The sequence below is a fragment of the Oryzias latipes genome, chromosome 19, assembly GCF_002234675.1.
Source record: "Oryzias latipes chromosome 19, ASM223467v1".
In the NCBI taxonomy this organism is placed as follows: domain Eukaryota; kingdom Metazoa; phylum Chordata; class Actinopteri; order Beloniformes; family Adrianichthyidae; genus Oryzias; species Oryzias latipes.
In genome coordinates, this window is record NC_019877.2 from 18,569,972 (window position 1) to 18,837,673 (window position 267,702).

Consider the following 267,702-nt stretch of genomic DNA (forward strand, 5'->3'; position numbering starts at 1 on the left):
CGCAACCTGTACCAGGTGTAGACGCGCAACTGAGGATTGAAGGCAGGAAAAGCTTTGCGATGATTTTATTAAATGCAAATAAGCAATTATTATCATATAATCAGAAATGTGTGAAAATCTATAAAACAAGCTGTTTGACGATGAAACAGGAAATAATAGCTAATTTTGAGTAAAATATGAAAAAAAAAACGTCCTAAATATATTATTAAAAACCTTATTGTTTGAAATAGAATTAAAAAAAAGGATACACAAGTGGAAATACTGCTGAAGAAAAATTCTGCTCCAAATGCCAGCATTTAATAATTTCCTTTATGATGAGTAACCATGACAACAGGAAATACTTTGGGTCGCAGCTGCTGGAGCTCTCCAGTAATCACTTAATGCATTGTTAAGGCTTCACATTCAGAGGAAATGAAGGAGAGTTATAAAAAAAAGAATCTTGGGGAGGAAGGTTTAAACCTCTTTATTCCTTCAGTTCTTGGGAGAAACATGAGATTGTGGGGACATAAAATGAATGAGCACTAAAGAGATACAATGCTAATATAAAACAGTACATTTATTTAGGCTCTATACTTCATTACAATGGAGAATTAGCAATATTGTACTTTTCCCTCCACTCCACTATAAAAATTCTCTGGTCGTCACAATTTTGCATGAAAATTAATTGTCAAGATAGGTTTTTACAAATTTCATTTAATTTAGGGAACATCCATCCATTCATCCATCCATCCATCCATCTTTTACCGGCCACATCACTTTCTGCGTCAGGGGTTGCCAGAGCCTTTTCGGGCTACTACTGGACAAAGGCAGGGTCCACCCTGGACAGGTTGCCAGTCTGTCGCAGCATGTCCAGCATCTCTGTTGATAACGCAAAACATCACGCAGAAATCGGATTTAGGGGTCAATGTTTGTTAAGTTGCTTAATCTTTTTACGTCAAGTTAAACATCTATTTATGTAGGGAACGCCAGATTATGTCATGTTTTAAAATTCACTTAAGTCAACGGGTGTGAGTCAAGTTTATCTTGATTGTGAGAAAATTAGATTGCAAAAAAATTGTATTAAGGCTATAATCAAATTCCCTCCCTACTCCCTAACTAATAAGCAACTGTATAGTGTGGCACTATCTAGGACCCTGGATTTTAAAGTAATTCGGACACCATGCTCACAGATTTTCCGAATTCAAAAAATAATAAATATGGGCATTTTATTAAGACTTTTTATGAATCTGCTGTGTTTTGAAGATGAACACTTGGACAGTGTCTTAAAAAATGAAATCCTTTTTTTTAACATAAAAAATAATGAAAACACAATGCATTGTGGTCTACATTCAACAATCTAGCAAGCTTTAATGCACGCTAGTTTTTCGTAGAAACTATTAGGAAATTTCCAGGTACTAGATTTTCCACTGTGTGACACAGTCCACTGCAAAAATTAAAATGATTAAAATAAATTAAAAAATGCCTTACAGAGAATTATTTTTTAAAGAAAAAAATTCTAATAATGAAGACATATATTTTCTTAAACTAAGATATTTTTCTTATGGAAGAAGATTAATAATACGATTATTTTTCTTGCAAGACAGAAAATAAGAATATTTCTTGAAGCAAGGATCCTTTTTCTTTCTTAAGGTTTGCATATTTTTGACCTTTCGAAGACTATTGGAGCAGCAGATGTTCAAGCCAAGTTGTTGTTTATCTTTCGGCTTATTCCGTTAGGGGTTGCCATGGCGAATCTGCATTCACTAAAACTCATTTGGCAGGGAGTTTTTACGCCGGTTGCCCCTCCTGACACAACCCTGTATTTTCAGGGCACAGGGAGACCCAGATCAATGTTCAAACAAATTTAAATTTACTAAATAAGTTTGTATGCTTGATAGCATTTGCATAAATGTGTTGCATGAAGAAAGATCTGGCTCAGGGTCAACCGTAACATAATCTATACATTGGAAAGATGTTTTTGTTTTTATTGTTGCTGAAAGGAATCACTGAAATCCTTTTACTGGCATTTACACTGATTGTTTTCATGAGGGTCACTAAGAAACAATAAAGACTTTCAGTCAGTTATGAGTTTTGCCATATTTGGACAGAAAAAAAATAAAGACTTTGTTACAAAAATGGTTCAAAGGCCACATACTGGAAAACAAAGCTTCAGTATATCTAATAAATACATGGATGTTGAAAGCTTATATTCCCTTTCTGAGTTGCTTACTCATTTTGGACCTTTAGAGCTTTGATTATCAGACGTAAAGATTTACTGGTTTGATCTACACATGACTAGAACTCAGCGCTAACCTTCTGTGATGCTGATTTTTAATCTAGTATACAAACAGATATTCTCACTATCAAAGCTGTACAGATTTTTTCCCTCTTGACATTTTATTTGTATTTCTTTGTTTACCTTTCCCACAGAGGAAATGTTAAGTTAACAGTTCAGAAATCCCTTTTTTGTGATAATTATGGCTGCAACAAAGATCTTAAACTCTGAAATTTTTTGTTTCCCTTACAGATTATTCTCTCTAACTTTGTTTGTTTTTACAAAATCAGGACAAAATCTGAGTCCCCCATCAGCAAACACAGTTACAGAGGCAAATGTCCTTGAAGAGGAAGAAACGAATAAAATGAGAAAGACATAAAAGCCAGTCCCAGATGCTCTGGATGATTAATTCAGATTATAGTCAGGGCTAATACCCAGCAGCACAGTGCTAAATTGCAGCTAAGTGAAGGCTAATTACACCCGTCTGAAGCTGTGATGTGTTTTATTTATGACAGCATTTCCTTTCCCAACCAACACTCTGCTACCATGGTGATTGGCAAATTTTACAATGTTGGTCTGAAATTCAGCATGTCGCAGAGCAGTTATAAATCTGATTATGGACTGAGATTAACATGCTTATAATGTAAAACAAGATGCATGGATGAATATTCATAGTTACACTGGTATCTGGGTGAAGCTGTATGGCTCCACCGTGGCGACCAAATTCATTAAAAGTCATGATTAAAAGTCATTCATGATTCAAAAGTATCACCATGGACCTCTGTCTATAAAAACAAAAATTCCAAAGTGCTCTGTAAGTTTTTGCTTTTGGGGAATCCTAATTATAGCATAGCTTGGCCATTGCACCTAAAAAATGTATTTTGGATAAAGCGGAGGTCCAAGAAAAAAGTAGCAAAGAAGGATGCACCACAGACTCCCCAGAAGTTAGCAAAAAAGGTGAAATTTTGAAAGTTACACCACACCTCTGTGACAATAGCACATCACATTGCTAAAAAAAATTAGAATGAACCCAGAAATATGATTATTTGCAATGCTGTAAGTATATGTGTAATATTTGTAAAAGCATTTGTCTGAGTTAAAACATTTTTCATCTTCGTACACCCATTTGTCAGTTAGGAAATCATTACAAACACAATAGCAAGTCACAGGGAACTTTTAAAACAGCACAAACAAGGAAAGGCAGAGCAAGTTCAGCACAGACTACTGACATTTTCTGTGTTATTTGGTACAGAACCCGCTCCAAGTCAGAAAGAAATGTACAGATCTGGGGCCTCATTTATAAACGTTGCGTACGCACAAAAGAAGGCGTACGCCACTCTCTACGCAATAGTTGAGATTTATAAAAAGCAAACTTGACGGGAAAATGTGCGGTCCTTCACGCAAGCTCTGACCCAGGCGTACGCACAAAAACGGGTGAAATGAGAAACGGCGACACCGTCGGCAGATGGAAGAAACACGTGAAAATGACAATACTGCCTCTCAGAAATAACATGAAGACTTCACAAAGCAAGTCTAACAATTAACAGCCTACACCAACACCCGTTTGATCGATCAGCAGTGAAACAAACAAAAAAATCAAACGAAAATTACAACAGAAATTCAAATGAACCCTTATTTGCAGAAAGAAAAGTAAAATATGTTCTACAATATTGGCATGTTGTGCAATTTATCCTCATAAATAATATATTTAACAGAACGAAATAATGTACAAAACTGACATTACCGTCAATGTGTCCGTCTGGCGGAGCAGATAAAGGTGCAATTAGACAGACAGATGGATAGATAGAGAGAGATGCATCAATTGTCCACTAAGGAAAGTTGTTTTCATAGTAAAACATTTCTTCATAAGGTACGGAATTATGGTATTCATGCATATGCCTTTAGTTTGTTTTATTTTTGATAAAACAATGTATGGCGTATGTCTCAACCATTCAGAAAGCAACAAGAAATTACATTTGCGCTGAACAATTTCTCATTTCCACGTCGATTATTACCGACATCTGTAGCTTGTCAGATGTAATTAAATAGATGGAAATAAAATGCCCCATCACAATGCGTAATGACGCACAGTGGCTGATCTTGCGCTCTTAGAAGATGTGGCAAATGGAAGAATTTGGAGTGAACGCATCTTTAGACAGCAAGAAGACTTGCTGGCAAACGAGGACGACTGGCTTATGAGCCGGTTCGGACTTCCTCTGCAGGCTTTTGGGGGTGTGTCACCCGGTGCATCTGGCGAGTCGGTGTCCCCCTGCGCCTCAGTCACCACTCCACTTAAAAGGGATTCCCCAATTATTGCCGCCAGTCTCTCATCAGGAGGGGTCAGCTCCGGTGTCCCCCCCCCCCCCCCCACACACACCCATGGCAGACACGGGTGTGTGTGTGTGTGTGTGTGTGGGGGGGGGGGGGGGGGGTTCAGCGCTAGACGTTTTTTTGCCTTGACTTTGATGTCCGACCTTTTCTTTTTTATTTCGGCCACTGTCCGAGGTTGTGAGGCTACAGCTTACAGCGTCTGCCGCCGTCTGCCACTCACGTGCCTTTTTGGCATTAGTAATGCCCACACTGTGCCCTCCAAACAACATTATTCTCCTCTTTTCCACCTCGCCAACGATAACTTCTACTTCACATTGAGTGAAGTTACGTTTTCTTGATTTTCTCTCCGTGTTTGGCATGGTTTCGCAATCAATGAATATTCATTTGTGGGCGTTTCACGGACTATTTATGGGCAACTATTGGTTGTGATTTATTAAGGGAAAGATGCGTAGGATGTGCGTGCGCACGGTTTTATAACTCCGAATATTTCTGTGCGTACGCACGTCCTATGTTTCATCCGTACGCCACTTCTGACGCAAAATCTACGCAAAGTTTTATAAATGAGGCCCCTGCAGAGGAAATCAAGTTTAGACTTTTTAAAGGAATTTTGCACTTTTCTGGTGTTTCTTAAATACTTTGATGCAGCTTAACATATGCATATTTTTTTTTCATTTTTTTTTAACTCTCACTTTTGAAATTGACTGTAAAAAAAGGAATTTCACAATGGGAAAGGAAAATATTGACCCCAGGTTTTTGCATTTTCATGCTGCCTGAACATTGCTTCTGACACAAAACCAACAAATCAACCAACTGAAAAAAAAAAGTTTGTAAAAAATTAGTAGATAACAATGGATGACAAATTTATATTTGCTTTAGGCTCTTCAGACCCAAGCTAGTTTGCTATGCCATTCTTATTTCTCTTTGAAAGGGCCCCAGTAAAGCAGAATTTACAACCGTTGTAATATAACGCAAAATGTGAGGTAAAAAAAACCATGGTGAGCAAAAATTGCCTTGAAAATGTTTTTTAAAAAAAGAGTTCAAAAGTGTTACTTTTGACTTTTTAAAAGCAGTTCAAAGATTTATCATGTGCCAATATCTTGTTTTCCTTTGTGGTTTGGTAATATTAAAGTCATATTTTCAAAGTGTTCCCAGTGGTCTTTTAAATATGATTATGTTGTTTTTAGACAAAAATTGTGAAAATATGTGTCGTTTTCTTGGACAGTTTCTGCAGAGCGGCAGGAGTTCATTAGAAATAAACTAACGAACGCGTTGGCGCAAAGCACTCCCATCCCTCCCTTTCCTCCCCGTTGAGGAGCATGAAGCTTGTAGCCCGCTCAGGAATTTTTTTACATCACAGGAAAGCTCTTTTTTTTAAACGTTATCATTTTTTCTGCTTCTGATTTATAAAAAAATAAAAAGAGAAGAAGAAATAAAATAAAATGCCATTTTAAACCTTTGTGTCAAAATAGCATTTGTGTTTCATCCATCATCAGAAAAATGCCACAAGATCATATTAAAAACATCAAAATCACAGTTTTCATCAGAGTGGGAATTTAAGGACTCATCAACTTGCTGTGTGTGTAGCATATATTGCAGTATATAAGCTTTGTTCTAATTTAAGAGTGTGATCACACCACACATAAAAAGACATCTAACGAGCAGCACTTTGCTAAAGATAAGTGTTAAGTCTGTTTTCCTCCCTGCTGGAGGACATAATATAGTAATTGTGTCCTCTAGCGCTTTTGCTATTGCAAAAAGATGTACGGTACATGATTTAACATACACTATACAGTGATCCCTTGCTATATCACGGTTTACTTTTCACGGTTTCGCTACTTCACGGATTTGGATTGTGCATTGTGTTCTGCATTCTGATTGGCTAAAAAGTCACTCAGCGAGTAGCTCAAGAATGGGACCCTTTGATGAGCCGTTCATTACAGTTCTCCAACATAATCGATGGTGGCATGTCGGTGTATAAGGATCTTTAGCAAAGAAGAAAAAAGAGCGACAACAACTGCCTATCACTATGTTCCTCTCCCGAACAAACACACCTGCAGCTGCACCGCGGGCTTCAAAAGGAAAAAACGCTGCAGAGGATGCAGCGGCTCAGTATGAAGAGCAGTGAAAAAGAAGACCGGAGTCATTATCTGTCCCACTGTACTTTTTTATTTTTTTCATAATCATTTTAAATTTTCCTCCGTTTAATCCACTCGGGTCGCGGTGGGCGGGGCTTATCTCCGCAATTTAAAGCCTTCTGTTCTTATCGATGATTGAAATTATTATTTGACAGCACACTACAGAAGTTATTTGTTGAAAAAACGTTTCTAAAGTACTTTTATTTGTTAAAAAACAATTGATTTAGCCTGTTAAATGGTTTGTTCTTTCTTTTCAATGTATAATAGTGTATTTCATTGTATAATAATTGTAAAAAAATAAAGGTTTCTACTTCACGGGTTTTGCTTATCACGGGTTCTATTTGGAACGTAACCCCCGCGATAATCAAGGGATCACTGTATTACCAAAATTGTTTGCTCACCTGCCTTGACTCACATGTGAACTGAAGTGCCATCCAATTTGTGAACCATAGAGTTCAAGATGATGTAAGTCCACCATTTGCAGCTATTACAACTTCCACTCTTCTGGGAAGGCTGTACACAAGGATGAGGAGTGTGTTTATAGGAATTATCGACCATTCTTCCAAAAGCAGATTGGTGAGATCACACACTGAAGTTGGTTGAGAAGGCCTGACTCCTAGTCTCCGCTCTAATTCATCCCAAATGTGTTCTATCGGGTTCAGGATAGGACTCTGTGCAGGTCAGTCAAGTTCATCCACACCGTACTCTGTCATCCATGTCTTTATGAACCTTGCTTTATGCTCTGGTGAACAGTCATGTTGGAAGAGGAAGGGGGCCACTCCAAACTGTTCCCACAAGGTTGGAAGCAGGGAATTATCCAAAATGGCATTGGGTTCCTGAGGGTAAGTACCGAATGGAATTAGGCGTGAACAAACGTAACGTGAGAACATGAACAAGATTAGAGAGCCAACTCTGCACCATCAGGGGCAACGGACTGGCAAAGACTGATGAACCAGGAGCTCCTTAAGAAGGCGGATGAGTAGATGAGGTGAGTGGTCGCAGCTGGGCTGAATCAGCAGCCAAGCGGAGATGAGAGGAGGAGGAGTCTGACAGTGGCACCATATCAGTACCCCCCCCTCAACGACCGCCTCCAGGCGGTAAAGGGCGACGATCAGGGTGGGCACGGAAGAAATCCTCGATGAGCGAGGGGTCCAAAATCAACGAGCGGGAGATCCAGGAACGCTCCTCCGGGCCGTAACCCACCCAGTCGACCAGGAACTGGAATCCGCGACCCCGACGGCGAATATCCAAAATCCGGTCGACGGTGTAGGCCGGAGCGCCGTCAATGATACGGGCGGGCGGAGGGGAAGCGGACGGCGGGCACAGAGGACTGTCCCTGACTGGCTTAACCTGAGAGATGTGAAAAGATGGATGAATTTTAAGAGCTTTAGGCAGGCGGAGACGGACGCAGGTGGGGTTGACCAGCTTATCAATGACATAGGGTCCGATAAAACGAGGAGCCAGCTTTCTGGAGGATGCTTGAATAGGGATGTTGCGTGTAGAGAGCCATACCCTTTGACCTCGTTGGTAATCGGGCCCCACCACCCTGCGACGATTGGCGATCTGGCAGTTGGTCTCCTTGGTGCGGAGGAGAGCGGCCTTAGTCTGAGTCCAGATACGCTGACAGCGCTGTAGGTGATGTACTGATGGCACTGCCTGATCTAATTCCTGAGACGGAAACAGAGGTGGTGAGTACCCGAGGGCGGCTTCAAAAGGAGAGATCCTGGTGGCAGTGGAAGGATGCACATTATGCGCATACTCGATCCAAACGAGCAAACGGGACCAGTCCTGTTGATTCTGTGCCGCCAGACAGCTGAGAGCTGCCTCCAGTTCCTGGTTCGCTCTTTCCGCTTGGCCGTTAGACTGGGGATGGTAACCGGAAGTGAGGCTGACAGTGGCTCCCAAGGCCGTACAGAAAGCCTTCCAGACCTGGGAGATAAATTGGGGACCACGGTCAGAGACAATGTCTGTGGGGATGCCGTGATGGCGGAAAACATGGTCGACCATAATATCCGCGGTATCGGTAGCAGTGGGGAGCTGGGGAAGTGGTATAAAATGAGCCATTTTGGAAAACCTGTCCACCACCGTGAGGATGACAGTATTTACATGGGACTTCGATCGAGCACAGATGGTGCAGGCCGCTACGTACTCACGTACATCTTTGTCCATGGAAGGCCAAGAGAACCGTTTGCGTATCAGGTTGAGGGTCCGGTGCACCCCTCCGTGGCAGGCCACCCGGGACGTATGCACCCAAGCGATCACGTCTGGGCGGAGAGCTTCTGGCACGAATAATGTGCCCCTAGGAACTAGGAACGGGGGGGGGGGGGGGGGTGATTAGTATCATTGTTGAGGGCTTGAAGTACCTTGGTCTCGATGTCCCAGGTCAGATTGCCGATGATACAGGTAGGAGGTAAGATGGTCGAGGGTGCGTGCTCCGAGGGACTGAATTTCCGGGACAGGGCATCCGGCTTGACGTTGAGAGATCCGGGTCGATAGGTAATGTTAAACTGAAAACGGTCAAAAAAAAGACACCATCGAGCTTGCTTGGAGTTTAGCCTCTTAGCGGAACGGAGATAGGCCAGGTTCTTATGATCCGTCCATACAATGAACGGCTGCTCGGCTCCCTCCAACCAGTGACGCCACTCTTCTAGTGCCAGCTTGATGGCCAGAAGTTCACGGTTTCCCACGTCGTAGTTCTGCTCTGCTGGGGATAGTTTCCGGGAAAAGAAGGCACATGGTTTAAGTTTGCCTGTGTTGGCTTCCTTCTGGGAGAGGACGGCTCCCACTCCAGAGTCCGAGGCATCCACTTCCACCACGAATTGCCGAGAGGTCAGGTTGGACGAGGATGGGGGCTGTGACAAACAGACTCTTCAATTTTTCAAAAGCTCGTTGAGCCTCGGAGGACCAGATAAAAGGATGGGTCATGAATGTGAGCCGTGTAAGGGGTGCGGCAATACTACTATAGTTTCTTATAAAGCCACTGTAGAAATTAGCGAACCCCAGGAATTGTTGTAATTTCTTACGGCTTTCTGGTGGCGCCCAGTTAGCGACTGCCTCGATTTTAGAGGGATCTGGTCGAATGCAACCGGCTTCGATGATGTAGCCTAGAAACTGCACCGTGGTGGCATGGAATTCACATTTCTCACTTTTAACAAAAAGACGATTCTCTAGCAATCTCTCGAGTACGAGACGTACGTGGTGTTTATGCTGAGCTAAATCATGGGAATAAATAAGGATGTCATCTAAATAAACAAAAACAAAATGATTAAGGAAATCACGAAGAACATCGTTAACTAACCTCTGGAAGACTGCCGGGGCGTTGGTGAGGCCAAAGGGCATGACTAAGTATTCGTAATGCCCCAGAGGGGTATTGAAGGCAGTCTTCCATTCGTCTCCTTCCTTGATACGAACCAAATGGTAGGCATTACGGAGGTCTAATTTTGTGAAGATGCGAGCCTCTTGGACAGAATCAAAAACAGAGGAAATTAACGGCAATGAGTATTTGTCTTTGACTGTGATCTGGTTTAATTCACGGTAGTCGATGCATGGTCTGAGTGATTTATCCTTTTTTTCTACAAAGAAAAACCCCGCTCCAACAGGGGAGGAAGAAGGTCGGATGTGGCCCAGGGAAAGCGCTTCCTGCACATATTGTTCCATAGCCCCCCTCTCGGGACCGGATAGATTAAATAGATGCCCCTTAGGAAGAGGGGCACCCGGCAGGAGCTTGATGGCACAATCGTAAGGTCTATGCGGCGGAAGAGCGCTAGCCTTAGACTTACTGAAAACGTTCTTGAGGTCGTGATAACAAGGAGGAATATTGGTAAGATCGAACTGACAGGAACTTTCAACGTCATGAGAAGGTACATTGGGAACGGCAGACAGTAAACAATTGGCAAGACAGTAAGGGCTTCATTGAGTGACAGTCCCTTGAGACCAATCGAATTGAGGGTTATGTAATTTTAACCATGAAAAACCCAACACCATGGGGGTATGAGCTGACTGGGTGACGAGAAAACGGATAAATTCCCTGTGGTTACCTGACACGATGAGTATGATGGGCTTAGTGCGGTGTGTGATGCGTGACAGGTGTTGACCGTCCAGACCGGAAGCTTCGATGGGGATGTCCAGGGGCTCTGTGGGGATTGACAAAAGTTTCACTAACTGGTGATCAATTAGACTCTGCTCGGCCCCAGAATCAATGAGAGCATGTAAACTGTGTACAAGGTTATTACAACAAAGCTTGACAGGGATTAACAAAAACTCTTTACCAGAGTCCTTGATGATCAGCTCCCCTCGCGGCCTGTCGACTAGCGAGGGGCTTGGAAGTTTAAACGGATCGGACATGAGGATACTAAGTGCCCCTTAGCTCCACAATAGAAACAAGTTCCTTCTTCACGTCTTTTGCGACGCTCCTCCTCCGATAGTCTTGAGTGGCCGATCTGCATAGGTTCGTCCGGAGGTTTAGGGGACATGGACACCGCAGTGTGAAGGTTATGGTCGGCGAGAGGAACGCCGAACGGTTTAGCGGTGGAGCGAGAGGGGAGGTGTGTTCGTTCTTTTTGACGCTCTCGTAGTCTGAGGTCCGAACGTAGCGCCGCCGAAACCAACTCTTCGAACGAACGCGCTTCAGGTTGAGAGCAAAGATGGTCTTTAATTAGTTCGTTAAGAGATTGGTAGAAGATACCTTTCAGGGCCACGTCTGGCCAGCCAGCTTCAACAGCTAAGATACGGAAGTCGATGACATGGTCAGAGACGGGTCGGCTCCGCTGTTTAAGAGCGAGGAGTCGCCGGGTCGCTTCTTCCTGTTTCCTAGGTTGGTCAAAGATGAGGCGGAACTCGTTGATGAAATGTTCATAAGAGAGGTGAGTTATGGGATTGGCGGAGAGAAAAGCGTGAGCCCACTGGAGTGCTTTGTTCCGTAGTGAGTTAATAACGAGGGTTATTTTACTATGATCTGATTGATAGTGCCGGGGGGCTTGTTGACAAATCAGTTGGCACTGCAGTAAAAAACCTCCGCAGGCCTCTACGTCACCTGAGAAAGGTTCCGGCTGGAGTCGGACGTTTTCTTGTGTGGTGGTAGATCCGGAAGCGGAAGTTACCAGTTCGACCGGAGCCGGAACTGCGGGAGTCAAAACATGGGCAAATTGTCCAGATAAATCATGTAAAGTCTGGGTCAAACCGTCTAGGCGATGAAAAAGGTCCTGCTGGGCGGCTGACATCTTGGAAAGAGCGTTCGCTTGACGTCCGAGCATTATGCCTTGGTGGGTAACGGCTTGCCTGAGTCCGTCCGGGTCAGCTGGATCGGTATAATCGCCAGTACGTTCTGTCAAGGCTACAGAACACCTTTTTCGATCCAGACGCTGAAACCCAGAGGGAACACAGGAGAGAGCGAGAGTAGCAGATAAGAGGATTTAATGGGGAGGACAAACAAAGGCAGGAGGTCTGGTAACGTGGCTTCCACAGAGCGAAAAAAAGACTTCGGTGACGTCACTGGTGGATTCCTTTGCCGTTCTCCAGAGAGAGTTGTTGTCGGCGGAGGTCCCGGAGTGGGAGACGAAACGGGAGAGGCTTGAGGTGTACCAAGGAGTGCAGGCAGGAGGAGGGTTCTCGGCAGAGACAGCTTCAGGCGACCACTCGTGGCATTGGGTTCCTGAGGGTAAGTGCAGAATGGAATTAGGCGTGAACAAATGTAACGTGAGAACATGAACAAGATTAGAGAGCCAACTCTGCACCATCAGGGGCAACGGACTGGCGAAGACTGATGATCCAGGAGCTCCTTAAGAAGGCGGATGAGTAGATGAGGTGAGTGGTCGCAGCTGGGCTGAATCAGCAGCCAAGCGGAGATGAGAGGAGGAGGAGTCTGACAGTGGCACCATATCAGTTTACATGCAACACGATCAGATAAACAATCGGCATAACCCACCTATCTCGATCGGAAAGAAATTTTGATCCGAACGAGTCTGATCGAGGCACCTATTCCGAATGGCGTGTTTACATGACGCATTTTCTTCCGATCAGGCGTTCTTTCCGATACTTTTGTCCATGTAAACGCAGCTAGTGATTCTCGACTCATTCTGGAACAGCCTTGGTTGATTCATCCATTCTACCTTAAAATACACCCCGAAAAACAGGCAGGAACACATCTTTATGGTAAATGGTTAATGGCTTATACTTATATAGCGCCTTTCTTCCTACAAGGACGAAGCGCTTTACAGTCATGGACCCATTCACCCAGTCACACACACATTCACTCACACATTCACACACTGGCGGCCGCTCCGCTGCCAAACACAGGCGCCCGCCAACCACCAGTCATTATTATGAGTCATTTGATGTGATTACTGGGAAAAATAAAAATTGCATCACAATGCACATACACTGAATGACAAATGCTGAAAGATTCATCATAGTGGACGTTAGTGTTTACTGACAGATTAAAAGAGGAGAAATAAACAAAGGAATGCGAACTGATAATGTAATAAAATCTAAATTGGACTAAATAAAATTTGTATTTTAATTTAAGTTTCAGCTCAAAAAGAAATTGTTTTATGTCTAACATGCCAATTTTAAATAAAATGATACTCTTTCACATTAAATAGTCTGTTCCCACATTAAAATCAACATGATTTTATTTAAGTTAATCAGCACAGAGAATAAAAAAAACTTTTGTTTTTAGATGCTGCATAATGATTCACTTAAAAGGAATTTGCTGCCCTCTACTGGAAAAGGCTTTTCTTTTCCTCAGACTCTTCTGGAAACACAGAACAATGTTCTGTGAATCAATATGTCAAACATGTTTTTCAATAATAAGGTCATCCAGGTAAGGTAAAACGTTTACCATGAAGTCAGCTCACAAAAGCTAATCAAATAAAAAAATATACTTCTCAGAAAAGACTAAAGGAAATCTTCAGATTGAAGGCAAAAATATTACCCATCTAAATGTAAATGAAGATACACAACAGACATACAGTACAGACCAAAGGTTTGGACACACTTTCTCATTCAAAGAGTTTTTCTTTATTTTCATGACTATGAAAATTATAGAGTCACACTGAAGGCAATCAAAACTGTGAATTAACACGTGGAATTATATGCATTAAAAAAATGTGTAAAACAACTGAAAATGTCACATTGTAGGTTCTTCACAGTAGCCACCTTTTGATTTGAATACTGCTTTGACTTTGTTTTCACTTCACAGGTGTGCTCTGTCAGGTTTAATAAGTGTGATTTCTTGCCTTATAAATGGGGTTGGGACCATCAGTTGTGTTGTGCAGAAGTCAGGTGGACACACAGCTGATAGTCCTACTGAATAGACTGTTAGAATTTGCATTATGGCAAGAAAAAAGCAGCTAAGTACAGAAAAACGAGTGGCCATCATTACTTTAAGAAATGAAGGTCAGTCGGTCTGAAAAATTAGGAAAACTTTAAGAGTGTCCCCAAGTGCAGTCACAAAAACCCTCAAGCGCTACAAAGAAACTGGCTCACATGCGGACTGCCCCAGGAAAGGAAGACCAAGAGTCACCTCTGCTGCGGAGGATGAGTTCATCCAAGTCACCAGCCTCAGAAATGGCAGGATAACAGCAGCTCAGATTAGAGAGCAGGTCAATGGTACACAGAGTTCTAGCAGCAGACACATCTCTACAACAACTGTTAAAAGGACACTGTGTGAATCAGGCCTTCATGGTAGAATATCTGCTAGGAAACCACTGCTAAAGAAAGGCAACAAGCAGAAGAGACTTGTTTGGGCTAAAGAAGACAAGGAACGGACATTAGACCAGTGGAAATCTGTGCTTTGGTCTGATGAGTCCAAATTTGAGTTTTTTGGTTCCAAACACCGTGTCTTTGTGCGACGCAGAAAAGGTAAACAGATGGACTCTACATGCCTGGTTCCCACCGTGAAGCATGGAGGAGGAGGTGTGATGGTGAGGGGGTGCTTTGCTGGTGACACTGTTGGGGATTTTTTCAAAGTTGAAGGCATACTGAACTAGCATGGCTATCACAGCATCTTACAGCAGCATGCTATTCCATCCGGTTTGCATTTAGTCATTTATTTTTCCACAGGACAATGACCCCAAACACACCTCCAGGCTGTGTAAGGGCTGTTTGAGCAAGAAGGAGAGTGATGGTGTTCTGCGCCAGATGACCTGGCCTCCACAGTCACCGGACCTGAACCCAATCGAGATGATTTGGGGTGAGCTGGACCGCAGAGTGAAGGCAAAAGGGCCAACAAGAGCTGAGCATCTCTGGGAACTCCTTCAAGACTGTTGGAAGACCATTTCAGGTTACTACCTCTTGAAGCTCATCAAGAGAATGCCAAGAGTGTGCAAAGCAGTGAATGTGTGTGTGACTGGGTGAATGGGGCTGTGACTGTAAAGCGCTTTGGGCCTTGAAAAAGGTAAAAAAGCGCTATATAAGTATCCGCTATTTACCATTTAAAATTCATGTGCAGAAGAACTGATATGTTACGACAAAAGTCAAGAAAACTTAATTTAAACTTTGACAGAAATATCTCTAACTTGACTAAGAGGTAAAATATTTTTAAATAAAGATATTTTTAGTTTAATTTTGACATGTCAAGATAAAAACAGGCATTTGATTTATTATGACATTCATGGCAGGTCAAGATATTGCTGCCTGTTTTTTAAATGACAGTTTTCACTGCTTAGAAATACATGATGTAAGAAGAGTCAAGTCTTTCCCGTAAATGCCCTAACGATCCCATGACAATAGACTTTTCAGGTGGAAATAGTGAAACGGTGACTGCTGTAAGCCCCAGAGCTGAGGCTTCACTCCATGTATGACAGGAAAACTGGAGAATGAGCAATCAGTTCCAGAGAAAAGGTTTTGTGCCAAAAAAACTCAACACGAATCTCAAACAGATGAGGAGGTATGAAAGCAAATCTAAAAGACACCACAGTTTATAATGATCTGTGTTTATTCGACTTGTCTATAGAAGCTTCTGTTTCTCCTTTTTATATCGAATATATTCTTAAAACTGAAAATCTCAGTTTTCAGTCATCCCCTAAAAATGTTTTTACACGTTTAGACTTGAAGAGTTTGCATATTTATGCCTGAGGGACTAAACTTCAGTTTGAAAACATGTTTCCAAGACATGTTTCCAAATGTTACTGCTGCTCATCTTATTTCTTCATTTGTTGACTAAAAAGGTCACAATTTGCATTATGACATGACCAAATATCAATTTTTCTTCAAAATTCCATTGCAAAATAAATTTAGTTTGGTTATGTAAAACATGCCCTGCACTAAATTATGGGTTTAATGAAACAAAAATACATCTTTATAAACAATTAGCCATTTTTACATTACAATGAACAGAAATGCAGATGTTTGTCTGAACATACTACAAAAAATTACCTTCTTGATTTGTCGTAATGTATTTTATAAACATGAATTTTATTTTTTGGAAAATTTCTAAGCTAAGATTAATTTGATTTAATCAATAAAGATGCATTCTTAATTACATTGTTTTTTTTGGAGCAAACAAAACGGAACAAAAAAAAGGAAAGCACAGAACTGGCACCTGGAAAACCAGGGTTCATTTCCCAGAATCAGTGAAAGCTTATATGCTGCGACGACCCGAGATCCCTGAAGGGATCTGCCCAAAGGTGAACAACGACAACTTGTTCTGACGTCTAAATGTTGTGTTTATGAAGCTTACACCTTTGAAAGTTCCAACTCTTGAATAAAATCAGAACATTAGGTTTTGTGTCTGTACATCTATGATTTGAACTATAGGAAATCAAAACATGTTCCTGTTGAAAACAAATCAATGCATTTGATTTGCTGATGGGTGTTCAGAATCCAGCAGACTAAAAGTCATCCGTCTGATCTGAAACATTGAACCAGCATGGAACGTGCAAACAGGAATCAAAGGAGAAGCTTTAAATTCCAAAACACTTTATCACAGAGTACCTAGTGTTGAACAAAAAAACTATATTCACATTGGCATTATTTTAATACATCCTCTTTGTTCCAGTTTCTGTGAAACATCAGCGACTCAGACATGACAGCTATGAAACCCAGAGATGGCAAAAGCACTTTGTTTTTCAGGGGAGCATCCCACACTCTATACAAAACATTTAACAGAAGCTGCGACTGCAGCTTAAGAAAACACATCCAACTTTAAAAAGTGCAGTCTTTGAAAACAACAGAACATTCCCTTTAGGATAAAAACATGAGGACACATTAGCATAATGAAATCTGGCAAATTCGAACAAAACTGCAAGTTTTAACGCTTCCTAAAAACCTAGATTAATGCATCTTCACAAACATGTCTGCTTAGCAAATCCACCTAATTTACAATGAAATCTAAAGTTGCTACATCATTAGTATAACTACAATTCTCTTTTTTTAATACTACTAAGAGTAAAGGGCATGATTAACACTGTTCAGGCAAATGACAGTAAACATTTGCAATAAAGTGTGCAGCCAAATTCTTCATGACTGCTCAGGATTTTGTTTCTGTGCAGAGGAAGTGTGAGTCCTTAAAGTCCACTCTGGTCATCTTTTGATCCATTTTCAAAGTGTTCCCTCTGGTCTTTTAATTAGGACTTTATTCACCAAAATCAAAATGCCTGAGTTCATTAGAAATTAACCTCCGAGTTGTGCGAGTGTTAGCGTGGATCAACTCCGCCCACCGTTCCTGTTGCTAGGAGCTCAAATAAGAACTCCTAAAATACTCAGAAATGCCATTTTGAGCTCAATTTTCTCTATACATGTCCTCCATCATCAATAAAATGCCGTAAAAACCTGTTGAAAATGCAATTTTCATCAGAATCGATCTGTTTAGGCAATCTTTAATTCTACAGGTGACTTTCCAAATCCTAAGAAGACTCATTAAAGGTACCCTGTTATAGTAAAGTCAAATAGTTTTTTTGGTTCTGGCTAATCTGTTTATCACAACCGTTCCTGTACTGGAAAATTCCAGCATTGCTACAAAGCCTCGTCTGTTTGCTCCCAGGGATTTTCCTGAAGGGCTGTTTTGTATTATAAAAGGTCCTAAAAGATAACAGATCATTTTAAGCATTCAAGCAGGTTTTTAGGAATAAAACAGAAGTTTTCTTACATTTAGTTAAAGTAGACTTTATCCTATGAAAATGTCAATTAGGGATGCACCAATCACTTTTGGGGGTGGAATTGATCAATTGTCCTTTTTCAGAGAGAGGTGAGCTGCAGATAAAGCTCTTTAACAAAAATAAATTTAGTTTATAAATTATTTACTGATGGCAGATACCCCATAACTTAGAATAAACTCATCAAAGTGACTTAAATTGCTGTTATTTTTTTAAATTACAAAAAAAAGTAGCATTTTAATGCAGTTTGATCAAATACGCCATTTTCCCCCAGTCTCTGATTTAAGGGGTGAGTCAGTGGGATTTAAAATTGTTGCGTTAAAAGCGTCGTAATATTTGGTTGCAGAAATATCTCTGTAGAAATGAAGCCATGGTTCAGAGGAGGCATTAATAGTGGACAGCTTTATGGTCTCTGCCAAGCTTAAACAGCAGCTTATGGGACTTTACAACAAACAGAGTTGAGGGGACCATCTTTAAAGTGTGCAGAGTCTGTAAACATCTATGTTTGTACGGTCTGTGCCCACAGATTCAAAGCAGATGTGAACATCACTCACTGCAAAAATATTCCAGGTTGTCATGTGGATATTTAACGATGACCTTTCCTCTTTTCCTGCCTGATTTAGGAAAAACTTTTCTCTTTGGTCACAAAAACATCCTATGGAGTAATTGTAACGCAGGAAGCAGCTGAGTAGGAACAACGACGGGAAGATTTATGAAAGAATCGAACCGTGATGGAATCAGCTCACTTCCTTCATGGATTACCCGTCAGATTATAAAAGCATATTGACCGTAATGCAGTGGCATAAAGCCCTCTGTTGATGCTGGGTTCATAGGCATGTCTAAACTGGACACATCAAGAACGTCAACCAAGGGATTTAAAAAAAGCAAGAGCTAAGGTTGAAGTGGGTTGGGCACATGAACCAGAGTTTGCTCCACCCACCTCAGCTTCAATCCAGGATATGGCGGTTTAAAAAAAAAGTCTTCTCCATTAATCACAAATAGATAATAAAGCAATCAAGACTGAGAACTATTTATTTTTCAAGAGCTGCAAGATTTGTTTTTTGTTTTAATTTGCAAACAGTGGGAAGTGATTTATTAGGATAAGGAGTGACAAAGTGGCCATAACTCCCAATAAACGGATCAGAAATAAAAAAAATAAAAATAGAGTTTGAAATTGGTGAATCTCTAATGAGAGATTTAGAAAATAAAATTACATTTATTAATCCTAAATAACAAAACATGATTGGTAGTGATTTCTGAACACATCTATTGTTCAGTTTATTGCTGAGCAGTTTGGAAATCTTTTCAGTCAAGAACTTTTTCCCTCACATTCTTAACAAGAGCCAGACTATTTTGCAAACAGGTCAAAGAAGGACAAGATGTCCCAATATGGAAACGGGCACATAATTGCAAGAGTTGGGTAAGGTTTTATTCCTGACCCTGAGCAGAGAAAGCTAAATATAAACCGCTGTGGTTCGTGGAGTCTGGCCTCTGTGGCGGTTCGCAGCTCCCTGATCATTTCAAACGTTACTGCTCTCCTTCCTTCAATCCCAAACCCAGGAGCCAGCTGCACATAGGAAGGAAGCTGAATAAATAAAATAAGAATACAACTACAGTCGCCCACCTTTGATACTGTTAATCTAAGATAAATTCCCTTTCAATTAAAAAACAAACATGCAGGCGAATCCAAGATTACAGATCAGAGTCATGAAACTTCCCTGTTTGCTTCTGTGCAGTACAGTGTCTCTAGCGAGGGTTAGGAACCATGGCAGAATCCTCCTGGGAGTTCCTTCAGAGAGCTGTGTTCCAGAAGACTGCAGAAGGAACTGCGAGTGCTCTTTGCTGTACCAGGAAAAAAGTGAAGAGGAGTCCGTCTCCATTCTGTCAGTATTTGTTAATCCCAAAAATTCTGACGCCGTGGAGCTGCGGCAGCTTAGGGATGAGCACAGTGAGCAAGGAAACGGTGTTGACCACAAAATGGACTCGGTCGTATTTCGTGTAGAAGCTGGTTAACAAATACCTGCATCAGAGGTAAAGAAAAGAGAAGGAGAATAAAATGTTAAGACAGGTTATCCTCTTTAGGGAAAATACCCATTAACGTCCCTTTAGAGCTTTTCCTTCTCACAAAAACCACAAACAAGATCAAACCATCATCCCACACAATCCTTATATGTTTGAGTACAAACACAGGAGGTGAATATTTCTGAGCTGACATGTGAGAACACGTTTCAAAATCAGTCAATCCAAATGAAGTTCAGGGGAAACACTGCCGTCACAGCTTTTACTCTCAACTGGCAAATGAACCCCAGAGAAGTAAAGACCCGTCTGTAACCTGAACTCTGGGTTAATAAAAAAACAAGCCAGGAAAGCAGGGGGAGGTGTTCCCGAAAACCATGAGGCCCCTAACAAGTTCGAAGGCTTGTGAGGAAAATAAGAGAAAAGCTGTGATTGTGAGCATATTTGTAAATGTAAACCTGAAACTAAAAGCTTAAAAGGAGCTCGGGTTCCATTTCAAACAAACTCCTGTGGTTCTACTTTCAACCTTAAAGCTACATACACATGCGCTCAAGAACGTGCTTCACACTGGACACACTGGGAAAGGCTTCTTCTTTTTCCACATTTACTAGCGCATGTCCGCCAACTAAAGTTGGAAGAGGCTTGGTGCAAAATGTCAAGGTGGTGTAAATCTTGCGATTTGGGCATTGAATGATTTGGTTTATTGCTAGCGTAATTGCAAAACAGATATGCGAGAGTGGCCTTGGTCTATCTTTATTTGAAATCAAATCAGACCAGATAAACCGCCTACACTCCAAGTTTGGTGAGTTTCATCGCGCTTCCGGCAGTTTTTCCGTCAATCCTGGGCCACCAATACGCCACTACCAAATCCAAGTCCCTGATTGGTCAAAGTACAAACTGGTTTAACTTACAATGTGTGTTCAATGGGGACTTGTTTTATACATAGAGCCCGAAAACGGTCGTAAAAGCTTGCGTAGCTTCGCCGGAATGCAAGAAAGCCGTGAAATGCGCGTTTACAAAAGACTTATTAGGAAGTGGCCACTTGAACATGCATTGCCTAGGGCGGTGTGAACATTGCTTAAAAACGAGACGCGTTCTCAAACTACTTACAAGACAATAGGTGTGACAGTGAGGAACTTGCGGGACGCAGTGAACTGCACACCGTAGTCCATCTGCTCCCAGTGTGTGAGGAGGCGAGCTTTGCCCTGATCTGGCGTCTGGAAGGGCGTCCCTTTGACTGTGTGAAGGAGCAGATACATGCACTGCAAAAGAGAAAAAAAACCACAAAGTTAACTTTCATGTCCTACTCAAAAAAATGCCAGTTTTGGCTTCTATGGTAGATATTTTTGGCTTCACTCACCAGATTGTGGATCATGTTGGTGAGGGTCCAGACAACTGGGACGCTGACAAAAGGGATGCTGAGAAGGATGAGATGAAGGAGGCCGATGCTAAGAGTGTAGGAAAGCCACATGCCCCTGCTGTTCATCACCCGGGTGTTCGGGTTCACCTCGCTGTGTGCCGTCCCCACGTTCATGATGCCAATACTGCTGCTACCCAGCCGTAGACTTTTTAGCCAGATACTAGTTCACAGGAGAAAAACAAAGACGTTCACGGATCTGTTTGTCTGCAAGCGAATGCATCGGAATGGAGCGGAGCAGGGAGCTTGTGGCTTGTCTTTTGTTTTTTCAAACAGTATTTTTCGTCTGCATCTGATTGGTACCGATTTAAATCAAGAAATATTCAGAAATGTAAGTTTAATCTTAATTTTCTTTAATATATATGTCCTCCACCATGAGAAAAATGCTACCAGAACATGTTTGAAACACGATTTTTTGATTTTTTCTTTTAAAAAATCCCAGCAAAACATTAAAGAAAACAGCTAATATTAATGTCGAAAAGCTTTAAGAATAAAAACAAAATAAAAATGTCCAACTAGTGCACCCTAGCCAGCCACCTGCAAAAATTACCTGTTTTTTTGTTCGCAAAAAACACAAATAGAAAGATAGAAAATTTATACACTAAATATTTAAATTATATATATAATATTTAAAAAATAAAGCAGTAAAAAAGAGAATATATATGCCGCTAAAAACTGCAAATATTTAATAAACAAGGTGGTAGAACGTTATTCACTAACTTGTCCAAACTCGAGACAAAATGAACTGCAATAAAACCTCTAAAGAAGCGAACTTAAAGTATGTCCATTTATGCAAATTATAGCTGAGAAAAATTAAGGTGTAAGTTGATGTTTTTAACTCGTACCTGAGGACAACAGTCCGTTATCTCAGCTTGTGTAAAGCGATCCGCTAGTTGTGTAACCGGTGCACGCGCTGGTCCACTGCCGTCGTTAACGCCATCTTCCCGTCCCTGCTTTGGTGGTCATACTGTAACCGTCCGCTCACTGGGACGCAAGCTACCGAGACTGCTTCAACTTTTACTCGCTCCTCTAGCCAACAGCTGGTGAAAACACCGCACACGCCACAAAGAAACGTCAGCGATATCCACTTTCATTGCCACAGTTTTTGATCGCATTTTGCTGCTATTGGCTGTAAAAGGTCATGTGATAAAAACTAGCCTGCCACGGGCTGAGCTGATGAAAGAAGTAAACCACGCCCCCTGCGTCATAGAGGAGGAGGCGCTTAACAAAATGATTGACATTTAGAAGCAGCTTTAACAAACAAACAGATCGTTCATTAAAGTAGGGAAGTTTTTAAATAAAAAGGAATTTTTCAAATTAGATTTTTTTTTTGAAACACAGATAAAAAACAAAAAACTAGTAAAAAAGTAAAGTACAGGCATGAAACAGAGCAACTTTTATTTTATTTCCAGTAATGGAAAACATGAACACTTTAATTTAGTCTAAAAGAAGGTCTAAATAAGCTGTGAAAAAATAAAAAAAAAGTCAAAGCAACCAATGAAAAAAAGAAAAAAAATCCATTGACTTATTTTCTGTAAGTTATTTGGCTCCACAACTCCTCATAAACACTGGACACTTATCTTTTATTGTCATTTTGATTTGATTTTAAATGGTTTATTTCAAGCAATCAAATAAGACTAATACACAGAAGCAATAAAATAATTTATTGTTTAGTATTTATTATTATTTGCTTTTTTAGGAGCTATGGAAAATAATCAAATCAACGTTCATGTTGTCTGATTAATAAAGTTTTTTTTTTATATGGCCCAGTTTAGTTAGTCTGTTTAGTTTAGTTAACCATTACCTATTAAGCTGTATGACTTCATGTTCTTTATGATTTTATGTTTATCAGAAAGCCCAATGAGATTACTTTTGTTGTAATGTTGGGATATATAAATAAAAATTAAATTGAATTTATTAATATGTTTGCATAAAATGCCATAACTGAATGAGATGCAATTTCTTTCACCTGATATTTTTAAATTCTTTTAGTACTTGAGTTCAGAATTGTGGCTGCGTTGTTGGAAGCCCATTCAACGTCTAAAATGAAGTGGATGTGGGCTGAAATATGTGAACCTTGTTTACTAGGTTTCACTCACTAAGAAATGTCAAACTATTAAAGACAATCATCTCCACCAGTAAGAGATTTTTGTTAGCATACGAGAAAACAAACACGACAATGTGGAAGTCATATTAGGACTCCTGAGCCTCATTTTCTCCTATGAGCTGGAGATGGGAGGGGTGGTCAGGCCACAACCTACTTTTAACTGGAAGCCTAATGGTCTACTCTGTTTCAAACACTGAGACTGTGTACTTTTTCTTTCAGTCAGATTAAATGAAAGACAGAAGGCTCAAATTTACAATTACCTTTATTCGTATGAATCCTGAGAGGGACTTGAGGCGGGGGTGCCCAAAGCTGCTCTGGTTATGATGACGTAAATTTAAGATGAACTTTCCTAAGACTTCAGACCGTTTAGTGACGCAGTGTCTGTGTGGAGTTGAAAAGGAGGTGGATTTTTTCCCCTGTTCTGCAATAAATGAGTGTAAAGAAAGAGAAGATTTTTAAAATTGACAGCTCATTTATGATTGGGCAAGAGGGTGGGTCAAGATATGGTTTGATAGAAGTTGATAAATGATGAAAAACAGATCATTTATAATGAATATCCAAGAGATGAACTTCTGCTGAACTTTGTTTTGTAAGATCTAACAGTTTATATTGAGTCACTGAACTGAATTAATCTCTTTTATAACACATTCACTATGGAAAACGCAGTTTTCTCAGACGCCTGATAGAGATTAGCTCTGTCAAGGTATCAAGCGTTTGTCTTCCTTTTGAAAAATTAAGGTTATCAAAACTAGACACAGTCACTGTTGCCCTATAGATGACTTTGTTGAAAGATGTAACAACTTTATAGACCCCTCCAACAACCATTTTTCAGAAAAGCAAAGAACCTTGTCAGGAATTTGAGTGATAGGTGATCGGTGAGCCTCATGGTCCAAAATTAACTTGCGGATATGTTTTATTGATATATTTTTGAAAATAGTTTAGTGTTCAGCCAAACCTGGTGGCAACAAACAGAGAGCTTTTGCGTATATGTGCGTTTTGGCTTCCGCATTCAAAACTCTTGCATTTATGCATTGCTGCACAAGTTTTATGTTCATTTTTTTGGGCTCTACCTACAAACCGTGTGGCCACTGAATGCCAATAGAAAATTAAACTAGTTAAACTTTGACCAATAAAGGATGTGGATTTGGTTGTGATGTATGGGTTGCATCCCTTTCAGTTAAAGTGATTGCCAACCATTTGAACGTTGATCATGGAGGAGTAATTAACAATTACAGTTTGTGCCCAGGCGCAATATATGACACCAATTCTTTCATATATAAAAACTGGAGCAAGATTTGCACCACTTTGACATTTTTGTCAAGTCTGTAGGTACCTGAGCTAGTATCGGGTAGTGACAGTCCAGTGTGAACACCATATGCATGTCAAATGCCTGGTGTGTACATAGTATTGCTAACTCGTGTTATTTCAGTGTTTGCTTCCACTTGTTCGCCCACAGCATGCCTGTAGAAAATAATGTGCATGGACATTTTCGCTTTACAGGATCACCGAGGGATATTCGACTTTGATATCTCCCGCAGGCCATCTGTGTGCCCCATATAGGTTTGCCCGTTTTTCAACCGCAGACAGCCCGTATCCACCCGTAAAGGCAGTTGTGACTAAGGCCATACCTGCTGTCAATCTCTTGCTGTTAGCACAAATGCTAAATCTTGCCAGGCGCTACAAACAACATTTTTCTCACTGAGGACATAAACCACTAACTCTACTACTGCATCAAACTGAGCAGGACCTCAATGCTCCTGCAACAGGACGCTCCTGGCTAAACATGCAGCTACAGACAGAGCAGCTCCTGCTAGAGGCACTAACTCACTATGCTCCCCAAATCAGAGATCAACAGTGTCATGTTTGACATCACAAGATAAGTTTAAATAGTAATTAAGGCCCACAGGCCCACTTGCATGAAATGTTACACGACATGGACTGTTTCTAAAGGTACGTCTGCGTACCGTGGCATCAAATAGCTTTAGCTTCTTGACAGTGGACTTGTATGTTCATAGCCTTAGGAGTAATACCTGTGTAAACTTAGATCTTTGTTAGGAGCAAACTGGGGATGACAGAGGAGTGAGGTCATTTGTAGGAGTGAACTAAACACCATGAATCGAAACTTCAAAAGGGGAAAAATGGATTAAAAAAAATGGGATAAATAAATTTAAAAAATTCAGTTAAACAAAATCATTTCATTATTGTTCTTTTTTTTCCTTTTTAAGGTTTTAATTTTGAAAAAGGCATTGTTTTACATGGACAAAAGCAGCATTGGAGCTTGTAAATTTATGGCTGGGGAAAATCTGATAAATATAGATTTTTTATTTTATCTCTAAGAACAGATTAAATGTTAATTTAATAAATGCAAATGATCCGCAAAAGTGTAGCAGACCAGCAGATGTCACCAAGAACACATAAAACTGGTTCTAGTTTGTGCTCTTGCAGTAACATCAGTGCAATTTGTGGCTGCAACAACATCCCAGGAATGATTTAGTTCTTCTTGAATGTGGAGCTCACAGGCTGTTTATACACTTTTTTGAATAATAAAAGCAAAAATGTACAAATACTTGTTTAAAAAGAAAGATGTTTCGATGTGTGTAAAGATGAAAGGTTGTGATATGCCCCACAGCAGAGTCTCTCACCAATTTTTATTTTTCTCCAGAACTTTCCAACAATTTTTGTTTCAGCTGTTTACCCTCTCTGCTTAACTGTTGGGCAACATGGTGATGCTTCTGAATTCATGGGAGTTGCAAAGCTAGAAAGGATTAATTTTGAATTAAAAAAAAGATGAAAAAAGGCAAGAATTCAATAGATCTTCAAGAAAAAACAATGTCACAAATCTGTGTCTAATGAAACTCAAGGAGAGCAGCAAAAAAGTTGGCTTCAAAATGACTGAAGTGTGAAACTTGTCCATGAGGTCAAAAGTGATGAGGCTCTTTGCAGCCTGTGGAAGAGCCAGTTGTGACAGGACAGTGACACTGTTGGGGCGTTTTTTCTTCCAACAGGATGGGTGGACTTATGACCCAGGCAAGCTTGGATGATAGCCGCGCTGGAAAAGGCTGACGCAGGGAGTCCATTATTACCCCTGGAGGAAGCTGAGGATTAGAACACCAAAGAATTTCAATAAAAGAAGTGTCTGTTTGGGGGTCGGGAAGGGGCAGAAGGATGGCGAAGGTAGTGGGGTGCGTGGGGGGGGGGTCCCTTATTGTCCCAACAGTGATTGAGAGTAAGAGGAGGGGATAGCATTGTGTTTGTAGCTTCTCTTAAGAAGCTGCTTATTAGGGGGGATGGCTGAGGGGGGAGTTAAGGGATGAGAAGGCTGTTGACTCTTCATCTTTTGTGAATAAAGTCCCTGGCACATCGCCCTCTTCTGTCCTTCTGTCCTAGACACCCTTGTTTACGAGTGCCACGAATTCTGTCCTTCTCTGTTGGGGACCCCCACCACTTCCAACCTGCATGGCCACACATTGTAGAGCTTAAGTGCCCTTTAATTAGGCGGCCTCAGTGTCCGGCTGAAGATTGGTGTGGGCTTAGGCTTTATGTCGAGACACCAATTGAGCATTCCTCACGGCCGAGGGATGGAGTGTTTGCTGCTCTAATGAAAAAGATTTATTTGGGGGCCGAGCTCTTGTCATCTTTGTCCCCTTTCTTACAAAGTCCGGACAAAGGTTTTGGTTTTATCTTTAACACTGTTCCACTTACAGGACACAGTGTTGGATGGGGCGGCGGAGTCTACGGAACGGAGACTGCCAAAAATCTGCAGACAAATATGACAATGAACAATGATTTATTTCCCTTACAGACAAAATACGTTGCACAAAGGGACTTCATGACTCAGCTATCATCAGTTATCAATTAATAAGGAAATTAACCTGGAGAGGGAGCCAAAAGAAAAACAGCTACCATCACTTAAGTGGTTCAAATATTTTCTTTTTCCATACACAGCTTTGTCACAGCAATGGAGAGCATCCGATTATCCTGGTGGCAAAGAGCGCAGAGGAGAAGGGGGGGGGCATTGGGAATTTACTCAAGTATCCCAACAAAATGAGTAATTTCTGGATGCTCTATTGTGTGGGGGGCTTACGTGCTGAGAGCTCTGAAAGGATGGATACAAACATGGGAACAAGTGACATAAAGTGAAAGATTGGAGGAGTGGGAGACAGAGAGAGCGGATGAAAAGAAGTTTGTGAAGGGAATGGGGTGGGATTGGGCGTGTTCAGAAACTTTGGAGCTGCTGCCCTGTGTGTGTAGATAGCCTCCTAATCCTGGTTTTATTGGCTGCCTGTGTCCAGCTTCGCTGATCGGATTGAGCAGGAATGGTCTAGTGGTAGGGGGGCTTAACACATGTCCTTCTTTGTGGAAATAGGCTGATTAGGCCTGAGAAAGAGCCGGACCTGGTTACGGGCTTTCTCAGGTCACCGTAGAAACCAGCCTGGTAGGGGACCTCTGCACCCCCTTCCTTCTGGTGCACATACAGTTTGTCTTTTTGCATGTTTCGTTGAGTTGCATCTCAGCCTCCGGAGCACTCCACGCTACCACTACACTTGTGGCCTCAGTCTGGGAAATGTGGTTTTAATGTTGTTCAGGTTCAGACCGCAGACTGATTCTTCTGCCCGCACTCATAAATAAGACCACTGTCACATTCCCTCCGTTCATCCCTGGCTTTTCTCGCTGTCTGTCGCTCTTACACAGCAACTGTCATCCAAATCCCAGAGCTGAGCTCAGCACATTTCAACCTTAACACACAACAATGTTTATAATGGAAAACAGTCGTTGTCAGCACCACTGCGACATACCGCATCTTGACTTGAGGGGGGAGAAAAAACAACATGTTTGGTATTATTCAGAAGACTCCCCACCACAGCTGGCCTGAAGCAGCTTGTGCAGATGTAACTGCAGGACATCGATCAGTTATTGCCATGTTTACCCCTAACCGATTTCTTCTGCTTTCCAAACGGGGTGCGGAAGCAGAAGCCTGTTTCCCTTCCCTTCCCAGTTCGGTGGTGGGGGCCGCTGACCTCTGGACCCGGCAGAAACTACTCAGCCTCTTTTCCAAAGGGATCATCCTCCCAGTTCCTTCCGAGTCACCTTCAGACTATGGACCTTGTTTGTAGCCAAGAGAGAAAACACAAATGGATATCCCATCAGAAGGATGAAGTATTCATTTTACATGTCCACGGGTCATGTTAGTACGTTTTTGGCAGAATTGTGAAACTGTTTGCTTGAAAAGTCTTTTCAATATGTCAAAATGTCTAACCCAGTGAGCTGCTCAGAATTTGGGGGGATTGCAACATCGCAGACCTCCCTCAGAATTGCACCTTCATCATTATTTCATCCTATTTGAATTGATTTGTTTTGACATGTAAAGATGTTTCATCTGTTTTTGTTCAAGTATTAAAAAGTTTGGTGGCCCAGAAGGGTCACAACAAAACACATTAACTTACCACACAACACATTAACTCACAACACAAACCAATAACTTACCTCACAACACATTAACTTACCACACAACACATTAACTTACCACACAACACATTAACTTACCTCACAACACGTTAACTATCAACACAACACATTAACTTACCACACAAACTCATTAACTCACAACACAACACATTAACTTACCACACAACACATTAAGTCACAACACAACACAATAACTTACCACACAACTCATTAACTCACAACACAACACAATAACTTACCTCACAACACCTTAACTCACAACACAACACATTAACTTACCATTCAACACATTAACTCACAACACAACACAATAACTTAACATACAACTCATTAACTCACAACACAACACATTAACTTACCACACAACACATTAAGTCACAACACAACAAATTAACTCAAAACGGAAGTAAAGCTGCAATGGAGGTGCTTTTATTCTGAAATTTGGTAAGTCAATGTGTTGTGTTGTGAGGTAAGTTATTGTGTTATGAATTAATGTGTTGTGTGGTAAATTAATGTGTTGTGTTGTGAGGTAAGTTATTGTGTTGTGTTGTGGGTTAATTTGTTGTGTGATAAGTTAATGTGTTGTGTAGTGACCCCTCTGGGCCACCGAAAAAAGTACACAGTAGTAAAACGTTAGCAGGCAGTGATTGGTCGGGGCGGCCGTGATGGAGTAGTAGGGCGGTCGACCTCCGATCAGAATATTGCGGGTCAGATTCCCACCTTGCCTGCCCATATGTTGAAGTGTCCTTGGGTAAGACACTGAACCCCTCCTCGTGTGGAAGGTTGGTGCCAGTGTTCGGCAGCGGAGACGGCATCAGTGTGTGAATATGTAAATGAGTCTGTGACTGTAAAGCGCTTTGGGCCTTCGAAGAAGGTAGAAAAGCGCTATATAAGTATATGGCATTTACCAAGTCGATCTGAGTCAATGCTTCTATGGGCAACCACTATGTCCTATTGGGAGTGAGCTTGGTAGAAGTCCACATCCCTACCACTTAAGAGCAGATTTAGGAGAATCTGTCAATCAAGCACAAGAACATCCTAAGAAAAGGTAGCAGATCAAGAATGGTTACTCTGACAACAATGACTGATTAGTATCTGTTTTACTGAAGTGTACATGGTACTTCCTGTTTGGAACGCTAGGGGAGAAAGAAGTCCAGTTCTGAAATACAGTCAGTGGTCACAACCTGAAAAATCAACCAAACAACCAAAATATTTCATTCTAAATATCACAGTACTTTTGTCTGTGTACCTAAATACACTCTCAATCATGTTTTGATCTAATGTAAAATTGTTCCCAGTGGTCTTTTGATCATGATTGTTTATATATATTTTTTTTTTTTTGCCAAAATCAAAAAATCTGTGTCGTTTTTTAAGACAGTTTCTGCAGAGCAGCAGGAGTTCTTTAGAAATTCACCTCTGAGTTCTCTGAGTCGTTACCACAAAGAAAGCTTACTTCCCTTCCCGTTATCCATCTGTCTACACAAAATAGCAATGGAGCTATCCTACTGTACAGTTTTGAGCCAAACACCAGTTTGGATGAGGAAAATGAAGACTTACATTGATCCATTCGTTTACAAGTGGACGCATCAGAATGGAGCGGAGCGGGGAGTTTGTGGCTTGCCAATTGTAGCTTCTACCTCTTTGCTACAAACTTTTTCACAATAATTTAAATATAGAAATATTCAGAAATAAAACTTTAAGCTAATTTTACTTTATATATGTCCTGCATCATGAGAAAAATGCCACAAAAACATGTTAAAAACACCAAAAACACAATTTGGGTCTTTAAATTAAATGTTGAAGCTAACCAACCTACCAGAAAAATATCCTGATTTTCAGTTTCAAGAGTTTGGCTGTAATAAAATTAGAGGTAGGAAGCGGTGTGATAAAAAATCTTTTAACCTTATGTTCTCCAGTCTTTTTTTTACCATCCCTGACTCTCTGATCATCCTCTGAGACCAGTATATGATCACTACGACTGATTTCTTTTGATCTTTACTGAGGGATCTTGTCTGCATTCGTTCCTGATCAGTTTCCTTGTATGTTTTATCTCATGCATGCTCTCTTTAGGCCATCACAAGTGTCCCGCCCTCCTCCTTCCACGTTTCCCTCATGCCCCCTCTAATTCCACGGCTGTTCTCCCCGGAGCCCATCAGAATGACAATAGTCTTGATGTAAAATGTGTCGCCTTTGGGCCGCAGAAGCCCACAACCCCTTCATGGCTCAACCAGCGCAGTGGTTTATGGCTTTATTGCGGTCCCTTTATTGTCTTCTTCAGTGGAGGTGGGCGGACAACAATTTAGAAAATTCACAGTATTTGTGTGTGTGAATGGGGAATGACTTGCGGGTTGATGTGCGCTTATATCCGGATCAATTAGTCAGGGCATAGCCTCTAAAAAAACATGTCGACGTGCGTGTGAGCGTGCATGCCTCAGCCTCCTCTGGAAGGCCTTCATCACCTGCCTCCAGCCACACTGGGGAATTTTTCTCCCAATGATCGCGGATTAAACAAGTTGAGCAACAACTCCACTCTACCTTTCTTCATGCGCCCCTCCCTCCCACTTCTCTTTCTTTTCCACATTACCAGGGGGTAGTGTGTGATTGACAGATGGGAATGAATAATAATTTTTTTTTGTATCCTAAGGCCATCTCCTGTGATTGGCTTGCCAGCTGACATCTCCAAACCTCATCCACCCCATGACCCCCCTCTCCCCCCCCCCCCCCCCCCCCTTAATATTGGGCTTGTGGATGAGGCATCCTGAGGGAGAAAAAAGTAGGGAGAGAGAAAGATATCTACCTTAGGGAAGAACCTCACAGAGAGGGAGGGCAGGAGAGGACGGGTATGAGCGTGTGCATGTGTGGAAGAGACACTTATTCTCTTAACTACTAGGAGGCAGACACACTTTCCTGGCCCGACTCAAAGAAGGGGGAAACAGGGGAGGAAGATTTTTCAAATATCATTTTAATTTTCCCCTCATTGAAGAATCAAACTGCCCTAAAGCATCTCTTCCTGGAAACTCTTCATCACTGCCTGCTGGAAGTTCTATATATTGATCCATCTACCCTCTCACACACTCCAAGGCGTACCTCATGGATTTGTATCTGATTGGATATTTGATGTGTGTGTGGTTGTCCAGCTCGCGGGTGCTTGGCGGGTATCCCATCTGGTGGTGAGTACAAATCCCCAGCTACAGCATCAGACCCTGCAGAGTCTTTCGGTCAAACGATCATTTCATGACAGGGCAGAACTTTCAGTTGACTGTATGGAAAAATGTCCTCTGGCCCGGTCCAAACAAACCCTAACCTCAAAAACTGCTGAAACGGAAAATGTTTGCCATTCTTTTCTCCCTCTGCAGTCAGGTCCTCCACGTTTTCTGGAGTGTGTTGTGGAAAAAAATTTCAGACTCAAAATGCTTGTTTTAAAATTTAAGATGAACAAAATGATGTAGAGAAAAAGCACCTGGAAAAAGTTCTCAGGTGTTTAAATTCAGGAGTCAGGAAGCTTTTTTCTTCTTAGATAAATTGTGTACTTTATTATTCCAATAAGGTGAAATTCTAACAGGAACTCCATTGTCATGTCATATGAAGGATCATAGACTATGAGTCTTTTTCCAAGTGAAAAGGTTTGGCTCAGAAGATGTGCAGGCTGGTCTTTGGGGAGCAGCTGTACCTCCATCAGCTGAGCGTATTTTGCTTCATGATCCCCCTCCTCCAAGACGGATTTGTCAGAAGACAATATGTTCAGGTGCCGCAGGCTTTTATTCTTTCTCAACTGATCCATGATCGCTTTTGGCGGTGGCAGCTGAAATTTTGAGGTTCATCTCATTACAGATTCAGCTTGGTGCAGCTGACCTCATGGCTCCTGATCTCCTTTTGTAACATAAAGCTCGTCTTCTGGAGATATGTGCGTAGGCGTATGACAAAGCCCTTTGGCTCTCAGCACAATACTTGTCAGAGCTACTGCACTTCTGTGGCCCAGCTAGCATGTGGTCCCGGCATAGTGCCGTCCAAACCGCGAGCATCTTCTGGTTTCATTTACAGAGCAAACAGCTGCCAAGCACACAGGCCACAGGGCTGGAGTGTTAATGGCAGAGAGGACTTTACACCCACTCCTGGCATCAGCCCCAGCCAGAAGACAACAGTGACAAAGAGATTGGGATTCTTACTGTGTAAATTACCTGCAGCTGTTCTCTTCAAGGAGCTTACATGACACCAGTTTATTGTTCAAACCGTAGCAATATGAACCAATTTTGATTTGGGTAACACTTTTGGAGGCTGGGCTTGTGAGCAGGCGGCTGTAGCTCCAGGTGACTGAGCAGCTGCTGGGGACGGAGCTGTCAGAGGCATCGAGCATCAAGGACGTCTGAAAGGAGACGAGATAAGGTTGATAGGGTGCCGAGTTTCAGCAGAGGCTCGTGCCGAGCCTCTGACACCATGGCTCAAGTTTTCCATCAAAGTGGGACAATTCGGAGGGAGAGTTTTGTTTGTTTCATGTCTGCCAGCCCTGCTTTTACAGGAGAAGCTGCTGAAAACAAAACAGCGTCATGCACAGATGCACTAAGAGGAATAGGAAGAAAGCAAACCAAACAGGTGGAGGGGAGTTGTTATTTTTAATGCTAGAATGTTAGGAGGTGAGTTGTCTTTATATGGTGAGGGCAAAACCAATAACTGACTAAATTTGCAGAAGTTTAAGGATTTTATGGGATCCTGCACACATCCTGTAGGGTTTCTGCATAAGAATGTGGACTCCTGCAATGTCTCCCAAGAAAGAAATCAGACGTGCTAAAGACAGATGATTACCACATCAATAAATTCTCTTTTTTGGTAATGAATCTGGTAAAGATTAGTTCATTTTTTTTGGATTTATGGAAACCCAAAACTCTGTCGAGTCATATGTAATCCCAAGGAATTGTGATAGTTTTTAGTTTTACAGGACAGCTAAGAATTTCTTTTTAAATATTTGGATTCCCTAAGAAATATTAATAAATATCCATAAATGCATTTGTTGTCATTTAAAAAAGGGGAAAACTTTGCAAGTAGTTTTATGGGAAAGTCTTGTTCAACTGATTTAGTAAAAAAATACCCCTTGACCATTTTATTATAAAGACATTTTATCTGGCAGCTTATAGGTGGAAACCTAGCTTTTTTTTGCACAACTCTTTTGTTTAGAAGTATAAAAAATAACAGTGAGGCTTTTATCCTTTCAGTTTTTGAGCAGATTTTACTAAGATTATGTAACATACAGGTTTTTTAAAAAGAAGTCCTGAATTTAAGTTGGAGATGTGGATAAAAAACTTGTTTTTAGTCACTAATTCAAATTTACATTGCAGTGTTAAGAAATACTTTTTTCTCAAAGTTATGATTGTCTTTTCCTAAAAAGTACAGCATGTCTGTTCTTTGGTTTTATTTTAATACATTTGGGAATTTTTAAATGTGAAATTCTGAGGAAAAAGATTACTTGCTTTAAAAAGTTGACACAAAACTACACACCAAAAAAGAAAAGAAAAATTTGCCTGTTTTACACAGGCCGCTTCCAGTTCAACCTAGTGGCCTAAACAGGGCTCTAGTGTCCATCTCCGGGTCTAAGGAATGTCATTATCCGACTGCGAAACCTGTCTTCACACACACACATGGTCCCACCAAGCTCCAATCCCAAAACCCCTCCAACATGGGGAAAGTGCTTACTGACTGAAGAAAGTCCCGTCTGCTGCTCCCGGGTGAAAAGATATTATCTTCAGCAGAGAAAAGAGCCAGAAGAAGGAATTTAATTCATAAAAAAGTTGTGGTCTCAATGATTCTAGAGGTCTATTCTATTTAAACAAACACCAAATTACTCAAAAATTAATCTTTCAACAAATGTTATCTGACCTTCAGTAGGTTTTAGCTTCAACAAAAGTGGATGTGCTAATCCAGCAACGTAGAGAGCAAACTTGAAGGATGACATTATTCATTCCAACACCGGCTATGTGAGAGGTTCAAAGAAGGCTGGTATTTCAAAGCAGTGAAGCTGAGTCCTAATCTTCACCCACCATCAAAGCACGTGCAACAAGCCCTTGTAGCAAATGACAAAGTCCCCTGGCTTGCAGCTATTAGCTGCACTAAAGCGCAGGCTGGGGCAGTTCCTCAAAGGTAGACAGAAAGGGCCAGGGGCAACGGCATCATGAGAGGGCAGGAGTGGCAACACACAAGCATCGTTCAAAGTCTTCATTACTTGCCTGATCTCACCTGGATGTGTTGTTCCACAGGATAATTATTAGCAGAAAGTGACAGAGGGCTTTTGGTCACACCTGCACACTTCAGCCGACAACCTTAGGACATCGACCAGGTCAGGCGGAGTCACATAGCACAGCAAGGGAGACATTAGGTCATCATTTATCAATAAAATCAGTTTGTAGTAGCTAACTGATCAAAAAGGTAATGAATCTTTTTGATTCATTACCTTTTTTTGTAAATTAAAAATTCTTAAAAACCACTTTTAAAAATTTGCAGTTTACGCAAAGAAGAGTTCAAACTGACTGTCTCCACCAATCCTGAATGCAAAAACCCTGGATCCAGATCATGATCTAACAATAAAAATGTCAGGACACGCCTCAACTCGACTGCTCTTTCGTGCAAATTAGAAACTATTCTGGCAGAATGGTTAAAACGCATGAACGTGGCAAATTTGTGACATGCCTGCAGAGTTGATCGATAACTTTTAAGTCTGAAACCTGGCAACCCAGCTAAGTGGCAAATGAAGCTTTCGCTATCAACTAATTATAGAAAAAATGAGCTAAATTACAATCAATGATTCCAAACGATCAGTTTGTATCTTTTAGCCTTATGAAAGTGTGGAGAACCCCTCTGGTTTGGGTCATTGTTCCAATTGTAAAACGCTCAGGATAGCAGACTCCACCGACTCCACCTGTGAAAGCAAGTTTTCAGTCTGCTATGACCCTCTTCTTCTGTGCAGAGCTTTTTCTTCTCTCCATCTCCTGACTGGCAGGTTCACAAGTTTACACCCTTGTCATCTTCCCTGCCCACGTCTCCAAACTTGTGACTGTAGGGGCTTCTTGTCCCAACTCCACACTCACTGCTAAAGTCTGCAATCTGTGCAACAAGCAGTAAAAAAGGCTAAGGAGGCATAGAGGAAAAACAGGGTGGAACATTTTTCTGGGGTCCTGTCATTCTTTATCTGATCAGCCATGAGCTGTCGGACTACAAATCAAAAGTGAGCAGAAGAAGAGAAAGGCAACAACATCCACACACACTGCAGCCTTCCATCAGGAAAAGTCCCATCCCTGTGCAAAGCTGACAACTTCATTTGTCCCACTTCTGCTCCTTTTAAGCATCTCCATGGATTCTGTGATGGGATTTCTTCCTGGCGCTGTGTTCCCTGCATGTTGCTCCCATTTAGCTACATGACATCCTCCAGGCAAATCTGCCAAACTGAGCGGATAGCGAGGTGTATTAGAGGTGAATTAGAGTTCACTGCAAACACTGTTTTTGTAGTCAGTTCCTGCAGAGGTTCTTCAGGAGCCTCAATCCCCAAAAGGAAAAGCAACTGAGACTTGCAGCTTGAGGCATAAACCCAACATATGCCAACATTATTAATATCTCTTTAACAGATCTAAGTTAACTTATTCAGACATGGCTAACAGCATCTGGCACCCATCATCAATAATTACTATGAGCAAACACAATGACACAGCTGAGCTTTTTATCAAACCTGACGCCACTGTCAGATCTGTCAGTACAGGTTCAGTCCTTTTAAAGCCTGTTTAGTGGAGTGGTTTGAAGAAAACATCTCAAGCAAACATGATCTGTAGTCGTCTTCATGAGTGAGGAGTGGTGGATTTCTCTGCAGAAACATAGCCCTCTCCTATTATTTATTTTGTTTTTTTTATTTTGCAATTTTTGGATCATATGAGCTTTGAGCAAACTGTTCAGACTCCAAACAGCAGGTCAGTGAATAAATGGGAGGCGTGCAGAGCAATTACTTAAAATAGTCATAGAAAAAATTGGAAGGTCATCCACTTTTTTCCTAAAAAATCCTCTTTATGTCATAAATAAAGTAAAAAAAAAAAATCCCTTTTAATTAACCCTGTAAAGCCCGCTACATCTGTGAACTGACAGAAAATTCAATGTTTTGGAGTTAAGATGATTTTTGTGAGATATCAATTCTATTAATTATGATTTGTTGGGTGGTGTTGACTCACAACAAGTTTAGTTAAGGATGTGAAAATATTTACATGAGTATTCAGGAAAAAAGCACCTCATTTAACCACCGTCTCAAATTCGATTCACACATTTTTAACATTCTAAAGAAATACTTCCAAAAATGAATAACAATACTTCTTACTCGCCATAAAGTTTAGAAAATTAGCAAAAACTTTCCTGCCCAAAGTATCTTAAAGATTTGAAGGTTAACCCATAAGAACCCAGATTCATTTGTTCTTAAAAACACAATTATGTGTTGTTTTTTTTTTACAACAAACCAAGTGGACCACAGAATCCATTTCTGATATTTTTCTGTTACATTGATGTCACTTTGGGTTCTCATGGGTTAAATTTTGAAATGAGCAGAAAAAGCCCTTCTACTGCCTCTTGTGGTATGATCATGAACTACAGGGCAGAAAACATGGACCAAGCTACATTCAATGGGGTTTTAAGGAAACTTGGATCATGGCAATGAGATAGAGGTCTCAGAAATGCGAGTGTCAATATGAAAATTTTTTTTATTCTGTATATGGTTAAGGATCTTTTTGTAACAATTCTTTGATATAGCTTAAGCAGAATACGGATAAGAAGTCAAATGACAGTCAAGTCAGATGGCTTGTTTAAGAATTTTAACAGCAGAAACAAAAAGCAAAAATTAATTCAAGTTAAAAGAATTAAACACAAAATGGCAGAAAAAATTAATAAAATGATACATAACTGAGAAGAACAAAGAAATCAACCATAAAAAAATAGAAATAAATTTGGCACCAAACAAAAAATATGAGATTGTACATTTATTTAATGATTGAGCATCATTCACTGATGTAACAGGTGAATGAAACAAAATCAGATGAGAAGAATTGACACGACCAAGACATGACATGCACTTTTAACTTAATGGGTTTATCTCATGCAAAATCAACTTTTTTTTAGCTTTTAAGTGTATTATAATGTTTATTCCTCACTATAAATAACCACAAAGCAGTATTTTGATCTATTCATGCATTTCTGAGTATTCCTCTGAACCCCAGCCTTTCCCAATCTACAAAAACGACCTGGGTTCTCCCAAGATGATGTATATAAGTGAACAGCCCCTTCCAGGAAGAGTCTGCGTTGCCAGCACCGCCCCCAGGCAAACACACACACACTTTATCCGCGGAGCTAGCAATGATCAGCAAAAATGCTTTTATTTTATGTGCGCATCCATCTTTGCAAATTTTGGTTGTTGTTTGTTTACGAGTTGGAAACGCAGACATGCTGCTCAGACCGGCTCTAGATTGATGTCATTAAATGGGCAGTACCCACTCAGAGCAAAAACCAGTGCCTCAGAGATCCACTCGTCCTACTTCCAGGTAGGAAAATAACTCATGAAAATAACTAATATTTCTTTTAAAAAATCGTTCTTTAGTTTGCCAAAGGTAATATATTATCATACACATTGGTAAGTTTACTCTAAAAGGCTTCAATTATATTTCAATTCAATTTAATTTTCTTTGTGTAGCCCAAAATCACAACAACAGTCGTCTCAATGGGTTTGTACCGGTAATTGTAAAGTAAACATAAAATCAAAAGGATCATGAATACATAGAATTCAATAGGAAAATTCTAAACTGAACTAACTAAACAAACTAAACTACACTGGGCATCCTTACCCTTAAAAAAGAATGGATTCGGGGGAAAAAAAGAAAAAACCTCAGCGGTGTCCACGTGAAGGAGGGATCCTCCCCCAGGACGGACAGGCGATGTACCAGAACTCTTAGAGAAAAATTAACTTATCTGTAACTCTACCACTACATGTTTAAATAGTCCAGCAGATGAGCTTCATCCAGATTGCGTTGGGAACACCTGGGGGTGCGAGACGAGCCAGAGGCAGGATCCACAGCCAAGTGCAGGAGCAGTAGTAGAGAGAAGGTACACGGTCAGGTACAGGGGCACAGACGAGCCAGGGGTAAGGACCACTCCCCCGGAGGGGTTTGGGAAAAAATGACAATACATGAATCGCACTGCCCCAAACAGAGGCATGGAGAACTAAATGATAAATAAATGATCAAGAATAGAAGAGAGTAGAAGTAGATGAGAATAGAGGACAGAACCCCAGTGCACCATACTTTCACCAGCTTCAAACTTCTAGCAGCCTACTAACAACTAATTGTTATTGTTAATTTTAATTCAAACATGTTAACAGTAAATTAAGTATTCTCTGATTACTAGCTAGTCTGGCAATAAGCCTGACCAAAGAGGAATGTTTTAAGCCTAACTTTGAATGTAGAAACTGTTTCAGCCTCTCTTACATGAGCTGGGAGCTGATTCCGTAAGACAGGGGCTTGGTGGCTTAATGCTCTACTTCGAACTGTTCTTTTACAAATTCTAGGAACCACCAGCCGTCCTGCATTTTGTGCATTTTTTGGCTTATTTAAGCTTGCATTTAGAAACTTTTCAGAAAACCATGGTTTAATAAAAGACAGACAACACAAAACAGAACCAAAGATAAGTAATAAGAAAAAACTCACAACCACTCGTTTTCATCAAACACTAGTCACTGCGTGTTTACAAACTTAAAGAATTCATTCCCATTGCTTAAAAAATAAAAACGGTGGAATAAGACTCACATAGATAAGACTTATGTCAATCAAGTCAAACATTCTGTGCTGTACAGACTGCGTCTTGTAGAATGATGCTTGAATCTATTTAGTCATGATCCACAATCAGACCTTTAAATAGTTTCTTAATGCAAGCTTAAATAAGCCAGAACATCTGGAATAATACATATTACTTTTACATACATGACAAATCTAAGGAAAATGCAAACGAATTTAAACAAAAAAAATATTTTTAACTTAAAAAAGTCAGCTGTTCTGGAAGAATTATTGGAAATAATAGATGAGAGGGTAACAAGACAATTTTAACAAGTTTGGAGCGCTTTAATCCACAGGAGAAAAGATATTCATTTGTTAAAGTTGCAGATGACAGCTACTATTTTCCTAGACAAGAAGTCAAATGACTGTCACTTTGGATCTTTACCATATCTGACAATGTTGTGTCATCAGGACTTAACAAAAGCACAATATCTGGATTCAATGCTCTTTAAAGAAATGAAAAATGTTAGACAACCCCTGTAGCTAAAATGTTGCTAAAGTGTAAAAAGATGGCAACCAAACAAATCACAAAAGCAGTGAATAAAAAGTTAGATTAACACTTTTTTTGCCTATTCTTTTTGAATAGGCTGAGTTTATCATAGTGTTGTTTGCACTTTGAGACTACTGTCATTTGATTATATACAGTACAGACCATAAGTTTGGACACACATTCCCATTCATTTGAACGAGAAGGTGTGTCCAAACTTTTGGTCTGTACTGTATAATCTAATCTAGTAGTTTGAAAATTTGATCATTTCTCCTAATAAAATCAAATATATTGCCTACAACTACTTTTCATTAAAGTTAAAAAGTTGGTGAAAATGGGAAAAAAGTTGTTAGTACTTTCAGTAAGGATGAGGTCATACTGAAGTATGGAGCATCAGTTTGACCACATTTCATAGTAAGTGCACTAACTTTGCTGGGAGAATTTTCAGTTGATATGTTTCAATTCTCTGAAACACTATTCTGAAAGAAAAAGACAAAAAAAGAGAAAAATGTAACAAGCAACAGAGAAGACAATCAAAGTCTCTGCTGGAGCTGTGCACTAAATGAAACGCTCAAACTATTGCCATTGTTTTTATTGTGTCTCTCCTTTACTTTCATTGCTGTCATTTATTTTTTGTTAGATGCACTGTGGGTTAATATTTGCGTCCTGGTAGAAAACCTGTAATAAATACTTTTGTCCTAACTCCATACTTTATTTGGTTAATCTTCAAGTGAACTGGGACCCTTTTACTCATTGGAGACCAGAGTTGACTCGTTTAGTTGGATCAGAGTTCATGTGAGCTTTAACACTTTCATTAGCATACTGTCAAATTGAGGAACCACACCTTGGTGACTGGGACTCAAACCTACTGGAGGGAATGGACTTTAAAATTAGGAGTTATAGTCTGAAAGTCCAAAAAGTGGATTTCAGGTCTCAGAAGGTTAAAATCCCACCCCGATAATCTTTTGATCTTTTGTTTTTAAGTGTTCCCAGTGGTCTTTTAATTATGATTATGATGCTTTCAGGCAAAATCCAAAGAAAACCTGTGTCATTTTCTAGACCATAGTTTCTGCAGACAGTAGTTTACAGGAAATTTGCATCTGAGCGGGAAGGTTGGTTTATGACAACCCCGCCCCCTTCCGCTCTCTGTTGCAGAGAGCTCTCTGTTTTACACGCTCTCCCACTAGCTTACAGCCCCTCACACCCTCAACTTAACATTACTGGTTCAATAAAAATGGTGAGAAATATTGGAGCAATGCAGCCATACAGTTTTGATCCAGATACCAGCTCAGATGAGGAAAACAAAGAGGTACAGGGATCTAGTCGTCTACAAGTGGATGCATCAGAATGGAGCAAAGCAGGGAGCTTGCGGCTTGTGCAGCGTTTTTTGTGTCACAAATTTGCACTTTTCTAAACAGGATTTTTGCATCTGCTACTGATTCACATTTGAATAATGAAATACTCGCAAATGCAATTTCAACCTTAATTTTCTTTATATATATATATGTCTTACATCATGAGAAAAATGTTACAAGAACATGTTAAAAAAACATTTTCATCAGAGTGGGTCTTTAAGGTCTGTATCAGTAACCATCTTGCAGCACGACCTTAGCATTTCAAACAATAGACTGTAAAGCATTAATGCAAATGTTAACAGCTTTAGAACATTTTAGAAGAAGAACATGCTGACGTTTGTCTTTAGGTCATCCTGTCTGAGTTATCAAGCTACAAAAGCATGTTAAATTCTTTAGACAGTAGTAAAATTCCAAAACATTTTAACCTATGATGACTGATTGGTACGGAGCCCGTGTCCTGACATTAAGATATAAAAATATATCTTGTTCCCACAGATTAATATCTTGTTCCCACAGGTTATTATGTCGTTCGCACGAAATACTATTCCGTTCCCACAAGATACTATTGCGTTCCCTCAAAATACTATTCCGTTCCCACAAGATACCATTCCGTTCCCACAAAATACTATTGCGTTCCCTCAATATACTATTCCGTTCCCTCGAAATGATTAACTCGTGCGAACGCAATAATTATGTCGTTCGAACGCAATAATTAATCCGTTCGAACGCAATAATTATTCACGTCATAAGTCATTCAGGCAGATATGCTCTCTGTACGCCCGCAAAACTAAGCCGCTTTCAGCGGTAACTTCTGTGTCTCTGTGACCCATATTCGTTCAAAAAAGGAACATGAAAAACAAAAATGATCACTTTATTACTGTCTCAATGAATATAAGAAAAATATCAAAAGATTTATGATAACTAGGCTGCTTTGTCATACGATAGCTCCTGCTAGGCTACTACTAGCGCCGCCGCAGAGCTCTTTGATGTATGCCGGCATTTGGGCAACGGGCTGGTCAGGACACGGGCTTAATGTCAGGACACGGGCTCCGTAGTTTGGAGCTGTTTCCTGTGAAAACAAGGACTTAAGATCCTTGACGTACCTACACACGAGGTCCCAGACATGAACTTTGTGGGCTATCGGGTAAAAGGCCACGAGGTCAGCTGTCATGTTCAAGTCAAAGGGTTACCTGTTGTTTTTGTGCACCCGAACAGGAGCCAATCATGTTGGAGAACACAAAACATCAGTAATGTTCTCCTCACAGACCTATAGGATGCAGATCTCCTAAAATCTTACTCAGTCAACTTATAAAAGATTTTTTTGTGCAGTGATTTCCACTTTATTGGGAACTCCTGGGTGCAATGTTGTTATTGACAAAATCTCGATTGCGTGATGATCCACTCTCTAGCAAGGTGTGTGGTGGAATCCCTTTGTTTCCTGGGTTTCATGTGGTTTCTAGCAGTCCGTCATACTTTCACATCAACCCAGTTTAAAGACTGAGAAAACCCCCAACCAAGCTGCAACCTGCCCCAGGCCAGTAGAGGCCCTTTCTGAACATGTCTGGGCCTCCACCTGCCAAGCCCTACCGTTTGCTGCTCCTCTGCTGCTGTTTCGTTCCCTGCAGCAGATTCCCCCGGCATTCTGCCTCTCTGGAGGTCTCTGCGCGTGCTTCTTTCCTCGCTCAGTTGAGACATGTCGCTCATGGCTTACAAGAAGTGAGGCAAGGCAGGCGGATCAGCACGACCCACATGTCGTCTGCATGCATGAGCCGCTGTGTGTGACTATTTGTGCAAACATAAACACACAGGGTTAAGACTCTCATTAGCACCTCGCCGAAAAGAAATCTCTTTCATCTCATCTATCTGTACGGATCAAATGAAGTGTATCGTTCGCAAACAAAGACAGACAGACCTGCAGCCTGTGAATTTAACGTGCTAAGATCCCCACAAAGTCCTGTGTGGTTAGCTAACTCATTGCTTACGAAGCTAGTGCTGTCAGAGCAAAGGTCAAGACGTCCATCTGGATGAGAGGTAGACACAGTTTGGCAGAGGATGGCACAGACTTTCGATCCACCCATGCCTCGCTGTGACAGGAGAGATTTGCCTTTGATTTATCGGCCGATGCTGCTCGGTTACATGCGACTCCTTGCTGGCTCGGTGCAAAACATCACCCACTGTGCCACATCCCATGACAAAGAGATTAATGGGCAGCAAGCTAGCAGACAGTGTAATTAGGGTCCTTAGTCATGTAGTCACCACAGACGGAGTTAAGTCAGCAGCAGCACTGGAAGCTGTAGGAAACTGGGAAATGAGCTCATGTGGGCTTCACTTGCTCCAGTAAACCTCAAGAGAAGAAGGAAATGGAATGAAATCAATAAAAAGTGATGTTTAGTTTCATTTCTCTTTTTTTATTGGACAAGTTTTATGTCTGATGACAAAGAAAAGGCACGATTTCCTCTTAAAACAAAATAACTTATTTTTGCAAAGCAGAAAATTAACAGTTTTAACTGAAAATCACAGCTAATGGATTTAGGTAGAACAGAATTGATCATATTTAAAAGTGTAAATTAAAGAGCAATGCATTTTCTTTTAATATGTAGATTTGGTTAGCAGAGTTATTGATAAATTAAGACATTTTTCACATTTTAAAGTTTGTTGTTTTTTAAGTGTTTTACATTTGTTTTTACATTTCCCACAGTTTTCAATCACCTCATGCCTCCCCTGTTGGACCTTTAAAATAATTATTTTAATCTGTTTTGGGGCATTTTGGATAAATATCAAAAACTCCTAAAATAAGTGCATGAATACGTGTGCTTTCACCTATAAGAGTTAAATTTAGTGTACCATTTAAAGGCATTTAAAAACTAGGGGGAACAAAAATGCAGAATTGTTTGCTAGCGATGAAAAATAAACATATTATTGCTGGTTTTGTCATAGACAAAGTTTGTCGTGCTTTTAATTTTTTTTCCCCTTTTCTGATAAAATGTGAGTTTTAACAGTTTAGGATTAACGGCCTTTAAAGCGTCAAAGTGTGCACTGACTGCAGGTTTTTGATTTACAGATGACAGCCATATCCTCAGCTCTGAAACAGTCTTGGTGGGAGTGTTTTTTGTGTGTGTTATCATCAGGCCTGCTTTACCTGCAGATTTTCTCAATTTCTAAAGAGACCATAAATGAGTGATATTGTACCTCCCTGAGAAAAAAAGACAACATAATAAAGCTTAAAACCATGCTTTAGCTAGGTAATAGATGGAGTCTTTCCATGTTGAGGTTAATGTCCTTGACCATTGCCTCCTTCCACTTTTCAGCATGTGGTTTGTGGTCAGTATGTGGCCCTGTGGTGGACTGGTGATCTGTCCCGGGTCCTCTTTGCTAGAGAAAGCTGGGAAAGACTCCAGCAACCCCCCCAAAAACATTAATGGAAGGGAAAAAAGTACAGGAAAAAATAAATCAGGATTTTACTCCCATCAGCTCCTTATTCGCCATTTTTATCGATGAGCTGTTTTCCAGTGTTTAGTGAAAGATGCATCGTTAGATTGTTGCTTTGGGATGTTCTGTTTTCCTGGAATTGCTCATGAAGCTGATTCTGTAAGGTTCACTTATAATCTTAGGTCCACTGAAGGGTCTGTTTGCGTGTAAACGTTTGTTGGGCGGCACTTTAGCTCAGGCGGTAGAGCAGGTCGTCCAACAACCAACGGGTTGGCGGATCCATCCCTGCTCTCCCCAACCAGCTGTCGCCCCCTGAGCGCATCCAGTCTGTAGCTCACTGCTCCCCCCAGGGGATGGGTCAAAATATGGAAAGAATTTCCCCATTGTGGGATAAATAAAGTATCAATTATTATTATTATTAATCAGGATTCAGTGGTCATTAGTGTTTTGGGTGGACCAGAGTGCCACAGGTGTTTGGTGAGCTTTCAAAACTTGCAAAAATAAAACAAATTGGATTATCTGAGGAACAGAGGCCGTTTGCTTCTAGAGATCATTATCTGAGTTCTTCGTTTATCAGATATTTAAGTGACAATGTAAACTTTAAACTTTTTAAACTTTCTATTTTATTCAATATTTGGAATCTGTCCATAATGATAAATCTACTTCAGAAATGCCCAAGTCTACCAGAGAAGTTGATACTTTGGCATGTATCCATTTGTAACATTTTATAGTTTTGCATTTGCATGACTATAAAATAAATCAAAAGTCTAATTTCTATGACTACAAGATCATTAAAAAATATGTATGTATTTATTTGTTTGGCCTATTTGGTGCTGTGATTAGAATTGATACTTGTTTTTCCTTTGAGCTGCCTCTGTGAGATGAATAACATAAGGAATAATTAAATTCACTCAAGATGTGAAACTCAGACTAGTGAGGTGCATCCAAGGTACCTGGCGTTTTGTCCTGGCAAAGAACAAATAGAAGATAGACCACTGTGGCATGTTGTCTATTTTGCAGACATTTTGGTTTCCCCATTAGCAAAGCAAATGCCAAGGCTGTTGGTTAGGGCGACTTTTAATAAGAACAGATAGCAAAAGTCAGTGGCGGTTCTACCCTGAATTACTCCCCGGGCGAGACCCTCCTCTGGCGCCCCCCCCCCCCCCCCCCCCCCCCAATAGAGTCACTTTGTCCATTTATTGTAACTGAAGCTAAGAAATTGATATAAAAAAAAAGATGTTTATCAGAATTCTGCACTGCATTATAACAGTTATCGGAACATAAAAATTAAAAGACTATCAGCATGGCAAAAATACAGTTAGGAAATATTTAATCAAACACAAATAAATAATCTGAAATAAATATTATAAACTACAAGTCACACTAATAACACACTAGAATAAATGTAACTGCAGCACTAAGAACAGACAACACTAACTAAAACCTAACCTTTGTGGCCTTCCTTTATGCAAGCTTGTCAATAACGTCATCATATGAAATCTGCTCCCCCCCCTGCATGATTGATATTAACAACAGCAGGTTAGTGAGTTGCTCCTGAGACATTGGTGATCTCAGGTATGACTTGATCAACTGGAGTTTTGAAAAGCTAACTGCAGCTGCAGCAGCAGCAGCATGCTACCATCACAGCTTATTTAACATTATGAACTAATATACAACAGTAAAACACAACAAAAACTTTGTGATAAGCAGAGCAGACAGACACACGAATCATAACTAATGTTACAAGTTAAGACAGAGCAAACATTTAAGAAGAAAATCTTAAAAATGACGTTATTTACAATATTTGGGCCTACTTCAGTTTTGGTCATGATAGACCAAACAAGAGATTTTTCCTCTGCAACGTTGTTGTTGTTGTAGGGCAGATAGCATTCGAATTTAAAAAACGTGCATCTAGCTATGCGATAATACCCTTTTCTTTGTCTCTTTTCTCCTCTTCTTCTTCTCTTTTCTTTCTAAATTGGGCACCAGCTTTGACCTTTTTTCTTCATATTTCAGATGTTTTTGCATTTAGCATAAATGTCCTCACAAAGGCATCAAGTCTGTCGACTAAACCAACTGTCACCTTAGTGAAAACATTGTTTTGTTTTCCCATTTTTTATTTGGGCATTTCACACAAAAATAACCAAAAAAACATGATTTTTTATACCTTTTTTATACCCGAAGCGCCCCCCCCCCCCCTCGTCACACATTTACAGCGGGAGCGCGTGCAGCTGCACTCAGGGGCGCCAATTCGCTACATGGCGGCGCAGTTTTTATTTTTTCATCAAGCACTGAGCCCTGGCCTGTGACCGTCGCCCCCCTGGAAGAAGATCCAGCCAGGTTTGCGCATGCGTTTTGCGCTCCGTGCTCGCCTCTCAACCTGCACCCTTCACCCCGCGCCCCCTCCCTTCTCCTTCTTCACCCCGCGCCCCCTCCCTTCTCCTTCTCACACACATTTGCGTCTACTTCTCAAAGACAGGAGGGAGCGCAGGGCGGGGCGGGGGCGCCACCAGGTTTCAGGCTGTTACAAACTCTGTGATATAAAAAAACCAATAGTGCTGCACAAAGTATTTTACAAGGGCTGAGCCACTGGCGCCGCCCCTCCGTCATTTTTCCGCCCCGGGCGATCGCCCGTATGGCCCGTGCCTAAAACCGCTACTGGCAAAAGTTCTGAAGATGACAAGAAGTTGGAAATTTCTGTCATGAAGCATATTCTCTAACAATTCAGATAATGACCTACGTCATATGGAGAGCATGACTTTTCATTAAACTCTGCAGTTAGTTTGAAAATATTTGACAAAACCAAGTAATCTAATTTTAGTGACCATGCAAACGGGCTCAGCGTAAAGGCACCCTAAAGGCGGGAAAAGTGTTGGGGGGTTGGTAACATTATAAGCAAGGGGGTTCCCTGTGACTTTTTGTGATCGTTTCCTTTCCCCATCTGTCAAATGAGCACCTGCTTTGACTGCATTGCGCCCTGTAAGCTTGCTGAGGTCATCCAGAGCGGTGCTTTGATATGATCGGGTCATTCCTCAGGCAGCTTTTTATGGCCTCCAGCTTCATCAAGTCCATCTAGACCAGGGGTCGGGAACCTTTTTGGCCAAGAGAGCCACAAATGCCACATATTTTGAAATGTAATTTCGAAAGAGCCATACAATAATGTAGTGTCCCTTTCCCACACTGAGGCACGGAGACTTAACCTCTTTTAAAGTTCTTTATTCCGATTACTGTAGACCGCAACAAACGCCGTACAATTAATTCAGCAACTCCTGAATCTCTCCCGCCGACACGAGAGCGCTTCTCCCAACTTTATATTCCCCTGCTCCCGCTGCAGCCCTCCCATTTCCCTTATTCGGCCCTTAGCTGAACCCCATTGGTCCAAACTACCTAACAACAGGCTGAGCGACAGAACTGAGGGCCAATCAGATCTCTGCTTGACGCGTTCAATGAACTCCAGAACTTTTAACGCGGCCCAACAGCCACCCAACTCAGTCCGCGACAATTTGTTTAAAACTAAATATACAAGTGAATGTGTGCATTTGATTTAATTTCAACATTTTTAAAGTACAATAAGTCTGTGGATTCTTTTTAATAATATTGTTATTCTGTTGCTAATAAATGATGAGTATTTCTCGTGGTAGTTTTGCTGATGGTCTAGTCTGGTTGATACGTGGTGAGTTTCTGCTTCGTTCAGGCGTTGAGACTTTAAATGTGATCTTAGGTCTGAATGTTCTGTAGATGTGAGACAGACTGCTCACATGCAGACGGGGAGCCAGACACACACTCACACGCCGCAGTGAGTGACGGGAAGCGGGTTTTACGTTTTTACAATCCCTGCGCGATTCACCTGCTGCCTGTCCCCACAACACCTCAGCCCCACCCTCTGCTTTCTTCCTCACACATCCCGTCCCCGCATCTGCGCGCTCTTTCTCAGAGACGGGAGCGCGTAGTTTTAGGCACGGCAATTCACAGGTTTCCAGCTGGTACAAACTCTGTGAAATAATAGATAATAGTAACTGATAGCGCTGGCGCAGATTTCTCTCTCTAAGCACTGCTACTACTGCGCGCCTCTGGCATCGCATCGCGCCCGAGAAGGACTGGTCTAATGAAAAAAAAAAAGTATAAGTAAAGATTTGTCTGCGAGCCACATGTGACCATCAAAAGAGCCATATATGGCTCGCGAGCCATGGGTTCCCGACCCCTGATCTAGACTCATTCAGGCGGTTTGCAAAAGCCCTGGTGACGACATCTCCCCAAAACATGACTCCACCTCTCGTCTGTGAACAGTTAAGCCGTATGTATGTCAGTGAAATCCAGAGAGAAACTTGTTTTACCCTCAAGAAATATAAACTTTTACCTGAGAAATAGATAAACAAAAAAGAGGAGTCTGCCATCGGGCTTCTGGAGGAACCTGTGCAGTTCTGTTGGAGCTTATAATCGCTGAAAGCATGTTTAAACATGGGCATTGGACGTTTTCTGTCTCTTCCATTTCAAGTAAAATAGAGAGCAATTAAAATTAATTACCTGTATGAAACGACAATGGTTTCTGGCAACACAAACTGATCTTGGCTGTCTCATGCAGTGATTAATATTTGTCTCTGCACAAGCCTTCTGATGAGGCGTTGGGTTTAAGACTTGACTTTTTCATTCCAAGTTAGCAAAATCAGCGTCATGCACAACACTGCAACACACAAGCTACTTCATTTCCTAGACTTTACAAACTCACCAGAACCATAAATCCATAAAAGTCAGGAGGGAATGACTGGTTTGCTTGTGCTGTGGTTTTCCCCATGTAGGTCATGATCGTTTTGACTCTCCACTAGAGTTCACGCGAGTTCTTTACGGTTAACCATTGTGCTATCCTATGACCCCACCCTTACATTGACGTGTTCTCCCTACCATGACAAAGGTGGATAAAGGTGGAGAGGGTTTCATGTAATCCATGGACACCAGTGAAGATCACAAATCATTGAAGAAAAAAGGTTCAGCTATGGAGAGAAATTAGACTCAGTCAGATTTGTGCGTGCGTAATTCTTGATTTGTGCGTAAATTAGGATTTGTGTATGCATATTCTTGCTTTGTGCGTGCGTAAATTAGGATTTGTGCATATATTTGGATTTGTGCGTGATTTGTTACTCACATAATACGTTTTGTGTATAAGTTAAAAAAAATATAAAATGAAAAAAATACAAAATGCAATTTACGTATGCACAAATTAATATTACAACAGCTTGAAACTACTTACACACACACATCTTTAAAAAACACGCACGAATCCCTTGTTACACACACACGAAGCCAAAGTTACGCACGGATCTACCGTGAGACTGTTTTCACTTCTCACAAATTCGTCTGTGAGTGCTGCGTTTAAATACCAGTGGAATGCTCGGTCATTTGACTTTTCCTATCAGCCTTCCCTTCTAAACGTATCCAGACAATGACTCAATCAATACATGAAGACAGTAGATGTTAGTGTTGAACATAGAGGCTACTTACTTCGGGGCGCTGACCACCGAGATGGGCCGCCATTCTTCCCGTGACTCTCAGTCTGACTGCCTTTGATTTTTCCGGAAGAAAAAAAAACAGTGCCCCCTACTGGTCGTTCCTATTACGCATTTTGTATCAATTCGGTGTCTCGGAGAATAATATACTTTTAATATATATATTAGCGTTTAAAAGTGAACGTCATATTCTCAGATAATAATTTTTATTTTCCTTTAAAGTTTTTTTAAGCCCTGCTACACCCACTGAAGGAAATACGTTTAGAAGGGAAGGCTGATAGGAAAAGTCTAATGACCAAGCATTCCACTGGTATTTAAACGCAGCACTCACAGACGAATTTGTGAGACGTGAAAACAGTCTCACGGTAGATCCGTGCGTAACTTTGGCTTCGTGTGTGCGTAACAAGGGATTCATGCGTGTTTTTCAAAGATGTGTGTGTGTAAGTAGTTTCAAGCTGTTGTAATCTTAATTTGTGCATACGTAAATAACATTTTGTATATTTTTCATTTTATATTTTTTTAACTTATACTTAAAACGTATTATGTGAGTAACAAATCACGCACAAATCCAAATTTATGCACAAATCCTAATTTACGCACGCTCAAAGCAAGAATATGCATACACAAATCCTAATTTACGCACAAATCAAGAATTACGCACGCACAAATCCGACTGAGTCTAATTTCTCTCCATACTCAGCGCACTGTCTATTGGGTCTAGATGACCCCACTCCCAACATCAAAGTGCCTAGGATAGTACAAGGGTTACGAAGGACTGTGGGGCAAGCCCCACACTTATAGCATTTGAAGATTATCAAATGAAATTCGTTGAGATTAGTTTCACAGAAGTGACCTGGCAAGCACAATTTATGTACAGTGATCCCTTGCTATAACGCGGTTTACTTTTCACGGTTTCGCTACTTCACGGATTTGCATCGTGCATTGTGTTCTGCATTCTGATTGGCTAAAAAGTCACTCCACTTCTCGACCTGCGCGTCAATAACGTTGCAGTTTAATATGTACATGACGTAAATCAGCTTTCCAAATTACGTACATGCAAATCATCTTGCAATTTCAAGTTTCTCTAAAACCCATAGAAAAAGAGCAACACCAACTGTCAATCACTATGTTCTTCTCCCGAACAAACACACACAGCTGCACCGCGGGCTTGAGAAGGAGAAAACACTGCAGCTTCTCAGACTGAAGAGCATTGAAATACACCTCAGCCACTATTTGTCCGTTTGTACTTTGTATTTTTTTCATGATCATTTTAAATTTTCTCCCGTTTAATTCAATTACTCTCGGGTCGCGGTGGGCGGGGCTTATCTCCGCGATTTGAAGCCTTCTGTTCACATTGATGATTCAAATTATTATTTGACAGTACAGTACAGAAGTTATTTGTTGAAAAAAAAAAAAACGTTTTTAAAGTACTTCGATTTGTGAAACAAGTGCTTGAGCCTGTAAAACGGTTTGTTCTTTCTTTTCAATGTATAATAGAGTATTTAATTGTATAATAATTGTTAAAAAAAATAGAGGTTTCTACTTCACGGATTTTGCCTCACGGGTTCTTTCTGGAACGTAACCCCCGCGAAAAACAAGGGTTTACTGTATATTATAACTTGCATAAAAGGAAAGTACAGTAACAAATATGCCTATAAAGTAATAAAATACAAATATTAGGCACAAATAAAAACTCTAAAAGTAATGAAGAAATCACATTGGACAAAACAATTTGATTTTTTTTCATTGATTTAAATTTAGCCTATCAAATCTCAGAGCTTGAATTACATGTGATGGCACTTCAACTTAAGGACAATTGTTCTGCAACTTCATAAGACTTTATGCTGTGTCATGTTCTCCCCTCTCGAAACTTGCTTCTGTGTGAAAAAAGAGACCTTAGGCTAAGCAGAGTTGTTTAAAAAGTCAAGCAACATGATAGTCTGCATTTCTGCATGGGTTCTATAACCAGCATGTGCCATACAGAGGGGTATATATTATCCAGCCTCTGGAGATAATGAACAGGACAAACTCAGGTTCACCAACATCAGGAAAGTTTCAGACGCCATTTAGGTTTTTCTCACTTGAAAGAAAAAACAAGGTTTGTTGTGAAAAAATGGTTAATATTGAAAAACTTTAGTAATTACAAAAAAAAACTTAAAAAGTTGTCTTGTGCTCTCTTTTGTCCTAAAATAATGACACTGAAAGCGCACAGCAGAGACTGAACCACTTACATTGTTAAAGGGAATCAACATTTGCTGAGAGCTGATTTTCAGCATTCAAAGTTTTGTCACCAATAATCAAAGAGAAGTTAATTGAAGATTGGTCAAAGTGTATTATAACCAAATAAGCAGATCATTTTACTTGTTGTGACACCAAACATGATATCAACTAAAGAAATTGTTTCCATCTTTCTCTGTGACACAGGTCCCTGGCCTTGGGGCAGCAGTACTCATCGTTGGGCTCCCAACCCATCCTGTGTGGTTCAATTCCAGGGCTGGTGCCCAAGCAGTTACGTTTCTGCCGCAACTACATTGAGATCATGCCAAGCGTGGCTGAGGGGGTCAAACTGGGAATCCAGGAATGCCAGCACCAGTTCAGAGGCCGCAGATGGAATTGTACCACCATCAAGGACAACTTGGCCATTTTTGGTCCCGTGCTGGACAAAGGTACCTGTAGCTTTTGACCCATATTTACGTACATTTTCTTGGAATTCCAACCTATCTTTAGGTTAGAGTATGACAAATGTTCTAAAGAGATTCAAACAATCAGTTTGAAGAGATGTCCATCCATAAAAAAGTGGGTGGGACGGCCAAGAAAACTGCAAGCTGCTACTAAAGACGGTGTTTGATGGTTTCCTGCCTCGGGCGTCACAATGCTGCTCTCTGAGCTTTGGCTGACTAACTGGAGCAATTATAATAATAGACACCTTTCCTGGCAGAAGCGAGAAACAAGTGCAGGTACGAGCATTGCTTTGTAGCTCCACCTCCATCCAGCTTCTCCTGCTGAATTTCTGCAGAGCACCTTTCTTAGAGATCAAGTTTTCACAGATGAGGATGAGGGACATACAGAAAACCCCAGTTCTGTCAGAATCAGTCAGGTGTTTCATCCTCAGAGCTCCCCCCAATGAGAGATAGTCTCACTCAGGTGTCCTGCTCAAGGCCTTGCAGGCCCAAATCACAAAGGTAGGGCTTTCTATGCAGTGGCCGAGGCTGCAGAGTGAAAACGAATTAGCCTGTGTCAGAGGGGAAGGAATCCGGGCAGAAATGGGCAGTGTGACCAGTGCAAGCTCCTCAGTCAAATAAAAAAGGATAGGGGAGGCCAAATGAGATTACAGGCAATAGAAAAGAGCTGGGGGGCTCCACTCAACCCCTACTGTGCATGAAGACCAGCCTGTGCCTCACACGGTCCAGCTCCCACGGACACCCCATTCACACGCCCTTTTGACTCTGTCATGAAAACAGACTGAAAGGGGATCCATCCCAACTTAGTCCGGGTGAGCCCTTTGGGATGGGGAAGTGAAGGAGGGGAGGAAAGAGAGCGTGTCACTTTAGAAGTGATAAATGGGAAGCCTCCAGTTAAGGACGGCAGAGATATCAACCACCAGCCCCTGCGTGTGTGTCGACCATGGTGGTGCTGTTGGAGGAAACGGGGCACTGAGGTCCTGGAGTGGGTGGTGGTGTATGGGATTTTAGCTCCGTTTGTTGGTGGAGAGGGACGCAGAGAGAGGAGGGGGATTTCTGGGAATACCAGCTTTGGGCAGAGTGAGGCTGTGAGTCGCTGGGTCCTTTGTGGGGATAATACAGTGTGACACAAGGGAAACAAAGACGGATTGATGGGCTCAGCAGGTAGCAGGAGCAGCACTAGTCTGGCAAACAACCAGAGCTCCAATGGCCTTGGGCTCACAGGAGCAGTTTGGATGAAACGAACTGGGATGGTCACAGCAGAAGAGACGCCCAACCTGACGGTTGTGTGTGGCATGTGATGGGATGCAGCAATAAATTAAAAAATAATAATAATACTACTTTAAAACAATTAGCTTCCACAAATTGATGCAAAAAACATCAGTTTCATTGGAATATTAGCAGAGATATAAGGATATATGTGTACATGCACTCCTGCGCTTTTATAATAATAATATAGGATTATGATATAGGAAGTTTAAAAAATGTTTTTATAAGGGTTTCATTCCTTTAACTGAATGAAACACCTTTTAGAATTTCTCCTAAGACCCTTTCTAAATTTACATTAGATGAAAAAGAGTAAAATGCAATTCATAAAATGATATGAATCACGTTTTTGCATTTCTTAAAACATTTGTTTTATGATTTTGCACAGTAGTTGGTTTCATTGGTTAGGTTTACGTGTTATTTAAGTTTTAATGATACTGATTTATGCATCTTTTTTTGTCTCTGTTTAGAAATGTACATGTAAGATGTACATACAGTATTTTGGCTTTAATTTGTTAGTAATTTTCGATGTTTTCTATTCTTAAACTCTGCACACTTACTTTACTTACTAAAAAAAGTCTTTAAGAACCATTTTTTTAAATAGATCTATTTTTTACCATTTACATCTCAGCTTTGCATACTAACATGACCTCGGTCTTTCACCTTTTAAAATGCAGAATCTGTTTACCCACATATGTTGTTTCAAATCTGAATTAAATACTTTGGTTTTGAAAGTTTTTTTTAAATCTATGTAGTTTTTGCTGCTCTGTGGTGCAGTGGTTAGCCCTCTTGCCTCACGGCAAGAAGGCCCCTGGTTCAAGTCCCAGCTGGGGGATATGAAAACAGTCCACCAATGGGGGACCTTTCTGTGTGGAGTTAGCATGTTCTCCCCGTGCATGCGTGGGTTTTCTCCAGGGACTCCGGCTTCCTCCCACCGTCCAAAAACATGCTTAATAGGTTCATTGATTACTCTAAATGGTCCCTAGGTGTGAATGTGAGTGTGAATGGGTGTGTGATTGTGGCCCTGCGACAGACTGGCGACCTGTCCAGGTTGTCCCCTGCCTTCGCCCACAAGTGGCCAAGATAGGCTCTGGCAGCCCTGTGACCCTGAAAGGGACAAAACGGGTTTAGAAGATAAATGATATATTGTTTGCAGTTAAATAATTGACAGTAAGACATGGCAACCCTCCAGCTGAACATTTGTAAACTTTCTTGTTGTTTGGGCTAAAATCTGTTTGGCTCTTAAAGTCTCTTGCAAAATCATTCATTTTCGTTGTGTGAATTTATCCCACAGTTGTGTTCAACAAAACTGGATCTTCATTCATGTTCAGGTGTGTGTGTGTGTCTACAGACACTATGAGTGCGCTACAGTAAGTGTGCCATTGGAGTCCGGTTACATAATAAGCTGTTACCTTCAAAGAAGTCGTAATTCCATCCCTCAGTGTGTGAAAGACACTGGCTAACACATTGTTTCACCATAGGGCCTCAGGCTCTAAGCACAGATTGTGCGTATGTGTTTGTGTATGTGTGTGTGTGCACGACAACATTCCTGAAACAGTATCCAGATGCAGAGAAGCACCCCACAGGGATGACAGCACGTCGCCGAAATCCCGCTGCGCTTTAGGTCCGACTGACACCCTCACAATAGCTGATGCCATGAGGAGATTCTTCCTCATTTCTGATCATCAGCAGATCCATTTTGATCAATAAAGAGAAGGGAGAGCTGGCTTGTGTTTTTCTTGTTTTTGTCCATAAGCAAATGCCTGCATAGATGTGTTTTTTTAAAGACAAAATACAGTGTTAAAGGATTGTTGCCTGGAGGCAAACCTTTCATTGAATCTGTCTGGATGTCAATAACAGGGAAGGTTATTCTGTCGATGTTTCCTCTGTCTCACAGCGACCAGAGAGTCAGCGTTTGTCCACGCCATAGCCTCTGCAGGCGTTGCGTTTGCAGTGACGCGCTCCTGCGCTGAGGGCACCTCCACCATGTGTGGCTGCGACTCCCATCACAAGGGGCCTCCAGGTGAAGGCTGGAAGTGGGGAGGCTGCAGTGAAGATGCAGAGTTTGGAGTGCTGGTGTCCAGGGAGTTTGCAGATGCCAGAGAGAACCGTCCAGATGCTCGGTCTGCCATGAACCGGCACAACAACGAGGCTGGCCGAACGGTAAATACAGCAGACACGCCAAGTTTATCAAGAAAAGTTTACCAAGAAAATGTCATTTCTATCCCAACCAGGTCTGTAAATGAAGTTGGGGGTGTAAAAAGAACAATCAGTTTGAAAAACAGCCATTAGCAGCTTCCACACCTGTATAGAAGTTTGCAGGCTCTTGCCTCAGGATTGACAGACTGATGCAGCACTTTGATGCTTCCTTTTCTTTTTATCCCCTTTTGATGTTGAATGGCAGCTGTGCTCTGGATTATTGACTTGTTACAAAAACCCATTTAAAGCAAGCAGTAAATGTGATACTGGGGTGAAATCAGATGAAACATCAAACTAAACAGGAAAGTTTTATAAAAAAAAGTTGGGGAAAAAAAGCCTTCGCAGGAATAAAAAAAAAAAAACAATCCATAAAAACTGGGAAATGTCTTGTGCGCAAAGGACTAGCAGGTGTTGTAATGATCATGTTTGGGCATTTTGACCTGCATTTAGAAGTGCAATATGAAAGTTGGGTGAATCTTTCTTGCTTATGGTTTTAATAGGTCTGGGATATCTTAAAACCAAAATATATATACTGTATTTTCTGCACTATAGGGTGCAACGGATTACAGGGCAATGAATGAGCTATTTTCAAAGTGCATTAAGTGAGACAAAAGAGTCAGAGAAAAATCCATCCATCATTCATTTACTGTAATCACAGTATCTCTAGAACTTGTTTGTAACAAATTAGCCATGTTAGAAGCGTCAGCCTATTTAGCATATTCACAATACCTTCAACTCCAAACCTTGTTTGCAACACACAAAAAACAGACTGATGTCACTAAAGCAAACGTAACTGACTGTTAACTCCTACCTTGTTAGTTACACATAAGAAATACACAGTCCGACACCACTCCTTATTACCTTTATTAGCATGTTCACAATAAATCTAAACTTTTTAGGAATTTGTAAAAACAAAACAAAAAACAGACGGAAATTTTGGCAGATAACTCCTAAAAAATCGTTTCAACATCAGTGAGAACAACCAGAATGAATCCATATATAAGGTGCTGCAGATTACAAGGCACACTTGTTGTTGTTTTTCGAGAAAAAAACCTGGCTTTCAAGTGTGTGTGTAGGCTAATGCGGAAAATATAGTAGACCTATACAGTAAATATACAAATAATATTTCCTCCATCATGCTCAAGAGTGTAGGTGGTAACAATTATTTGTGGTAAAACAGATAAAAGTTTAGTTGAATGAAAGACAAATCTGTAAATTACACCTTACTATTTTGAATTTTATTCACCGTTTGCTGATTTATGTCACTATTTGAACACAAAATAGTTAAATATAAGTAAACATCAGCATAGGTTGGACTAGGTAGCTTTCTCAGAAACAATTTTTTTTCAAGAAAATCTACTATTAAGGGTTAATTGGCTTATGGGAATGAAGTGAAGAAATATACTGTTATTTGTCAACTATTCTGCTGCACAATATTATAAGAGGTTTGTAACTGTGAGATTGTTAACATTCCACCTTGGTCCTGATAGGACTCCAGCAAAGTAAATGAAGATGAAAAAGATAACTTTAAAACCTTTTACATTCCTATGGTGTGAAATCCAACATATTTCAGATGCGATGGAAATCTTGAATGTTTATAACAAGAGACTACGGTCTACAAAAGCCGGCGCTAAATAGATAATTAACTGGAAAATCCTGGCATGTTTTGTTTCTTTCAGTTTATTCTTGTTTTAAGAAGCTTACTTGAATTTCAAGCTTGATTTATTCTTACTAAAATGTTGATATAAAACTTAAGTGCCTGTGAACACACTCATCCAAACAGATTCTTTTGTAAAGTAGAAACCTTTAAGATGAGAAATAATGCAGAAATTACAATTTTAGAGTTGATGGACATGGGACAGATTTGGAATCTCATGTAAAAACTAAAGAAATAAACATTTCTTGCTACGTTTAGCTGATTCATCACAGAAATTTTTTTTTGTTATCCAATCGTCGCTGGAATTCAACGTGTCCTCATATTTTTAGTCATCCACTTGAAAATGAATGACTAGTTAATTACTCATCTAAACAGCAGCCTGCACCACACCTTGATTTTCATGCTTTGCATCCCAATGAGAAATTCCCCATCAGTCAAAGAACTATTGGGTGAGCTGAGGGAAAAAAAACAGTGGAATCAACTCTGACTTAAAACATCACAGTGAGCTGTTGCTCTTAAGGAGATAAAGGACCCTCACCCGGTTTGCTGAGGGGCAAACAGAGGGACCACACGGCAGCAAGATGCTCCTTTGATGCATGCCGGCGGAGCAGTCAGACACCACAGCAGTCGAGTGGTCGGTGGTCCTGTCAGATGCATCCACCTGGCCTTCTCACACTCCTTCATTTAGCCCTGAGGTGTCTGGGAGTTCATGGCATGACAAGCTCACATTGTGATGTCACTACTACCCCACCAAACAAAGGAAAAAAAAAAGCATGCAGCCACCTGCTTCCCTCCTCGGCTAGGGGAAATTTGGCTGCTAAATTTAGCTGCTACGTTAAAACAATCAAAAGACTACATGCCCAGAGGGAGTACGCTCAGAGACTTCAGAGGAAATTCTCCACAGCTGCACTTCTGAACAGACATCTCATAGTGTTTGATCTGGACTGTTCTGAGAGTCTTTAGTGGTTTTGTTGGTCTGAATAACTGAGAGTGATGTAAATGTCACATTTGTAGTGGTTACAGCGCTGACATCACTGACAAAGTAGTAAGACAGAAAAATAAAATAAAAAAGGACTTTAATATAAAAATATTCAATCTCATTCATGAATGTGAAAGATTTGTTTTTCAAGTAGAAACAATTATTATATACTTTTTGCCTTGGGTAATTTGGCTATTTGGAACATTTTGATCCTAAAATTCACCAAGTAAGCACGTGGTGTTTGTTACAACAGCAAGGGAATAGAAATTTTATATGATAAGTGGGCCGAGTGTGACGTCGCCCATTAAAAAAATCACTTCCAGCTCCAATAAAATGAAGTCTGTCAATCAAACGTTTCCAACTTTTGATGTAAGACTACCTTGTTTTATTGAGGAATCTGATTGGTCAGTTTATAACTTAAATAACTGGGATTATCGTGTTAAAAAGGGTAGCAGAGCAAAAATGGCTACGCTGACAAATATAAGTAAGGGATAATGGCCGACGCTCTGTCATGGTAACAGCTTTGACAGCATCGTCAAAGGGAAGCAATATGCTGATTATCATGATTAATGGTCTCCTCTTACCTTTTGTTTTTTTCCAGAGGATGAAGTATAAGTTTGTTTCAAAGAAACAAAGTCTAAATAGTTTAATTCCTCCCCGTGTCTTATTTCCTCCTTGGATTCTTTTCCCTCTTCCTCTTCTGCTGCATCGCAGTCTTCAAGATGATCAAAATAACCGAACAGGTTAAAGTAAACTATAAAATCACTCGTCTTTCTACTGTCTCTACTGCTGTTGTGATACACTGTGGAAAAAGGTATTTCAACCTATGTTTATTTCATTTTATTTAATGTTTTGAAATGTTAATTGGAATACCAATTGGCGTTTAGGCCAGCACAGTGATGTAGAACATTTGGGACGTGAGAAAGAAATTTCTTTTTAGGTGTGGTATATCACTGCAGTATATCACTTTTTAATCCGCACCCTGCAGCCAATCAGAATCAAGTATTCACTTGGACCATGGTATAATAACTGAGTAATAGCTGTTTATTTCTGTATAGAAGTCTATGGAATTTTGGCTTCTTGGAACTAACAGGTACTTCCTTTTTGGAATGTGTGGAGTGAGGGGTCACTCAGTCCAGTTTTCATATAAAATCAATGGTTGATATTCACACCAAATTGGTCCAAATTGAAAGCAAAAACGCACATACCTGAGTGGTGGGAACTCTTTTCTTTTGTTGACCTGGGTCTCACTTTCATATCCTCTCAGATTTAATCTATTGGATTTAAAAGGCCCTAATCTGCTGGATTCGTGATAGAGTGCTGCAGTTTCAGGAGCTGCAGCTTCTCCAGAACACCAAGGTCAAGTCAGGTGCCTTTCATGATCACTTGTTCCATGGTCAGATGAAATCAAAACATCACTGCTCTAGAGGAGATCTGCATGGAGGAATGGCCCAAAATACCAGCAACAGTTTGTGAAAACCTGGTTAAGATTTACAGAAAACGTTTGACTGCTGTCATTGCCAACAAAGGTATATAACAAAGTATTGAGTTAAACTTTTGTTACTGACCAAAAACTTAAATTCCACCATAATTTACAAATACATTTTTTTAAATCAGACAATGGGATTTAATGGATTTATTTTCCCATTTTGTCTTTCATAGTTGAGGTTTGCCTATGAGTAAAATTACAGGCCTCTCTCATTTTTTTAGGTTGTAGAACATGCACAATTAGTGGCTGACTAAATACTTATGTGTATGTCACTATGTGCCAACTTTTAATCAGAAAATCTGAAAATGTAAAGAAATTGGTGACAATGTTCAGAAACTGTTTTGTAACAGTTTCCATCCGAAACAATTCTAAAATGTGTTTTAATTTAACAATTACTCATTTAAAAAGATTTATACCAATAGAGGGATTATTCTTACCATAAAGTTTTGAAAATCGGCAAAACTTTTCCCGTCAAAAGTGTTTTTGAGATTTCAGTGATGCAGTCATTTTGAAATGAGCAGAACAAAGCCCTTCCAAAAAAATATGGACTGAATTTTTTCCAATGGGGCTTATGAAGGAAAGATCTAATCGTGCCGATGAGATACGGGTCTCAGAAATGCATGCATCAAAGCTATACAAATTGTTATAGGGTTAAAAAGAGACTTTAACATATTGACCACAGTGATCAATTTGACCTAATATGGCATTGCTTTTAGACAAGCGCTGCTACTTGAGCTTTCATCATAACAGGAAATGTCAATGTGAACAAACGATAATGAAGCATCTCAGTGTTTTTTATTTCTTAATCTGTGCCACTTGATCTTACTACAATACATTAGGCTTTGAAGTTTATTTAGAAGAAGGATATAATAATTGAAATTTTCTGGTCTTTGGTGTCCTGAAGCATGTCTTCTCTGTTTCTTAGACTATCCTAGATCACATGCACCTGCGCTGCAAGTGTCACGGCCTTTCAGGAAGCTGCGAGGTAAAGACGTGTTGGTGGGCGCAGCCAGACTTCCGCATGCTGGGCGACTACCTAAAGGACAAGTACGACAGCGCCTCAGAGATGGTGGTGGAGAAGCACCGTGAGTCGCGTGGCTGGGTGGAGACTCTGAGGGTCAAGTATGCCTTCTACAAGCATCCCACCGAGCGTGACCTTGTTTACTACGAGGGCTCGCCCAACTTCTGTGAGCCAAACCCAGAGACGGGCTCGTTTGGGACTAGAGACCGGGTCTGCAACGTGTCCTCGCATGGCATTGAGGGCTGCGACCTTTTGTGCTGTGGCCGCGGACACAACACCCGGACTGAGAAGCGCAAAGAAAAGTGCCACTGCATTTTCCACTGGTGCTGCTACGTTAGCTGTCAGGAGTGTGTGCGCGTCTACGACGTGCACACATGCAAATGAAAAGCTTGTGCTTTTTGAAAAACTGACTGGACTGCTGGACCTTCAGCCCCATTTCATTCCTGCACCTGTTCCAGTAACCCGTTCACCAGCTCACTCTGAGGCCTGGCTGGATAACTGCTCCAAAAATGGACCAACCCTGGCCTCAAATCTGCATCCCAACCATCAGCAGCAACAGTCCAATCATGGTGCCTCATTCCTGCTGGTTCCTCACCCTGCAACATCAGTACACCAGCCCCTCCCTATCCTTGTGTCCTTATTTATTTCCCCCCCCTCCATAGTAAAACTTTTCACCCAAGAGATTGATGCAGTAAAGCAGACTCCCTTTGCCTCTAACTAACACCTCACTGGCCCTATTTCTTGTCTTTTTCCCACTAAACCAACCTCTTTTTCGTCACTTTTTGATCCTGAACGCTTACAATTACAAACCACAACTTTTTAACTACTGAACGCCAGCAGAGGCAGGCGCTGAAAAGGCCACCTTTAGACTACTGATCAAATCCTCCGCGTTGCTCCTCTCTGCTGTTGGACCGGGAAGCCCAGAAGATAAATGCTACAGTTTGACTCTCAAAGCACCACAAATCGGAATTATTACAATTGGGCTGGGACTGGAGGTTTGCAGGAGGGGGGAGGCGTAACCCCATCCACTGGCTAACAATCCAACATGCGTATATGTATGCACTATGCAGGCAACTGAGAGCTGTAGGTGTCTCAGCGCTGTAGCAGATTCTTCCTAAATGGAAACTTCCAGTTGTATTCAACAACAGCTTTGTTCATTCAAAAATCCATCATTGTATGATCAGGCACAGCTGTTTTATTTATGCAGCATACCTCTGTTAAGCTTTTAGCATGCTTCTTATTAACCATCAGTGATTCATCAGGTTCACCTCAAAGACTTCTCTCTAAACAGAAGCTTTTATTTTGAAAAAAAAAAGAAGAAAATAAGAGGACATGGAGTGTTCCGATTGGCTGCTTTTTGACTCAAGTATTTCAGAAGTTGAATTTATGAACTTGGAATCTTGTCGGTGTGCCCCAAAGCACAAATGCTTGTTTCTGGAAGAACACACTGCCAAGGAATCCAGATATCTTAGCTCAGGCATGAATGTCGGCTCAAGGGTTGAATGGAGCAGACTTCTTCTTGCAGATTTATGTCTGAGACCATTAAGCTGAGGACTTTTGGGAACTTTGAGTGGAAGATGGGGATGTACATGGCAAAAGGGAAGGGTAAATGAACGGCTGGATGGACAGACAAGGAGAAACTGCACGAAGGTGGAAGGAACCATGAGAAGTTTCCATACATGTCCTGACAGTCCCACTCGCCGCCCAGTGATTATCTCCATCTTTAAAAAACACAAGTTACCCTGTCCTCTTTGTGGCGCAGATCAGGATACGTGTCCCTTTCTGCTCTGACCCCCACCCCCGCCAAGCCACTGGGATCAACCATTCCATGTCAATGTCCTCCATCCCCGTCCCCCCCAACTCCTGTTCTACTCATTCACATTTCCTGCTATATCCAAAGTTTTGTACAAATGTTTTAAAGTGAATAATTCCCTTTTTATTTTATAATCGGAAATGTTATGTTTTTATAAATATTATTTATTATACAGTGTATATATCTGTATGACTGAACTAAGATATATATATTTGAAGAACAAAACTTGTCTCCTGTCTTCTAACTGTGTCATCAGTGACTGTAGAAAATCTCCAAAAACTGGGAATATGAGGGGAAAAAAGTGCTGTGCTTGGGTTAATCTTGTGCAAAGGCTGCACCTTTTTCTTCTGGAGTGAGGTCTTTTACATGTGTTTACAGCCATTGGTCTTTAAAACAGCTCTATTATAATTTAAAATATGTCCTTAAAACCTTCAGAACACGAAAAGGCAACTGTTGGTCTTGTCAAGGAGAAAATGTCTGGATATGTGGAGAGTGTTCAGGCTGTTTGAGGCCAGAGATAATACCTGAAGACTATTGCATCACTGGCAAAAACAATACCAATACCAGAGCACATAAATTGGGTAGAAAGGCCTCAGTTTTGCCTTGTAATGGTGTGGGGAACCATCTAAGGATAGGATAGGCTCCAGCAATCCTGTGACCCTGAAGTGGGTTTCACAGGTTTAGAAAATTGAACGATGCCTTAATTTGACTCTTGTACTAAGAAGCTATTCTCTGCCACTGAAACTTGTCTTGAAAACCTGTAAAATGACGCTACAACTGAAGCCTTTACGACAGTGGGGATTTGTTGGTTTTCACAGCTTTCCTTAAATCAAGTTTATACTAAACAAAAGAAATACAATACAAGACAAGCTAAATAAAAAATATCAAAATTTCTCAATTTACTGGTCGATCTTCGCTCCAATGCTCACCTGTGGTCATAAGCTGTGGGTCACAACAAGATCTTACAAACACCCTCTTAAGGGTGGCTGGGCGCTCCCTTAGAGATACGGTGAGATGTCTGGTCACACGGAGAGAGCTTAGAGTAGAGCCGCTGCTCCTCCACAATGAGAGGAGCCAGTTGAGGTGGCTCAGCCATCTAGTCCAAATGCCTCCTGAACGCATCCCAGGGGTATTCCAGGCATGCCCTGATGGGTGGAGACTCCAGGGAAGACTCAGGACATGCTGGTGAGACTACGTCTCTCTGCTGGTCTGGGAACGCATCAGTGTCCCCCCAGAGGAGCTGAAGGAAATGGCCGGGGAGAGGGAAGTTTAGGCATCTTTGCTTAGACTGGTCCCCACAACCGGGTCCCAAATGAGCGGAAGATGGATGGATGAAATGTTCAAACATGCTAGCCCTTGAAGCAGGCCTTCTACTACAGATGAATGCACTGAGCTGTCATGTCTGTCAGCTAAAACACAAGATGACGGATACAGTTCCAGATGCTGGTCAAAAGTGAGCCTTGATTTCACCCGTGGCATTAGAATTTAAAAACTGTCCCGTCCCATCTTGCTTCGGTTCAAGCTGTTTGTTAGTTACAACCGTCGCTTTCTGTCACAGTCAATTCTTGCCAACTCCAGTCTGCTTGACGTCAGTCTCCAGGTCCCATCTCCATGTGTTCCTTGATCTTCCTCGTTTTCTCTTCCCTGGGAATTTCAGGTTAAGGCCTGATAGGTGACACTGGATGGTGGTTTCCTCAGCGGGTGGTCAATCCAACCCCATCTTCTTCCATATTTCCCCCGGTGCATGGTATGTTCTTTGCCAGACCTCTGTGTTGCTGAATGTTTCTAGATTGAGAATTATATTAATTGCTTTTTGATAGTGTTTGTTGTTCTCCACGTTTCAGCTCCATGTTGCAGGAGAGACTTAAAGTTTGAGTTGAAGAGGTGATTCTTGGCGTTTGTGACTAGGTGGGATCTCCAGATGTTCTTTAGGGTGATGAAAGGTGGCCTCCCCTTTCTAATGTGGGATTTTACATGTCCGCTTCTCACTATTGGTTCACCACACTGCCTAGATACACAAAGGTCTCCACTACTTCCAGGTTGCTGTTGCCAAGCTTCACTGGCTCTAGGCTGGTAAAGTAAATCTTGGTTTCTGGGGGTGTATTCAAGCTGGTGGTGATATGATACTGCATCATTCATCGTTCATTGCACTTTTTGAGCCCATCAACATGGGTTGAAATGATTGTTGCCGATCATTTCAAGCGTCATTAAAAGATTAAACCGTGTAACCGGAATCGTCATGAAGTCAGTAGCCTTTGGTGGTTAGGCTCGGGGCCGGAGACATCTTGCATGCTTGGGATGACCTAAGACCATGTGAAGAGACTTGTAAGCTATGACACTGATGGTGGTTAAAGAAGAGAATGAGGCAGAGGTGGGCCAGTGAAATGTCTGGAATGTGGATAAACAAACTTCAATGAATTTGGTTGATTGGATAAGAAGAAAATGAGCTCTTTAGCTGAGAGTGAAGACTAATTGATGAGTCGTGTGGAAGGAAAATCAGCAGCCCAGCGTACCTAAAGATGAGGTAGATCTTCCTTATTGAAATTGCACCAAAGCTGCACTTCGGTCCCTTGATGACCAGTGGGAGGCCACAATGCACCAGGCCACAAAACTGAACAGTCACCAAAGCTCAGTCCAACAAAACGTCTTTGGAATGAGGTGGAATTGGGTACTTGCAGGATGAGGACGCAAAACGAGCCACAACATCTGAAGAATGCTTCTAACACAAAGTTCAAATCTTTGCAACAGAGAACAAAAGAAGTGCTGAAGGGAGAAGTGAGTCCAAACCAGAGCTAATGAGGTCTACCCATGTGTGTGAGATGTGACTGTATTCAGGTGGACAGTCATAGAGCCAAAAACACAGAAATACATTAAACTTTAGATTTGTAGCCAAAATTATTCTCAACATCAACAAGCAAAAGATAAAAAGCTTTGCCAACTGAGAAAATACATCTATCAAGAGCTAAAGCTAAAACAGTGTAGTTCTCATTCAATACTAGTAAACTACAGTTTATACTTAACTGTAATGATGCATCTAAAGGTTGAAGCTGCACTGAATTACTGCAGAAAAAAATGGGTACTAAAAATCACAATAATTCACTGGTAACAAAGAGATTTTGTAAAAAATGTTCAAAGAAAACAAGTTGAAGAGCCTGGACCGTACCCGGACCAAAGGAGTCTTCCTGTCCTGTGGGCTGGAGATAATCAAAAGTAAAAGAGGAGGCAATTCTTAAAATGTGACTAGAAGTATGCAAAAATATAACCAAATATTAAAAAAAAAATGTCTTCAATAGTTGTTTTACATTTTTTAATTCTCATTTTTAAAAACATGTTTGGAGCCTCAGATCTCCAGTTCGAGCTGTCGCGAGAGAGCTTCACTACTGCACTGCCACCATGTTGATGAACACCCCATGTTGGTCTTTTTCTGTGAACGTTCCTGAGGTTTGAAACACTTAAAAACCCACTCTGGTGAAAATCCTGTTTTTGATGGTTTTTATTGTGTTCTTGAGACATTTTTGTCAGATGCAGAACATATATAAAGACAATTAACTGTCAGTCTGCCCCAGGGCTGTAGCTACATCAGTAGCATACAATCACCAAATATGAATGACTTCTGAATGACTTATGGAAATGCATTGTAAGCACTTTGAGCGTCTGGAAAAGCGCATATAAATCCAATCCATTAATAATATTATTAAGCTTAAAATTGGATTACTGAGCATTTAAGTAGTCCCACCCACAACTCAGCGGTGAATTTCTGATGAGCTGCTGCCGCTCTGCAGAAACTATGTCCTCAAAAAAAAAACTGTTATTTTTTTTTTATTATTTTTATTTCAGCATCATAATTAATAAAAGACCACTGGAAACACTTAAAATAAAATAAATCAAAAGATGAACAAAACACACTGCAATAATGTGTGATATAAAAACTGGAGACATTCATGTCCAATTCATCTGCATTTATTCATAATCATGTCTCGTTTATAGGTGGAACCAATATAAATATTTATTCAGGTTATTTATTGTCAGATTGAAACATTTCCACGACTTTTCATAAAAATTTAATCAAAAAACAAAAACAAAAGATACCCATTTTTTTAGATTTATTATAAAGCAGACTTGCATCAAAAACCAGCCAGCCCACTAATCAAACAACTTTCAAAATAAAATACACGTCTCAAAAGATTCACTCTGTTTCAGAGGCAATTAGGCAAAGGCAAATTTATAAGATACAACTTTATGATTTAATGAACTAAAGATGTTTTATGAAGGAAATTATTGATATTGAAAAAAGGCAAAATTGATCAGGAAACAACTGAATGAAACTCAAACTTTTTAGGTTAATCTTTGAGGATATTACCCCCAACCCCACCCCACCCCCCACAAGAAGTCTCCATCCCAGATGACCCAATCAGCAACTGTCTGGTCCAATGACTCCACTGCAGACATTTAGTCAAACATCTGCAGGACAGCTTTTAGGTCACTAGACAGGCTCCAGTCCCAGGGACATGACACGTCCCCCCAGGTGGACTACAGAGGCGCTCGGAGCTTTAGGGACGGGAAGAAAGACAGGATGCAGAGAAAGACAGAAGCTTTCTCCTGTTCGTCTCCTCCTGCCAGCTGCTTTCAGGTTTGCTCCTGATTGAGGAGAGAAGAATCAAAGTGAGACGACAAGCCACAGGGTAGCATCTGTCTCGTCAACCTATCTATAGAAACTCCACATCTATAGCATGAGGCTTCGGGGCTTTTTGAAGCCATAAACAGTCAGGAGAATGCACTGAACAGTTGAACTTCATCAGCAAGTTAACATCCAAATTTTTTTAATACACAATATATTGCAACTGACATTTAGTAATAATATTGTTAAAAACTCCTGATGTGGAGGAAAAAAGATGGTGACAAAAACAGGAAATGTAGTGTGTTCTCTATTACAAGGAAAGGAAATGGGTAAAAAAGTTTCAAAAGAGTCTTACCAGCGAAGGATGCCTCTTTTTCTCTGTGTGGCTCCACTCCGTTTAGTTAATTCCAAATGTATTGGAGTTCAGTCTAACAACAAAAAGCATTGATATAAAAAATCCTTCTTTCACATTAGGGCCTCTAAGCTGTGAGAAAAACCGGACACTCACCCTCCCTCTTCCTTCAGCAGACTTAAGAACTTTCTAACTCGGTTGTCAGCATCCATCTGAAAACACACACAACACAATTTAGAGCAAACACACACTCTGAGACTCACAAATCAATTTCACAACAAATCCATAGAGAAAAGGAGGGAAGAGGAGGAAGAGTACGGTAAGATCACCTTATACAACAGATTTGAGTGACACATAAGTGAGAGAAAGATAGACAATTTTGAAAATAAGACAAGGAGGGGTGCTGTTTGGGCATTAATGCGGTTACACACTTTTAAGAAGGAGGCAGTAACATCTCACAAATGCAGCATCATAGGCACATAAAACCAAACTTTCAAGAAAACATTTTTGGTTTAACTGCAGGATAAAATGGGAATTGACTTCAAGGAGATGTAACCAAAGCTAAAAAAAAAACTTTGCCTGAACAGGCTGGGAGAGGAGAATTGCGGGAAATTGGCATAAAAAGTTTGCATGTTTGCAGGACGGAGCTCCAGTCAGGCAGCAGTCACTGTAGTAGCCGGGTATATCTACTGGAAAAAACAACCGGGGGGTTGTTCTGAACTCAAGAACCTTCAGTGATCTCTCCGCAGCTGCACTGCTCTCATGAACATGTCAATGTTCTGACTGCATGTTGGATGAATGATCCTTTTGCATTTTGCTCTGCAGTGAAGGTATTCTCCAGGCTTAGATGCGGAACATGTGGACAGAGGCGGTGCAGAACCAGCCTCCAGAACAACTGAGGGCTGGATCTTTGCAGCTCCCAGGATTTCAGCTCGACATGCACTGGATCCCTCTGCTCGACAAATCATCGGCAGAGCAGTGCAGTTTTCCCTCCAGTTGCTCGATGACAGATTTTTGTGCCCGACGTCGTGATTCCGTCGCCTGCCAAGAATGTGGGCCAGATGTTGACGAAGAGGAGGGACAGGCTGCTGCAGCTCAGACCACACTAACGGCAAATTTATGTTTTGAATAAAAAACTGATGTGATTCAAATGAAGATAATTCCTTCACGTTTTGTGGCTCAGATTTAGTGTTACCCTTTTGCCTAATATTCCCAGATGGGATGTTAAATCTGTAATTTATTAGAATTCTTTATTTGTTGTGCTCTTCAACATGAGAGTGAAATACTGGCATGCCAAGAGGGTCAATTAGTTCCTGATTTTACCATGATTTCAGATTTAATATTCCCTTTTTTTGACTATTCATGTCAGTTTACTTTAAAGAAAATAGAATTTAAAGCTTAACTACAAGTATTTAAAAACATTTATGATCAAGCCCTTTTGGACTGCGAGGTCAAACATCAACTAAAATGTCAAAAACCAAGATAAAACAAACTCTAGGTTGACTTTTCTCCCCAAAACTTTTTTCAAAAATGTGCATATTTTTAGTCATGCTTTTGTTTCAATTAGTGTCATAAAACAACATTAACACATTCCTAAAAACTGGACAGGATTTTCTCACCTGAGCTGCCATCTCAATTAACATGAGCAGTTTCTTGATGCCGATCCACAGCCTTTGGCCCTTCAGAGCTTTGGCGATAGCGCTGCGCTCTTTCTCCTGGAAAGAGTCAAGCAGCTGAAAGTAGACGGAAAAAACAGTTAATCTAAAGTTATATATACAATCTTTATTATGTGGACAGTACACAACATGGTGCAAAAAGAGAGTTTATTATTTTATGATTATAATTGTATTTAATTGTAGTGTTATTCCTTTGGCATAAAAAATGGACTTTACTTCAACACAAAACACAAAATCCAGTGTAAAAAAATGGAAAATCTATTTAAATTAGAAATGATCATATATTAAAAAAGCCTACCTTGTTTTTACTTATATTTTTCGCCTGTTTTTCTAATGATAACTACATCTACTATCACAAGAAAGCAGGCGTAAAACGTGTTTTCTCATGATCAAGAGATAACAAATGTTAACAAATGTCAGTATTTTGTGAAAACAAGGCAATGAAGAATATACTTCTTTCATTTTTCTACAATCTGCAGCAAAACAAAGCAGTTTGTCAGAGAAAATATCCACCAGAAAAACTTATTGATTTAGAATTGATTACTTTAACTTACTCTGCTACATGTGCCAAATTCCCCCCCCTCTTGATTACTCTAACTCAAGAAGAGTTTGTGTAGATGTTGTCAGTCATAAACATCGTACAAATCAGTCATCGCCATTTCAGGAGGAGGTTGGTGCAGCTGCAGTTCCGTCAATATAATTAGTGACCAGATGGAGGGATAGTATTGGGTAAATTACTTCTAAAAAGTAACTAATTACTTCACTTAGTTAATGGATCAAAATTCTAATTAAATTATTCTGATCATTAGCTATTTGAAAAAGTAATTCACTACTATGCTATTTTACTTTTTTTCATCTCTTATTCAAATTCTCAAGGGGAAATCAGTTAGCACAAACAAAACCTTCTTGTATTTCATTTAAAAACTTTACTTTTAAAGCAATGACCTCGTTCAAAGTAAAAACGTGGTTCAAGACGCATCCTGGCTTCATTAGAGTTCAGACAACAGTGTGGAATTATGACACAAAAATAAACTACAACACAAACTATGCCACTTCTCAAAGTGAGATGTGGAAAAAAAACGTACACCTTTATTCATATCAAATATGAAATTAAGCCACTCTTATGTAAACACAAAGAACTATGTAATGCCTCCATGCTCATTTTTCGTAGACCTTATGTATTCCATTAAAATGAGCTGCTCCTTTCTCTTTACGTCTGCTTTTTGTGCACAGTTCTGCACAGCTGCAAGTCTACCGAACTACCCCCATGGTTGTTTCATTCGCAACCGGTACAGGGGGGGGGTATCTGCTCTGTTGTTCACCTGTGGTACAGGGGGCAGGTATCTGCTCTGTTGTTCACCTGCAGTACAGGGGGCAGGTATCTGCTCTGTTGTTCACCTGTGGTACAGGGGGCAGGTATCTGCTCTGTTGTTCACCTGTGGTACAGGGGCAGGTATCTGCTCTGTTGTTCACCTGTGGTACAGGGGGCAGGTATCTGCTCTGTTGTTCACCTGTGGTACAGGGGGCAGGTATCTGCTCTGTTGTTCACCTGTGGTACAGGGGGCAGGTATCTGCTCTGTTGTTCACCTGTGGTACAGGGGGCAGGTATCTGCTCTGTTGTTCACCTGTGGTACAGGGGGCAGGTATCTGCTCTGTTGTTCACCTGTGGTACAGGGGGCAGGTATCTGCTCTGTTGTTCACCTGTGGTACAGGGGGCAGGTATCTGCTCTGTTGTTCACCTGTGGTACAGGGGGCAGGTATCTGCTCTGTTGTTCACCTGTGGTACAGGGGGCAGGTATCTGCTCTGTTGTTCACCTGTGGTACAGGGGGCAGGTATCTGCTCTGTTGTTCACCTGTGGTACAGGGGGCAGGTATCTGCTCTGTTGTTCACCTGTGGTACAGGGGGCAGGTATCTGCTCTGTTGTTCACCTGTGGAACAGGGGGCAGGTATCTGCTCTGTTGTTCACCTGTGGTACAGGGGGCAGGTATCTGCTCTGTTGTTCACCTGTGGTACAGGGGGCAGGTATCTGCTCTGTTGTTCACCTGTGGTACAGGGGGCAGGTATCTGCTCTGTTGTTCACCTGCTGCTCCTCAAGGATTTCAAGGACTCCAGTTTGGAAAACAATGTGAGTGCAGCAACGAGGGCATTGACTAATCCTCAATTCTGCGTGTACATGTGTGTGCATATGGGCCAGTAACTTCATTTTTTATTTTTATTTTTTTTAATAAACTCAGTTTAGTTTTATTTAACCAAGAGAAAATGTCCGAGCCTACAAAACCTAAGTAACAAAGTAACGAGGGTTTTTGTAGTCCAGTAATTGTAATTAAGTACAGAAATTTGATCTGTAATTCGCTATGTTCCTCGGTTACTGACAAAAGAAAGTAAATTACTGTAATTGGTTACTTTGTAATCCGTTACCCCCAACACTGTGAGGGGACCAGACCGTCCAGATGGTCACAGAATGATGTATGACAGGTGCAGGCTGGAAAAACTGTCACTGTGGACTTGGTCTGTTATTACGAGAAAAATATTTTTTTCTCTTGATAACGTGAAAGTAAAAGATGTTTTCTTGAGAAAAAAAAATACCAGAGATAAAATTCGATCTACATATTTCTGGGTTTCTCTGCCCAAACTCCTGCCCTGCCCCCACCTCCCAGTATAGATCATTGAATGTATACAAGAACTGGACTGAGTGACCCATCCTCCTTTGCATTTCAAACAGGAAGTATTCTCCTCTGCTTCCTTTTTCTTTTAACATGTTCTTGTTAATGCAAACATTTTTAATGATATTTTTGCTGTAGCACAAGTTATCCAAGTTATAAAATGACCAGATGATCAGATGCGTCAATAGAAAAGTACGTGGTCTCACGTTGAACGTTTGAAGCGTTTCATTGACAGATTCTCTCAAGACGCTTTTTAAGTGGTAGGGGTGTGGCCTTCTAACAAGCTCACTCCATGACTGAGACTGGCATGGGACAGTCACCTCTTACTTGACATCTATAGAGTTCACCAAACATCACTAATAGTCAAGACTTTAAATCTTTAAATATTGGTGGAAAAAGGTAGCATCTTATAGATTCACTGAAACAAAAAGAGGCTAAAAAACAAGCTTTGCAGAACAAAGTTATTTGTAAAATGAATTCAAATTCAAATACCAAATTGCAACTCAAATACATTTATGGATGAAAACAAGTATAAAAAGGTAGTTTAGAAGGACATTTCTGGTTTTAAAGCAACAGTGCTTGCATATTTACCTCCAGGGCCCGGACCAACTGCTCGCCTCCAGAAATGTTGGGAATGTGGACGGTGGTGCTGAAAGCATCCAACATCTCCATTTCCTGAAGAACATCTTTACGACTCGTGGTGCCGATGATCAGCAGCTTACGACCCTAAGGAGCAAACAGTACTCAGCCCATTGACTCCATGTTCTTCCATTCATTATTATGTGATCAGAGAGGCAGCACAGGCTGCCCACGTGATGTGATACAGATGTGATACACGCTGGCAGACAGACAGAACAAAGAAAAGGGGTTTTCCTAAATCATTTTCTCTGTTTTTTTTCATGTATTTAGTTCTGTCTTGTCCTTGTAGACCATAAGTTCTCTGTAAAGGTTTATCTGTATAGAGATTAGCCTCCAACACCTAATAATTATGTACTGCAGCAGTCCTGGACCACAGGGACAAAACTGTTCATCCAATTCTTTCTTACTATACGTTTGAGCGAAAATATGACCCCCGCAACAAAAACTCACCAAAATTTGCACACGTGGTTCCTGGTAAAAATGTATTTCAGGCATCGGGGACAACAACAACCTCCCCAACAATAAAATGAATTTAAAAAAATGGCATCACAGCAACACAAACCGTAAAAAAATATGAATGGGGCAAAAATCTCTAATGGTGCTCCAAAAAATTCAAAGTCCTCCAATGAAACTTAAATACGTTGGGGATATCCAAAGGAAGTTTTGACGTTATTATTGGATGGCAGCCATTTTGTGGCAAAGTGTGAAATTTGGCAATATCTACGTTTTCCCACAATGTAGGAAAATAAAACCTTTAATGGAGAGTTCTTCACAAAATGACACACACAAGCTGCCAGGGTAAGTCCACAACCAAAGTTTTGTTGAACCTTTGTCCTCGGGAAAAGTCAGCCATCTTGAATTTAAATAAATAAATAAACATTCTTCAAATTCAAACGCCTCCTCAGGATTTCAATCTTTCACCTCTTAACTCCTCAAGCATCATAGATAAGCTTCTTGGGAAATTGTAGGAATTAGAAGTTGTGGATCTTAAAAGGCGTTTGTGTGGCGGACTTGCAAAGGTTGCATTCCCCTGTTGCTCACACACTTTTTACTGGAATATTGAGAAAATGTAATACCTTGGCTCAAGCTAAACAAAACAATATACCATATGATATGACTATATTAAGAATCTGGCCGTGCTTATCAAATATTCTCCGTTGCCAAGTAAATCCGAAAGTTTACTTTTACCGATTCTTCTAAAAATGACACTAGCCTTTTTGTCAGTAGGCGTCCAAAACATAAACTGGTTGCTATGAAGATACAACCAAAAGAAAGGCTGCCGTTTAAAGAAAGGATTTTATATTAATGTGTCATGTGCAGCTGGGTAGGAAAGAGGGGGGGGATAAGGCGCATGTAGCAGCCGCTCAGCCAGTGACGGCGGGTCACAGAGGGTGGTGAGGGCAGGCCAGGTAGTGCCTGTGGGCCACACAACACTCACAACTTTAATACATGTGAAGGCTGCTTGAGTATTTTAATTGACTGAATTCTTATATTCAGAAAATATATTTTCAGCTTTAAACTGTTCAGGGTGGACCCCGCCTTCACCCAACAGTGGTATAGTCTCCAGCAATGCTATTACCCCAAAAGGGATCAAGTGGGTTCAGAAAAATGGAGGCATTTTCAGATCTTTCCTCAGGTACTAATTTATCTGCTGTGGGGGCACGAATACAAATTAGAGCAGTGTTTTTCAACCTTTTTTGAGCCACGGCACACTTTAACCTTGACAAAAATCCCGCGGCACACCAGCATCCCCAAAAAAAAAAAAAAAAGCAGAAACTCATAGTCTGTTTTGATCTACAGCCCCCCCCCCCGCAATCTGACGTGCATTTTTGTGATAATTGTGGCAGAAAAAGCAGGAAGTTGCAGATGTTTTTTCTAAAAGATGTAATAAAAGTTAAGTTACATACAAACTGTATGTTCGTTGTGGTTTCAAGACATGTAACAAGGACGACTTCTTGTATGCTGAGGCGCTGTCCCTTTAAGCCAATGCATCATGGGAGATGTAGTGTGAAAACTGCCAGAAAACGGCAGAAAGACTCGCGTCTCTGAGCTTCATGGTTTTGTTCACTTGTTCCACGGTCTGATACCGGATTCTGTGGAAAGCTACACCGCTAAAGACAAGCTTTAGCTGGTATTTTTGTTAGAACTGAGTGAGTTATGAGCTAAATTGGAACAAGGAAGTGAATACTTTAAACACTTCTGATTGGTCAGACTGATGACATGTGATTAAGCCTTCAAGAAGCTGCGGGACTTTTCAGATAACAGTTATAGCTGCAGCTAAATCGCGTTACCGTCATTCTTATAAAAATGTCTTTAATAGAATCAAATAAACACAAAGAAAAAAGTATTTTATGAGCTTTCATATTTCTAACTACTCAGTGTTTTATCAGGACCTGTTTGGATGAACAAAGAGCTGATTTCCTGGAGATGGGAAATGTTTTTAGATCAGTGAGTGAGGGCAATTTTCCACGGCACACTTGACCATCTCCCACGGCACACTAGTGTGCCGCGGCACACTGGTTGAAAAACACTGAATTAGAGGATAGAAACATTTCAGTTGTTTTATTTTTTTAAATAAAAATGGCTTGAATTAAATAAGAGTACATCATAAAAGTAGTTTTTAAGTTCAAATTAAATATGTTGAGTAAGAATATCATAAAGCTAAATTAAGTCTGGGAAAAAGATTTACACTGGAATGACGTACATGAAGCTTCCAATAAGTAGGGCAGGGATGTAACGCAAGTCTGATCATGAACTCCAGACCATCTTCTGTCCCCTCTAAGATATTTGCAGGTGGCTTTCAGTTTTGGATCATTTCTTGCATTCATGCTCATTCCCTTCCGCCTTTATCGGGACTGGAAGAATTAAGAAGCTTCCTTCTTAGCTGCTGCATTTCTGGCCGTTCTCACAGAAGGGCTGTAAGGCTGCAACAGAAGAATGAGGCGCAGAAAAGACGTAAAGGGAAGAGGAGACTTCAGAACAGAGCAGGAGCATAATGGGATAAGAAAACAACAGAAGACAGGAGCAGAGAGGACAAACATGAGCGGAGAAGAAAAAGAATCGCAGCTCGGCTAAGCCGACGAGTTGGAGGACAACCAGGCGAGGATGGCGCAGAGACGAGAGGCAGAGGAGTGCTGAGTAGACAGGGGGATTATGGCTTTTGGGTGCCCCCCCATGGCGTGGGGAACTGTGATACTGCATGCAGATGAGGTGCCACACAGGCGGCGGCGCTGCCAGGTCCTGGCTCTCTCACAGAGTCCATTCTCCTCCGTGTCCCCCTGGCCTCCCCTGGCCCCAGGCACCCCGCTGGGCCCAGCTCTTTACAACCCCAGAGGAGCACTGCAGCCAGGCATTCAACACCAGGCCCTGCGCCACTTCTCATGCACATGCAGCCATATAGCGGGGCTATAGCCTCATTCACAAACCCGTCAACAACAGACACACAAGCTACAACTAAAGAAAGTATGAGAAACGGGTCTCTACCTCCACCATTCACTTGGAACAGAACAGGCCTGGAGCAAAACGCTCGCTAACAGCCGTGCACGCACACACAGCCCTTCACACGGGCCACTTGCAGCCAAAGTCCTCCAACAATTCCTCGCTAGACTTTCTTTGTGGGCATCCACAAGATCTGCTGCCCTCTTTCTGCCACTGAGAAGACAGACAGCAGCGCGTTACATCGTGTTACCTTAGGGGGCGGTTTCTTCAGCAGCACCAGCAACGCTTGCAGCACCAGGTTGGAGAAGCGAGGTCCAATTGGGACATAGTCTGACGAGCAAAGAGTTTAACAGGGTGAGCAAAGCAGCAGAATTCAGTGTCGTTTCATCTGCTGTGTTGATGGGGAAGAGCAGTAGAGGTCTTACCCAACAAACGTTCAATGTCATCCACAACCACACAGCTCAGCTGGGATTTGTATGCATCTTCAAAAATCTGTCAAATCGAATGCATACAAATATTTATGGGTGGATATACAGTAAAAAGGCTTTATAAGATCATTATTGTCATTTCACTACATGATCGAAACCTCATGTGGACCAGAAGTTTAGTATCTTGTGTCAGACTGAGAGGAGCTTCAGACAAAACCTTTGTTCCACCGGTCATTAAAACTTTAGCCACATTCACCCGTTTGGGGGGTTGAACTGTACGGGTGACGCAGAGTGATGCAGGCTTTTGGGTTGTCCAGGCTGTGGAGGGTCATAGGAAGGAGTGGCTTTATCTTAAGGGGAGCGTAGGTGTTTCGATAATGGAAAGTACAATTGTCATGTGTGTGTTGGGTGCATCGTGAAGTACTTGTTGGTTGATGGTGTTGTAAGGTCCCCAACACTGCACTTTAGTCATTAGTAAGGTGCGAGTACTGGCTCTTTATTGACCCTGTGCAAATGCCCCACACAGGGGGGGTGTGCACATGATACACACCTGTCTGTAGGACGCCCATTGGATGTCAACACAAACTAAACTCTGTCTAATTTCCTAATTGTCATAATTCCTTATTTACCTTTGCATGTTGAACAAATGCTCGCTATGACTCCTTGTGTGAGGCATGGCCATGGCCCTGACTATGATATGATCAAAGTTTACTTCTTCCCACTTCTTTTCAAGCAATAAATCAAGCTCTACTTGACTTTAGTTAATGATCACTATATTTAAGTAAGCAAAATGTGATTTAAGTGACTTCTTTGTTTGATAAATATATGTCAATTCTGTATTGCTTTGACTATAATGCTTGAAATGTGTGTAGTACCTGCCACCTGCGCGTCACGTACAGGTTTACCCATTTTTTGTCCTCAGACACCCTGTATGAACCTGTAAGGGCAGCTGTGACTAAGGCTTTACATGAATGGGTATCAGAACTCAGCTTCAAATGTAAGGATTACCTTTTTGATTGCTTGGCACTTGGCAGTCTCAGAGAATCCAATCATTTTGTCCGGGGAGCAGATCTTGATAAAGGGAAACTCTGAATCTTCTGAAATTTTAGCTGCTAGAGCTGTTTTTCCACTGTTAGCCGGGCCTGAAGATGAAGAACAGTCACCAATCTGTGTAAAACTCAGATATGGCATTACATTTATTTAATACCCTAGTGTGTTTACAGGATCTCTTAAATGATCATCTCCATGTGTGACTGGAATGTTCAGAGTGTTTGGAGTGAGCACCACCTTCCAGAAGCACAGACACCAGCGGCGTTCGGTCACTATTCTTCGTCTGCTGAACCAGCAGCTCTCCATCCTCCAGGACTGCAGAGACCGGATCGCCCCAGCGGATTATACCATTCATGATATAGCTGGCGTAATCCTCCTGGTTGGTTCCAAAGGCCTGAAGGGGACCAATGGAGAAATACACAGTCAGACTGTAGCTTTATTTGAGAATACTAAATGCTCTTCATTATTTTCACAAATGAAGAATTACTGAAGATTTGACAATAAAATTCATTATCTTCCTTGACTGAATAGGTGTATTTCTTTGATATTTACTTTTATGTTGAGTTTCCTAGGACTCTTTCTTGGACAACGTTATTGGAGACTGGAACTATCGTTTTGTTTTTAATAATGACAAACATGACAATAGGGATATTCCTATAAGGTTTTTTTTAAAAAAAAGTTCTTTGTTGGTAAATAAATGTTGTTCTTTTTAACAATTTGGGTCAAAAGTAAACACAATGTGGGCTGTCCTTCTCCAAGAAAACACTTGTACCAAGAATTAATCAATGTGATTTCTATTCCTATTCCTATTCTGATATTGAACAGAAAAACGTGTGATGAAATGAGGTGAATTGATGTTATAATTTTGCACAGAAATCAAAAGATCCGTTGACAAAAATCCATCTTTGTGAATTATGAGGCCAACAGGAATTTTTTGGACACAATCTCTGACGATATTTTTACTTTTATTTCACCACAGATAAAACTTTTTCAATTTTTCAAATTTCAAAACAGATAATTATAAACAAATCTTTATAAACTTTAAAACGTCCCATAAGGTGGATGATAAAAGTTGTGGTTCATTGCCACTAAAAACCTAGAAACTTCTTAACTGAAAAAAGGGTAAATATCCCTTTTTGAATGGGCAAAAAGACTAACTATTTTTTTCAAAATCATCAGTTTTTACCAACTACATGGATTACTTTAGGGCTTTTTAAAGACCCAGTCCAATGGAAAAAAAACTGTGTTGTTGGTGGTTTTTAACATGTCCTTGTGTTATTTTTTAGATGATGGCGGACATATTCCAACAAAATCAGGTTTAAAATGGCACTTCTGAGTATTTCTCTGTTCAAATCGTGCTAAATCATGAGGAGACAGAAAATGCAGTTTGAAAAAGCTTGTAGGTGTGATGTAGAAACTACTACAGGAAGCAACAAGCCCCTTTCTCCCTTCCATTCTGATTCATCCACTTGTAGGATGACAAGATCTGTGTACGTCTTTGTTTTCCTCGTCTGAGCTGGCCTCTGGCTCAAAACTGTACGGCCGTGTGGTGGTTGAAGGGCAAACCGCCACATAGGTGTTGGTATTCAATCCAGCTAATCAGTATCTACTGAATTTTTCTTTAAGTTAAAAAATCCACTTTTACTTTGTTTTTGTTTTTTCCACTAGGGAAACTTTGGCTATTGCCCACTCTCCTAATGGACTTTCTTTTTGCTTCTTTAAAGGAAATGATTTACTTAATTATTGGAGGACTACTTTTATATTATTTAAATGTTTTTAGTTTGCTGTTTTCCTGTTTTGAAGTCATAAATTATTCAGTTAGAATGTTTGCTTGATCAGTTTGTTTCCCCCTCCCTCATGTGTCCAGTATGGTTTTTGCCCCCGTCTATAAAGCTTCCCCATGTTTGTCAGTGCTAGGGTTGAGTGTGGTCAGGCCTGTTCAGTTTAGTCCCACTTGTTTGTTTCATTTAGTAAATTTTTCAGTTGGTCCCAAATCACTTTAGTCTTTGGAAATATTCTGTTTTGTACTTTTTATCCTATTCAATCTAGCTAATCAGTATCTACTGAAGCAGGTTAGCTGCAAAACAAGCAGGGCGGTAGCCCACGAGGAACAGGGTTGTGACCCCTGGTGTAAACAGCTGGATGATGGTAGGAAGGCAGGCTCACTCTGCAGGAACGCTCCCGCCCACAATTCAGAGGCTAATTTCTAATCAACTTCAAGTGTTAAACCAAAGTCCTGTAGTGTTTTTGACATTGACTGGCATAAAGATGGTTGACTTTGCAGCAGCGCACCGGTTTGATGTCGTTATTTAGTGCAGCCATGAAGTCCAGCCTGCTGACAAGAAGCTTCTCTGCGGTCTGAATGTCCACCTCCACTGTGCTGCTGGCCTGCAAAAACACAATATACATTTGCTTCTTTTTATCTAGCAGATGAAGTCCCCACCACCACCACCACCACCACTACCACAGAAACCAAATACATGAAATACAGCACAAATTGTCAGCACAATGTGTCTGCAGACAATGATCTCCCTTAGAGGAGAAAGGTCAGACACAAAGAGGGAGGGAAGAGTTAGAGCTTGAAGGAGTGAAGAGAAACGTCACAGCCATCAGATATGTGTGCGGCCCTTGTCTGTCATTTATCATCACTCTCTAATATCTGCTGTGTGTGTGTAGATGAGAAATTCACCTTATCTGCGTGTGCTGTGTACATTTGAGCCAGTGCACCTGATAAAACACTTAAGTCAGAGGGCACACATATAATACCCAACTTTCCACACCTGGGTGGCTGGTTAAACTGGCACTAAACAGTCTGTGAAACGGCCAACAGGTGTGTGTTTTAATATACTGCCTTCTAATATGAAGTCCCAACACATCAAAGCAAAGTTTGAATGTTATTAAAGTTTTCCACAAAAGCACAAACACAAAGACTCTGACCTTGATGTGTCTGTTCATGGCAGTGGACTGTGCAGCTCTGACCAGACCCTCCAACTCTGCGCCGCTGTAGTTTTTGGTCTCAGTCGCCAACTCCTTAACGTCCACGTCGCTGGCTAAAAGGTTATACTGACGCATCTTGGCTGTGTGGATGTGCAGGATCTGAATTCGGCCCCTTTCGTCCGGTAATCCTTACAAAAAAAGAAGGAATAGAGAAGTTCTAGAAATTTGGCAGAAATAAATAAATAAAATAAAATAAAAATTGTTCTTAATGTTGGTTTAATGCAATTTTGTAAATCATTTCAATACCATTAAGTGAAAAATTCTCGATAGAGTCTTAGTTTACAAACTTTTAGTCTGATGTTTGCTTGTATCTTATCATCAACATTATAACTCTTACAGTTTGATTCAAGCCATGCCGTATCCATTTTTTAGGAATAACTTTTACTAGATATGTACAAAAAACAGGAATCAACATGCTAAGACTTCTTTTAGTGAACAGGAACTTTGTTTCCTTCTGCAGGAAAGCCACTTAACTTCATTCAGCAGTGGACATATGCTTCCTCCTCTGACCTAAAACACTACACCTGTCCTACAAAATAGGCAAAGACTGTGAAGAAAACGGATCCAATGGAAGCTATCAAATCTGTTAGTGGATTACATTAATTTTGATCGAAGAATTAAGACAGATTACCTCATAACTACGCAGATCACAGACTATGGCAGACAAGAATCACAGTCAGTAAACCTGATAATAAAATTCTCCAAGATTAGGTCAGTGAATTGCAGGTAACCAGGCACCAACTCTTTAGCTTCTGGATGGAAGCCAAACAAACCTTCAGAAAGAGGCTGAAGATGGAAGGAACCTCTGTTTGAAGCTATGTTCACACCGCCCTCTGCAAGGTGTGTTAAAGCGAACACTTCTAATGAAAATTTATTTAAACGAATGTATATACACATTTTGGGCTTCTGTTTTCAAAACTCTTGCGTTCACACGCAGATTTTTAAGACCGTTTTTGGCTCAACGTACAATACGCGCGGACATTAAATGCAAGTTGAAAGCTAAACCAGGTCGAACTTTGACCAATCAGGGACTTGGATTTGGTAGTGATGTATGAATGGTGTTTAATAAACGGAAGTGCAAACACGATCACGAAGGAGAAATTAATAATTATGGTTTGTGCCCGGACGGAATTACATGACACCAAGTCTTTGATGTATTGGAATAGAGCTTTGAAAGAAAAAGCCGGGAGCAAGATTCTTCAGATTGCACCGCTTCTACATTTCACACCAAGCCTCCTCCAACTGTAGGTGTTGGACATGCGCTAGTATCGGGTAGCAACGGAGCAGTGTGAACACCAGGGGCTAAATGTACATTCAAGAATTCATATTTAGGGCTTTCTTGAACGTGTGTCACATGTCCAGTGAGAACGTAGCATATGACAAGTTGGTATCCTTTCACTCTTTAAGGTTTGTCTAGACATAGCTTAAATATGGGGACTGTGTTCCTTTCCTTTACAGGTGAAAAGTCAATCCTGTGTGTGTGTGCTCAAGAAAAACCATCAGACTGATCTGTTGAACTATTTTTCTTGGTTTTTGAAAAGCTGGCTTTTTGTGATGTCAGACTCTTAGGTCAATAGAAGAATGAGATAACATTTTTACTTCCTCTTTGAGACCAGTTCTAAACAAAATGTGAGTGACGATAATGCACTTCATCGGGTAATCTCTAGGTGGCTGGTTTCACATTTAATCATTTTTTCCATTCCTCTCAGTGTATAAACAGCTGAGATATATATTCAATTAAAAAACAGGAAAGCACTTTTTTCCCCTTGTTCTGTTAGGTTTATTTTAAAAGATAATTTCACCATGAGTAAATACCTTTTTGGATTTAATATTTTGTTTTATATTCCCATACATTTTTTCCTATATGAAAAAAAAAATTGAGGTTACATCTAAGTAACTTTTTCATATAAAATAAATAAAAGCCTCCTAACATCTGCATTTAAGTTATATTTCTTTTATTAATGTGCCACAAATTTCTCCTTTTAGTCCACAGTAAAAAACACAGGTGTGAAATCTCAATTGAGTGTTCTTACCAATCTCCATCTTGACCTCCAATCTTCCTGGCCTCAATAAGGCCTCATCTATCAGGTCAGGCCTGTTGGTCATACCTGGAGCGGACGTATGGATAGACAAGTGACATACAAAACAGAGGAAGATGATAAACAACAAATATGAGAAATAGTTCAGGTGTTCAGGCAATCCCTCTGGAAGGGTTTTGGAATGTCCAATGTGTGGGTTTTATGTTCAGGGAAGACGTGCGCACCTATGACCAGGATGTTGTTGAGCTGCTCCACGCCATCGATCTTGGACAGCAGCTGGTTGACTACAGTGTCGTGGACTCCTGTGCTGCCCGCCATGCTGCCACGCTGCTTGCAAATTGCATCAATCTCATCGAATATGATGATGTGAAGGCCGCTGTTTGCACCGAGCTGCTCAACAAAAACAGAGAAGGAGGAAGATTAATGTGTTATGGGTAAATAGGCTGCCTGTTGTTATCAGAAACCATCTGCTCTCACTAGCTGGGAGGTCTTTTTCATCCGACAAGCAAATCGCTAGTTTCTCCCACATACCATAGATTCCTCAAAAAATGTACTTTGCAACTCAAGGACTAAATGTATAAAAATGGTTTATGTTGTGAACTTTTACAGATTGTTGAAAGTCACATTTTTGAAAGTTTAACTCAAAAGCAAAAACCTGTTAAGTGTAAGCAAACAAAGACTCCACACGGTGTCTGCAGTTGTTTTGGCCATATGAGTACCAGAGCACAGCTATACTGATTTCCATTATTCAAAATGAGATGGGGGGCCTGAAACAGGTGTTTTATTGCCTTCACTGCAGCTGGATTGACCTTTTTCGTTTTTCTGGAGGCCTGCAAAGACCTTTCGGGCTTCACAGCAAGATACAGAGGTAAAAAAAACTTAAGTTGTACACTAAATAATAAGGATGGTCAACTTTTTTATGTCAAATCCACCTATGAATCTGTGTTAAACCTCCATTATTTGTTGATGATGGTTCTCCTTCATCCAGGTGACATACTGAACTTGAGTCATGACATATGGACTTAATATCTTCCTTCTTGAAATGTTCACCACTCAGACTGATGAAGCCACTTTGATCAGTGTTGAAACATTCAAGAAAGAAGACTTAAAGTCCAGATGCCATGACTTCACCTTCAGGACAACCTCTAAAGCAGGGCTGGCCAACACTGGTTCTCAAGAGCCAAAATTCTGCTTGGTTTCCAGCTCTCCTTGAAAATATTTCTGCTGAATGGCTGACTCAAGTGATTCCACATCCTGATTGACTTAACACACCTGGTTAGTCAGCATCTAGCAGTCCAGGGAGAGCTGGACACCAGGCAGGGTTGAGGCTCTTGAGGACCAGGGTTGGCCAGCCCTGAACTAAAGAAATGGGTAATAAGGCTATACTACCCGATTATCGTCAATGGTCCAGGCATTGCATGAAGAAGACAACACCAACAGAGTTTAGTAATGACTGCTTGGTGACTGCAATTACATTCAAATGTTACGGGAGAAATAAAAAAAAAAGATTTTATTTTATTTTTTTAAAGACTAAAATGTTCAATTCATTCCATATTTTTATTCCTGGAAGGACTTAAATATGTTTAATGTAGAGAGGAATAACCGCATCTTCAGAGGAGGGCCGTTGTGTCTTGCAGTTCCCTCCAGGATCGATCGTACTGGCACCTTAAGGGACTTAATAAAAATGGAAAATACTTTTGCAATGCATGTCGTAAGTATGTTTTGAAGTATTTGTAAGGAAAATGTAGGTTGAACACACGTCTGACATACAGGCGATGCTGTGGTACTGTGTCCATATGCCTCACGCTTGTCATTCATAAAGTGTGAATACTGGCCCATTACCAGCCCATAAAAATGAAAAATCCTTGCGACACGCCTGCGACTCAACTACTTCACCCATACGTGTTGCATAAGTGTTTGCTATAAATAATGTGCACGAACATTTTTGCTATATGTGCTCACTGAGCAGTCTATGACCTTGTAGCCCTTCATTCCTGGAAGGACTTAACTATGACCAAAATAATAAATTTCTAGAATTAAAAGTGGATTTAAGAAAATGTGGAATAAAAAAAAGGTCAATGCCAATGTGATGTATGTTATTAAATAGACTTAATTGAAACCATGCTATGGCAGATTCTCCATAACAAGATAGTAATTTTCAACAACTTCTCATGTGCCCATGAGCATCAATGAATGCTTCATGACATCCAAAAGTGTTCAGCAGTTCCCTGATGGCCTGCTGAGATAAGACATTCCAGTTTCTTTGAGGGGCTGCCCTGAGGTCACAGGGATTCTGGGTGGAGGTCTGTAGAAGTAGTTTCAGATGCTCCAGCAGGTTGAGCGTTCTTCATGCAATGGCTGGACCATTGATGATAATCGGGTAGTATAGGTTTATTACTCTGTGTAGCCATCAATCGATGTATCAATTTATCCAACCAGATCCATCTTTTCAAAGCAACTTGTTAATCAAATTGACATATTATAAAATTGTTTAAAAATGGCAAAAATCAATTATAATCTTGGATTGTGGCACAATAGGTTTATTTTACTATAACGTAAAAATGATCAAGTACCATCATGGCAGACAACACACACGATGGCAGCAAAAAAAGATCAAGCCGTCATTACAGTCCAATGTGTGGAAACACTTTGAATTTTGCACACATGTGACCATACTTTTTGATGTGGATAGACAGCAGTAGGCTGAACTTAATGAAACTAAAGTGTGAATGGATTTGCCATAAATTTTTGTTTGCTTCTTTGCTTGTACAAATGTTTATTTTACACTTGATTATCTAGCAAGAAATACAAGGAATCTGGAAAACTTCACCTTCACTGTTCAGTATCCAGGTATTTTGTCTCCGAGTCACACTGGTTAATTTTCTGGCTAAAGATGCCCCTGGATCAATTTTAGGTCAGTGAATCGGATCATTCGAAACAAACCAATAACTATCAATCGTATCATCAACCACAAATTATGATATGAATCAAATCGTTAAAATGAATTGTTACAACCCTACTTGATACTGGTCACAGGGAGCTGTTTTTGTGTTGCCTATATTTGACAAGACAAAGATGTTGACACCTCCACCTCTAGAGGTGGTGACTGTTTGGTGACCACAGTGGATGATCCATAGAAAAACACTCAAGTGGAGTACATCAACCATAAACGCTCCTTAGCAAGCTAAACGACTACTGTGAATTTAGCGCCAACATCGCAATTACCGCCTTGCTCACAAATGTGTCGAAGTGTCCTGGGGCAATACGCTGAACCCCATATTGCTCCCGGTGGTTATAGGGTGCCACCAGTGTTCGGCACTGGAGCCACCATCAGCGTGTGAATGTGTGTGTAAATGGGTGAATGGGACGTAACGGTAAAGCACATTGGCCCTTATAAAAGGTAGAAAAGCGCTATACAAGTATATAAAATTTATCTTATTATACCTTTCATCTTTCTGGAAACTTACTTATGCATAATTAGTTAGTTAAAATGTGTTTTAAAAACAATGTGAGAAGACCCTCTGGCTCCATCTTTTTTTCCACTTGTATTTATCTTCTTTATACTTTCTAGTCCATTTTAGTCAGTGACTTATGAAGACTTGCAATAAATGCACATCTCAATTGACAGGTTTATTCCTGATCTCTTTACCAGCATTAACCTCTGTAAGAAAAAAAATCAGCAGGAAAAGAACGAAGATGTTTGATAAAAAAGGAATGAACATCTCGAATGTGCAGACACACTGCTTAGGCACTTAAATACATTTTCAAGGTAAGCAAGATACTTAAAAACATAAAATGTGTAGAAAATGCTGTTTAAGTGTTTAAATCTGGTTAATTTAAGAAGCTTTAGTTCAAAACTTTCCCCAAATCTAAAGTTGAGATGTTTCAACAAAACTATTCAGATGGATTAAAGCAACAGTAGCCTTGACGAATTAAAAAAAATGCTAGTGCAGTCCTATTTTTTTTATTTTTTCTGGTTTTCAGCAGCCGGTGAGACAGACGTCCAGAAAACAGGCAGATGTAGCCAAACTCGAATTCTCACAGAGGTTGGATGGATTGTGACTTTTAAAATGTCCACACATGCAGAAATTGGTTTAAAATGAATTAAAATTAGACTCTTGAATTAGACTCTGTTGTCGTTTACAACCTTGTTTGAGAAAGAACATGCTGTGTAACATTTAACCTAACACTGAACACAGTATGAGGCTACATGTTATGAAATTTCAACTATAATAAATCTTGAGAGAAAACTCCAGAGGGACAGATGGAAACCTGAGGGGGCAGCAGGGTGGGGGGTTATCTCTCCGTCTACAAACCTGTCAACCCTGACGTAGCACTTAAAACAGGTGTGGAGCTGTGCATGTTACACACTGGATGGAGTGTGTGTGTGTTTGTGTGTGGGGGGGGGGGGACTAATCGAAAACCCAGCCCCCTCATTAAGTGGTGTGGAGTGAGGCTTGACGTTCGTGTCCCGCCATTCAGATTCAGTCACACACACAGACAGAAGTGAAAGAACGCGTTACTGCTGGGACTGTTTTAAAGGGCAGATCTCTCCACTCCTGCAGAAATGAGCTTTTGTCCCCCACCCACTCATTTACAAACAGATGCAGCACTCATCTGTGTTTTACCTGAACCGTGAAGAAATGATAAAGACATGAAGAGAACCTGGAAAAATTCTGTAGCTTTGGGTTTTAGCATTTGGAAAGTTGAGATATTTCAGAATTTATTTTGAAACAAGTTAGTTAATTCTATCAGGGTCTCCGGTTTTGCCCAAGTCCCTAATGTGACTTGTTTCAGGTATTTACCCTGCACATTTTAAAGCTCAACTCAGAGTTTCTCATGGGTTCTGATTTTTTTCTGCAGCTTTAAAGACCCATAAAAATTGAGTTTTGGTGTAATTAACATGTTTTTGTGGTGTTTTTCGGATGATGGAGGACATATTTTAAGAAAACTAACCTTATAATGTCATCTGAGTATTTTTTTCCCCAATTGTTCAGAGTATCTAAAAAAAAACAGTCTTGCCGGCAACTCAGAGGCGAATTTCTCATGAGCTACTACCACTCTGCAGACCATATGTTTTATTAAACGTCACAGGTTTTTTGATCTTGGCTAAAAACGGCATAATCACGATTAGAAGACCCCTGGGGACACTTTGACAATAAATCAAAAGATGATCGGAGTGGGACTTTAAATACAGACTCATGTAATCAGTCTTAATTGACCTGCACATACAAAAAAAAAAGAAGAAGAAAAAACATTTTGAATTTTAAGCTTTTTACCCATTTGGGTCAAATGTGTGTAATGAGAAAGTCAGCTCCTATCACATTGTGGTGTTTTGTAGCTTTGTGCAGGAGTCCAACCTTTTTATTTGACTGACAGCTCTCTTTTTAAGCCACGAAAACATCCAACAAATTGCAGATGTAGATTTTTTTTAATCACAAATTCAAACTGCAGGATATTTTTAATCTCAACCAAATGTGTTTGTTAAGGACATTGGTAAATTATTTGTTTTCAAAACTAGATTGACTTTTAAAAAAAGGTTTGTATGACTTCATGCCTCAAATAACAAACTTACAGGCATGAAGGATTTGTCAAAAACGATTTCCTGCAGGTGTTCTTACCCTCTTTTGCTCCTCTTCTGCATCTGCAAACAGCTTCCTGATGTTCGCCTCAGACTCTCCTACATATTTGTTGAGAATCTCTGGGCCGTTGACGATCTTTGGCTCTCGGGCTCTCAACATTTTGCCGATTTGCCGAGCCATCAAGGTTTTGCCGCAGCCTGGTGGTCCGTACAACAGGATTCCCTTGACGTGTTTACAGCCTGCAAAGACACATACAGGAGGCTCACTTTTAAAAATGTAAAGTTAAAGAGCACAAGGCACATCAAGCACATTGCAACCTGTCCTGGTGCAAAGTTTGCAATTCTTGCTTCTGATAATATGAATTTATTACCAAACAGGAAGTACAAAGAATTTTGTGAAATCTGGATTTCCTTAAAGGTCATAATTTAGCTGGTCGATCAAGCCAGCGTGACATTTGAAGTTGAACTCTGTGTTCCTGTCGGGAATAGGAAAACAAATTCCTGTCACAAAACGTAAAAAAAAAAACTTTTCGGTAAAAGTTTTTATGTACAAAGTTTCTCCCCGTCCAGGTTTTTAGTGCAGATCTTTAAAATGGCCTTTTGCACCTGCTTGATGACATTTGGAGCAGACTAACCGAGGGTCCCAAGATAACAATCTGAACTGCCATTTGGGCCTGCTGAGGGACGAGCAGCCCCACTGACAAGTGGGAGAGATGGTTTAAAAAAGAAAAAAAATAGAGGGGAGGGGCTTAGTAACGCAGAGAGGAGTGCAGCTTTCTTGTATTGGCTCTGTTGGCAGACAAAGCAAAAAAAAACAAAATTTAAAAAAAGCTTATGTCGCTGGGAGTGAAGACAAGGTGACCACACACACACACACCCACACACACACACACTGTCGGCACCTGCACCCCCACTCCTTATGCCTGTCAATTAAAACTTTACCTTTCCCTGGGTGCTCTATCGGGACATCTCATTACAACGGCCAGCTGGCTGCAGCCAAAGGCCAGACTGCACATCACCAGCCTAAAGGTCATTCACACACTGGGGCACCACTTCATGCTCTTAGAAGGGTGTTCCAGAGGCCTCATACACACTGCCTAGAGGGCCAGAGTGAACCTGCACAGCTCAGAAGCTCCTGGACCACAGCTTCTCAAACTGAGTGGATGAATCACAAAGAAGACACGCTTCTTTGTAATTATGAGATGTCATCTCAAAAGTGACTCATAATGTGATCTGACAGATGTCAAAGAGTTGATAACTGGTGTTTGCAAAGATGGGATAAAGGTTTTAGTCACGGGTTCAACACTCAAGGACGACACTCCAAGTTTGAGGATTTCTACTCCATTTAAATCTAACTTTTTTGTTTATTATTTAAAGAATAAATGAACAAAGCAGTTCAACAGAATCCTTCAAAATAAAGGTTTTGTTGTCAACTCAGTAAATCAAGGAAAGACAACAACGAAAAAAAATATATTTTTTGTTTTGTTTGACTTGTCATGAACTTGTAGGACTTATAACTAAGAGGAAGGATTGTGAAATTTTCTCTGAGGGCTTTCCAAAGAACTCGCTACAGAAACTCCCCTTTACTCAACAGGGCTGAGCTGAAATCTGTGACCAAACAGTTAAAGAATCTGCAGAAATATAAAATTAGGAAGCATTGCAGGTCTTCCCTTCAGCAGTATTGGAAGGGCAGGTCATTTGTTTATTCTTTAGTGTTTGGAATTTCTGATGTATGTATAGTAAAGAAATCTGCATCAGTTTAAAACGCTTTTTCAACCTAAGGAACATATCTGAAAAATGAATATTAAAAGTCAGCAAGTCTTCCAACAGCAGGATATCGAGGTCAGACGTGATGAAGAAAGATTCATTGGCAAACCCACACCAAGCTCCATCAGGGCAGAGGGTTTATTGATCATTCACAAACCTACAAACGCAGGATTTGGAACTAAAACTGATTAGTGGAAATGAGAAAACAGGGAACTCACCCATCTGTTCAATGATGTCTGAAGGGAAGACTCGGGAGGCAAAGGCTCTTCGAAAGATGTCAGAAAACTCTTTGTCAAGGCCGCCGATCCCCATCCTCTCAAAGTTCCAGTCTGGGCTGATAATGGACTGGCGATTTTCTCTGGTTTTTGATTTCCCTTCAGGGTGAAACACAAACAGATTGACAGGCCGGACACAAGACTAACACTGAGAATCTCTCCCATTTACGGTACTTCTCCAAATTGTCATTTTTGGGTCATGTAAGAAGTTCAAATCTATAAATGTAAAACTTTTGATAATATGCAAGCATTTAAATGTGTTTAAGAAGGACATCTTTAACATTTTCTTCTTTAGAGAACCTTTCTAGATCTGAATATCATTGAACCACTACATCCGACTGAATTAAGTCCTTTTGGTATGTACAGAGGTCATTTGGGGCTTTTCAATGGTACCAAATGTGAATGGGTAGAGCTCTGGGAAATGTAGTTTTTGTTGGATTAGAAGAAATTTTGGTTGGACAAATGTTTTTTTCTGATAGTCAGGAGGATAAGATTCTGCAGTATTGGCAGAGAGGCTGATCAAATGGAAAATGAACTCTTACTGTAAACGCTTACTGAGATAAATGAGCATATACTGCCTCCTTGTGGCTTTCAAAAGTACTACTTCAAAAAATCCAAACTGAACTGTTCAAGAAGCTTCAGGTTGACCGTTAAATGTTTGAGAAAACGAGTTATTAAATGTGTTCCTTTCAAATCAATTTTATTTTTTTATGTAGAAAAAAAAACGTAGCTAAACACTCACCGATGAGCACGACAGCTGAATTATCTGATTTCTCAAAAATCACCTGACTGTTTGCCAGCAACAAACCAACCTTTGAGAAAAATAAACACAAGCAGCTTGGTACACAATCCAATGAACAGCCAAAAAGATGCACAAAATAACTACTCAAAATATGAGTGTGTTGGGAAGCTTCCTTCAATAAAGTTGTGCTTTGAAGCGTTTGGCGAAGAGGGCGTTACCTTCTTCTTGGATCCACCCGCCTGTCGTTCTCCCTTTAAGATGCTGGCATCCATGGCTTCAATCTCTTTTACCACCAAGTTAAACAGCTTGTCGGCAAAACTAAACACGAGCTTCAAAGAAAAGATTACAGTGGAATAAGTGGAAACAGTGAGTGGATGAATTGCCCGTTGAGACATTTCCTGGTGCCTTAAAAAATGTCAGTAAAAGCCTGGAGAACCTGCTGGCCGACAGTGAAGGCTTGGTTGTCGAAGCGCTGGACTAACTCGCTGGCCATCTTGTCTGAATCAAAAGGGCTGCTGTCCACAAACTTCTTCTGCAGGAAGTCTATCTCCATGGTCATGACGCTTATGCAGTCCTTAGACTTATCAAACTTGTAGTTTGTTACTTTTGGGAGATAAAACAGAAATAGAGGTTCATGCATTTCGTTTGATGCTTTTGTGGGAAACCAGATACTTTAAATTCAAAATGAGGTTGCAGATTTTTTTTAAATTTCATTAAAAAAAAAGAAAAAAAGTCCCTTCCTTGTTTTTTTTTCTCCTTTCTTTTTGTAAATCATTTTAAAAGCTAAAACTTTCAACAACAAAAATGAATAAATAAATCAGATGCATAAATGAGGACATTTTAGAGCAGATCTGCTCAACCAAATAAATAAAAGCAAACAGGTCTGTCATTGAAGACCGATGCCCGTTAACAGATGCATCTGCAGAAACATCCATTCATCTGGTTTCTGAGCCTCATAGTGGCGATCAGAATTTGAAGCGATCAGAGTGACCAGAATTACCAGAGCAGAGGACCGTTAAATCTAAAAAGAGGGACTACATCCGTGTTCCACCCACCTTTGAAGTCATCTCCCAGAACAATAGCCGCCCACTTCCTCTGCAAAGCAACAGGTCAGTCGGTCAGAATACAAAGCATTTAAATAAATCCTTATTTAAAAAAATTGTCAAAGCTACAAGACAAAAACACTGAAAACCAAATCATTTGGTTTTAGGACCAATGTTGTGTCAAAGCTCACGGGGCTTCTATATATTTTAATTAAACATATTAGAGTGAAGTTGCAGATTGATGGTCTTTGGTAGGAGTCAAAAGAATCTTAGCAACACAGGATCTAGGTTTCATAATGTCTTTGACTGACCAGTGTTACTACATTTCTGTTTTTGAAACAAGACCGTCTTAAGGAGGTCACAATAGTACCTGACTGTACCTGTTGTAGCTGCCAGCTTTACAGAGAGGAGGAGCAGGCAGAGAAAAGCATAAGAGGAGCAGAAAAAAAAAGAGTGACAGAAGAGATGACAGCAGCAAAAACACACTGATCAATCATTTGGACTTTTCTTAACACATAATTCTGATGAAATGCAGCCATAAAAGTTTACCAAAACAGATAAATGGCTGCACTGGAGGATGGGCTACCTGTGGCAAGCTGAAAGCGATGCAGCCGCTGCTCACTTCAGGATGCTTCTTCAAGGTGAACACAAACTCCCCTTTCCCATTGTAAACCGTCACGTGTCTGCAGTGACATAAACAGCAAAGAGAAGAAAACAACTGAATATGCTGAAAAAGTGGAAAAAACAAAGATATAATAATGGAAACAGTTTAAAAAGCTGCTCCACAATGAGGTTAGGTCAACATATATTTATTTCATAAAGGATCCACATTAGTATTAACCAAAGCTTACTTTTACCTTAGGTTATTTGAGCAGCGTAGCTGCAGGTAGTTATAGTCCCACTCCAATCAATCTTTTGGTTTATTGTAAAAGTGTTCCCAGTCGTCTTTTAATCATGATTATGCCGTTTTTAGCCAAAATCAAAACACCTGTCATTTTCTGGGATACAGTTTCAGCAGAGCGGCAGACGTTCACTAGAAATTCACCTCCGAGTTGTGGGTGGGACTGTTGGCAGGGAGCAACCCCACCCCACTTCCCCTTCCCACTGTGGAGCAGAGCAAGTAGCTTGCCACCCACCCACCCAGCGTATTTTTATTTTCTAGTATGTCCCTGATTCACAGTGATTTGAATAAAGAAATACACATAAATGCTATTTTCAGCTTAATTTTCTTTATATATGTCATCCATCATCAGAAAAATGTCACAAGAAAATGTTAAAGGTGGATCTTTAAGGATTTAATGATGGGTTTTCTGTAAACAGGTGACAAACATTTTGGGATTTTATTTGCATTATTCTATTAACTTCTCTCATAACTTTGATTGATTGTAAAATTTTTCTATAAATGGAAAAACTTTTTTTGTTTACAACCATGAGGTTTTAGGGTCTCTAAACCCTTTAAATATAGAACTATTCATTTAAATATAGATTTTTTATATGATCCTTACAAATATGCAAATGTGAAAACTACTGACTAAGTAAAGACAGGTAATTTAAGAACATGTCACACTGCCGCTTCAAACAATTTGCAAACTGTCCACAGATTAAAAAAAACTGGTCATACATGGAAAAAAGTGATAAATGTTGTGGTTCTTTATATAAAATTTTAACTGTTATATTACGAATAACCACATTAAAACGATGGAAGAAGTACGAATAAACCACGCAAAAAACATGTAAATCTGCGCTTCATTAAATTTCTTTATTTTGACATTTGGAGCACTGAGCAGAAATCACATCGCATCAGCACCATGGTCAGCGCCCGCCACAGTGCCTTGGAATGCTTTCCTCTAAACAGTCGGATTCCTCTGATCCGTCCCAGTTCTAAGTCAAGGCCGTGTCACACAACCGCTACGTACAATCTGAGCATTTTCAGCCTATGAAATGTCAGTCTTTGTGATACATGCGTGATATACGGAAGTCATGCGTTTCTTGCGTTAGTTTTTGGCGATGTGCGCAGACGTCCGTCGGGTGTTTCAGCTGGCATGAAATCGGTTTTGAGTTGTTCTAAAGTTTTGGTCAGATGAGAATTACGCAGTTCATTTAACTATTTTTCTTTGATTCTTTTTCTATTATTTTATTTTATTTTTTTTGCTAATTTAGTAAAACCCTATTCAATTATATCTTCTATCGTAATAATAATAAAGGATTGGATTTATCTGTGCTTTTTCCAGACGCTCAAAGCGCTTCCATTGTGGCCATTCACTCTTCATTCATACTTGGTGATGGTAGAGGCGTGGCTGCCAGGTCTGAAAACCATTCTCTGGTGCACAAAGAAATACGATATATAGTGGAGCAAAAAAGTAGCACCAATTGTGCAAGTTCTCCCACTTAAAAAGATGAGAGAGGCCTGTAATTTTCATCATAGGTATACCTCAACTAGAAGAGACAAAATGAGAAGAAAAGAAAATCCAGATAATTACATTATCTAACTTTTAAAGAATTATTTTTTGCAAATTATGGTGGAATATAAGTATTTGGTCAATAACTAAATTTCAACTCAATACCATTTGTTGGCAATGACAGCAGTCAAACATTTTCTGTAAGTAATCAGAAGGCTTTCCCAAACGTTTGCTGGTATTTTGGGCCATTCCTCCATGTAGATCTCCTCTAGAGCAGTGATGTTTTAGGGCGGTCACTGGGCAACACAGACTTTTAACTCCCTCCAAAGATTGTCTTCTGGAGACTGGCTGGGCCACTCCAGGACCTTGTAATGAGTCTTATGAAGCCACTCCTTCATTACCCATGCAGTGTTTGGGATCGTTGTCATGCTGAAAGACCCAGCCACATTTCATCTTCAATGTCCTTGGTGATGGAAGGAGGTTCTGGGATTTTTGCTCACTGTTCTTGTGATCATTTTGACCACACAGGGTGAGTTATTGTTGGGAGCCCCAGATGGAGGGAGATTATCACTGGTCTTGTAAGTCTTCCATTTCCTTTTTGATTTCTTCACATTATTGCAGCTTTAGTCTTGCCAGACTGGTTCAGATGAAGTTACAGGTCTGTGAGAGCCAGAAATCTTGCTTGTAGGTGACCAAATACTTATTTTCTCTTTTTGTCTCTGACAATTGGTGGCTGACTAATCCTTTTTTGCCCAACTGTATCTTTCCAGTAACTTGCTCTATTTTCTATTTGGTTGTCTGCTTTCTCTGCTTCTCTCTGTCTGCGTGTGAAGTTTGCTATTTCCTTTATCATCTTCAGTTAAGTTTTCATCATCTGCAGAGTTTGCTCTGTCATCGCGTTTTTTAGTCGCTAAAATAGATTCGAGTTAAATGATGAGATTTGCACACGATTGCATACCAATGTAAAATTCCGATTGCGGGTAACGTCACCAGCAGGTGTCACTCTTCCTAGCGATCGGGGATATTCTGTTCCGATGGCCCTGCAACTAACGCGACGTGAGCGACTTCAAATCGCTTTGAAGTATAAACCGGCCATAAGGCGGGCGTGGCTACTTGGACGCGCGATATGATCCTCCGTCTCAGCGGGAGCACAAAGGCTGAAGTCTTTGAAATAAATCCTTGTCTGTATACAAGAACTGGACTAAGGGACCCCTTCCCACTGGAGTTTCAAAAACCGGTTTCAAAAGACTAAAATCCCATAGACTTCGATAGAGAAATAGAAAGCTATTACTCAGTCATTCTGATTGTCAGAATAACCATTCATGCTCCACTACTTTTTATTTAAATGTTCTTTTTAACTTTTTTTGTTCACCTTCTTGATATTTTTGGAATTGCAAGGTATTCAAGTTATAAACTGACCAATCAGATGTATGTGGTCTCAAGTCAAACAATTGATACATTCAATTGACAGATTCCCCCTAGGAGTGTGGACTTCTAACAAGCTCATTCCTGATTGAGGAGTGGTTGTGATAAAAACGATGACTCAGACTGACTCGGACCAATCACTGCTTACTGACAATTTCAATGTCCGCATCGCAGAGAAATGGCGACTGAATTGACTTCATGTTATTGGAGCCGGAATCAAACAATTTTTCCACGGGTGACTTTACACTTGTTCAGTCCAGTTCTCATATAAGGTAAATGAAAGAAAGGCATGACACTGACCCCCATGCCTGGAGTTTGACACCCCATGCATTTGTCAGTTTGTTTTCACCAACTGGATCATTTGTCCAAGAAAAGAACCTGCAGGGTATTTTTATTCTTTAGTTACAATGTTGGAGTGTGGACTGTCTGGCGCTGAAATCTGCACAGTAGGATCAGCTTTTAATCACATCAGAAAATGAACCGACATCTCCACACTCTAAGAAGCAGGAAATGTTAACAATAAAGCTGCACACAGATTGTGATATTCAGCAAAGGTAGAGGAAAACAATAAACAAATGTTTTCAAATGTTGCTTCAGGGCTCGACATAGCCATTTGTCCGCTGGCCCGGTCCTGTTTTTCGAGCAGTGCGGACCACAAGACTTTACTTTTCACTTGTCCGCTCGGGCCACTAAAATATCTAACGGTTTATATATTCTTCACCTTTTTCAATAAAGTAAATTTTGCGAAAACGTGTAGATTTACCTCGTCTTCATAATTTAGTTTTTCTGCTAGTCCTGTGTTCAGACTTCAAGGGTTTCTATGGGAAACCTTTGATCACTTCTCCTTCTCTCCCGCCTGCGTGCGCGCGGCTTTCACTGCCGAGCACCACGCGGCACGCGCTCACTATTTTTTTTTTCAAACTTTATTGAATGTAACAATTCAATACAAAACAATGTTAAACAGCAACAACGAAGGCACAAGCCAGTGGGTTATTATTACATTTGATTATAAATCCGACACCGTCACTGAAGAGAGACTGAAGCATGTCAGAGATGTGGAAGACATGGCAGGAATAGATAGGAATATGTTGGATGGAGTAGTGGGTATAATTAGTAGTATGGACAGCAAGATATTTAATGAATGCATTGAAGATGAAACTGTATCCACTAAGCTTTAAGCTGAATGTCAAAGAATCAAAGGCAACTCCAAATACCTGAATCTCAGACTCAAATGCAGTAGAATGTTAAACTACTTAATTTTGTTTTTCTTTACAACACTGTAAGCAGTAAGTATTTATAGTTAGCTGAATGATCTCAGTTAGACCTGCACAATATGAGGAAAACTCGCGATATGCGATATCAGAGATTAAAATTGCGATAACGATATAATTTGCGGTATATAAACAAACAGCAAAATAACCAAATAACCATTCCCGGTTTAAAAATTATACTCCAAATGACCCACGTTGACATAGGTTACAAACATCTAACATAACAGGCCTCCATCTGATTGGTCAACAATGTGAAGGCGTCCATCCGATTGGTCAAATGCATTAAGGGATTTATTTGATTCGTTAAATGGTTCAAGCTGCCATTAGATTGTTTTAACACATTTAAGGTTTATGATTTATTGCGATATTTGCCGTTAGAAGCACCATGAAAACTTCTGAACTAGTGTTACCTACTACACTGCAGTGCTCTCTTCAAAACATCTGAAACAGACTAGAGCAGATTTAAGTTTGATATGGTGTATTTTCAGTCATTGAAAAGTGTAGAAAAATAAGTGATGTCACCAGAATGCACCAAATTGCACCATATTAAAAGTTTCCGGGGGGGCATGCCCCCGGACCCCCCTAAAGTTGCAAGCACCTGCGGAGCGGTGGGTCCCGCTATGCGCGGTGTCGGGCCAGTAACTTTCAGGCAGGGCCAGTAAGTTTCAAAAACTACTGGCCCTGTGGGCCAGTGCAAATTTCTGGGCTATGTCAACCCCTATGCTTTGATCAAAGATCAAGTGTGCAAGGATTTGAATCTGCTGGCGTTATAGATGGAGTCTGATCATATGAGAGGAAACATCACTCACGGTTCAAAGTGCTGCTCCTTGTCATTGATGACTGCACAGTTGGTCAACGACAGTTCATCTGTGGGGCATTTAACTGCTTTTAGAGTCTGAGAAGAGAAGCAAATGTTATCCTGAGGGAGGAAGATTTCAGTAACAGAAGTTACATGGAACATTTTGCTGTTTTTTTTACCAAAAATGACAAGCAAGAGGGTCACTGTTGCTGCTGATACTAAAATGTCAACAATACTAGGAAAAGCCCAAAGTGCTGCGGTCCTACAGAGATGCTCACTGTGACCAAAAGGTCGTGTGGGGTCACATCGTTCTGTCTGACCCCGATTTGATTTACAACCAGGAAGCACAGCTCCTGCATGGATACCAACATGATTCATCACCCAGGAGAACATAATAAACAACAAACTCACTCTGACCATAAGAAAAACTTGAGAGAAAGTTGAAAATACAAAACAACAGCTGTTACAAGTAACCAGTTTTAACTTAGTAACCGTTTTAGGTTTAGAGATGTTTTTAGTTCAAATTTATATTTGCAATTTGTTTTTTAACTTTCAATATTTCTTTCTAGTTTACAATTTTTCCTTACAAATTTACAATTTTATGTTTTGGATTTTTTTTCTTTAAATTCACGTGTGTACTTGTGAGCTGTTTTCAGCTTTTTTTTTTCTTCTTCAAATTTACAATCTGATTTTTCATTCACTTTAAGTGAACCCTGATTTGACCCCATAAAAAAGTAATAATGTTGGTTTAATGGCTAAAATGCTGATAATAAAGAAGCAACTGTTTATTCGACTAGAAATGCTGAAAAACTGCACGGTCCCACTGACTGTGGAAGTGTAAAAGCTAATAAGGTGGATCCTGGGTGGATTTAAAGTCTAAAGAAGTCTGCAGAAAGCTTTATTTTGCCAACAAACTGTAGAAAAAGAGAATTATACCAAAATATGCATCTTCCAAATGCTATCAGCTTGTTTTATCAGATACAAAAACACAAGAGATTTTTTGAAGTAAGTCACAATGATGTTAGAATTTCCTGTTGTGTTTTTACAGCTACAGACTTGGACTGATGTGAGGTGGTGAAGATTATTGGTACAGTGACCGGCTGCTTGATTGAGTTAAGAAGTTCTGCAAGGATACTCGCCGAGTTTCAGCCTAAAGCACACAGGATTCCCGTACCAGATCAAGTTTAGCTGTGTCAAAAAACTTTGATCACCTAAGAACACCTCAACGTTTGCAGCTAAAATCTCCCTTTAGAAATTCTGATTTAATCACAGCTTTCTCTTCAAACTGACTGCAATCATATTTGTCCAAATGTTACCAATTATTTTAAGATAAAATACTAAATTCAGCTACATGTAATTTTGGCAGTTGTTACATAAATCGTCAAAAAGGAGGAAGTGTCATTATTATAGCAGATCACAGCATCCTGGTAGAAAAGACATTTTCATTGCATTTTCAGCACAGATCATAACAACTACAGAGTCAAACATTTCAAAATATGCAGTTTTCGACTGAAAAGGATTCAGCTTAATGTCTCCTTTTAGTAAAAAATCATTGGATTGCATTTTTACCTAAAATCTTTTCTAAATTCATCAGTCACCACCTTTCACAGATATAACAGCTGAACACAGACAATACATTCTTTTCCACAGTAGAAGTGATTGTCAAAAAGTTATTTCCAAAAAGAAGAAGCAGATGCTCACATCAAAGTTCTTTGTTTTCACTCTTTTGTCCAGTTCCTCCAAAGCAGATCGAGGAAGATTTATGGGTTGTGTCCTACGCAATGCATTGTAGTCTCTATATTTAGGAAATTTTGGAGGCACTGGATTTTGTAATCGTAGATTCCAACAAACCAAAAAAATGAGGTTTTTATCTTGTTTTAGGAAGAATTGCTGACCAACTTGGGTCATACCAGAGTAAACTGCAAGCTGTTGGAAATCACCATAATACCATGACACTTCCTCCTCCGTGTTTGACAGTTCACACCTTTCTGACAAAGGGATGAACCAAAGATTTAAGATGTTGGTTCATGGATCCATAACACCTTCTACCAGTCTTCAGCAGCCCAGTGTCCTGGTCTATTTGGGCGAGTTTGTCTGATGTCTAACCAAAAACTTTTTCTTTTTAACTACACTTTCCCCTGACAACTTCTCAGCTCCAAGTCTTGTCTTCACAGTTCAAACTAAGACTGAATTTCTACGACTACAATAAAGCTGTTGTCCTTTGAGCCGTCCACCATGCAGCTGTGAATTCTCAGAAACTTGTCCTCTGGTCCAGGTGTGACTTTGCGTCTCCCAAATCTCTTCCTGTTAGAAGCTCCAACATTTCCTGAATAACTTTTGAGGCTAAAAGAAATTGTTCTCACTGACACTTAGACTTTAGGACAGATCAACATTTATAGTGTTGTGAAGGTGTAAGTATCCTCTTTCTGTAGCACTACTTTGAGCTGTGAAGTGTTGTTTAACTGAAGCTCAGAAGAGTTGGATGGTACAGAAACGTCTAGCACTGCTTTGTGCAGACAGAAGTCATAAGGAATAGTTGGAATATGTTTTTCATGACTTCTAAGACTCAACATCTATATCACATGTGTCAAACTCAAAGGTCCATGTCATTTTATGTTGCCCCCAGAAGATAAACACTTTTCATTTCTTAAAATAAAAAATATAAATTGGTGTGTATTAATTACCATCTAGGGGGAATCGGACTTGAGATATTAGTTTGGGCAACTTTACATTAGGACTTAAACACTGTCTGTACTATAACCTAACCTGACAGAATCAAATGTATAAGGATTTATGCTAGAGTAACAAGCAAACATAGGTTTTCTATGCAACTGTGTTGAAGTGCTGAAGCATCAGCAGGACATCCTATAAATGGTCTGGTTTGTTCAACAAACCAACCAAATGCCAGAAATGTAAATAGATTGAAGGCGGTGCTGTCACCATTTAAATAAATGGAAACAGCTTGCTGGAACTAACATTCATTATTTATTGTGTTCTGGATGAGAATAGGTCATAAAAACAAAAATACTTTTTGACTGAGTGAGCTCAGGAAGCCTGACGAAGACGCAAAAAGCTAATAGTTTACCGAAAAGCCACTGAAATTAACGAGAAAACCTCCATAAACAAAGCATTTGTTTATGGAAACTAGTCTGCATTTGCGTTTACTGATACCGAGAGGAAGACATTTTTCTTGAAAAGTTGGAGAGTGTATTCAAAGCGGTACTTCTGGCCTCTAAATACACTATTAGATGCCCCTAAAAGACCGACACAGAGTGGTCATGGGATCTCTGCTCGTCTTCCGGGCTGTTAGCGAACTTTTGACTGACAGGTAGCCTGTCCACACAGACCGCGGCCCTTCTGGGTCGATTTAAGAGCTAAGAACAACGTTTCCTGACCGTAATCTATAAATATTAAACGTCTGCAGAGTATTTCAGAACAATGTATTGAACTCTCATTGAATACGCTTACCCGAGCGGCCATCTTTGATGAGATGTGTAGCTCGAAGCTCTAATGAAGCAGGTTGAACAACCACACAAGTTTGACGTGCCAGGGGGCGGGACCACTTGTACGTGGCACGACGTCAACACCTCCCTTTGTTTTGCTTTTTCACTATAGTCATTTCATTTCAGGTGCGCCATCTATTGGCCCGGAGGGGAAAAGGACTATGCTGCTCAAAAAGCAAACCTATAAACGAATAATCAAAAGCAATTTTGACATTTAAAACTTAAAAAACAAAAAATTTTAAAATGATTTTTGGACATCACAACGCACTGAAACATACAAATATAAAAGCATTACCTTGTAGGGGGCGTATAAAAGACACCGATAACTCACAGACAGAAAACTTCGAAGCAAAGAAAAAAAAAAAGAGCCACAAATATGACACAAGAAAAATAAAATATAATCAAGTAAATTTGTTAAGAGAATATTCTTGCAGTTTTCCAGGTTTGTTTGTTTTTAATTAGCTATAAAAAAATTGAACTCAATAGTAAAACAAGAAAAAGAGGGTTTGCCTAAGTTGCAGAATCAGTGTTTATTTCCAGGACACTTGAAACTGTGTTTGGGGTACAGTTGGTCCCACAGTTTGGACGACAGTCTAGAGGTCCAGATTGGGGAACTGAGGGTCCAACGGAGCTTTGACCCAAAGGAGGTGAGATTTTGACATCCTGTGCTCCATGACGACGCCTCCATTCTTTTGACTTGGTGGCTTCTCCAAAGCCACATTGGCCTTGTGGGAAACCTTTATTTTCTACAAGGACTTGACTTTCTCAGAGGACAATGTGTGGACAAGACTCCACACTTCTAGTTATTCTTGAAGATGGGGTCCCACCCGTTTGTCTTATCTGTACCTAAAGATTTAACAACCAGAATTCTGAACATGTTCTTCATCCCATGGTTCCCAATCTTCTTGATCCTGATCTTCCTGATCCTGCTGCATCTATGAAGCTATAGAAGTGGAAAATAGACTGTTTGGGTCCAGATCTAAAGTCCCAAATGTGACAATGACCCCCCCCCCCCCCATTTCTTTTTTCATGGTGAATTGTCAGCTTCAAGCTTTTTTTGAGGGCTGCATCCAACATCAGCTCACTCTAGACCATAAAAACGCCTTCTTTTCCCAAACCATTTTCCTTCCAACTCCCAGTTTGTCCCATCCACTAATACCAAAACATAAACCATCCTCATTTCTGCATAAACACCCCTGAAATTTCCCCATGGTGTCCACCCCCTCTAGGTTTCTGTCTTACATTGCCAGCACCAGCAGCATCATCTTGGCTAGCTTTCTGGGATATTCACAGTAATAAATGAATCATCCCCTTTGATGTTTTTCCTTGTTTTGTTCAAGAAAGACTTTGAAAAAGGTATTTCAACTCAAACATCTTAGTAAAACTCAAAACTGGATCAGAAACTTTCTACAATAGACCAGACGATACCCGTAAGATACAAAATATTTATTTTTGAAAACGTGTTTGTTAGAGAAAAGCAAAATCAAAAACAAACTGAAAAAAAGGAAAACCAAATCCATACAAATCGTTTTGTTACTGGCGTACCATTCCGGTGCCGGGAACCGAAGGGCCAGGAGAACTCGCAGATACATGAGCCAATCGCAGAGCCAGCCTGAAGCGCCGGTATGGTGGCACTGATGGTGAGAGGGCATCAGTCTGTTCTAGAAAACCTACAAGACGATGCGCCAATCTGATTTTCCTTTTGTTAAACAAAAACGGAAAAGAACACTGAGGGGACTAAATGGTTGGTACTGGAGCAGAAAGAAACGGAGCTAGAGGGCGCTGTTGAACAAAAACTGAGAAACTAAGGGCCCTTAGAGAGAAAGGGCAAGCCTTAGAAAACTGAACTGTGTGCTCTTAGAGATATGGAGGCCTCAGATCTGCAGAAGTTAGAGTCTGAGGTCACAGAGGTCAAAGCTGCACTGGAGTCAGCTCAGTACGGCCACCCTTCCAGCAGATATAAACATATATATGCATTCATAAACCTTTTATTCTCGTCTTTTATTGTGGTGGTACAATATTCCCTGATTGCCTCATTTGGCCGCTGAGTGTGATACAGGATCCTGAAGAGATATCGAAATCAAGGAGGAGCAGAAACAAACCGAAGGAGTTATGAAATTGTCCGTCTTGTGGTAAAAGAGGAGATTGGTGGGGGACTCTCCGGTCTGTGAGATTCGGTGTTGCTGTCCTTCGTCCCCTTCTTTAAAAACACGTTAAACACGCTGGCCAAAAGGGAAAAAAAAAACCCACACAGTTCCTCCACAGCAACATGCTCTGAAGATGAGAGACAAACACATTTAGAGACGGGAGGCAAAGCCAGCGATGATCTGTGCTTCTTCCGTTTCCTCACCTATGTCAACTTCTTTGCTTTGTTGTAAAGCGAGTCCACAACTTTGCTCATGTTCTGAATCGTTTCCAAAGCTGCTTCATATGTTTTGTCCACTGGCGGTTCTTCAAAGATGATCAGCACACCCTCACCCTGGTCGAGGATTCCTGGAGAAGAGGCGACACGTTTCATTCACAGACAAAACACATTTCTGATATTTACGGCAATGAAACTGAACGGAATGAGTTACCGTGAAACTTCTTATCCAGGATCATCTGGGATAATTTCCTCTCAACATCTCCCTTTGACAAAACACAAATAAAAACATCACTTTGATTAGAACAGAGTTCATCCTTGAGCAGATAGTTTGGTTTAAGAAAACAGCTGAACTTGAAAAAGCAGTGCATTCATACTACAAAACAGGAAAATGTCCTTATCAATTTGAGGTGTGGATTTATGGAACAGGTTGAATAAAGATTTAAAACAAAGTCTACATGTATTAAAAAAAAACATCCTACATATTACTGATAGAACTTTACAAGACTGGAAATGACTAATAAAAACAATAAGCAAATGTCGCTTCTGCATATGTGCTATTCAGATGGAAATGTGAATGTTTTGAGGAAAAAAACTGTAAATAGAAATATGCACAACATAAGCTGTTGTAAAAAGAGATGAGACCATACAAGATTTTTTTCTACCCGCTCCTTTTCAAGCACATTGCTTTGTCTTGTCTATTTCTAACTCTTGTGTTTATTTTTATTTTGTGTTTGAAATAAGTAAAAAAAGATTGACTGCAACTCACCTTCGATAGCTTGATTAGACTTGAAATGTGCTCTATCTGAAAACACAGGACATGCAAAGCATGAGCCAAACTGAACAAAGGATGGAGATTTTAGGACCATCAGTAAAAAAAAAAGTGAATTCAGACAAAGTAGGTTCTCACCTGAACTCTGGAAAAGGGTTCGATGACTCGGATGAGGTTCTGCTCCAGCAGGTTATCGTAAAGCTTTGCCAGGTGAGTGTTAATGATGGGGTCGTCCTTCAGCTCTGCTTTGTACTCTGTGAGGACCTGAAGACAAAAGAGAATTCACTTTACAAACTCCAAAGAATGAGGAAAATAAGGATCAAATTATAAAACGGAATGTGGCATCATTTTTGTGAAGCATGTCTTACTCTGACAAAAACAAATCCAGCAATAAAAATCACGGATATTAAAATCATTTTAAAGGGCCTACACCATGCAGAAACTATTTTTTGAGCTTTTCCGTTTATTCTAATACTCATTCTTTACAAAAAGCCACCCCAAATCTGTGTTTTAATTCATTCAGGCATCTCTGAGTATTCCTCTAAAGCCCTGCTCCCTGAGGACCAGCCCCTCCCAATCCACGAAAACGAGCGGGTCCTAACATTGTGATGACACAAAGTGAGGAACAGCCCCTTCCAGAAGAGTCTGCGCCACCAGCATCACACCCAGGCTAACACACACACATTTTCTCCAGGGAGCTAGCTGTGTTTGGATAAAACTCTTTTCTTTTCTATGCACAATATACACATCCTCTTTGATTTCAACTTAAATGTCCACAATCTAAATCTATATAGGAAGGAATCTCAAATGAAAGCTATAAAAAAATAAGGAGGAGAACCTAAAGAATTTGTGTACGAGTGAAATGAATAAACTCAGAGCTTTGTCATGATTTGACATCAGAAAAATAAGGAGATTTTCTGTTTTTGGACTTTGGGCATGGTGTTCCCTCACTATACTGTGGTTCACCATTCACAGTCTTGCTGTTTGGCAGATTTTTTTCAGTCAAATTTAGCATCTTTTCTTCTTTAACCAGTGCACTGTGTTCTACGTCCTGATTGGCTGTTTAGCATGTGGCGGAGCTGCACTCTGTCCTGGAAACACGCAGAGCAGATTTCTGGCTTTTTCTCCTGAATTATTTTAACGTTTTACTGAAATACAAGTCAACAGAACAATCAGCTTTGTATTCTTTTTTCGAATGTCTGCTATATTCAGTGCTTGTTATGGACCCACTGCTGTGTAATTGCAGAGGTTTCTGTCGTTGCACATATAGAAAAATTCAATCTCAGTGGGATACCAAAGAAATAATAAAGACAAACCGGCAAAATGATGCATTCAAGACCCACTCCAATCCCCTTTTGATCCATTCCCAGTGGTCTTTTATGCCGTTTTTAGGCAAAATCAAAACAATTTGTGCTGTTTTCTAGGACATAGTTTCTGCAGAGCAACAGGAGTTCGTTAAAAATTCACTTCTAAGTTTAGGGCAGGACCGTTGGCAGGGAGTGAGCCCGCCCCCTTTCCATCATCCATCTGTTTACGTGCTCTCCCACCCCCAAACTAACAAACTAGCAGTGCAACAAAAGTGCCGAGCAATAATGGAGCTATCCAGTCGTACAGTTTTGAGCTTGTGGCCTGCCCAGCGTATTTTCTATGTAACTTATAAGCTCTTTTTCAAATGACATCCTTTGATCTAAAGAAATACACAACAATGTAATTTTAAGCTTAATTATCTTTACATATGTCTTCCATCATCAGAAAAATGCTACAAGAACATGATAAAAACATCAAAAACACCCGTTTCTATCAGAGTAACGGTAGGTCTTTAAAATTCCCGCCTTGTTCAGGATTTTAAACCCCTGTGTGAACTCTGGTCACACAGCCAGGAAAACCTCCTTCACTGAGGTGCTGTGTGACAGATGTGAACCATACGGTCGATTTGGATGGAAAAGAACAGCACAAAGGCAACTCTCACCTTTTCAAAGTCTGCTAATGATCTGTTCTTACTGGCCTGGGCCACACATTTAAGAGCATCTGTCTGAACACAAGAAGACAAAAACAAATTCAAACTCAGGTTGTTTTTTTTCAGTTGCATCCATTTATGCATAAAGAAAATAAAGTCTAAACCAACTTGAATTGTAATTTATTCAAAGTAACTATACTGGAAAATCCCTTACCTGTCGGCCTGCATACCGGAGAGCCAATTTTCCGCTGATCAGTGCTTGAACTTCCTCTGGCCTGAAATAAACAGTTTCAATGTTTGCGTCCAATAAAGTTACATAAAATTAAAATAACACAAAAACTCACAGGTTGAGCACGATTTTGCACAGAAGCATGTATTTGAGAGCTGTGATGGCTCTGGGACTGTCGATAGAGTCGTAACCCTCAAAGGCCTCAAAAAAGTAGGAGTAGGCCGTCTTCCAGTCCTTCTCCTCGGCAGCATGGATGATCCCTGCAGCAGCGATTACACGATGCAGATAGCATTACAAGCTTTAACAAACAGCAAAGCTAGCATGAAATGTGGAGAGCCAACAAAGGCACGCTGGGTTGAAACATACAGTAGCTGTTTTGTGAAAGCAAAACTGCATAAAAACTCCAAATACTAAACATTATAGTGTTACACTACATATCATGTCATCATATTTTTACTTTTTTTGTCATAAAGATGTCTACAGCTCCAAACTTCAAATACAGAACTCTAAAGAATGAGTTCCTTGATCAGCATCACCCAGGTCGGACCTGACTGCATGTCCAGCGCTGCTTGAAGCTTCGGAGGACAGTAAATGGCGTTGGCTGTGGTTCTGGCCGAGGTGAGGGCTGCACGGGCCTTGGGCAGGTTACTGAGGGCGTGATACGTCTTGCTTTCAAGCAGCTGAACCTCCACCAGGAGAGCTTTGTCGTCCATCTTTTTAAGCTCCTGAAGCAATTGGGTGCCTGGGAAACAAGAGATATTTGATAACAATGGCTCAACATTTGTTCCCCAATTTCTTCTCTTTAAAGGGGCTATACAATGCAAATCACCTATTTGAGTTTTAAGTGTATTATAATGTGAATTCCTCACAAAAGCAGTATTTTTGATCCATTCTCGCATTTCTGAGCATTCCTCCTCTGAGCAAACCTGCTGTCTGGGTTCTTCAGTGGGTTGTGACATAGACAAGTGTAGAACAGACACTTCCAGGAAGAGTCTGTGCTTCCAGCATAACATCCACACCCACTCTCTCCATGGAGCTAGCTGTGATTGGTTGACATTTTTAAGGCTCCGCAATATGTACAGTACAGACCAAAAGTTTGGACACACCTTCTCATTCAAATGAATGAGAAGGTGTGTCCAAACTTTTGCTTTGTACTGTGCATCCATCTTTGCAAAAGTTCGGATGTTGTTGTTTTTTTCGTAGCCGACTCTAGCTTGACGCCATGAAACCCACCAGGAGCGAAAGCCGGTGCCTCAGAGATTGAGTCTTACTACCGGGTTAGAAAATGAGCTGGGAAAATAATTAATATTTCATAAAAAATATTTTCTTTAGTGTGCCAAAGGTAATATATTATCATATATAAGGTTTAAGCAAAGCATAATAAAGACCCTTTAATTATGAATAATGTTAAATCAGTTGATTTCCAAAGCACTCACCAAGAGCCAAGGCCTCCTGGTATCTTTTGGTATCAAAGTAGAGCGAGATCAGCCGAGCCTAAAGAAGAAACAGCACAGTTAGAAAAAAAACTGCCCTTACCTGCCCTTTTCTGGGCAGGTAAACGGTGTCATAAAAAGGTACAACGTTGAAAAAAAGCCTCTTTTTTGTTGTTTTAAAGTCTTTTTTCTGCATACTACTATATGTTGGGGTTTCTTCACGATACACCAGTGAAACACTCATCCACAGCGTGGATTTTATATAGATTATTTCCAAGCAGCCCAGTTTTTCTTGGCTGCACAAAGGAGACAGCTGTCGCTCATTTGACGCCCTCCGTCCCAGCTGCTTTGTGGGAGCATCAGCAGATCTAACAATCTTCCACGAGTCATTCATTCATGAAAGGCTCTGCATTAATATTCCATCAAACTGACGCCAAAACTGAAGAGAAAAGGCTTTAGCCCGTTAGACCTGAAACTAGGAGAAAATCTTTGCTGTGGACAAATGCAGTGAAACATAACTCCACAGCCGAGTTTACATGTCATTAATTACCAGCTCTGTTTCATGTTTCAACATAAACTAACAGGTTTCAGCCAACTGAGCATTCTATAATCATTACTGCATAATGTAGTCAGCAATGGTTTCACTTTCATCTCTGTAACTTGCTGTGACGCCGTTGTCTTTAATAAAATGATCACTGGCAAAAAAAAAAAAAAACTTAAAATACTCTAAATTTTTTAAATCTAGAATTAACTTCTTTTATGGAAGTCATTATTAAAATGTTTGAGAGGGGCATACTTATCTCACATATCACAATTGGTTAATTTTAAGTTGGGTTTCATAAACACAGTCCAAGTGTTCATTTTTGCAGCCTTTTTCAGGTTGCTCTTTTTTTTTGTAGGTTTGTTTCTTTCAGCCACTGAACATCATGGAGACCATCTCACCTCCAGTGCTTGTCGAAGAAAAGTCCGCTTCTCTGCTTTAGCCCACTCAATGCACTCCAGACACAATTCCACCTCCTGGCCTGTTGCTGCCTCCATGTCCAGGAAAAGGTCAAGCAGAGAGCGGACCAGACGAGCTGCCTTGGCTTTGCTGATTGAGATCAGAAAAGGCCTGACAAACTTCAGCAGACCTCCCAACTCTAAAAGCCAAAGATTCAACAGGAATGAAAATGCACTGAGTGCTAGAGCTAGCAAACTCTAATAGAGTTGTATCAAAAACAACCATCACAGCTTTTATTTTAACAACCAGAACAAAATATGAACATATGAATAAAAGACAACGTAAATGACAATTTGAGGTAAAACATTACCTGCTGCTTGTCCTGTCTTTGCTAGGAGGGTCCCCAGCTCCAAGATGCTCTGTTCTTTAACCCTAACAGCTTCTTCATCGTTCTCTTGAACATCTCTTCTCACTGTTAAAAGCAGCAAATCAACAGAAAGACTCAATGAGGTGTGCATCATTTTAAGAAAAGTCATCTATTTTAAGACCTAAAAACTGCTGAGGGTGGCCACAAACCAGCTTGAGTATGTGCCAATGGGGTTTTAAAAAACAAAAAATATATAAAAACCTAACTTATCATATGGGGAAAAATAGGAATCAACAAGCTCACCTTGCACGTATAATGTATATTTATTGCAAACTTTTTAGCAAGTAAACATGTTCCAGGACAAAAACAAAATATTGATAATCACACTTAAGACAGAAAACTAAAGCTTCAAGACCAAATCTAAACATTCTGTTTACAAACACGTAAATTACTTGAACCAGATCATAATCAGTTGGACCGGCAGCTTACAACCAATACAATTTATATAATTCCTTTAATTATGAAATTATAATTAATTATAAGTATGGATGAAGAGAGTAAACTCTTAAGGGTCAGTTATGTAAGTCTTACCTATTCAATGATTCCAAACAGTTTTATTGTAGAAACATATATCGATTAATGAATGTAACACTGAGTTTATGATTTTCCTTTAATTTAATTAAGAAGAATTAAAAAAGACAATAAAAAATGAAAGAATACTCGGCAACATTCAAACTACGTGATAAAAACAGTCAGGTTACCTAGGTTCAGATGACAACAAGCTAGGGTTAGCGCAGCAGCAATTAAGCTAACGTGCTAAGTATCCACAAAACATAAGTTGAAAAACCGAAAACCACAAAAACTAGCGCTCCTTTCAGTAACTCAAAAAAACATTTCCTGGCACTTCCAAATTATAAACGTTACACCTTGGCCATCAGTTTGTAAAGCGACTAGTGTGTACTAGCTATGTATGAGAGCCGCTGTGTTAGCCACAGCTCTGCAGTGAGTCAGCAAGGAACACAAAATAGCTAACATGCTAACTCCGTCGTCCGGTGATGGCTGGTTAAAACAAAGGCAAATAGTACGTTTAAAACGTCAGATAAATACCCACCTATTGAATGGAGAATGTCAATAGACGCGTCGCGATCCGTGCTGATGAGAGACTGAGCTCTCTGGAACTCAACTACCGCTGCGGCCGCCATCTTCCTTTTTCAAATATTGCTTGAATGAAAAATACGTGCCGGGACGACGAGAGGAAGCGACGTCAGTAGTTCAGGGGTTCATGTCAGTTACGTAAGCGCTCGAGAAACAAACCAAAGTGAGGATGGGAAATGTAGTCGAATAAAAGAAGATCATCTGCACATTAATTGCCAATGAGGTGAACAAATGCATTATTCATTAAATTTAAATTAAATTCCTTTGATTTTGTTTGCATTTTTTTGTAAGAAAATTGACCTTATTATAGCTAATCAAAGCGACAAAAGACAAAGCTAATTTCACAAGTGGCCCCATAAATAAAAATGCAATGCTTATGTAAATAAATAAATAAATAATCTGTGAAAATACTACTCTTTCAGTCCCACTCCGATTATATTTTGATCTAGTGTAAAAACGTTTTTGGGTGGTCTTTTAATTATGACTATGCCTTTTTTAGCCCAAATTACAAAAACGTGTTATTTTCTAGGACACAGTTTCTGCAATAGTTCATTAAAAATTCACCTCAGGCCTGTTGGGGTGGAGTAAGCCATTCCCTATTTCCCATCATCCCTTTTCTCCCTTTTCTCTCCCCTAGCTCACAGTCCGTCACAATAAAAAAAACGGGGAAAATTTGGAAAAATTAGAACTATCCAGCCGAAGAGTTTTGAGTTGGATGCCAGCTCAAACAAGTAAAACAAAGATGTATATTTGTCTGAAAGTGGATGCCTCAGAATTGAGTGGAGCATAGAGCATGTGGCCCTCACATTGTAGCTTCTGTCACCCCTACAAACTTTTTTTAAACTGCATTTTTTCATCTGCTCCTGATTTACAACGATTAAAATAAAGAGAAACACAGAACTGTTTTCAGCTTAATTTTTATATGTCCTCTATCATGAGAAAAATGCTACAAGAACATGTTAAAAACACCAAAATCACAATTTTCCTCCGAGGGGGTCTATAAAAATGAGTTCCGTTGCCTGAAAATTCTTGTTTTGCTTAAATTTACCAAGTTGTAACACTTATAAAAAAAGGAATGCTAAGGTTAAGTTAGATTAAATAAGACTGCAGTTTTTAAAAAGTTAACGTCCCAAAAATATTGTCATTTAATGTTATTTAATGCATATAGTATACTATGATTTCTAGAGAACAGACTCTTTTGAATTTCAGTTATCTATTGCCATAAGTCTGGTAAAACAACTTGTTCTTCCTTCTCCAGGTTCCTGTCTATGGAAGCATTTGTGTAGCATAATTAAAAATAAAAGTCAATATCAGAAATGCTTTTTCATTTTCCGAAGTAGGACAGCGGAAGGCGGAAATACTGCTACATAGTCCAGCCAGAAACTGTGTACATTCATCAGTGCACAACCGTCACAAAGCCCTCTCCTCTGCCGCTAACACAAGGCTACAAGCCTGGCTGCACTGCTCCTAGCATGTGTCTATTAGCAGCCGGACACACGGAGATAGCACTGACGTCATCGCCCTGCCTCCCCTCTGGAAATGCTAAGTCGAATTGACATTTGCGACACTATTTGCAGGGTGGATGTGAAAATAAAAATTCAATTCCGTCTTTGCATTTTCGTTATAATTATGACACAGGATAAGCGGTTTTTGGGTAGAAAATTAAAAAGTATTGATTTTTTTTGTCATTTGATGCAGTTCCATTTTGAAAATGAAAAAGCATTTCTGTTAATCCATTTTAATTGTCAAATTAGATATTTATAAATGAATTTTGCTACACATTTACCCGAGAACTTTTTGAAAATGAAATGTCAAATACCATTTTTATTATCATTTTAATTAAGTGACAGAACAAGCGGTGTTGAAGAAGAAAATGAAAAAGCATTTTGAAGGATAGTCTTTTCATTTTAATTTTGTGTCAAAAAATGCAGCTTCATTTTGAAAATGAAAAAGCATTTCTGGTACTGACTTTTATTTTTAATTATGCTACAGAATCACCTCCCTACTTGTCTGCAGGCGGGGCTATTTGTCATCAGGGGCAGCGCGCGCACAGAGCGCACAGCGGCGCCCCATCACCGCCTTTGCGTTAGCCGCACTCACACAGTCAGCAACACAACATCAGCCCTCGCAGCATCCGAATCTCACAGCCAACAGGACCACGAGCACATCCTCATCTGAGCATCCATTCCACAACTGCACACCATCGTCTGCGCACCACCGACGCCTTCAGTCTTCCTCGACTCCCTCTTTAAAATCTGTTTTCCATTTTTTATCGTCGCGACGTGGATTGTATGCATTTTGTTCATCTGCGAATTGCTCGAAATGGTTTAAGGTTTTGAATACGTGTTTTGAGAAAGAAAAAGCTCGAGACGAGGGGAGTCACCTTTCTGAGCTGGAGATCTGGTGAGTGTTTTGACTGAGGATCATGGGAACAATCGAGCTGCTTAAATTCTAAACATTGTAGATTCAAAACCCATCTTCAAAAATTCTTTGTGTTAATATTAAAATATATAGGCAACAAAAGCTAGCTGTGAGGTCTAAAGAAAGGGAAACAGCCTGTTGTTTTTTGCGACATGGTCTGATCCGAGTTTCTCGTGACATAATTTCAGCACCATGGAGAGATCCCGATGTACAATCAATCAGACTGTTCTTTTATTTATAGTCAAGGTTATATATTTGTATTCTAATCCAAATACTGAATCTACCTGATCAGATGACGGTAGAATGAAGAAGAACGCAGCTTCCTGGATCATGCGCAAGCCGAAACCTCGACGGTCTCTGCGCAAAAAAAAACCCCGTCCTTTATTCTCTTTTCTGGTGCATTTTAAGGTTGATAAATGTCATTTGAATTCGTGTGAGTGCTTTTACGCGTGTCTGGAGACTCGTGAAACGCGACCTTCACCTGTTATGTGGTGTTTACATCCCTGCCTTCCATTTTAGCAGCGGAGAGGCGCGTCGCGACAGCAGCCTTCTCCGACGGCCATTGCGTCGAAATCTCACACTGTAAAACGATTATGGATGTTCTGTCCACTTCAATCACATGTGGGGCTCAAATCCCCTCATTTTAATTCCTTGCTGTTCTTTAATCTGTTGGGCGGAAATGGCTATTTGAATGATTTGCATATATGTTTATTTCTGCTTTTAGGGTTTGTGCATTCCAGCAGTTTCTGAAGAAAATTCAGTTAAAAATAATGAGACTAAATGTTATCAGGAAAACCTCTGAATCAACATTTAAAGCTAAATAAAAACATTTATGATATTAAACTTGTTTACTTTAAATTTTCAGCAAATGTGATCATTGATCTTTTCCCATTTCAGCAGCGTATTTGGAGTGGAGGCCAATCAGCAGCAACAGCACAGACGGAGGTGAATCATTCCTCTTTTGAGAACTCTCAACAGTCTGTTCTATGTCTACCCACACCCTTCAGCCCGGGATTCCCACCTCCCAAAACATCTGAGACTCTGAGACACTCAGGATCTCCCGCTTGACAGAAAACATTGTGACCTGGTACTGCTGAAGCTCCCAGCCTCATCCCCTGCAGTCACCATGGGAACCGTGCTGTCCTTGTCCCCCAGTTACCGGAAGGCGGCTCTGTTCGAAGATGGACCTGCGACTGTGGGCCACTACACCGCCGTCCAGAATAGCAAGAACGCCAAAGACAAGAACTTGAAGCGCCACTCACTCATCAACGTCCTCCCATGGAAGCGGATTGTAGCTGTGTCGGCTAAGAAGAAAAGCTCTAAGAAAGTGCAGCCCAATGGCACCTACCAGAACAACGTCACCCACTTGAACAATGAGAACCTGAAGAAGTCACAGTCTTGTGCTAACTTGTCCACTTTCACCCAGGATCAGAGCACGCCCACTCTCACCAAGAGCTCCAACAACACCACATCTTCAGTCAAAAAGGCCCCTCTGACTAACTCCAACGCGGCCCCCGGGACCCCTAAGAGAGTGATTGTCCAGGCCTCCACCAGTGAGCTGCTCCGCTGTCTTGGGGAGTTTTTGTGCCGACGTTGCTACAGGTTGAAACATCTGTCACCCACTGACCCAGTGCTGTGGCTGCGCAGTGTAGACCGGTCTCTGCTGCTTCAGGGCTGGCAGGACCAGGGCTTCATCACTCCTGCCAACGTGGTCTTTGTCTACATGCTTTGCCGCGATGTGGTCTCCTCTGAGGTGGCCACGGAGCACGAGCTGCAGGCCGTGCTGCTCACCTGCCTTTACCTGTCCTACTCCTACATGGGCAATGAGATCTCCTACCCCCTCAAGCCCTTCTTGGTGGAGAGCTCCAAGGAGACCTTCTGGGACCGCTGCCTGTCCATCATCAATCTGATGAGCGCCAAGATGCTCCAGATCAACTCAGACCCTCACTACTTCACTCAGGTGTTTGCCGACCTGAAGAACGAGAGCCAAAAGGAGGAGGAAAGGCCCCGCCTCCTCATCGGCCTGGACCGATGAGGAGATGCCGGGGGAGGGAGGGTGGGAAAAGGGTGGGGGGAGGGGTTGGGGTCATTCTCTCCAGTCTGGCATTTTGACCCCTTCTAAGGATTATTTATGACAATATTTATTATTTATTTATTACCAAATTGCTTAGAAGTAAAGCCACTTATAGAAAGTGTTTAACATTTGTAGCTACTTTGTATCAAACAGGAAAAACAAAAATCTGCAGCTTTCGGATAGACGAAGAGAAGCTTACGCTGGTGATGGTTTATGTTGAATGAAATGGTGTTTTTATTCCTGTGATTGTCAGGATTACATGGGAAATGAAGGGAGGTGTGACGAAAAAAGGCAGATTTGAGTAAATCTTTTGCAAAGATTGAGAAATGTTATTCCAAGACAAAGTGAAGAGAAAGATTTTTTTCAAAATTGGATCTCAAGGAGCGAATGGAGATTTCGGAGGCTGCAGCAGCCCCACCAGTAACCAAACGACTGTCTGACTGTGGGATGTGCACTACCTGCTGCAAGACGGCGAGGGCCATGGCTCGCCTGGCTTTGCACCCTCAGGTCTGGAAGAGCCGCTCACCCCTGTAGCGTGTTTTTGCAGTGATGCATATCTGACCACCTGGAGGACTAAATAGGATCCATGCTGGATCTAAAATTTGGACCATGATGGACTGTGAGAACCGCTTTGTGGGACTCAAAGACAGCAGACATAATGTGTTTGTTCAGACAAGACTACATTATTTTCATCTAGGAAAAAAAAGTGGATGTTTTACTCCTTACACAACTTGAGGCTTATTTATTGCTTTTTATTTGGAACAAGTTTCTGTTTTTTAACTTAGAAATATAATGTTTTGCACGCGTGCCATGCAATTTTACTGCCTCCTGGAAGGAAGGAGCTTCTATTAGGTTTATACTTGATTTGTAATGGAAACGCATTTGCATTAGAGAATGCTGTAAACAAAATCACAATAGTTTATTTAGCTTTGCTTGCCAAAAATAGGCTAATTGTTTACCAGGGAAGTTCTCACATTATTATTTTTTTTTTTGGTCGAAGCGTTGTGTTGCAAACACTTTTAAAACAGTGTTGGATTTTGTGCTCATTATTCAGCAGTGAAAATGTCATCATAGTGCCATATCCTTGATGGAAATCTCCTTAACAGGTGGATTTCCTGAACTTATAGACTCCTAATTTGTATTTATTTAAGGTCACCAGTGTAAATGAGGATCATCATTGGAGACTAAGGGGGGGGGGGGGGGGGGTTTGCAGGTGTGCATATCTTTGGTGGGAATGAAGATTGATCTGGTCTGTGCAAATGAATGTTGCAGGGTTTTAGCCAGTGTCGCTGAAAAGCCTGTGAATGAAAACCACCGATAGATCTGACCGTCACCAATGGAAAATCCTCGTTCACACTCTGCCAGGCGGAGCTTAGAAAAAAAACGCCTTGAAAACACGTCTAAGTTGTAGTTTAGGAGCAAACCCAAACTCCGGTTCTGCTCACAAGTAGCCACATTTCCCAGGAGAGGAAAATATCAGTGATCTGCAGCACTGAAAAGCAGAGTGCTGGAGATGATCCGCCAGCATCAAATTTGTGCACATGTTCAGAAGCAGGAGGTCCTTCACTTGGCCAAATCTCATTTTAAATCAGATTTACCGCTGAGCTAAAAATGACAAACGCTAGTGTGCTGAGGGAACACCCTGACGACAACAGAGAAGGTATGCAGAGCGCATAAAAAATGCATATTTCCATCTCCACTGCAGGTCCAACAATCTCTAAAGTTTAACTGCTACCAGAAAACATGGTTTTCCTATGTTTGCTGCTAAGGACAAATGTAGACATGGATGTGCACCCACAATGGCTACTTTTTTGTAAAATTTAAAATATAAGTGGACTCAACTTCTAATGTGACAGAAAAATGCTCAAAAACCCCACCCCAAATATTTTCTTTCTTTCATCCTACATAATTTCCGAGGTGCCATTTTTGCTTCACTGACTAGTTGTTTATAAGCTTATAAAATAATTACAACAATGTCTCCAGTGATAGTTAAAGATTTTTCTGTCAAACTCTTTTCTGTATCTTGTTGTAGATTAAAAAAAAAAAACATTAAAGTGATTAAAAAAGAGGAGGGCATCGGTGGGCTGCATGTTTGTGCAGATGAATGGGTGAAAGCGTGTGAATGGACAGCCGTGTTGTATCTGTACAGACAAATGTGTCGTTTTCTTAGGGTGAGTCACAGCTCTGGTACTGGAGGTGAGGAGGGGTCATTGGACAAACTATTCTCTTTTTGATGAAAAAAAAGCCCAATGCTGTGATGGAAATTTTTTTTGAGTTTATTTCTGCTTATTTTAATTTATTTTTGTACTGTGATGAAAAAATAAAATGCACTCATCGTTCTGGGACGTTGCTCGTCTTATTACACTTCCAGATAGAGCTGCTTTTTCATGTGTGTCTCCAACGGAGCATTTCTGGTTACAGTTCCCCTGCCAGCACATCATTCTTCACTTTATTGATCTTTACTTGCTTATTTAAGACCACGACTGAAACTCCTAAGCTGCAAGCAGTTCTCCACCAAATCTGTGGTAAATGGCATTGCAGTCAACATCCTGTAAGAACGCATTTATGGAGCTTCTGGTAACATTTTGTTTAATAGCCTCAGATTGGTCTGCCGCCATATTATGCTATGATCTTTTAGCATTCTGCAGAAACATTTACTTGATTGATTTTTTGACTTAATGATGCAGTTTTACCAAGCCACCTAATTAAGCTAACCTGGAAGTACCAAATGTTGCTGTTAGAAGTTAGAGCTCTGCCTCCCCCTCTGGTCACCGTGGGAACTGTCTCCAGAGTTCAAAATTCACTTCATCTCCCAGCAACCCCAGCGCACAGTTTCTGGATGCCACACAGCTGACTCTCATTTGCAATCACTCACAGTACACTTAAGCACAGCACTGAGCCTCACTTACTTAGTGTGAAGTATATTTTGTGTTACTTTCCCAGCATTACCAAGCGTTAGGATCTGATCTGATCTGATCTGATCTGATCTGATGATTTCATGACCCTGTTTTGCCTCTGACGCTGCCTGCCCCGACTCTCCCCTGGATCCTGAATATTCTAATTTCCCATCTGATCCTCCCATCCTTGTTATCGACTCCTGCCTGCCTGACCCTGATTTCGCTTTGTTGACTTTCAGCTGAGCTAATAAACCTGCTGCATTTGGAACCAGATTTCTGCCTGTTCTTGTGACAGTTGCAGTTCCTCAAATGACCACGGGAGGTTGGTTTCAGTGGGGAGCAATTGCTCACATTGCAATACTAACCCCCCTACAAATAGGTCAAAAATTCCTAAAACTGAAAAAAAGACAATGGGGTAGAATGGTCTTACTGAGAATTATTCTTTTAAGAGAAAAATTTTACTCACTAAGACACATTTTCTCAAGAAGATATTTCCTGTGGACTTTGAAAAGGTCAAGTGCTTCACCAGCCATCATGACCACATTCTACAGAGGAACCATTGAGAGCATCCTCTCCAGCTGCATCACTGTGTGGGGGGGTAGCTGTACAGACAACAGCAGAAGATCCCTGCAGCGCATAGTAAACACAGCCAGGAAAATCTTTGGAGCACCAATCCCCTCCCTGCAGGACATATACACCACCCGCCTCCAGGACGGGCACCACCCTGTACAAAACCTGTTTAGCTTCCTGCCCTCGGGGAGGAGGTACAGGAGCCTCCGCTCCAGCACCACCAGACTCAGAAACAGCTTCGTACACCAGGCCGTCAAGATGCTAAACACCTTCTTCCCTCTCCACCCACCTAACCCACCACCCATCTCCCCCCGTGAACAGTCCACAGTTGACGCCAAGTACTGACACCATCCAGTCTGGTCATTCTCCTCTGACCTCTGGCATCAACAAGGCATTTCTGCCCCCAGAACTGCCATTCACTGAATAAATTCTCTTTTTCAGACCATTCTTTGTAAACCCTAGAGATGGTTGTGGGTGAAAATCCCAGTAGATCAGCAGTTTCTGAAATATTCAAACCAGCCCATCTGGCACCAACAACCATTAAAGTCACATAAATCATCTTTCTTCCTCATTCTGATGCTCAGTTTGAACTGCAGCAGATTCTCTTCACCATGTCTACATGTCTAAATGCATTGAATTGCTGCCATGTGATTGGCTGATTAGAAATGTGCATTAATGAGCAGTTGGACAGGTGTATCAAATTAAGTGGCCAGTAAATGTAGTTCATAATATTTTGAAATAATTAGTTGAACATGTAAGGCAACAGTTCAGTGCAACAGTTCAAAGCAGAAGAGCATGAGAGAAGCAATCAATATGAGTCTGAAGGAATTTTAAGTTTCACATCAGACAGAACTAAAGCACAACAAACAGATAAACTTCAATACAGAACCTTTGGATGTTTTCAAGAACAAGTCAGGTCAGCAGCATCAACACGCCTGGAGGATCATGCAGGATTAGCAACTCAAAAAGGCTCCACAATACAGTACAGGCCTTGTTAACGTAAAAAAAAGAAAAGCTCTCCCTTTAGAGGTTTTGTCATTGTATAAGTAATTAAGATGGACCTCTATCGCCGGGTAGCTGGACTCTCTCCAAGACCAGCATCTTATTTGTCTGTGGTAGCCTGGAACTACTTGGAAATGAGACAAAACAGCAAGAAAACACAGAAATCAGCAACATTTTTCCTACATTTAGAGCAACAGACAGAAATGGGAATCTAACATGCTGTTGAATGCTATGTGAAGACCATTATCTGGTGAAATTGAGCCAACATTTTGCATGTTTTATGATACTGACATGTAATTGTGTTTGAAAAATTCCGCTCATCCGTTATTTTGCAATTTTGTCTGTCAACTAACAGTGAGCTTTGGCAGCCTGGAGATCCTGGTGATGAGCTCCATCAGCTGGAAGTTTATTCTGCTTATTCTGACAGCTGCAGGGGGCTGTGGAGAGCAACTTTAAACCTGCTTGTGTGCCGAAGCAAAAAAGTGGAATTTATTGAATTAACTAAAATTTTTAAAAGGCTGCTCAGATTATGAGAGACATTCTTGAGATAGAAAATAAACAAGTAGAGGGCAAAAGCCAATATATCTGCCAAACATGATAGTTATTGCAGTGGTATGATCTTGTATGGGTAGTGTGGAAGTGTGAAATGGATCCTAAAATAAGTCAGATATATGATTGCTAAGACCTTATCATAAAAAGAACACAGGCTTTTCATCAAAACACATTAGAATGAACAACATTACACAGGAAACATGAATTTCTTTCACATTGCATATAGACTTCAAACCAGGTCTACACATTTAGGAGGAGAGGTGGTGGAGAAAAGTTATGACTGTTTCAAGATTTAGTTGAAGATATATAAGAAAATAAGAAAAATACTTCATCTGTTTTTTTTTTTTTTTTTTGATAATGCCAAGTATTGTTTTAGGATGCACTGCCGTTTGATTAGGTTTGCAATCAATTAGGTTTGATTGCGGGTTTTTTTTCTAACCAATGTCTCCTATATTGTAGCCTTTGACACCTACTGATGCAAATATGGGTCCAACCACATCAGCACCAAAATTACTTTAATTTAGTTATCAAAGATTTCACACAAGTGAAACATTGGTTTTTTATAGCTACAAATGGGGGTCAAGGGGTTAAAGATATTTGCGTTTTTGTGTCTCCGTCCTCTTCTCTAACTGTTGCTGTTTAGACGTCTTTTTTGTGTCCTGAGACATTCAGGGTTTTGAGCTTGTCTATTTCTAGTTACTAACAGATCTGTTTTTTGGTCTACATCATGTTTATTTCTGCTACAGTTTAAAGATGTTCTGCTGCTCTGCTTTCTTATTATTGCTGAAATGAATAACTTGTTACTGCTCTCCTGTAACAGTTGTTCCAGGGATTTTGCGTTTGTCGGATTCTATTCTTTGTTTCTGCTGTTGCTAACCTGTTTGACGTAATGCAGATGTTCCTGTGTTTTTATCCTTCCTCTCAAGGTTTAACCAGTCACTGCAGATGGAAACATGATGAATGATGTAGAGTCTAGTTCTGCAGGTGGTTTATTCCGAATCTTCCAGTTGGATAGATGTTTCATTTCCATCCACACCTGTTTGTGTGCTGAGAACAGGGATTACACCAAAAGCCTTTCAATGTAATCTTTTGGTCCTTTATGTAATCTATTATTAAACAATTAGGTCAATCTGGACTGAATGGAAATATAATAATCGTTTGGCTGTTTTTTTTGCTTTGAGACAACCTCAGCAAACAAATATTTTAGATTCTTTAAATGGAAAATAATTTATACATATACATTTCAGTGACGTCTTCATCCACATAAGATTTTAAGCAAAAATAAATAAATAATAATGTTGCTGAAACCACAAGATGATGCAGAAAGATCCAGACAGACGAGCTCAGCTCAGATCCCTGCAGGCACATCATTCACTCAGCTCCATTCAAGTTTGTCTTAGTCACTCCATTGAAGAAACAGTCTTCCATCTCTCCTCAGATCACGATGAGGTCTGCCGAAGTGTCTGCTGACAAACAGGTTGGAGGAAGAGGCGTTGCCATGCCAACGGCACAGGGGTCTCTGCCTTCTTAACACCACCTGTGGGTGAATCAGCCCTGAAGTGTTGGAGCCGCCAGCTGACTTCAGGTCACTTTGGAATGAAATCAGTTTGTGTTGCATGAATGCTAAGATATTCTAAATGACTAGTGACATTTTATTTTAAGAAGGAACATGATAGACACCTGAATTTATACTAAAAACACACAAACACGTTTTTAGAGATTTTGGATAATACATTTTATTTATATTTACCTTCATAAAATATTACATAAGATAGAAACTTAATTAAAAAAAAAGAGGCACATTTAGAATTACTGGGCATACAGAAGTTTTTGATCCATTGAGAGCAGAATAAATTACAGGAAAAGGACATTTGTCTCCCTTTAACTCATATCAACAGGTTTGATAATAGAAATGTCAGAACAAAAAGAGAAAACAAATAAATGAAAAAAATGGCACAAATACAACAGTGTTGGATTTATTAAGTAATAAGAAACTATTGTTACTTAAAAAATAGTAACTATTGTTACTTAAAATAATGACTATGGGAATCAATGTTATAATTAAGGATTCATTAGTTAACAATTATTTTATCAACTCACCCCAACAATAAAAAAGAAAACCCGCCAGAACTAATAATGTAACCAGTCTGTACCCAGAAATGGAAATTAAGAAAAAGTTAATTTATTTCCATTTATTCCAAAACCAAAAAAGCAAATCAGATATCCTTCTTTTTTGAGAAAAAAAATCTACAAACAGAGTCATACGAGCAGAAAAACGATTTACTTTTGGTTTCTCAAAAGATCAAATTTACCAGGAGAGCTCAGTGTCAGAAGTCATGAAAAAGTGTGCGTTTTTAATGAAAGAAATGACAAAAACATGTAAGGATCAAAACTGTTTTAGGAAATACTGGAGCCTTAAGATGATTCAAGGTTTTTAAGGAAGATTTGAGGTCAAAACATCAAGTAATAAATGGAGGCAAAAACCTAACCCCGCCCATGTCTGAGACCTATAGAAAACGTGTGGTTACATAAATCCTCAGCCTTCCCTTTGCATGTTCTGCTGCAGGGAATTATGGAGAAAAACTGGCAAGAATGGGAATGTTTGAGGAACTTAAACAGCTCAGATATCAGCCTGAAGGCTACAGGACTAAAAGGAAAAGTTTAATCAGTTTAGTCCAAAACCTTTACCGAAAAAACAGAAGTTAGCATATGGAGCACTAATACTCCATAAAAACATAAAAACTGCTACACTAGGGGGATTGGAGAGCTCCACAGCTGCTGACAGATGTTCATGGATGATTGGTGGATAGATTATGGTCAGCTTGCAACTCACTTTTATTTAGAAAAGAATAATACGGTTGTGCTTTGTTATTGTAAATTATGATTTTCATTTCAGAATTGGCAGATTTATATTTTGAAACTGAAAATAAATGGTAGAAAAATGACAGATTTTGAGTTTTAGTGTTTTCAGTTTTGGCAAATAAAATAACATAAAATAAGATTTTAGAAAAAAGATTTAGAAGTAAGCTTTTGTTTTCCATTTTATAACTAGATAGCTGGAGGGGAAGTGAGGAAGTGAAAGCTAAAGAAAGAAAATACCTTCTCTATCCTGCAGGATGGGACAGCTAGTCCTACTAGGCAAGGAGCCAAGTGATTTGAAAACATAAAGAAAGTAGGGAAGGAGGGATGACTTGGGGGGGGGGGGGGGGGGGCAGGAGAAGCAGCCGAGAAGAGGAGGCCAAGCAAGGCTTTGTTCACCCCCCCCTTTTTTTTGCAGCAAGAGCAGCACAGAGAAGAGAAGTGACAGTGTCCATCCTAATGATGAGCAGAGAGGAGTCAGGGAAATCCTGTGGGAGGTTAGCAGGATATGCAGGGCTGCACTTTGATAAACCACACGAACACGCGCCTCACTCCTGTGCCTCCTCTGAAGGCTTTCTATTAACAGCATCAATGTCACTAGCATAATCCATAATATGAATGCAGCGATTTCCCTAAACAGCTCTTTTTCCGCTTCAAAGCCCTTGATCAAATACCGGGACAAGGGCAGCCTCTGCTGCAGAAGACACAAACGCTTCCTTTGGCTTCATCCGTGTTTCCCTTGTGCACAGTGGAACAGAAACTCGAATTCTCTTAGAGGCAGCAAAAAGTGGTTTTCAGTATGAACTGAAATTTTAAATAATTGCTCAAAATTTTATAAAGGATGAAAGATGTCCTTTAATTTTGGAAAAAACAACAACATATGAACCTTGATGGAAAAATAACCGGAACATCCAAAGTCAACAAAGTGGACCAAAATAATAAATGTTCAGCATCACCAGAGATATCACCTCTTAACTCACTGTACATATATGAGCTGTGTTCAGGGCTTAGCTGGAAGAGGCTACACTGCAAGCTAACCAAAACCTTCTAGCTCCACACACAACTATCATCAGTCCAGTGTCATTCCTTTTTGCAAAAAGAGGTGGAATTAATGACAAAATATGAAGCTTTTATATTAAACGCAACATAAAAGTCAGCCAGAGAAACTTGTTAGTTGCAGACTTCTGTATGAGATAGTAAACAGGATTTGGGGTCACATCATTTGTAAATTTGTATTCAAATTTCACAATTAGGGGAAATTGATTCCTCTCGGTTTTGTTCAAATTATGTATATATTTATATATATATACATATTTATTTCGAGAATCTGCTGTTGAAAATGCTGCTCTCCCACTCCCATGTGTTCTACCCCCTCTCCCCTACTGCAGCAAAAAGTCATAACCTAAGAACTCTTCTGCACATGTGCAGCTCCCTCTCCTTCAGTTGGGTTCATATTTGTGATGAAGGAGAAGAACCCTGCCTCAAAGAAAGAAAAGATCTCTGCAGATTACTCTTCTTTATAAAGCAGCAAAATGAAACTATAGACTGGGATGATGGGAGGACACAGTACTGGCCAGCAACACTGCAGCTTCAGAAAACAATGCTTCTTTAAATCTCTGTCATTTACTTCTGTCGTAGCAATAACACATAAATGCTGTGGATATTTATACTCAGAATTGATTACAAGGGCGAAAGTCTATTCTAGTATTTGAATGTAGAAGCAAAAAGGAATATATAAGATTTTACTGTGCTGTACATTTATATAGGATATGTTCAACACATCCTGCAAGAAACCCTGTGATTTAAGATAAATCTCGATTTTGTTCAGCAAAAACCAGCGCCTTTGCTTATGAAGCTGATTAGTCACTCAACCAAAAGTAATTTTCCTTTGAATGAACCTTTTCAAACATATTTATTAATTTTAGCACAATACAAAAAGCCTTCTTTCACCCCAGCTAGGCAAAACCTTCATTTTTCCAATTGCTCCTATATTTGGACCAGCATTGGTTTATAATTTATGCAAAATCAGTGATGCTGGGAACTTCTGCACCAAAATTCACTCTCACCTTGATCAACAAGAATCATAAAAAACAAAAAAAAACTTAAAAAATATTGCACAAAGAACAAATTAACAAAAATTTGGATTTTAACATAAAAAAGTACACAACTTTGGTGAATAATCATGCTGTGCTTTGAATTGTAAAAGCACTTAAAAAAACTTTGGCAGGGCTTTGGAAACTGAGGATTCAGCAGCCTCAAATCAACAACAAAGCTATTTTGTTAAAAAAAAAAATCAGCTCTGCAAAACGAAAATAAAAGAAAATCAAAACATCATGATCATCATTTTTATCCAAAAGCGGCTGTTACTGGTTCCATTTTTGGCTTCGGTTCCTTTCAGTTTCCAGGAACAGCCAGGATATAACCTGATCGGCTCTTTGTGAAGTCCGGCTGGGATTGGTTGGTTTTTGGTTCAACCATGACAGTGCACTTCCTCCCATTCATGCTGCACTGAATAGGGCTCGCTATGTTCACCTGCAGCTTCCTCTTCTCACTATGGAGACAAAAGCAAAAATCATGAAAAAAAAAACAGGGAATATGGAAGAAAAATATTTGCAAAAATGGGTGATTTTACAGAAGATTAACCAATTCATTTCATCACAATAACAGCAGGGGATCAATACGGTTCAACAGGATTCATGTGGGGGATCTGAGGCAAATTTTTATTCTTAAAAACAAAAAAAAACAACTAAAAAAACAAGGAATAAGATGCTCCATAATAAGGATAAACATGTAACATTGGATATTAATGACCTTTGTTTCTCGAAAACAACCTCTTGAAATATGCAACAATAGAAAGTTTCAATGAGAGGTGGCAGCTCCTTTTCAGAGTTGGAGTTCCAGTGGTCATGTTATCTCGCGGTTCACCTTCCAGGGTCTCGCTGTTCGCTCATTTTTTTCAGCACATGAATCTTTGATCGCGATCAGATCTTTTTTTTCATTCTATAACTGGACTTTATGTCCACGAAGGTTTGAAATTTGAGATTTTAAACAAGAGACAAAAGTGTGAAATGTTCATGCTTGTCTGAGAAAAGTGTATCAAATGTTTAGTTACAGCCTTAGAACATCGATAATTCTACTTTGCGGATTTCACCTATTGTGGGTTATTTTTACTCCGATGACAAATGAACACTGTACACTGAGGGCATTTGATGCATGCTTCAGGAGGTGCCAAAAGGAGGCAGGTTCCGGCCATACACACATAGGAATTCACTGCACGTCTTGTAAAATGTGCAAAATGTGCAAAGTAATCCATATCTGCGACACATTTATATCCATTTTAGATTTCAGCATCCAGGATTAAACATGTTTATTTTTCAATGGTTTGGCTGCTTTTCCCTCATCCTCACCGGGGAGGACTGAAAGGAAAATGACTGCATTCATTTACAGAAGCACTATAGTGAAGGTGACTCACAAAGATCAGGTTTCTATTTTGTCACATGAAATGTCAGATGAAAATTGGTTTGAAACAAAAACCCAAATCTCAGAAGCCAACATGGTTTGGCTCCACGAAGATCAGAGTACACAAGAAAAGTTTAAACGCTGATTCAAGTTCAGCCATACAAATTGGGTCGGGTCTATATCTCACATTATTTCACTGAGGCACACACCCCCATTAAAAATACAACAAAAATCCTAATCCTTGGTATGAATTTGATAAAAATCTATTAAGGCTTCATCCTGAACTACAGCAACAGGCTGCATGCTGGCGGATGTAACTATTCATCAACATGTAATATAAATAGGATGTGAAATGTATGTTAATTCTTCAGTGTTTTATCATTAAAATTCAAGCTAAACATGAATGTGTTCCTGATTCAACCTTGAAGGCAGACGAACAACTGGAGACGAAACAGAAACACCACAGAGATATCAATAAAACCTAATGCCAGAAATGAACAATTCTAAGGATAAGTTATGAAAGAAAATGAGAATCAGGGCAGGAGGCAGGTAAAGGAGCTTTAATTCTGGTGGGTTTAATGTAGAATAAAAGCTCAGCAAATCTATTTGAACCTTTTCGGTGAAAGAGACTCATGTCATTGCGGCTCTGAACAAAATTTCAATGAATGAAGGACAGATAGATGGTATCTCTAAACTTCCCACATAATCACCAAGAACAAAGGGCGAAGGAAAAAATAAATACATTTCAGAAAAAACAAGGAAAATACAAAATGTGAAACAATAATCAGGAATGGAATATGTGTGGATGAAATCTTTAGACTAGTTAGCATTTCTTTGTAGCTTGGCAACATCTGATTGGATGATGGTGCGTCTAACAAATATCCAATGATGCTAATTTAGGAAAGCCTTCTGGCCCCAAAATGTAAGTATTACAGTTTTATCTGTAGTTTAAAAGCCACACATGCTCTCCTTTCATCTTGATGTCCTGGCTGTTTTCTCTGTGTGGTAAAAGGCTGAGTAATAAAGTACTGGAATGAGGGGGAGGATTATATTCCCCACATTTCCCATAATAACGGACGTTAGGAAGCACTTTAACCTCCGCCTCTTTTTTTCCTCCACATCGCTCGACATCCTCATCAACCTCTTTTCATCTTTTTCTGAAACTGGTTTTACACGCTTGTGTTGGGCTGTAGAAGCTCAATCAGGCTTTTGCTTTGGGGGAATAAAAAGTTGGCATGGCAGCACATAAAGAAAGTTTTAGGAGAAAGAGGACACAAAAAGAACAGCAAAAAAGGACTTCTTGCTGGAGGGCTTGATTGCAGTTTTAAAATAATCTATGCAAAGTGCTAAAGCACATGACTGTGCGAGCCGCAGGATTGTGGGAGGGAAACAAAGGTAAGAGTGTGCCTGCAAACAGGCTGACACAATGAAGACAAATACTCTGAGATATCAGGCAGGAGAGCTGTGGAAGGAATGATCCATGGGGTGCTGCTGGATTGGTGAGGAGCAGCAGTCGGGCTTTTAGTGGCTGTCTGATCCCATTAGACTCAGTCTCAGCGCCTTTTCTCATTTGCTGCTTTACAGCGTCAATGTCTGGAATCAAAGAGTTGAAGTAAAATGGCAAAAATCACGAGGCTGTTCAAAGAAACAGAAAATGGAGTCACTGTTAATGTGAGCGGGACTGAGAAAAAGACTGTTTCTGGTTGAGACGATGAGAAAGAAGAACCATATGTGAAGCTAGTGAGGGAAATCTAAAGTATGCAGATCTGTTGTGTCAACAGGACTTTTTCGTGTAGAACGGAAACAATTTGTTCCTCATCCAAAGACCTTCGTCAGTCTGAAGAAATCTGAAACAATGTTTCATCTCTACAACCAAAAATCCAGTCGACATAACAAACATGTCAGCTAACTTCACCTGCATGACTGCTCTTCATCGACTTATTGTGGCTCTTTCATGAAATTTAAGTGCCTGATACACTTTCCTAGTAACACAATTGCCAACCAGAGATGTCTGTCATCTTGATGCTCCTCAGCTTTAAATCATGGAGGTGATTTGTGAACCTGGTAACCCTGACGTGCTCCACAACAGTTATAAGTCCTACGAGAACCGGCGGAAGGCTTGAACGGCCCACGCTGCACTCCCCTGCAAGCTGTAGCCGCCCTGTTACTCAGGATGCAAGAGCTCAGGGTAAAACTGATGCTGGTTTCCATGGTAACCCATGTGAATCTAACTCCCCCATCTGTCATGGCTGCCAGCCAGCCAATGGTAGCGCCTGTGTGAGTGTGCTGAGATATATGTGTCTTCCACTGGCCATCGCTCAGCCCTGCGCTTGTCCATCTTGGTGCACTCCTGCGATGCCAGAGGGGGATGCTGTGCTCAGCGTGAAGGTCAGACGGGGCCGGCCTCACAAACGCATCCTCACAGACGGACACGCACACACAAATACACAATACCTGTGGTGGGAACACCAAACGGGTCTCGCAGAAATCTCATTTCTTGGTGATACATCTTATTTCTCCTATTTAAGCCTATTTCTCATTGTCCTTGCCATCACTTAAGGGGTGGGAGGTGTGAAAGGAGTGGGGGGCTAGGTACGGGGAGGGGGGCCCTATTTATTTATTTATTAATTTTTATTTTATTTTTAATTCGTCAATACTTGTTTTTATATTTTGTTGTGTTTTAATGTAAAGCACTTTGTGTTATATTTTTATATGAAAAGTGCTTTATAAATAAAGTTTGATTGATTGATTGATTGATCTTACCTTTATCATTTAAATACTTCTCATCCTTTTAACTTTAAAATTATTGCTAGTAGTTAGTTCTTAGAAATCAATATTTTTATTAGGACAATTATTAAAACAAGGACATACACTTCTGGATGCATTATAATTAGATTAATAACAGCAAATTAAAAAAAAAGAAGGATGCACACATGAAAAGTGTGCCCTAAAGCCCCCTCAGACATGATGTCCGATTCCAAATTGCTAAAAATAATTATGAAAAGGTACAGCTAAGTTAAGGGAAAAAATGTAATAACTAAATGAGCAAATGCTAGAGATTCTAATTAAACTGTAATCTGGATAATGATGCTGACCAAACTGTGCCTCTGCTGCTTAATGACCAGCTTTTGATTATCAACAAATCTGCTTGTTAGCAACGTGAGGCTAATCCGTTCTGTTCCTCAAATTCATCCCCGGTCATAATTAAATTGTGCTGCCTGCACCCATGACATCAGTCCACATACAGAGGACCTAACTGCTCATCACACATAAACACAATTACAATTGCAAAAGGGGGTGTAGGGGTGTCAGGGGCTGTAAAGTAGCGGGAAAGTGTAAACAGACAGCTCTCAGTTATGGGTGATGAGACGTGGGGGGTGGGGTTGTTTCCTGATCAAAGTCCCGCCCACAACTCACAGGCGAATTTCTGATTAACTACTGCTGCTCTGGAAAAACTGTGTTCTGGAAAATAACACAGGTTTTTCATTTTTAGCTAAAAACGGCGTAATCATAATTAAAAGACAACTGGGAACAATTTAAACATAGACCAAAAGATGAACAGACTAGAAATGTAATTATTTTATTATACTATGTTATTTTTCACACCTGTTGTTGTGTTGTTGTTTAGCAGGAATATTTAGGATATCCTGCAGAGGCTTCTTTAAATATCTTACGAGAGTTTTCATTCCCCCCGAACAAAGAGGTGGAGTTTCTCTTCTGAGAAAATTATGATTGTTAAAAAAAGATAGACATGAGGCCTTCAGGGGTCTAAAAATTATACATATATCCTTAGATTAAAAGGACTAGCAAAGGTCAACGACTCCTTAAAGAGATCCTTTACTTTGAACATCCAGAAGTTTGGTTCCAATAAACTCAGATTATTGACAAAGTTGAACTTTAATGTGTCACATAAGTCTACAACTTCTAATGATGTTGTTTTGGAATCCTGAGACCTATTTTTCCTACTTTATTTACAGAGTTAAAAACCTGCCTCTTTTCTAAACTTTGAATCCAGGATCAATGGAATCCGAATGCCACTGGCTGGCCTTTCCCATCAGGAGCTGGCCTGAGCTGGTCGGAGCCCTGAGGGCAGACTTAGACCATTACTGGATAGCCTCTCTAACTGGGAAATCAATTCTGTTTTACTCCAACCCCTCCACTCCCTCTGTGCATCTTTGCCCTTCATGTCACGTCAGCTCAGACCCATCTGCTCCCACAGCTCCCTCTCTTTGTCTGGATGGAAGGAATCTAGGCATGGAAGAGGATGAGGCGAAAAGGAGCAGAAGGAACTCTATCTTTTGAAGGCTTTTTAGTTGACGGGAGGAGAAATGTTGTGGATGCAGAAAGCGAGGATGAGGAGAGAAGCTATTTTCAGGTTGAAGAGCCGGGATTACCTCCAGCCTGTTGAAGCATCCAACCCCTCTTCTGAGTCATCACTGACAGGGTACCTGGCTGTCTAAAAAATAAATGAGCGCCGTGGGGAGGAGAGCACTTTGCACTAACACAGACCACAACTTTGATGAAAGTAAAGCCTCACTTTTTCACTTAAGTAACCAGAATAAACAATATTGTGGATTACTGATGTTTTTCTGTATTCTACAAAGAAATAAAGGTCCAAATCAAAGAATAGTATCAATTTTTTTCTGCAACGTGGGCACAAACACTTTTGTTGCACATAAATATTGAACTTTGTAGAACTGCATGGATCAAAACTCACACATGCACTGCAGGTGAAGCTGACAGGGTGTCTGTGTGCTTCAAGTTCAGCCATCAGGAGGCGGGGTCTGGGGAGCAGCAAGACCCAAGCTTCCTTCTTGACTGACGGACAAGGCAGCCATTGATCCAGCTTCTTCACTCCCCAAATAGATCAAGATCAAACACTTCAAACACCCAAATTTGGTGGGATTGGCAGAAATTATAGGATCTCCACAGTTTTGGCTACAGAGTTTTAAAGTACATTAAAACATATTGGATAAATCCATTGATTAAAAACGAAGCTTCACAGCTATAAGGGCTGAAACTGCATCACATTTAACAGAAAACATTTGCAAATGTGCTTTGGTTTAAAGTCCCACCCCAATTATCATCTTTTGCTCGATTATCAGTGTTCCCAGTGGTCTTTCATTTGTGATTATGCCGTTTTTAACCAAAATAACAAAAACCGGTGTCATTTTCTAGCACATAGTTTCTGCAGAGTGGTAGTAGTTCATTAGAAATTCACCTCTGATTTGTGGGCGGGACCGTTGGCGTGGAGCAAGCCCCCTCCCCTCCTGTTGCTAAGAGCTCAGAGCAGGTAACACATGGGCTGCCCGGTATATATTTTACGCCACAAATACACCCCTCTTCAAACAGCATTTTTTTTGTCTGCTCCTAAATCGCAACATTTTAAATAAAGTAATACTATAAAAAACAACATTTTGAGGTTAATTTTCTTCATAGGTGTCCTCCATCATCAGAAAAATGCCACAAGAACATGTCAAAAACACCATTTTCATTGAAGTGGGTCTTAAAACATTTGCACAAGTTTAAGCAGACGCATCGCTATTAATCAAATACTATCACAGCAGATAGCCTAAGAGTTTTTAATACCGATCAGCTATTCATGTATTAATGATAGATGTTATAGGTTGTTGTAAACTCAGATATTTCTCCGTAGCATTTAATGAATCCAAGGGGGGAATTAGAAATGATCGTATTTAGTGTTTAAGCTTTAAAATATCGCATATACAGAAAAAGTGTGACATAAAGCCAAAAATAAGTAAAAAAGAATTCTAGTTCATATTTAAAAGTATCTAGTTTTTCTCATCAGATTTGGCTTAATTACGGTTTTCCACCGGCGCTGACGCAGCCTCTCTCTCACAGTCACACTTAGAGTGTGTCACATTGGCTGCATCACATGCCTCACGTGCTCCGCTGTGCCTCATTCATGCAGCACCACAAATACATCTGCATCAAGCTAGTTTGCATTCTCAACACAAAAGTCAAGGTTGAATCATCTTAATAGATGATGTGAAACATTGACAGATGAAACAGAAGCAACATTGATCTATCCCTTTCTAGAGTGGATCTAGTTTGGGACGGGTTCAAAGTGAAAGCTGACTGAGGACTTTCCAGAGTGGATGGTTAATTTCTATAGCTGTGTCCAAGATATGCAGTTTTGTTGAACTTAAGTAACAGGTTGGGTATGTAAAACACAGTAAAGTGAATTTCATGACAGCTTATGGAAGGATGGATAAGTAGAGCTTATGGAACTCAAATTTCTGATTTTAAAAGCTCTATGGTTAATCTGGACAACATGGAAATACAATGATAAAAAAGATACAAAGATTTGGGACAAAGGAAGAAAAGACAAATATAGTCCGAGAATTTCTGAGAAAGGGCTGCACAGTGGTGCAGTGGTTAGCACTCTTGTCTCACAGCAAGAAGGCCCCTGGTTCAGGGACCTGAAACAGAACATCAACGGGGGGAGCTTTCTGTGTGGATGTTCTGTATGTTCTCCCTGTGCATGCGTGGGTTTTCTCCAGGGACTCTGGCTTCCTCCCAGCGTCCAAAAACATGCTTCATAGGTTAATTGGTTAATCTAATCTGGTTAATCTAAATTGTCCCTAGCTGTGAATGTGAGAGTGCGTGGGGTGTGTGATTGTGGACACTCTACCCTGCGACAGACTGGCGACCTGTCCAGGCTGCCTTTGCCCACAAGTGGTCGGGATAGGCTCCGGAAGCCCCGTGACCCCGAAAGGGAATAAATGGAAGAAGATGAATGAATTTCTGAGAAAGGGCAGAAAATCTGGCATCACCATCCTTTGTTTGCTTTCTCGTGTTTTATAACTTTCAAAAGGATAAAAAGGTGCATTCAAAAATTCTGAGATGATGAAGGAGCTCATTTATAGAAACTAAAAAAATGCAGTGGAATCAATAAAACGGCAAACTAGAATATAACAGAAAATAGAAGTTTTGTGGTGAAGTTTCTTCTGAGGCTGACATCAAATACATCTATACATCAAGAGAGCATGATTAAGGGAAAAACACAAGTCAAAGAAGTTATGCTGAAAGATTTAGTTCTGAAATCCAATAGTTAATGTTGTTCAGACACAGCAGATAGAAATGAGAACAGATTCTTTGTCATAACTCATGTCAGATCCTTCCAGAAGGTTCCCGTTGAAGTTTGACCACAGAGGAAATGTCAACACTCCTTGTAGATTTGCTCAGCTTGTGTTCCTGCACAGTTATGCAGCGTAAGCAGGATGTGGGCTGTTGCAGTCAGTGGAGAGAGATGCTGACTATCAAAGTCTGCCAAAGGCCCTCCAAGCATCCAAAGGAAGTTTCCTCTTCGTGATACAAATGAGTAGAAATGAAGGTTCTTCTCAGGTGTTTGTCAAAATCTTCCAGTTTGGTTGAAACCTTTAATTTTTGAAGATAAATGACAGACTTAACGGTCTGGACAGGGACATCTAGCACAAAGGATAAGTGGTCGAGTCAAGAAACAATCTTGAGGTTTAAAGATGCATTTGTTGACATTCTTGTAATGATCTGACATTGAGGGCAGTTAGTATCTGATATGCCATGCCTGACGAATTTGGATCGGGCCGGTGTGATGGAAAAAGTTCAGGATGGTGGTCTGCAAAAGTACCCACTGGTTCTAAGAAGTCAAATTCCCATTGATTCTCTATTGAGACATAAAAAGCTATTCGCTCAGAATTACCATTCTTGCTCTGCTGGCTTTTTTTTTTTTACGTGTTCTTTCTAATCATAATTTTTTCTCAAGATTATTTTTTCTGTTGTGCAAGTTATTAAGAACTGCACCCCGTTCCAATGCCTCCTGCCATCCACAGAGCACATCACAACCAATGCAGGAGGAGCTGAACCAGAGGGTTTTCCAAATGACATCTGGCCTCTTATTCCCACAGGACGGCAGGTGAATGACAGCCATCAATAACAACTGTTGGCCCCCACGTTTAACAGAAGGTATCACTCCTTGTGCCGGCGATCTGCTTTTTAAGAAGTTAGCAGGCAAACAAAAGTAGGAAAAAAAGGCGTTTCCCTTTGGAACTTTCTGCAGCTCCTTCATTAATGGGCATGCCTAATTGCTGTGGGGTGTCATCATGGCCACGTGGAAGCAGGCTGTCTGCTCCAAAAAACCTGAACTGAACCATTCTCGCCAATCCGCCATTGTCCAGCTGAATGGAGTTAACCTGAATGCATTAGACAGTTGATACACCTAAAGAAGACACACAGCAGCAATTAGCTGCTCATTACTGCTGGATGCCTGCTCACTTGTTAAGTGGCTCTGCCTCAAGTTTTGCAACTGAAAGCTAATCAATGTCTCCATTGCAGGTTTTTTCATTCTTCTTGTTTCGTTGTAAATGTTCAACATCACATTCAGAATTTCACAGAAGCTGAACATAGACTTAAAGGGGTGTTGGTGGACAATAGCATGCGTGGGGGTGTCAGAAATATGGATTGAGGGAGATGAAAGAGTGGCACTAAAGAGAACAGAAGGGGACAGTAATGGGAAGTGGGGAGAAAGAGATGTAGAGATTGAGAGCAGGTGGGAAATGAAGACAGAGGGAAGTGGAAAATGCATGGGGTCTGACTCGGAGATGGGAGGAGGGACAGGGAAATGGATCGAGGGAAAACAGGGGAGGAGGAGGCGGAGAGCCGTGTGGTGTGGTTAATAATAATTGGCGAGACAGTGGGAGATGGTGTGGTGCTGTTGCTGGGTGGAACATGTGTGATCCGGGGTGGGGGAGGATTACAGGGTAAATGTCCAGGTCACTGAAGACATGGGTGGGGGGGTGGGTTCCTGGTTGTGCAGGACTAGACTAGAGCTTGTCTGCACATGGCGAGTGGAGCAACAGTGGTGAAAGAGCGTTTTAGCCACACTCCTACGGGAACCAGAGCCGGAGATAAAAAGTGGCCATGTTGGGGATTGAACACATGCACACAAACAGATGGATGTGCACGTGCAGACACTCCACTGTGGTGAGTCTGGCTCAGACTGGCACTGACTGGAAGTCTCTGTTTCTGAAGGCATCCATTTCCCAGATTGTAAAAGCCAAAATAATGACAAAAAGGAACCATACTGCCCTTCTGCTTTTGTCCCCGAATTTGTTGAGCAAATGATGGCACAAAGAAGAGCTGACATCAACTAACTGTAAGGGGGAAAAAATTAGCTAAAATTGTGAGCCTTCCATTTAATATACACTCATGATGTGTTTGTAATTAGGGTCTGACTCACTCTGAAACTCATTAAGCAATCAGCAGCTCAGACTGTCCTAAAATGCATTATGCCGCTCAGCTGGAGTGTAAGACTGAACACTCCCATAAGAGAGAGCTCACAACAACAACAAACACAAACAAAAACATTGGATTTATGCAGGGAGGAACAAATCTTAAGGGTTTCTATGCAAAAGATGGAACAGATGACAGACCAATGTCTACTGTAATGCTCTTTAAATGAGTCCTAAATAAATCTGTCCACGAGTAAATGCTAACTACATCTGCACCACTGTCAAGTTTAAGAGCCTTGAAGAATCAGCGAGGTGATGAAAAGATCAACACACATCCACAAATATGGATCTGGTCGGTTTTGTTCATAAACTGTTGCTGCAAGTTTTTACATTTGCCTTACTAGTACACAGTGATTATTTAACGCTAAAATAAAAATCTCAGGAATGCAATTACCGCTCTCAATGGCACAAATTTAGTTTTAGATTCTGTCCAAAATAAGCTTTTCATTAGTCAAATAGGTGCAGCTGGACGGAACAACAGTTTATTTTGAAAGACATCTAAAGCAAAGGAGCTCAGAGCATCGAATGGTTCAACTTAAGGTAAACGAGTGACATAAAATAATCCGCGCTACAGAGTTTGATAAAAATGAGCTTCCAATTGCACGAGGACACTCACAGATCAACATGAACAAATTTAAAACATACCGTCTAACCCTAACCCAAGTAATTATATTAGATTCAAACAATTCTATCATGATCTCTGGTTACTGACAGAAAACTGAAGGCAGTTCCAAAAGAACAAATTCTACAGGAAATGACTCGTGAGTTTTGGACTCACTGTTGCAAATCAGGACTTTAAAAAGAAAAACAAGTAACAGCTTTGATGAAATAGAAAAGTGTAAGAATAAGATATAAATATATTAGCATTAGACATCTGTAATTGTACTTCACAAAATTCACCAATCACAGATTATTTTTGGGATGTAACCCCCTTGATAAATTAGGGAACACAGTTTTTAATTTTTATTGTCTATTTCCTTTGTTTTCATTGCTGACAAAATGCCTTCACCCTGTAAAGACAACTACATCAAAGAACTGAAGGGGAAAAAAAATAAAAATCACATTTTTTGGAATCAAGATGTTTCTTAAACCCTATTTTACTATCTTATTTTTTGTGTGAGATAAAGATATTCCGGGCTGATAAATTTGTCAATTTTTGCACCCAATAATAATTAGTTTATGATGTAAAAATACTGACATAAGTGTTTAGGGGAAAAAAGCACCCTATTTACCCACTATCTCAAACTTGAACCACACATGATGTAACTGTGTTATGCAGAATGAATTGTCAACAAATTTCTGCATTATTTTAATCCAACAACTAAGCTACTGGTAGTGATTTAAAAAATGATTAGCAATAGATGAGTTTTTCTTCTCACCATCAAGTTTAGAAAATTAGGAAAAACATTTTTTCCCCAAAAGTACTTTTGAGATTCCGTGGAAGCAGCGATTTCAAAATGACCAAGCAAAGGCCTTCTACTGCCTCTGGTGGAATGATGATGAACTACAGGATAGAAAACATGAACCAAAATATAAACAATGGATCTTTAAGGAAAGTTTGGATGCTACAAATGACATTAGGGTCTCAGATATGCAAGTATCAAATATGATACAAATGGTTGTAAAGAGTTAAATAAATCGATCAAAGTTAGCATTTTAGCCCGGTGGGAAAATTTTGCTAAAACAAAACAAAGACGATTTCTTGTCATTCTTACAAATTAATCATTCCATTATTTGCATTAATGGAAACATTGATAAGGTGTGTTTTTTAGAGCTTGAACTTGTCATTTATTGAGGTGAGCTCCTACAGGTAATCTGACACTGATATTATTGTCAAAGCTCGGACAGAATACAAAGTTTTTCTGTTCTCATGTGTGTGAGACAGTGAGAGGGAGAGCGGAGGGCTGCCGGCAGTGAAGCAGGGCGTTATGCGGTCCAAAAAGTAGGTCAAATTGGCTACCACTAAAAAACAGCCCCTTCATTCATGCTCAATGTCTGAGACGCACTGCGCATCTCAACACCGGTGAGCCTCGTCTTTGAAGCGTGACTTCGCAGTCAGCAGGGGCACACACACGTTCGTATCGTCACACTTCGGCCTGGCCCCTCGCCACCCGTCACTCCACTCAGCTGCTTTTCCCCACCCCACAGACTGCAGCAAGGAGCCAAGCAGACTGACCAGACTGCCCTCTGGCTCACAGAAATGTCATTCTGAGAGGTTTCTAGGCATCTCTTTGTTGCCAATTTGAACAAAGAGTTTGCAAGTTTGCAAACTTTCATGTCATTTTAAAAGTTTAAAGCTGCAGTGGCGCTTTGGAGTTTGGGAATTATAAATGAGTGAAAACTACCATAAAGCAACAATGTAAATATTATTACTAAAATGCCGCAATACAGTTTTAACACCAATAATTATTAATGATTATCTGGTTGATTTTTTTACTGTATCTAAATATTCTACATCTGTGTATAAAGTATAGAGAAGGATGCTGCCTTAACCATTTGAAAAGCGCAGCTTAGGATTTCAACATGCTTCATCATGTTCTGTCTGTTCACGCTTTTGTTGTTTCTGTCATTTGGTCATCATCTGCTTCCATCTCCTTCTGCGGTTTAGAGTGAGAAGTGCCGTTCTAATCTGCAGCCGGCAGTTATTAATGGATCACATATATTTATCAGACGAACATAGAACCAATGGTTGCCATGGAAACTGCATCCGCAGCGCCCCAGAAAGGAGGGTGAGCCAGGGAGGAGGGGTGGTGAGGAGGAGGAGGAGGAGAGGTGGAATGTGAAGTGAAAAACAAGAGGGGGAGGGGGAGGAGCTGCAGTGGAGAGGGTGATGGAAAGAAAGAAGAAAATGGAGGGAAGGAGGAGAGAAAGGCCACTTTTTTTTTTATCAGTGAGAAATATTTGATTCAGCAGAAAAGGTGACCTTGAAGAGGAAGACAGAGACCAATCCTCTCTGTCTGCTTTCCTTATCACTTCTTTTTTGCCTCCCTCCCTCTTGTCCTCCTTTTGTCACTATTATTGAAGATGTTAGTGCCACCTCCAGCTAAAAGAAAAAATGCAATTTGGCACATTTATTGAGCAGCAAATTATATTCTTAAATTAATAAAAGGGAGGAGAGTATTTTTAGCTTCCAACTAAAGATTAAGGCAAATCTGGAATTCACTTCCATTGATTCAACACTAAATCTCGGTCAGGATTTCAAACCCATCACTTAATGTCGTTCTGTCAGGCTGTCAGGATTGTGTGTTGAGCTTCAATCATCTCACTAATTCTTGGCTTTGTAACAGAAAAAAAAACATTGTCAGAAGGACAGAGCCACAGATCTGCAGTTCTGGAGGAACACAGCAGAAGGACTGACACTTGGCAGTTTTTATGCTCTGACAAATAACTGGATTTCAAATGGGGCTTTAATAAATGTCAGCAATATTTATCATATGCAAATAGGTTTAAAAAGTATATGTAAAAAGTATTGATGTAATATAGGAATCTGCAGTCTTTATTCCTATAGGAAAAACAGCAGATTTATCATAGCTTTCATTCATTTTAAGAATGGGAGATTGCTGTCATATACAAATACCTACAATGATTACTAGAAAGTTAGCCCTTTAGTCCATCTCATGTCTCCAGCGGGTCCAAAATGCTGCAGCGCAAGGTGGGCCACATAACACCACTTGTTCCTTTTATTTCAGTTTACATCTTTAAACAATCTTGCAGCTTCAGGTCAATGCATCCGCTTCCCCTGGAGATATCAAGATCCACAAAGAAGCTCAGAGGAGAACAAGCTTTTTCACTCTGAGCTGTGAAATACTTTAGCACAGAAGAAGCTGTTGTAATGTCAATTATATGTATCGGAAACATATTTATCTCTTTGTTTAATCTTTTAAACATTGTTTGAGTGTTTGAGCTTTTAATGTATAGCACCTTATTTGACTGGTCATGTTAAGGCAACATTTAAAAATGAGTTAAAAATAACAAAGTATTATCTAATAATAAAAGAAAAGGGCATGCAAGTTTTAAAGTGCAGTGGAGATAGATTTTCTGAATGAATGACTGCCCCATGGCTGCTCATTTACATTATGGGTGGTATTTTTTATTTTTATTTTTTTTTTACAAAAGAAATGCTCTTAGGAAGGATAGTTCAAGATAAACTGCAAATAGAAAATTTACAGCAGGCTATAAGCAGAGGATCAAAAACTATTTAGATCAATTAGAATATGACGCGGCTCAGCAGGTCACAAGGAAAATCCTCTGATCTGATGTCTGGCTGACCGATCAATGCATTTCTACATCAAACTCTAGATCAGAATTACTGCAACAATAGGATCAGTTTTATATAGTTTACAGGTATTTTCTTCTGTCTAATCCTCCCCTCCCTCCACATAAACTCTACTTCTCTGTCCTCTAATCTGGGGCTCATAACAAGCTGTGCTTCAGTGCCACATGCTGACAGCAGGGAGGGTAAATGTTGATGTCTTCTGGGAGGGCGAACCCTCGGACAGATGACTGAAAGGCTGCTCATCGCTGCTGACTCACACTGGCCAGGGAGGGAAGTGGAAAAATAGTTATGAGAGAAATAATTGACAGAAGGTTATAAGGTTAGAGAGGAGCAAAAAATTAATAAAAGGGAAGATGCAGTTCTGCTGAACTGTTGGTCTTTGAATTTCTCCTGAACACAGATACCCTTAAATTTTTCCTGTAAAGTTTTATTTGATCCTAAATTAAACAAGGTTATTTTCACTTAATACACGACCAAATTATGATAAAAATGATTGCTAAATGTAGTAAAAATTTACAAAAAAGAATCATCCCATTTAAAAAATTGACATTTTTGTTTCATCTTAAAAAAAACTTTTTGTAAAATTCTGCAAGTTAAATATTTTAAATAGAATATTTGAATTTTTTCATTTATAGTCTCAATGCAATAATCCTGAAATAATTAGCTTTTTGCATTTCATTTTTTGCATTTGTGCCAGTTCTGTTTTTAGAGAAAAACAGTCCATTTTGGTTATTAAAATGTTTTTAACGCTTCAGAACAGCAGACAATAATCTGAACATAAACACTCTGAAAAAAGAGATGCTGCTGTTGTATCTAACTTTTCACACTTCACAGAATGACATCAGGGCTGCAGGAATGAACCAGAGTTGTTTGTCGTACAGAAATCTTCTATTAAGCTGTGAATGGCACATGCAGCACAACACTACAAAGCTGTGTGATTTTGAACAGCACAGTCAGATGCAGAGCTCACCTGTCAAAACATTCCACATCTGCTGCTTTAAGAAAGAGTGACACTTTTGAACGCTGACTTTTCAAACTTTCAGCTTTCCCCCAGTAAGAACCAAGAGCTAAAAGGGTATTTCTGTAAGTGGCTGTCTGCAGGAAGAAAGCCATAGGACAAAGAGGAGTGAGCTTAAGTCTTTGGAAATCCTTAGTGGGCTTGGTTGTTTATCTTCGCAGCATCAGATAAAGGATAATGAAGCCTTAAAAGGAAACCCCTCAATCTTAATCAGCGTTTTACAGGTCTTTGATTGGATTCCTTAATGATGTGAAACTGTTTTTCTAGTTGCCTCAGGTGACAATGAGCCACGTCAAAACAAGCAATCAAAACAAAACCAATAGTCCACGTTTTCAAATCTGTTACAGAAAAAAAGATGCTTGTGATTCTCAAATGGCAAAGTCATTTTCTATCTTTGATGCAAAAATTTCAGTAACCATGCAGTAAAGTGGGCTTTCGTTATTTTAAAACAACTTTTAAGGTCACTGTGTGAGCATCAATACTGTTTAAGGCAACGCTTCCAGGATAAAAGTCAGTTAATTAAAAATGCTACGATGTTCAAGGTAAATGGAAACGCTTAAAAGATCCACTCTGATGAAGAGAGTATTTTTGGTGTTTTTAACACATTCTTGTGCCGTTTTTCTCATGATGGAGGACATATACATAAAGAAAATTAAGATTCAAGGTTGTATTTATGACGTAAGAAATATGTTGGGCTCACCCCAAGCTCCCTGCTCCGCTTTATTCTTTTGATGCATCCACTTGCCGACCACTGGTTTTATATACGTCTTCGTTTACCTTATCTGGCTCCAAACCGTATGGCTGAATAGCATCAATACTTTCCGCCCTTTTTGTTGCACGCTAATGTTAGCTTGGGGTAGAGAGTGTAACCAGAGTGGGAGGGAGTGTGAACAGAGAGCTCTCAGAAGTGAGGAGGGAAGGAGGGGCGGGGTTACTCGTCAGTGGCAAATTTCTAAACAACTAGTGTGGCAACGACAGATTGTTTGATTTTGGCTAAAAACTGCTTAATCATGATTAAAAGTCTACTAAGAAAATAGATCAAAAGATGATCGGAGTGGGATTCCAATCAAGAGAAACTCTAAATTTAGGGATCAGAGTCAAATCCCATCTGGGAATTGCATTAGCATCCTTACACTAAGGTAAAAAAGCTTTTGTAAGTATTTGTTTTAAGTGAAAATAAAGAGTGCAACAAAGGAGCAGTGGCTGTAGGTGGAAATGATAAAAAGAAATCAGTGTCTTGGATTAAGGAACGATTTATTCAAAGTTCTGACCTTAATCCTCGAGAAATGTAGTTGAAATCCTGGGAGTGAGCGTTTCATTTAAAGAATCAAACACTTCTAAGCACTGAAGCTTTTCTGTTTGGAGAAAATACAAGTGCCTCCAAGCTATTGTGAAGAATAGACAGCAGAAGTGTTGAAATGTGATTATTGCTACACCAAAAGCAGCAGCACTATTATTACTAATATTTTGCTTTGAAAAGGTGTATTGGAATAAAAAAAAAAACATTTTCTCTGCATTATGGGTAGTTCAATGCCACCTTCTAGAACTTGATGTCACTTTAAATTTTGCTGCTGAAGAATATAGTCGCACTTTGCATTAGTTTAACAGTATTCGTTCACTAAAACAAAATAAGCTTGTATATGCAGTAAAGTCTTGAGGTTCATGTGTGACATGTGCACGGTGGGGGGTTCTAATCCCCATGATGCAGGAACGTTTGCTTCTGAGTCAGTCAACAGACATGAACACACTAGAGAAAGAAAGGAGAAATGAGTTGGCTGCATCTCATCTAAATATAGGACTGAGCAGCGGCACAGCCTTAAATATTTCATCTCCTTCTCCTCGGAAAGGAGGAAGCGGGAGAACCAGGAGGGAAGACGAGCTTTATGGGAGACTGAGGCGAGTACAAAGGGAATATAATCAAAAAAAAGAAGGAGGGGGAGACGAAAATGAGGAAGGGGGAGGAGGGACCAAGGGAATCTAATTCCGATTCCATTTTTATGCAAAACAAGAAAGAACTATTTCTGGATTTCTCCAGACAATGGTGCGTCAAAATTGAGAAGAGAGTGATCCTCTTTTGAGTGTGCTGCAGAAATCTGAGTCACTCCAGTTTCTGCAACTGAAGTTTAAAATCTCATGTGTTTCCAATACATAAATGCATTTCAGATTTATGTCAGATAGTTAACTATGAACAGTAGATGAAATCACTGAGAATAGAATTTTAGATGGTGGATTATTCCCAGGAGCAGCTAGTTTGGCCTCCCTGTCACTAAGAGGAGGATAAAGAGGAGCTAACCTGCTGCTGCTGCACGCTGTCCCTCTCTGCCTGCTGCCTTTGTGCAAAGCTCAGCACGCTGAAGGACAAATAAAGGATAAAAGCACGTCTGTGGTGAACTATAACAGCAGACGGGGAGGATATATCCTCAGGGTGATTTTAACCCTTTAAATACCACATCATCATTTTATTGTTTCAATCATCTACAAGAAAAGTTCATTTCACTACAAATAAAGGCAGAGAGATGGGTTTATACTGGTACTTTTAGTTCTGGATTTATGAAACATTAGAAAAACATTTAGTTGGATTTGGTTTATCCTTTGTAGGATAAAATGAACACATTTATGACAAAAATGTGTCCAAACACTGATCTTAAACTAATATTCATTCTTTCTTTTTTGTTTCAAAAATGTCATCTTTTAATTGCTTCACAACTTGCAACTCAAATAAGATTTGTTGGAGGCTCTTTTCCAGGTCAGTGAAGACTGAAACACAAACTGATGTCTTTCCACATGTCAACGAGCCCTGAGCTGAAGCAGTGTTTCGCAGTGATGGATGAGTCTGACTGTGAAGCACATGGAGGGTCATTACAACAGGCCCATAGGAGGCCTCGCTCAGGCAGACACCTACAGAGAAAAAGGCTCTTTAATAAGATGAGATACCATCACAGAATGACAATGATGGACCGGCTCACTCTCAGTCATGGGAAAAGCTACTGGGACAACCCCCACAAAGACTGTTGAACATCAGCCAACTTTTATGGCGGATTCATTCAATCGAGAACATAATCTACCATAGGAAAATTATGATCACAGCAGGACAGGTGCAATTGGTAAACTCTTAAGCCAGTCTTTACAAGGTGACTTTGATTGCTCCTTGTAAGCCATTTTCTCTGTCTGCAGGACATAAGGAGCTTTAAGACTTTTTTTTGACTTCCACAGACGCTTTAAGTCCACAGATGTAGAGATTTGTAAAAATGTTAAATATAAATGTAAAAAAGTCATATAACCCAAATCAACTAACATAACAAAAAAAAACCACTTCTCGTTTCTTTTAGTGACATTACAACTACGAAGGTCAAATGGAAAAACAAAAGTGTTCTAAAAATTCATGATAGGACAAAGATGTGGTTGTAATATTGAAGGTAAACTATCTATCTATCTCTATATATATATATAAACTTCAAATGATGTACAGTGTTCCCTTGTTTATTTTGGGAGTTCCGTTCTAGAAAAAAAACAAACCTGCAAAAATAGAAATCCGGTAATTAGGCTTATTTATCTTTTACAATAATTATCAATGTTTTAAGGATGTAAAACCCCTCACTACACTCTTTATACACTTTTCTCAGACAGACATGAACTTTCTTTTTTACTTTTCTCTCTTCTCCTCTCTCAAAGTTCAAACATTCATAGAGTATTAGAAATAAAACAAAAGGTGTATTTGCAATTGAAGATTTTTATATATATATATATATATATATATATATATATATATATATATATATATATATATATATATGTGTGTGTGTGTGGGTGTGGGTTTGTGTGTGTGTTTTAGCTGTGTGATTGTTGGAAATCCACTTTTGACTGAGCTTTAGAAGAGATGATAAAAAAAAAACAATTTTAAAAATTCTAAACCTCCCTCTTAGATGTCTGGTTTTGCCTGTATATTTCTAGCCTAATGTCTTTTAAATGTCTTTTAATATCAATCAAACCACACAGGAAAGATATGCAGCAGTGCTGTTTTTTCTTATCTCACCAAGGTGGCATTTCAACACATTCAACACAAGTTAGATAAAATCTCACCGGGCTTACAGGTCAAATTTACAGGATATAAAAAGGAGAGGGTGGAAATACTATGAGGTGCCGTGTAGGACATAATTCAGAATTAGCATTCACAAACACATATGAAATCTCTCACACACACTAGTGAAATGCTTGTATACATACAACTGAAAATGTATTCATTCACATACACATGTGAAATCTCTCACATACACATGTGAAATCTCTCGCATACACATGTGAAAATGCTCTTACACACACTACTGAAAATGCTCTCACATACACTACTGAAAATGCTCTCACATACACTACTGAAAATGCTCTCACACACACTACTGAAAATGCTCTCACATACACTACTGAAAATGCTCTCACATACACTACTGAAAATGCTCTCACATACACTACTGAAAATGCTCTCACATACACATGTGAAAATGCTCTTACATACACTACTGAAAATCCTCTCACATACCCATGTGAAAATCCTCTCACATACACATGTGAAAATGCTCTCACATACACATGTGAAAATCCTCTCACATACACATGTGAAAATCCTCTCACATACACATGTGAAAATGCTCTCACATACACATGTGAAAATCCTCTCACATACACATGTGAAAATGCTCTCACATACACATGTGAAAATCCTCTCACATACACATGTGAAAATCCTCTCACATACACATGTGAAAATGCTCTCACATACACTATCCAAAATGCTCTCACATACACTACTGAAATTTTCGACAGAAACGGAAGGCATTTCAGTAGAAACGGAAGTTGGCTGATTATCGCGAGATAATCATTCGTCTGAATCATTCGAAAATGGCAGCCGGTTGCGCAAGGAAAACCACCTAAACGTGTAAGTATATTAAAAAATATCCAGTATCTGTTGTAAAATATATTTGTAAATACTTAAGATGATGTGTTTAATATGTTATATTCCTCAATCAACAACCTAGATTGTTTTGAAGCTCATCAATTTCAGTAATGCTAAAGCTAACGCTAACGCGAATTAGCGCCGAAGGCTAAAAACAAACGCTAGATATTACATCAAAAAGCAGTGACTTCTAACCGTAGTCACAAGTTATTAACACATGTTTTAAATTTGTTCATATATGTAGGGACAGACGAGGATGAGGAAAATCCGATCCATTTGCGGATGGAGAAAGATAGCCTGTTTGTTTTCAAGCTAGCTCGTGCCAGATGGGTAGAGACATATGATCAGATTTGACTTCATTTTAATAAACGGTTAATCGTTGTCGTACTGGGTTAAAGGTTTATGTTAAAGACCCAGAAGAGAGAGGAGGAAAGGGCTAGAAGGGAGGAACAGCGACAGGAGAGTCTGTTAAGTTTACTTGAGTTGAAATTATTGTTCTAAATGTAATGCAGCCATTGTTTTTCCAATTTGTTTAATAAATGTATGAACAAAAATGAATAATTTACATGTATTATTTAAATCTGAGCTATTTTTATCAATCTTAAAAGGATTTTCATATAAATATCAGATGTACATATTTAGAATTTCGTTTTATATGTTAATATTTATTTTTATACATGTTAACAATAATCCTGGTCTTCTAGAGTCATGTGTGTCACAGTTGGAGCTGAAAGGAAAGCAAAGATTTGTCCTTGCAGACGGACGTGACTCTGCTCGTCCTGCATGTTCCTGCTGTGGCTCAACATCTGTGGCTAAGCAGTCGCCTTTGCTGATGCACAGAATGTGCAGAATTGAACTGCAGGCAATGATTTTCATTGCAAAGGTTGGTTTTACTTCCAGTGCCCCCAGAAATATTGCTCTCCTCCTCATCTTTATCATGCCAAATGCTCTCTTCACAACAGAGCGTGTTCTGGAGTGGTTCTGGTTGTAACTGCCTCAATGGCATTCCTCATGGGTTCCCTGTAGGGTGTCAGCAGCATGATGGGATGTGCAATGCAGGGATACCCACCATCACCCAAAAGGATCCTTCAGGTGGGTTTGTTTGATTTACATAAATTGGGCTTTTACGTAGAACCCGTGAATCATGGATTGATCCTGGATTCCCAACAAAAATATCTATAAATTTGGCATTAGAGTCACATACAGCATGCATTTTAATGGAATAAAAAAGCTTCCTGTTAAAATAACAAGCTGCATTTTCTTTTAGGGCCTTTATTCTTATGTGGCAGCCATCAATGCTCCTTGTGACCCTTTGGAAGGAGAAAGACCAAGCGAGCTGCTAAAATCCAGAGGCGACTTATGGTAGTTCATTCCCACTGGGAAGCTGGGTGACCCTGCTCATCAGCTGGAGGATGCGGTCTGCCGTCCTGTGGACAACATCGCTCACGGTGGACCGTGTCATGTCAAAGACTCTGGCTACCACACTGTAAGATGTGCCACACGCCAGCCAGAAAAGAAACACCAGGACGTCAGTCTCCTGTGACCCCCCAGAGTGTGAGGAACCCGAAGCTGATGCTTCAGGACCATCGACCCAGATGCTCGATGGTCCTGCGGGTCAACCGAAAATCCAGTCTTGTGTCGGACTGACCGTCAGCGTAAAGGGCCAGGACAGACACCTTTGTGTTGGTAAAGCAGTAGAGACGTGGAAGACCCTGGAAAATGCAACATTAATTATTTCATTGAGGAAATTAAATCACATTTTTTTAATGTTTCTATTTATTTTGATGTCTTACATTTTAGATTATGAAGTATTTATTAATTCTGGAAAATCTCGTGGTTTTTATTTGGCTGGGTTTTTGGATTTTCATTTAAACTTTTAAAAATGAAAGTTTTTGTTTTGTTTTTGTTTAAAACAAGTGATATGGTTTGACTCTGAATAAAAAATTCTAAACTTTGAACTCACAAGTGTTTCATGTAATTGGACTACACAACTCACTTGAAAAAGAATGTTAAACTCTTACCCAGCAGACTGTGTAACCTTGAGCATGATTAGTAACAAAGTTTAAGTTAAAGTTTAAGTTTAACTAAAAAAAAAGCTTTAAGTTTAACTCACAAGTTATTCTGTCTGGTCAGGGCATCCAGAGGAAATCTTCTGAGATGTCTGCTTGTCCTTGCCGTCCTGTGATGCTGCATATCTGCTCGTTTTCAGTTTGATCTCACGAAAAACGGTTGAATTATTGCCAGGAACACGGACAGATTCATTTTCAAAGCCATTTTCAGTAAGGTGTAAGAAAACTACAGAAAAAAATGCCTCCTTGCAAGAGCCCGTTAATCGTTCAGCGGCACAAAAACAAAATAAATATTGGCATGAAAAAATAACTCGGGGGTTTATTTATGAACAAATACATTAAATCAACACCAAAGTGTTTGTAATTTAATTATTTATAAATCAGTCACGTTTTCCATGATCAGAACACAGCAGATTCATAAATAGTCTTTGTAAAATGTTCATATTTATTATGTTTTTACTCTGACAAATAAGTGTCATTCTCCGCGTTAAATAGGAGTAGTTCGCCTCCAGACCAGGTGGTGGCGGTAATGCGCCACTTTGTTTCCGTGTCAAGCGCGTTATGAACAACACCCAAAAGAAAAAAGTACTGAGCACGGGTGTCTGAATTGCTTTTAAATTCAGAGAACTATATGTAGTTCTGCACTATATAGGGTTTTAGTAGTTAGGGATCAGGGCAGGAATTCGGACACAGGTTCATTTCCACTGAAATGCCTTCAGTCGACCAACTTCGTTTCTAACAATAAAGTAACAAAAAAAAACGTTTCTACTGAAATGCCTTCCGTTTCTATTGAAATTTTCACATGTGTATGTGAGAGCATATTGGATAGTGTGTGTGAGAGCATTTTCACATGTGTATGTGAGAGCATTTTCAGTAGTGTGTGTGAGAGCATTTCACATGTGTATGTGAGAGCATTTTCAGTAGTGTGTGTGAGAGCATTTTCAGTAGTGTGTGTGAGAGCATTTCACATGTGTATGTGAAAGCATTTTCAGTAGTGTGTGTGAGAGCATTTCACATGTGTATGTGAGAGATTTCACATGTGTATGTGAATGAATACATTTTCAGTTGTATGTATACAAGCATTTCACTAGTGTGTGTGAGAGATTTCACATGTGTTTATGAATGCTAATTCTGAATAATGTCCTACACGGCACCTCATAAAATACCACTGCCTTCGCGTATTTTGGCCGTGTGTGAAATCAAAGCTAATGAGTTAAATCAGATGCTCTGGGTTGAAGTTGGGACAAAAGGTCAGGTTTTTGAAAGGACTACACTGATGTGACCTGAAACTGAAAGGTCAGCTGTAACTCAGAAATTCTGACTTCCAGACTTTTCACCCAACATTTTAAAAGCACATAATCTGAAAAATCTTTAAAAAACTAATACTGACTATTATGTAAAATTATAAAAAAACTTGGACTACATTTGCTTTTACTTTGCTTAGTTTTGGTTAGAAATATAAAAAAGAAAAATGTGTCAGTTACTGTTAATTTTAGCTGAAATTCTGCACCTGTTAATAAAAAAACATCAAGATCAACATTTCCCAAAGATTATTTGGAGGTGTATCCAATTTTTTTTGAAAATGCCATTATTATGGCCCACAGCAGCAGTCACTGACTACAAGGACCACATTTTTATTTTGTCTTTTTCCAGCAGCGGATGTTAAATGAAGCTGAGCTGGCAACATCGTGGCAGTTTTGTTCTTAGAGCAGCAGTCCAAACCAGGACAGTGTCCTCAATCTGCCCCAGTCTCATATTGACTAAACTACAGTCTCAACATGATTTTGTCCTAATTCAATTGGGAAGTTACCTCAAAATGTTATCAGTTTAAATAGATCATGCAATCATGCTGCAAATCGACTTAAAAAACGGTTTAAATGGGGACAATATGCTTGATGTTAGAGTGTTTGTCACTGCACACCACACGGAGGATCTGAAGCTGTCTTCACCTCGGGTGACCCAGAGTATTTTTCTTATGAGTCTACCTGTACCAACAACCAACATCTCCCCATTCTCCTCAAGTCTACCTCTTGAAGTGGCTGAGCAGAGTGCCCACCAATTCCCCGATGCGGCTCTCGTTGGCTGGCACCATGCCCTGCAGGCACACCACCAGGTCGCGGCTGTCCTTGGTGTGGAACACCACCAGCTGGTCTTTGCCTGGAGACACGCTCACCCCAGTCACCTGGAGTGCACAGAGGAGACAGTCAGATGTGCACACATGACAAAAAAATGAGCATGTGCAAAGATAAAATGTAAAGAAGCACACACTTTGTTTTCATTTCGACACCAAATAAACCAAAATCCGAGCTCTGTAATACAGCGTTTTTCAACCTTTTCTGAGCCACGGCACACTTTAGCCTTAAAAAAAATCCCGCGGCACACCAGTATCCAAAAAAAAGGAGAAACTCATAGTCTGCATTGATATACAGCCCCTCCACAATCTCACATGCATTTTTGAGATAATTGTTACAGAAAAAGCTGGAAACTGCAGCTGTTTTTTTCTAAAAGATGCAATAAAAGTTAAGTTAGAAGATTTAAAAACAGTATGATGTGTGTTCGTTGGTTTCAAGACGTTTAACAACAGATCTCATTATGCGCTGTCACTCTCACAACCCAATGCATCATGGGAGATGTAGTGCATAAAACGGCCGAAGATCGCTTTTCGGAGCTTCATTGTTTTGTTCACTTGTTCCACGGTCTGATACCGGATTCTGTGGAAAGCTACACCGCTAAAGACGAGCTTTAGCTGGTATTTTTGTTAGAACTGAGCGACTTTACGAGCTAAATCGGGACAAGGAAGTGAAGACTTTAAGCACTTCTGATTGGTCAGACTGATGACATGTGATTAAGCCCCTCAAGAATGATTGGTGGAGACAGTCAAAGGGACGGGACTTTTCCCAAATACAGCCGAAGGTGCAGCTGAATCGCGTCATTCTTATTAAAATGTCTTTAATAAAATAAAATAAACGCAAAGAAAAAGTATTTTACGATCTTTTATATTCCTAACTCCTCAGTGTTTTATCAGGGCCTGTTTGGATGAACACAGAGCTGAATCCTGGAGATGGGAAAGGTTTTTGATCAGTTAATGAGGGCAATTTCCCACGGCACACTTGACCATCTCCCACGGCACAGTAGTGTGCCGCGGCACACTGGTTGAAAAACACTGCTGTAATACAATGATATCAATTTGTTAAATCATTAAGCCCCCTCTAAGTTATGTATTTATTTACAAAAAGTATTTACAGTGTCAGAAATCAGAGCTCTGTCTCCCACTCTGGTCACCAGCAGGAGCCATTTACAGAGTTCTAACCAAACTTCACCTCCCAGCAACCCCAGCGCATAGTTCCTGGATGCTGCACACCTCACTCTCATTCACCCAATCAACCACAGCATACTTAAGCACTGTACTGAGCCTCACTCAGTGCAAAGTATTGTTTGTGTCATTCTCCCTTCATTACCAAGCGCTGTATCTGGTGCTGATTTTCTGTTTCCTGACCCTGTTTGCCTGGATCCTGACTACCCTGTCTCTTCTCGGGCATATCCAAATCTGATCATCTGATTTCCTGACCCTGTTTCGTCTCTGACTCTGTTTGCCTGCCGCCTGCCCTGACTCTTGTCTGGATCCTGACTATTCCTGTTGTTTCTTTGATGCACCCATGCTCTTGACTGACCCCTGCTTGCCTAACCCTGATTTAGTTTTGTGGACTTTTAGCTGAGCTAATAAACCTGCTGCAATTGGAAACAGCCATCTGCCTGTTCTTGTGAAATATAGCATATTTCCCATTTATTTAAAAACCCACAAATGATCATACTTGATATCTCAGACAAAAATGAGAAAAATGTATTACTTTTTTAACGAAAAAGTTTAAAAATACCAACTTCAGTACATGAATTTATAAAAAAGGAATTCACAACCAAAGTCGTTTTGAGTGCTGCACCAAAATTCATAATCTCAACATTTTTTAGATTGCCATAATCCCATTTATCACAAAGATTCTAGACCCTTGAAATGAAGTTTATTCCAATTGATCCCATGAGGATAGATAGTCTTTACTCATCATAAATTACTGCATTATCATAAAAATGAAAACCTTAAACACTACCTGGTGGACATGTGTTTAGACGTTACATTCAACATGAACATACTGTAAATTCACGCTACATCTCTGAGACAGTCCTCCCCACTGGCCGGGGGTGCATGTGTGTTATGCATTTACTACAGAATTAAAACTTCTAACACATCTCCCAAGAAAATCAAAACCTAACAAAAAAACCTTCCTATCCATAATCCGATCCCCTGCTAAAGGTCTGATTGACTTACATTCACATTTTTACTAAAAAGGTCAACTTTTCTTAACTCACAAGATGCCATTTCCAATAAGACTTTGCAAACCCACTATAGCAATTTCCACATTCAAAATTATAATGCTACTGTTCCCCACGCTGAGCAAACAATTTTCAACTGATAATTGAAACAATTTGCAAGCATCCAAACTAACCTCTCTACTAGTTAACCCCTTACATTAGCCAGGTCAGCATTAACCTGACATCTGCATATCTCATCTCATCTTCTACACCCACCAATTCCTGTTGGGGGTCATGAAGGGGCACAGCCCAGCCCAGCTACTGTTCGGTGAGGGCAGGGTTTACCCTGGTCTGATCGCCAGTTCAACTTAGGGTCACACAGGGACAACCACACTCACATTCACACCTAGGGGGCAATTTAGAATCATCAATTGATGCATGACATGTTTTTGATTTGTGGGAGGAAGCCATGAAACAAAAATACAGTCACCTTTTTGTTTTCAATTTGAAGAACATGTATCTTTATGGAAATGTGGTATTCTTCCTAAATTTTGAGTTTGTGGGAAGAAACGAACAAACTTTGACCTTTGAGGATTTAAAAAAAAAGAGCAAAGTGTTTCATTATGACATTGAAAATTGTACTTTTGACAGATTTAATGTAAAATTTATCATTTTCAATTGTAAAGGACAGAACTTGCTTTTCAAGTGCTTACATAAAAAATGATAAGGATAAGCAGAAGTCCTTTAGAACAGCTTTAGATTTTAAGTCTTTCTTATCTTCTCTCATGTCTCTTGTAAGGCCATATTTTCGTTTGTCACTGACATCACCCACTTGATCCTTTCTCTTCCTTAGTAATTAGATAAAAATGAAATGTGAGGAACAGGCACTTTGGACAAAACAGTTTGACATCTAATGTGATGATCTGTAAGAAGAGCCTTGTTTGATGCGTTCCCCACCAGAAGAGCCCCACAGACACCCTTCATCTTCCTGTGGCTTAGTTAATCACCAGAAAACATGCATTTACATTTATATCAACAGCCTAACTGACTGAAACAAATTTGTACCCTGATGAACTGGGTGGCAGCATTTCCAACATTTCTTTTTTTTTTTTTGGTTCCAATTCACAAATTCTGCATGATTTGAAAGATCTGCTGGAGGCATCTTTGTGTTCATCAATCTGTCACAAATCTGTCACAGCTTTCAGTGCAGTTGTAATGTTAGGTCTTATCTACAGGCTTCATTAGCTCTGATAACTACAGGCTTTCCTCACAGTGACTGTGAGATTGTTCTTACGTAACAATCAAACTGCATGTGGTGATTCCAGTGAAATGTTGGCTTCATGTTGGATCTTCTCCACATCTATGAGCATAAAGGCCTATCTGATGAGGAGCACAGTGAAGAACCATCTTTTTTTTCTGTTATACATGAGAGGCAGGTCACTATGCTGATGTGACAACCTGTGTGTTAATGTTGTGTTAACCATTTTGATACAAAAACACTGACAATTGGCTAGCCCAAACTTAGTCATGGTGTTCCTCAAGTTCTGGACTTGAATCCCTTCTGTTTACAGACAACATTACAGTTGGTGATGCCCACATTTTTTTTAACAATAAAGTTCTAGGAGACTGTCTCTTTGGTAAGAGATCCCATTTCTGCTCTTTTCACTAGTCTTTCTTCTCAAAATGAATACACTTTTTTTTATTCATACACAGACAGCAGCAGATTTTTTTAATTTTTAGACCCTTATAGAAATCTTTAGGGAGACTCTTCTCCCAGACTGCAGGCTTGTCAGGCTTTACTCAAGTGAAACTAGCTTCCAACAAGGGTAAAAAAATGTGGGGTAAAAAAACAAAACAAAGACAAACACTTGTCACCCGTATTTATACGTTTTTATGATTTACCTAAATTTAAGATCAAGTTGCGTTTAGCCTTTTTTTTCTAATCAGCAGCCACTAAAAAAACTTTTTTCCAGCTCTTTTCCGTATACAGGTGTTGTTTTTGCTCAAGATACCTCACAAAACAATTGCTTACCATCCAATTTTAATGTTTAACCTTCTTTTTAAGCTTTTCTTAGAGTCTGTGAGGTAATTTCCCCTATAATCAATACATTCTATTCCATTCCATCTGTTCTAAAACATTTGTTTATGGGCCTAAAATATAACACGCAATGTGTTAGAAGATTTACAACTTTAAATTTCTCATCCCTGGAGGAATAAGAAACCATAAAATTGTTAAATTATTTAAATCATTTTTTCTAGTAAGCAAGAAGTTTGTTATTTTTTCAGTTGGTTCATCAGTTGCAGGGATCCTGAATGAAACTTTTCACGGCCATTTGAGTTCAACTGTACCATCAGAACAAAACTGTTTGATTGCAGCATAATTTTCAAATAAAAATAGGAAAGAAAATCCTGCAGAATGTCTACAAAATGTAACAAGCCAGGCTTTTTTCATGTTGGGAGTTCTGATCAAAGGCCATAAACTAAAGAGATTTCTTCTCATTTAACCTCCATTAATAATGTAACACATTCCAGCGGTAAAGAGAAGGGAAACACAAAGGCAGTGAAAGGGGGCTCTGTTGTTAACCAATTCTGATTTAATGGGGAACGATGTGCAGCAACATGGCCCTCATGCAGTGAGGCAGCAAGTCGTGTGTTTGGATACAAAGAAGCCAGACCGCTGCATCTTATTCTACAGTGAATGCGTTTCTTTATGTAAATGATGCCCAACTGCTGCTCAGAAATGTGTTAAATACTTTCTTTAAGCCACTTGTTTAGAAGTACTCATTTACATGATTTTATGTCTGCAGTTGTAGGTTTTAGTTGAAAATTGTAAAATTATTATTTGATGAACGAGCAAAAAAAAGGAAAGACTGCATAAAGAAAAAGAAGGGAAAGCTTAAAGGGTACAGAAAGGAAAAACGTCTAAACGGAAGACACATTTTTGCTCTTTTTTAAACACCATGAGACATCAGCTGATCTGCCCTGCTGCTTTGTATCCATGACAACACTACCTTAGGGGAAGTTGGCATGACAACAATGGGAAGATGGAAGCGGCAGCAGAGAGAGGAGAAAAAGGGAAAGTCGGTATTCGATGGAGATCTGAGATTGGAGTAGGAAAAAAAAAGAAGCCTAAAAAAGTTAGGAAAGTTGTGAAAAAAATAAATAAAAACAATGTACTTAATTCAAAAGGCAGCTATTATTTGGATAATTCAAATAAAATACGAAAATGTAGAGATCCAAAGTTTATTGCACTAGAATTAATTGGCATGTAAATCTTTCAGGAGGCAGTTTTAGGCTCCACACAACTTCACAGCCCATCTAGCAGCCTGTTTATTCTCTTTAAGTTGTCCTGCAGGAGCAGCACTGCAGGCAGTACAGGGGATGCTGTGCCGTTAGCATATCGGCGCTCATCAGCAATGAGGTAACTGCTTTCCCCTAGGTTTGACCTCCTCTGATCAATATTTTCATGTCACGCTGCTTTGGCTCTAAGCCTACAGCTTTATTCCAGCTCGCCCACCTTCCACCCACGTCTGCACTTTTTCAGCCTGACCAATCCACCTACCTCTGTAGGGACATAATCATCCTCAGTGTGTGCAGTAACAAAGGATTGCAAAGAGAACATGCAGAGGCAGTTTTTAGGAAATCCAAATATAAAAATCTTTATAAATATTTTTAGGAAAAAAACAAAACTTTAAATGAGCCCTGATTCTGGCTTTGTGACCCCCCCCCCCCCCCCCCTTTCTATAAGACAAAAAAAAAATCTATTTTCCTCACTTGACAAACTTGTTTAAAGACACACTAGACTGCTAGCAGTGATAGAATTTTGTGAAGTCACAGATCCAGATTAGAGGAGAACAAGCCTCCTCCCATCGCAGTCCAAATCCATTTCCGGGATAAAAGCAAGCTGCATTTTCAAAGCCACCTGCTCATTTGAAATGATGGACGGTGTGGGTGGAGTGGAGTCACTCGATTCCCAAATGCACCGAACGAGAGGTATTGAGTCATGGTGGAAACAGATGCTCTCGTCTAGTTTACGGAAAAAGAAATCTGATTAAAATGACTTTAAAAACAGTCTAATGTTAGAGACATTCATTGCACTTGAGGTTTAGACGTACAGTAACAGAAAATACTAGTGCACAAAACAAATTCATGCATTTTAAAAGGACTAAAACAAAGGGATCTTTATGGCGTCAGCAGTTTTTTTACACTTTCAAAATCTTTAAAATCACAATAATTTCAGTGAATCAATAAAATTGTGAATAAATAAAGAAAATCTTGCTAATGATGCAAAAATGCCTAAGTAGATAATAAGCACATGTGATATTGATGTTTCAGGAATGGTGAGCCAATGCTTTTTGTCTAAAAAAAAATATATCCTTCAATAGGGAGCACATACAATATGTTCATACTTTGTAACTAGCTGGTTTGTCCAGTCTTTGCTGTGGCTTTAGACATCTGATTACATAGGGTTTAGCCACAGATTTTGTTGTTAAGGTTAAATACATTTCTGGACAACATTTTCTTTTTATTAATGTGTTTTTTCCCAAAAAGCCTAAATGGTAATTTGGTAAACCAGGAAAAAGAACGAGATTTGGACTCTCAAGAGCACAAGTAGGATCAAGACTGATCAATGACTGAAGGTGCAATGCAGACAAAATGCTTTTTGAGACCTTATCTGGATGGGAAAATATTCTGCCTCATTAAAAAGACTGCTGAATAAACATTATTAGTATTTGTGTTTGAAATTGAAATTCAATTTGCAGCACATTTCAGGACTGGCTCACAGCTCACAATTTATACTAAAATAAATTGAAAATGCAAAGGGGGCAAAATCCACATTTACCTTTTAGGCCTGATCATCGCTGCTACATACAGAAGGTGGCGCTGTTTGCTCTGCAAGCTGCACTATGTCCCAAATAGACTACCATATTTTACGGCTCAAAAGGTGATCTTAGAATTTCTCAAAAACGGACAGTGCACATTGTAACCCAGTGCACCCTATGAATTCTGGATGCGTTTACTGACCTGGAACCAATTTTCTGTGGAACACGCCACTTAAAAATCTGTCAAAAATATTTTTGTTTGATTTTGGTAAACTTTGAAGCCCCACTGCTTGATGAATTGTTGGAGTCTTATTGATAGTGTAGTCAGGAGCATGGAGTGAGACATAAATGATGCGCTTTAACGTGAACTAAAACAGTGAGTGTTGTTCAGTGATGACGCTTATTGTGAATAGTTCGAATCATCCATGGTGTTTCTCTCTCTCTGCAAAGGCTGATTATTGCAGATTAAAGGGCCGACATGAAAAACAACAGTTTGTCAGAAAAACTTCCGTTAACATCTCTGACCAATTGAATCGGTTAGTTCAAAAGGGGCCCAAGTCCACAATTTTTCAAAATACAGATATCATATGTTCTATGGTTTCAAGGGAAAAGCTATCCGATTATGTGCAAAAAAGTCCCAAGTCCGTTGTAATGTATTGACTATGCTTGACATTAAAAAGGCATTAAGTGCAATGTTCCTGGACTTGGGCATTTCTTGCATGGGTTTTGCTTTATCCCATAGATGGCAGCACTAGTTATCCAATTTGGCAGCACCCCTGTTTAATTCAAGAAGGGCCCAAGTCCAGAGACTTTAGTTTGCTAATCCTCTGAAATGATAAAAGGGAGGTGCTTCATATTATAGCATTTGTAAGCCATGAACTGGTGCTAAATCTGGGTAAAGTATTAATCATTTGGTGTGGCCACGCTTTAAGCTATGCAATTCAAATCATTTCCTCGAAAACTAAACCTCTTGGACTTGGGCCCCTTTTGAACTAACCAATTCAATTGCCTGCCTTTTGGTTTCTCTAGGTTTTCTGGGTAGTGTAGTCACACACCAACATCTGACAGTTTTGTTCCCCTTAATCAACTCTATCATTTGGTGCACTTAAGGGTCTGAAAATACCATATGACCAACCAAATCACCAACATGCAACTATTTTAGTTTAGTTCAGGAGATTAATTTTAGCTTCAGACCCGACTGACCTTTGTTTTGATGTTTTTAAGTATTTTGCAGAGATCCAAAAGGCCTCACATTAGATGCTTCAACTATGTAGCATTCCTCTACATTTTACATCATCCCCTGTCGCATCTCTAAACTTTACTGTTCTTGGATTAAAGGTGATATGATGACGTTCTGAAAAACAGAACAACAGTGACCACAGCAACCAAATCAAGCATACTTTTTGGGTCAAATGTACTCCGATTTAGAGTGAATGGCATCCTTTGAGTGGGCCTTTAATATCATCTATACATGAGAGGAACAAAAATATCAAATATTCTCCAACGGAAGGTCAACTGTTGGTCCTCCATGGCGAGGTTGAACAGTCGTGCTGTAGCAGCGAACTGTCAGGGTGAAGCTGCACTGATGGCATTACTTTGCCAAGTTTGAGCACCGTCTCTTACTGCAGAACAGGTACAATGCAGCAGTCTAAATAATAAAACACCTTTAGCTCAAACTCCTGGCCTTGCTGTCATCCTCTGTCTCCACTTCTAGTACATTTCCAAATGTTCTGTTTAGAGCACTTGGTGTCCTCCTTCCAACAGTCTGTCCTGTCATTTTGTCAGAACAAGCGCTGCGCTGTCTTGTCACAGTCGTCACAGCACAGCAGCTTCACTGACTGACAGCCTCTGAGGTAAATGTTCCAGAATACGTTTTCCCCACTGTGGCACAAAAACCACACAAAATAAAAAGAACCAGACAATGAAACAAAGGAAATTCTCAAAATTATTCTTTTTTTTTGTCTAGTAATCCTCTGATTCAGTTTGAGAGGCATATGACATGACTCTTTCAGATGTGTAAGAACTCGAATCTAAAATGCTCTTTGATAACTGAACTCCAGCCTCCTGCAGAACCAACATTTGTCTGTAATCTCAGTCCCGTATTTAAAAAATGAAACTGCTTTGGAGTCTCGGCCCATCAGCCGGATTGTTTAATTTCTATTCAGTGTCATCTGCTGATCATGTTTCCTACTTATACTGTACATTAATGACTGTGCCCAATGGTGTCAACCTGACCTGACGTCACACAACAACGTATAGTTTACACAAACAAGTACAGGTCGAACTTACTGATCAGCATTTCTTAAAATGCAACATAAACTCTGCGAAAAGGACTGGAGTCGCTGTGAAACATTTCCACCAAAGGGAAATGTTTCACAAGGGAAAGGCTGCCTTGTGATGAAGATGGAGATGACATCAGTGTTAAGAGCAGGTGTGCCACCTGTATGTAAAAAACCAAAAAAACATACTATTTAGTACTGTAAAGTGTTTTTCTTTTCCCAAACAGAGAAGTACAGGAAAGCAGGGATATGCTGCACAAAGCCAGAATTGTTGAGGTGTGAGCATAAATAGCAGAGTCAGGAGGTTTGGAGGGGAAAGTGGATCACTGATCAGTGAAAAAAAAACCTCAGAAACATTAACGTAAGTGCCGCTGATTTTAGTTGGATAGAAGGGAAAGAACGGGAGCACAAAGAAGCCATTTGCCATGGAAATGGCCTATGCTGTGTACATGATGCAGCATTAATGGCACCATCACAGCATGAATGTGAATTAAAACCAACCAATGGCAGAGCTGACTAACATCTTTGCGCACTGACATGCCGCCTGGAGGATTACAGACACGAATGTCACCTCTAACACAGCTTTAACAGCTCTGTCAACTTAAGCTTTTGGTTATGAAATCCCAGATTGAATGATATGCAGAAATAGGGAAAAACCTAATTGCCAACTGAATTAGAACCAACCAAAAAATTGATCTCCATGAGAGAAGAGGGCACTCAGTTCTGTCCCACACAGAGAAGCTTGACTTTTCTCTCCATCACAGGTGTTTTCTCAGTCATTTATACCACCACACACATGACTCAACATAAATAAACAACAGACAGCTGGAAACATTACAAGCAGTCCACGCAGGCAGCTTCTGGTTCACGAGTGCGACTGCAGTGTGTGTGCTCACCAGCAGCTCAGAAAGTCAGGCACCAGAAACAACAGATCCAACCAGATTCAAGCAACTGCATTGTTATGAAACATGTACAGAACAGACCAAAGCACACCTTCTCATTCAAATGAATGGGAAGGTGTGTCCAAACTTTTGCTCTGTACTGTAAATATGCACCAGTTGTGCAGAAGGAAATAATTATTGGTTGTTGTCTAACACTGTTGTCAAGACAACTTGTCATCTGGTAAAAACCTCAGAGGAGCAGGATGACTCAGCAAAGATTATGATCAATTTGAGCTTTTTTTTTTTAGTTTGTTTTACATTAAATAATTCAGAATTCTTTATTCAGAAAGACAGAACACCTTCTATTTAAGACCTTAGCCCAACATTTCTATACTTTTATGTAAATCCCTTTAATGGTACACTTAAATGCATGTTCTCCAATAATACTTTGTATTATCCAGTAAAACAAAAATCTCTTACTTACAGATTAGATTTGAGTCATTAAATATTTGTGACTTTCTGGGTAGTGTAGTCACACACCTCATCTGACTGTTGTTCTGCTTAATGAGCCCTATAATTCAGTGAATTTAACAGTCTGAAAAATACTAAATTTAAAAATACTAGCAGATTGTCTGAGTTTATGGTCTGCAGGACTCAGACTAACATGATGCAACATTATAAGAAACCCTCCCATGTTGCATTAACAGAACATATTGTGGGGAAGAGGCCGTCTGCTTAAAATACTCTCCTTTTTTCGATGTTTAATTCATTCCATGATATAAATGTATGAACTGTGGACAGAAGAAAAAGCTAATTCGGCTTCAGTGACAGCTTTGTTATAGTTTAGAGGGCTCGAGGGATGAATAAAAAGAGAATTTAAGCTTGTATTTCCTACTATGTGCTCACACCAATAAAAAACACATCAGATTTCTCCTGTGTGTACATGAACCTTCACTGATTCTTTGGTATTTGTCACATCCCTTTTTCTAAATATTCGCTTATTTTATCTCTAACACTGATTAGTTTAATGAGCTCTTTGTGTGAGAAATAATGGCATACATTGTAGAGGGGGATGCTCTTCATGGGTTTGTACTGCTTCAGGGGGTCCATCTTGTACAGGTGGCGGTCGGTGATGAGCACAGCCCGGTTCTCCGTCTTGTGGAAACGGTTGATCTAGAAAACGCAAAGCCCCTCCATTAGCCAGGCCTTTCAGAGATGGCGCAAGGTTGGTTCAGGAGGACAAAGTCTTCACCTTTCGCACGTTGCAGGAAAACAGGACTCTCATGAATTTGTCTTTCCTCTGCAGCTCGCTAGAAACCAGTGTGAATGATGAAGCCGTGTCAGGACTATCCCGCTTCTGTCGAGGAAAAAACACCAGCAAACAGTTCAGATTGGATGAAGCAACTACTGATGCACTAATATAAAGAAGCCCAAAATTAAAAGTGTTTAATTGTGGTTGTAAAATAAATGTTGCCCTTTTTTTCTCTTCATCTGCTTATGACAGTCTAATGAAACCAAGCTCAACATGCATGTTATTTTTGTTTCACATTATATTGCATTTTTAGTCCTTTTTTTCTTCTACATGCAGATCACAATATATTGCAGAAAATGCAAGAGAAAAACTTACAAAATACATGATTTTTCTGTTTTCTTAGCTGTTATTAATCAGATTACAAATTAATATATTAGAGTTACGTCAGGTCACAGAATCACCAAATACAAAGAAAACCTTTTTAAAAAAATCAGTAAAGGATAGGCCTGTTCTTTAGTCTCTAAAACGTTTTTTACAATTACTCCCTCCCAGTGTTCACAGATGTTATAATGTTTCTTTTTTTCTTCTTACGTTGTTCCTAAACCTGCAGACCTGATTTGCTGCCGTCTACAACTGCAGGGAATTTAGGGTGGTGACCTGATGGAAGACTCCAAAAATCTAAAAAGGTCTAATTAGCCATGGTCTAATCAAAGTATAAAGATAGTTAAACATATTCAGAACCTTCTTTTAATTGATTTTACTAAAAGATCATTTGTTTTCTCAGCTATTATTGTGTACTCCATCCCATTTTATCATCTTTGAAAAAAAGAATGTGTGTTTTAATGCAACAAAAATGTCCCATGCAAAAATAATAAAGCAACATTCATAAATGTGTGTAAAAATCTTCTAATAAACCTTTTTGCGTGTTTCTTCACAGCGTTGTGGAAAAACGTGTTCACTACAAACAGAAGCACTAAAACAGTGCCCTGAAGGTAATGGAGTACTACACATGTATTACTCAACACACCTTTGTGCAGAACACAAAGGTTTTTATCTTGTAGATCCAATTCTAGACAACGGTAGGAGTTTGTGATTCTTTACATCCAGTAGTTTTCATCACTTTTGAATCCAAAATGCTCACTAAAACATAATTTTATCTTCTCACGAAATCAGACACTTGAACAGTCAACCCACTAATCTGTTGCTTCCTGGCTTTTATTGCAGGTTTATGCCATTTTGATTAAAACAAACAAAAAAAATCACTAAAAAAGAAAATGTAAAGCTTTATGTGGATTTTGGTCAACAGTAGTGCTTTATTTTTCTTTACATCATTTGTTTCTTGTGTTCTCCAGCTTCATGCACTTACCAGATAGTTGCCTTCCCAGGCTCTTTGTAACCCCAGGTCAGCTCTTTGACCCTTCAAGGCCTCCAGGCTAGCTACCTTGGCCCTCACCTGCAGAGTCTCTTCTGGAGAGAGGCCTTTGATCAGGGTCCATGCCCACCACCTGAAGGAAAACATACACAAATGCAAGTGAAAAGAAAACCTAGAGCAAGAAAAGCAATCCTTTCACAATAAAGGAATGTGCACAGAGGCTGGATGCTGTGGTTGCAGCGCTGGGGTGGTGCAAAAGCACGGCAGAAGACCCCACCTCTGCATGATGCCCTTTCAATCACAACTCCTGACAGCCAACATAATTCTCCAGGAGGGCTATTTTCTCACTGTGCTCAGCCTCAAGGAGGAAAAAAAGCAAACAGACAATGGGATGAAAGACAGTGATGAGCCTTTGATGGAGGAGGAGGAAGAAGAAGAAAAAAAATAAAATCGATGCCTGTTGTGGGCCTGAGGCCAGAGGAAACATGTGTAAGTTGCTTCAAACGGACTCATCTGTGCAGTTTTGAGCTTTTGTGTTCAGAACCACTTTTGGTTCAGCTGAATTAGGAAAGCAATGGAAAACCATTTTACCTGAACAGCATTTACCCACCACATCTTCATTTGAGGATGCTATAGTTTGAATGTCATTATATTTAAAACATTGAAGTCTGCGAGAAAACCTACTTTAAAAACATGAAAAAGATCACTGAGAGAGGCAGTTTTAGGCAATGAGAGTTCAGAAATGAAGGGCTTTTGTGGGTGAGTACCTGTTGTAGATGTTCTTCAGTGCCTCTTCAAACTTGCGCAGGACTTTGGGTGGGGTGGGCCACTTCACACGTCTGCCATAGTCTTTCATGGTCCGCACGTTTCTAAAGCGACGGTTGACTTCGCGGATGTAAGACTTGACCTTGTAGCGTCGGTAGGCCTGCAGGATGGTATGCGCGGCGCGCATCCGCCGGTATCGCATTCGGGCGAGAGTCCCCCGCCACACCTGGACACAAAGGAACCACGGAATGAAAATAAGGATATTTCAAATCAAAGCTTCCTCAGCATGCATCCCGATGAAACTGTGCTACCCTCAGTGTGTCTCTAACATTTGAGTTACTGCCTTTAATGCAATCGTTCAAATAGTGTTTTAGAGAGGATATAATAAAACTGCATTGTGTTCTGCTTTCAGCAGCAGTATGACGCATAACCCCATCCACCATATGATGGTTTTATTGCAGCTAGGGAAAATGCTTTAATATTAATATTAGTATTATATAAAAAAAATATATATATATATATATATATATATATATAATTTTTTTTAAAAGGGTTGTTATACCATTGTTTTAAATGCAATACTTTCATATCGTACACATGGTTTCAAAGAGCTGAACTCAGTTGCTCCAACTCCTGCTTAAAGCCTTAATCACATGCACCCATACGGGGGTTGACCTGTACTTACCTGTCCACAAACCTCCCACACACTCCAGCACAAAGGGGACTGAGTTGCACATATGCATTCACAAGCATGTTGTGTAGTGAAAAAGCAACATTTCCCAGTGATCTTCAGGGGCTTACATGCACAGGCTCTGGGGCCTAATCGGACAACCCCTGGATCAGGTGTGTTTAACCAATAAAAAGCTTCAATTACAGGTTAGTTGAAAAACATGCTGGACACCGTCCCTCAAAGCCTGGATTCTGACACCCCTGACAGATCATTGGAAGTGGCAGATTGAATGCCGGTAGCCGAGGCCGGTGCGAATGTAGCTTGAGGCTTAAACAATCAAAGGGGCAAAAGAATATATATTAATTATTTAAGTTGTCCCACTTAAAAATATGAGATTTCGCCAAAGACACACTGTATCAAGGAAATCATATTTTAAGATTTTTTTAGAATTTAATAGTAAAATTGTGTAGAAAATAAATGTTTAGTCAAAAAAAAGTCTATCTCAATACTTTGTAATGTAACCCTGCTTGGTACTATTTGCCCCACTGTTGAGTGGCCACAAGATCTTGTACCACATGAATAATTAATGTAAAAGTGAAACCCGAGGGAGCCACAACCCCTAACCCACACTGCTCACAATCCTCACCATATGCTCTGCTTTTACAGTATTCCCTCATCCACACACCTTTTTATGTCATCACCCCCCCCCCCCTCCAACCCTAACCCCCCCCCCCCCCCCCCCCCCCCCCCCCCCCCCCCCCCCCCAACAATCCCTAAAATGTACTAACCCCAAATCTCAGACCTGACACTCCCAAACAAAAGGAGAGTTGATGCACGGTAATCACAGAGATCATGAATATTCCATCTTTGTAAAGTGGGGGAGGCCAGAATGGGAATTCTGGCATCTCCATGCATGAGGAAGCAGTCACGCACAACGGGCTTAAAGAATCAGCCGATTACTAAGACCTGCTGAAGATGCTGGCAAGTAAACCCCTCCCCCAACCTTAACATCCTCTTGCTTAATCACATGAGATGGAAAGTAAGAAAAGGGCGTCTGAGGACACTGACGGCACATCAGGCATCACTCACACAGAGAAAAGCCTTTAAAGATTTTTCTTTAGTGTCATTTTTCACAGAAAGAATGTCAGCAGTGGTACATCAAAGTTCAGACAAATCTCTTTCTTTGCAATAAAAAACCTTGTGATTGTTTTTTTTTTCTTTTTCTGCAATTTGGCCTTTGTTAGAAGGTTCTTCAGCATCTTTTTTATCTGAGACATGCACTATTGCATCTGGAATGTGGCTCATGCACGTGTGTCAATGAGTTTTGGACTGTTTGCAAAAAAAAAAAAAAAACAGCAATGTATTTTTTGCACTCAAAGGATCTATAATTTAGGGTTTATCTGAATGGTGCGCAAACCTAAGGTCTGGGTCAAAGGTGACAGCAAAGATGCTGTTTATAAGCATAAGATCCTGCATGCATCAGATTTTAAAAGTGAAATAGCATCTAAAAATGCAGAACCTTTAGAATACTTTCTCCTGTGACCCAGTTTTATAAAAATCTGTTGGTGAAGCTGCTCTGCTTTGAGTTGCAGCAGAAGTGATTTCTATCCAGACTATTTTCTCATGTTTTAAAAAAAAAAAGATTAAAATAGAAACGGCAAGGATCATGACACAATTTTGAAAACAAGTAATTTGTACAACACAGTCAGCCATTATACGACTAGATATAGAATTATGATGAGTGCTGTGTCAGGTCTTTGCTAGAAATGAAATAATTACTCAGTAACTTTTTAGGTTTTCACTGTGTGCAAGTCATTTTTACTGCATTATTTACTTTATGAAACTGAAATAAGTAGAGCATGTTTGTTTGAAATTTAAAAAGAAGAAAACGTTTTTGTGTTTTTTCTTCTTCTTGCAAACAAAAAAAAATTCATATAAACAAACACACAAATATGAAAAGTCATATTGATTCTACTTTTCTTCAAAATACTGTATAATAAAATAATCAGACTAGAAAGTAAATTAATTTTTGTGTGAAAACTTGTGATGATTCATAACAAAAAAAATAAATGCACGAGGACTTTTGCATCACCACTGCATTAAGCGTGTTTCTACTTCCTTATAATTCTCTTTTGAGTAAAGGTTAAATGCACAGCACTTGCGCTAAGTCTAAAAAATATTTATATTACAAATGCATAAATAATGAGTTAAAAGAGGAAGACCACATCCTGGCATGTAGCAACAGCAGTGCTTTAGATATTATAATGACATTACAAGAGGAAAAAAAACTCTTTTGAAGAATATTTGGAGCAGATTTTTATTTTTGAAGCCATGTCTGGCATCCAAACAAAGACAACAGCTTTAAAACTGCAGCAAAGCAGATGGCTAAAGCCGCGCACAGGAAAGGTGAAGGAGGTTGCATCACCCCCTAAAAAATACTATACACAAAACCCTGACCCCAAAATGAACAAAGCAAAAATTATAATAATAAAGAAAGAAAATTGTCAAACTAACTTTAAAAGACCAGAAGAAAGTTGATACGGGGTTCTCAAGGAAAATTGGTTTTTCCCATCAAGTCAAAACAAATTTTGAAATATTCATTTTATAGATCAGAAACAGATTCAGTTTATGTGTCAGTGCTGCCGCACACAAACACCCACACAGCAGAAAGTCCAACCCAGCCAAATGGTAAAGGAAAAAGAGCCAAGATGGAGATTCAGTCTAATCTCAGCTCAGATGTGTTGGTACACAAACTGTTGCCAGACCAACAACTGTGTTTATATGCACCATAAGTCCTTGATTGGGCTGAGCCCACTTTTGTAGGTGAGACGAGAAGCAGAGCAGAAGAGGACCATAAAGCAGCAATGAATCAGATAAGTGCCAGCATTACTGCCTCTGCAGTCTTTGGAGTCTCATTACAGGGGGGTGACAGGCAGAGAAATGTTACGGTTTTGTTGAGAGAGTCCATAAACACGCACAAACATGAAAGCGCACACACCAGAAAAGAGTGCTGCTGGTGGTGGGCTGATGAGGATGACCCTTGGGGGATTGTGGATAAATCAGGCCAATAACAAGGCCCCTGACAGTCTGCTGCCCATCTCTCTAAGCCAACAAAGCCAGCTGATCATCCTGAAGACGCCCCCTCCCACAATGCTGAGTGTTTATGAGCTTGTTGCATGTTTTCTTACAACAAACCTCAGGATCGCTCGGGTTTGAATCATAAACTGCCTAGTAGGTAAAAGCGTTTGCAAGCCACCAGAGCTGCTTCAAAGAGGAGTATGCAGTGATTCTTACAATAGCTTTTTTTTTTAAAAAGTCTCTGCCCCAAAACTTCATGAAAAACCATCCAAGTGAGGCAACGTTCCCACCAGGATTAGAAATGCACATTTACTTCCAGTGGGAACTCTAGATAAACAGGATACAGGCTCTCTCGTTTTATGACCGTTTTCTTTCTGTACGTACAAAACGTGTGGCTATTGAACGGGCGGTAATGTAAACCAGTTAAACACTTAGACCAGGGGTGTCCAAATCCAGGCCTCAAGGGCTGGCAACCTGCTGGTTTTCCAGAAACCCTGCCTCATCTGCTGTTGATTACCTGGATCAGGTGTGTTTAGCCAATAAGGAGCTTCAATGGCAGGTTGATTGGAAAACATATAGGACACTGGCCCTTGAGGCCTGGAATTGGACAACCCTGACTTAGACCAATCAGGGACTCAGATTTGGTAGTGATGGCTGGTATGAGTAGCCTCCTTTCAAAACATGGAAGTGCCAACTGTTTGAAAATTGATTATGGAGGAGAAATTAATAATTGCGGTTTGTGCCCAGCTGGAGCTAGATTCAGGAGATTTGCACCGCTTTGACATTTTGCACTAGGCCTCTGCCAACTGTAGGTACATGCAATGGCATCTAGTAGCAACAGTCCAGTATGAACACAAAAAAAGCATTACTACCATCTATGAGGGGGAAAAAACACATTTTAATGCAGTCTAATTCTCTGGGGACATCCAGCTAGTTTCCAGTCAAATGCTCCACAGGCAGTAAGGGGGGTGTATGTGATAGAATTCAGTGAGGCTGCAATGTGCACCCACCACTGGGCGTCAGCAGATGAGGTCCAGGTCAGTGTTCATTACCATAAATCAATAAAGTGAGCTCACCGACACAGAATCTTCATTGGTGCTGCTTAAAATGTCTGCCTGTAAGGGTAAACCACTCCACTGATGTGAAACAAATGTCTTTAAACTAATTGAAACATCACAGTCTCAATGAGAGAGGTGCTCCTCAACAGTAAATTGAACGTGTCTGGGTGTCTCATCCATCAGTTAGATGGAGATGCAGGCAGAGGTCAGCAGTCTGCAAATAACAAACACTGGTTTGAAGGACGCACAAGAAAATCTGATCTATGCTACAAAATAATTCTCCATAATCCATTTAAAAACCATTTCAAAACAGTGTTCTGTTTATGAAAAGACATGACAATTCAGTCCTGTAGTCTGGCACTGGGATTTATGGATAGAACAGTTTTAACATCATAACTTATTTCCTCTTGAATCTATTGGATAAACACTAAAGCAAAAGTCACATTTGTCAAATGACAGGTTTTCTTTATTGTCATGTCTGGGATATTGTGTTTGACTTTTTTTTCTAATGTTCACAAAAAAAGGCCACCCACCCTCATAGATATTTGCTGGAGGAAGCTCCAAAGACTCTCAACAGGGTTGAGGTCAGGGTAGGATGGGGGCACCAACAGCTTATCTCATTTCATGCCCATAGCAGCCAATGATGCAGAATATTCCTTGCAGCATTAGATGGTGCATTGTCATGCATGAAGATGATTTTGTTACAGAAAGCAGGGTTCTTCTTTTTCTACCACAGAAGAAATACTCTGCATACTTTTCAGAGGTCATTTTCACACCTTCAGGGACCCTAGAGGGGTTGACCAGCTCTCTCCCCATGAGTCCGGCCCAAACCAGGATATTGCTACCTCCTTGCTGACGTTACAGCCTTGTTGGGAAATGGTGACTAGTGCGATAACGATATATTGTTTTCCATTTAGAAAAATTTGTCTATCCTTTTTGGCGTGTAAAAATAGAGGGTTAGTCGCCACATGGAGGAGTAAATGTTTGCGAAAACCTAGTCATGTTTGTTAGCCCTCCTTTTGAGGAATTTAGTTTGTCCTCTACCATCTGCATGCGAGGTAAACAAGTGCATGTGAGACACCCACCACTCCCCTCAGCCACATCATCTATGTGTAGCGTTCAGCGGTGGAACATGCAGCGATTTTTAACAGGATCGAGACAGAACTGGAGGATAAAGCCGCTGGACCCACAGCAGCAACAGAATGTTTAATAAAAATGCCATTAAATTCCATTAGTGCCATTGAATCTGTTTTTTTTAAATAAATTATGCTGGAAAGAAAAGAAAAACATATCCACTGTTTGTGATGGTTAAAATATTGTTTGTGCTAATGTGTGCTTCATAGGTTAATAGATTACTCTAAATTGTCCCTAGGAGCGAATGCGAGTGTGTATGGGTGTGTGATTGTGGCCCTGCGTCAGACTGGCGATCTGTCCAGGGTGTACCATGCCTTTGCCCATGAGTGGCCGGGACAGGCTCCAGAGGCCCCGTGACCCCAAAAACGGGTTTAGAAGATGAAGGAGTTTATAAATCACTAAAATGCTTTTGCAGTTTTAATTATTATATTTTTACATGCAGCACTTTGCTAACTGTCTGTATATAGACTCTTAAAATACTGGGTTTAAAAATAATGAGAAAAACAACTTTTGTGACCTTAACTGAGAATTTAGGACTAGAAGAGAACTGTTTTTCCTCAGAAACAATATTGTAATCCTTACAAACAGTGGATGTTATTTTTTTTTTTTTCTTTCCGCCAGAATTATCAGCCTTGGACTTCTGTTGAGCAAACAGCTTTGGACCAAAACAATACATCTTTGCACATGACACAGAATAGATTGTTTATAGAGCTCCTGAGGTGGAGCAGAGAGCAGCTCAATTTTGGGTAAAGTTAAAGGAAGAGGCCCTGCCTTTGAGTTCACTCATGTTAAAAGGCAGGAAACCTCAGATTATAACATTTGTGTGTCTGTTTTCCAAAACACAGCTTGAATTAATGCCCAAATTCTTACATTTAGACTCTTGTCTTATTAAAGCATATCCCAAAAATGATCCAGATTATTTCTAAATGTGTCATTTTGCCAAAACAACCCCCCTGAGGCTTTGCTCTGAAGACTGAGGACCCTGAACAAAAAACATTACTCTTCTGCCTCACCGAGACAATGTAAAGCAGAAATAATTGGGGGTTGGGGGGATGGAGGGTCCTGCTCATCATACCTGCTCTGACAGTCGGTGTGATGAGGATGGGTGAGCTTTAATTGATGAAATATTCATCTCTATTACACAGGGGCGGTGGAGGTGGCCTGTGTAAAATTTATAGGATCTGTATCTGTGTTGCTTGCTCCAGCTTCTCTTCCTGCCATCATTTCTCAGAGAGGGAATGACTGGATTGCTCTGTCAGGTTTTTCTGTCGTGTCAGGGGAATTGCTCCACAAAGAGAGACGTGAAGCCGTCAGCTGCAACCGGCCCGGGATTGTTTGCACTACATTTGTATTTTATTGATTTTATCGATTTCATTTAAACATCATTGATTCTTTTAACCTGGATCGAGCTATCACTGGATCAACCCATATCAAAGGTCATACACTAGACATTATTTTAACATGTGGGATCTCAGTCCCCAATGTGTCATGTATGGATTTTATCATGTCTGACCATAAGTGCATTTTATTTTCTCCAGAACTAAATGGTAATCCTCCTGAGTCTAAGGCTAATTTCATGTACTCACGTGTCTTCAACTCATCTACTGCAGCAAATTTTGGAAATATTTTCTCGGCCCCTTTGGTTTTAAATTCTGATGCAAACAGTATTTTATCAAATTTTAACTCAGCAACTGCACGCATCCTGGACCAAATTGCCCCTTTCAGGTTGAGAAAAGTCCAAAATAAAAATATGCCTTGGATGACTGACAGTATTCGCAACTCGAAAAGAATTTGTCGCAGAGCTGAGCGCAAGTGGAAAGCTTCTAAATCATCTGTGGACTTAGAAACCCTGAAAAACCACATGAATAATTTTAACCGTCAAATGAAAAAGGCAAGATCAGACTACTTCTCACAATTAATTAATACCAATAGAAATAATCCCAGGGTACTTTTTAAGGTCATTAATCAGCTAAGTGAAGCCCCACATACTAGCAATTTACCGACTTCCCCAGTAATCTGTGAGCAATTTGCAAATCATTTTATTAACAAAATTTCTAACATTAGGTCTCAGATATCCATTACCAAATCTCTGTCACCTCCTTTTCTGCCAACTCCACCTGCAAGACCCACAGTGATCTTTGAAGACTTTCAGGCAATCTCCCCCAACACTCTTTCTGAGATTGTTTATAAAATGAAACCATGCCATTGCTCTCTGGACATTATGCCAGTTAGATTTTTTAAAGAAATATATGGATCTGTTAGCTCCCACATACTGTTCTTAATGAACACATCTCTTTCAACTGGCACAGTCCCAGATGATTTTAAGGCTGCTATGATTCAGCCACTATTGAAAAAACCCTCCCTGGACCCAAGTTGCTTTGAGCATTACAGACCAATTTCAAAACTACCTTTTTTGGCTAAGATCCTGGAAAAGCTAGTAGCTGAGCAGGTAATTTCCTTTTTAAATAAAAATAAATTATTTGAGACCCTTCAATCTGGGTTTAAGGCCAACCACAGCACAGAGACTGCCTTGCTGAGAGTAATGAATGACCTTTTAATGGCTGCAGACTCAGGAAAAATATCGATTTTAGTTCTTTTAGATCTCAGTGCAGCATTCGATACAGTGGACCACTCCATTTTATTACAACGTTTAAAATCTTGGGTTGGGTTTTCTGGCACAGTTTTTAACTGGTTTTATTCTTATTTATCGGACAGGTTTTTTAATGTTTTCATCGGCAATTCTTGCTCATCCAAGGTGAAAATGACATGTGGCGTTCCCCAGGGTTCGGTACTGGGACCTCTGCTATTTTCAATTTACATGTTACCACTGGGGGAGATAATACGCCAACATAACCTTAATTTTCATTTGTATGCCGATGATACGCAACTGTACTTATCTTTTAAACCTGGTGACCTTGGTCTTTTAAATAATCTCAATAGCTGCATTGCTGATATTAAAACCTGGATGGCCCAAAATTTTCTGCAGTTGAACATGGACAAAACTGATGTGATTATTTTTGGTTCAGTTGAGGCCCGACATGGTGTGGCTTCGAAATTGGAGTCTCTATCGAACAATGTCTCTTCAAGCTGCAGAAATCTGGGGGTGATTTTTGATACTGATCTTAATCTGGAGACACATGTTAAATCAGTGGTCAAATCTTGTTTCTGGCAACTACATAGGTTATACAGGATAACCCCCTTCCTATCAAAAAAAAGTCTTGAGATGGTGATTCATGCTTTCATTTTTTCCCGCTTGGACTATTGTAACGCACTCTACACATGCCTTTCACAGCAGAGTGTGTATCAACTCCAGTTAGTCCAAAATGCTGCCGCCAGACTCATAACTGGAACCAGAATGAGAGACCACATCACTCCAGTTTTAGCGTCTTTGCACTGGCTCCCAGTCCGTTTTAGAATAGATTTTAAGATTTTATTGATTGCTTTTAAAGCACTCTGTGGTCTGGCCCCTAAATATATAGCCGATCTCCTCACTCCTTATGTACCTGGTCGCAATCTTAGATCTTTGGCAAAAGGCCTTTTAACAATCCCACAATCTAGATTGAAGACCAGGGGAGATAGGGCCTTTGCTGTAAGAGCCCCAACACTCTGGAACAGTCTCCCTGAAGAGATCAGGCTCGCTGGGTCCCTACCAGTATTTAAATCCCTTTTAAAAACTTACCTCTTCAGGTGTGCTTTTAATGATTTTATTGGTTCTTAAATCTAAACATTGTATTTTATTGATTTTATTGATTTTATCGATTTCATTGTTTTCTTGATTTTATTGATTTTACTGATTTATCTATTTTATTGATTCTAACCACTATCACCATCTCATATGTGTGCTGGTTTTATTTCTCCATACTGGAAACTGTTTTTAACACTGATTTTGTCTCATATTAACTGTACAGCACTTTGTAATCTGGATTTCGAAAAGTGCTATATAAATAAAGTTTATTATTATTATTTCTGGAGGACACACAGGATGAGAGTTGAAGCAGTCTGATGGATGCAGGATTAAAGGGAGCAGGAGGAGCCCTCACCCCTGCCTCCAAAAGCAACACAGATTACATTTATTTAAAGGGATGAAATGAGAGCAAAATAAAATGTCCTCCCAGTTTAGTTGAGCACTGGCTCCACAAGGTGCCACTCAAAGTGTCTGGAGAGCCACAGATTGGGTTTCTGGTTGTTTTCTGGGGTAAATAAGTGGGAATCTGAGGGGGGGTAAAGGGATATGAGGAGACTGAGCCGCAGTCATACACTGCCAGTCTTGGCGCAGCGATGTTGCCTGGCATAGGACCGTATGGTGTGCCAGGTGCTGATAAGAGGATTTCTTGGCACGGCAGATCAGACTCAGGCTGGGATGCATCTTTGACTAACAGCATGATAGTTACAGGAGTCAATTTTGCAGTCATACCACTATATTTGTGCACCGTGGAGGCTGTGTGACATAAGTGAGCACACACTGTAAGCACATACTGCATGTTTAGTTCCCACAGAGAACAGAGAAAACATTGTTCCACTGACCCTTCAGCAGTCCTCTGATGTTTATTTTGATTCTTTTGGCCGTTGCTTTCTCACATCTTTACACTTTGATACAGAAAGAGACAAGAAAGAACGCCTGCCTGGTTTGTTGGTGGAAAAAGCCAGTTAAAGGTCAAACGGATCAATACAAAGGTGGACCAATCAATCCACTACAGAGGAGATTTCAAACCCCCTTCATGTCTGAGAAATGTGGATATAAAGGCACTACAGCGCTGAGGAATCTGCCCCCATCGGCTCCTCTGATCACACCACACAGACAAATGTGTGAATTCCAGTCAGCTGCTCTCATCCACAATGCATTAAAATACTGTGCATATGCACAAATGCACATCTGCACCCGATGGGACTTTCTTGCACAGCTGCCATGACAACAATGAGTTTTTAGCATTCAGGTAATTTACGGCCATTTCTTTTTGTGGACAGTTGGTCCATGTAAAAAAAAAACTTTCTACACTTTAATATTAGTTTACATCTGCCAGCCTTTAAGTGAATGCAACAAAATCACACCCAAACACTGACACTCTCACTTGAAGGAGGTGCTGTGAAGTCAATGACGCAGGAGGAGGCTGACACCTCCTAAGCTCCATCTATATTCATCACAGATCCTAGGGAAGTGTGTGGAACTGAAAGGGAACAAGTTTAATTCTTTGTCTTAAAACAAAGATACATTTTTTCACTCAATGATATAATACCCTCAAAAAATATGACTGTTTAGTTAAATAAAGTAGTAAAAAGCAGAAAAAAACATCTAATCTGAGCATTATTTGGGAATGTTTGGTCAGTAAAATACACAAAAACTCCATAAATTAAAAAGGAATTTTCAATCAGCCACTGGTATTCCTTAAAGAGGTTCAAAAGATGCTTCAGTACTTTGTTTGGGATATGGAACTGCATAAAAGCTTAAAATTCATCCTTACTATTATATCAATAAGTGCAAAACAGTTCTGAAATAGCAATAAGAGCTGTAAAAATAGGAGCTCAGTGCTGATTTAGCTGTCAAAATTCTTCTTATATATTATATTAGGATTATTTCTGTATTATTCAAATGCACTAATTAGGTTGAACATCTTCACATTTTGTGTAATGAAACCAATATAAGTAAAGGGATTTAATTTTGGGTTGCAAGAAGATGATAAAAGTTACCAATGTTATCTTTTCACAACACTAACAGTAAAAAGTCTCTCTTTTTTAATAAGAAATTACTTTTTGTAAGTTTAGGAAAATATTTGGGAAAGCAATCGCAAACCTTTCAGTCGTCATGAACAATTTCCTTAAATTTAACTCTTTGTATCAATGTTTAAACGTCTGTCCTGGTGTCTTCCTCTCACCTTCTGGAGGAAGAGGACAATCCTCTGGACCATGTCGGCCCGCTGCTCCTCCAGGCTGAACAGGGTACGCGGCGTGCGAATGAAGACTTTGGTTTTGCCGTATGCCACATCGTGTTCAAACCCGCAGCCCTGCAGCAGCTTCTTCACTGCATCTTTGTCTGATGGCAGGTCGTGGTTGGGCCATGTGAACTTGGAGATCATCTTATATCTGAAAGAGAGACAGAGTGCTCATGAAAAATATGTCTTTGCTGCACAAAACTGCAACCGTGCCTGTAAAAATACCAATTTACTGCAGAAAGAATGCAGTGCATGTTAAGAATATTTCAATCAGAAACATTTGGTCTTCTTCCCTAACAATAATAAAACCAGTTCCTTTTTATTAGTACACACAAATGTCATAAGTGCTCCATAGCTGGGTTAGAAACAAGTCTCTTATCTCGGAATGTTAAAAAATGAAGTTCTACAAATGTTTCTGAACCAAGAATTGACAAAAAGAAATCACTTCTGAACTTTGGTTACTAAATGCTTGCCAAAAAGAGATACTTTGATCTTTTTTGTGTGTGAAAATCCAAGAAGGACTCTTGTAAATTAATGTAAAAGTCAAATTCTGGTCAAACATAACATCTATTAGCTGAAGATTAAACTGCATGTGTAGTGTTTGGGAAGACATTTTCTGTGTTTTGGTTCTAACAGGATTAAAATCTGGCATATTGTCTAGTGAAAGGCTTTTTATCTGCAGACACGAAGAAGCTTCAAGGGTAAGCTGTGCCAGGGCGTCTCGCCATGTCCATGTTAGCCAGTAGTTGTTGCCGCTTGATGTCCACTTATCACTGCCGACATTCCCAAAAAGGATTCATGGGATAATGAAACCTTTTTTAATTAGAACTCAGGGTTCAAGTCAAAAAGGTAGAAGTTATTGCAGTTTAAAAATGATCTGGCTTAGTTGGTTTACAGTTCAATGCTTATAAACACAGAAATCATCTCCCAAGTCAACTTTGTGTCTTAGCCATTGGAGGGAGGTTGTCTGATAAAATCAAACAATATTAATGATTGTATTTTAGATAGAATATCTGTCATTCATATCTGTTGCTGTCAAGCCCAAACCATTCCATTCATATTTCTATTAAAACATATTAAAACATTATTGCAACTTCTGAAGAAATAATGTTTGTAAATTAATTTGCTAATCAAACAAAAGCCATGATGTAGATTATAACTTCTAATTGTTTGTTACTTTGCTGCATTAAAACTCATTTTTCAACAAGTACAGAGGATTTAATTTTCAAGCTATTTAAAGAAACAACAGAAAATGTGGTGCTTTAAAGGTGGCTTTTAATAAAAATGACCCAATATTCCAATGTAAAAAAAAACATTTTTGGAAAGTCTTTTTGTTTCCGCTAAAATAGAGGCACATTTATAAGGAACATGCTTGTTGGCACCAAGCCTTTTTTTAAACAATTGAAGACGGAGAGATTTGAAAAAAAGCCTGATGATTCAGTCACCTTAAGTACAACAGAATATAACCTTAAGAAAAAGAATCAAATCCGAATATCCTGTACGAACCCCTGCTTCATTTACTGAAATGAATTAGCTGAAACCTTGTTGGAACTGAATCTCTATTTTGGTTAGTTTTTCAGAATCTAAGTAGCATCATAAAGTAAGGTAGGCTGGATTTTTACTTTGATAAAATAGCAGGTTTTTATGTGTCTTAAAGTGGTGCTTTTAAATGGATAAAAAATGAAAAGGGTCAGGTCAGCACCTTCCTTTAAAAAATGGTAATCTTACAATAATTTTAACAAATGTTTTGTGAGGCTAATCGTATAAATAAAATCTTGTTTGATATCTATTAGAAAAAATAGTAATATAGTATCTAAAAAAAACAACAACATGTAATTGACCTGCATTCAACTCATTAAGATAACTATTGTGAGGAAGTACCTCTGGAGGAAGCGTGGGTAGGTCTGCCTGTAGGCAAAACCGGCCCTTCGAACCCTGACGTTCTCCAGCAGTCCCAGGTACTCCACCTGGTGGCGGCAGCGTTCCTGCTCAAAGATTAGTGGGGATTTCACGTCGTTGGGTTTGATGCAGCGCACATAATAGGGTTCCTGTGGATAAATACAAGAGGGCAGCTGATACATCACAGCCAAAAAAAGAGGAACAGCTCAAAAAGACTACAGCCATGCTGGATCTGTGAGCATTACTATCTCACCAACATCATGTAGGTAAACAGTTGTTTTTTTAATATTCGAAAACACGACAATTGTTATAGATCAAAAATGAGATTGACACAGTTTAAAAAAATAACACGCTAATATGTTTGTAATTAGTTAATCTTGATTAACGGAGAATCTGACACCCCTAATCCTCTGTGTCACATTATTGGAGTATTTTGTTTTTTTACGGCAGCTGGACCTAAACGTTGATCTACAACATGGGTGTCTAAACCTTTTGCAAAGAGAGTCAGATTTGATGAGGTGAAAATGTTTGAGGACCAACCATTTGGCCTGACATTCTTTGATCTATTGTAATAACATTAAATGCAATGGACTTTTAATTCATATTTTATTGCAATGGCATACGTTTCAACTCTTCACATGTTGCAGTTATTACAAAAAATGCTGAGGGACGGATATTATTGATTTTATGCCAAGAACCTGTGGGCCAGTAGAAACTTAAATGCAGGGTCAGTTTGGCCCACAGGCTGGATCTAGCAGCATAAATCAGCCCGTTTTGTCACGGAGAAAAAAGCAGCTTTGTGTCACTATGCAACACTTTGGATTTATTTTAGAATTTTTTGTGTGTAACGGTCTTTGTTTTGCTTTTACTATGTAAAGCACTTTGAATGAAATGAGTATGAAATATTCACAAAATGTTTATAAATAAAAGTTTGATTTGATTTACGTTCGTTATGTGCTGCATATCGGTGCAAAGCTAACATGAAAAGCTTCTTTTCTCTGCGTCAGAATCAGCCGATTCACGTTGATTGTGCGGACTATAAAGGAGTATATCACCGAGTTTGCGTTATTTGGGTCTCACAGGCGACTGCTACGGTGTTAAATGGTCGAAGTCTCATGCGTGGTTAACTGCAGATGTTAGCCAGGGCTGTATTGTATCATTATTGGCTGAGTTCGGGTCAGTTTATGTTTCTTTTCATCAGAAATCTTCAACTTCAATGGTTCCTCTCCAGGATTTTCTGTACACTTCCTGTCTGGAGCTTTGAGTGTATTTAGTCCATAAGGTTTGACCAGATGTGAAATTTTCAGAAGACTTCGTCTGCACACCTTACAGGCCAGGTTCTCTACCAACGAGATCATGGAGGTTTTGAAGAGTGTTGCTGCTGTTAGCGGCCGTTTGGTAACCTCTGTGATCCTCAGCTTGCCCTCAGGCCACATCACCTTCAGAACCTGGTTGGAACTGAAAATATAGATAAAAATATGAATCAGTCCAGACGATAAATGAAACACACGCAGGAGAATTTTATGTAATAACATGAAGCAAAACTGCTCCTGCCAGGAGATTGTCACCTGTTGTACAAAAGCCTCTTGAAGTCTTGGAACAAAGTGTCTTTGTTCTTATCAATGAAGCCCACGACCGAGTACCTGTGGAAGACAGACACGTGCAAATGCATGTAGGGAAAGATGACACACTTTTGAAGCGACACGTTGCCTCTTTTGTGCAGCTACATTTAACTACATAATTACAACAATTGCAGGCTGTTTCCAAACTCAGATTGACCTATTTGAATTTTAGACTGAAGCTCTGGTAGTAGCTTTTGGGGTGGCCGTGGTGCAGTGGTAGGGCGGTTGGCCTCCAATCGTAAGATTGCGGGTTAAATTCTTGCCTTGCCCGTCCATGTATCGAAGTGTCCTTGGGTAAGACACTGAACCCCACCTTGCCTCTGGTGAAAGGTTGGCACCAGTGTTCGGCAGCGGAGCCGCCACCAGTGTGTGAATGGGTCTGTGACTGTAAAGCGCTTTGGGCCTTCGAGGAAGGTAAAAAAGCGCTGTATAAGTATAGACCATTTTAGCCTTGTAGCATTGTGCTAGCATCCACCTTACGATGATGTTAACAGTTGGAGAGGCAGCTGTTATCAAAGATGTAGGACTCCCTGCAGTGAGATGGAGCGCTCTGTGTCTGTTCTGGCTCAAATTGGAGCTTTCTGTCGGGCCCCTGTTTCTCTGCCCGCGTCCTCCCGTGGGTGGAAAACACTTAGCCTTCATAAATGGGCTCTGCACATTTCACTGAGAGCACTTTTGGAGGGCTTAGCATGTGCAATTTAATCATTTGAATTATGTCCAGGTGCTTTGGGGGATTGAGAAGTGCTGCAGTTCTGTTTACTGCTGCATCAAGGCCATTAAGATGTTATCATGTGGATGGTAAATGTTTAAGTCTGAGGATAAGAATTCCATCGGAGACTTAAAAACAGGTTTTTTAGTTTTGATAAAAACTCTTATTCTTTTAAAAACTTGGAGAAAGATGTGGTGTAAAATCACCATTATTCTCTCGTCTATTTTGGATTAATAAACACAACCGCTTTGGTTTAAGCCATAGTTCTATCCTTCAAGTGTTCTTACTTGTGTTTCACCGGCCTCAACAGAACTTGTGATCATAAGTTCTGTTGAGTTCTTTTAGTTTTAATTCAACACATTAAGATTCATTTATTACAGATGTTCATAAGCCCTGCTTCTATCAAAAAATGTATAAGAAAAATAAATATTAACATGGAACTTCATCTACATTCTCCTACATTTAACTGTTTACTGAAATATAAAATCCAGTGATCCAATTATTACCTCCTGCTTGTGTCACTATGGCAACAGTCCAAGTAAGGATGCTCACACATTTCCCCTTCCTTTACCAGATCTTCTGGTTCATTAAGGCATTCTTCACACTGTTGTGGGTGTGTGACAGAGCTATGTTCTAGTGACTGTTCAATGTTAAATCAATTTGTATTTATTTGTCTTTTTGATCAATGAATGCAGGGATAAAAAGCTGACTAAAGATGCCTGTGACATTCCACTCAGATCTAAAGTGAGACTAACAGTAACAGTACTTTTGAGCTGGACAATTTACCTTCAGTGTTTCTGTATATGCAGACCTAAACCAACTAAACATTGATCAGAAAAATACTACAACTCATCAGTGGTTAAACTTCAGTCTGGCACCTTTCTGCTGATATGACGTCCTTGTTAACTGCTAAAAAGTCATGATCCATAAGGAAAGGAAAGTAATATCTACACTTCAATCCACACAAAACTGTGAGATTAAAAACAGACCCGGCCAACTCAACAGAACAGAGTCTGTTCTCACCTTCTGCAAGTAGCTGCTATAAACAGAGGTGTTAACACTGACTGGTGGAGTGGAGCGGCTAAACTCCACCTGAGGTGTTTCAACCAAAAAAGGTCACAGACATTAAAACACCAGGAGAGAAACAGCTTAGTTCTGCTTTTGCTATAAATGAACATTTTTGAAAAAAAGACGATTTGAATGTTTTAAATAACAAGATTAATGTTCAGTACATTACACCAAACATATTTAGAGTGCAACATTATAATTTGATTAAAAATGTGATCAAGATGCTCTTAATTTCAATCAACTTATGATGCAAATGCACAACAATTCAGCAGTGAGTCCTGAGGTGTGAAACCATGCAACTGTAGACACAAAAATAAATCATGAAAGTTTGTTTTAATGATTATAAAAAGTATAAGAAACTTACACCACATCCCCTGCATAGTGTCGGATGCGAAAGTCTCTGTCAAACTCCAAACTCTTATCAGCTGGTGAAAGCTGAAAGAAAGTCACAATAAGAGCATAAGGAAATGCTTTTCATGCTGTCTACAAAATACTCTTCCTCACTATTACTTGCACATGTTGTAAAGCTCATTTTTGTTTCTCTTTAAGCCTTGATGAGGACCTCAAGATCTATTTAACCAAAAATATAAAAATTTAATAAAACTTTATTAAATGCATGTTAACAAGAAAATGAAGTTAGCTCATTGCTATAGTAATGTTTTCAAGGCTATATATTCAGATTGCAGCATGATATTAATATTAATTCTGGTTAAACGAAACAAATTCTAAACTGGAGAAAAAAATGAAACGTGAAATGTCCAAAAATGATTTGCAATCCAGGTTAGGGTTAGGGGTTAGGGTCAGAGTCTAGAGGCTATCCTGCTTGGAAGGTCAGAGCCCTCATTAGTTTAATACTGCGTTCTCGTGACGATGAGGAAGCTCTGGCCTGAGGACTGTGAGGAAACTAGCACTAGGACGAAGACTGGTTTTTCAAAAACCTGTATCATCTGTATCATGTTGCCTTTCATCCATCACTATCTGTTATGTCATGCCCACAGTAGTGCAGCACAGACTGCAATCAGACCTGGTGCTACAGGTTCACATCTGTTTCATTTGTTTCAGAAGTCCAGACCCTGTCAAGACAGTGTTAGCTGTAAGGACAGAGGAAGATGAGCAGATGAGGGGAGAGAGCATTCAGATTGTAGCCATTACTTTAAGTAACGTGCTAATCTTTATTGTTGAGAATTGAAGCATTTAATTCTGATGGACACAGTCAGTTTGTCACTTTTTTGGCGCAATTTTCTAAAAGTAAAAGTCTAATCAGCTTCAACATCTGACTCCTTGCTTGTCAATATGTTAGTAATGCTAATTCCAAGATCAGCAAAAGAAAGTTAAAAAGCTTTTAGAGCTTTCCAAATGGCGTATGCGGAGAAAATTACAGTCTAGAGAGATTAATAACAACCTCATACATTTCCTGTTGGTCTGATTAGGCTGATGAAACTCACATTTTACAGAATATGGATGACAAAACCTTGCAAGGAGGTGGGGAGTTCAAAAACACAAAACCACAGAAGATCACATCAGGAAAAAAAAGCCCAAACACAGAAAAAAGTGAGGCGAGAAGGCGAGAGACGGGCAGGGTGCAAAAATAACAAGACTGGTGTCGGCTGAGTGTCTCAGGGGCAAACTGAAGCTGCTGCTGACGTTACATTTTCTCTCAGCTTTTATTTTGTGCGACTGTACCCCAGCATTCATCATCCGGGTGAAAATAAATCACGCGACCAGTAGGAATGACACTGTACCACGCTGGCTGCCTTCACTCAAAAGAACATTGTTCAGGTCAGAGGTTTAAAACACTCAAAGCACCAGTTGAGAAAACATGACAACTGAATTCACACCACTTTCTTTTCCTATAAAACTCCAAACTGTAAACATCTCCTCCCACATTTGGGTAGACGGGAATCTCTCAGGCAACTGCTGTAGCTGTCAGATATTATTGTAAAATTCATTTATAGATACTTTTCATGTATGTCTGTACACATTTTTTCTACACAAATGAAAATATTTCTTTTACTTAAATGAGCACATAAAAAAAAAAGAAAATGATTTCTGTCTTCGAATCATTTTCCTTTTTTTAATTAATTAATTAATTAATTTTTAATTAATTTTTAAAATCAAATCATTTTCCTAACCACTGTCTTAAACACATGACAGAACAAAACCACTATGGTGTCAAATCGTTCATTTACATTTTTAACCAATTCCGGTGATTTTTACACAAACTCTTGGAAGTTTTATTGGGATTTTTGACCATTTCTGGGTTTAAAATCCAGCTTCAGAGGTGATGACATCATTCACAATCACATCTCATCAGATTACAAAAACAGAAATCTGCCTGTTGTTCAAGTAAAATGTGTCCAAAACAAGAAATCTGTCTTGTCATCTGTTGACCCAGCTGTTGGACAGGAAAAGTAAAAAACAATAATAAAACAAATCTGTCTGGTAAAAAGATGATTTATGGCTTTTTTAGGATTTCAAGCATAAAAAGGTCCCTTTACAGATTAGCTTATGACTCAGATAAGAAAATAAAACACCTCAGCCGCTTTAAATTATCAAGAATTTTGGTTTTTATAATTTTGTTAAAAATGTTCTCATTAAAATTGCAACCTTTTCCAATTATTATTTCTTAATTTCTTTCTTCTTCATTGATTTATTTCAAGCAGTAAAAACAAAGAAGAAAACACAAAATAAATTAATAGACCAAAAATACATAGACACATCAAACCTATGTTTCAGTATCAGATATTTGTATTAACTGAACTTCTCTAAGTTTAGTCTGTGCTTACATTTTTCTACTAATTTAGCATTAGTGACCTGAACATTATTTTAAGCATTTCAGTTTCCTTTAGTGCTCATACATGCATCTGCATCTACAGCCGCCACCATCCACGCCCACACGTTTGGAGAAAATGCAGTTTTTCAGCTTAAATGAGGCATACTGCGTTTTGTGCTCAAAAATCTTTTGTCACTCAAAAGCGCTAAAGGTGTCAAAAAGGTATTTTGGTTCAAATTCTAAGTTTTGACTTCTCAACTTGAAATGTGACCAAAAAACAACACTTTTTTGAACCACAAATGAGATCTTTGCCTTTTGAGTGCGCCTTGTGCTCAAAAATCATTTTGTATGTTATGTACGTTTTCATACAAACTCTGATGATATATAAACTTTCTCAGATTACAATAATATTTCACTCTCCATGGGAATTGTACTCCATCTCATGAAAGACCAAAATAAAGTTTTTCCTTTTTTCTATCAGTTCTTTTCCAGCAGACCCACTCCATGCTGTGGCAGAAAGGGATCGATGACAGCAAAAGCAAAGGCCTCCTGAAGAGCTGCTTCTGATCGCCTCCTAACCTTCACAGTAGGTTACTCTGCTTTGCAGGAGCGGGAAGCAGACAAGGAGAACGATTATGTGTTTCATGTTTATTTCACTGACAGGCAGCTGAACCTCTTCACGCCAATCTAGAGATTAACTCACAACAGCAAGTAATAAGTGAAAAATCTGATCTATTCATTATACCACCACTAAACTCTGGATATCGTGTCTCTTCTTGTTGCAAATGCTAAAGCTTCCTGTGCCAAAGACAGCTCCGCACATGCTTTTAAAAAGAGGGGTCACTCAGTATTACCCTCCCACATGCATTCACACCTATGGAAAACAGCTGAACACAAGCCTTTCCCAACCCACCAAAAACGAGCAGGTTCTCACATTGTGAGGTAGATAAGTGAAGAACAGCCCCTTCCAGGAGGAGTCTGCGCTGCCAGCACTGCCCCCAGGCTAACACACACACACTTTCTCAGCAGGGCTTGCAGTAAACGCCATAAAAATGTTTTCTCTTTATGTGCACAATGTGCACATCCTGTCAGGTATGGGGGTTGATGAAGGACCCAATATGCAGACACGGGAGGCAGGTGGTTCCAAGCAAAAAAATTGTTTTTAATACTCGTAAAGTAAAAGCGCTGACGAGCAGAAAAACTAAACAAATCAACCGTCAGGGTACCCAGGCCGACAAGGGAGAAGACAATGAGGGTAAATGACAGTATGGATCAGCACAAGAGGAAGGCAGACACGAGACTTACCGGTAAATACAAACAGAACTGACAAGGTGAGAACGATCAGGAGAGATTAGGACCAGGGAAGTAAAACTCAAAACATACAGGAAACCTTCCAAACAAAACAGGAAGCAGAACTCAAACACGACAGAAACTAAATGGAAGCAAAAACTAAAGCAAAGGAAACCCAAACCATGACACATCCATCTTTGTAACAGTTTGGGTGTTGTTTGTTTTCGTGGGCGAGACAGACACGCTGCCGAGGCCATCTCTAGGATGACGTCATGAAATGGGCGGCACCCACAAGGAGCAAAAGCCGGTACCTCAAAGATTGAGCTGTATTACTTCCGGGTTGGGAAAGAACTCAGCAAAATAACTAACATTTAATAAAAAAGTGTGTTCTTTAGTGTGCCAAAGGTAATATATTATCATATTTTCAGCATGGTGTGGCCACTCTGATCATCTTTTGATCTATTTCAAAAGTGTTCCCAGTGGTCTTTTAATTATGATTATACTGTTTATAGTCAAAATCAGAAATCCTGTGCCGTTTTCTAGGACATAGTTTCTGCAGAGCGGCTCTAGTTCATTAGAAATTCGACTCAGAGTTGAGGGCAGCACTAATGGTGCGGAGTAAGCCAGCCCCTACTTCCTGATATCACATGCTCTCTCGCTAGCTTACACCCCCTCACCCCCCTAACAACACATTACCAGTGCAACAAAAATTGAACCAGATGCCAGCTCAGACGAGGAAAATGAAGACATACATGGATCTGTTTGTTTGCATCAGAGCGGAGCAGGGAGCTTGTGGCCCGCCATTGTAGACCCTTCATAACACCTACAATCTTTTTCCAATGGCATTTTTTGTCTGCTCCCCATTCACAACGATTTGGATGAAGAAATACTAAGTTTTCTTTATATGTATTTCTCTATTGTGTTAAAAACACCCAAAACACAATTTTCATCAGAGTGGGTCTTAGGAAATCAACTGAAAAAGATTGATGACCAAACTGTTCAGTTTTAATCAGAGTGGTTTAACAAGTCATCCATGAAAACTGTTTTAATGAAAACCCAAAGTCATCTTACTGCGCTAACAGATTCACATATAACCAATATCTACATTAAAAACTCACTTTCATCTTTCATCAGAAAACCAAAAAAAACAAAGCTTCAGTGAATGCTACATGATTAGCATGTCAAACATCATTAACTGCACAGCAAAAGCAATCCTCGCATATCTTCTCAGGACGTGCACTTCTCCCTCCCACCCATCACTACTTCTTCATCTCTCCTTTCCACTGCTCTCGTTTCAGCTGTCTGCCTTTTGCCCTGAGAGCCAGAGCGGCATTTGAAAGTCTGTGGATCTGTCTGCACTTTGTGCACTCCAAGCTCTTCCTCAGCTTACAGGGTTCACATATCTGATTCAGTCGGACTAAAATACAGTCAGATCTTTTACTCAGAGTGAAAGTGATCTTCAGAAGACAAATTGATTCCTTAAAAATTCATTTCAGAAAAACTAAGTTGTGCTTTGTTCCTGAGTATAGGAGTTGTGAAACACATTTAGTGGTTTAACACAGAAAAGCAATGGTGAGTCGAACCTAAAGTTCCCACTGTGTGCATTTAAATATAAATTAAAATGACATGGGAAAATGTCTGTCCATATTTGAATAATTGGATAATTGAATTTTTTGGGGGGTTAAATATTTTAATCATTTTTTTCTAAAATATCTTGTTCTATTAGACATGTTTCTGCAAAAAAAAAAAAAAAATAGGCTGAAGCAGAGGACAGGTTGTGAAGAGTCAGATATTAAAAACCTCTCAATGGAAGATTATCTTTTCATATTTCGGCAGTGACTAAATAAAACACTTATAAAGGGAGTATGTTGCATTGATAACAGGTTAGAACGGATCAAATGTCCATTTCAGTTAATCAGCCTTTGCCTTCGATGATATTACTACAACTGACCAGCAGGTGGCCCTACAGAGCAAAAACTAAAACTTGTTTACTTTTGACATTTACCACAGGCCTTTTTCCATAGACTAGAAGCCAAAATACACATTTAAAAAAAAATTAAGAATCAAGTTTAATTGTATTTTTTTAAACATCAATACAGTTGTAATGAATTAACATTCTTAAAAAATGTTTGATTGCCTCTGTTTATGTGTGTATGAAGTAAAAATAATAATAGAAAAAAGCGACAATTCATTTCAGGAAAATATAAATGCAAATTTAGTATCAAAAAGGTTTCTGTTTTGGAAACTTACGGCAAAGGTCCATTCCTATTAAAACTGATTTGATCCTGGCAGGCTCCTCTCAGGCTTCCTTAACAACATAAACATTTCCACCTCTAAAGCTGTCGTCCCTTGTCACAGAACATGTTTTTCTGTGTGACACAGAGGCAACCTTTCAACTCTACATCTTCCTGGTCACCTAAATGCTGGCCTCACCTACAACATAAAACCCAAATGATATATATTTTGAAGAGCGTGTCATAGGTGTTATGGTAAATATTTAACAAAAGAAGATCTGTGAAAAATAAAATGACACATTTTGTTCACTAAAAGAGGAAAATGAAGACGCTGTGTTCACATCGCTTGGCCTCAGAATCCTGGACAGAACAAGATCGATGGTTTTTATTAGTTCATGCTGCTGCTGGTTCCAGGAAGTAAGAGCTGGATCGATGAAGATTCAACCTCCACGTCTTTATAGCGGAGAAGTCTGCTGCGTTGGAATCAGGTCAGAGAGCAGCAGAAGAGCGATTGTGAAGAAGAATATCGACTCCAGGACGACAGGAGGAAGGGAAGCTTTGGCAATCAATACAGCCTACAGCACAAACTTCATCCCAGCCCTGCTTCTCCATCAGTCCTTTCATTCTGTTTGAACCACTGCAATCATGTTTATGCAGGATTTACTGTTGTCTGTCCACATCTAAGAGTTTCTGACACAGTTGTGTGGTTGCATCTTAATCTGGGGTTTCCCCCCCAAAAAAGTTTGGCTGTCATATTTTAAAATGCATCATCTTCATCACTCTGTTACATCTCCCTCTTCTCTCCTTTTCCTCTGCATATGACTGCACTCATTAATTTATAAATGCACATCCTCCTCTCTGCTTACTCAAACTGAGCAGAGCATCAGCTCCACACTCTCCCATTGGCTGCCAGTGACATCACTAGTGCAAAGTGTTGAGTCAGAGTGCTGCAGTCTGAAATTTACTGCCCCCTTGTGTTCAGAGAGAAAACTGCAGCCGCATAAACGTCAAGACAGCTGAGATTTGAAACCCACTTATCGCAGTTGTCCTGGGAAGCTTTTGACAGGCTGTGGATGAACCTAAAACTACACTGATGAGAATTCCATGTCATCCGCTCCCAAACTTCTTATGAGCACAAACTAAATTGGCTTAAGTTTAGCGGAGGGGTCTGAACAGATCATTAAAGTGAATTAGACTGCCAGTCTTTCTGATTATGGAGACTAACCGGATCTTATTTGCTCTCCATCCCAACACTAAATCCTGTTTAATGTGTAACATGATCTCTGTAGCTCCTTGGTTCCAACAGTCATAACATGCAGCAGCAGATGCTTACTCTGATTCTATTTTATGGCACATTTAATCAAGATTTACTTCTATAAAAGGGTTTAGATTAGCAATAGTACACTGCAAACTATTTAATACTTTTAAAGATTTTAAACCTTGTTTTTAGACACGCCAGATATTTTACCACGTCTTAAGTTGTTTGAACTTCTTTGCTCTGCATATTTCCAAGCGTTTCTCAAAATCAGCACAGTTGGTATTTTTTTGTCTCAATCAGAGCTAAAATCTAAAAAAAAAAGGAAATTATTATTAAAATAAGTCAAAATCCTTTTCCTCCATACTTATGACAATTGAAATACTTAACTCAAAAAACCTCACATTGCACTGTAATTTGTGGTCAAAGTTTAAGGATGTTATTTAATTAAATGTTGACAAGTTAGACTGGCATTTATGATCACGTTGGAAACAACAATTTTGACCTCTGTTGTTCTAAAATGAGTCATGTCTAATTATTACAATCACTTTTGTGCCTGTTGTAAAAATAAACTACAATTGACTCCATTAAAAACTCCAAAATACAAATCTTTTGCTTAGAACTAGCAAAATAATACCTATAATTGGGCTGTAAAACATTCCGTTTAGGGTCATTCTGTCTAACGGTTACCTAAAGGTTACCTTTCTCTGCAGTAAAAAGAAAGAAAAAGTCAGATGTGATGCAATTGAAAAAATGGTTTAAAAAACAAACACAGCTAGAGCGAAAGGTTGCTTTGGAGCTTGGAGGACCTTCTTTCCTGAGCAGCGGGAGGTTCCGTTGAGGGAAATCTCCTACCTTGCGGCTGGTGAAGTGCGCATGCTTGGCCAGCTTGCCGTTGAGCCCTTGAAGAAAAACCTCATCTGTGACTTTGCCCACATTCATGCAGGCTTCATCCAGGACCGCAAAGATGCCTTTATGCTGCTGCTCCACCAGGTCCACAATGATCTGATTGTTGAAGTAATCGATCTGTTAAAACACAAACAAAATGATGAGAACCTCCTCAAGCGTTTCTGTCAAATATCTGCAGTAACACCAGGAAAATCAGCTCCTCAAAGAAGTTCAGGTCCTTCTTTTAACCATGACAAAGAAAACAATTAAACGCTAAAAGCTATTTAGACATCAAATTCTTTAAAAAGAAAAAAGGAAAAACTTGAACTGTTCTACAATTTTGTAGACACTTCATTGTGTTTATCTTCATTATATCTTAGTGGTACTTAATATCTGTTGTTTTCATTGTTATCTTTTGATATTTTTTTTTGAGCTATGGTAACAAAACAATTTGCCTGTTGTGGGATCAATTAAAGTTCTATTCTTAATTTTCCACAATGTAGAAGTGGTGGAAATGAACTTAATAGTTTATTTTCATTCTTTTTCCAAAACAATAGCATTTTAACTATAAAGTAAAACCATCTTGTGTAATTTTACATGTTTCCAGGGGATGCCCTCTCTTTGGTACTCTTCCTGCTCCTGCTTCAGCACCAGCTGGATGAAGAGCTGCTGCAGCTTCTCATTGCAGTAGTTGATGCAGAACTGTTCAAAGCTGAAACAGAAAACAGTGGAGCTTAGTCCAATCCAGAATAATTGCTTAAGAATATTTCATCAATGTATCTATGCACGCTAACCTGTTGTTCTGGAAAATCTCAAAGCCATAGATGTCCAGCACTCCGATGACGGTGTTTTTCCCGTGGACTTTGACATCATAGTTTTTCACTTCGATAATGTCATTGATCCGGCCCACGATCCAGCAGAACAGACGCTCATACATTGCCTGAGGATGGCAGTAACAAACACTTAAAATGACAAACTATCGTCAAGTCAGACTTTAATCTACAGTCTCATAGAGCTGCCTTCACAGCTAATCTGATCTCTTCACATTGTGACTTATGCTTATAGCAGGACAAAGCTCAAAGTCCTGCAGACACCAGTGAACCGGCGCTGTCTGGGACTTCTTCTAGCCTCTGGAGTGCACCTTAGCCAGAGCATCCCGCCCATAGCTGGCCTCTTGGGTCGTGTGCTGCTTTTCGATGACGTCTCGACCGGTGGCGACCGTCCGGTAAAGCAGTGCCTTCTCCACGTTTTCTTCTTTGGTGGAAAGCAGCTCTCTGATCACAGACACAAGCTTCACGTTCTCTATGAGGGTCACATCGCCGTCCACTCCAAACGTCAAGTTTCCCTGCAGCGGAGCAGTTTGATTAGGAACTACAGGTAAAAATTTTATGAAGCATCTATTTCATAAATCCATGTTAAATAATCCACTTCAGTGACAGATATGCAAACTCTTTGAAATTGCTCTTTGAAACTTGACATCTATCACAGGTCTCTTAATTTCATGAAGTTTTTCAGAATCTGTATCAGAATCAGAGATACTTAATTGATCCCACATGTGGGAAATAACGTACAAGCCACAAAATAAACACCAAAATTGTCTGCACTGAAATTAAAATTGACACTTATTTCCACTTCTTTACCTCAGTGTTTCCTTTGTGTTATTTTGTGTAAGCAGCAGCTCCAGAAAATTGTTTTAACAACTTTTACGTTTTTTTTTTTTTTCAAACTTTTAAAGAAAAAAAAACATTTAAACATTCCTTTTTAACGATGAAAACATTATTCATTATTAAATATTTGGGCAAATCTCAGAATTCAGACTTTATGAGTTTGAATAAAACAATGCCAATTCCTGCAGAGTCAAATCTGTATCGTTTTATGAAATTTTCCATTAAAATGGCTCATCAATGACATACGTTTCCTGTTTTACTTTTTTTCTGTGACACAAGGGGACAAGAACAATAATAAACAAAAAAATATTCAGAAAATACATGAATAATGAAGAGGCATTCACGTGTGCAGAGATAAAACACACATCTGTGATAGGTTACAGATCAGAGGTCGGCAGAGGGACACAGCTGCTGCTGGAAAACCCACAGGGATTTGGCAGAACGGATCATTACCAGATGCAGAATGGTAGCCAGGATCTTGTAAACAGTCTGAATCTCGTCTCCTGTGAAACCGATGACTTTCATGGCGTCGGCTACAGCTTTGAAATCAGCGCCGTCATTGATTCCAGACTGGAGAGAGGGAAGAGAAGTTTGGGGAATCTTTGGATGACAGAGCTAGGACATCATTTTATTTTTCTAAAAATGGGTTGAAGAAGCATTTGTGCTTTGCTCTTTCAACACCTTCAATGTCAAGTTTCCAGGTTTATGAAAATACAGACAGGTCCTCTACTGCATAGTTGAGCTATACAAACGTGCTGCTGGAGAGACGAGTACAAAACCACAGCCACAGCTGCCTGGGGGGGGTATTGTTTTTCTGTGCTGTCAGGTAGTTTGTTACTTCCAAGTTGTTTTGCTTGGATGCTTTTATTCCTGCTCATTAAAGCTCATGCAAATGCAGCAGCACACGGCAGAAGACTAATAATAAGCAGAAGATTCTACAGTAACTCAGCAAGTGGGAAGGGATTTTTTGGGAATTTTCTGAGACCTTAGAAACATTAAGATATTATCTAAGTGGAAGAATTGGGGGAAAAATAGGAACATGTGGGATTGTTCAAAAATGAGTAAGTCATGACTGTGAACTAATACAGGCTGAACAGACAACATAAACATCTGTGTGTTTTTCATTTTCTTTGTGTTCTAAGGGCTGTATGTACTGCTAACGTCTGCTTTTGCTGTTGTGATATGTGCCCTTTCTTTGTTTGTTGGTTTTCCAAATTTTGTGTACTATATGTAAACTTTCAATAAAATAATTTGGAAAAAAGAATGAAAACCTCAAAAAAAGAAGAAAAAAAAGGATTATTTTTTTGGGCTTTTTTGGCCTAAACTTAAAAAAACTGTTGTTTTCTTGGACCTAGTCTCTGCTGAGCAGCAGTTGTTCATTAGAATTGAGTTGTGGATGAGACTGTTGGCACGGAGCAAGCCTCGCTGCTGACAGTTTGGAGCAGGAAGCTTGTAGATCGACCAGCGAATTCTCTACGACACAGATACAATCATTTTTCCCACTGGATTTTTTTCATCTGCTCCTGATTAACAACGGTTTGAATAAATAAATACTCAACAATGTAATTTTGAGCTTAGCTTTCTTCATATATGTCCTTGAACATTAAAAAAATACCACAAGAAGATAATAAAAATACCAAAAGCACATTTTTTCATGAAAATGGGTCTTTAAAATGTGAGAACAGAAACAGGAGTGAGATAATAAATGGTCAAATAAAACATCCAGGTCATGTGCACTACCTTAATCTGGCCTCCAACTCTGATGTAGTTGTAGGCTGCTGGGTCTTTTTGGATGTGAAGAGAGCGCAACAGAGAATCTGGAGCTCCTATAAGCAGCTGTGAGGAGAAAAAAAACAAGTTCAAGCTGGTTCACTTCTCCAGACGCTCATGTTCTAATCGGATTGTGTTATTTATATTTAATGTTCTGCGGGCTGGTGTCATTGATTGGCTCATCTTTTAATGCATCACAACAGACTGCTGTGCTTTATCATGCACAACCACAGGCTTGTTGATGGCTCAAAAGCTGCAGAGTCACGATCCTGCAAATGAACTAAGTGGTTCGAATACCTAAAAAGGATTCCATTTCATTCTACTGAAATTATTTGCAAAGCTAATTTCTTACGTTATAAAAAGGGTGTGCATAGTTCCTGTTCTGTTTGTGGCATCCTTTTAGTCTGTGCGCCTGAGATGTTTCAAAGTACACGGTTACCTGGTAGAATGAGTGAAAGCTCCTCTCTCCATCTTGTTGGAAAATGACCCTCGACTGTTGGGAAATTAGGGGGGAAAAGGTAGCTTTAACTTATGAAAAAGATTCAGACACTGCAAAAACTGCTCTTGAAAACAAACAAATGAATAAAGTTTCAGTAAAAGAACAGGAAAAACAGTGAAAGGTTTTGAATGAAGACCGCACATCACCACAAACATCAAAGCATCGTCTCAGCATCTTCATTCGGCGGTGAACGTGCGCACACAAGACTTGACTTCACAAAGTGGTCACCGAGTCAAACCTTTAGCATGAGAACACCTCACTCACCTTCTCCAACAGGTAGTTGCTAATATGGCCACCGATTGGATCTCCTTTGAAGTCAAAGTTGATGTCCATGTATTTGCCAAAGCGGCTGGAGTTGTCATTGCGGTTGGTTTTAGCATTTCCAAAGGCCTCCAAGACACAGTTGGATTTAAGCAGCATATTTTTCACTCTGTCAGACAGAGAAAGGAGGATTCAACAGAAAGGCCAACAATATGCATTAAAATCATATAGTTTTGCCCATTAAAGGGCCTTAATCATGCTGTTCTTAAGCCTTTCAGAGTAAACGATATCCATATATATATGATAATATATTACATTTGACAATCTAAAAAAAAGCTTTTTTAATGAAAAATGAGTTATTTTCAAGATCTCATTTTCCTTCTCAGGAAGTAAGATGACTAGATCTCTGAGAAACTGCCTTCTGCTTCTGTGTGGGTGCTGCCCATTTCATGACGTCATCCTAGAGCCGGTCTGGAGCATCTTTTAAAAGATGGATGTGAATGTTGTGCAAATAAAATAAAAGCGCTTTGCGGATCACTGCTAGCTGGCAGCAAAGACTCTTCCTGGAAGGCGCCGTTCCCCCGCGTTCAAACATCTGAATGTGAAGACACTTGATTTCATGGATTGGGAGGAGCTGGTGCTCAGAGAGAGCAGGGTTGGAGAGAGGAATGTTCAGAGATGCGTAAATGAAATACCATTTTGGGGATTTTTTTTTAAGAGGAATGAACATTATATGCACTGAAAAACTTAATTTTGCATGACTTAAGCCCTTTAAAGACCCTGAGGAATTTACAGGTAGATCATTTTAATTTGGGAAATGTCATTTTAGGAACAGGGAGAGACATTTCCCTCTTCAAAAAAGATGACATTTTTAAATTATTAAAAAAATTAAAATAAAAAATACAAAAAGATCAGGTTGGAAATAATCCAGATCTCTATGCTTCATCAGCTTTGCTTTACTGACATATTTTATACAATTTAAACATTTGGGCAGAGGTTTAAGAGCTTTTTTAAATCATTGGTTCATGTGTATAAATTGAGCATTTCACACATCTCTATTTTACAAAAGAAGAGATTTCACTTTATTATATTTGGGGAAGAAAAAAGAGTTTTTAACAAAAACATCACTGAACAACACATCAAAGTTTTGGTAATAGAAGTTTTAAACTTTTTATCGTGTTGCATTTTAATAAAAATCTAATAAAGAGACATCACACAACAACTTTTCATTTATGGTCCACCCCAGAAAACCAATATTAATTCTTTTCTTTCAGAAATATTAATAAAAGGTTTGTTTCTACATGAATAATGGGCTTTATTACAGAAAAAAAAACATCTAACTGCATTTAAATGCATAGATTTTCCTTCCAGGATCAAAAGTGTATAATTGAAATAAACTTGTACAAAAGCAGCACATTTTTCTGCAACATTTTAGACAAAACTGCAAGCTTCATCTAACACTAAAAGATATGAATTTAAAAAAGATAAAAGTCATTACCGCATGATCCAGCATTTCAAAGCTGCTCTAAAACTTGCCATATGGATGCTAAAATAAACCCACTTTTTTTTTTAATCATCCATTAGGGATTAGCAGAAGTAAAGCTTTACAGGTTTAATCACTGGAGTCTAGTGCGTTCCTACAGACTGTGTGACCTTAAAACACTGATGTCATTCATTTTGCAGTTGTAGTTTCTAGTTCTAGAGGATTGGCTCCCTGCCATAAAAAGCAACTCATAATACCGCTTGAGATGATATGACATGTCCTCCTTATGGAGAGTTAAATGCCTTTCAATCAAGAATTGACTGAATGTGTAAAGAACGGTGTCTTCTATTGTGAAAGTACAAAGTGGTTGAACTGTCAGCACTTCTTTAACCTGTGAGGTTTATCCTCCGACCTTCTCCATCATTAGTTCTAACCCAAAGGTGTCATTCTTTTGTTTGCAATGGAGTAAAAGGGTTTTCCAACAATAAGATGCAGCAGTGTGTTCAGCACACATCAGCTCAGATATCCGAGATGACGACTACACCTGACCGAGCTGTAACTGTATCTCAGAACGACTTTGAGACGCAGGCGGGGATCGTTCTGCTGACATAGGACAAAACACTTCACAAATCCGATTTCTAATCAGCTGACAAATATTTTTCATGAGTTGAAAAAAAACACTGATAAGATTTGTTCATGCAACTCCAAACTCATTTTAAAAGACATTAGCAGCAGCTCACCTTTCAATCTCAGCTCTCTGATTAGGATTGGTAATAGCAGCAATGTATTGCATTATGTATTTGCTGGCCTCTGTCTTTCCTGCACCACTTTCCCCTGTAAGGAGAGAAAAACAACGTTTATGTTGGAACCCCTACAGAATCATCTCTGCATCTTTAACTCTGGGTTGACTTGAATGTCAAAAAAACCTAAGGGCAGAATCAACTAAACTGACAAGACTTTTTTCCTGCTTTTTTTGCCCCCAAAAAGACTCAAAATCAGATGGACCACTTTATTCTTTAGAATTAATTTGGTGCATGTTTATTTCTGCAAATATTTACAAGACTGCAAGGTTTTCAGAGTCTCAGTTCCTGTTCTGACCACTATGTGGCACTTCATGCCATACTGGTATTTAAAGAGATATAGTTTATTTAGTTGACTTTTTTGGGGGGGGTTCCAACAAGCAAAATAACTAATAACTGAGTCTCAGCTGTTGCATGAGGGGAGAGGCTTCTTTTAATACCTGAGATAACGATGCAGGTGTCTTTGTTCCTCCTCTTCATGGCCTTGTAAGCAGCGTCTGCAATGGCAAAGAGATGGGGGGGTCTCTCGTACAGCTCACGGCCCTTGTACTGCTCTATGGTGTCCCGGCCATAAATGTTCATGGCCCGGTACGGGTTGACGGACACCACCACCTCCCCGATGTAGGAGTAGATCCTCCCCTTCTCAAACCTGGAGAGTGTAAGGAAGAATAAAGACAATTTAAAAAAAAAAGTAAATACTGATTATTTTTTTTTATCAACACTAACATGAGGACACTTTTAATGTTGCAGACAAAACAATCGTTTTTTTTTGTCTGTTATGGACAGAAGACGTCTCATTTTACAATTTGAATGGTTCCCCCACCCTCCATCTGTTTCCTCAGAGACTGAAAGGTTCTTTCTTTCGTCTTTCTGCTTTTACAATGGCATCAGTTTTCAAAGGGGTTTGTCAGAGGCTTCAGGTACTTTGATGAAGTCTGAGCTCCAACACCCAAAGGAAATATCTGTCTCCAAGCTTGAGCTGACAAAAAAAAAAATGTAAAAAGCCATAGAGAAACCCGTCACTAGTCCTTCAAGTTAAAAAAAAGAAAATAAAACTTATCTATAGTCCAATAAAAATTTTGTTTTAGGTGTTCTTACAATGTTCTTGTAGCATTTTTCACATGATGGAGGACATATATGAAGAAGATTAAGATTAAAACTGCATTTCTGAGTATTTCTTTATTCAAATCATGGTTGAGCAGGAGCAGATTAAAAGATGCCGTTAGAAAGCGCTCTCAGTTGTGACGCCAGCCAAAGTCTCCCTGCTCCGGTCCATCCTGATACGTCCACTTGCAGACAAAAAGATACATTAACATCTTCATTTCCCTCGTCTGAGCTGGCATCCGACTCAGAACTGAACGGCAGGATGGCTCCAACATTGCTCGCTAACACAGGGATGTCGGGATATCAGTGGAGGTTTACTTCCAAACCAAAAGTCCCAACCACAACTTAGAGGCAAGTTTCTCCAAAAAAACGACACAGTTTTTTTTTTCATTTTGCCTAGAAACTGCACAATTCAAATTAAAGGACCAGTGAGAATTTGGGACTATATTGGGACTTTAACTGTCCCAATATATAAATGGAAGAAAACAGTAATTAACAAGATGAATCTTCAACTTTTTATCTCATAAAAACTGGGTTAAGAAACTTTGGTTTATAGTTTTGATTACACTTGACTGCACTTTACAGCTTACAAAAGATTAACCAGATTTAGGCAAACAGGGCAAGGACGCTGATTTATTATTCTACTATCAACCCCACATCTTTGTTGGGTGCAAAATGAGATCATCGTTTCACACAAGCACAAGAATGAGTCTGTAGTTTTAAGAATAAATTCCTTTAAAAGTTGAATATCTGAGAATATTCACTCTGATGATTTCCAAGCCATCGTGCACTCAATAAATTTCAGGTTTTGACTCCTTTTATTAGCTGCAAATAGATGCAGACCCTGTTAAAAACGGTGATTGCAGTGACTGTGTGAGGAAAAAAGAAGCACGCTTTTGTTGAAAGTTTTGATTTGATAAGAAAAGTGAATAAAAATGCCAGTTAACTGAAATATAGGGCGGTGCGATAATAATAACATCTAAGATTTTTTTCACACTAAATTAGATTTTAATCAATTTTCTTCTCTCCCCTTTACTCTCATAAACAAACATTACAAACAACAGAGCATATTTAACACAAACTCTTTTTTTAACATCTCCTTTGGGAGTTGACCTAAATTCAAAGTGAAAGCAAATAAAAGCTGTAAAAATGCTTGTAAAACAATGTATTTTGTGAGCTGCTGTTAGCTTGAGCATCTTGTGGAGAGCAGCACTTGTCGCACTCGACAGTGCCTCTGTTTCCTAAATTCATCGTACTCCCTCCCGCTTTTGGTAGCAACGCTCATCAAACAGATTTTTCCGCACGCGGTTTGAAGTCAAAAAACCAAATCAGTTCCATGTTTCTGAGGAAATTGTTCCTGTTTTGGAGAACAGTCGCCTCCTTGCTGGCTGTCATTTTAACGCCTGTTACTCAGGAAGTCCAAGAAAGTAGGATGCTGAGAAAAAAAAATCCAGATTTTAAATAAATCCTCTTCAACTGCAAATTCAAATGGTTAAAAAAATGAATTAATGGCCCCGCCCTACTGAATCATAGGGCAATATGTGTATGGTAAGTCAACACTTGTATGCTAACCAGTATATTTTTATTTTTTTCCAGGGTCTCCAGAGCTGCAGCAGGCTTAAACTTTTAACCAGTTATTCTTAAAGATCAGGATCTGACATCATTTGAAGCACAAAGGTGCAAACAATTCAGCTTTTATCAGTGGGCCTCTGTGTGACTTGACTTTTTTCACAGTTATCGTCACTAAAATTGAGTTTTCAGTTGACATCAGAAAGATAGCTTTTACGTAAACTAAAACTTCTCACATGTTTGCGTGTAAGATTTTGTTGAAAATGAGTCTTTACTCCTCTAATCACTTGATTTGAAGTTTTTTGAAGTTTGATTTGACTGTTTGGTCCAACTTCAATTGTGATTTTAAAACATCATATTTTGAGTTTGATAGCATTAATTATTTATAGAGAAAGATGTTTCTTTTTCATACAAGAGATTCAACGTAAATGAAAACAAAATTAGGGGGAAAAAATTCATGTTTACATTTGAAAATGTACAGGATGTCAGGATTTCTTGTAAGTGCAGAAATGAGCTCTTTCTGTGCTTTCCTCCTTCACTCAATCTCTCCATCTCTTCTCTGCACAGCCTGCCCCATTTCCTGCCTCTCCAAACATGACAAGGATCGTAGTTTTGCTCTGGAGAAGAATGCTCTCTTTCTCCTCAGCTGTTGAACCTCACTGTGCTGCCATACAAACACAAACAAACCCCGAAGAGCTTCACCTACACACTCCTGACAGCTCTCATGCAAGTCTTGATGGATTGATTTATAAACACAGTATTTGTAAAAGTTTAAGAGTCATATTCGTTCATCACAAATGTTAAATGCTGAGGGGCTGACGTGTTACTGAGCTCATTGACTGATCCTTGATGGCCAGTTAAACATTACAGCAGAGGCCAGTTTCCACAACAGACAATATTTGTTCTTTCAAACAGAAGCCTTGAGCTTCCTGAACTTGTCTCATCTTTATTACCTCAAACACAAATCTTGGTAAAAAACGTAAAAGGGAAAAATACAAAAGGTTAGGAATTTACAACAGATTATCAACTGAGATTTGTGAGTAGCTGATCAGACCACGGACACACTGGTACTGTGTCCTGACTAACAGGTGAGACGACATACTCAGGACAAGCTGAAATGATCCCAGCATGAAGGGACAAAGAAGAATCTTACTTCCCTCCAATGTTTGGTATAACTTTCAAAATATTCATGATTTTGGTTACCAGAACGAGATGGATAAAGATTTTACATTTTTACAATACTTTTACAACAATCTTACAAATAAAACATCCACCTTTTGACATTTTAAACACAAAAATCCCTTAAACTGACAGTTCAGATAGCAACTGAAAAAGGGTGCAGCAACCTGTGCTAAATTTATATTTGATATAAATATGTATATTTATACACCTATGTTTTCCTCGTCTGAGGAAAAACCGCATAATCCTAATTAAAAGACCACTGGAACTCTAAATCCTAATTTGAAAATTAAAAAATAACTTTTTGAGTCCCCATTACTGTTCAACTGAACTCCAATGATATATCAATGTGTGTAAAGACAAATGAGAACAAACAATAACAATTAAACATATAGAAGAAAAAACTTAAATTGCTAAGCTGACATATGAGTCGCTTGTCTGTGGAGCAGCAGTAAAAGGTCTGATTGTACTGTTGTCTTTTCAGTCAGGAGGCTGCAGTGCTCCATTGTTTTTCATGTCAATTGGAAGTCTTTGTCTAACAGGTCTTCCATCTCCCCCCCTCACGGACCAACACAGTGATCTGCCCACTGAAGTCACGTGCAGCAGCTTCTGCTGGGCTCTAGAGAACATGGCACACGATGGTGATGCACAGAATTCACACCACATTCAGGTCATTCAGGTTTAAGTTAAAATGGAAAATGTTATGCGAAAAGAAAACAAAAAAAATACATTTTGCAAAACATCTGAGCTAACAAAGATTGTTTCAAGCACATAAAGGACATGGGTCCAAAAATACTGCTTTGTGGTTGTTTATAGTTAAGGATTAACATTATAAAACACTTAAAAGCACAAAAAAGTTGATCTTGCATGATATAGGCCCTTTAAAGTCTCCCTCCCATGAAAACCATGTTTTTGAGTTTTTGAAATGTACGTGTGGCATTTTTCTAATGACAGAGTTCATTCAGACGTTCAGTTTGGATGAATGAGCGCATGCACATTGCACAAGCTTCCTTATCTGCCCTGTCCAGCATGCACAAGCTCAGCTGCGGGAGAATAGAAGATGGCACATTGCTGCGTTGCCCGGACATATTTTATGTGCGTCCAAGGCTGGATAAAATGTAACTTAAAGTTAAAGTCCCAGATGTAGCCAAATCGCGCTGCAGGAAATCGCATCTGTACCACTGACTGAACATTGAAAATGGCCGCCGCTGCTGCACGAATCGCGATTTTGAAAATCAGATAAACATGAAATATGGCTTTTTCAGATATTTCGGTTATGAAATGTTGGTTAAAAATGTCACAATCATCATTAAAACACCATTGGGAATGTTTTTATATAAAAAAAAAATTGTCATGGGGGACTTAAAAGCCTTAGTCACAACTGCCCGTATAGGTGGATACTGGTGGAAAATGGGCAAACTTGTACAGGGCACATGCATACACATGCTCTGTGAACCGGTAGAGCCAATTTGTTTATACTTATTATGTTGTACAGGCATGTTGAGGGTGACGGGTCACGCTAAACACTTATACAAAATGCAAGGGTAAAATAAGGTGGAAATAGTTGAGACACAGGAGTGCAATACAGATTTTTACTTTTTTTTGACACCTTCTCACCCAAATCCTGCGGACTCCTGCAGGGGTCCATGTATGCTGTTCACAGGGGCCACTAACGCCAAGAGTGTAGCGTAAGGGCACTGTATGACAACATCACTCATACTTCACTTGTGCATTCAACTTCCATTAGCCTTAAAGATACTTCACAATACACTTACCACGTGGACAACAATTGTATATTCCATTTAAACAACATCTCTTAAGGTAGCCATACGACCCTCAGATTGAACTGCGGGAAACTTTTCAGCTCTCCACCTACACTACATGCCGATCCCAAACAGATCAACCCCCATTTGGGTGCATGTGACTGAGACTTAAGCACTGTACAAATGCAACAGGTGAGCGTGCATCGGCAGGGGCTTGATAATACGCATTTGAAGAAAACACTGGAGTTAAACCAAAATGTAAAAGGAATAAAATGCATAAAAGTAAAAACAGTGATTAATAACCAAATAAATGAACAATACATCCCAATAAACAGATAAATCCCTGAAAATAAATAAAAAAGATCAATTCAAATAAGTTAAGTTAAAGTTAAAATTATTTGCAATGCTTGGTAATAAATAACACTATCTGTAAAGAACAGATATATAATCTGAAATAGTTACACAACTGATCAAAATCCAATCTGAATGAAGTCCAGCTGGATTTAAGCCATGCAGATTAAGACATGGGAGACGCCTCAAAGACTGTGTGAGTGAAAAACAAGTCTGTTTCAGGTTAAATAATATAATATAACTAAAATAATTTTGACCACTCTGGTCAATAATAAAAATGACCAGAGTTGGAGGTGTTGTAAATTTTGGAACATTTGCATGAATATCATTGCTTTTGGAAGTGCTGGCCCATGCAGTTCCCTTCCGAACAACAGCAAAGACTCAAGCATTGGAGAAACAAATGATATTTACAAATACTGTTGTAAAGATGGTGAGGATACAGAGCTGACTAAAAAGGCCTCACTGCAGCTTCTGTCCTTAAAAATAGCAAATGAGTAATGTTTGTCACTCACGTGGAATTGGTTTAAATGACAAGAAAAGAGAGGAGAGATATTAATCTGTTGGAACGTGTCAAGTGAAAGGGTTGCTGATCCATCTGTTCCCCTCTGATTGAGAAGGATTTAGGTGACACACAAGGCAGGGATCAGCAAATGTCAGGACACACAAGTGCTCTTTATAGAAAACGAAATCTCATTTCAAGCTGTTGAGAAACACTGTTTATTTGACAGTAGAACATGTAAAAATATCCAGAGGTTCCTTTAAATTAATAAAAACACCACAGATGAACCAGCATCAATTCTTCTGTGTTTTTGTGCGTCCAGCTGTGAAAGGGGAAGTGCCCCTAAACTAGTCTGACCTGAAGCCGTCTGATCATGCTCCAAATCACCAGGAAAAAGGAGGGAAACAGAAAGAAGGAAAAAGGCAGGAGGGAAAAAGGAAGATCTTTTGTATAACCAGGAGTCATTTCCATTAAAATATAACTGATTTTCAGTGAAATCATAGGAGAACATTCTCTATAAGCATCAGGTACATCACAGAAATGACCCGCATTACCTAAAATCAAATAAAATGTGACTTCATAAACCTCAACTGCTGAATCACATTGGTGATCATCCAGTATAGGTTTTTCTTGGCTTACACAGACATACAACTTAGGAAACTGCATCACCCAGGCAAACAGCAAAACTAAAGGACATCTGTTCCAGTAAAAAATACCAACTTCAGCAGGAGTTGCTAGACAGGCTGCAAAAATATGCTTCTATCCAAAACACCAATTCAGAGGGAAACGCCCGCGTTTTCATGCAAAACAATGCAAAGCATCATCCTACACAATATTACAGCAGAACTGCAGCAGAATCAGGTCAGCTCATAGGACATTCAGGATCAAAACAAATGGCCTTGCACCCACTGCTGGAAGGTAAACAGAAAGAGAGCTTGGTATTGTAAGCACAGAGCATGATGAGCAGCTGGAGCTCCACAGATCAGGATTGGATTTTTTTAGCTTGTGGCTCTAATCTTATATGGTCAATGGTTTTTCTCATGTCATTTACCCAACTAAAACTGTTACTAAATTATGTCCTTCTGTCTGTCCTGCTGTTCTGGTATGGCTGGAGTCCTTCAGACCCAGGTTTCAGGTTCTCTGTTACTGGAAAGTTAACTAAATGATAAATGCCGTATACTTACGGTAAATAGCGCTTACCTACCCTGCTTTAAGGCCCTCAGTGCTATACAGTCAAAGTCCCATTCACCTGTACACATTCACACACTGATGGCAGCTCCATTGACTTATAATGGCGCCAACCTCAGCCACCAGATGGGGGTCAGTGTCAGAGGTGGGCAGCTTCTGTCCTGCTCTCTTCCCAACCGTCTGTGCGGTAGGCAGGTGATTGGCTGGAGCGTGGGGCGGGTATTCCTTGGGGGGGCCCTCATGGCTGGGGTTGGGGCCTGGACTCTCCGTGCTCCTGTATCTCCTTGCTCTTTGGCGTTGGGGGAAATGAGGCGGTCCTCCTTGCCCTGATCTGGGTGTCTAGCTGGATTGCCCGGTGGGCAGATTCCCTCTATCTGTTATACCATGCCAGTGTCCAGGGGGCCCTGGCTACCACTATCGCTTCGGCGAGGGTCGTGGTGTGGGGATGGCCGGGCACTCTCCCTCTGTTTACATTCTATCATCCACCTCAGTAGAACACAAACACCCACCTGAGCACAGTTGTCAGCTCACCTTTGCACAAATAGTATATGTAACAGAATGAAATGCTTTACATATGTTGGTTTGTATGCATATGTGTGTGTGTGAACGGTAGTTGTTTTGAGTACATGTTGACATGATTGTATGTGAAGATTTTTGGAGCCAACAGGTAAGTTTGTAACACTTGAGTATGTATGGACAGGCCCCGCCCCTTTTGACTAACATTTACACCAGACAGTAATGATGATAAACCTCCACCATCTTGTTGCTTGTTGCTCAATGATTGTACCCCACTACCACCACCACCTCTGTAATCTACATTAAAATTTCCTTAACTCCCCTTTCCCCCTTCCTTCTGTGCCCTTACCCCCTATCTCCAAAATCCATCCCTTCTTTCCTCTTTTTCTTTCCGTTCGATCCAACCTACAAATCTTATCAATAAAAATAAAGTTTTGCCTATATTACAAAAGAGGTTTATATAAATCCACACCTTGTGTGTCAGAAGATCCACAACCCCCTGTTATAACAGTAAAATATGTCTAAAATAAGAGGCCTTCAGCTCCCATTTGTTTGCTCAGCTGTTGGACAGGAAAATTAAAAAAAACTGCCTATAGCCAAGCCAAGGGATGCAAGACAGACATGCAAGGACTGCACAACTTTCACCTTTCACTTGAACAGCCCTTACGGGCTCCCTGCGCAGTGCGTAGCCTTAGAGGAGGGGTTAAAAATGAATAATGTGTACAACGCACTTGCGTCCCACCTACTTCATCTCTACAAACCATTGTGTGCCGTTAAAGCGTTTGTTAAGACCGGTCGCCCACAGCATGCCCGTAGAAAAAATGTGAATGAACAATTTTTCCCACGAGGTCATTGATTGGTCTACAACTTTGATATTTCCTGCAGGTCAATTGTGTACCCCGTATTGATTTGCCCATTTTTGCCCGCAGAAACCATATCAACCCGCAATGGCAGTTGTGACATAGGCATTACAATTCTGACACTTGACATTAATGTAAAGTTAGGGATACGTTTTGAACAACAATAACAAGTATTCTGTAATGTATTATTAAAAGTAACGTGAGCAACACTGTTAATGACATACAAGTATATATACACATGGTGGTTCCCAGAACACGGCACATACACACACACAAACACATATTCCTCAGAAGGGAATTACAGAGAAGCTGTAGCACAACCACTGACTCCAACTTTGTGTGGGTGGGTCTGGTTTATGGTTACCTCAGGGAGGCGACCAAGACATTTTCTCAGCAACAATCCCTCCTAATTACATGAAAAATGTCAGACAATGTGGAAAAACCCTCAGCATAAGTCAATCTTCTCTCAAAGTTTGCCAGATAAGACAAACATACTCAAAACATTTAACTACTGTATGAAAGTTTAATTAGCTTGTTAACAGCCGTTTGTTCTATCCAAGATGGCGAGAATGTGTCCAAAAGCTGTGGATTTTAAGACTTCACATTTAACTACTGCACTATTAACTATTAACTCAGAAGAGCATTCTGCTTTTATAGTGCACTGTAAAATCTGTGATCTTCACGGTATAAAAGTATGTGTTCATGTGTGTCTCTGTGTGTGTCTACGTCAGGGTCAGAGTAGGAATTATGAAGGGCAGGGCGATAATCTCTGCCTGTTCCACTTTTATTGCAGAGTTCATGACTGTCACTGCTCTAGTTTGGAGTAACAGCTAAAGTCTTTACGCTTATCTCCATGAAAGCTGCACTTTGACTTCAGCGTATCCTGACGATAAAGCAGGGGTTTTTATTTAGTTAAACTAAGAATTTAATGGTTAAGGAAATTCTATCTGAAAAATTAGTTACAATAAACAGACTTCTAAATTGTTAAACCCATTTAGGGTTTGACTTTCTAAGCAAATTGATCACTGTTTTTTTTTTAGAAATTAAAGGAAACAAAACCCAAAAATCGAAGATCTGTTTGTCTTGAAACATTGATTATATCTTTCTTATCCTATAAACAAATCAAGCAGTGAGGGCGGAAGGGAACATGTGTACTGAAAACAAAGCTGCAAGCTTGCATTATGCAACACTGTCACCAATTTTAAACTGACAACATTTTTGGTTCAGGTAAAAGAAAAATGCTTTAAGCTAATAATACTTCAAGACACGGCAATATAAACAGACGCTCATGGGTCACATTGAATCCAAAAGCAACTTCTGACTTGAGCACCATCTTCAAAATGAACCTAAAATTTGTTTTTTTCTACTTTAAAAAAGAAAAATGGTTCAAAATGTCCCACTCATGTAAAGTCTATGAATGCAGCACAACGGGTGATTTATAACCCAGCGTTTTTTTATAGCCTTATCAGTTAATGAAAAAAACAACAAAACCAGACTTCCTAACTACCAGTCTGTTTTTTTACCATTTGTTAATGAACCTATGAGGAATATTTAAGCCATTTCCTTTTTAATCTTTCAAAATAAAAGTGGAATAAAAGCATACCTATAAACTTAAAAGCATTGAATTTGCAAGTACTTTACAAATGAGTGTTATAGCTAAAATTCAGAGTGGTATTACATTTTTACCTAATTCAACCCAATTTCTTACCCAATTTAACAAATGCCAAACAAACAAATATGTTGCAAATTTAATCTAGACCAGAAATTGTAATGTTTTAGCACAACATTTTCTGCAAAATTCATAAACATTCAGTAGTTGTGTTTTTTAGGGATAACTTTAGTGGTGAAGGATCCAGTGTCAAGTCTGTGAATGCAGCATAGACTTTAGGCGTCCAAGCATTATTGCTTTAGAGAATCACCGTAATATTGTTATTAAAAGACTGAATAACATAAATAGGAGTACTTGAAATACTAACCCGTTTGGTTATCATATGCTGTTATACTAGTGCATACATGTTTTTGTTGTCTTTTCTTTGTGTTTCATTGTGCCTTCATTGGTCAAAATAATCCAATAAAGTTCCTTACTGGTGGGAAAACTTTGACTTCAATTTCAATGAGATTTGAGTCACTCAAACATGTATTAATGATTTTATTATCATTTCTTAGCCTGATACAGTTATAAAACCACAATTTAAGAAAGATCTGAGATGCAGGGACAGTAAAATGCTGCTATTTTACTAATTTACAGAATTATTGACAACAATTTGACATTTAAAGATTTTGCCTAATTAATTCTGTATCTGAAGGGTCATTCTCATCTGTAAATCCTAAATGTTGATGTCAGACATGTCGGTGTAGTTACAAACCTCACCAGGAGTTACTCAAACATGTACCAATATCCTTTTTTTATTTACAGTGTGACAAAGATCATCATTACATCTGTAGCTGGCCAGCGTCTGTGCTTTGCATCAAGGGATTTTCCACTGCTTGGCAAAGCCTGCTTAGTGATAAACTGCAACTCTCAGATCGACTCTGGGACATGCGACCCATCAGCAGATACAGCGTTTACAGACGCACATCAATCTTTTAGCCAAACCCTGGGAGGTATGCCCTTCAAACACAGGTTTGCAGCAACACACTGGGAGTAAACACTCTTCATTTCTAACATTTCTAGCAAAAACATTGTTCATAAAATAAAACACTGTGCAAAACTGTTAAAGAGCAGCAGTGATTTTTCTTTTATGACAATAAAAAGTTAAACAAAAAAGAAATTCAAACATCAAGATATCCATGAAATAAACTCAAATCATAAACAAAAAAAACAAAAATAAACAATCTTTAGGTGTCTGATATATATTATTTTTTGACTTTGGCATTTCAAAATTTCTATTTAATACAACTAAATAGTACATGTCCTTTATATTGTCATTAAAAAGTTTTTATTTTACAGTCCGACTCTCTAAAGTGTTTATAATTGTTTTTCCTTAAGTGGTTGATCAACTGCAAGTTGTTTACAACCTGCACTTTAAAATCCAATCTCAAAAAAAGTTGTATTGATCTTCATTTCTAAATTAGCTTCATGGATAATGATTCACTGCAAAATCAAAATAAAAAGGATCAATTGTTGCTACTTTTATTTTTAACACATCCAATTATAAATGTCAGTAAAAAGAAATACATTACTGTCCAATAATGCAAACCATAGCAGCACCATGCCCGGGCATGTAGACCACTGGTTCTAAAGACGGGGACAATAGTGGATGACAGGTTTCAAGGAAATGTGAGGTTGTTCTGCGCTGTGCTGCTTTTCCACAACATGCAATCAACAGGCCAAAGTCAAGAAAAAACATCCTGTTTTTCAAAAGGATGCAGGACGGATTCACCTTCTTGACTCCTAACCACACCTTCAAACTTTCTCCAAAGGCCCTTCAGTTTGGCTGCTTTTGTTGACATTATCAAGTCCTGAGAAAAACCGTTGAGTCTGTCGAGTCAACCTTACAACCATCAAGCACTTGTATATTAAAAGAGAACCTCTGTTTAGCTTGTACTGTACAGAGAAGATTATAAACAAGAAACTTTGATTTCTTAAACACAGGAAACCCACATCCAAAAGTGACTATCTTTTCAGACTCCAGAAAACTATGTTCATGCAGACTGTACCCTGGGTAAACCATAGAAAAACAAACCTGACAAAGCAAACATCGAGTTGTTAGAACCAAGAAAGAAGGACAAATCCATTTAGAGTGTATTCAGACTGGACACATTCGGTTTGCTTTAAGTGAACCAGAGTTAGTTTCCCACGATAATCTGGAAGAAATTTTCAATCTGAATACACTCAAGAGGACCCTGGTCCGGAACCAGGAACCACTTTCAGACCCATCTTTGGAGTTGGTCTCGGTGCATTTCCAATTGGACTGAGCTTCAGTTCGCTCTTCCTCAATCTGAATACAATCCATTCCACGAGTGGAACAACTGGACCAAAACAGCCACCGTAGCCGATGTAAACAGATTAGGAATGAAGCAATTGATGAGCCGCGGAAAAATATAAACCAATGATTGTTTTGTTATCAAACAGAAAAAAAAGAGTCCAAGTGTTTACTTGTTAGAACGTTTATTTCAAGACTGCGGAAAACGCTTCTTACATGTTTTTCTGCATCCCGCAACGCAGCATGCGCGCAGCACTAATGTGATGTCACCCTAAAAACTACCTGGTAGTTTCCTTATCAGAATTCTCTTAAAAACAATGGCATAACACCCCAACGACGAGACACAGCAACTCTTGAAATGTGGTCAGATGAATGCAGGTTCAGAGATATTTAGTCACGTGGTTTTGTTTACAAGCTTTGGTCCATAACAGAATTGTCCGCTTGATGCCAGTCTGAATACAGACCAAACGCAAGGTTCGGGACTCGATCCGGAACAAAGTCTGAATACAAACTAAGAGTCCATGATGATGGAGAGCCGATCTACCCTTTGTAAGCCAATCTCAGTACACAGTTCTCTAAAACTGAAGACAGCAGGGCTGGCTAAAGAGGGTCTGGTGTCAGGGAGGGCGACAAGGAGACCCAGTGGTCAGTTATTCAATAACCTTAACCTAGCTTCAGTTACTTTATGTGCTTTAATCCAGAAGTGTAAGGGTTAGCCCCTGATCACAGATGATGACTCCAACATTGATACATGATGACATTTGTGGATGCAAAAGGTATGATCAAAATGCTGATCTGCTTTAAAAATACATGTGTGTCAAATGGTAGCCAAATCAAAGACCTGTAAATCTCCTGTTTTCACATGCTGCCTCCAGAAGACGGCACGATCTTTTTCAGGCAGCAGCGGTAGCACAGGTAAAAGTTGAGACAACATCTGGATTCCATTTCAAGTGACCTACTTCCAGCATCCTGGACTTGAATATTCTGGCTCATTTCCACAGAGCCACCCTTCTTTTATCTACTTACTGGCACAGAAGCCATCCACCACACCCCTGTCAGTCCACAGGCTGGCACACAAGATATACCACATAAAAGTGAGGACTGGCAATACCATACAACAGCATGTGTTAGCTTATACAGTATCATGGTTTCCAAAATGACTAAGGGAAGAGCACAGAATAACAACCAGAACTACGAGATGAACACACTGTTTTCTCAATAGTTATAATACACCTGCCATTAGACTTGTGAACATACGGTAGTCTACAGCCCTAAAGGGATGTGCATGCAAGGAGGGAGTGTGAAAATATAGATGCACCTCACCTCTGCGTGTCTATTCCTTGTACTGATAAACATCACAAAGATCATAACACCTTGAATATGAAGTCCTCTGAATTTAGTTTGTTACAAACCAACTTTAAACATTGGATGATGCTGGACCCAAGCAGACTGAATACTAGTGATGTAACTGTTCACTTTCCCCACAATTCAGTTCAAACCTCGATTTTTGGGTAATGGTTTAGTTTCAGGTCACTATATGTTTTCTGTATAATAAAAAACAACAAAAATCTGAACAAATATAATTTTTAATTTGCTAATAAGCAAGTAAAAATGAAGAAAAACCTTTCAGTTTCCAAATCCTTCTCAATTTTAGCACAGCAGCTGTTTAAAACGTTCAACCTAAACATACTGGTTTGGAGAATGAATGAATAATGAATCGATTCACGATTCAGCTCAATGGTGTAACATACGGTTCTGTTTTTGATCGAGAACTGTGGCATCCCTATTGAATACACAAGGTTTCAACTGTTTATGACCCTCCAAAATATGGATTTTTCAGCTAGTATCATAAGATTAATAGATTAAGTCTAAATATCAGCACATGATACCACTTCCAGCTTATAACAAAATTCATAAATCAGATTTTGCAATTCAAAGTTTATATTGTTTTTAACCATTTTAAGACAGCTTATCGTGAAATTTAAGTTAATAAAATAGATTACTATTGTCACCGTTCTAAAATGCATATCTTCAGAAATTAAATTCTCAAAACTGAAAATTTTTTAGTCTCATTCCAGCTTTTCTTTTTGTAAAATATTTTTGAGCTTTTGTTTGATAAAAGTCACCTTACCGGATTCTTTAAATGCTGATTCATCACAAAGCATTTCATGCATTTAGTTTGTCAAATGCTATTTCATCACGTAGCAACTGAGATAACAGCTGGACAAGAGAATAACAGCAACCCCTGAAGGGATACGTCGAAAGTTGAGCAACAACAACAACATGAAGGAAGCAAGAAAATAAAATCACTGAATCATCGGCAAAGAAAAATAAATAATGTAATGGTAAACTGTCTGTAAATTATGGCATTACTGTAAAGCCTCTGGATTAGAGACATTACAGTGATTCCTGAAAACACCAGAGCCCAAGCTTATGCAGGCAAAACACCTCCCTCATTATCTGTTGAGTCAGGCTTGGTTATGAGATAAGTGATGTGTGTACGTGTATGTGTGTGTCTGTGTGTGTGTGTGTGCAGTAGGAATGCTTTGTCTGGGTGTAATGTTGCAGACAGAGGATGCAGTTGCTTGTTTAATCATGGAGCAGACAGTTTACATGGGACACCTGGAAAATTAAACCTCTATTTAAAACCAGCAGCAGTGAAACTGGTCAGAAATCTCACAAAAACTGTTTTGTATTCACAAAAAAAAGCATTTTTTTAAAGACAATTGAAAACTTCCAGGGTGTGTTTGTTTCAAAGATAACAAAACGAGTTTTGTTGTAACAACACCATGACTCTAACCCCTTAAAAGAATGCCTTTTGAAACCAGATTGGTCTTCCGAGAAAAAGGAAAAGATTTTTTTTGCAAACGTTGACTCCATGAAAGTTCTGCTTTTTTTCGACATGCTGCCAATAATTTGCCAATAAGGTCTAATTCTCCTTTCGACAGATATACTTTGTGAAACATGAAGTGGAGGCAAAACCAAAATCCACAAAACAGACTGGTGTTAAAAAACTGGCTGTGCTGAAGGGCTGGCCTGTGCTCGACCCCGCCTGCCAGCTCAGTCACTCCACAAATGAGACGTCTCAGAGCTGGTGGACCTATTTCGAAGAAGAGTAAAGCTACAGACGAACAGCCCGTATTTATGTAGGGATGGTAATGTGTTTCAGATTACAGGCGGTTGTATGGAAATTCTTGTGGCGGGACTGGACTTTTCACTGCTGGATTTCCGTGCAACAGGCCTTGGAGGCGTTTCTCAAAGAGCCTTCTATGAACCCATCTGCTAAAGGGAGAGTTTTTCTTCACAATTAGTAGGAAATCTCCCAGCACGGCTGCCAGGCAAAGGCACTGAAGGAACGCTTGCATACAGAGTTATGGGACAGCCAAGTCCTGCAGCACTACAGAATTATAATACTGGCTCAAGTCTCTTATATGTTCACCAGATTTTAAATCTTTAACTCTCGGATTGTAATTGATTTATAGATTTTTTTTAATCTTGCAAAAAGACTTCTTCGCAAAGAAACAGGAAGTGAATAAAAGAGCCATTTATCTTCACATTGATCTATAAATACTTTTCTTCCATACTGTTTTCAGACTATTTGAATGGGTAGGCTGACATTAAATGTTCAATGCTTTCATGCCCCAAAATGTGTGTTCTGCACATGGTCTTTGATTTTATTGCACCGAAATGAACAAAGGCAAGAAAGAAGGCAAACAAAGAAGGACTTAGCCAAGGCACAAACCTGAGCTCAACAATATTACTTTGATTTTTTACTTGGATTTGAAAACTTAAATAGTTTATTTCTTTATTAAAACGTGAAAAAGAACAGAAACTTAGGCTCAAACGCATTTTGGATGAAAACTGATCACTTAATGCGTCTGTCTGTGCTGAAGAAATCTGGTCCTACTTGTATTTGTTCTGAAGGTTATAAAGACAAACATTTGGAGATTGTCATTGTCCACCCCTCCAGCACTGGTCTGCTTGACTTTAAAACAGGAGAACTATTGTTTCTTTTAACACCACATGACAATAAATTGCCAAGTAATTTGAGAGTCCAAGAAGCAGTTGTAATTAAGATATAATGACAACCACAACTTGACTGCATTAAAGCTGTGAGGTATTCAGCCTTTAAAAGCAAGTGTCCGAGCTACTAGATAATAAATGTGACCATTTAATATTGAAATTCAAATGCATGGTTTGCTAATGTTCATGGGACTGCAGGAAACAATGAAATGCAAGGAGCAAAGGAAATGCCAGCTTTCCTGCCCTGGATTATTGGAGACTTCCTGTTCAAAGTCTTCTTGATTGAGGTCCCTGTAGATGAGACCGAGGGTCAAATCACTCTAAGAAGAAGCTGCAACCAAACAAACAGCAGTTTGAAGGACTAGATCAGCAGACAGTAAAACCAGTCTTCTTTGGTCGATTTCCTTCAATGTTTTTTTTTTAATTGTTATTTTGGTGACCTAAGGTGAATTGAAATAAACTTTATCAAGGGTATCAAACCCCAGGCTTCAAGGGCCAACCTCCTGCTGTTTTTTTTCAGAAATCCTGCCTCATCTGCTGTTGATTACCGTACCTGGATCAGGTGTGTTTAGCCAATAAGGAGCTTCAATGGCAGGTTGGTTAGAAAACATGCAGGACACCGGCCCTTGAGACCTGGGGGGTATTCCAGGAAGCATGTTTAAACTAGCCTGACTTTAAGCCTGAACTCTGACTGAAATCCGCCTGAACTTGCTTACCTGGGGTATGTCGGTTCCAAAAGACCGGATATGAGTTGGCGTAATTACGCTCGACTTGGTAACCCTGGGTTAATGCACGTGCATGTCAAGTACATAAAGACATTCTCAATGGATCGCCGATTTCTGGAGTCACCATGGAAACGCGTGGTGAAAAAAAGAAAGTGCTATACTTCGGTGAGACGGAGTCTGAGGTTTTAATGACGGCGTATGAAGATTATACGTCCATAAAAAAAGTAATATGGCTGCATCATCAAAAGAAAGAGTTTCTGCTTGTAGTAAGAACAGACAAAGTAAACGCACAAGTTTCTGATCTTATTTCCATTTTCCTTGTGACTCATATATATAACTTATCCAATTTTGCCACCTTAAATTAATTACTTCTATTGGTAACAAATAATTGAGTAAAATTTAATCAACCTCATTTCTTACGTCTATAAAACTCAATAATTGTTTATACAACTCAAATTTATGTATTTATCTAACTAAATGTCATATTACTCCAATTCAATTAATATTTTTTCCATCTTAATTAATTATATTTCTTGATCTCTCATATGTCTAAGTATGAGCCTGCAGATATGCTCATTTTTATAACAATAAAAAGGACGGGGCAAAAAATGCACGTTGTGCACAACTTCATTAAAGAATTTTCCGTCAAAGTCATTACAGTAAACAGCGGTAGGGGTGCTATATAAACTCATCATCCTCTCTTTCACTCTTACTCATGGTGCAGAGACGTAAGCACAGTAGGACTAAACAACTCAGCAAAACATGGCACAACACAGTAAAACAGCTAAACAACTAAACACATTAGGTCAAAAACCCACACTTAAACAAAAATCCGTCCAGACAGGCAAAGGAAATGGTATCCCACAATCCTTTGTGGTGCCGATCTAACAGCAGGACCAACGTTACACCTACTTACTTGAATTGAATTAATTTGAATGAAAGTAAAATAACTGTTTGAAAACTGCCTGTTATTTTTAAACTGATTTAACAAACAAATGATTTATCTTAACTGAAGCAAATAATTATGTTAGATAAAAGTAAAAAAGTTTATTTTTCCAACATCCATATGTGATCTTATCATCCTCTCACAGTGAAAAAAGTATTACCTGAGCTTCTTCATCCACTAAATCATCTTCAAATGGACACCCCATGCTGCTTCACCTCTCTGTAAACAAACTAACCTTCAACTAAACCTGCTCCCGACCAGGTTATGTTCAGAGCATGAGTTGCCATGGCAACTTGACCTACCCTGAAACATACCTCCATTTCTGGAACCGAAAACTGAGGTTATCAACTTCCTTAGCCTCAAACTTACCGTGAGAGCTAGCATAACCTGCTTTCTGGAATCCCCCCATGGAGTTTGATACCTGTGCTTTAGATGAATTCAATTTGGTTTATTATGAGCATAATTAGGTTATTGTCTGCTGTCAGAGTTTGGGCAGGTTCTCCTTGATCCCACAGTGCAATGGTGTTAAAAAAAGAGCACAAAAGAGAAGACTATACAGAGCAATCACAGTTTCACCACCAGGAAACTCCAGCTCAACAACAAACAGTGGCCGAGTCACAAAGGCTGCCAGATTTATCGCCACCCCACTTCTGACACCAGTTTGGATAGACCAACCAATCAGGAACAAGTCATATGTTTGATTAACTGGAATAATATAGTTTTTATCAAATCCATCAACCCATTTAAACCCATCAAGGGGTTTAAATGCTGGTTGGTCAAACCACTGAAAAGAGCAGGACAGAACTACACAAAATAGTCTTTAAAAACATCTTAACTGAACATAAAAAAACTCATTAATTAATCTACAAAAGATTAGTCTACAAAAAGGAAATTGACCAACAACAATTATGGGAATGATTTAGTCAATCCATCAAAAATGATTGATAAAACAACAATCTGACTTCCTCTCTCCCTCTGCCAATGGTGGCTGGGTCCTACCAATGGACCTTTAATATAAAAGGGAGCTCCGCCTTCACACACCACCTTGAACCAGGGATTACTCACAGGTAAGAAGACCAGGATGTAGAGCTCCATAGGTAACTCAAAATCAAACAACTCAACCAACTTCTATGAAACACAGAAGATAAATCTATGGATAAATAAATATTAAATTATATTTGACCTAAAATAACGTAGCTTTTTATGGTTATATTTGATAGCAAAAAGAGTCAAGTCTTTAGGAGGATGGACTTTCTCTGATGAATGATTCTTTTTTTAACAGGCAAACAGTGAAAGTGTGTTCAGATTTCTGTACTGTGAAATCACTAATCAATGAAACTATAGGGGTGTTTGACCATATCTTCATCTCCATCCAGAATCGCACAGACCATACAGTAGTTATGGAGCCTCAGATGACAGCAGCAACAAGAGTGTTACACATTTTAGACATTCAATCAAGAACTTTTTAACATTAAAACTGGTATTTTATACACAAAGTTTGGGGGGAAATCTAAGATCTGCTTACAAGGTCTACTATGCACTTTAAAACTACTCTTAAAAAAAATATAAATAATAGTTGAATAAAAAATATCTGATGTCAACTCAAGTTTCTGGCTATCATGTATACTATTCCTTCAAATTTAAATGGTTTTTCAATAGTTTTTAAATTGTCTCTTGCCTGCCACCCCCCACCACCCAAAAAAAGGAAGAAAAAAAAGAGGAATTTGAACCTTTATCTTCCCAGGCATTTCTACAAAACTGGGCATCTGCTGGGCTCTATTTTGAGAATAGGAGGACTTATGGAACAGACTGAACAGTTCAGCTGAAAGTTAAATAAAGCAACTTTCAACAAACAACCAATAATGGCAATAATGGCCCTTTTCTAAACCATGCGTGACTTGGTACCATGAGAGAGATGTGATTAGAAACCCAGAACGGCTGGAGTTTAACAACAGCAGTAATTCCCCTACATAGCAATGTAATTTAGTCAAACTCCAGCATTAAGAAAAACACTAAATAAGGGCTGCTCCACTTCAAAGTTGCTGACGAACATCAAAGAGAGAGTTCCACTAGAGAGAATTAGCAATGGGTCCAATTTTGCTGAAACCAAACAGTTTTAAAATGCTGGGAAATAGAATTTCCTTTTTATTTTAAATGCTCAGCTGAGCATCAGGTATTTCAAACCCACCACTACGACCCTTCATTACAGTTATCCAACTAGTCCCACTTGATGGACAAATGGAGAGACCTGACTGGAAGCCCTCTGCATTGGTCCCTCCAGTCGATGACAGACTGACGTTCACACAAAAACGCTGCGACTACAGGAAAAAAAAGGCAAAAGGGAAGCCCTCCTGGAGGGTCACACCCTTCACAAATAACAATCTGCACACGCCACCTCCGGACGAAGCCGTCTCGCTGGAGGGAAAACAAACAGACAGAAAATAGGGAAGAGTTGGGAAAACGACGTCTGGCTGCTCTCAGCCCCCCCCCCCCCCCCCCCCCCCCCCCCGTCTGGCTGCCAGCGCTACTGTTTACACGACTGAAGCTGATCTAATTTAAAACGTATGGCTGTAAAAAAAAAAAAAAGCTGCTAAGCAGAGCGGCCAGGTTCTCCACAGAAATACATTTGAACATACAGAAAACATAACACAATATGGCCAGTGGAACAAATTCAGGTAAATCTAAAGACTGGGCGGGCCACAAGCCCAGCATAGTCGACTAGATCCAAGTCTGTCTTTGTTTTCCTCGGCCGAACTCTACATCTGCATAGCTCCCATATTGCTCGCCATTTCTGTTGCACTGGTAATGTTACGTTGAGGGTGTAAGGGACTGTTAGCTAGTCGAGGCGCATGTAAACAGATAGCTCAGTTACGAATGATGGGAAGTGGGGGCAGGCTTACTCCGTGCCAACTCAAGGCAAATTTCTGATGAACTCCTGCTGCTCTGCAGAAACTATGTATTAAGAAAAACGACCCAGGTTTTTATGATTTTATAATTTAAAAAGCCACTGGGAATGCTTTTAAAATAGATCAAACGATGATTGGAGTCGGACTTTAAATAAAGGTTTTTGTTTTCAAGTGTTCCCTAAATCCAACCTCTGGATTATTTTACACTGTAATGCCCGTTTTTCACTATAGGACATATTTTCAGATATTTATTTTCCTAATGCTTTTTTTTGTGCTCAGTCCCGCTGGCAGGGGTAACATATCATTTGAAGCTCTAAATCTCCTCCAGTAAAAATACTAAAAATAAATGAACAGAATCCTGAGATTTAATATGCCAGCATGAAACAACCCAAAGATTTATCTCTGCAGATCACATCACTAAAGAAAAACTTGTTAAAAAGACAGAGGAAAACTTAAGGTTTCCAGCGAAAAATGCTCAAATCAGTCATGTTCTTTCATTTTGTCATGACAACCTAGTTAAGATGAACTGGAAGGAGAAACACATTGAAATGTTAACAAATACCAGAAAAGTCATTCATTAAACAACACTACATGGGAGGGATGCAAACACACGGCAGTGAAAGAAACTCTCCCTAAAAGCATAAACTCGTTCACTAATGAAAAAGACCTTCAACTTCTCATCTTTGACATTCTCCAAATGTTTATCCTACCACCACTGTGGCATGTTTATATGAGAAGAAAAGATTGAACTGCAGTGTTTGTGACTAATGCAGTTACACATAAATTTGCCATCTTAACTTCTGTTTAGTACATGTCAGTTGAATTCCCTCAAGTCTGCCCACCTTTGTGTTTGCACCTGTGTTCTCTAAAACAGGAAAAGCAGTTAAATATGCAGCATGGGAAAATCTGAGAACCACAACAGGAAAACACTGACATCTGCATATGGAAAGGGTTTTCAAACTGTCAAAAAAAAACTGTATTTTAAAAATGTATGGATAAAATGAATAAGAAAAATGGGGAGTGTTGAATGGCCTGCAGGCACGATCAGCCTCCACATTACCTCCGTTTTATCAGCAACTCTGTTGCCAGAGAAATGCAAAAACCATAGTTCTAGAAATTGCATAACTTTACATCGAGGAAACCAAAAACTAAAATAGTTGCTATGGAGCTAAACCAACAGATTATTTTTGTTAACCACGACAACATTCCTTTTAGGTTCATATCATACATGATTTTCTTGAGCCAAGAATTCATCCAATACATTTTCAAAATAGTCCAGTAAAAATGTGCGAGCAACGTCATTTTTGCGAGCTCCCCATGCCAACGGCAGTTAAAATCTACAGTTTCCAGATTTAACTTTTTTTTTTTTTCACAAGTAGCTTCTCATTGATGCTCGAGGAGTTAGGAGGAAACAGTTCGAAATCTCTAGAAGGAATTTAAATTTGTAGGTGAACCTAAAGGAGATTTTTTTACTGGAAAATTCAAGATGATGGCCTCTCCCCAAGGTCAAAGGTCAATAAAAGTTCAGTTGTGGGTGTAGCAACATGTGCTGAATTACCAGAAGATCGCTCAACCCAAAGTTTTCTCTTGCAAAGAAATTACAGTGGCCAGTGTGAACATAGCTTGACTTGATGTTTTTGGGGGGCTTTAGAGATTGTGGCCCAATTATTAGTATTATTATTATTTTATTTCGCCCACTGAGATTTTTTGGTTTTTGTTTTTAGTATGTGGCCAGGATGAAATTTTCGCTCAAAGGAGCTGTAAGAAATATGAATTGCAAAAACAATCTGGTCCTGGAAATATTGTCCAGCCTGCAGTTAGGTTAGTAGAGTAAAATGGGAGAAGAGTTCTGGAGTGGACGCTCCACCAAAGCTGGGGGATCGGTTTTCACTTTCATCCCAGAGAGGGGGAAATCGATTGAAAAGGTGCAGCCCGTCTGGAAGCGTAAAGCTGCCCTTCATTCACAAAACATGACGTCACTCAGAGGCTGCATGACGCACACCTCTCACCTGTTCAAACCATGCGCGTGCGGTCCGGGTGGAGTCCCACGGCTCTTTGAAAAGCACTTACCATTCCAATGAATACAGGTAATGGCACCTTTACACGACTGACTGGTTTTTAAGGAACCGGCGGCTAGCTTAGCAAAATATTCAGTCCACGACACAAACATTTAATTGTTTCCGAATATAAGAGACGCTTTACACTTTCAGACAGATTTACAAACAAAGCCCGCGGAGTTCGCCTTACCTGAGCTTTAAGTTGGCCATGAAGTCCTCCATTGACACGCTGTCCAAAAGCACAAAATCTGCCTTTCCATACTCCAGGCTTTCATGTTCTGCCATGATAACTCTTAGCGAAACTCACAGGGGGAAGACAGTTCAAAAAGTTGATTTAAAGTGCTGTCGCAAGCATTGGCGTGTCTCACTGAGCGCACCTTTCCTCAAAGTTCACCTCTGGAAACCGCATTTTTTTTTCTTTTAGTCACAAATCAAACGACACGTTCGAAATTTTCAAACAGTCTGTTTTCCTTAAGCTCTTGCCTTTTTTTAATTTATTTTCCAAACAAAGTTATGTCGGGTTATCCCTCATGTCCAAACTTATGTTCCCCTTTCTCGCGGAAGGCTTCCCTGTCCCGTTACACCGAGCTCCAGCCCCGGCCGGCCGTTTTCCTGCACTTTGTGTTCTGTCGCCGGGACGGCCAGTCCACCAATAGGAGAGCAGCTTCCACCCTCAAGCCCCGCCCCCGACGTCAGAAAGGTGTTGGTCAGAATGGACTTTGTGAGTTGAAAGCTATTTCAAATATTCCTAAAGACCGCCGCTCCGCAGCTTTCTGACGCATATTTCAGTGATGATGATGGGGAAACAGCGACTTGTCGACGCCTTTGAGAAAAAAACGCAGCTTATTTTTCAGGATGCAGTCTTTTTCCATAAAAGGGAAAACTGGGAGTCACAATGTCTCGTGAATACATTTATTGAAGATATTTTCCTGAAGCTGTAGAGATATTGTTAAATAGAACAACTAATTTAACATCTAAAATATTAGCCTACCAATCATATCAGACTAGATTTAGACCCTGTCTTTCAGCTGGTCCTGCTATGACTTGATATAGATGTGATCACTGCAATTTTCTAATTGCTGGTCTTCTTATTCCAGGGGTCTGCAACTTTAGGCTCCAGAGCCACCTTTACCACATCTGTGGTGACTCTAGCTGAAGGAGATAAAATGATGGTAGCATTGGAGTTCATGACTAAGATGCTCCTATAACAGATAAACTTTTCAACGTTTTTTTCTATACCACTGTTGATAATACATTAAATCATTTTGTTTCCCATCTCGATATACAAATTTCACAAACTAAGCAAAATATTGGTAGAATATTGGATCTTGATGTTTAGGACACATGTAAAACAATGTTTAGAGGGGAGAAGAAAAGAAAAAGTAATTTTACAAATGTTGTCTACTTCTTCTATTGGATCTTAAACCAATGAGGGCCTAGTCATATTTAGTTTAAAATTACTAAGCAAGGAAAAGGCTGACAGCACAAAGACGCATATATAACAGAACAAAATACTTTTTGTGGATTTGAACTGTTTAATATTTTTATTGAAGTACATTGAAGTACAGTTTCATTTCCTTTGGGCTGCCATAATGGGTGAATTTCTCCCTGTGAGATAAATAAAGTTCATTTATTCATTTGCTGCAGATGTAGTGGGTGACTAAGTTTTAACGGAACGCATAGCTTTCTTAGTCAAGAGTAAAACCAATTTTAGAATTAGAATAAAATGCTATCTTCTCCAATGATTTTCAGTTCCATTAACATGAAAAAAAAGTAATGTTGAATTGTTTGAAGGTTATTTTTGAGATATATTGAAGATCAGTTTTAAGCAGTCTATTAACAAACTTTTATTAGTACAAAACTCAGCTGCTCACTTCCAAACAGGGATCTGAAGAAGACCTCATTGTGGTTTCACTCTCTTTAAAGTCTCAGCCCTTCCCACTGTCTGATTTTCTTTTACTGCAGAACCCCCCAGAACTCTTAGTCGTTCATTTATTCATCTTCTAAACCCGTTTTGTCCCTTTCAGGGTGACTGGGCTGCCGGAGCCAATCTTGGTCATTTGTGGGCGAAGGCAGGGGACATCTACAACAGGTCGCCAGTCTATCGCAGCAAGAAATAAAATTTCCCACTGTAAAATCCATTGAATATGCTCCACACCATTGAATGACCTCCCTGAGGACCCGAGAGTTCCTGTTCCTGTGAGGACTGTTTTGATTCCGAAGAAGCAGGATGTTTTATATATTTTACTAATTCACTTATTTTAACTGTTAATAATTAACCATTATGCTTTTATTTACATTTTTAGGATTGAGTTCTACATAATGTTAAAAAGATATTTATGCATTTATTTGAATCATTTTAAACATTATTTTATATATATACGTTTATACGTGTGTGTGTGTGTGTGTGTGTGTGTGTGTGTGTGTGTGTGTGTGTGTGTGTGTGTGTGTGTGTGTGTGTGTGTGTGTGTGTGTGTGTGTGTGTGTGTGTGAATAATTTTATTACCCAAAATATATATTAAATGATTAATTTATTAGTGTAGTGGTATTTTTTATTTATATTTTATTCATTCATGAACATCAAGTACAGTGCTTCTTTAATTAAAAAAATATTTCCCTTTCCGTTGTTAATGTATTTGTTTGTATTTTATCACAATTCAATTGCTTGCTTGTTTGATTGATTCATTGATCGATTTTATAAAAAATGAACATTTTAGTCCAACCTCCTGTGAGTGCTTCTTTTTGATGGGCAAAACAATATGTATGATGTTGGTCTGCCACCTAGTGTGCAACCTGTGCACATCCACTTTTTTTCTGACTTAACTTCAAGATTCTGTTACTGTGATACACTGTTGACTTTATATCTGCTTGAAGTCCTGTCCTTCATGATGAGGAGCAAGTACTTCAGTGCCCAAGCAAACACCTCTCAGCTTGTAGGTTTTTGCCATTGTATGGCACAATACATTGCATAAGATAAGATTCTCCATTGTTTTACTGCATTCATAAAATGCAACAGCAGGACAGAGCAGAGATTCAAGTGCAAAACAATAAAGAAGAACAACTGTAAATGAAAATATAAAAGAGATAAAACCCTGAACAAAAAATTCACTGGAAAATTGTCAAATTCAACACTATACTGTTTTATCATGATTTTATTATGCTTTTCTGTGTTCCTATTTATCTCCTGGAGCTCTTTTTATTTTAATTTTTCAACAGATCTTGACTTTTGCCAGATTTTCTTTTTAATGTGTCTTATCTGGATAAATAAAGGTTAAATAAATAAATAAGAAAACACTATGCAACATTTACCTCCATATCCACAATGTCATACAGCTTTAATTTTAACAATTTAAAAAAGCAAATACTGCATCGAAAGAAGTAGACAAAGACTGTAATCTATGTGGTAGAAAAATAATGAAAAAGAAATGAAAATTAGTGAAACATATTGTTGCCTTACGTTTTTCCTGCATTTTTCTAAGTTGTATTGAAGACAAAGTACCTTATAAAAAGATAAAAAAAACATGATTGTTAACATTTCCTAATGACAGTCAAACACTCCTTTGCTATGGCATCCAGGTCCAGGATTGTGTCCCAGAAGCACAAATCATCTTCCTAAACAAGCTTCAGCATAAAGTGAAACAAAACTACTCATAAATGATTTTGTGATAACAAATGTGCCTTTAGGCAGAAAACCCATTCATCCTCATCAAGCATTCAACTTATCAAGCATGTTTGGACTGTAGGAGGAAACTGGAGTGCCCGGAGAAAACGCACACAATTATAAAGAGAACACGCAAACTCCCCACAGAAAAGATCATGTGAGGATTTGAACCAATGCCTCGTGGGTACAGAGTTAGAGTGCTAGCCATTTTACCACTGTGCAACACTGGACAAAGAGTTAATGAATTGCTAAGGACGTATATAATAATTCACATCTATTTTACGAGGACTAAACTTTTGACAGATTCTAAATTGTGCATTAAAAAGAAGAAAATTAACACCAGGCGGATTTTTTTTTATTGCTTCTTGTCATTCCGTTTTTTCAACTATTTTAAGTTTTTGGCTGTTATTCCAAAAGCTTTAAAAGTGAGAAATTATTTTTTTAACGATATCTTAAGTGATTATTAGTCTTTTGTCGGACCAAAAATGTCCAACCAACCATCCTTCCATTTTCAGAAACCACTGTACCCCGTTTGTGGTCATTAGGTTGCTGAGGTCTATCCCAGCTACTTTTGGGCAGAGGCAGGGTACACCCTGCCAGTCTGTTGCAGGGCCACACACACATAAAAGGGACAAATAACTTGAACCCTGTTTTTGGACATTGGGGGGAAGCTGAGGTTCCTGAAGAAAATCCACACATGCATAAGGAGAATTTGCAAACTCTACACACAAGGGTCGCGGCTGGTATTTGAGCCAGGGCCTTCTCACTGTAAGATGAGAGTGCTAACACTATACCACCTTGAAACCCTTCAACAAAAAAAGCAATAAAAAAGAAAAGCAGATGTTGTCATCCTGAAATCCTTTTTAATTGTATAAATTTAAAATTAAAACTGTAAGTGAAAAAAGAGCTTTCATTAGGGAAAATAATTTTCTTTTACATTTCTCTAAACAATGGGGCTTGTGTTGATCTAAAGACTGACTTTCCACAGTTTTTTTAGGTCTGGCAAAATGAAAACCAAGTAAAGACAACTCTGTGTTCAGCACAAGTTGCCACGAAACTTTGTGAGTTGCTGGTTTTAATACAATGTGATGTTCTTCTTTGTTTAACAAGCACAGCATGACAAAAGGTGGGTGTTGTTCTCAATGGGAAAAACAACATCTGTGAAAACTGAGAGCTTTTGTTTCATAATGGATGATTTTCCTATTCTGTCTGTCTGCCTACTTTTTAGCACTTACACAGAGCTCATGCTGGCTTGATTGGCCTGAATCTAAAAAGACAAGATGTCAGCGTGACAAAGATTGGTCCTGATGAGACTTTTAACACCAAAGGAGCATCAATATACAAAAACCTCTTTACATGAAGCTTCAACCTCCTCATGAAAAAAGCGTTCACATTATTAATAGAGCACCCTTGTTGTTGTTATGAAGTGTGGCAAAGCACTTAAGCAGGCCCACTAAATTAATGGGTCACCATCTTTAAATCTAGATGGCAAAAATCTACAATTTAATGACACATTTTTAAGGTACATACAAATAAGTATGATAATTAAAATTATTATGTTTATCTATCTATCTATCTATCTATCTATCTATCTATCTATCTATCTATCTATCTATCTATCTATCTATCTATCTATCTATCTATCTATCTATCTATCTATCTATCTATCTATCTATCTATCTATCTATCTATCTATCTATCTATCTATCTATCTATCTATACATCTATCTATCTATCTATCTATCTATCTATTATCTATCTAATGTTAAAATCTTTATTTCATTACGTGTTTTTCAGAATTGCCACAACTGAGTGCATTTAAACTTTCATTTGTCAAACATAGCATATTAATCATGATAGAAGACTAAGAAATTGCTTTTGACACACCATAAAAAAATTAGTTTAATGATAAAACTGATTGTAAGTCAGGAACATTAACATTTTGGAGGTTTGCCTAATCCTGCAGAGGGAGACAGTGAGCTTCAGTGGTGTCTAACCCTAGTCCAGGTGTCGGCAACCCAAAATGTTGAAAGAGCCAAACTGGAAGAAAAAAACAAAAAAACAAATATGTCTGGAGCCGCTTAGTCATTTTGATAGCCTACTATCAAAATGACAAATACATAATGAGCATTAACGATTAAATGTTTATTTGCCCTGCAGTGCATTCTGCGGAGAACGACGCGTCACGTAACTGCTCTGTTGTGCAAGTTTAACTTCATTATAATATCAATGAATTATGTTTCATTGCTTTGATAAAATTAAATAAATGTAATAAAGATAATGTCATTTTTATTTTGAGGATTCGAACAAAAAACAATAAAATGGAACGTGCGTGCCCTATGACAGTCAGCCTGCGCTCGAATGACAGAACAACTTCAAGCATTTGCGGCGCCTGGAGACTTTCATTCAGCTTGTTTAGGTGGCTTGTCACAGTCATATCCACCAAAAAGTGCAGCTTTTCGAGCCACAGTATCTTCTAGTTGTGGGTAGTTCAGGTCTTTGCTTTTCAGGAATTTTTCACGTGTTCTAAACAGATGACAAAGTGACGCAATACGTCACCCCTGGACAGCCATCGGACTTTGTTGTGTAGCAGATCAATGCACGGAACTGACGGTGGTTCGATTTACATCAGCCACCTGCCCAGCGGTCTGCTAAAAGTAAAAAAATAAAAAATAAAAAAAGCCCTGCTGGTGGAAACGTGTGTCGCAGGCTATGAGGCAAATTTTCATTGACAGAAATGTTGAAATTGTAGTGGCGGTCATGTGCATTTTAGGTCTGTTAGCAGCAGGGGATTGTGGGATGTGGGATGATGATCTTATTAGGGCTCAGCATGAGCGTTTCTGTTTGCCCACGTTTCTTTTCATATGGCAGTTTTGTTGTTCCACTTTAGTTTATTCTTCCTGTTATGTTGGTTCTTTATGTTGCACCATGAGTGTAGAAGGGAGAGAGGTTGATGAGCTCTGTGCAATGTTCAGTGTGGTGTGTTTTCAAAATAAATGGTCTTGATAGGCCGGTAACAGGTTGCGCTCCAAGCTTCTCTTTTTGCCTCCACTTCTCTGAGACTGTTCGGAGTCGTGTACTGTATGGGACATGGACAGTCCTCCAGCGCAGCTAGTTGATTGACAGTTCAATATTTTTGACAGCTTGGCTCCCGTATCGTCCGCTGCAAGTGATGTACTTGCCGGGTGTTACAATATTTATTCTACACATTCTTAGAGCATTGGTAAACGTTAAGAATGTTTGTGTCTTGTTTGTCCTCCTACAGAAACCATATTAAAACAAAAAATATATTTCTCTCCCCCATCTTTTTACATTTTCAAACATTTTTGAAAATGCTCCAGGGAGCCACTAGGGCAGCGCTAAAGAGCCGCATGCGGCTCCTGAGCTGCGGGTTGCCGACCCCCGCCCCAGTCCGTGGAGAGCTTCCAGGGCTGTGTTTGTTACAGTTATTCCTGCCCCACTTTCTGTTGATCTGGATGAAAGAGGATGTTCCAGACTCTGACTGACTGAACTCACCTGTTCAAGATGCTTCGGAGAAATTAAAAGCAATGATAACTAAAACCACTTGAAAACCAGAGTTGTTTGCCATCTAGATTCAACTCCAGTGTTAGGTCAAGGTTTTTATTTTCCACCTTTCAGCTTATCCCGTTAGGGGTCACCACAGTAAACCAGTTTTCACTGATTCGCATAGGTGGTTCAGCGGAGTGTTTTTACGCTATATGCCCTCCCTGACTCTATCCATTACTTTCAAGGCACAGGGAGTCCCAGTTAGGCAACAGCGCAAAGGGGCTTGGCTAAGGACCCACAGTAGATTTGTTAGCTCATAAGCAGTACAGAGTTTCCACCTATGAGAGGCCGTATGAGACACAATTCATACGACAAAGTATGAATTATGTCTTATAAGGTCTCTCACATCCACCCACTTGGTGTTTCTCGGAGGGCCACTAGAAAGTCCTCGGACTCACGGACTGCTATATTCTACTGGGAGACTTCAGTGTCCGTGTAGACAATGGTCAACGTCAACTAAAAGAATGAGATTGAAAAGAAATGCCCTTCTGATCTGCACTTGAACAATGCTTTCCTATACGACTTCTGTGTCAGTTATAGTTGGTCCACAATGAACACCATCTTCAACAATAAGGGTGTCCGTCCATCAGTGCACGTGCCACCAGGACACTTTAGGCAAAAGAACAATGATCGACTTCATGGTTTGTCATCTGACCTTCAGCCATGTAACTTGGACACTAAGTTGAACCAATCAATACCTAATGGTGAGTTGGATGTACCGGTGGAGAAGGTTCGACAAACTCAGCAGGCCCAAACGTATTGCGAGAGTCTGCTAGGAATGCCTGGTTAAGCCTAGTTTCAAATTGATCTTAAACTCCCACATCTGGTACATCTGGTAGAGGTTTACACAGGTACTGAAGGAGGCTGGAGACATTTTGTTTGAGTGAACAATGTTTTCCACCTCCAGAGACGTCATGGTCCCAAGGTCTCTGGTGCCAGTCAGGGCAGTAAACCATGAATCCAATTGTAGTCTCTGCAAATAATGGATGGCGCCATGCTGAAGATCGAGTCCTATCGAGCCTGGCTGACTTGTGGGACTTTAGAAGCAGCTACCAGAAGTCCATGTACTGTGCTTGATGTGTTGGCACTCAGAAAAGACACCTGTGCTTGTGTATGTGCTGGATTGTGGATCTTGAAAATAGTTTTAAACATGTTTTTAAAAATGTTTCCTATGGCTTTACAGAAGCACAAAGTGATCCTTCATTTGCATGTTTTTCTCAGTTAGAAAACCTATATGTGGGACAACAGCAAAAACCTGTTGAAAAGAATATTCCATAGAACTTTGACAATCGGCAGCTATTGTTTTGCATGCAATAAACATGTTGACACCATTATATTCCAGTTTTTGACATATGGACTCCATGTGTCAAGGACTAGAAGAATCCAGGGGATGGAGCTGTCTGTCAAGGAACCTGGCTTTATGTTGAAACTCAGAATTGCTTTTGGGAGATTCAGCCCCTCGTTTAAGCTCTGAGTAACTGTAAATAACCTTGCGTGACATCAGCTGCCTGGGGGGTATTATTCATTCATCTGCAAAACAGATGGACAGACAGAGAAGCACTCAAAGCAGCTTCATTGTGTATTCATTCAGTGATTTGCAGGACAACAGGAACACAGGAATGTCATTTGTGTATTCAAAGGATTGAGGAGTTTGTCAGTCCTTGAATAGTTTGAGTTTGTCTCAAGTGCCAGAAGTTTTTACCACTTAAAAAAGCTCAAACGTAAAAGATTCATCGAATATCTACCAGGTTGGTGGTGACCCGCATAGTGGATAACGGCCTTACATAACAAAAAAAAGTGACTCATGAACTGTGATATTCTGAGTCAACATGACCCCTTGGCACTCCCTGATGGTTAGGCTAACATGCAAGAACTGATTTGTTTGTTAGATCAACAGTCACAAAGGTCCAATTACTTAATTCTCAATAAAAGAGGTAAAGAAGATTACAAATGTTTATCTATAAGAGATTCAGATCTTGGTTAACTAAGGCTTACTAATAACAGAAGAACTCTGCAGCCGAGCATTTGCAATAGCAATGTTTAATGATTAAAGCATTTTGTTTCCCTGTATACGTCTAATTTTCTAATTGAATTGTATTGAATGAATTGAAAATAAGTTCAAGAGTAAAACTCAAAAGATTGTGAGGATATGGATATGACGGTGGTGAAAAGGGTAATTAATAGTATCTCTAAGCCTCTAATACACTTATGTAACTTATTACAAACTGGGAGATTCCCAAACCAAAAAAAAATTTGCAAAAGTGATTCTTATCTATGAGTAGATACAAACACCCATTTACAAACTATAGACCTTTAAAACATTTTTTACATTGATAAATTAGTTACATTTATTGATTAACATAACATTATAAATGAAAACCAATGTGGTTTTAGAGGAAACAGATCAACCTCATTGGCTATCATTGATGCTGTGGAAGAAATCACAAATGCTCTGGACAAAAAGAAATAAGCAGCTGGAATTTTCATTGACTTACAAAAAGCATTTGACACTTAACACTAGAAGTCCCAGCCTTTTCTGGACCTCTTTTAGCCAAGAAGATGCTAGCTGGCTACTCTGTTGACTAAAGCAAGCATCATTTCGTTTGTAAATGTGGCCATTACCTGAAGAATGTGCGGGGGAGTGTGAGGTGAGGGGGAGGGGGTTGCTTGTTTGTATGAGGGAGAGAGGGCTACTAAATGACTGTGTTGAGATGGTCGTTGTATTGTTCATGTTGGCTTGTAGGGTGTCACCTAGTTGTAAACAATGGGTGTAAAATTGCACATCTATAGACCCATAAAAGCAGCTTGCTCACAAATAAGAGGTAATTCCTTTTGTGCTGAGGTGGATAAAAACCTCACTGAACATAGCCTATTACTTCACTGGCCTCAGGAAATTTTTGCTGTGTGAAGTGAACCTCCTCCCTAAGGGCCTGTATACACACGATATTCGCCGACGTTTGACGCCTCGTGACTAAACAAAGGGCACCAATGTGAGTGTGCACACCGACGCGAAAAACGCCCCGCGTAAAAGCGTCATTTTAAAAAATAAAAACCCTCAGGTTCGTTTTTTTGGTTTGACGCGCCGCATCAAAACTATACGACCAATGAGAATGGTGCTTTTGCACACGTGTCAGGAGCTTCTGAAGTTCCAGTAACACACAACTTGGGGGCGCTCAAACACAAAACTGTCTTGCTGAGCACACATATGTCACGGCGAAGAAGATATACGTCAAGTAGCGTCTACACTGCCGCGAAGAAATAAGATGAACACTGAGGGACATTCTAAAATATACCCGAAAACGCTCATGATACATTTTCAGCTCTTGTACCAGTCGATAAAACTCCCCATGTTCTTCTCTTCTCGTAACTATGGGATGTACCCAAAATCGACATCTTTCCCGGCGTCTTTCATCATTCAACAGAACAATAATTTCTTCATCTCTGGAACTGGAACTAGAGCTACTGGTGCTGGAAATATTCATGTTTTGTTTGTTTGATTCTGACAAGCGCGTAAATACTTGCTCTCTTCTTCTGAGTGTAAAGCGACTTTAAGAAGCGTAAAGTTGCGCAGCCCAACCTTGTGTACAGGGCGTATTTCTGTTTTACATTAAGCGCCATCTAATGTCAGGGAATGAAATTGCATGTTTGCTCGGCTCATCGTCAGCGAAAATCGCCTGGGTGTGAACACAAAAAACGTGTTGAAAAACGCTGGCGAATAACGGCTGGCGAATATTCGTCCCGGTGTGTACGGGCCTTACGGAACAAAAATGCATTGAAGACTCTCCACTCGGCAGGCATTGGAAAGTATCCTGAGCAAAGTAAACCCCTGTGACTCGGATGGAGACGACATAGAACTTCAGCCAGATTCAGATTCTGATATGTCGGAGCTGTCTTCAGGTTAGATTTCATTTTATGTTGTTTCGTATTTCCTATTTCATTTCAAACAAGTAAATGTTCAGATACAGAGGAGGAGATACTGGACTAGTGTCTGTGCATGCATTTGTGATATCATTTGTCTTGATCATTGCTCACAATGTGAACTTGTTCACATTGCAGATGAAGAGACTGTACCTCAACCCCAAAAAGAACCTCCTTTGTCGACTGACGTGACAGACACAGCAAAAGATGGCACAGTGTGGCATGAAGAACAGGTGGGAGAGCATCTCCATTTCACCCCTATCGAGGCTTACCCCGGAGATGGAGAGCCAACAGATGAGGCCAGGAGTAGTATCTCAAGCCGCCTTCAGAGCTTTCTCTGGTTTATCAGTCTGGAAATGCTTCACAGCATTCAGGAATGGACCGTTCAATATGCACAGCATACAGAGCATGATGATTGGTTCATGGGCCTTCCTGAACTAATGGCATTTGTTGCAATTGTCATCTTGCGCGGGCTTACCAAGGTTCCAGCACCAAGTGACTGCTGGTCAGCCAACCTGGGAAACCCACAGATCATAAGAACTATGTCCCGGAATCGCTTCCAAGGCATCATGCCACACCTACGCTTTGATGACAGGTCCACCCGCAGTGACCGAGCAAAGACTGATAGGTTTGCTGCAATTTCTGGTGTGTGGTGATCATTTGTCACCAACTGCATAACATCCTACAACCCCGGTCGACACATCATTGTTGGTGAACAGCTTTTCCCGACAAAGACTTGCTTCCGTTTCCTGCAATACGTTGCAACTAAGCCTGACCAGTTTGGAATCAAGTTTTGGGTGGCTTATGACTTAAAATCCAAGTACATTTGCATTGTCCTCCCATATCTTGGCAAGGACCCCAGTCCTCCCAGTAGGGAGCGACTGTCTGAAAATGTTGTGATGACGTTAATGGAACCATTCCTGGACAAGGGCAGAAATGTTACCACAGACAATTTCTTTACATCGCTGTCACTTTCGCAACAACTGCTTAGCCGGAAGACCACCATCCTCGGCTCAGTCAACAAGACTCGCCAGGAAATTCCACAATCTGCTAGGCAGACAGACTGTGATGAATTCACCACTCAGGTATGTGGCAGGTCTTTTGTTCCTCTATGTTCATGTGTTTCTAATTTGTTTGTGAAAGTGCTATGAAAATAAAAACTTTTCAATTTAATTAGGTGTTTTCAACCACTGGTGCCACGCTGACGGTGTACGCGCCCAAAAGGAAGAAGACCGTCTACATTCTCAGCAGCATGCACAGCGTGGTTCAGACTGAGAATAGCACCAAAAGGAAGCCAAACACCGTCACCCTTTACAACACCACAAAGTGCGGAGTGGACGTGATAGAGCAGATGATGCGGGAGTACACTGTCCGCAAAAGAACACGGCGCTGGCCGGTCGCTGTGTTCTATAACATGATTGACATGGCAGCACTGAATGCACATGTGCTGTATCAAGCATGCACCGGCAGGCAGGAGAGACGAGTGGACTTCCTGGCGAAGCTTGCAAGAGAGTTGGCTAACTCTCATGTGGATGCAAAGAAGGCACAAAAAGAAGAAATTGCTTCGGCAACAACCTTCCACACCTGGCCCTGGAAAAAGAGCAATGTGTCAGGTCAAGCACCAGTGTAAGAACAATCATGCCACTGTGCGATGTGTTGACTGCTACAGATACACATGTGGCAAATGCAGAAGAGAGATACAATGGCAGTGCCAGGATTGTGAGTGATTGCTGAAATGTACTCACTGAAATTTTTGAATTCTTTGCAAATATGTATAAAAATGTCTTTTTCTATTATTTTTATAAAGTAAATCTGAAGGAAAAAAACCATGTGCGTAGATCTTTCACCAAAGATGGCAATATAAAAAACAAGTTTCACTGAAGTGAAATAGGATAGCCCCACCCATGGTGCGCCAGTATCTGCCTTATTTACATAAGAAAAGCAGTCGTTCACAGTTGATTTAGGAGATTAGCTAAAAGTCTTCCAGCCGATTGTTTGCCCTTTGGGTTTTATTGGTAGAAAGACCAAATGCTCCTTGGGACTTTTAGTATTAATCATGACATCCTACTTGACAAACTGCAAGGGTCTGGGACAAGGAGACTAGCACTAACTTAGGTCAAAAGCTATTAAACGGGAAGGAAATCATTTGTCAAGATTGATGAATTTACGTCAGAAGCTAAAGAGATAAGTTGTGGTGTCCCACAAGGTTCAATTCTAGGCCCGCTGCTATTCAATATTTACATAAATGATATATTCAATGTTTCAAAACTTTCAAAACTGATGTTAGTTGCTGGTGACACAAACAAATTCTATTCTACAGACAATCCTTAGGAACTTATCAATGTGGTAAACAAATGTGGTGAACACAGTGAAACAAAATTAAATCATGGATGAATTACAACAATTTATCTTGGAACCTAGATAAAACCAAAATAATTGTTTTGGTAAATACAACTCCAAACCTCTCAAATAAAATAAATTACACTTAATTAAAAGTGTTACAGAAATAAAATTCTTAGGGGTTATAACGATGACTAAGTTGGAAGCTACACATCAGACACATACAAACTAAAGTTTCAAAAGGCATTTCAATCATATATAAATCTCAACACAAATTAGAATACAACAGTAGACATTTATTGTTCTGCTCCTTAATATTACCATATTTTAATATGGATTAATTAGAATTGTACATAAAGCCGGCTATCATGATTATATAAACAATTTATTTTATCAATCCAGACTTTTAAATGACCTTGTTGATTCTTACACCACAGAACTTCTATACAGAGTTAGTAGGAAATCGTTACCATTTAATATCCAAAAACAGTTCTTAGAAAATGAGGGAGGCTAAAAACTGAGGGGATGTGGGAACTTCAAGATCAAATTGATAAGAAGACAAGGAAGTATTTCTACGTGTCTGTGTGTGAGATAAGCTCAAACAATGTTCAAATGTCCAAATATTCAAGAAAATGTGTAAAGAAACTGATTTCACGATAATAGATGTGAGGAGTTACATGGAGTAAAATAAATATTTAATGAAATAAATAAATATGACCTCATGCAAATACACAATCAAACAATAAATCTCTTATAAATATATAAAATGATCATGAAATTGTGAAAAACCTGCACATAGATTTTAAATTATCCATTGTATTATTCAATATATTTCATTTTGCTTTAAAAACCTGTTCATTATTTTAAAACAGCATTTTAAAATATTCATTTTTAATCATGTTGAATATTATTATAATTCTATGTCTTTTTTCAGAACCTTGGATTTCAAAATCAATATTTTCCAAAGTATCTTTGTTTTTATTTGATGTTGCTGTTTTTCAGAATTACTTATTTCACGAAGAGCTTTTTCAGGAGAATGAGTCTGTCTGTCAATCAGTGAAAGTGGGTGGGATCTAAACGCTCATTGGCTCATCCATGGAAATAGACTTGTATTCCTCGATACCCGCTCAGCGGTGTGCCAGTCAGAGATTACATATTTCAGCGATATCCGCACGGCTTCGCTGACATTTGAAGATCAAATAGAGACAAACAATCTGTCTGCTGCAGAAGATGTAAACATCCACGACTTTTTTTGTAGTTTGAGGGTTTGTGTGGACCAAACCACAGAAGAGCTCCGGTCGTCCACATCTTGAAGTCCCCCGTTGAAACACTGCTCATTCTTACGCCATTCACTAAGAGCTCTTTTCAGCTCTGCAGCTAACACAGCTGTGCTCACAGATCCAGTCTGACGTCACATTGTGCCTTACACTGTGTCGGCTCGCAGGAGGGGAGCGGTAGGCCAGACAGAGTCAGACCAGGCAGCTGCGGAAAGCGGAACAAGCCTGCTAAGGCCTCCTGAACCTTATGATATTTTTTCTATTTTCATTGAGACAATGATTATAAACCAGGTCCTCTAATTTTATTTTTCCCTCTCAGGGAAAATGTTGAACCTTCCCTGCTATAATGTTTCTGACCGTGGTCAGAAAACGCAGCGGAGATCCGTGGTTTGATTTGGGGTCCACTTCCCCGTTCAGACGCCTCCAGAGCGGGTTAATAAAAGAACCAGTCTCCATACTTTGGAGGAAACCTTTTTTTACTATTACTTTTCCGGCGAACTGAGCAACAGACCCTTAACTTGCGCTCACACAGACACAACTTGCGCTGGGCGGTTTGAATTACACGTAATTTAAGACGTAGTTTGACTGAAGGAGCTGAAGCAGAGACTCTATCTGGGGTGATCTCATGAACTCAAACATGGAAACATGTGGAACTATTCAAAATAAATAAACCAGATCTCTTAACATTCTCTGTGTGGATTGTGCATCCATGCATTGTTACTGAGATAAGCACAGGCACCGGTCCATGTGGCTATCAGGCAAAAAACATTAGCTGGTAGCTCCTCCCACACGCGGCATGGTGCTTTCATGGAACTCCTGTTCATAGACGCTCAGTGGAACTCCAACAGCCACCCAGCCTATTAGGCCACTACTTTATTTTCATGAGAAAATAAAAACCGCCAAACCAACCACAAAATCACCCGAATTATGCACACTCGCCCCCAAAGCCACTTTTGTCTGCAAATTTAGAACCAAAACTGCCCAATATCTGGTAACACTGGATGTGTTGAGGTGCATACTCCCCCTAGTGTTGAGGGGTATGCATTGCCCCTTTGCGTTTGTGGAAGCATACTCGATCGATGGTGTGAGGGTGGTGCTGCTTATGTCTGAGTACAGGAGTAGCCAATCACAAAAGTGTCTCCGCCTTGTCTAGTTTGATTGACAGACAGACTCAGTCTGCTGAAAAAGCTTTTCATGAAATAAATAAGTCATTCTGAAAAACAGCAACATGAAATAAAAGCAAAGCTACTTTGGAAAATATTGATTTTGAAATCCAAGGTTCTGAAAAAAGACGTAGAATTATCATAATATTCAACGTGATTAGAATGAATATTTTAAAATGCTGTTTTAAAATAATGAACAGGTTTTTAAAGCAAAATGAAATATATTGAATAATACAATGGATAATTTAAAATCTATGTGCAGGTTTTTCACAATTTCATGATCTTTTTATATATTTATGAGAGATTTATTGGTTGATTGTGTATTTGCATGAGGTCATATTTATTTATTTAATTAAATATTTATTTATTTAATTATAAACAGTAGAGGACTTCATAGATTTAAAGGTCAACAGGTATTTGAAAACGGTAATTCCAAATACATGTGTGAACTTGATGGTGGTGAAATAATCAAAGCTCTTTTAATTAGAACCAATGAATATTACATTGTGGAATTTGCAACTGATTACTGTGATGTTTTAAATTAAAATCAATAAGCTACTGATTTTCTTTACTTGATCTGCAATATGTAGCAATAGTCACTGGTTTAATGTGATAATGTGTTCTAATGATAATTAATGATTATTACATATTGATTACCTAAAGTGTGAATCGATACTGTGTACCGAAAAGATGAAGACATTTTTCCTGAGGATAATCAAGCACTTGATTTTGTTACTTGAAAACTTGATCTGCATTGTGCCGCAATGATATCTGGATTAATATGGTAAATTGTAAATGACGTATACTTGTATAGTGTTTTTGACCTTCCTTGAGGGTCTATGGTGCTTTACAGTCACAAACCGATTCACACGCTGGTGGCAGTTCTGCTGCTGAACAGAGACAAGGACACTTTTACATGCCCACATAGCAAGGTGGGAATTGAACCTGCAACCTTCTGATTGGAGGGCGACTGGCCTTAATATTAAATTGTATTTTGATTAAAATCAATGAATATTACATATCTGCTACATGGTGTGTGATTTACATTACTCTTCATTGAAATCATGAATTAATGTTTTCTGAAGATAATCAATCATCAATAAGGACCTTATTTTGTTACTTGGAAAGAGTCTATCAGATCAGAACCAGATTACGAAAATCATATAAAACTATAGAATGAATTAACTCAGTAGGGGTGAGATTATATATACTTGCTTCTTCCCACTCCTTTTCAAGCAATAAATCGAGCTCCTCATGACTTTAGAAAATTATCAGTATATTTAAGTAAGCAAACTGACTTAAATGTTTTTTTGTTTTGTTTTCCGTTTTTATAATCAATGCATTTCATAATTTCTGTAATGGGTTTGATAATCTGTGTGATTTTGTTTATTATATTGACAACAATTAATGCTTGAAATACAAATAAATCAAATCAAGTTAAATTTCCTTGCTTTAGGAGTGTTTTACTTCTGCTAAGATTTCTTTTAAACTGAGCATGCTCAGACTGCTTTGTTATCTGAGCAAAAACTAAAAAAACATTAAAGACAGTTCTCTTAAGATGGGACCTTCAAGTTTCATCCATTTCCAAGACATCTTTAAATACTAACTGAAAGCAAACTCAGCTCCTCACTGTTAATGATAAAAAAACAACAAAATAAGGATCGTGACAAAGTGCAAAGTCCTTGTATGATCAGCAGAAACACAGGTATAAAGAAAAACACTGGTTGTGTCCAAATCTCTGCTCCCTAACTACAAAAAAACGATATGGTGCTTGGAATATCCAGTGCCCAAAAGCCATCCAGACACTCTAATTAATATTTAAACGCCAAATATGACGTCATCCATTTGCTGAGGTAAAAACCTTATAAGCATGAACATTTGGACTATTTATGAGTCTATTGTGTTCTGATAACAAAAGCTGTACAATAAATTTAAACCCATTTCTTTTTTTTATACAAGAAAGGTTGTTTAAAAACAATGCATTGTGGTCTACATTCACCAATCTAGTGGCCAGTAATGCACACTAGTTTTTTTAGACACTTTTAGGAAATTTCTAGGGTGCTGGAATCTTGGAAGATTCCGGAATTCAGTAAAATGGCAAACATTCTATATAATGCACTAAGTAGTGAAGGAATTCTGACACAACCTATGTCCATTCATCTTCACTTGCTTTCTGAATGTTAGACTATGTCACCTCTGCCCAACACAGAAATAAACTGCAAGAGTGCTACTTTTGTGTTGTTTAATTTCCCCAACAATTGGCATTCTTTAAGAAACAGAAATACAAGACTTTTAGTTCTGTTATTTGTTGCTTTAGTTACTTAACATTGATTAAATTAAGCTTAGTAAACTTTAATGAAGTGACCGATCTGATCTGACCGATCTTTATTGAGTAAGTAGTTGAAGAGAATGAAAATAGCAGACAAAAATGACAATAAGGTGTTTTGTTCACAAATAAATGAGCAAAATGTGTTTTTAATTTCTTTTTGAATTCAATTCAAGTTGTTGTTTTTGGAATTGTATGTTCTGTTTGTGTTCATGTTTACCACTGAAAGGTTCCAAACATGCACAATCTCAGTTGGAGGATATTTTACACTCTGAGGTTTCTATAGGTCAACTTTAGCTGATGTAAACACGATCGTGCAGCAATGTTGTTTACCCCATCAGAGAGAACACACACAAGCACATGTCAATTACATGCACGTGTCAAGTTTCAGGAAATTAAAAAACACAGCATTTTTAATTTATTAAAAACGAACTGACAAATGCACAAGAGCCCCACTACAACCAGTCAGAGAAGACAAGTGTGAAGGAGAATTATATGCACATTAAGGTGCTGCACATACAGAAAACAAATGTAGAAACAGATGAAGCGAAAAAAAGAGAAGAAGGAAAGAAACAATAGACAGGAAGAGGAACTGAGCAAAGAAACCAGGTTCAATAATTCAATCTGATACGTTATGACCTGCTTGTGGTGACTTGAAGAGAGCTAAATAAAAACTAAAAAAGGAAAAAGATACAAAGTCCTTACAGTGGAGAGCAAACATTAAAGATATGGAGGATAAAGGGCAAATGAAAACATAAAGTGTGAGAGGAAAATAACAACTAGAAAAGAAAAGCAGATTTTGCATCCGCATTGACCCAAACCAGCTGAGGGGAGATAGCTGACCTGACTGAGACTGGTTTCCTCCAGTTAAAAGAGGTTTCCTCTCCCTGGCTTCAGAACAGGAGGAAAACAGGAAGTCATTGTAGTCTGCTCTTCATCTAAAAATGTCATGATTTAAACACATTAACAAATATTGAACATTGCTTTGTTAGATTTAAAACTATGTTTTGAAGATACTTGCTGTGCTTACATTTTTGTGATTTTGACACAATCTTGGACAAAACTGGAAAACACTTGACTGAACTTGGATTTAATAAATTTATTTATAAACTTGAATGAATTTGAATTGAAGTAAGTAAAGGCACAGTAAAAGTGAAGTTTTCAGAATCAAATTCAATCGTTTGATTTAATTCAATTCAACATGAAGTTGAATTGTACTAAAAATCAAATTGAGTTCAACTGAACTTCCACTCATCCATTTTCAGAACCTGCTTTATCCCTTTTAGGTCATGGGGCTGCTGGAGGCCATCCAGCTGCTGTTGGGTTATGGTGGTATACACCTTGAAAAGGCACCAGTCTGATGCAGGGCTACACACTCACACCTAGAGACAATTTAGAGACACCAATTATCCTATCAAGGGTGTTTTTGAACTGTGGGAGGAAGTCAGAGAACAAAAATCACACATTCACAGGGAGAACATGCAAACTCCACACAGAAAGGTCCCAGCTGGGATTTGAACCAGGAAGTTCTCACTGTGAGGTAAGTATGCTAATCACTGTGCAACCATGCACCCTTCAATTAAGCCCAAATAAATTAATTTGTACTGTCCACCAATGAACTGGTAAATCGCCCAGGGTGTAGCTCATGCTGGCCTCTGCAACATGTGTTCAAGTGGCCACTTCCAACGAAAAAGGCCTGTTCACACCGGGACGAATTTCACACGCGATATTCGCTGACGTTTAACGCCTCGTGACTAAACAAAGGGCACCAATGTGAGTGTGCACACGACGCGAAAAACGCCACGCGTAAAAGCGTCATTTTTTTAAAACCGCCTCGGGTTCGTTTTTTTGGTTTGACGCACCGCGTCAAAAACTACACGACCAATGAGAATGGCGCTTTTGCACACGTGTCTGGAGCTTCTGAAGTTACAGTAAAACACAACTAGGGGGCGCTCAAACACAAAACTGTCTTGCTGAGCAAACATATGTAACGGCCAAGAAGATATACTGATGGACATTCTATAATATCCCCGAATGCTCATGATACATTTTCAGCTCTTGTACCAGTCGATAAAACTCCCAATGGTCTTCTCTTCTCGTAACTATGGGATGTACCCAAAATCTGTGTTTTTTCCGGCGTCTTTCATCATTCAACAGAACAATAATTTCTTCATCGCTGGAACTGGAGCTGGAGCTACTGGTGCTTGAAATATTCACGTTTTCTTTGTTTGATTCTGACAAGCGCGTAAATACTTGCTCTCTTCTTCTGAGTGAATTGAGAGTTTAAGAAGCGTAATGATGGGCAGCGCCACCTTGTGTACAGGGGTATTTCTGTTTTACACTAAGTGCCATCTAATGTCAGGGAATGAATTTGCATGTTCACTCGGCTCATCGTCAGCGAAAATCACTTTGGTGTGAACACAAAAAACGTGTCGAAAAACGCTGGCGAAGAACGTGCGCCGATATTCGTCCCGGTGTGTACGGCCCTAAAGGCTATGTAAACCCTCATAAATGCGCATCAATGCGGATTTCAGACTCCATTCAAACCTTTTCGGCTCGATTGTTTTTACAGAATATTTTACAAATGTTTATCAGAAGGGAGAAATTAATAATTGTGGCAATTATATAACACAAAGGATTTCTTAAATTGGAATAAAGTTGTGAAGGAAAAAGCCTGGAGCAAGATTTCCTAGAATTGGAATGCCTTGACATTTTGCATCAAGCCTCCACCAACTGTAGGTGTTGGACATGCAGTGATTGACAGAAGAAAAAGGAAAAGTAGCCCCTCCCTGGTTTTTCAGTGTGAGTACCGTAGGCTAAAAACATGTACAGGAACCTGCGATCTTGATTGTGTGTAAAATGCCTGTAGTGTACCTAGCTTTGTCTGACTGTAGCTGGGACAGGCTCTAACAACTCCATGACCCAGAAAGATATAAAGTGGGAAGTGGGTTTTGAAAATGGATGGATGGATGAACAGCAAATCTTTGAAAATAATATGAACACCAGACAGAACATGGAAAGCCCGGAGATCAATTCCTTTCCTTTTTTAAATAAACAGACCCTTTCAGCCTTGTTGTTCAGCCTAAAATTAGTAAATGGCTTCAGTTTGTGAGGTAATGTCACCAAAACCCCAAACTAAATGTTTTCTCTACTGTGCTGTTCAAGCCATTGTCTTAGAAATGTCTTACTTGTACTTTATAAAGTAAAAGCTGCCAAAAATATTTCTTCAGACTTAGAAATAGGTCTGACGTAACCATCAGAAATGCCCTTTTCCCCCTTACAACACGTTAATCGTCTTATTTGTTTTCAATTTCCTTTTTTAGCAACTGAAAGCTTTTTACAGGAATAACCTGCTGGAAAGACCCATTGTTATGCAGGAATTCTAATGTTTTGCACCTGAAAGCAGAAAAAAAGGACCGTAGCCACAAATGACTGCAGCTGTTAAACAGAAAAAAATTGCTAAAACTGATCAATCGAGGAGATAAGGATCATTGCTTTCCTTTTCCCAAATCCAGTTGAAAATCTATGAGACAAATGGAAAGTAGCCTGCAGAGAAAGCCAGAAGAAATCAGCTATTATTAGAACACGCTTCCAGCTATTGGCTTTCAGCGGCATGAATCTCACATGCCTCAAATGTAAAATACCCACAAGGCCGCGCCTCCCTCGTTTGCTCACTGTAACCTCTGTCTTACTGGGCTGTGAGCCAAGAAACTGCCGGAAAAAAAGTGTGATCCATTTCATCAACTGCTGACCTAAACAGTGGCTGAAACATTTTGTACACTCAGACAGTGAAAAACAACAGCCAAGTGAAAAACCTTTCCACACCAAAAAAAGACCAGTGCAGTCATACTGTTTTTTTGTATATGTGTGTGGTTAAGATTGTGGTGATGGATTGGGTTTAGATTCTAGTTGCGAGTTTGATCCCAACTTCAGCTTTAGAGCAGATCCAGTGACATTTAGGCCCACGCAGTTAGCGTCACTCCCTCCCCTGCACCAAAACCATCACCTGATGTTCCTATGCAGAGTTCTAAACAAAACAAGAACATGCCGTATCAGATAGATCTCTTTATTTACAGTATAGACCACCGTTTTAGTCACAAAAAAGTGCAGCTATAAAAATAACATTTTTCAATGTTTATAATTCAGATAAATACAATATAAACACACATGAACTGGCCCCAGGACATTTCCTTTCCCACATTTGGCACAGTATAGGAAAAAACTCAGAAACTGGCCTTCATGAATCACAAACTGGAAGAAAAACTCAAACGTGGCACCCTTTGGTGCTTCACCAACACTGTCATATGCTGAAGCCGTCTCTACAGGAGGCTGCTAAACACTCTTGCGGCTGGTTGCAATGCTACAAAGAAAGTGGGCCCTCTGGAGCGGCACGTTCCCCTGTAAAGTACTCGTATTTGCTACAAATGAATAGACTACATTTGGTCTGGTCCAAAAAATTGGTGCAAAGACAAGGATCCTTGTTTTGAAGGCATAAATGAAAAGAAGCCTGCACACGTATTCATGCATAAAGCACGCAGAGGCTTACATTTGTTCAGATCTACAGAGCCAGCAGCGTTACAGTACTGGTACAAGACGCAAAGAACAGTTCTTGTGGTTCAGACATGATCAACAGGTTTTCCCTGTTTGCCAAAGTCATCGTTTTCAATAATGTTTAGATGACTTCCTCTTCTCCTCGTTCCACTTTCGCTGACCTGCGACGGGCCGGGCGCCGCCTTCGCTACTCTGCACCCAACTCCAATTTGTAGGACCTCAATCAATCCCCGTTTGACGCAGCACCACCAAATATCCTGTTTGTAGCCGTCTATAACAAAACCCCCAAAGGGATGACAGAAGCTGAAAACAACATGCTGATGCTAAAAACAGGCTGGTCTTGAAAGAGTTATCCAGGTCTGGGAAGGTCCGGTGCTCATCTGCCTCGGCAGATGATGGGGTGATGGGAATATGGGAGACATACTCTGGAGGCTCCACTGTAAGTCGTGTTGAAGCACCACCTGGACTGCAACCTAACTAAGCCACTCTGTATTTGCGTAGATCTAAGGGTTCTTTGCTGGGGACACACCAGTCATCAGCTTCCTGGCAGATTTTATAGTTCTTCAGGGCAGTTTTGTTGTACACTGGCAGCCTTTCAACGGAGTCTGTAGACAGCGCCTGAAGGCACACAACAAAAAGTTCAACAAACAGCTTGTTTTGTCTGCACAGACACAGCCGTCCTGGAGATGCATGTAACAAACACCTCTTAAGCTATGTTCACACCAAATGCGATTTGCGCAGCAGGGGCGTGCAGTTTCTATGCTAAGTCAATATACTGACACAATCAGCAATCCCACTGCACGATTTGGGCATCGGGTAAAACAAAAAATTCTTTGCAAGTTCAAAAATCAGAACTTATTTGGGTTGTGTCAACCAATTTGGCCCGTAACCCGTTGATGATGTGATCTGCAGGTGGAAACCAACATGGAGGAGAATCTGAAGTTCTCCGCTTGAACGTCGTGATTTTGTATCGAGACAATTATATGTGGCGAGAGCAAGAAGTCCCTAAACACATTTTTTGACAAGTGTCCAGCAGATAATTCGCCACGCAAATCGTGATCGGTGTGAAGACAGCAAAAGACATTAGGGCTCTTTTCAAAAGTACAGAAATGACCACGACTGACTCACCTTCAAGTAGATGACAGCGTCTGTGCCGTAGCCTTCCATTGAATAAAGCTGCAGGTCCCCTTGGAAGTATTTTGCATAGAGGCGAGAAATGGGAAGACCGTAACCAAAGCCAGCCTGCATAAGAAACACAGGAAGACAATGTGGTTAAAAATAAAGTTCTTCAAGCTAAAAGCCTTGTGTAATCATCTTTGATCTACCAACACTCTGCTTACTAGTGGCGTCCGTGTGTGCTCTCCTATCTGTGGAGTCGGAGCCGTGGAGTACATGTAGCTGAAAAGGTTCTCGATTTTCCGGAATGGGACTCCGCCGCCAACGTCGCTCACCTGAAAGAGCAAACACGAGAGGGTGGTTAGGAGCGCTTGCCATGCAAAAACCATCTCAAAATTTTTAACGTTTTCTTTAGAATAAGCAAAAAAAAAAATCGACCAAAAAGAAAAATTCTTAATTTTGAGTCAACACGACGTGTTTTCTCAAGCCAAGAATTTGCTATTGAAAACTTTCTTGATAAGATTATTTTTCTTGAAAAACCAGAAATAAGACAATTTTTTTCTTTAAAATGTGTTTTTACTTTCCTAAGATTTAGTTTTTGCAGTGTGTGTAACAAACACTGCAGGGATGTAAAGGATCTGCCCACAGTAAACACTTGGAGGCAATAAAAAGGTGTCAGCCAAGCTCTTATGGCAAATATGCAGGAGGATCAGCCTGCTTTGCGAAACGTTGGGAGGGGAGGTACAGTAAGTCGAGCACGTAGTGACATTAAATGATGAAAGCATACAAGAATAGGAAGATTTATCTCTCAGGTGATAAAAAAAATGATAAGAGAGCATGTGGCTTTACTAGAATTCAAGCTAGAGCAAGAAGCAGTTCAACTTGATGACATGCTCCAAAGCTCTCCTAACATATAGGGGACACAGCCTAATCTTATCAGAACCCAGGAGGTTGCCAAAAAAATGAGGGTGAAGTCATTGTGTAACAGCAGAAAAAGAATTTGGAGCAACAGGCCTCTGGTGTGCAAAACAAGGTTGTAAAATGTACCATTAAAGTGATCTGAAACGTGATCAAAGACCAACAGCAGTTCCTCTGCGTTAGCGGTTTTTTTTTTCTTTTGCATTAATGTTTACTCTGCTATAATCAAGAAGTTTGTTATCAGCAGCTCCATAAAATTAAGTCAGGAAGTTCCTATGTATTCAAACTTTGATCTAGATTATTAGAGCAGCAATGTGTGGATGTAAATACGATAATATTACACTGTCTCACCTTGATAGACATGTCCTCGCCGCCCAGAGACACCAAGGCTTTAATGGGTGGGAGGTTGTTCTTGTTCTCATGAGTCTCTATTGTAGCTCTCATAGCATTCTGGAAAAAAACCCACAACAACTTAGTTTTCAGTTTTAAAAATCACATCATTTTGATTTGGCCATCTGGAGGCGCTGTGTTTTACCTTGAAAAGCTCAAATAGCATGTGATACAGGTGAGAGGGAACGTATACAATAGATATCGGATGACTCGTCTTCTTGTCTGGGAATACACACATATTTGAGGGTTACATGTAAAGAATGATTGTAATGTTTGCTTAGATCAGATCTAACAAAAGAACTTACGGTTCATTTCTTGAAGCAGAAGATCAGGAGAGCGGAGGTAATACTGGTCACACAGCATCTTGGCACTATGGAAGGCATCTGACAAGGATATGAAACATTACAAAAGTGCCTAAAATCACAAATACATCTCCTCAGAATCTGTGTTCAAGTAGTGCCAACAAAAGTTTTTAGTGAGTTATAGAACCCATTTTCATGGGAACGCAGTAATACCTTGCACCACTTCTCCGACTTGGCAGTGAGGCTCGATGCTCCCAATGGTGGTGGGGTGGGCAGGGTTTGTGGTGCCGTTAAAAACAAGGGCTGCAACAAGTCCAAACAAGAGTTTGAAAAGTTATATAACCTCCTGCATTAACATGTCAAACAAATCAAGATTTTTAAAAGTGTTTATTAAAACCGTAATGTGTAATCGATGCTAATCATGCATTCCTCCTGCCAAAAAAAGTGGCAAAGCTGAGTTTAAGCCATTTTATTTCCTGATTTGTAATCAAGAAAATGCTTGTAGCTGCCTTCCAGAGGGCTGTTACACGCAGAGGTATGCTGGCATTACATAAGATGTTTTGCAAATAGAAGCCAGTTCATGTGTGACAAAGTCTGTGGAGATCAAGGGCACATAAAGCATAAAGGTTCACCTTCATGCCATAGGGGTTTTGAAACATAACATTTACAAATGGAAGTCTGTTCCACGATGCATGAGACACTTTCCTCCTTTTGCAAAAAGCTAACTTTAGATGTCAAAAGTTTACTATTCCTCGACCTAATACTGAGAAAATGAATCTGTTGATCATTTCATAAGGTCTCTACTCAGGCTGCGGCTGTACATTTTACATAAAAGGCCTTGAAAATGTTGCTGAACTCCACTTATCATTCCCAATATCTGTTGGGAGCTTGGCGTGAACCTGCCTGAACTGAATTTCTGCACGTCTGATGTTTGGTTTTTATGGCAATAAATGGAAATCAATAGAACAAATAACAAGATAAGATTAAAGGATAAATAACAAGATAAGATTAAAGGATAAATAACAAGATAAGAATAACCCCGGAGATTATACAACTATATTTACTTTCATCCAAACAAAGTGGAAAAGCTATTTCTGTTTAAGTAAATAGATTAAAAAAAATAATTCCTGCATTCTTTAAGATGAATCTCATAAAGATAAAACATTCAGAAATATAACTCACTGTGCTGGTTGATGAGCATTCGAATAGAGATGCGGCTCATGTAGAACCGGTCCAAGAAGTACTGGATGTTTTGATTGGTGACCACATCCTGGGGAAAGACCTCTTTGTATTCCATGACCCCCTGAGCCATGGTCGGCACCACGTCGTTGTGTCTGTTTCGAATGGTAACCAGTGCGTCTGCAAAACTAAGGAGGGACGTGCAGCAGGTCAGGCATGTAGTTTCCTAACCTTATGATTGACATGAGGGATGGAAACAGGCCTCGCAGGCATGGCATGTCCCTGCAAGAGCATCAAAACTTACTCTCCAAGGATCTGTTGGTCATCAGGGTTCTTATCCAGGAATTCAAGGATCTCCATCAGACTCTGAATGTACCTAAAAAACAAAGGCGCTCATGAATGGGTTGTGTAATAAAACAAAAAAGGGTTAAGTGGCATACCATGCATGTTTATGTGACATCACTGCAAAAACATTGACTAATATGCATTGTCCTCATTTTGCTTTAGATTTTTAGTCAATTAACCTTAAAATACAAAGTAAAGAAAAGGGGGCTGAGTAAGGGTGTCTAAAAGGGAAAGCTAAATGTTTTTGGGCCACACAGACCACCCCAACAACCCAGCTCATGTGGTGTGTGACGTCAAACTAGAGGAAAGGTCATGACTGAGCAGCACTCCTCACGGTTGCCACCTAGAGGCATCTGAGAAGTGCAACTTGGTCAAAGGTTGTTTTTGTCCTGACTATTGTTATGTAACGTGCCTGGGGATACGAACTGTTCCCAGAGCACGATCAACCGCCATACTTCTTATTAAACTGGTTACAAATAAAGCTAAACTAAAGGAAAATACCATCATTTGGTGTGAGTTATGGCTGACACTTTCCACACTGGGAACTAACAGTTGGGGTCTCACCATCTCTGCACCATTTGCACTGAAGGGGTGGTGAGCAGCTTGTCAGGCAGAAGGTTGATTTCCTTCATGATGTTTGAGAGTCTCACAGGCAGTTCCTGCCTCAAAAAGACAAAGGATGTCTTTTCACAGGCATTGATGGACCCTAAGAGCAAAGAAAGAAAGAAAAACACATGAAAACTTGCAGAATGTAAAAGACTTTTAGGTCAAAATGTCATGTAGTTTTTACACGCACTTGCGCATTGCGCTAATAACCTTATTTTCCCTTTAATTAGTTACAAATAAAAATTTTGAAGCATACATTTGTATATATTTTGCCTTTTCTGGGGCTCAAATGAGCTCACAGCAGAGCTGATGCAACTCTGACTGAGATGAACAACAAGCTCTGCAGATTTAATGTTAGGACCCCAGAGCAGACACCTACCAAATGAAACATTTGTTCACTAAATTAAGACATAATTTGAGCAAAAATATCAACTAAATCAGAAAAAAAGGCTTATGCATAATGCAGAGATGACTACTTACCGAAATCGATGAATTGCTTCATGGAAAGCGGCGAAGGAGAAAACTTGGAGAAATGATCGATGTGTTTGGGCAGGCTGGCTAAAGCAGCGTTTTGCATTATAAACCGAACCGACTTCATGGTTGCTGTGTTGATCTCGGCTCCTCTCTGTGTCAACAACGTCTGATGCTAGCTTAGTAGCAGAGGTGCACAGCCCCGTTTTCAGTACTGGAGGGGCGGGGCCAGCAGGGGGACACTGGGGGAGTTTGAGCCAATCCGAAAAGAGAAGTCTTATTTGTCATCCGGATTGACCAATCAGGGGGTTTAAAAGGCGGAGCTTAGCAGACTTCTTCTTGGAACACCTCGAAGAAATTCGAGGCGCCAGCCCAAATGGGCATGCATGTTTACTTGCTGTCCCAGTTGTTTCCACGTTTTTGAACGTGCCTGTTGACCTTCTTCTTGAAGGGTGGAGCCGTATAGTTTTATAATTGAAAACAAAGTATTGTTACATCCAAGTTTGTTTACTACTTTTGCCCATTTTTGGGTCCAAACCTGAAAGTAAAGGTAGATTATGAGTAAATGTAGTTTATGTGGGATAAAAACACAGCAGGAATCTTTAGATTCATTCACCCCCCCCCCCCCCACACACCTTCTGATCCCGGCTTGTGTTACATGGAGGATTAAAGTCATAAGGGTGGAGAAGAGAACACGGTGGACAGGGCACAGTACAACACAGATAAACAACTGTGCTCACGCACTCGTTTCTCATCAACACTAGTACGTCATGGATTTTTGGACAGTGATAGAACACTAAAGCACATGCAAAAAACGGGACTGCTTACACTCATCTGCCACTTTGCAGGACAAACAAACAAGTTCCTTTGCAGAAAGTCTATTTAAGTATTTTACCAGTACACTAATCTCCACTAAAAGTAATGCAGTATACTTGAAGTTTACTTTTATATTCTTTCGTTAACTTAAAATGTTGTAATTCAGTCTAAGGAAGGAGGTTTACTCTCTATGGTGTAACAATTTGAACGATTTCATTCATATCATAACTTGTGGTTCTTGATCCAGTTCGATTTTGGTTCATTTGAACGATCTGATTCACTGACCAAGAATCGATCCAGGACATCTTTAGCCAAAATTTCAACCAGTGTGACTCAGAGATAAATATCTGGGTACGGAACAGTGCAGGTGAAGTTTTCCAGATTCCCTATAATTCTTGCAAGATAATCAAGTGTAAATTAAATATGTGTACAAACAAACAAGTAAACAAGAATTACTGGCAAATCCATCCACATTTTAGTTAAATAAAGTTCAGCCCTCTGTTGTTTTTTCACATCAAATTAATCCAAAGGAAACATTATTGGAACATTGTACCATACTGTATGGTCACATGTCTTTGCTAAAGAGTTTCAACACATTGGACTGGAATGATGGCGTGATCATTTTTCACTGCCACAACATGTGTTGTCTGCTGTGATGCACTTGGTCGTTTTTACATTATTATAAAATAAACCTGCCATGTCTCAATCCAAATGGTGTTTTCCAATGTATATAATTAGTTACTTTCAATATGAATCCTTTTATAACGGTTTAGGTGATGAACAACTTGGCTCAGACAGATCGATCTGGATGGATCATACAAATACAAAGCAATTAATTGATTAAGTCGAATAATTGTTAGACCCCTACTTCCTACACTACACGTAAATTGTCTATAGTGCATTTGTATACTTCTACTCAAGTATATATAATTAAATAAACTGCAAGTGCGTGATTGAATGAAATATCTCACACTAGTTGGTTTAAAGGCATAAGTATGCATGTCTGAACACTATCTGTTTTGTGTACACGTTGACATGTGGACATTTTTGCAGCTAGCAGGTGTGTTGATAACATTTGAGTGTGTGAACAGGCCCCGCCCTTTTTGTACTACATTTGAACCGTACCGTAATGATAAATAACCAGTAAACTTGTTGCTTTATGCTGCTTCATGGTCTTATCCCCCCCTCCTATTATCACCCTCCTACCCCCCCTCTCTCTTCTTCCCTCCTTTCCTTTTCCGTCCGGTCCAATACCAAAGATTTTCAAACATGATTGAAATGAATAAAGTTTGGCCTCAATTACAAAAGGGGTTTATTCAGACATACCTTTGGTTTGTCTGAAGATTAATAACCCCTCTTGTTTAAGTAAAATATGTCCAACACAAGAGGCCCTCAGTTCTCATATGCCTGCCCAGCTGTTGGACAGGACAAGTTAAAAAAAATAAAAAAATAAACTGCAATTGTACTACTTTTGCTAAGGGGTATCCAACATAAAAATGTACAAAATGTGTCTGCTAAAATACAGCCAACAGCCAGGTAATCAGGTGTACATAATCATTTGTCAATAACATTAACAACATCCACTAATAAAGTTTGTTCCCTCTTTCAGTTTTGCTATAATCAGCCCACATTAAGTCAATATTTAACCCGTAGTTCCTTTACTATGGAAATCTGCTGTAGCAACAGCTTCATTCAGTTTCATTGTACTTAACCTGAAACATTATCAGTGATGTTGACTGTTACTTTCAAAGACAAAGCACAATTATCTGTTCTCAAAGATGTTGTTACCCAAACAAATCAGGAGCCAGCCTGGCACTTGAACCATGCAGATAAGTGAAACACATTCAACTCTGCCTGAGAACACATTATTTTTAGCAGCGTTGCATAAATCTGTACTGTTTTTTCTTTCTAATTCTTTAAATGTTCTTTTCTGCAGTTCAGACCTTTTCACTGACAAATAGTTTGCAATGTTCCGTCTGAATACTTTTCTAGTTGTTTGTGGGCTTCTGAATGGCTCCATGATGTGTTTCCCTTATTTGTGCATCAATCTGACAAAAGAAATTGACAAGAAAAGCACTGTAAATGTACACTTAAAAAACATGCATGTCTGAAACAAGGATGCCTTTTTGACTGAGTATGGATAATGGGCTGTCAAAGAAGAGGAGAAATAGAGAAGAAAGTAACACCTTAAACTGTTTAAAAATATCCTGCAGCAGTCAACATAACAGAAAGATTTCATGTGAAATTCTAGGATGTCAACATCTACTGTGTTTTCAGAGTAACAAAATAAAATAAATACGGGTGGATTGGAATTTCACGCATTGAATTTGCTTTTTACTAGACTTTCTAGGAAATGAGGCTGTATCATCCAGACGAAGTCCTTCACTAAAGACGCTTTCGCTCTAATTCAGCCCCAATACTGTACCGTTCAGCCCTATTTCAGAAATACAAGCAGATAATCTCTTCCTCGTTTATTCCTTCCAGACTGGCAGAATTTCGTTCACTGTGAATGATTCTGTGGACAAACGCATTGTTTCAAGCTGAACAGGAATGCCTCTGTCAGGGAACAAACTGTCCTGGTCAAACATTCCATTACATAAGTGAGTACTGTGTCCCACTGTTGTGATTGTCCCATAAAAGCCAGCCTGTCCTGCTTCTAAACTAAAACATCACTTTGGAATATTAGAAGCAATAGACAATAACAGAGGAACGTGGGCTAGGAAATGTCAGAAATGTTTTATACGGTGGCCCAGAAGGGTCACAACACAACACAATAACTTATCACACAACACATTAACTCACAACACAACACATTAACTTACCACACAACATATTAACTCACAACACAACACATTAACTTACCACACAACACATTAACTCACAACACAACACATTAACTCACAACACAACACAACACAACACAATAACTCACCACACAACACATTAACTCACAACACAATAACTCACCACACAACACATTAACTCACAACACATTAACTCACAACACAACATCGTAGGCCACCTTAGTTTTACCTGCAAAAAGCGCAGCCAGAATATTTCTATGGTGCTCCTAAATGTTTATATTTTAGTAAATAAATAAATCAATAAATAAACAATAAACAACATAAAAATAACCTCTTTTGCATAGAATAAATAAACTTTGTTTTAAAAATATTCAATTTTGGTGTGAGAAAAGGCTAATTATTAAAAAAAAGTACTTCAAAATTTTAAAAGATCATAAGAAAATCGTTTGGGATTTTTATATTCAGAAGCTGGGATTGCAAAATCATTTTTTTTCAATGTAGCCTTAGATGCTGTTTTTCCTTTTCTAGTTTATAATAGTTTCATTCATAAGATTGACTCTGATAGTGAAAGTGGGTGGGGCTTAAACACTTGAGGCACTCTAGTTAGTTAATTACAGTGGCCCTAAAGTGCAAATCACACCAACAAACCTCTCAACACAAAGAGATATGAAAGATTACAATGACAATTAAAAAAGCAAAACAAATGATAAAAAAATTACGTTTTAGAAATCAAAACAAAATTCTAGAAACCAAAACACAATTACAGAAAAATTGAACGAAAAAAAAAATAAAAAAAACGTTTCGGAAAGCTAAAGTAATTTCTAGAAATCAAAAGGAAATGTTAAAAAACATAACACAACAAGAAACAAGAAAAGGGAGGTACCAAAGGACATTGCCGATTGGATGATAACTTTTTTTTTCTTGACGTTTGAGTTTCTTTTAAATGCGTCCTCAATTTCCACATACTCATAAAAGTTTTATGATTAGCATGGAGCATATCCAGTATCACTTCATGTAAATAACGTTTGGTTGGAATAATGGATTAACGTCATTATCCCATCAGCAATATCCCATATCCGTTTCAGGTTTCTACTTTTGTTTTATTTGTTTTTACTATTTAATTTTGATTTCTGGAAATTACTTTTGTTTCTGAAAGGTTTCCTTATTTTCGTTTGTGTTTTGATTTCTGGAATTCTATTTTGATTTCTAAAATGTACTGTTGTTTTTTTAATTGTCATTTGTCAATGTAATTTGCACTTCAGGGCCACCATAGTTTATTGCGAACTTTGTGAAGTTGCGTCTACTTTAGGTGACTAAATACAGGCAGACGGTAAGTGGCTTTTTTTTGAGTCATTTGGAGAAGATTTCTGAAATGTTCTGGAGTTAAAACAGCCATAAATCCCAAGAATATGACGTAATATCAGAGGATCAGGCAATAAGCTTTGTCTTTGACAACATCTAGAAAATTAGTCTTTAGGAAAAAGGGCATTGTGCAGTGACATCTGGAATAAGACATTTTGAAACTATTTTGGGGATAAAAATCACGAAAGAAAATCATTCAAACTGGTATTACAAATTAAATCATAATTTATGATTTATAAAAAAATAGCTGTAAAAAATACTAGGCAAGAAGTAGGCAAAATCAGTACCATCAATTTTATATTGATCGTAGTTATTTCATGAATTCACATACTTTTATACATTTAAAATATTGTTATGGTTGATTTTTTTATGTAAAATAATTTAATGTTTCTATCAACATCTGAGTATTTTGGAGCTCAATAGATTCTGCCATTTAACCAGCCACAAATCTGCTGTAGCTTTACGCGATTGAATTTTTACAGCTTAACCTACCATATTAAAATCAGGTGATGTTTCTTTTTGGAGCATAAATGAGTCATGTTCTGTGCAACAGAGTGCTAACCAGTGCTCCAAATTATTTATAGTCATGCCAGATTTGTAATATTTTTGTTGTTGCTTTTAATAAAACCATTTAAGATCTATGCGTCTGCAGAGATTTTCAGTTGCTCAGCATAATTAAATCAAATATCTTTGCTGCATCTTTTGATTCTTATTTTAATAAACATGCAAGTTCAGATGTTGCCATGGCAAAATGCATAGATTGTTCTTATGAACTCTTTTCAATGATAACTTAAACTGTGCATCTCAGATAATTTTAATGTTGTTTTCAATTTCAAAGGTTATTTAATCCCAATAGAATTCATTTTGATTGAATCCCTTAGTTCTGCACATGTGAATGCCAACTGCAGTCAAATCTGTGCTTTATAAATCAAAGATAAAAAGAAGGTTTAAAATGTTGAGTTATTTTGTTCATCTTCACATTTTTGAAAAATGAAATCCTTTCCTCCGTGCTTAAGCAGGGGAATTAGAAAGATCTGCCTTTGGCTATTTGGTCAGGCAGTGTGTTTTCCAAACCTTATTAAAGTAGAAGCAATGATTGCATTTTTTATAGGAAGAGACGAAAAAGACAAAAATATCATATTTTTCAAAATTAAGTTAATCTAAGTTACAACTAATAATACATTTACTGGCACTGCTGGTACTTACAACATCAACAATTAGATAAGATAATAAGAATCATAAAAATAATGAGACTTCTCTTAGACTCTGAATGGAACGTAGTCCAATCCCATTCATCCAAAGAATCTAGCACAGATTCTTCATCCATGTAGATAAAAAATGTTTTTTCTTTTCTTTCAATGGTCAAGACAGCTATTACTGTATTTGTTAAATTTATGAGTCTCTAACACCACCTGGCTTCTGCAGGTAAATTTAACACAACATTCTTGAACAGAAAACAGAAAAGTCTTTAATAATGCTGAAGAAATTCAAAAGTGGCAAGATATTAGCATTTACAACAACACTAGCACATCTGAAAAAATAAAATAAAAGAAACAATTAAACAGTAAAACCATAAAAACAAAGATTAAAATATATTAATTGAAAATACAATAAAACCATAAAGCATTCAAGTATTAAAATCTAATACAATAAACCATAAAACATTCCAAATTAAAATTCAATGAGGTCTGCAGCAGCTCATGATATTCAAAGTTTACTGTTTCAACCCAAACAAGTTTTAAGCTTTAAGTTTTGTTTAATTTTGTGATATTTAATTAAAAAAAGGCTCAATATCATTAAATTCAAAATAATGTAAAGTGGATAAACAGTGAATATATTTTACCATTATTTAAGTGAATTTCTTTTCTCTTGATTTATAAGGTTTTTAAAGTAAAAGAAGATAATTTTACCAACCACTTTAAACTTTGCTTCATGTTTTTAGATTTAATTATGTTATCATTCACGAGCCTAAAGTTAGAAATTGAAGGGGTGATGGTGAATGTAGTCAGTGGGTATGCGCCACAGGTTTAGCTGTGAGTTAGAAGTGAAGGAGAGATTCTGGAGTGAGTTGGATGAGGTCATAGAGAGTATCCCCAGAGGAGAGAGAGTTGTTATTGGAGCAGACTTTAATGGGCATGTTGGTGAGGGCAACAGAGGTGATGAGGAGGTGATGGGCAGGTTTGGTGTGAAGGAAAGGAATCTGGAGGGACAGATGGTGGTGGACTTTGCGAAGAGGATGGAAATGGCTGTAGTCAACACTTACTTCCAGAAGAGAGAGGAACATAGAGTGACATACAGAAGTGGAGGTAGGAGTACTCAGGTGGACTACATCCTATGTAGACGAGGCCATTTGAGAGAGGTTAGTGACTGCAAAGTGGTGGTAGGAGAGAGTGTAGCCAGACAGCACCGCATGGTGGTGTGTAAGATGACTCTGGAGGTCAGGAAGAAGAAGAGAGGGAAAACAGAAAAGAAGACCAAGTGGTGGAAGCTACAGAATGAAGAAACTTGTGAGGAATTTAGGCAGAAGTTGAGACAGGTCCTGGGTGGTCAGGATGAGCTTCCAGATGACTGGGAAACTACAGCAGAAATTATCAGGGAAACAGGTAGGAAGGTGCTAGGTGTGTCATCTGGAAAGAGGAAAGACGGTAAAGAGACTTGGTGGTGGAATGAGGAAGTACAGGAATGCGTCCAGAGGAAGAGGTTGGCTAAAAGGAAGTGGGATGTAGAAAGGACTGAGGAAGGTAGACAGGAGTACAAGGAAGCGCAGCGTAGAGTGAAAAGAGAGGTGGCAAAGGCAAAACAGAAAGCTTACGATGAGCTATATGACAGGTTAGACACAAAGGAAGGAGAAAAGGACTTGTACAGGCTAGCCAGACAGAGAGACAGAGATGGGAAGGACGTGCAACAGATAAGGGTGATTAAGGACAGAGATGGAAAGGTGCTAACAACCCAGGAGAGTGTACAGAAAAGATGGAAGGAGTATTTTGAGGAGCTGATGAACGAGGAAAATGACAGGGAAAGAAGGGAGGAAGATGTGGTTGTTGTGGAGCACGAAGTAGCAGAGATTGGAAAGGATGAGGTTAGGAAGGCTCTGAAAAGGATGAAGAGCGGAAAGGCCGTTGGTCCTGATGACCTACCTGTGGAGGTATGGAAGTGCTTAGGAGAGACAGCAGTGGAATTTCTAACGAGGTTGTTCAATAGGATTTTAGAGAGTGAGAAGATGCCCGAGGAATGGAGGAGAAGCGTCCTGGTCCCGATCTTTAAGAACAAGGGTGACACGCAGAACTGCAGCAACTATAGAGGAATAAAGTTGATGAGTCACACAATGAAGCTGTGGGAAAGAGTAGTGGAAGCCAGGCTTAGGAAGAAGGTGGAGATTTGTGAGCAGCAGTATGGTTTCATGCCCCGTAAGAGCACCACTGATGCCATTTTTGCTTTGAGAATGTTGATGGAAAAGTAAAGAGAAGGTCAGAAGGAGCTGCATTGTGTGTTCGTAGATTTAGAGAAGGCGTATGACAGGGTGCCGAGGGAGGAGCTGTGGTACTGTATGAGGTCGTCTGGAGTGGCAGAGAAGTATGTCAGAATAGTTCAGGACATGTATGAGAGAAGTATGACGGTGGTGAGATGTGCTGTAGGTCAGACAGAGGAGTTCAAGGTGGAGGTGGGACTACACCAAGGATCAGCTTTGAGTCCTTTTTTGTTTGCTATGCTGATGGACAGGCTGACAGACGAGGTAAGACAGGAATCTCCCTGGACAATGATGTTTGCGGATGACATTGTAATTTGCAGTCAGAGTAGAGAGCAGGTGGAGGAACAGCTAGAGAGGTGGAGGTTTGCTCTGGAAAGAAGAGGCATGAAGGTCAGTCGTAGTAAGACAGAATACATGTGTCTGAACGAGAGGGATCAAGGTAGAAGCGTTAGGTTACAGGGGACTGAGGTGAAGAAGGTGCAGGAGTTTAAGTACTTGGGGTCAACAGTTCAGTGTGATGGGGAGTGTGGAAAAGAGGTGAAGAGGCGAGTGCAGGCAGGTTGGAGCGGGTGGAGGAAAGTGTCAGGAGTGTTGTGTGACAGAAGAGTGTCAGCAAGACTCTAAGGAAAGGTGTACAAGACAGTGGTGAGACCAGCTCTGCTCTATGGGTTAGAGACGGTAGCAGTGAGACAGAGACAAGAGGCTGATATGGAGGTAGCGGAGATGAAGATGTTGAGGTTCTCCTTAGGAGTGACCAGGTTAGACAGGATAAGGAACGAGTACATCAGAGGGACGGCTCATGTTGCCTGTTAGCGACAAAGTCAGAGAAGCCAGACTGAGATGGTTTGGACATGTTCAGAGGAGGGATAGTGGATATATTGGTAGAAGCATGTTGGAGATGGAGCTGCCTGGCAGGAGGGCAAGAGGACGGCCAAAGAGGAGATATATGGATGTCTTAACAGAGGACATGAAGTTGGCTAATGTTAGGGTAGAAGATGTTCATGATAGAGTGAGGTGGAAAACGATGATTCGCTGTGGCGACCCCTGATGGGAAAAGCCGAAAGAGAAAGAAGATCATTCATCCCATTCATTTCTGTCAGTGCCTGTAATCCAAATCAATGCGAGATGAAACACTTGTAAAACCTCATGCAATGTTTCCACGGATACCATCTTTATTCTGAGTACACTTAAGGTTATAGCTTTGAGCTTTGGATGCTTCAAGGATCGGTTCTGAGTGTTACAGCACTATAACTTTGAAAGGAAAGAGAAAAAAAAGAAAAAAGTCAAATATTCTGTCCATTTCCCTAATCCCTCCATTGTTTTTCTTGCCAACCAATGCTTTTTTTGTCATTTAAAAAATACTTATGCAAGTTTATGAATTGATTCTGCATGTAATACTTTAATATATCTCTGAAATCTATAAGAGTAGAAAGAAGACAAGAATCAATTAAATTTGACTTTCTTGTAAAAAAAAAAAATAAATGAACCAAGGACTTTCATAGATAAACAGTCTAAACTGTTATGTTTAATCCCCCAATGAAATAAAACAATAAAACACAAACAACATACAGTAAAAAAAAAAGAAAAAAAAAGAAAGGAAAGTCTCTGGAAAAGTACTGCAGTTATTTATATTTGCTTGACAGCAGGGTGTCTAACTTTAACCTCTGCAGTGAGCTCTTTCCTTTCCTGAAAGTGTTCTCTGAAGATAGGACCCTCTATTTTAAGACGGTCATATTGTTACCTAGAAACATGCAAATGCAACAAATGAGATCACTGAAACTGCACAAGGGCTGTGGTGGAAGCCTCATGATATGGTATTATGTCCATTGAACATTCTTTCTTTGCAGTGAGAGTACAGGGTGAAGCAGCGTTGAGATAAGCCTCAGTTTTTTAATTTATTATCGGTTTTAGTATGTTTTCACTTTATATTACACCCCTTGGCCCTAGAAAGATTTGGACTTTTTAGAAGTCGTTTGTGAATTATTGTTAAAAATGTCTAAACATGCAAAAAAAGTGAAAAAATATGCACAATTCATTTGTGTCATGGGGTGAACTTTTCCATTCAGTCTGACCTTACTTCTAGCTTTTGGGTCTACTTAGCACAACAGTTGGGCCGCTCCACACTTGGACCATGAACCAGGTCCCTTAAATGAACCAATGTGACATTGCTGTCCTTGTGCAGATTAGAAATACCTCCGAGTTGTTCCACTCGTTGTTTTTTCCAATTACTATTATATTCATTATTATTAATCTTTTTATCATTATCGTTATTATTATTATTATTATTAATATTATCAAAATGAAAAGTAAAATTCTTTTTAAAAGACAAACTAGTTAGCAGAATTTGATATGCAGTAATAATCTCCTTTTCATGGCCCAAAGATTAACAACATATTTAGTTATAGATTGGAAAGGCAGACTGATGGTGTTTTCAAGCAGGTTTGATGGGACAGAGGCTACCCCCCCCCAGTACTTTTCCACTCTCTATCAAACTGCATTCCTCCTGGTAGTCAGATGCTGTTCCTCACAACAAGCTGCCCAGCGTGTCAAGCCTAAACGGTTGGACATTCTAATGCTGTCTTACTGGATGAAGGGTGAGCAACAGTGAAATTTTTTTTCAACATGAGCCTGAGTGGGCTCTGGGTTTCCCATCAGATGACAGACATCAACATATATTTGGATTGGAAACCACATTGAAATGCAGATAAGGTATTACAAAAGTTTATTTTGTGGATAAAGTTGAGATGATATTCCCTTCAAGTAAAGTTCTACACCAATGCTCTTCTAGTTAAAAGGAGGGGAAGTATTGCAATAACGATTCAAGGTAATTTCATTGATTTGAGTAATTAATCTCTGCATCCCCTTCATTTTACAAAAATGATTCACACCAGAGATTATCATCTGGTAATCTTTTATGGACATTCAACATCCTATTTGAAAATCACTGTTCCTGACTCATGAAACAAAACAGATAAAAGACAAATGAAAACATTTATGAGCTGTAAAAAACAGGTTAAAGTATTGAATTTGTTTCTCTGTAGAAAATAATTTCAATCAATTTTAGGCAGGAATATTTTCTAATTTAATATGGCTGTTTAATTACAACCTTGGGACTCAGCATCTTTTTTACTTTATTGCATAAAAACCAAAACAAAACAGAAACATCAATGGTGAGTTGTTCAATACTGCCCCCTAGCTTAGAAAGTAAGTTCTCATAACATTTTAAAAAAAGGTGAAATATCTGAGGTGTGTGCCCTTTTTTTTATTCCTATTCTTAACAATGCATGATTGGTAGGTTAATAGATTACAGTTTGCAGCTTTATACAAAAAACGTTTTAATATAATCACATTTTTGATTTATTTTTATGTTTTAGAAACATATAGTTCAGTACCTTCAGGATCTTTCAGCCATTCTGTATTATTGTTGTGGCACAAAAAGCCTGAAGTTGCAACTTTTTATCTAAAAAGTTGCAAGAATTTTTAAAAGTAGTAATTTTCAACCAAAGGCTGTATAAAGACATCTGTTTTAAATGGTTATTTATTTCGCCTATAAGTGCAGGATTATGTAACCCTACCTGATATGCACTGCTAAAATATCTCATCATAATGAATTGTTTTTAGAAAGCAAACTCTTTTTCATGTTTGTACAAGAGCAATTGAAAAAGTTTCATCAGTTTTTCTTATGCTTGAATCAAAAATTTAACCTAAATTTTTTTCGCAGCAGCAAAGACGACTTGATCTTTGAGGCACCGGCTTTTGCTCCCTTTGGGATGTCAACCAAGAGCCAGCATCTGCAGCGTGTCCACATCTCGCCCACAGAAACAAACAACATCCAAACTTTTGAAAAGATGGATGTGCATATTGTTCATATAAAATAAGAATCACTGCTCGCTCCATAGAGAAAGTGGATGTGTGTGCCAGCCTGGGGGCAGTGCAGTCTCTTCCTGGAAGGGGCTGTTCCTCACTTATCTACGTAACATTGTGAGAACCCACTTGTTTTCATGGATTGGGTGGGGTTGGTGCCCAAGTTTTTAGAGGAATACTCAGAAATGCGTGACCGGATCATATTACCGCTTTGGAGTGTTTTTTTGTGATGAATAAACTATAATATACTTTAAAGCTCAAAAAAGGGGATTTTGCACGACATAGGCCCTTTAACTGGTTGGCCATGTCTTCGGGGTGGGGGGTCTGGGGGAGAGGGTCCACTATCGATACGGGACCTTGAAGGTTTAGCTGGTTGGGGTCTCCACTGATGCAATCGGTGGCTGCCCTAACTGGTTGGCTTTGTTGGTCCCGTCAGTGCCTGACCAGGAGATCTCACAGGGGCGACGCTTGGGGGCAGGGGCGGGGGCCGGGGATGCACCTGGGAATGGCTCTTTCTCTGCTTCTCTCTCTGTTTGTGGGGGGTAGCGGGTCAGCTCTTTGAGCGATGGGACCCCTGGGCTGGAGAGACCCGGACTCAATGCTGGCAGGGCTGATCGTTTCACCAACCAGGGGCCAGTCTAGCAGCTGTCCCTGACTTAACCTCTTCCTCATATAATCACTTATAATTAGCTTGATGTGGGTGGGTCAGCCTGTGATGTACTGCAGTGGGAGGAGCTACTTCAACCCCCTTTTATAATTATCCTCCTACCCCCCCCCCCCCCCAAAAAAAAATTTCTGTCTCTCTTCTTCTCTCCTCTTTTCCGTTCGGTCCAACCAAAAACGCTTACATATAAAAATAGATGCATTCAGACTAACACATGTCAATACATATATACATGTGTACATGTTGACTTGTTAATATGTGAAGATTTTTGGAGGCCCTCCTTTCTATAAACCCCCTCCTACCTACCCCCCCAACATACCTCTCTTCTTCCCTTCTCTTCTTTTCCTTCCGGTCCAACAAACGGTTACAAACATAACTCATACACGGTAAATAAAGTTTTGTCTAAATTACAAAAGGGGTTCATTCAAATATATATCTTGTGTGTCAGAAGATTCATAACCCCATGTTGTGACAGAAAAATATGTCTAATACAAGAGGCATCAGCTCTCATCTGTTTGCTCTGCTGTTGGACAGGACAAGTTAAAAAAAAACTTCTACAAGCTCTATTTCACCTAGAATACAAAAAAAAAACCATTGGATTCTTTTAAACCCACACATTATGAATTCACACACATACCTACACACTTTGTACACAACCTTCAACCATTTCTCTAAATCTATTTTTGTGTTGAGGATTCAGACGAACCAACATCCCATGGAGACAGCCTGCATCCTCTCAACAGTCCGTGCTGATGGAGCTTTGGTGTTTTTACTTAGAGTATCATTCTCCCTATACATTAATAACTCATGCTTTGACTGTTTCAGTATTGGTGCTGACAGTGAACATCTTTTCTCCACTATTCAACATCTCCCCTACATGGTGACACACAGAGTCATAAATATGAACGTGTCCTAAAAATTAAATGTGATGGAGCCCTCAGCTTCCAGAAGTCCTTCCATTTCCTGTTCACATGTAAAATAGCACATTTATAAAGCGGTTTCATTCAGCAGGACAAAAATGTTTGTTTTTCCTTTTGGCTTCTCCATTCAGTAAATCATCCCATAGTCCAGATGTGTGATTTTTGAACTCAGTTTTGGAGAGGATACTCTTCTTGAACCATCCCTTTATATTTCTTTAAACAAGCGTGTGGAATCCATAGAAACTTGCTTATATCACCTGGTAGTCTCAGGCAGTCTTCCATCCACAAACTAGCCAAACCCAGGTGGATCCACAAGGGCAGGTTTATTCAAGCAAAGATAAACTCCTTTTAGTTGATCTCAACCCTCGTGGGAAAATTATCCATGTATTAGGATAGCAGCTGTCCTCCACATAACTCTGAAAAAACATCCTCATAAGCATATTAGAAGAGATCTGCTGAATTTGTAGGAAAAAAGTTTCCATCAAAAATCACAATTTTTCATTTAATACATAGATTGAAAACAAAATAAATGATTCTTACAACTGCAGATTCAATTCAATTCAATTTTATTTATGTAGCCCAATATTACAACACTAGTCGTCTCAATGGATGGACTTCATACTGGTATTGCATGGTAAACATAAAATCATGAAGAACATGGAGTCACAGAATTGAATAGGTAATGGCTAAACTAAACTAAACAGACTAAACTAAACTGGGCATCCCTGCCCTTAGACCCTTCCTCTCGGTAAAGAAAAACTTCTAAAAAAACAGATTCCAGAAAAAAGGGAAGAAACGTCAGGGGTGTCCACATGAAGGAGGGATCCTCTCCCAGGATGGACAGGTGATGTACCAGAAATCTTATGGAAGAATTAGCTTATCTAACTCTACAACTAAATGTTTAAATAGTTCAGCAGATGGGCTTCATTCAGATGGAGTTGGGGGACAGTTGGGGGCGCGAGATGAGCGTGAGGCAGGGTCCACGGCCATGTGTAGGAGCAGGAGCAGAGACGAGCCAGAGGCGAGTTACACGTTCAGGTACAGGAGCACAGACTATGAAATAAATCTGTGGCAGAAATAATCCATAATTAGGAAATTTTTTGTCAAAGCTTAGTTTAACCCCCTTGTGCTATCTTAGATGACCCCACCCTTCCATTGACATGTTCTTCCTACCATGACAAAGGTGGATGAAGGTGGAAAGATTTCATGTAATCCATGGACACCAGTGAGGTTCACAAATCATTGAAGAAAAAAGGTTCAGCGCACTGTCTAGTGGGTCTAGATGACCCAACTCCCAATGTTAAAGTGCCTAGGATAGCACAAGGGTTAAAGTAAAAATCTAAATGAATTGCAAAACTGAAAAAAATCGTTTTTTTGGCTGATCATCTATTGATTTACTGTAAAGGCACTCCAAGTGGTCTTTTAATTACGATTATGTCATTTATACCCAAAACCCCAAAAAACGTGTGTGGTTTCTAGGACATAGTTTTTAAGAGCAGGAGGAGTAAATTAGAAATTTCCCTCTAAACTGTGGGTGGGGCACTTGGTGAGATCTAACCCCTTCCCTTTGTTGAGAGCTCTTTGTTTACAGTCTCTCCCGCTAGCCTACATCCCCCACCCGGTCCCAACCCAATGTTAGCGGCGCAACAAAAATGGCGAGCAAAATGCTATCCAGCCATGCAGTTCTAATTCAAGCTTGGACGAGGAAAACAAAGACGTTCATGGATCTAGTTGTCTGCAAGTGGATGTATCACAATGAAACGGAGTAGGGAGCTTGTGGATTATCCAATGTCACAAATACAATTTTTTCCAAACAACATTTTTTTGACTGCTCCTGATTCACAACAAATTGTATAAAAAACATAAGAAATGCCATTTTAGGCTTGATTTTCTATATCCATCATCAGAAAAATGCCACAAGAACATATAAAAGCTTGAATGATAACCTTCACTAAAAACAGGTCTGAAGAATCTGAAATATGCAATCTGCATCCATTATTACCATTCATTCATTTTCTATGCCGTTTTATCCCTTTCGGGGTCACGGGGCTGCCAGAGCCTATCCTGGCCACTTGTAGGCGAAGGCAGGGGGGACACCCTGAACAAGTCGCCAGTTTGTTGCAGGGTCATTATTACCATCATTCAACAAAACAAACACATATTTTGGGAAATTTGTGCAGATCAGAAGAGCCCTTTGCATTGGTGTAAACTGCAGACTTACTGCAGGAAATCTGCAAGAACTTTAATAATGCATCTGTGCCAGGATGAAACAGATACTTAAAGCATTTGGACCTAGAATTGACTAATGAATCCAAATAAAAAACTGAAGTTGTGTTCAGACTTTGTCGCATATTTTTCCTAATATGACATTAATCAATAAACAATAGACATTTAGCGTTTTTACAGCCAATACTTCACTACTTTTAGACATTTACAAACATTTACCTTAAGCCACATTACACCTTTGATGCGATATTTTAAAACTCACTGTCATGACTTGAAGGATTGACAGACCCAGACGCTGAAACCCAGAGTGAGGACGAAGATAGGTGAAAGGTAAGAAATTAGTTTTATTTTCCTTTCAGGAAAGTTGGTGTGGCTTGGTGGGCAGCTGGAGAGGAAAGCGGCTTGTGGCGTGGCTGGAGGTAAAAGCGCGGCTTGGCAAAGCTTGAGGGTTCCACCGGACTGCTGGAGAACTCGAGCTGACATCCACACTGGGGACTCTTGGAGGCTGGAATCCTGAGACAGAGAGAGGCAGGTTAAGCACAAGGCCAGATTTGAACAAGGAAACATGAACTAGACTTGAGACCAGGTAGAGTCACCATAGAGGGTAACGAACTGGCGTTGGCTAATGGGTCTGGATCTCCTTAAGAGCAGAGCAGGTGATGAGGTGAATTGGTCCCAGCTGGTGGAGTCAGGAGCAGAGCAGGGGGGGGAGGGGGAGGAGACTGACAGGCACCATAACACTCACATTACACATTAATTAGTGCGAAGCCAGAAGCAGAGAAGTATAATGCCCAAAGCATCATTAAGACAAAGGAGTTTTTCAAAGTGATCGGTAATAGCTCATTCCTGATTCAGAAATTCAGGTGGCTTATTTATTTTCAGCCTGAGCTGCTTAAACAACAAGCCAAATTTTGGGAAAGAACATTTTCTAAAAAGGTCACATTTGTTCTTAAATCCTCCTGAAGCAAAAGTAGCGTAAACATGGCAAGAAAAAATTAGGTTTAGCTTTTTAATGAGAAAATACTGTCAGTGGGTGTTTAAATGAATGAATTTTATTTTGAATATGATTCCAGTCAGTATTTTATTGCATATTCGATACAACTTCTTAGGGATAAAACTACAAAACTACCACATAAGTCAAAAATCTTCAGAGGCACTAGTGGTCAACATGTTTCAACCCAGAGACAAAGAAGATATATATATATATATATATATATATATATATATATATATATATATATTATGTATAAAAATTAAAAAACGGCCCTCTCACCCTCCGCGGGTGGTTTCTCCTCCAAGCTCGGGTCCTCTACCAGAGGCCTGGGAGCTTGAGGGTCCTGCGCAGTATCTTAGCTGTTCCTAGCACTGCTTTTTTCTGGACTGAGAGGTCTGAGGTCTTTCCAGGTATCTGTTGTAGCCACTCCTCCAGCTTGGGGGTTACTGCCCCGAGTGCTCCAATTACCACAGGCACCACTGTCACCTTCACTTTCCATGCTTTCTCCAGTTCTTCTCTGAGTCCCTGGTATTTCTGTCACGGTGCCTCCGGCTGCTACCCCTCCCCTCCCTGCTCCTTCATTGGAACCAGCTGACCTTCATCTCCTCATCACCCTGCCAGCCTTCTTAAGGGAGATCCTCACAAGTATCCAGCGCCAGTCCGTTATACTCACTCCGGTGATCACGCCTGGCCTCAAGTTGAGTAACTCTCGCTCTAGTAAATCATAGCCTGTACTTACCGTTTGTCTCACGTCTTCAGGTCATCTCTCCATTGGTCACGCTGGTTCCTCGCTCCACGCTGATTACGCTGTCCTCGGCGTCCACGCCCCGCCTCAAGCCGGTCACGCCTCCCTCGGCGCTCCACCACGTCACAGACTGTGAACGCCGTCCTCGGCGCTCCACCTCGCCACAGGCTCTCCCGCATCGTCCTTGGTGCTCTCCCTCGCTCCCAGCAGTTTCCAGCGTCCACGACGTCCACTTACTTTCCCTTATTAAACATCCTTATTCTACATCGCCTCCTGAGTTTCTTCCGGGTTCCAGCATCTGGGTCTCCCTAGTAGTCCGATCATGACAATTTCTCCGGTTTCTCATGTTCCTTCTTCCTGATGTTCCCATCACTTGGTACTGCCACATCCACCACAACGGCTTTCCTCTGTTCTTCATCCACCACTACAATGTCTGGTTGGTTCACCATTACCATCCTAACAGTCTGGATCTGGAAGTCCCACAGGATCTTTGCCCTCTCATTCTCAACCACCTTCGGAGGAGTTTCCAATTTTGACCTTGGGGTTTCCAGTTCATATTCTGCACACATGTTCCTGTATATTATTCCAGCCACTTGATTGTGGCCCTCCATGTATGCTTTACCTGCCAGCATCTTACATCCTGCAGTTATGTGCTGGATTGTTTCAGGCGCCTCTTTGCACAGCCTACACCTTGGGTCTTGTCTGGTGTGGTAGATCTGAGCCTCTATCGCTCTGGTGCTCAGGGCTTGTTCCTGAGCTGCCAGGATGAGTGCTTCAGTGCTGTCCTGTAGGCCAGCCCTTTCTGGCCAGGACTTCTATATATCAGCCACTTCAGTTATGGTCCGGTGGTATATATATATATATATATATATATAAATCCAAATGTGTCCAAAGCCGTTTTGAGGCCAACTCCACAATATGCAGCAGCTTTTTTTGATCTGCTGGGAAATTCAGAATATTTTTCGCTCTATTGACCAACTAGTTGTGTATTTTCCTCTTTTTGCTATACAATGTTATTTACTTGCCGTTTCCTATCTTAATATCAACTAATGTGATAAAAATGTTTCTAATTTCAGCAAATGCCAATAAAAGAATAATATGAAGATGAATATTTACTCCTTGTATTAGAAAATGAATTAATTAACTCTTAAATTTGGATTTTAAAATCAAATACACTCAAATCATATAATTTTCTTTTTCATTAAATAGCTCTATAGCAGCAATCCAAATATTATTTAAAATGTATCAAGAAGCCAAATTTGTAAAACTTCAAAAAAAAAGAAAAGTTCAAAACTTTCTTTGTGTTTGTATTTAAAATAAAAGTTGTCGCTGAGAAATTATGAGAAGATGAGAAGAGATTTAGGACGGGTTGATCGCTTCCCAGCACCAAGCCCTCATATTTAGCTTTTTTATGGTTTATTTTCATCACAAACCTATACATTTCATC

At 39.6% G+C, this 267,702-nt stretch overlaps 8 protein-coding genes and 1 long non-coding RNA gene across 12 annotated transcripts; 4 read left to right on the top strand and 5 right to left on the bottom strand.

Moving 5' to 3' along the window:
• Window positions 1–16,621: 16,621 nt before the first annotated feature.
• LOC111946406 (ORM1-like protein 3) lies at window positions 16,622–22,398 on the bottom strand. Of its 2 annotated transcripts, none has more exons than XM_023949503.1 (4): window positions 22,093–22,398; window positions 21,190–21,412; window positions 20,940–21,091; window positions 16,622–19,833 (listed from the first exon to the last, which is right to left on the bottom strand). In XM_023949503.1, exons 2-4 carry the CDS (start codon window positions 21,361–21,363, stop codon window positions 19,698–19,700), a joined length of 462 nt encoding a protein of 153 aa, XP_023805271.1. In that variant the 5' UTR covers window positions 21,364–21,412; window positions 22,093–22,398; the 3' UTR covers window positions 16,622–19,697. The 2 variants fall into 2 exon arrangements, with proteins under 2 accessions (XP_023805271.1, XP_023805270.1); XM_023949502.1 differs by having other exon boundaries at window positions 21,190–21,409; window positions 22,092–22,397.
• A 9,251-nt stretch (window positions 22,399–31,649) lies between these two features.
• Window positions 31,650–63,764, top strand: wnt3 (Wnt family member 3). Its single transcript, XM_004080638.4, has 4 exons — window positions 31,650–31,989; window positions 52,851–53,092; window positions 56,271–56,536; window positions 61,623–63,764. Exons 1-4 carry the CDS (start codon window positions 31,910–31,912, stop codon window positions 62,100–62,102), a joined length of 1,068 nt encoding a protein of 355 aa, XP_004080686.1. The 5' UTR covers window positions 31,650–31,909; the 3' UTR covers window positions 62,103–63,764.
• Window positions 63,765–67,009: 3,245 nt separating this feature from the next.
• Window positions 67,010–102,323, bottom strand: LOC101174468 (vesicle-fusing ATPase). Of its 2 annotated transcripts, XM_004080639.4 has the most exons (22): window positions 102,203–102,323; window positions 98,745–98,830; window positions 93,427–93,523; window positions 92,853–92,892; window positions 92,234–92,400; window positions 92,016–92,126; window positions 91,798–91,867; window positions 90,999–91,154; window positions 89,054–89,253; window positions 83,657–83,822; window positions 83,427–83,501; window positions 81,334–81,521; window positions 80,689–80,784; window positions 78,634–78,790; window positions 78,355–78,488; window positions 77,344–77,410; window positions 77,169–77,248; window positions 73,433–73,567; window positions 70,121–70,234; window positions 68,658–68,713; window positions 68,505–68,577; window positions 67,010–68,169 (listed from the first exon to the last, which is right to left on the bottom strand). In XM_004080639.4, exons 1-21 carry the CDS (start codon window positions 102,212–102,214, stop codon window positions 68,547–68,549), a joined length of 2,238 nt encoding a protein of 745 aa, XP_004080687.1. In that variant the 5' UTR covers window positions 102,215–102,323; the 3' UTR covers window positions 67,010–68,169; window positions 68,505–68,546. The 2 variants fall into 2 exon arrangements, with proteins under 2 accessions (XP_004080687.1, XP_020567598.1); XM_020711939.2 differs by lacking the exons at window positions 98,745–98,830; window positions 102,203–102,323 and adding an exon at window positions 93,221–93,236.
• Window positions 102,324–104,209: 1,886 nt separating this feature from the next.
• Window positions 104,210–111,540, bottom strand: LOC101174707 (26S proteasome non-ATPase regulatory subunit 11B). Its single transcript, XM_004080640.4, has 13 exons — window positions 111,409–111,540; window positions 110,301–110,402; window positions 109,933–110,129; window positions 108,994–109,051; window positions 108,105–108,299; window positions 107,673–107,817; window positions 107,543–107,603; window positions 107,341–107,403; window positions 105,510–105,635; window positions 105,369–105,404; window positions 104,814–104,865; window positions 104,588–104,730; window positions 104,210–104,511 (listed from the first exon to the last, which is right to left on the bottom strand). The coding sequence occupies exons 1-12, from the start codon at window positions 111,497–111,499 to the stop codon at window positions 104,588–104,590; spliced, it is 1,269 nt and encodes a 422-aa protein (XP_004080688.1). The 5' UTR covers window positions 111,500–111,540; the 3' UTR covers window positions 104,210–104,511.
• A 1,986-nt stretch (window positions 111,541–113,526) lies between these two features.
• Window positions 113,527–118,292, top strand: cdk5r1 (cyclin dependent kinase 5 regulatory subunit 1). Of its 2 annotated transcripts, none has more exons than XM_023949618.1 (2): window positions 113,527–113,855; window positions 114,771–118,292. In XM_023949618.1, the coding sequence occupies exon 2, from the start codon at window positions 115,000–115,002 to the stop codon at window positions 115,906–115,908; it is 909 nt and encodes a 302-aa protein (XP_023805386.1). In that variant the 5' UTR covers window positions 113,527–113,855; window positions 114,771–114,999; the 3' UTR covers window positions 115,909–118,292. The 2 variants fall into 2 exon arrangements, with proteins under 2 accessions (XP_023805386.1, XP_023805387.1); XM_023949619.1 differs by having other exon boundaries at window positions 114,774–118,292.
• Window positions 118,293–122,678: 4,386 nt separating this feature from the next.
• On the bottom strand, window positions 122,679–220,873 carry myo1d (myosin ID). Its single transcript, XM_011488384.3, has 22 exons — window positions 220,452–220,873; window positions 197,090–197,298; window positions 196,590–196,683; window positions 194,370–194,535; window positions 194,046–194,099; window positions 193,577–193,672; window positions 192,290–192,406; window positions 191,311–191,514; window positions 190,964–191,109; window positions 190,767–190,881; window positions 190,137–190,307; window positions 182,094–182,164; window positions 179,899–179,973; window positions 179,656–179,788; window positions 178,313–178,479; window positions 176,375–176,582; window positions 164,567–164,790; window positions 163,794–163,932; window positions 162,428–162,532; window positions 162,235–162,348; window positions 150,915–151,069; window positions 122,679–126,378 (listed from the first exon to the last, which is right to left on the bottom strand). The coding sequence occupies exons 1-22, from the start codon at window positions 220,544–220,546 to the stop codon at window positions 126,222–126,224; spliced, it is 3,015 nt and encodes a 1,004-aa protein (XP_011486686.1). The 5' UTR covers window positions 220,547–220,873; the 3' UTR covers window positions 122,679–126,221.
• A 26-nt stretch (window positions 220,874–220,899) lies between these two features.
• On the top strand, window positions 220,900–222,407 carry LOC110017169. The gene is made up of 2 exons (XR_002292466.1): window positions 220,900–220,982; window positions 222,289–222,407. It is a non-coding gene; the product is annotated as an uncharacterized LOC110017169 (long non-coding RNA).
• Window positions 222,408–231,949: 9,542 nt separating this feature from the next.
• On the top strand, window positions 231,950–233,174 carry LOC111946456. The gene is made up of 3 exons (XM_023949808.1): window positions 231,950–232,035; window positions 232,399–232,492; window positions 232,585–233,174. The coding sequence occupies exons 1-3, from the start codon at window positions 231,950–231,952 to the stop codon at window positions 233,035–233,037; spliced, it is 633 nt and encodes a 210-aa protein (XP_023805576.1). The 3' UTR covers window positions 233,038–233,174.
• Window positions 233,175–242,562: 9,388 nt separating this feature from the next.
• On the bottom strand, window positions 242,563–248,619 carry LOC101175202 (pyruvate dehydrogenase (acetyl-transferring) kinase isozyme 2, mitochondrial). Its single transcript, XM_004080642.3, has 11 exons — window positions 248,401–248,619; window positions 247,879–248,020; window positions 247,274–247,345; window positions 246,973–247,157; window positions 246,004–246,093; window positions 245,794–245,871; window positions 245,634–245,710; window positions 245,450–245,548; window positions 244,405–244,515; window positions 244,193–244,306; window positions 242,563–243,682 (listed from the first exon to the last, which is right to left on the bottom strand). Exons 1-11 carry the CDS (start codon window positions 248,516–248,518, stop codon window positions 243,542–243,544), a joined length of 1,227 nt encoding a protein of 408 aa, XP_004080690.1. The 5' UTR covers window positions 248,519–248,619; the 3' UTR covers window positions 242,563–243,541.
• Window positions 248,620–267,702: the final 19,083 nt, after the last annotated feature.

Excerpts from the sequence above, each read along its gene's own strand:
- LOC111946406 (XM_023949503.1), bottom strand. The coding sequence starts at position 21,363 with ATGAACGTGGGGACGGCACACAGCGAGGTGAACCCGAACACCCGGGTG. Across the intron at positions 21,092-21,189 it reads CCAACATGATCCACAATCTG|TGCATGTATCTGCTCCTTCA; the intron begins GTGAGTGAAGCC and ends TCTCTTTTGCAG. Across the intron at positions 19,834-20,939 it reads ACTGTCACACCTATTGTCTT|GTATTTGTTAACCAGCTTCT; the intron begins GTAAGTAGTTTG and ends CCTCTGATGCAG.
- wnt3 (XM_004080638.4), top strand. The coding sequence starts at position 31,910 with ATGGATTTGTATCTGATTGGATATTTGATGTGTGTGTGGTTGTCCAGC. Across the intron at positions 31,990-52,850 it reads GGCGGGTATCCCATCTGGTG|GTCCCTGGCCTTGGGGCAGC; the intron begins GTGAGTACAAAT and ends TCTGTGACACAG. Across the intron at positions 56,537-61,622 it reads ACAACGAGGCTGGCCGAACG|ACTATCCTAGATCACATGCA; the intron begins GTAAATACAGCA and ends TCTGTTTCTTAG.
- LOC101174468 (XM_004080639.4), bottom strand. Across the intron at positions 77,249-77,343 it reads TGACATTGAACGTTTGTTGG|ACTATGTCCCAATTGGACCT; the intron begins GTAAGACCTCTA and ends TTTGCTCGTCAG. Across the intron at positions 70,235-73,432 it reads AGTTGGTCCGGGCCCTGGAG|CTGCTTGACTCTTTCCAGGA; the intron begins GTAAATATGCAA and ends GTCTACTTTCAG.
- LOC101174707 (XM_004080640.4), bottom strand. The coding sequence starts at position 111,499 with ATGGCGGCCGCAGCGGTAGTTGAGTTCCAGAGAGCTCAGTCTCTCATC. Across the intron at positions 110,403-111,408 it reads TGACATTCTCCATTCAATAG|TGAGAAGAGATGTTCAAGAG; the intron begins GTGGGTATTTAT and ends TGCTTTTAACAG. Across the intron at positions 105,405-105,509 it reads AACCCTTTTCCAGAGTTCAG|ATAGAGCACATTTCAAGTCT; the intron begins GTGAGAACCTAC and ends CTGTGTTTTCAG.
- cdk5r1 (XM_023949618.1), top strand. The coding sequence starts at position 115,000 with ATGGGAACCGTGCTGTCCTTGTCCCCCAGTTACCGGAAGGCGGCTCTG.
- myo1d (XM_011488384.3), bottom strand. The coding sequence starts at position 220,546 with ATGGCAGAACATGAAAGCCTGGAGTATGGAAAGGCAGATTTTGTGCTT. Across the intron at positions 197,299-220,451 it reads ATGGCCAACTTAAAGCTCAG|GTTTGAGAAGGGGAGGATCT; the intron begins GTAAGGCGAACT and ends TACACTCTCCAG. Across the intron at positions 164,791-176,374 it reads TTGTCCTCTTCCTCCAGAAG|GTGTGGCGGGGGACTCTCGC; the intron begins GTGAGAGGAAGA and ends CTTTGTGTCCAG.
- LOC111946456 (XM_023949808.1), top strand. The coding sequence starts at position 231,950 with ATGTCCCGGAATCGCTTCCAAGGCATCATGCCACACCTACGCTTTGAT. Across the intron at positions 232,036-232,398 it reads GACCGAGCAAAGACTGATAG|CCGGAAGACCACCATCCTCG; the intron begins GTTTGCTGCAAT and ends ACAACTGCTTAG. Across the intron at positions 232,493-232,584 it reads GTGATGAATTCACCACTCAG|GTGTTTTCAACCACTGGTGC; the intron begins GTATGTGGCAGG and ends CAATTTAATTAG.
- LOC101175202 (XM_004080642.3), bottom strand. The coding sequence starts at position 248,518 with ATGAAGTCGGTTCGGTTTATAATGCAAAACGCTGCTTTAGCCAGCCTG. Across the intron at positions 246,094-246,972 it reads AATGCTCATCAACCAGCACA|CCCTTGTTTTTAACGGCACC; the intron begins GTGAGTTATATT and ends GACTTGTTGCAG. Across the intron at positions 245,549-245,633 it reads TGCTATTTGAGCTTTTCAAG|AATGCTATGAGAGCTACAAT; the intron begins GTAAAACACAGC and ends GTTTTTTTCCAG.